This window comes from Sorghum bicolor, chromosome 10 (assembly GCF_000003195.3).
Source record: "Sorghum bicolor cultivar BTx623 chromosome 10, Sorghum_bicolor_NCBIv3, whole genome shotgun sequence".
NCBI lineage: Eukaryota > Viridiplantae > Streptophyta > Magnoliopsida > Poales > Poaceae > Sorghum > Sorghum bicolor.
The window spans coordinates 4,220,143-4,486,631 of NC_012879.2; the positions used below are offsets into that span (position 1 = coordinate 4,220,143).

At 43.0% G+C, this 266,489-nt stretch overlaps 26 protein-coding genes and 1 pseudogene across 62 annotated transcripts in view; 13 read left to right on the plus strand and 14 right to left on the minus strand.

Moving 5' to 3' along the window:
* Positions 1 to 8,169, plus strand: part of LOC110431058 (AP-1 complex subunit gamma-2-like) — a 9,783-nt gene extending 1,614 nt beyond the window's left edge. For both annotated transcript variants that reach the window (XM_021449687.1, XM_021449688.1), the window contains 15 exons: positions 1,250 to 1,429; positions 1,830 to 1,984; positions 2,254 to 2,344; positions 2,687 to 2,850; positions 3,609 to 3,663; positions 4,177 to 4,299; positions 4,390 to 4,485; positions 4,895 to 5,022; positions 5,549 to 5,653; positions 5,751 to 6,040; positions 6,400 to 6,507; positions 6,587 to 6,661; positions 6,859 to 7,031; positions 7,292 to 7,396; positions 7,705 to 8,169. In XM_021449687.1, coding sequence (XP_021305362.1) covers positions 1,250 to 1,429; positions 1,830 to 1,984; positions 2,254 to 2,344; positions 2,687 to 2,850; positions 3,609 to 3,663; positions 4,177 to 4,299; positions 4,390 to 4,485; positions 4,895 to 5,022; positions 5,549 to 5,653; positions 5,751 to 6,040; positions 6,400 to 6,507; positions 6,587 to 6,661; positions 6,859 to 7,031; positions 7,292 to 7,396; positions 7,705 to 7,800 — 1,944 coding nt within the window. In that variant the 3' untranslated portion in view covers positions 7,801 to 8,169. The remainder of the gene's footprint in view (positions 1 to 1,249; positions 1,430 to 1,829; positions 1,985 to 2,253; positions 2,345 to 2,686; positions 2,851 to 3,608; positions 3,664 to 4,176; positions 4,300 to 4,389; positions 4,486 to 4,894; positions 5,023 to 5,548; positions 5,654 to 5,750; positions 6,041 to 6,399; positions 6,508 to 6,586; positions 6,662 to 6,858; positions 7,032 to 7,291; positions 7,397 to 7,704) is intronic.
* On the minus strand, positions 10,006 to 11,716 carry LOC8070900 (RING-H2 finger protein ATL46). Its single transcript, XM_002437868.2, has one exon. It carries the CDS (start codon positions 11,435 to 11,437, stop codon positions 10,331 to 10,333), a length of 1,107 nt encoding a protein of 368 aa, XP_002437913.1. The 5' UTR covers positions 11,438 to 11,716; the 3' UTR covers positions 10,006 to 10,330.
* Positions 16,616 to 22,080, plus strand: LOC110431000 (dehydrodolichyl diphosphate synthase 6). Of its 5 annotated transcripts, none has more exons than XM_021449428.1 (3): positions 16,616 to 16,826; positions 20,661 to 20,732; positions 20,904 to 22,080. In XM_021449428.1, exons 2-3 carry the CDS (start codon positions 20,697 to 20,699, stop codon positions 21,777 to 21,779), a joined length of 912 nt encoding a protein of 303 aa, XP_021305103.1. In that variant the 5' UTR covers positions 16,616 to 16,826; positions 20,661 to 20,696; the 3' UTR covers positions 21,780 to 22,080. The 5 variants fall into 5 exon arrangements, with proteins under 5 accessions (XP_021305103.1, XP_021305104.1, XP_021305105.1 ...); XM_021449429.1 differs by having other exon boundaries at positions 16,617 to 16,826; positions 20,643 to 20,732; XM_021449430.1 differs by lacking the exon at positions 16,616 to 16,826 and adding an exon at positions 16,917 to 17,338.
* LOC8070901 (probable LRR receptor-like serine/threonine-protein kinase At1g56140) lies at positions 23,760 to 36,093 on the plus strand. 4 transcript variants are annotated; one of them, XM_021449401.1, is made up of 17 exons: positions 23,760 to 24,218; positions 24,314 to 24,464; positions 24,562 to 24,633; positions 25,420 to 25,491; positions 26,177 to 26,248; positions 26,347 to 26,418; positions 26,503 to 26,574; positions 26,815 to 26,886; positions 26,973 to 27,044; positions 28,141 to 28,209; positions 29,144 to 29,209; positions 30,022 to 30,090; positions 30,204 to 30,248; positions 31,878 to 31,939; positions 34,895 to 35,268; positions 35,351 to 35,537; positions 35,634 to 36,093. In XM_021449401.1, the coding sequence occupies exons 1-17, from the start codon at positions 24,107 to 24,109 to the stop codon at positions 35,822 to 35,824; spliced, it is 1,830 nt and encodes a 609-aa protein (XP_021305076.1). In that variant the 5' UTR covers positions 23,760 to 24,106; the 3' UTR covers positions 35,825 to 36,093. The 4 variants fall into 4 exon arrangements, with proteins under 4 accessions (XP_021305076.1, XP_021305077.1, XP_021305079.1 ...); XM_021449402.1 differs by having other exon boundaries at positions 34,898 to 35,268; XM_021449404.1 differs by lacking the exon at positions 35,634 to 36,093 and having other exon boundaries at positions 35,365 to 35,509.
* Positions 38,274 to 39,355, minus strand: LOC8076156 (proteasome subunit alpha type-4-2). Its single transcript, XM_002437869.2, has one exon. The coding sequence runs from the start codon at positions 39,227 to 39,229 to the stop codon at positions 38,477 to 38,479; it is 753 nt and encodes a 250-aa protein (XP_002437914.2). The 5' UTR covers positions 39,230 to 39,355; the 3' UTR covers positions 38,274 to 38,476.
* On the plus strand, positions 41,840 to 45,622 carry LOC8070902 (mitochondrial outer membrane import complex protein METAXIN). 2 transcript variants are annotated; one of them, XM_021449405.1, is made up of 6 exons: positions 41,840 to 42,087; positions 42,342 to 42,682; positions 42,773 to 42,849; positions 42,985 to 43,045; positions 43,451 to 43,619; positions 43,707 to 45,068. In XM_021449405.1, the coding sequence occupies exons 1-6, from the start codon at positions 41,901 to 41,903 to the stop codon at positions 43,712 to 43,714; spliced, it is 843 nt and encodes a 280-aa protein (XP_021305080.1). In that variant the 5' UTR covers positions 41,840 to 41,900; the 3' UTR covers positions 43,715 to 45,068. The 2 variants fall into 2 exon arrangements, with proteins under 2 accessions (XP_021305080.1, XP_002436560.1); XM_002436515.2 differs by lacking the exon at positions 43,707 to 45,068 and adding an exon at positions 45,146 to 45,622 and having other exon boundaries at positions 41,845 to 42,087.
* Positions 48,382 to 51,812, plus strand: LOC8076157 (probable LRR receptor-like serine/threonine-protein kinase At3g47570). The gene is made up of 2 exons (XM_021449737.1): positions 48,382 to 51,320; positions 51,418 to 51,812. Exons 1-2 carry the CDS (start codon positions 48,386 to 48,388, stop codon positions 51,810 to 51,812), a joined length of 3,330 nt encoding a protein of 1,109 aa, XP_021305412.1. The 5' UTR covers positions 48,382 to 48,385.
* On the minus strand, positions 53,479 to 55,100 carry LOC8076158 (annotated as a pseudogene).
* On the minus strand, positions 60,537 to 65,829 carry LOC8070903 (ribonucleoside-diphosphate reductase large subunit). Its single transcript, XM_002437871.2, has 17 exons — positions 65,331 to 65,829; positions 65,157 to 65,218; positions 64,957 to 65,044; positions 64,493 to 64,756; positions 64,171 to 64,411; positions 64,023 to 64,099; positions 63,182 to 63,352; positions 63,004 to 63,096; positions 62,738 to 62,887; positions 62,571 to 62,657; positions 62,324 to 62,488; positions 62,114 to 62,233; positions 61,770 to 61,972; positions 61,532 to 61,681; positions 61,293 to 61,440; positions 61,111 to 61,209; positions 60,537 to 61,022 (listed from the first exon to the last, which is right to left on the minus strand). Exons 1-17 carry the CDS (start codon positions 65,556 to 65,558, stop codon positions 60,921 to 60,923), a joined length of 2,448 nt encoding a protein of 815 aa, XP_002437916.1. The 5' UTR covers positions 65,559 to 65,829; the 3' UTR covers positions 60,537 to 60,920.
* On the minus strand, positions 70,810 to 72,196 carry LOC8072348 (36.4 kDa proline-rich protein). The gene has a single exon (XM_002437872.2). The coding sequence runs from the start codon at positions 72,136 to 72,138 to the stop codon at positions 71,164 to 71,166; it is 975 nt and encodes a 324-aa protein (XP_002437917.1). The 5' UTR covers positions 72,139 to 72,196; the 3' UTR covers positions 70,810 to 71,163.
* LOC8072568 (receptor-like serine/threonine-protein kinase At3g01300) lies at positions 73,985 to 78,641 on the minus strand. 3 transcript variants are annotated; one of them, XM_002437873.2, is made up of 7 exons: positions 78,044 to 78,630; positions 76,596 to 76,915; positions 76,385 to 76,520; positions 75,671 to 75,804; positions 75,465 to 75,588; positions 74,574 to 74,927; positions 73,985 to 74,430 (listed from the first exon to the last, which is right to left on the minus strand). In XM_002437873.2, the coding sequence occupies exons 1-7, from the start codon at positions 78,192 to 78,194 to the stop codon at positions 74,414 to 74,416; spliced, it is 1,236 nt and encodes a 411-aa protein (XP_002437918.1). In that variant the 5' UTR covers positions 78,195 to 78,630; the 3' UTR covers positions 73,985 to 74,413. The 3 variants fall into 3 exon arrangements, with proteins under 3 accessions (XP_002437918.1, XP_021305692.1, XP_021305693.1); XM_021450017.1 differs by having other exon boundaries at positions 76,596 to 76,912; positions 78,044 to 78,628; XM_021450018.1 differs by lacking the exon at positions 73,985 to 74,430 and having other exon boundaries at positions 74,734 to 74,896; positions 78,044 to 78,641.
* On the minus strand, positions 80,796 to 85,637 carry LOC8072570 (wall-associated receptor kinase 5). Its single transcript, XM_002437875.2, has 5 exons — positions 85,177 to 85,637; positions 83,819 to 84,209; positions 83,213 to 83,684; positions 82,998 to 83,108; positions 80,796 to 82,166 (listed from the first exon to the last, which is right to left on the minus strand). Exons 1-5 carry the CDS (start codon positions 85,494 to 85,496, stop codon positions 80,989 to 80,991), a joined length of 2,472 nt encoding a protein of 823 aa, XP_002437920.1. The 5' UTR covers positions 85,497 to 85,637; the 3' UTR covers positions 80,796 to 80,988.
* On the minus strand, positions 88,104 to 93,242 carry LOC8072571 (putative wall-associated receptor kinase-like 16). 3 transcript variants are annotated; one of them, XM_021448822.1, is made up of 6 exons: positions 92,997 to 93,242; positions 90,977 to 91,031; positions 90,439 to 90,807; positions 89,818 to 90,268; positions 89,576 to 89,701; positions 88,104 to 89,495 (listed from the first exon to the last, which is right to left on the minus strand). In XM_021448822.1, the coding sequence occupies exons 3-6, from the start codon at positions 90,712 to 90,714 to the stop codon at positions 88,309 to 88,311; spliced, it is 2,040 nt and encodes a 679-aa protein (XP_021304497.1). In that variant the 5' UTR covers positions 90,715 to 90,807; positions 90,977 to 91,031; positions 92,997 to 93,242; the 3' UTR covers positions 88,104 to 88,308. The 3 variants fall into 3 exon arrangements, with proteins under 3 accessions (XP_021304497.1, XP_002437921.1, XP_021304496.1); XM_002437876.2 differs by lacking the exon at positions 90,977 to 91,031; XM_021448821.1 differs by having other exon boundaries at positions 90,439 to 91,031.
* Positions 97,458 to 99,039, plus strand: LOC8072572 (cytochrome P450 94A2). Its single transcript, XM_021450320.1, has one exon. The coding sequence runs from the start codon at positions 97,523 to 97,525 to the stop codon at positions 98,759 to 98,761; it is 1,239 nt and encodes a 412-aa protein (XP_021305995.1). The 5' UTR covers positions 97,458 to 97,522; the 3' UTR covers positions 98,762 to 99,039.
* LOC8076159 (wall-associated receptor kinase 3) lies at positions 100,257 to 103,989 on the minus strand. Of its 3 annotated transcripts, XM_021448746.1 has the most exons (6): positions 103,815 to 103,989; positions 102,630 to 103,004; positions 102,265 to 102,391; positions 101,938 to 102,165; positions 101,719 to 101,838; positions 100,257 to 101,633 (listed from the first exon to the last, which is right to left on the minus strand). In XM_021448746.1, exons 2-6 carry the CDS (start codon positions 102,828 to 102,830, stop codon positions 100,447 to 100,449), a joined length of 1,863 nt encoding a protein of 620 aa, XP_021304421.1. In that variant the 5' UTR covers positions 102,831 to 103,004; positions 103,815 to 103,989; the 3' UTR covers positions 100,257 to 100,446. The 3 variants fall into 3 exon arrangements, with proteins under 3 accessions (XP_021304421.1, XP_021304420.1, XP_021304422.1); XM_021448745.1 differs by having other exon boundaries at positions 101,938 to 102,391; XM_021448747.1 differs by lacking the exon at positions 102,630 to 103,004 and having other exon boundaries at positions 101,938 to 102,391; positions 103,815 to 103,988.
* On the minus strand, positions 104,282 to 107,936 carry LOC8072573 (zinc finger CCCH domain-containing protein 40). The gene is made up of 4 exons (XM_002437878.2): positions 107,718 to 107,936; positions 106,900 to 107,169; positions 106,310 to 106,533; positions 104,282 to 105,438 (listed from the first exon to the last, which is right to left on the minus strand). Exons 1-4 carry the CDS (start codon positions 107,820 to 107,822, stop codon positions 104,562 to 104,564), a joined length of 1,476 nt encoding a protein of 491 aa, XP_002437923.1. The 5' UTR covers positions 107,823 to 107,936; the 3' UTR covers positions 104,282 to 104,561.
* LOC8072574 (adenylyltransferase and sulfurtransferase MOCS3-1) lies at positions 108,074 to 118,166 on the plus strand. Of its 2 annotated transcripts, none has more exons than XM_021449378.1 (11): positions 108,074 to 108,419; positions 108,676 to 108,768; positions 109,489 to 109,544; positions 115,105 to 115,169; positions 115,265 to 115,339; positions 115,432 to 115,510; positions 115,670 to 115,708; positions 115,791 to 115,899; positions 116,345 to 116,404; positions 117,343 to 117,473; positions 117,555 to 118,166. In XM_021449378.1, exons 1-11 carry the CDS (start codon positions 108,119 to 108,121, stop codon positions 117,921 to 117,923), a joined length of 1,377 nt encoding a protein of 458 aa, XP_021305053.1. In that variant the 5' UTR covers positions 108,074 to 108,118; the 3' UTR covers positions 117,924 to 118,166. The 2 variants fall into 2 exon arrangements, with proteins under 2 accessions (XP_021305053.1, XP_002436563.1); XM_002436518.2 differs by having other exon boundaries at positions 108,075 to 108,419; positions 116,345 to 116,463; positions 117,354 to 117,473.
* Positions 118,341 to 126,036, minus strand: LOC8076160 (ALBINO3-like protein 2, chloroplastic). 3 transcript variants are annotated; one of them, XM_021449376.1, is made up of 15 exons: positions 125,525 to 126,036; positions 125,226 to 125,332; positions 124,686 to 124,813; positions 124,451 to 124,522; positions 123,370 to 123,471; positions 122,692 to 122,751; positions 121,606 to 121,671; positions 120,918 to 120,965; positions 120,240 to 120,353; positions 120,010 to 120,156; positions 119,867 to 119,922; positions 119,661 to 119,778; positions 119,520 to 119,585; positions 119,323 to 119,432; positions 118,341 to 118,899 (listed from the first exon to the last, which is right to left on the minus strand). In XM_021449376.1, the coding sequence occupies exons 1-15, from the start codon at positions 125,986 to 125,988 to the stop codon at positions 118,761 to 118,763; spliced, it is 1,797 nt and encodes a 598-aa protein (XP_021305051.1). In that variant the 5' UTR covers positions 125,989 to 126,036; the 3' UTR covers positions 118,341 to 118,760. The 3 variants fall into 3 exon arrangements, with proteins under 3 accessions (XP_021305051.1, XP_002437924.2, XP_021305052.1); XM_002437879.2 differs by having other exon boundaries at positions 120,258 to 120,353; positions 125,525 to 126,035; XM_021449377.1 differs by having other exon boundaries at positions 118,543 to 118,899; positions 125,226 to 125,351; positions 125,525 to 125,821.
* Positions 126,337 to 128,918, plus strand: LOC8072575. Its single transcript, XM_002436519.2, has 5 exons — positions 126,337 to 126,691; positions 126,793 to 126,866; positions 127,093 to 127,196; positions 127,335 to 127,403; positions 128,172 to 128,918. Exons 1-5 carry the CDS (start codon positions 126,618 to 126,620, stop codon positions 128,433 to 128,435), a joined length of 585 nt encoding a protein of 194 aa, XP_002436564.1. The 5' UTR covers positions 126,337 to 126,617; the 3' UTR covers positions 128,436 to 128,918.
* LOC8076161 (protein Barley B recombinant) lies at positions 131,077 to 135,938 on the plus strand. Of its 17 annotated transcripts, none has more exons than XM_021449611.1 (5): positions 131,077 to 131,298; positions 131,360 to 131,425; positions 132,502 to 132,631; positions 133,781 to 134,096; positions 134,287 to 135,938. In XM_021449611.1, exon 5 carries the CDS (start codon positions 134,395 to 134,397, stop codon positions 135,439 to 135,441), a length of 1,047 nt encoding a protein of 348 aa, XP_021305286.1. In that variant the 5' UTR covers positions 131,077 to 131,298; positions 131,360 to 131,425; positions 132,502 to 132,631; positions 133,781 to 134,096; positions 134,287 to 134,394; the 3' UTR covers positions 135,442 to 135,938. The 17 variants fall into 17 exon arrangements, with proteins under 17 accessions (XP_021305286.1, XP_021305292.1, XP_021305293.1 ...); XM_021449617.1 differs by having other exon boundaries at positions 132,526 to 132,631; XM_021449618.1 differs by having other exon boundaries at positions 132,542 to 132,631.
* LOC8076162 (fanconi-associated nuclease 1 homolog) lies at positions 138,606 to 146,500 on the minus strand. Of its 2 annotated transcripts, none has more exons than XM_021449601.1 (15): positions 146,263 to 146,500; positions 146,033 to 146,189; positions 144,990 to 145,507; positions 144,813 to 144,917; positions 143,321 to 143,582; positions 143,170 to 143,232; positions 142,519 to 142,593; positions 142,320 to 142,438; positions 141,289 to 141,359; positions 141,125 to 141,212; positions 140,877 to 141,017; positions 140,577 to 140,800; positions 139,809 to 140,082; positions 139,469 to 139,702; positions 138,606 to 139,243 (listed from the first exon to the last, which is right to left on the minus strand). In XM_021449601.1, exons 1-15 carry the CDS (start codon positions 146,383 to 146,385, stop codon positions 138,794 to 138,796), a joined length of 2,904 nt encoding a protein of 967 aa, XP_021305276.1. In that variant the 5' UTR covers positions 146,386 to 146,500; the 3' UTR covers positions 138,606 to 138,793. The 2 variants fall into 2 exon arrangements, with proteins under 2 accessions (XP_021305276.1, XP_021305277.1); XM_021449602.1 differs by having other exon boundaries at positions 144,813 to 144,904; positions 146,263 to 146,486.
* LOC8072576 (uncharacterized WD repeat-containing protein C2A9.03) lies at positions 155,223 to 160,520 on the plus strand. Its single transcript, XM_002436521.2, has 10 exons — positions 155,223 to 155,527; positions 155,614 to 155,811; positions 157,036 to 157,203; positions 157,300 to 157,386; positions 157,979 to 158,113; positions 158,251 to 158,361; positions 158,794 to 158,885; positions 158,965 to 159,070; positions 159,153 to 159,239; positions 159,684 to 160,520. Exons 2-10 carry the CDS (start codon positions 155,638 to 155,640, stop codon positions 160,095 to 160,097), a joined length of 1,374 nt encoding a protein of 457 aa, XP_002436566.1. The 5' UTR covers positions 155,223 to 155,527; positions 155,614 to 155,637; the 3' UTR covers positions 160,098 to 160,520.
* Positions 161,595 to 164,656, plus strand: LOC8076163 (pentatricopeptide repeat-containing protein At5g48730, chloroplastic). Its single transcript, XM_002436522.2, has 3 exons — positions 161,595 to 162,211; positions 162,316 to 162,722; positions 163,200 to 164,656. The coding sequence occupies exons 1-3, from the start codon at positions 161,834 to 161,836 to the stop codon at positions 163,891 to 163,893; spliced, it is 1,479 nt and encodes a 492-aa protein (XP_002436567.1). The 5' UTR covers positions 161,595 to 161,833; the 3' UTR covers positions 163,894 to 164,656.
* On the minus strand, positions 197,970 to 199,429 carry LOC8076164. The gene is made up of 4 exons (XM_021449738.1): positions 199,218 to 199,429; positions 199,041 to 199,133; positions 198,481 to 198,582; positions 197,970 to 198,380 (listed from the first exon to the last, which is right to left on the minus strand). Exons 1-4 carry the CDS (start codon positions 199,272 to 199,274, stop codon positions 197,970 to 197,972), a joined length of 663 nt encoding a protein of 220 aa, XP_021305413.1. The 5' UTR covers positions 199,275 to 199,429.
* Positions 230,052 to 231,511, plus strand: LOC8072578 (probable calcium-binding protein CML30). Its single transcript, XM_002436523.2, has one exon. The coding sequence runs from the start codon at positions 230,223 to 230,225 to the stop codon at positions 230,958 to 230,960; it is 738 nt and encodes a 245-aa protein (XP_002436568.1). The 5' UTR covers positions 230,052 to 230,222; the 3' UTR covers positions 230,961 to 231,511.
* Positions 236,610 to 237,263, plus strand: LOC8076165 (40S ribosomal protein S30). The gene is made up of 2 exons (XM_002436524.2): positions 236,610 to 236,764; positions 236,852 to 237,263. The coding sequence occupies exons 1-2, from the start codon at positions 236,761 to 236,763 to the stop codon at positions 237,034 to 237,036; spliced, it is 189 nt and encodes a 62-aa protein (XP_002436569.1). The 5' UTR covers positions 236,610 to 236,760; the 3' UTR covers positions 237,037 to 237,263.
* Positions 254,631 to 258,393, minus strand: LOC8076166 (probable galactinol--sucrose galactosyltransferase 6). Of its 2 annotated transcripts, none has more exons than XM_021450090.1 (7): positions 257,895 to 258,393; positions 257,524 to 257,817; positions 256,280 to 257,395; positions 255,962 to 256,171; positions 255,717 to 255,851; positions 255,283 to 255,592; positions 254,631 to 255,187 (listed from the first exon to the last, which is right to left on the minus strand). In XM_021450090.1, exons 2-7 carry the CDS (start codon positions 257,712 to 257,714, stop codon positions 254,852 to 254,854), a joined length of 2,298 nt encoding a protein of 765 aa, XP_021305765.1. In that variant the 5' UTR covers positions 257,715 to 257,817; positions 257,895 to 258,393; the 3' UTR covers positions 254,631 to 254,851. The 2 variants fall into 2 exon arrangements, with proteins under 2 accessions (XP_021305765.1, XP_021305764.1); XM_021450089.1 differs by having other exon boundaries at positions 257,936 to 258,155.

Here is a 266,489-nt window from a genome sequence, read left to right on the forward strand (position 1 = left end):
AGTCCTTCCACTAAATTTGACGGATAGACTCATGATGCACCAACTCATCTAGGATGGGGTGGTTCCTCAAACCAAACACCCCTTAGTGTCTTTATTCTCGATGTTAGATAACAATGGCTATTATTTTCATTACTTTTTCCATGTTAACATGCTGAAATCCTTGTGTGTTTGCCATACTTGGATGTCTGAGAACTAAGTTATTCTTGTTTTCATTCACAGTTCACACCAGTGAAAAGACCATGTTAAAAGAATTTCAAGTTTTATCCTTAGTCTAAATTGATCCAGTCCATTTACTTTGGAAACTTGGCATGGTCTTTTAGTTTATGTGACATGTCTGTTGTATGGATTCACAACATCTGTCCTGCTTTAAATAACCTGGGCCTTTTATGTTCTCTTTTTACCATCTATGAAATGTATGATGCTGTTGATTAGTCATTCCAAATTTTTTGCTTGCCTCAAAAGTAGAATATATATTTTGAGCTAGATGAGACCAATTTCTAGGAAAACAGTATTTGATCAATGCCAGTTGTCAGTTTTCTGTTATCTGTCTGAAATGACCTGTGAGCAACAGCATCATTAGCACTGTTAGCAAGGGATGCAGTGCAACCCAAACTCTCTTTTTTTGGCTAATAGCTGGATATAATCATCACTTAATGCTAAAAGCATATTGGTACATATGTTGTTTCTGCTACGTAGTTGGCAAGGTTTTCACAAATAGACCTTGGTAGCTGTAACAGTATGTAGCATAGAATTTCCAAATCAATCTGATTGACTTGACAGATGGTGTGAGGAATGGGTATACACCTGTGCCATCCAGTTACGAGTCCTCTGCGACTCTGAATTTTGGTGCCTATTCTTCATATTTACAATGCGATCTAGTTTCTCCTAGGTTGCTCTAGTTTTTTAGTGGCTACTCAACACTGACAGATTCTGTCTTTCTCACACCTGACCTGCATGTTCCACATGGAATGCATAAACCTCAGACCTAGCCCTTGCTAATTTGGATCATTCATGTGCTGACACCTTAACACAAAGTACCACTATAAACATTGATAGGATAGTGTGACCGTTTTTCTGTATGCAACCGTTCCCTTTGTTGTGATCTGCACCAGAAGTGCAAATTTTCTTCTTTTCTGCCTGATAGTTGAGGTTTTTTTGACATTGCTGATGGATAATACTATCAAGATCATTGTGAACTTGCATTTTCATTTGTGGCAATAAATGTTCTGACAAAGCCTTCTCGTTTCAGAACTGCCTTGAAGGACTGGTCCGAATACTGAGAGATGTGTCCAACAGTTCATATGCTCCTGAATACGACATTGGTGGCATCACAGATCCATTCTTACATATCCGAGTGCTTAAACTCATGCGAATACTGGGCCAAGGAGATGCAGATTGCAGCGAGTATATCAATGATATTCTTGCTCAGGTGGTTTGTTCATCTTTTATTTTATACGCTTAGTCCCATACAACTACTGGAACCATTTCTTTTAAATAGTTACCACAACTTATGTATTACAATATTATTCCTAGTGTGAATAATTACCACAGCTCATTGTATACAATGTTATATACAACTATAGCAATATGAACTTCTAGTGGTAGCGTCCTCAGTGATCTGTGGTTTGTTAAGTTCAAATTGATGTTGTTTCATCTAGATCTTTCCCAGTGAGTTACTGCTGCTAGATTCTGAAAACTGTGTAATACGGATGTTGAGTTATTATTGTTATTATCATCATCTTGATCTTTGTACCCTTTTCGGGTTATCTTTGCACTTGGCATTACCTTTATCTTTGTGTGGATTATAAACACATGAATTCCTTTTCCAGGTTTCAACAAAAACCGAGTCAAATAAGAATGCTGGAAATGCTATTTTATATGAATGTGTGGAGACAATAATGGGCATTGAAGCTACAAGTGGTTTACGTGTGTTGGCAATTAATATTTTGGGTCGATTTTTGTCCAACCGTGATAACAACATAAGGTAGGTTTGCTCTTGCTCTTAGACAGCTGATATGATGAACATATATTTTTTTAATATATATAGGACAAAAGGGTGGATATAGTTTTTATAGCTGTTTATATGTTTTAATTTCTTTGCAGTTTGATGTTTAGGCGTAATGTTGATCACAACACTATTTTGTAGACAACAAGAATGAGTGTGGGCACATGACCTGTTGTTTAATAGTAAAATGTTATCCCAGCTCTCATAAGTCATAACTAAATTTCTCACTGTATATACTGCCTTTTCAGATATGTTGCCCTAAACATGCTTATGAAGGCCATCTCCGTAGACACACAAGCTGTGCAGAGGCACAGGGCAACAATTTTAGAGTGCGTCAAGGTAACCAAATTTGCCAGACTAATGTGATGCATATATCCTTTTTGTCCCTTTTGTGAAATATAAAAGACGATCATGTACGACTTTGGAACAATGTTCACTTATGATAGTCTGGGATAAGGGTCTGCTCATTTCTGTGTATCTTGAGAAGACAATTCTTTCCTGCTTTGTATTATTTCCAGGTCTTGTACTTAAGCTAATAACAAGAGGGGGAAATCTTTGATCCTAGAATAATTATTTTATTTCAACACATTTTCTATTTATCTGCCCTGTGTATGGACCTGTCACTTTCTACCGGATTCCTAGTCTGATTTTGTACTTATTTTCAATCACATGTATGCTCAGGATGCAGATGTCTCTATTCGTAAAAGGGCCCTGGAACTTGTTTACCTACTTGTCAATGATACAAATGTAAAGCCGTTGACTAAGGAACTTGTTGATTACCTTGAAGTGAGTGATCAAGATTTCAAGGAAGACCTCACTGCTAAGATATGCTCAATAGTTGAAAAGTAAGTTACTAATTCTGGATCCAGCATTTCTCCTTGTTGTTGTGACTTATGGTTTGTGCAGTTTTGTTCTCTGCATGCAATTTGAAGAAAAATCTGATGTGCATGTTCTTTATTGCCCCAATGTTTATTGTAATATTGTTAGACATGGACTATGGACATATAATTGATAAACGATAATGATGTTTGGCTTGTGCAATAGGTGTTGCATCTTCCTGTGGTACAGTATCTTTGTCACCTCCTAGATGGAGGGATGTAAACAGAATAAGGGAACATGATTCGTTAACAAATGTGTATTAATTTGTTTTCATTTGAATAGTAGTCTTTTCTTTTCATGCCTTCTTTTGATCTTGCCTAAAGTCTTTAATCATAGTTCTTTCAGCATATTTATATCAGCCTAATTTTCTGGATTCTATCACTTATAAGAACATGACATATACATCATTCTCAATACACTTTCTTTTGCAGTATGTTAGATGACTGACTGTAATAGACTAATATCAGTGTTTTGGTGCTTTTATTCCTATATTGAGTTTCGGCACCACAGCGAGCTGCTACTCCTTTTCTCCCCCAGTCCCCCTTCCCCCTCCCACCTTATTCTGCCTAACTACAGCATACTTTGGTTATTTAATTATTTTGGGCCCATATCTGTGCTTTGATGAATTGTTTTAAATTTGGTGCTAGTATTGAAAAATAATGGGAGATTTTGTTTATTTCCTGTGGATTCATGGGGAATTAATGGTTTGGCATTTTTTTGTTAGGTTTTCCATGGACAAGCTATGGTACTTAGACCAGATGTTCAGAGTTTTATCTCTGGTACGTGGAGCAGTACTGCAGTACAGTTATTACAGTTATTAGAGCTTTCTGGACCTCTCCCTCTTTTTTGCATGACTATCAATTCTACAGCTATACTAGTTACTCATATGTTAAGTGGAATAGCCTTGTTTATTTTTACCTAAGGACAGAAAGACTTGCATACTTGATCAGGGTTACTGACTACTATTAAAGTATTCACTGGAGTCATGTTAGGGAGTTGTGATCTGTGATCTATGATCTATGCAGTCCCAGCAATGTCTATTATCAAATCCTTGTGTCACTCACACCTTCCAGATGTGGCAACTCCACCAGTTAAAAGAGCCAAGACAAACTTACTAAACCAAAATGCCAATTGCCAAATAATCTGCCACATTTAGTGTTGCATGCACCTTTGTTTCTATATGATTTCCCTCCCGCCAAGTTAATCTATGAGCTGTAAATGTATGAGCATGAATTTCTGTTGCACTGGTAAACTAAAGATCCAAATTGATGTTGACTCTTTCATGTCCACAGGCTGGTAATTACATAAAGGATGATGTATGGCATGCTCTTATAGTTCTAATGAGTAATGCATCTGAACTTCAAGGATATTCAGTCAGGTCATTATATAAGGCATTGCAAGCATCTGGTGAACAGGTATGGAGAAAGAATTCATGTACTTTGTAATGTATGCTGTTGGATTATGTATCTAATGTGCATAGATCTCTTCTGTGTTGATATGTTTAGGAAAGTTTAGTTAGGGTGGCTGTTTGGTGTATCGGTGAATACGGAGAAATGCTGGTCAACAATCTTAGCATGTTGGACATGGAGGAACCGATTACGGTGAGTTAAAAATTCTTGGTTATACACTTTCTACTGAGAAGACTCTGCACTGATGATTCCGTCTTATATTATTATGTAGTGTAGTTACTTTCTTCATGCAAATAATTTGTAGGCTGTGTCAAACTGGTCCAAATCAGTGTATGCACAAATTTGACAGCCTCCCTTGTGATCACCTTGCGTATTGCGATTACCTGTGTTATCTGTAATGGCTGTCATTGGGAGAAGTTATGTGACAATTCATTTACTCGTATGGCTGCATTTATGATTGATTGCAGAATTTCTGCCTGCATATAGTTTATTGCTCTACCATCTTCCCTCATTGGCCTTCTCTTTATGTATTTCATTTAGGAGTATTGCTCCTAAAATTTATTACTGTCAAACGGCTTGGTCAATTCCTGATCTTGTTCAGGTAACAGAATCTGATGCTGTGGATGCCGTAGAGGTTGCTCTTCAGCGCTACTCTGCAGATGTTACTACTAGGGCTATGTGTCTTGTCTCTCTTTTGAAGCTTTCCTCCCGGTTTCCACCAACATCGGAGTAAGTTATTGTTGAACTTGTGTCAGTTGTTAAATACTTCGTACCATAGTGGGACAGCCTAACAAATGACTCAAATACAGTGACTTTTTGTGTGAAGTAGCAGAGTTTTTGTATGTTGACTCACATGGAGTTTGTTTAGTTATATTTTTCTTCTCTATATTTTTCCATGAACCATATGCGCTTGCCAATCATTAAACAAGTAAACACTAGGTTCACAATTGTCACAATAACTGAAGAACAGCCCACAGTTTCCAACTTGGTTTGGTAATTGTGGTTTGTGGATCACATAATTTCTTGTGAACTGTATCATTTTGATCTTCCTCAGCGATAAGAATTGTATATCGTTGAGTTTATAGTGTAACAGTCTTTGTTTTTCTTCATGCCTTTAGCTTTGTTTACATGCAATGTCGGCTTAGTTTCAAGTCTTGTAACACATGGCTTGAAACAAGTTCATTAGATTTATGTGATCTATTGTAATGTGGCTGCATAATTTATATTTTTTGTTTTTTTGTTTTTGTGTTGCCAGGAGGATAAAAGATATAGTTGCTCAAAATAAAGGGAATACTGTGCTTGAGTTGCAGCAAAGATCTATTGAGTTCAGTTCCATTATACAAAGACATCAGTCTATAAAGTGAGTGGTAGATTCTGCAATTATTGAAGATAATTTTGTATTCCATATAGTTTTGTCAAAGAAAATAGTAATATAGATAATGCTGGTGTATGCGCAGATCATCTTTGCTTGAACGGATGCCTGTATTGGATGAAGCTAATTATTTGGTGAAGAGAGCTGCTTCTACACAGGCTGCAGTTTCATCTGTAAATTCTGCTCCAGCAGCCACTTCTGGAGGGCCACTTAAGCTTCCAAATGGTGTAGCAAAACCACCAGCAGCTCCTTTAGCTGATTTGCTTGATTTGAGCTCTGATGATGCTCCAGTGACTACTTCGGCCCCTACTACAGCACCTAATGATTTTCTACAGGATCTGTTGGGCATTGGTTTGACTGATTCGTCTCCTTTAGGTCTTACACTAAACTATTTTCCTTTCTTAATGATTTGCTTCTGCTGCTTGTTGTGTTTGCACACGCAAAGCATGTCATGCTTTATCATCATATGTTTATTATTTCTCGGCACATAGTACATATTTGGTTTTTAATTTATGCCAGTAGTGCAGCATGTTTATTATTTCTCAACACAAAGTCCAAGTTTGGTTTTAACTTATGCCAGTAGTGCATACCTTCCTGTTCTATAAATAGTGTTAAACCTTATTGAGTGCATCTTGTTTCATACAGTTAAGATCTGTTAATTATGCATTTGTGCTGCTTGTAGTGACATTGATAGCTGAAGTGTTGCTTATGAGTTTGTTCTGCTCTATGTCTAGGAGGAGCTCCATCTACAAGTACTGACATTCTGATGGATCTTCTATCTATTGGTTCATCTCCTGTACAAAATGGCCCAGCAACGTCAAATTTTAGTCTTCCTGGCATAGGTAAAAAAACTGTCTGTATGGGCAATTTGTTTTTTGAGTTTTTGTGATTTATGCTCATTTGTCTGACACCATTTTGCAGAGACTAAACCTATCCCTGTTACACCTCAAGTTGTGGATCTTCTTGATGGTTTGTCCTCAAGCACATCTCTTCCAGGTCAGCTCCTGATGCTTGATTATCTGATATAAGGAGAAGTAGTGAATACCCCCTAAAAGTCACTGAGTTTGATTTCCCTTCCATATCAAACTCAAGGTGACTTCAAAGGCGGCTTTTGTGTTTTCCTACTGAGTACTGATAGTAACCTTCCCCATAATCAACGAAATTTACTGTTTCTCAATTTGCATGTTTGCCAGATGAGAATGCAGCTTACCCTACAATCACAGCATTCCAGAGTGCAACCTTGAAGATCACATTCAGTTTCAAGAAGCAACCTGGAAAACCTCAGGAGACTACAATCAATGCTTCTATCACAAATTTAGCAACCACTACATTCACAGATTTCGTCTTCCAGGCAGCCGTGCCAAAGGTAGCATTCGCCCCTGAGATTCCTCTTGACACTAATCTCATTCTCGACAACAGAGATCTTAAATAGTCAGCCGTACTAACCAAGTTGTTTAGTCTCTGTTGCAAATCTTGTAATCACTCAACTGATTGTTATGGGGTGAAAACCCATAATGATGAAATTGTTCACGGACAAGATATGTTTATAACTGACATAGTGACATTAAAAGGGCTGTAATTTCCAACATTTGATGTTTTGCTCACCTCTGTTTCCCTGTGTTTCAGTTCATCCAATTGCGTTTGGACCCAGCTAGCAGTAGCACTCTTCCCGCCAGTGGAAATGGGTCAGTCACACAAAGCCTAAGTGTCACCAACAACCAGCATGGGCAGGTATTTGACCCCCCCCCCCCCCCCCCCCCCCCTCCTCTTCCTCCCCCCACTTCTTCAATGTAGGGTAACTTTGTTTCCTTTTTTTTCATCTGAACCAATATGTAACTGGTAGCACAGCTTTTGCATGGCCCTATGAAAATGATGCATCAAGAATAGTATGTCTGATACAGTTCCTTTCAGTTGATAATGAGCTTTCTTAAAGCAAGCAAAGCCTGGCACACTGATGAATAGTCTGATCATGCCTTATGGTTGAAGTTTGTTCTTGAATTTTGTCTATCCATTCTGATTCTGGACCGTCTGCCTCGTAGAAACCACTTGCAATGCGTATCCGGATGTCTTATAAAGTGAATGGTGAGGACAGGCTGGAGCAAGGGCAAATCAGCAATTTTCCTGCAGGGTTGTAGTGCCACCTGTGTCAATAGGGTTGGGGGTGGTGTTTCAGCGTGCTGCAGGCAAGGCGTTTCTATTCTTGTTCCTGACCATTATTCTCACTTCTGCTTGCCTGCTAATGAGTTGTGTACACTGGTAGTTGGTTTTGGCCGTCCATTCTCTATTTTTATATAGTGTACAGTAGATGGCAGCGATTAATGATATATCCTCAGTTTTGCCGAAATGTATTTATATGTTGGTGTATATTGGACTTCAGGGTAACCAAAATTTTCACCCTTTTCCCGGCATACCAATCATCAAAGGAATGTGTTGTATCATGATTTTCTCAATGTAATTATTTATTTTTCTAATCAAGCTCGTACATGCTGTGCACATGCAAATTATTTGTTTTTCATGTTCGTTCCTTTGTTTGGAATAGAAGACTCTTTTTCCATCTCTAGTTATTACCAAAAACTAGTTATCAACATTTTCATTTTCTCCCAAGGTTTTTAAGTTTGACTTAGGAAATTCAGATAAATTTGGTCTGTTTTGATGGTCCTCAACCGCAACTTTATCTGGATGTACGGAAAGCACGATCTGTTGCCCACTCGAGCATTTTCTCGGTGCGTTGTCAGGCATTTGCGCTGTGCATGATACTTGATGGTCAACATCAGACTGATTGCACGAGCGCAGTGTGACAACATCAGCACAATTCTGTAGTGGTACTTGTTTCCACTGCTCCAGACATCTTGTATAACTGTACTCGGAAGCCTTTACAGTCATTTCATTTGTCGCCCATCTTTGTTTGAGGCATGTTTGCATCCTGAGCTTGTTTGCTGGTAAGTCATAGCTGAAATTACTGTTGGTTGATTTATTGTGAGAGAAAAAATACTACTGACTAGTACGGCTGATAGGATAAACGAACGGGCTCGCTCCTTCCAATTTTACCCTTCTCTGCTGTCAAGAAAAACCCCGTCGTCTGTATTTAAGCACCTCAATGATTCTCCACTCTCGACTAATTTTCCCGCTTTCCACAGCTTCTCTTCTACATGTATTAAATGCTGTTTGGTACTACTAGTACTGACGTCCTGTTTGGTGCTGCCAGTTAATTAGCACGGGCCAAACATGTCAAAGCCTAAAAGCATCTACATCCTGTCATCTCATGACACGATTCGCACAACCAGTTTGCCAAGCTGTGTTGTATCAACCCAGTGGAGCTGGAGCGGTGCAAATCGCTAATCACATAGCCGTGCAACGGGCGCATTGAATGCGGCACTGTGACGCCGAGGCATCTTGCCATCACAATATCACGTTGAAGGTTTAGCAGTACTTGTTGTCCCTTTAATACCGGATACGGACACATAACCGCACACGCTTAGGACCAGGGGCCTCACATGCGGCTGCTGCAGTCAGGACTCAGGACTCCGGAGCGGGGTGCTGCTAGGCTAGACGATAAACACGCCCTGTACAAAACCCATCCATCGCTCTCGGGGCGATTCAGTCCAGAGACACTCCAGTCCAAGTTTAGCAAGCCCAGGGACGTGTCTGCTATTATTCTTATCTTTCCCCCGTTCCTGCAGCCGGTTTTCTAATCGGATTGCTGCAGCTTTACTGTTGCTGTTGGTGTAGATCGCCTGCAAAATCGGCGAACAATTTGGCAGATGCATCAGCCGCACCAGTCACGGGAACCAGCCGGCAGGCAGCAGCGAGTCATCATGAAAAAAACCCTCTCCTGTAACATCACATTACTACTTGCACCGCTGCAACGTCAGTCAATCCTAATAAAGCTGCTTTGATGCGTCATTACGGTGACCTAATTTTCGGTGCTACCAGTAACTTTCATGGCTCTGCGAAAATGGAGTGGTTGGGCTGGAACGAGTCCTGTGCTGTAAATTTCCTCGCTTCCTCCTCTATTTTCAAAGAAGGGCCGTGAGCGTGAACGGATTGCGAATTCTATGCGTGCAAGTGTACGGTCCCTTCTGCTTCACAAGTCCTTGTGATGGCTTGAACATTGAGCAACAGTACTAGCGTACAAACACTTGCTTGCTAAGGCAAGAATCTGCCATTAAAACTAATACTGCTTCGAAACAGTGTCCTCGCAAAATAAAATTAAGAGTGTGACCTAGGAGACAAAAAGATAATGCTTATCACGGGTTGGCACCTCAAGTTTGCAAGGGCAATTTCGTCTCCCGCGCTAACCTTATTATAGTAAAAAAAAAAATCATCATTTTCCCGAACTGTTTTTTTTTAAAAAAATGTTAGTCTCCCACTGAAATGTGAGCAGAGACGCTGGCGAATGGCAAATGAAGGAACGGCAACACAAACACTCACCATCCCATGGTAATTCTAGATGGGATGCTCTGTTGAACATGGTATAATCAGCACACACACACAAATTTCATCTTCATCATGCACCTAGAAAGCCAAGATCACCACAACCACAAGCAGATGAGATTTACTAGTAAGATAAACGAATGCCTATGAACAAATTTCAGCGGTTAAAAGGGCGAGCAAATCAGCTCAGGAGCACGCACCACCACGCACACGCTTTCTTTGTGTCACGATTCACGAATCCCCAGGACTTGGCCTCTGCCACGGCAGCCTGCCGCCGTTCATGTTCATCGCCGGCGAGTCATCGGACGCGAGTACGGGAAGCTTCCCCTTGCCGTTCCGCGGCCACTGCCAAATCTTGGACACCGAGAAGCTGTCGCCCTTGCTGCCGGCGCCGATCCTCTTCCCCTCGGTACCGCCGCTGCCGCCGGTCTCGGTGCCTGCGGGGTTGGAGCCGACGCCTCTGAGCCTCGCCCCGGCCCGGGCATGGCCGTCGCCGTGCCTCCTGTGGACGGACACCTGGAGGCTGGCCTCGGCGAGGACGTACTGGTAGGAGCCCATGGAGTAGCACCGCCTGGCGTCCAGGCTGCTGCTGCTGCTGCTCGTCTCGCCGGACTCCCTGGTCACAATGCCAGCGCCGTCGTGGATGGGGCCAGGCGCTGCCCTGGACAGGTTCTTGAACTTGCCGAGGCGGACCGGGAGCACGGCGTCCTCGTGCTTCCACCCGCCGCCTTCCTCGTCGAACCCGTCGAACAGCGCGGCGGCGACATCGGCGCCGAGCGCGCACCGGCACAGCGGGCACGTGGAGTTGGACAGCAGCCAGGTGTCGATGCAGTCGATGTGGAACGCGTGCCCGCACAGCGGCAGCAGCCGCAGCCGGTCCTCGCCGGCGAACTCGCACAGGCACACCGCGCAGTCGAACGGCTCCTTGGCGCCCGCGCCGACCGCCACCTCCCTGTACAGGAACACCGGGAGCGCGTCGATGACGTCCTGGTCCAGCCCGGCGTCGTGCAGGTGGAACAGCTGCTGCAGCTGCCTCTGCAACGCCGACTCCTCCCCGCCGCCGCCGCCGCCGCCCGCCGCGTCCACCCCACCGTCGGCCTCGGCTCGGGCCCGCGCACGGCCGCGCCTAAGCAATAGCCTGACCACGAGATGCAGCAGGCAGGAGACGAACAGCACCACGGCAGCTATCACCACGACGAACAGCACCGCGGGGCTAATCTTGGAACCATGGCCACCGCCGCCCCCGGAGGACGCCGCCCCGCCGCCGCCGTCCTGCTGCTGCTTCTCGGCTTCCCCGGCGACGGCGAGGCCCGTGGCTAATCCTAGTAGCAGCAACATCTCTCCCTCTCGCTCCTCGTCCTCGTCCTCCCTGTCGACGACGCCCAATCTGCCGCGGGCAGCGCGCTGCTCATTTCGTGCACTAAACCCGAGCGCCTTTTTGAGCTGAGCGGAGCCTGCCTGAGCAGCTACTAGTGGTAGCTTCTCGGTTGCCGGCAACTTGCAGGAGGTGCAAGAGGCCAAGGCATTAGGCGATGAGGGAAAGGCCAAGAGTAGCAAAGGCTTGTGAAGCGTGAGGAGCCCATGCTTATATGCAATTGGGGGGGAGACACAAACACACGGCCACACAAGCAACCAAAGCGAACCTACAAAAGCAACCAGAGCATACCTGGCGTTTCTTTTGCGAGCTGCTGCAAAGCTAAAGGACTGAGCTAAGTCCACTAATCTTCGTTCCTTTTCTTTTGACATTTTGCACTAGAGCAAACCGTGACTTTTGAATACCACTTATCAAAACCAAATTGTTTCAACCACCATCCTAATCATTTATACTACTATACCTAATAACAAACTTGTTTCTTAATGAAATAATTCTTTAAAAAAAGTGAGAAAGAACCCATGTATATAGAAGTGACTGATTTTCATGTAACGAACCGGGATTCGCTGTCTGACATCAAATCAAAAGTGAGAAAAGAACGAAGGAACAAAGATTGCGATCTCTGAACCTTTCTGCAAGGTTGGTACTGTGTTCTTTCCTTCTCGTATTTGGGCTCCCACTTCCAGCTTTGGTCTTTTGGAATATGACTGACTGACTGGGCGGGCGATGCTGCAGTTAGAAGGCCGTTTTCTCGCGAAAAAAAGGTGCCTTGTGTGCAACTGTGCAAGGATCACGAGCTCGACTGGGATACGAAGCCTGCGGTCTCGTTCTCTCCTCCTCGTCCTCGGTCCCTCGTGCGACGCCGACGCAAAAGAAAAGCCAGAAAAGCGAAGGAATGCTCGGGGAGGCACCGGGCAAAAAAGCGGGGAAATGATGGTGGACGGGGCCGATGGCGATTCCTGTGGAGCGTCGTCGCTTGTGCCGGTGGAACGTGGAAGTGGGGGTTGGATTGGATGGCAGCGGCCAGCGGAGAAGGATTCAGTAACTTTGCTTGGCAACGTTACAACGTAACTTTTGCTTCATCTCGTGCGTCCATTCAGGATCCAAGGGATGCCTTGATTCCAAACGGAAAAACATCTCCACACTTGGCCATTTTCAACCGCAAGCATGAGGATGTCTTTTCGTTTGAAATCAAGACATCCCTTGGATTTTGAATGGCGCTCGTTTTCAGCGGAAATTCGGTGGAGATTTCTGGTGTCGGATGAGATTTTTCGCAGCATTTTCATCCGTCGAAAGTTGAGGACCGCGTGATGGTGGACTGGTCGCGTTGCGTTTCGTGCGTTCTGCTGCATCAACATCCCATCTGTCGCAAACTGGGGGATGTGTCTGTGCCGCACGTGTGCCTGAGGTCCAGATCGAGATCGGACACCCCCCACTCCCCGAGCCCTGATTAATACAGTACTCCTGTTGGCAATCAACCTCGGAACTTGGGGCAGGATGAGAAAAGCATGCCTTGTTTAGTTGACTCTGAAAACTAAAAAGTTTTCAATATTTCCCATCACATCGAATCTTGTGGCACATGCATGAAACATTAAATATAGATGAAAACAAAAACTAATTATATAGTTTAGCTGTAAATTACAAGACGAATCTTTTGATCCTAGTTAGTCCATGATTGGATAATATTTGTCACAAACAAACGAAAGTGCTACAGTACCGAAATTTTTTCAATTTCCGGAACTAAATAAGGCCGCAGCTGGAAAAAAGAAAACAAAAACAAAAAAAACTATGACATCAATCCACTACTGGTGCACATTACCCTCTTTTGTTGTATCACTACGGCACTACGACACGACAGAATCCTTCAATTGCATGGATAGAAAGTAGAATGTGATTAATTATATAATGCATATACGAAGACCACGTATACTTGTGCACACCGTATGGCCTAACATCCGTAGGCGTACCCGGAGGTTATACATGCACAATTCTGCAGGCACCGTGTGGTACACTTCAGCCTCTTGGTTTTGAAGAGACGAGACGAGTAGGAGCCTGTGTATCCTACTGCGGCTTATACCAAACCACTCTTGCAAAATAATAAACACACCAATGCAAAATTCCTGCCTAAACATACCTAGCAGTACAAGGCTACAGCAGCTCAACGCTCATCTGAAACCTCAGGAATTCCACCGGCACAAAGATCCTACAGGGCACTTTGATTATGCGCGCGAGGATGTTGCGGTGTCGCCACCACGAGTCTGACCGTCATGTGGCGTCGCGTCCCCACGCTATTTTGTTCGCTGCTGGTGGTTTTGCCGGGCCCCTGCCGGTGCGTTGACGACTGTGGCGGCGTCACCCCTAGCGATGCTTGCGGTGCTGCCCGCGTGTTGGGCACCCCAGGAGGCCCCCCGGCCTGCGTGCCCACGTCCCACCACCGTGTCGACCGTGTCGTCCCGCCCAGCCGATGAGGTCCCCGCGTATCCGTCTGCTCGCGTTCGTCGTCGTCGTCGTCGCGCTCGGCCTCGCCCCCTTGCCTTGTGCGGCTGCCGCGCGCCGTGCACTGCGGCGTCGACGACGCATCGTGTTCGTGCCACGGAATGACACGGAAAACAAGCAAGGCGCGCGCGCGCGGCGGGTGGGGGACTGGGGCGGCGGGGCCCCGACGCAAGCGCGGCCGACGAGGCAGTCACCCGACCGGCTGCCGGCCGGCCGGCCTGCTTGCCGCCGGGGTGAGCCTGAGACTGAGACCACCGCTTGCTTGTTTGCACCCATGCATTTGCTCGAGCGCTCGTCGCCGCCGTACGCTTTGCTTGCAGCACACCGTCAATGTCAACCGTGATATATATGTGCCCGTAAAAAATCTGCTACAGTAGGTGGGAAGGAAGAGCGATAGTTGTCCGGCCAGCCGGCTGTCACGTCGTTTCATCAGTCAGGCACTGTCACAGACTCACATCACAGGTACACCGATCGAACGCCGTGTACACGTCGCCAGTACAGCGAGACTGCTTTGTTGCTGTCCAAGGGAAAAAAAAAAAGAGAGAAGGAAACAATGGAAGAATGGACATGAGTAGCTACAGTAGACGTACGAGCTGAAGACGAAGACGTTGCGAGCGAAGCAACAGTGTGATAGCGTCGTTGTGTGTTGTGTTGTGTGCTGCCATTAATGGGCTATTAGTTAGCAGCTGGTGATCACTACTATCTATCCTGGATCGCTGCGAGGAAGCACTACCGTACCACACTAGTGTTTTCACTGCAGCAGGGCGGCTGGGTGTCTCTCGGCAAGGACAGGGCACCTCGATAATGTGAGGTGTTTCGTTGCCTGCGCGCGATAGGTTTGCCCGTCCGGCGTCCGGTCCTGATCACACTACGGCCCGACGGATGTCGCTGGCCTGGCTCTCCGAGAGGAAGACGATTAACGCCAGTGATCCGTCATTTTGGGCGGTGGGTGCCGTCGGACGACTCCGGTGCTCAGAGTTTAATGACAAGGACGCGACGTGTCGCCCTGCCGAGGCTGGCGTAGCGGCTCATTATTTCCGGACGAACGCCCCGTTCCTGCGCCGCCGGGATGACGATGCGCGCGTGCATGCCGCCTCCCAAATGGGCGCTCGTCGGCTCATACGGTTTCAGGTCGCTTTCAGACCCTGTTTAGATTGGAGATAAAATTTTTTTGGCTGTCACATCGAATGTGTCGGAAGAATGTCGGGAGAGATTTTTAGAAACTAATAAAAAAATAAATTATATAGCTCATCAGGAAACTACAAGACAAATCTATTAAGCATAATTAGTCTATCATTAGCACATGTGGGTTACTGTAGCACTTAAGGCTAATTATGGAGTAACTAGGCTTAAAAGATTCGTCTCACGTTTTTCAACCAAACTGTGTAATTAGTTTATTTTTTATCTATATTTAATGTTCCATGCATGTGTCCAAAGATTCGATGGGATGGACGAAAAAATTTTGGGTGGGAAACTAAACAGGGCCTTCGAAACACTTGCGAACTTTGTTTTCTTGTTCAAGAGCAGCAGTCTCATCTAATTCTCATCTCATACCCGCGCGCGCAATCCCGTGGGCCGTGGCCGTGGTAGCTAGCTGGTGATGCGGCGTGGGCCGCTCCGCTCTATGAATAGTTGAATACCGCCATAAGAAGAAAAATGATAAAAAATGAAATATACAGCAAAAATATAAAATAAAAATTAACTAAATAGAAAACGAGATTATACTAAAAAAGAAAACAAAATATAGTGGGAAGGGAATATGAAACTATTCCTTCTATAAAAAAGGAGCACATGATTCAAGCAATTCAACACATAGTATGGACCATCTTATGGGCAATATACAAATAAATAGAAAAATAACAAAAAAATTAATAGGAATTACAAAAATAACTGAAAACATCCATCAAACATCGCAGAACATACTAGTCAAGAGAATAAAAATCATGTGCAAAAGTCAAAATGAAAAATAGTATATAAACTAATGGAACAATGCAATAAATATAATAAATAGTGAAAAGAACAGATTAAGAAGAAGGAAATAGAAAATAAAATTGGAACAATAAAATCAATTTATGTGTAATAAATGAAGAATTTTAAAACCTAAACCCAATAGTAAGAAACGAATCACGTATCTTGACGATTCTTGCCTGTGCTTGGCAGAAGTTAGGTACTCTCTCCATACCTATAAAAAAAATAATTTTGTACAAGTTTTGGGTTAAACATTAGAAATATAAATCATGAATAACTCTTAAGTTGATGAGTTTAGAAATACGAAAACCATATGAATAGATTTGTCTTGAAAAATACTTTTATAAATATATATCCTTTTTGATAGATATTTTAATAAAATTAAGGATTTAAAGTTAGACTTTGAAGACCGTGTTGTTTGTCTTAAAGTGTCTTTTTTTACGTGTACCGAGGGTGCACGTGTATCAGAAAGGGAAAAAAGAAACAAATGGGCCTAGCCCAAGTGATTGGCGCTGCGCTACGCGCTGATTGGGTCGGACGCGATGAATCGCGCCAAATCAGCCCGCTGCTGTCTGTGGAGGTCGAGCACCAGCGTCCATTTTTTGGGCCGAACGCTAAGGCCCATATACGGTCCACCTCCGAAATAAAGAAGCCTCCCGTCCGACGACGACTTACCTCGTGCGCCGAGCGAAATCGGCGAGTCCCTAGTCCTGCCGGCGGCGCTGCGCGGCGTGGCCGCGTGAGCGGGTCGCTGATAGCCTGAATGCCTGATACGCTCACGGCGATCAAGAGGGTTGAGTTGAGGGTAGCTCTCGGTTCACTCTCTCGCTCACTACTGCCCGCTGCTCCGCCGCCGCTCGGTCGGCCGTCGCGGGCGTCCCCAATCCGCAGGTCAGTTTGACTCTCTCTGCCGTCTGTCCTGCTCGCCATCCTCACGGTCGTCCAGCGAAGGCACACAGCCCAACCGCACGGCCGCAACCCAACTCCCCCGGCCCCCCCAGGCCGTACACCGCTCACCTGCTCCCTTCTCCCGCCCGCACGAAGGCTCCCGTGGCGGTGGCGGGTGGCGACCGACCGTCAAGCCCTGCGCTAGATCCAGTCCTGTCCTGGTGAGCTCCATCCACTGTACGGCTCCATCCCCATCGAGCCCAGCGAGGCCGGCATCCCCTCCCCCAACGAGTTCCAGCCTGGATACAGCGGCGTACGCACTTACTTACGCAGTCTTCTTCATCCCATATGCGGCTGTGCCGGCTCTATCCCCGATGAGCTTCACGCCCAGCGAGCCCCGATCTGGGGATCCATGGGGATGAATGCATGAAGCTCTGAGCCGCCGCCAGGAGAGCAGACACGAGAGTTCCGATTCAGGACCCGACGAGCAATGACTGATGAGCTGCAGCCTGCAGGTGAGTGGAGTCCCCAACCCCAAATCCCAAATTTCCAATTCCTTGTACAATTTGTGCTGCTATTTCAGTAAATCAATCAATTCCAATTAGATTTGAGCTGCAGCCTGTTGGCTCGTCCACCTTCTTTTTTTTTTTTTTTTTTGCTCGTGCAGAGCTTTGAGAAATGAGAGACAGAACACCAATTGATTTTCCTAGCGTTGAGAGGGAATTTCCCTTTTTTTTAGCAAAGTTGAGAGGGAATTTCCTGGAACAGTCTCGCGCTGATTGGTGGGCTGGTGGCCGAAGTAGTCGAGGAGCCCAGAGCAGCGAGCGTCTATTTTCTTTGTTGGCCGACGGCCGAATACTACGGCCCACCAGATACAGCCCATCAGAAATAGCGAGTAGCGAGCTTCCCGACGACTTCCCGGTCCTAAATAAGGCCTTGTTTAGTTCAAAATTTTTTTTTCAAGATTTTTCAAATTTTCTGTCATATCAAATCTTACGGCACATGCATTGAGCATTAAATATAGATAAAAAATAACTAATTATATAGTTTATCTATAATTTGTGAGATAAATCTTTTGAGTCTAGTTAGTCCATGATTGGACAATATTTGTCAAATACAAACAAAAATGTTATAGTGTCCATTTTGTAAAAAAAATAGAACTAAACAAGGCCTAAGGCCTTGGGGTGTATTTAATTCCCTATATAATGCAAAATATAAAATTTAAACTATTTTGGAATGATGAAATGCAAAATATCAAAATTTTAAGGGTTATGTTTAGTTTCATACAAAATGTAGAATTTATTGTCTTCATTAAAGCCTGTGATAGCTCTTTTGGATTTTTTGGTCTCTTGAGACAAAAATCTAAAATAAAGAATAGTAACCTTTTTGTCAAAAAAAATTACATGACGTTTAGTTCTATTATATAAAATAATAGATCAAAATCTGAAAGTTTTTAGAATAAGGCCCTGTTTAGTTTGCAACCCAAAATTTTTTCATCCATCCCATCGAATCTTTGGACACATACATGGAATATTAAATGTACATAAAAAAATAAACTAATTATACAGTTTGGTTAAAAATCATGAGACGGATCTTTTAAGCCTAGTTACTCCATGATTAGTCTTAAGTGCTACAGTAACCCACATATGCTAATGACAGATTAATTATGCTTAATAGATTTGTCTTGCAGTTTCCTGACGAGTTATGTAATTTGTTTTTTTATTAGTTTCTAAAAACTTTTCCCGACATTCTTTCGACACATCTAATGTGACACCTAGAAAATTTTCGTCAGCATCAGGGCCTAAAAGAGGAATAACACCGCGCAGACAGCCGACCCCAGCGCGCGGGCGGATGCAGACCGCTGGCGTGGGGCGTCGGTCTGAATCAATCAACAATCAGCACGTTTTATTATTTTCAGATTCCCTCTGATTTCCGAAAGCGATGATTCCTAGGCCTTGTTTAAATTTGTAAAATAGAAATAGTACTATTTTCGTTTGTATTTGACAAATATTATCTAAACATGTTCTAACTAGACTCAAAAGATTCGTCTCGTCAATTCTGACTAAACTGTGCAATTAGTTTTTATTTTCGTCTATATTTAATACTTTATGCACGTGTTTAAAGATTTGATGAAAAAATTTTGCAAAATTGTATGAGAATGGCCCAAATGTCTCGATCTAGAGACGTCCATGGACTTTTCATTTCTAGGCCTTGTTTAGTTCCAAAAAAATTTGCAAAACAGACACGGTAGCATTTTCGTTTGTATTTGACAAATATTGCCAATCATGCACTAACTAGGCTCAAAAGATTCGTCTCGTCAATTTCGACCAAACTGTGCAATTGGTTTTTATTTTCGTCTATATTTAATACTTCATATATGCGTATAAAGATTCGATGTGACGGAGAATGTGAAAAATTTTGCAAAATTTTCTAGGAAGTAAACAAGGCCCTAGTACAATTTGGCTGCACGTCCCGTCATGCCCACTGGCTGAAAAGCACGGCATGTCGTCCGCCCGCGGCGGCGACCCGGCGGCCCTTTCCAGCCATGTTTTCTTTTCAGTTCGCGTCACGGTCAAACGGAGGAGTCGTGTCGGTGGTGAACTGGCGATCTTCTTCCACCGGCCACCACAGGGCACGAGAAAAACAACAAAAAAGATTCTTCACGAGCGCACCCCGTGGCGCGTTGCCCTGTCTCCCCTGTCCGCGCGTCCGTCGAGAGCGAGATGACGGGAAAGGTACAACTTCCCCCCTGACGTCGCGCGTCCGTCGAGAGCGAGATGATGGGAAAGGTACAACTTCACCCATGACCCTCGCCTACTAGTACCGCCTGCTCGCTCCTCCTCCACCACACCACCGTTCGTTCTCGCTCGCTCTCCCTCTCAGTTCGTCGGTGGCTTCGCTTCAGAGTTCGGAATTTCGAGGCCCCAATCTGCAGGTCAGTTGACTCTCTATGTGGCTGCTCGCTATCCTCGCGCGTCAGGTGCTCGATGAAATGTGCTCGTTCTTGATTGAGCGCATGGGAGATGGGGGGGGGGGGGGGGGGGGGGAAGACACTGGGTAGTAGGCAGCCCGCTGTCGTAGTTTTTGCTTGGTGTTTAGCTATGGTTTCCAATATGTAATCCACTTTTTGTAATTCCCTTTTCCCCGTTAAACCCATGCATCTGTGACCTGTAACATTTTTGAGCGGCCGGCACTGTTTACTGCCTTGCTGGTCATTAGAGTTCAGGTGGAGAAGAAAATCCTCTTTAGTTGCTTAATGGTATGTTGATTCCTGTTTAGAAGCTCGTAGCTAGGATTTGCAGTTGCTGTGGGCACCGTTCATGCGAGCTTGTCCTACAAGAGCACTAGGAAATTGACACCTACAAGAGCACTAGGAATTTGAGACCAACCTACATGAGCTTAGATAAACGAGAAAGTTATTGTTCCTAAGTCGCTTTTGCATCAGCAAGCGGAAACACTGACCTTTACTGAAGTTCTGTCCTTTTCACCCTTTTCTCCCATCGTGTGCATCCACAACTGGAAATTGACGCTTGCAGATGCTCAAATCTGACCCTTGGATGCTGGTAGATCTGAAACCCCAGTGGTTCTCATCATTTGCACCAAGGAAAACCATGCACTCCAGTCACCTAGTAATCAGTGGATCTCACCATTCATGGCCCAAGATGATGCGGCCTGAGCTCATTACTGCGTTGTGCAGCCTGCTTGTGAAACCCTTTACCCTTACACCATGTTCTTTCTAATGTCAAATGTTGTTTGCTTCCATTTCTTTTTAAGTGTACTTTATCCTGTTGGAGATCATTCACCTTTTTCTTTAATCAGGTGTTCTCCTGTTTGCAGCTTTGGTAATTGGTTGCGTATTCCCTCATCATTGCAATGGCGGGGTCACTTATCTCTCCCTCACCTTCTGTGGTAAGCTTTATATTTGCAGCGGCATAATTTCTTGATAAATCATTTAGATAATATCAGTTAGCCTTGTAAAAATCCTCAAAGAGCTACAACCTTTTTGTTATGCTGACATGGACAAATATTCTTACAACATGCATGGCTCTACTCATTTTTTATTTATTTGCTTTGGTCTAGGATCTGAAGACAGAGAAGCCTAATGAGATGATTACAAGTGGTGTTCTTTCAAGCCTTCAGAATTTCCTACACAAGTGCCTCATAGCTATCCTTTCATATGGCCCAATGCCAAAGCACATTGCATTTATTATGGATGGTAATCGTCGATATGCTAAATTCAGAAGCATGCAACAAGGAGCTGGTCACAGGATGGGTTTCTCTGCTCTTATTGCAAGTCTGCTGTACTGCTATGAAATGGATGTGAAGTACATCACTGTTTACGCATTCAGCATTGACAATTTTAAAAGGGACCCAAGTGAGGTGGAAGCCTTGATGCAGTTAATGGAGGAAAAAATCAATGAACTATTCGAGAACCGAAGTGTAATCAACAAGATTAACTGTAAGATCAACTTTTGGGGCAACTTGGACTTGTTATGTGAACCAGTGAGGTTGGCGGCTGAGAAGCTGATGGCGAGCACAGCTGGGAACACAGGGCTGGTCTTTTCTGTCTGCATGCCATACAACTCAACTTCTGAGATTGTAAATGCTGTCAGTGAAGTCTGTGCAGAAAGGAGGGAACTGTTGCAGAGTGAACATGCTGGCGAGTGTAATGGTCACGCTGCAAATAACGGTGTGCATTCAGAGATTTCAGTGGCGGATTTGGATCGCCACATGTATAGCGCTGGCTGCCCAGATCCTGATATCGTCATCCGAACTTCAGGCGAGACTCGACTGAGCAATTTCCTCCTGTGGCAGACAACGTTTAGTCACCTGCAGAATCCAGATCCTCTGTGGCCCGAGTTCTCTTTCAGGCACCTTGTTTGGGCTATATTACAGTATCAGAGAGCTTACCCTTATCTAGAGCAGAACAGAAAGCTGGCTAAGAAGCAGTTGTGATTCCATGTTATTTTGAAGGAGATACCAGGAGGGTTATGAACATTTCAAGCTGTACAAAACTTCCCCTTCCATTTTCCCTGAAATGGGAAATGCAAAGAAGAACATAGCATAAAACATTATGAACAGATCACAAGCCTCGTGTGGTTGCCATCGTAACTATGTAACTCATCTGAGCTTTGTAAAAGTGCTGTGAGTCCTTGATCTATAGTGTCCCTGGTGTAACATGCTGTACGAGAACGTTCCTTTGTTTTCGATGACACAAAGCTTCAAAGCACCCATGTTCGACATAAGTCTGGAAAAACATGTGCCTGTTAACTTCTCGGTTGGTACAAGTATGTGTCTGACCACGTCAAAATAATGTGCTAATATAATGTCCACTACTACAATGGCAAAACATGAAAAATAGACAAGAAGCCAAACTACACGAGTATTCTCAACTAAAGACATCAACATAGGTCCATCGGACAGCATGGCATCTTGTAAAGATTTTGCAACTTGTTTTTTTAGTAATCCAAATGATCTTGCATGCATGTAAAACTTTGCACTCGATTTAACATACAAGGTATAATGTTGCAATTCGCATTCAAAGAGAAACACTGAATCGGCACATCAAAAACTACTGCCGTATGCCGATTTGGCAGTATGTCAATCAAGGTTGTGTCCTTATCAAATTTTTGTAAGTGTTTCTGTGACATCTGTATAGTATTTTTATAGGGGCAAAAGGTCAAGTGCCAAATGTTTTATAACGAAGTGGTATCCGGTGCTTGAAAATTTGAAGCCAGACATTTTACAGTATTTTTCTCTTAAAATAAAATCAGGCAACAGTAATTGATCGGTGAAATGACATGTTTTTGTTAAGAAAAGAAGTGCTAGGATGGTAAGTTTCTGACACAAGGGTTGAAATTTAAGGGTCTGATTCGCTTTTAAAATACGCCAACCAAAGATTCGACAAGCTATGATTGCGGCTGTTATTTGATTTGCTATTAAAACTTGCCAACCTCTTCCATTTGGTTTGCCAAATCTATGCCAAATTTTTTTGCCTAGCTTTTACAGCACTTACTAAATCTTTGGTACGGTAAATTTGGTCACAAAACAAGCAGGCTCTAAGTAAGGGGCTGTTTAGTTGGTAACTTTTTTTGGTTTTGGTTCGTTTGTATTTGATAATCATTGTCCAATCATAGATTAGCTAGGCTCAAAATATTCGTCTCACAAATTTCAGGCAAAAATATGCAATTAGTTATTTTATCTATATTTAATGCTTCATGCATGTGCCGCAAGATTTGGTGTAACGGAGAATCTTGAAAACTTTGCAAAAATTTTGGAAACTAAGAGGTGTTTAGTTCCCCTTCTATTCAAAAAATAGATTTTGGTTTATCATTTTATATAATGGAACTAAACACCATAAAAAATTTTAGCAAAAAGATGGTTATTCTACATTTTGGATTTTGGGCTCCCAAAAGAGCCTCAAGAGGCTCTTATGAGGGCAACAAAATCTGCATTTGAGATGGAGCTAAACATCCTAAAAATTTTGTCGTTTTGCATTCCATCATTCTAAAATAGTTGACATTTTGCATTTTATGGGAACTAAGAGGGTGTGTTGATTTGAGTTGTTAAAGTTTAACAAATACTGTAGCATTTTTGTTTTATTTGGCAATTAGTGTTCAATTATGGACTAATTAGGATTCGTTTCGCAAATTGCTTTCTAGTTGTGTTTTTAGTTTTTTAAATAGTTTATATTTAATACTTCATGCATATATCCAACAGTAAACTTATCGCACTCAACCAAACTGTCCCTTAAACACCCTGATACAGCCCCTGACTTTTTTTTTTCCGAAAGATCATGGAGTCCTCTATCCTTTTGTACGGCGATTCGTTTGTAATTATGGACTAAATAGGTTTAAAAAAATTATTTTATAAATTAAAAAAAATCTATTTTTTTTTGCAAATTACACATGGTTCAGATGAATTTCGTTCATCACCATCGCCAGCCTCTTCCTTCCCCACAGGCCACAGCCCATCCCTCTGCCATTTCGCATCGTCCAAAACTTCGAAACCGGCGCCGCCGCCCCGCCGCGTCTCCCGCCGCCGACCGGATCCTCCGGCCTCCCGCTCCCCGACGCGGTCGCGTCAACTCCACCTGCACCCTCACGACCTCGTCTCCGCGGGCGCACATGATCACGCGGTCAAAGCCGAGAGGCACAGACACCCAGCCCTCCAAGTACTAGCAGCAGCAACCCAATGCTGTGCTCCTCCCACCACCCCTCCACCTCCTCCTGCGCGCACAAGTCAACTCCCGCCCGCGGCCGCCGCGCCTCACGCCGGCCCCCATGGCTCGTTCCGCTCCCGCTCTCGTCGCCGTCTTTCTCCTCGTCCTCGCGCTCCTCACCCTGGACGCGGCGCAGGGCCAACAGCCCTTCCCGCCCACCGATCCCTCCGATGGTATCCATTTCTCGCTCCTTCTGTGGTGTCTGAAGCTGTGTAATGGCGACGAGGAAGTTGGCAGCTAGTAACTCGTGGATCTCGCTTTCCTGCAGCGGAGGCCCTGCACGCTGTGTTCCGGCAGTGGCGACTGGAGGGGGAGGCGGCGGCGGAGAATCCGTGCATGAAGCGCGTCTGGTCCGGATCCTTCGAAACAAACGCGTCTATCGACTGCAATTGCCCCAGCTGGTGCCGAATCACGGGCCTGTGCGTCGTCTTCTCTCTTTCTCCCATTTGATGCTGATGCCTACGTGTACCTGGGACTGGGATTGATGCGTGGGTCTGGAATCTCCGGATGGTGCAGGAATGTGACTGGGTACAGGAATATCACGGAGATCCCGCTGGCTCTCTTCAATTTGACGGAGCTCATCTCCCTGTGAGTTTTTGAATCGATGGTTCATGCTGTACAATTGCAATTGCTTTAGGGAGCTTGATGTTAGATTAAAATGGTTTTTTAAGCAATGACTAATGACTACTCTCTCTGAAACTTGTCGTTGCACCACAACAAACTACTTCAGAATATGTCCGAGTTTACTTAAAAAGAGTAGGCCTAGAACTAAGACTTTCATGCAAATATGGACTTGTATACTTATGCTAACATCCAGTGTTCTACTGCCCAGAGGAATATATTAGACATGAATGTACCTATGGTCATTGTTAGCTTTGGTACTTTTTAGTATTTTGATATCTCAGATATCCATGTAATACATAGCATCTAATTGAAAAACTACCTGATCTCATCCTACTAAACTGTTAGTATACATGACAGAAAGCTTGCCTACCATGACTACCTCCTATACTATTTTAGTTGTCATTTTAGCTCTATTGGAGCAACATACTTTGCTCCTAAGAGTTGTACCATAGATTCTCCAGCAGTATAACACCATTGCCATTCTACTGAGAAGCAATGAGTAGGGCTATTTTGTGGAAAGTGTTGCCTCGGAGTGGCTCGGACAACCAAACTGACAAGTATTTGCTGATCAAATGCACTTTCAATTATAACACTTGTTTTGGATTGAAGGCTACCATTTTTAAGCTCTACCAGCTTTATTATCACCCTGTTTTTTACCCTTACCTTTGATTGTCAATATGGTTCTATGCATTCTCTGGTGAGAATAGAAATTCAATATCATAGTAAGTCGCCTCCTATTTCATTTTGTAGGGATCTAAGTAATAACAACTTGAATGGTTCAATACCCCCAGAAGTTGGCAATCTTTCCAAACTGGAAACATGGTGATAACCATACTTGCTCCCTAAATATAAGCATGTACATGTTATTGCCTTAGCTCTTCATTGAGCATTTGTTGCTGTATTATTTCCAGAATGTATGTACTGATGGTCCATCTTGCTGAATGCTATTAATTTAACCTACTGCTAACAGAATGATTCAAGTTTTCCTACTTGATTGGGCCACAATATTACAACACTACATCCCTACCATGCAATCTATAACAGCTGCAGACATGATATATAGCTGATAAGCTGAATACAATAAGTGATTCTTTATCTAAGAAATGTATGCTTATTCTGCTTTCTCTATCTCAAATCTAGCCTAGCCTAGCTCAACTTGCTTGGGATTAAGAGGGCTTTATTGTTGTTGTCTATCTCAAGTTAGAGTGAGAGTTCGTGATATTAGCTTAGCAAATTTCAAATAAAATAATATCCTACATCCTTGACCTGGCTATAATATCCCATGATCAGATTGTAGCTGTAGTAGTTTAGCTGGTGTAATTCAAGTAACTAGTCTTTGAACTGTGATGCAATAGTGGATGCTTACGTATAAATTGTATATGTTATGAGAAGACTTAACCCTTCTAGGCTAGCACTCAAGCCTTCTTAATTTCAAAATTATTTGTTAGCAAAGATATTTGATCTTTTTATAGAGTCATAGCTGATTGAATGCTCTCCATATAGCTAGGCACTTCAACAATAACAATCTCAGTGGATCTTTTCCTCATGAATCGTCACTTTTAAGAAATCTGAAGTCCCTGTAAGTGCGCCTTATCCCTTTGTTTTCTATATACTCAGTAACCTTCTATGTTAGCCAATTTGAAGAAAGAATAACTAATCTTTTGGTTGATTATGCAGGTGGATATTTGATAATAACGTCGAAGGGCTTATTCCAGAATTTATTCAGAACTTAACCAGTCTCACAGATTTGTACGCATAACCACTTGGTTTGTTGTTGTTAGGAACAGCTCCTTCCTTTCCAATCTTTGAGATCTAATGCTGTGATCTTGCTAGGCGTATATATGGGACAAAACTTCAAGGACCTATCCCAAAAAAAATCTCAAATTTGACCAATCTAGAAGTCCTGTAAGTCACTGTAATGGTTACTTCTGTTAAATAACACCCCCTCCATTTATTTTGAATTTCATTGCTGTGGTAAACATTGGAGTCAGTGTATTTAGAAGTTAGTCATCTGATCTGGAGAAATTCTTATCTGTTATTGAAGAAAAAACATCATTATTGTTTGGTAGAAATAGAAGCCACCAATATTATTGTAATAGCAATATGTAGCATACACCGCCATCTTTGATCTGGATTTCCTTTCAGGATGCTTGGTGATCTTGGTGGCAACCATTCTTATTTTGATGTCATAGGAGAGTGGGCAAACCTTTCAACATTGTATGTCAAGTTTCACTATACTCTTAATGAATTATAGAATAGTAGTGATTAATGCAGCTACTGGATGCTTTCTTTTTATTATGCAGATCTCTAAGGAAGTGTGGGCTCACAGGCCAACTGCCCAATACTCCCCCAAACTTGCCCAAGCTGAAATACCTGTGAGTTTCTAAAACTTCTGATTGAATAGAATGAGTTTATTTTGTTATGCTAAATAATATAAGTGGTGTAGTGGTATGAGCTTTGGGCTTGCACAGCACCGCATGGCTAGGCATCAGCACAGGCGCGGCCTGTTTGCTTCGAACCCAGGCAACTTTGCGTGGCTCTCCATGCATTCCCAGGCATTGGATTTTGTGAGCCTGGGGTGGAGATTGCTGCCTGGGCTTCTTGCTGCCTGGCAGGGCTTTAAAGCAAAGAGGCACAAGCTGCACCTGTTGTTTGTTCTAGGATTGAACTATTTAGCTACTTGCGTGTTAGCAGGAGCTTTAAGTTGTTAGTTTTGTTAGTGTGCATGCAGGACTGGTTAGCTGCTCGTTATCTTGTAATGGCTTATAGAGATAAGAGTTTGTTAGTTGATTCTCAAGGGTGCAGCCTATTTAAGTGGCAACTGGCAACCACGTATCTCTTTGGGACTTAGCTAGCAATGAATAATCAAAGTAAAGTTCCCTCTCATCCCTCATGTGTTCCCTCAGCTTAGTGCTTCCCCTTCATTGTGTTCCCTTCTTTCTCTAGCAACTTCTTTCAATAATGCTTTCTACCACCAAACTGTCGCCATCGGGCTCCTCTCTGATGGATGTTCACCTTCTAAACCCAATCCATATCATTAACACTGGCTTGTAATAGGACTGATATTCTTAATGTTTTTGCAGTTTGAGTACTTTTTTAGTTTGTCTTTATATTATTTCTATCTACAATAGCTTCTAAACCCAATATAGCATCAGCTTGAAAAGATAAATCATAAATTATATAAACAGGTTTTATGCATACCCTTTCCAATAGCTTCTACTGCTAATAGCTAGGTTAGCCAGATCTTGGATGTTCCTGAATATTACTTCAATTTTAAGTTCTCTTTTCATGAAGACACTGGTGGCTGTAAAATATTTCATATGCCATCTAGGCACTGACATTTTATCGTGTTACACACTAATTTACTTTCCTTACTATGGAAAAAGTGTCGTCCATACTGTTAAGTAAACATTTCAGTCTTTTTACATTTGTTTTGCCATGATTCTGAAAGGCAGTTTACATCATCTGCAGGGATTTGACGTCGAACAATTTATCAGGCTCTTTAAGACTATTGCTTCCATATAAGGACTCAAGCTTCATGTAAGATGGAGTTTGAATCCTTGAGTGATATAAGTGTTGATATGTTAATATGACACCTTCTTTAAGAAACAGAATTAGGGGTGGAACTTTTGCCTAACATAAGCTTGGTACTGGTTGCTGTAAAATTTAAGAATCTAAGTGTATAACCATTTAATTCAGCAGCTTTGGCTTTCGAGTTCTACTGCATATTTCTGTTTATCTCTATAGCCTGAGGTTTGGAATCCAAATAGTCTAGGTAGGCATTTAAACTACTGTCTCCTATTTCATTATGTTGTTTCCCCAAGATAGTTGGCAGGAGAAGGGTCCTGAACATTTACCAACTAAAATCTCCTCCAGTACTAGATATATTATTGCCTGTCACTTTGCCTGGTTATTGAAATAGATATGAAATGTGAACATAGCCATTTCCTAGTTTTAGATTTTTTACATATGGGAAGTCGTCTTCACTTTAAAAAATATGTTAATCTTGTAGTTTAAGAAATTTGACCACCCTAGGAGGAACTATCAGGCATTGTAAATAAAAAGAAATAGGCACCCATTTGAGTTGAAAAGGACTCAAACGTTGGTGGTGGAGGTGTACACCCACACGGCTCACCATTGTCGTTCCCCTAACCTTTGTAGTTTAAAGAGCTTCAGTTCATGCATGTAATCTGAAAATTAGAGATGTTCTTGCATAAATAATTCAAAAATAGAGGTAATAGACAGCATTTCAAGCTTTATCTTGAAATTTAGCAGGAGGTCTTGAGGTATTGATGCAAATATGTATAGGCAGCTTTGCGCAATATTCTCTAGCATCGAACTCAGAATCAAGAATGTATGCCTATGCTATCTGCAGATGATGTGTTAACACTTCATACGTAATCTTGTCATATATGACTTCAATTCCCCATGATACTTGAGTTTCCCAGTTTGCTAATGAAGTTTTACTCATTAGATATATAGGTGAAAACAGCTTCAGTGAACGTCTGCCTCCTGAAATTGTTCAACAAAATGTTTCTTTGTAAGTTGTTATTGCTCCTCTTCTTTTCTGCCTAAAGTGTTTGCACTGGTTGATGAATATTACAAATGTTAAATCCGCCTGGTAAAACCACCTTTGACAATGCATGGGTCTTTCGGGAAGTCTCGCTTTAGTCGATACAGCTTGTGGAGGAGATTAAAGCAGATCCGAGGAGATGGTTGTTAGTAAGCTTCTGTTAACAGATGAAACACATTAGCTTAACTTGATTTTGATCTCCTCTCCATTCCAGTTACCCTTCTTGTGGCGCCACACTGTTGCTATAGGCAACCATCCGGCTAGTCGCTGTAGTTTGTAGTGTTAGTAGGGTGCGTTTCCTTTACCCTGTTTCTGCTTGTCTGTACTCCTTTTCTTTTGCTTTTTGTAGCATGTTGTAACTTGTAAGCTTGGTCTAACCCCTCTTAATGAAACATGCAACAATGCATGTTCTTGAAAAACATGTAATCTGTGGGCCATAGGTAGTGCCAAGTTGTACGTCCTAAATTCTTTACTTTAATCAGATCAAATCTCGAACTGAGTCTAGTTAGAATAACTTCTTAAAACAGTTGAGGTCTAGGCATATAGTGAAGATAGGAACTTGCACACATTGGGGCTGAAGTGGGACTGGTGTCACATTTCTACTCGGTTTTCCCTCTCTGGTGTCTTGTTATATTTTTGCAATTCTTCAGGATCTGCTTCGAACCCTCTCTTAAGTAAAACATGTATTTACAATTTTCCTGTTTCTGAATGATCTTTTGTCCAGCGGAGACTGATCTTACGCATATCTTACTCTTCTCTGTTTTGGAATAAACACTCAGGGATGTTTCATACAATCGTTTTGTTAACGGATCCCTTCCTACTGCCCTTACTGGTCAGAAGTGGCCCATGTAAATTTTCTTTCTTTTTTTCCTCAGTATATCAATCATTATTTTCAGATATTACATATTAGACTGATTATGTAGCAATCTTACCTATTGTTTTGCAAACATGTCCTGTATAGAAATTATATCGGAACTTCAGTTGATGCCAGTGGAACAGTCAACAGGTAACAAACATTTAAATAACCATCATGAGTTATTTGATAATATTTTGGTGTAAAATTTTTAGTTGTTATTGTTTGTTAAAGACTTAAAGTAGTGAGTGCAGATTTGGTGCCCAGGAGGGCTGGCGCCATCGTTAGCTAAAATACCATGTTGCAATGTTTCAAAAATCATCACAAAAATCATGTAAGTTGAGTATAGCCACAACAATTCAGTTTGAAATTCATCCTAGATGCCAAGAAACAAAATAGACAAGCAGTCAGCATGGAACTGTTCATCATGTGCTGACAGGGATACTTGTGTTTTTTTAATCTCAGCATCAAAGATGAATTTCAAACCAAATTCTTGCGGCTACACTTAACTTTTGGTGTACTACATATATGATTTTTGAAACATTGCAACATGGTATTTTAGAACGAGGGTGCCATATTTTTTTTTTTGAGAATTACACAATATAATATAGACGCCCACAACACGCACGCACACTCACCCCTATAAACACATGTATGCAAATCCTATCCCTATGAGCACCTCCGAAGGACTGAGCCGACATATCTTGAGTTTCATGAAGTCACATGCGCCTCGTTGTCGACGGGGACATCGCCTACCACTAAAAACATACTGTTGTTAAATTTCTAGAATTAATCTAGCAAATGTGAGCATCCGTGCCAAGTTGAGGACTTGAGGCCAGGTGGGCAAGTTCCAGCACAAAGAACCCAACCAACTTATCTATGATCAGTTCGCGGCGCCATATGATTTTCCTAAAGTAGTATATGAAGTTTTGAAATCTTGATAGCATTCACTACAGGATCTGTGCTCCTGTTTTTTCAAGGGTGAAGAAAGTTAAATATCTGCTTTTAAAGAGACTTTTCATAGTAGTGCAAAAGCCATTCCCTTTTTTAATATTAACCTGCTGTTCACTATGCTCCTTCTTTTGTTAGTAAGAAAACTGAACCAGCACAATCACATGTTCCATGTAGCTTCTCTATTCTCTTCATGCACTTCCAAATAAATACCTAAATTGTGGGAGAATTGAAGGACCATCAAAGAGATTAACAATGATATTGCAAATTTTTCTTCATTGATCTACTGGCTTACATTGCGGTAGAAGATTTGCCAACAATTTGGCCTTTCTTTGCATTTTAGAGAACAATTTTTTGCTGAGCGAATTGATTGATCCAGTAGAATGTTTGGAGTGTATAGTAAATTCTCGACAAGAACGATATGGTAAACGAATTTCTATCATCACGGTGGCTTTGCTACCTCTATAAAGTTTAAAAGTCTTGAAATTGGCCTAATGATAGGAAGTGCTCCCTCCATTCCAAATTCCAAGAGAGGTCACTGAGTTCTGTCCTAAGTCAAACTTCTCTAACGCTGACCAAGTTATACGAAAATACACCACCATCTGCTACATCAAAATAGTTTCATTAAATTCTACATGAAATATGCTCTGACATGCATTTATTTAAACATGCATTTTTCTAAAAACTTGGTCAAAGTAAAGTTTGACTCATGACAAAGCTAAAGTGAGTTTTAATTTGGAAATTGGAAGAGGGAGTAGATTTATCACTGCATTATTTTGAAACTGAAAGTAATATGCTGCATATTTCTCACTTTGCTGTATTACCATGCAGTGATATTCTTACTATCCTCAACTGCCTTCGCATGAAAGGATGCAACAGAAGCAGTGTAACTAGTAAGTTCTACACAAATCTGTACTTTTGATCTTTGGCCACTTATGATTATTGGATTGCTAGTGCTCATATACGTAGCATCAGAATTAGATATTATGTTAAAAATTCCATGATGAAACCTTTTACATATCATCTGCAATGGCCATCGAGTTTGCTGAGATCTACCTCAAAATGCCATCGCAAAGGTCTGATGTTAGGAAATATTTCATCACCGTCTTTTTCTGTTATCAACATCCAAAGACCCCAACCCAAATACTTCACTCAGAAGGCCAAATTGCCTCAGTAGCACTATTTTGAACCTGATTTGCAAACATAACATCAACTATTCCAGATTACTACTCTACTACCTCTTAGTTTCCGGTTCTTGCTCATCTAGCACTGTACCACAGGATTTAAAATCAACTTTTCGGACTTGAACAAGGTTGCATAACCTGACACCAACTAAGGAACTGAACTACCCGGTTGATCATTGTTCTTCTACTTGCCGAGGTTGCAACCCCACATGGCCACATGTCAAAGGTTAATGTTAAGTCCACATTAGCTGCCTCCCTCCCTCTCTCAAGGTCTCACCATGTGGCCAGCGCTTTCCCATACTTCCCACGTCAGCCTGCCCCAACACCCCTAGTTCCTCCATCAATCCAAGCTTCCACACCCTCCTTCCTGCTGCCTGTGCTCCATCACCGTGCACATCCTTACCTTGCAATTGGGCTATTCCACATGCGTGCACAAGGCCTGGACAATTTCTTTGCTTCGTTTGTTGTCGCAGGAATGCTGTTCCTATTCCAAGAAGGCAGGAACTGTCTCGTCTCCATCTTGTCAAAACATTTCTCTAGTAGCATACTGCGTCCTATCGACCCAGAAATTTGGTGACAAAGGTCTGGGACAGAGGTTGAAGGGTTCGAATCTGGTGAAATCTGCCCCGGATTCTGGTAGCGTGCCAGAGGTGGCAAGATCTTATCTGAAGAGTGGCCCCACATTTGCCCTTGGTGTCAGCATAGGTGAAGTAGATGATGCAGTGGCGCATCTTGCAGGCTTGCAATCGTGGTGGTTCAGCTGCATGCGTGGTGTTAATGGTTCAGCAGGCCACATTTATTGGTGGATATGCAGGTCAGCTCCACTATGGTGGAGCTGTTGTGACCCTTCATGATTACCATATGGCAGAATTCTTATCATCTTACTAGATGAATGCAGAGAGGATAGCCTCTCCCCCTTCTATCAGTTCCAAATTTTCTTACTTGATACGCATTGTGGATTCCATGGGATGCGAGGTGTCCACAGATCATGCTTGGAAATTGAGCTCTGTGCTACACAGGTTCGCTAGTTTGGGTGGTGCCGAGCTTGGTAGCAATGAAACATGGCATCAGCCTGCAATGCCGGTAGATCCTTGAGGACAGCTGCACGAGGCAGTTGATGTGGAGGGGAATTTACAGGTGAAGGGCAGTAGCTCAAGATTAGGATCGTGGGGGCAGAGGGGGAATTATGGGTACTAGCATCTGGAAGAGAAGGTGACTGGAGGGGAGTAAGAGAGATGATGGCTGCTTTACATTGCCTTTGAATATTCAAACTGTTGATTTTACTTCTGCACTTGAGTTTCTTTTAGAGGATTAATGCACCCTGCCCTTATTCATTCTCAAACTTTGACAATGGTATTTAATTATCTTTGTTAAGATCCAAATATATATGATAGGCAGTATTTTTTTAACGGGCTTCATACAAGGTGTGCATGATTTTTTGAATGATGGAAGTAAATGAAAGAAGGTGACTTGGTTAGGTGCATTTTCAAACTCTTGACCAGATAATCCAAATTACAATTCTAAATCAATGTGGTTCTTATACTCAACAAAAGATTAAAGATGCACAGAGCAAATTTGCAGCAAGTTTTATGGAGTGTTGCTGAGCCTGTTTGGATCATGCCAAGTGTTACATAACTAGCCTTAAGGAAGTGTTTTATGCCATGCTTTTTTTTCTTGAACACGTAGGGGAGCTGTGTACCATTTCAGCCCCTGTTTGGTTTCCAGGAATTTAAAGGAATTGGAAAATAATCTAATAACGAACAGGAGACGAATTGAGAAGCACTTTCTAGATATTGGTTTCAATTCATGGATCCAAACGGGAAACAAAAAGGAGTGAATTCCTGACCCCCAACCCCAGCACATTGAAGGTGCACACACCAACAACAGGCCCCCAACATACTTTGAATACGAAAAACAGGTTTCAGCCTGCTAACAACTAGAGGCGACCTGATCAAACCTGAGAACAGGAATCACCTGTCCATGATTAGCGACCTGACCAGAAACTCTTGAAGCCCTAATGCTCAGCCGAGCACCACGAGATACTCTGATTTGCCACGGTCTACAACACTGATACGACACTTGAATTTACACATTAAAAATACGAGTCCTGTGTTCCCAAATTTCCAAGGCCACTTTTTTTCCTCAAACACGCAGGAGAGCTGCGTATCATTATATTAAGAAAAAATGGGATAAGAACCCATACAAGGCACACCCACTCACACCACTATGTCCAAAAATAAACAGACTAGTCCTTGACATACAAAGAAGGCGACCTTGACCAAAAAATTAACTCTCATTCATCCCTTGGGCAAGGAGGTTATTGATACTTCGTGCCCCTGCCAAGGACCAATAGAGGAGTTCCTCACCCAGCGAGCGACAGAACTCTAGCTAGGTTTCGAGATTCGGCATGCCACTAGATGCCACACTTTTCGTGGTGAAGAAATTGATTGTTGCAACTGAGGCAAACTTGTGCCAAAAGAAGAAAACTGACATTTATGGCATGCAGCTAAGAAAGTGTAAATTTGTCCATTATGATGTTGATCTACGCGGTTATGACGTATCAGACACTGCTGCTTGTAATGCTGTACTCAGATTTTTTTCAGTCATAGTATTTAACATATTTTGTGCAACTTTTAGTCTTTACATCATCAATTGATAATACAGCAGGAGCAGATCATACAATTTTCGCCATAAACTGTGGTGGCAAGCAAATTGATTATTCAGATCAAATGCCAACTGTGTTCTCGGAAGACCTAACTGATCTTGGAGGAGCAGGCTTCTATGTTAACACCACCAGTCATTGGGTAACCAGTCACGTGGGTTCTGATCCATTCAATAAATCTGCCGGTATCGTAAATATAGACAATATTTTGGATTCAGACATGCCAGAACTCTACAAAACAGCAAGAACGTCAACAAGCTCGTTGCGGTACTATGTCGTAGGTTTGGCTAACGGGAAATATACAGTCAAACTCTTCTTTGCAGAGATAGTCATAACTGATGGACCTGGAAGGCGCTTATTTGACATTGATATTCAGGTGTGATATATCCCTAGCGAGAAAAATGATTTTTGCATATCCAGTAAACAAAGCATATGTTTATTTGATCAATTAATTTCAGAATCAAAATATCAGGAAGGATTTTGACATTACTAAGGAAGCTGGGGGTTCCAGAAAAGGCACCAACATAACCCAGGAAGTGTCTGTTAACAACTCTATATTGGAAATACATCTGTATTGGAGTGGACGCGGCACCTGCTGTATCCCATATAAAGGAGCTTATGGGCCACTGGTGTCAGCAATTAAAGGTAGCTTCAGAACATGTCCCTAGCATCTGTTGGTCTCATCATATGTTTCACATAATATGAAACCATTAGCTGACTAGGAAATGCTTAATTTCACAGTTACCCGTTCCCAAGACCCGACGATCAGTCCCCCACGAGCACCAAGTTCTGATTCTGCACGACAGGATGAGAAGCGAAGAGGAGTAGTTGCGGGCATTGCTGCACTTTGCATAGCTGCAGCGGTGATCTCTTCATCTGTTGTCTACCTTTGGTGGAAATGGGTTTCGCTTGTGAAGCGTCCAATGGCATGAGGATCGAGTACGTCTGATGTATGTATATAGCCGATTCTTCAATTTCCATGGCATGCGAATGGGCCCATGTTTTTTGTCTGTGCGTGTGGGTGTTTCGTGTGCTGAGGTTAGTTGCAAGCGTAGCCAAGATGACATGGATGTACAGTGGCCTTTGTTGTGCGCCGAGTCTGATTTTAGGTCTCCAGTTTGGTTTCACGATGATTGTAACCCAGGAAATTATCTGACATTCTACTACTAATATAATATGCAAATTTCTTTGATCAAACTAATCCAGTTTCTCAGTGTAGTATTCTTGTTGTCGGGAGGATTTAACTTCCGTGCGCCCGAAGCTTCACATTTTAAAAGTGTTGCCTATTTGCTTTTTATTTGCTTTTACATGTGTTGTATATTTGCTGATCGAACCTCCTAGGAATCTGTGCGTCCACTGTATTTGTTTTGCATGGAATTCTTCATAAGTTCCTTTATAAACAAGCAAAAGTATGCATTGTGCAAACGGCCGCTGGAGCGTTCTATGTTGCAGTTCTACCTTGAACCTCTGCACAAACTGCGAAAGGCCACAACGGGATAAACAAGCAAAAGTATGCATTGTGCAAGAGGCCACAACGGGATAGACCTAACACAAACTGAGTAACGGTGTTTTTTTCAACTGCGGAAGAGGCTAGAGGCCACAACGGGATAGACCTACAAACTGTCTTGAGTAACGGTAAGTGATTGAATTCAGTAGTTCCACAAAATAAACTGCCTGAGTAACAGCAACAAGTGATTTGATTTCAATAGTTCCACACAAAATGTCCCCTCCTTGGATCCCATCCAATCAAAGCTGTGGACTAAAGATGTATTTTTTTTCCCACTATAGTTTGTCGAGTTCAGTTCCAAGTAAACAAAACAGGTCATCACCCGACTTATGTGAGTTTATGACTAGTCAGCACATGGCTTGCGACAAAAACTCAATGGAATAATACCATTTTCGGTAATCTTATTCATGGATCACGACCGTATAAGCATTTTCTTGTCTACTAGGAAATATGAAATACATTGATAAGCAAAGAGTCAAGTAACACAACAGCTTGCAGATACATCACAAATCCAGCTGGAAAACAGTAAATGATTCGATCATGAAGCATACACATATATCAGGTTTCCAAAAGAGGAAAAAAAATACCAAAGCTACAAGATGGAAATTAAGAACACAACAAAACTGAAGCAAAATTTATCCGTTCCTGTGACCAAAGACATGCAATTTTACCTCTTAACTGTTGCAATTTGGTAGTTGGTACTCCATCCGTTTTAAATTGTAAGTCGTTTTGGCTTTTCTAGATACATAGCTTTTACTTATAGCACCTAGATATACATTTGTCTAGATACATAAAATTGTATTTAGAAAAGCTAAAATGACTTAAATTTGGAACGGAGGGAGTACCTTAAGCAAGAATATAACTAGTTAGACAAGGAGAATAGAATTTTACTTATATGCCAAAAAATTGGAGTCACCATACTCTGATGGCATCAAGTGCCAAGTGATAAGCAATAAACACTATGCAACAAGAAACTGGATGAAATCTGCAATAATAAATTGTGGTAGCACCAGAATTTCAAGTTGCCTAAGGTTAAAGAAGTGGTCAGGCAGATCACTAGCACTGACTGAGATGCATCACACCATTACACCAACACTGAGTCCTGATGATACTTGATATAACCAATTGATATGAATTATCAACCAAATAATTCTAGTCAATCAAGGTACAAAATAATCTTTCAAGAGGGAATCAAAAGCTTGGGTCATGATGTAATGAGTGGCTAATCATAAAAAAATGTTGTCGAGACAATGCTGCAACCGAACCAGAAAAGTTACCGTCTTGTCGTGAGAAAACTATAACTGGAACCTCTCCTAAATAATAACACTGAATACTCAACATATGGTTGGCATCAAACCATACAGGTATTCTGAATCAGACAGAACACCACAAAAAAATTAGCTGTTTTTAAGCACGTTTGACAAAAACAGTGATACGAAGATTCTTTTTTTTTGGCTTTACAGTTATATATGATCCTGATGCATTGTATTGTCATGGTCTGGTCATAAAAATGGTTCTTAACATTTTCATCCCACTGCCCTGTGTCACCCATAAGTCATCCCACTGCCCTCTGCCACCCATAAGTCCTAATGATAAACAACAACTCAAGCAAAGCAGAAGCATAAAGATAATCTGAAAGACATAGAATACCCTACTGCTATTTTGCCTAGTTTACTAAGCACAATTGATGAAAGCAGTACCATCATCTAGAGGCCTAAAATGTCATAGTTACTGGAGCACATAAGCACTCCAAATTTTTGCCATGTTTCAAAGCACAGTCGGTATCATCCAGATGCCTTAAACTGTCACAGATCTGAACCTAATTTTCCCTGTTCCGTTGAATCACATGCTCCCTAATCGCGATAATAACCAAGTAGAGCAGATCGAAATCAACAATTTGCAACCAGTTCAAGGCAATCCACTGTTACAGATGAAACATTAACAGATCAAGGATGCTCAACATAAAATTTTAGACCACATAATCATCGAATATTTAGGTTCACACAACAGAAGCATAACTGCTTAAACCATGTCTAAGAGCAGTAGTAGGCATCACAAGCCACAGCAAACCAGAACATTATGCGTCGGGTGTTGGCTGTGTCAGGCCAGACTTTGCAAGCAGCTTCCCCAGCGCCTCAGGAGAGCACACCTGGTACTGTACATCCCCGGTGCCAGGCTGCAGAAACACCTCGGCCAGCTCCAGCTTCTCGGCAGTCAAGCTGGTGGAGTCCATGGTCTTGCTGAGGACCTTGAGCGCAAGGGCGACGGCCTCCTCGCGGGTCAAGCCGTCCTTGTAGTCCTGCTTGAGCATGGACTGCGCGGCCTGGCTATTGGCCCCAACAGCAGCGGCCTTCCACCCGCCATAGTTGCCAGATGGGTCGCTCATGTAGAGCTGGAAGCCGTGGTGCTTGTCCCACCCGGCGAACAGGAAGGAGACCCCGAAGGGGCGGAGGCCACCGAACTGGGTGTAGCCCTGCTTGGTGTCGCAGAGGGACTGGACGAGCTGCTCCACGGGGATGGGCTCCTGGTAGGAGAGCGCGTAGCGCTGGGCGTGGAGGCGGGCGGTGTTGATGAGGATGTTGGCGTCGGACATGATCCCGGCCACGGCGCACGCCAGGTGGGAGTCGATCTTGTACATCTTCTCGGCGGAGCGGGAGGTCTGGAGGAGCTTGGAGGTCACCTTCTTCTCGCCGACCAGGACCACGCCGTCGGCCGCCAGGATCCCGAGGGCCGACCCGGCGTTGCCGATCGCCTCCATCGCGTACTCCACCTGGTAGAGACGCCCCTCCGGCGAGAAGATCGTCGTGCGGCTGTCATAGCGGCGAGACATCGCGGCGGCGGCGGCGAGATGGGGTGGATTGGGGGCGGTGACGGCGAGATTGGGGTTTGCGTTTGTGAGAACTTGGGAGGGGGACAAGCGACTCGGGAGAGGTTAACGCGAGATCTACTTGCGAGAGAAGAAAGGTGGGACGGGCTCGCTGGCTGGTTTTAGCCCATCCGAACCGTCGGTAGCTCCGCTTTGCTTTGTGGGCCGTTGGATCTCTCGTGGTTTTGAGCCGGGCCAAACGGGGTGTGGAATTCGATTTCAACTTCAACTGCAATGATGAAACAGAGTTACAGGAGGAATCAAATAAAAAAGAATTCCATAGGACGTAAGCCGTTCCTCGTGGATCAGCCTAAGGGAGGCCACATCACCCACTAATCTACTAACCATTCCATATGGGTTTTTTTTTGGCTTTATGTCCATAAACCCACAAACCTAAGCATTCGCACATCAGCAAAAACCTAGTTAGAGGTTTTTTTTTCCTATTAGACATGTTTATGGGCCATCTGACAAAAGACTAATATAACCTAACATGATCTGTCAGAGGATTGGATTTGGATTGGGACATGTTTTTTTGACTCGTGGCCCAATCCAACACAAAAAAAAGTCTGACACAAAGTATACAAATATAAAAGAGCTGGAGAAATAGCCTGACACGCTAGTCTGTCGGGTTGAGCTTGAGCTAAAGATTTTAACCCGATCATTTTTCTACCATGATTTAACGTTTGTTTATGTGTATTATCTGATCGTGGCACCACAATAGACATAAGCTTGTCCTCTAACTCACAAGCGTATGTCTATCATGGCGCCCGGGAGGACAAGTAACCCCCAAGCCACCCTTAAACCTCCCTACACTTGGTTTTTGCCAAGAAAAGCAATTTAGTTTCACTAAGCACAACATTGTGATGCTTACAAGCCATGTCGTGCCTATCCACATGGTTCAACCTTTGCTTTTTGGCGACAATGATTCTACCTCTGCTAGGAATTGCATGTTGGCCTGATTTTTATGTTAGGCCAGCCCAATAAGCTCATGCTATGCATAGCGGAGCAGCTTTTATGGTCAAGCAACTTAGAGTTTACGCTTAGGGAGAGTGGGTATGGGAGCATGTCCTTAAGCCTTAGCCTTGAACCTCAGAACTCAAGTCGGATAATGAGGCTTTCTCAACACTAATAATCAGAATTACATTTTTTTTCTTCGTCACATACTTTGTTTTAATTTGGAGCTCACAGTGACAAGGCCGGTGGATTAGGGGTAGCTCACGGTGATACTCCGTTATTAAAATCACCACTAGCCAAATTAATGCACTTAGTCTCACATATGTTTTTGTTAAGATGCACTACCACATGGTTTCGATGCAGGCATAGATTATTCAGATGTAGATGTAGAGGGTGTTAGACAGATAGGTTTGGAGCACTGCAACACAGTTCAAATAGCCTATAGGAGGCTCTAGCTTCTCTTATGTGAGGATAGAATAGAATGCCCCACTCGAGCACATGAGAAAAGGATAGAGGAGGGCCATGGCAAGGGCTTGCACAGTTGCATGTGATGGGGATTCTATCAATGTTCCATTAGGGGTGTGATTGGTAGCCTACATGTCTCTCGAAGCTTGTCCTGTTAGATGCAGCAAAAACCTCTTAGCCTAGCTCATGTAAAACGTAAATCAATTCTATTTTCTTAGAGCTAGGCTACAAACATTCACATATGAGACCACCCTGACCATTGTTCCAATCATTATGTACCATTTATCATTTGCATGGGACAATAAAAAACTGATCCGAGAAAGGAATGCTATGAAGGAGAAGTGGGTAACTCTACCATGCCTCTAAAGAATATGAATTCTATACATGCTAACCATCAAGGAGTGAGATAGGTTAAATAAATAAGCTTTACAGTCTAATCATCCTCTAAAATCATTCTGCACCTATTACCCAACCAGATCCATCTACCCCATTCCAGGGCCATGTTTAGTTACTGAAAGAAAAAATTTCGCAACACTGTAGCACTTTCGTTTGTTTGTGGTAATTATTGTCCAACTATGGACTAACTAGGCTCAAAAGATTCATCTCGTAAATTCCGACCAAACTGTGCAATTAGTTTTTATTTTCGTCTATATTTAATACTTCATGCCTGCGTCTACAGATTCGATGTGATGGGAAATCTTGAAAAATTTTGGGTTTTTGTGTGGAAGTAAGGGCTTGTTTAGATGCAAAAACTTTTTGGATTTTGACACTGTAGCACTTTCGTTTTTATTTGACAAACATTGTCCAATCATGAAGTATAACTAGGCTTAAAAGATTCGTCTCACGATTTACAGACAAACTGTGTAATTAGTTTTTATTTTTATCTATATTTAATACTCCATGCATGTGCCGCAAGATACGATGTGATGGGGAATCTTGTAAAGTTTTGGTTTTTTGGGTCTATCTAAACAAGGCCTAAACAAGGCCCAGATTCCAGGAGAAAGGAATTCCGAATTCCATAGAAAAGCTGTCTAGGAGAAAGGAATTCCGAATTCCGAATTCCGAATTCCGATCACGCCCCAGGAAGCGTGCGATGTTAGCTGGGCCCGGCGAGTTTTTCAGCCCACCTGAGTTTTTAGAGAGCACGAGAAACCCTTTACGCTCTCGAAAAAAAAAAACTTTCGCAAGGCAAACCCCCCAGCCCACCCTCTCGGCGATGGCATCGGCGGCGGCGGCGGCCGCGGCCGCGGAGTGGGAGGCGGCGGCGCGGAAGGTGCTGGTGGCGCGCAAGCCCTGCTTCGGGCTCCCTACGGCCTGTCCAACCTGCCTCCCCGTGTTCCTGTACCTGCGCATGGCGCAGGTTCCCTTCGACATCCACGTGGACACCAACTTCCCCGACGCCGGTGAGCTCCCCGCACGCATGCGTAGTCCTATCCTATTACCCTGTATCTACTTAGCTCCGCTATGCTCTTTGCTGCTGGCGTCTCCGCTCGTCCGGGTACATAATGTTCTTTTGCCCCCTCATAATAATCTTGTAAGAACAAAATTGCTAGATATTTGTGGCAAGGTTCCTGCATTGATATGCTGGGACCTCTACGTGGGTTGAGCTACGAGCGAGGAGGTTGCTTTGCTCTCACACTATTTTTGTGTTGCACAGATCACATACCATATGTTGAATTTGGGGATTGCGTGGCTTTCAACAATGAGAAAGGAGGCGTGATTGAGTATCTCAAGGATGAGAAAATTGTTGACTTGAACTCAAATTTCCCAAGTGTTTCATCCACCACTGTGCAAGAGACGAAGGCCATGGTTTCGACCTGGCTTGCTGATGCTTTGCTGTATGAACTCTGGGTGGCTAGTGATGGAAGCATTGCGAATGATATCTACTTCTCTGATCTTGCATGGCCCATTGGAAAGATACTCCACTGGAAGAAAACTAGACATGTGAAGCAACAGCTGGGTATAACAAAGCTTAATGCTGCAGAAAAAGAAGAGGAGGTTTGCTACTCCCTACCTATTATTTGCCTTTTTTTCTGGTTTTTTGGGTGACACACTAGTAGCTTCTAATGCAATTTTCAATTTAAACAGATATACCGGAAGGCAAGTGCTGCATATGACTCATTGTCTATCAGATTAGGGGATGAAGTCTTTCTATTTGATAATAGGTACACTTCAACCACCTTGTATCCAGCATATTTCTCTGTACTTTGTGTTAAGTTTTTATGCTTGCTGACACTTAGATTTTTGTTCTGACATGTCAAATGTGGAACACTGATATTTCTTAATTTCTATTTATGAAGCCCTACAGATGTTGATGCTCTTTTCCTTGGACATGCTCTTTTTGTCCTCAGTGTGTTGCCTGTAAGTTTCCCTCTATACTTTGTTGTGTACCCTAATGTCAGACACTGACTCATCTAGTTGCATAGGAAAATTGATCGAAGCACAGATGCCTGATTGCACTTGCACGTTCTCTTGAAAGCGCTGGTTCCCATCTTGAATGCTTCTGATGTTAGTAGTAACTATCTAGTTGCATAGAAAATTAATTGAAGTACAGATGGCTGGTTGAACTTGCATTCTCCTGAAAGTGCAGGTTCACATCTTGAATGCATCTGATGTTAGTAGTATTGGGATTGGGTGTTTTTTCTATGCTATTAAGAATTTCCTAGCACTAAGCCTAAACCTATCAAGCAAATGATCCAAAGCATCCTCAGATTATGTTTTATATAGTTAGTTTCAGGGCATGTTCTGATCTTACTTCTGCCTTAGGATACATCTGTGCTGAGGGGCACTTTGCAGAAGCATGACAACTTGGTGAACTTTGCTGAGCATCACAAGGTCCAATTGCTGGAAACCTCATCATCGTCATCATCAGGATTAGGATCATCACCTAGTCCATCATCATCCACCCCCAGGAGAAGACCATCTGCTGACCAAGGTAAGCAAACAGTCCGCTTACCCTGCTGCTCAGAATTCAGAGATTGCTGTTGTAGCATCTATACTTAGCTGGATAAATTGTGATCAGGAACATGAAAATCTGAATGATGCCATTTTACTCTACCTGGCAGACCTTCCACCTTATAAGTATGATTTTCCTGTCCAGTGCCTATCAATCTGTCGAATTTAATATAAGGATGCGCACCCAAATTTAACCATGTTAGATGAAGAGTCTATGATCAGCTTGTCTGAGTTATTTCTTGTATCTGTGCTGTTGCCAGCCCATCATATTCACTTAATGGACTATTTACTCAATCAATCTGCAATTCTGCAGTCTACTCATTGGTGACTGACTGTTTCGCAAAACTGTAACTACTTGCAGCTAAATATCAAGGAACTAGAACTTATGTGAAACTGGTCCCAAAAGCTGTAGTTCCTTGATAGTTAGGTGCATATGACTCTAGGTTTGTTAAGTTAACTCTGCCAAAGGATGCTAGATCAGTTGGTCTAGGCACTCCGGCGGCACCTCCCAGGTCCTGAGTTTGAATCCTAGTAGGAGCGAATTTCAGTCTGGGTTTAAAAAATCCTCTCGCCTGTTCTCATACCAAAGCACTGGGGGAGCCCCGGCCCAATTCTCACTTGGGCGACGGAAAGGCCACCGTGTATGGATGGGGGTGGGGGTTCGGGGGTTTTCTTTCCGATTGAGAAGGTGTTTTCTTCTTAATTTGAAAGCTGCGGCGGCAATCTTAACTCTTAACCGCCCAGGTCGAGTTTTTTTTTTGAAGTTAACTCTTTAATTAACATTTGTGCATGAACGACTTATCCTTGTAGTAACTAGGAGTCTTAGGACATAAACATGAAAGACTTACCCTTTCTTGTAGTAACTAGGAGTCTTACCCTTTCTTGTAGTAACTAGGAGTCTAGGAAATAAAACTGCATTTCATTACAAAGTGAAGTGGTAACTGTGCTAAAGAATATTTTAGTGGATGGATCCTTTATGTAATCCTGGATCACTGATTGCTCAAGCTGTATGTTGCTTCCTTGATTTATTGCATCACAATGCAGTCATGAAAGAAACTGTGTCAAACAATGCTTTAATTAGGATGAGTGGAAAATCAATATATGCATAGATAAGAAAATAAAGTTGATGAAGATGGGATGGAAGATGCTTTAATTAGCATATGGTGCTACTATGGAGCAGAATAATGATACAGGGTTCTCTTGCAAAATGATTTTATACTATTTGTTTATTGTTTGGTATGAGTTGGCTAGTCCAAGGGGCTACTGTACTTCTATTTTTTGTATTTTCTTGAAAGAAGTAAAATGCATTAATAAGAAAATAAAGTTGATGAAGATGGGATGGACTAATAAGTTCTTGAACTTCACCATCTCTTTTACCTGTTGTCTTTTTTTCTTTTATTTTTCTTTTTTTTGCCGGTGCCTCGGTGGTCATGTTTTGTGTATTCTCGTGATAGTTTTCAGACATCTGATTGTTGCTTTATGTTCTTATATTGACATGATCTTTAGGCTATAAGCCAAAACCCAGAGCCAAGAAGGAACGGACAGAGGAGGAAAAGAAATTCAGGCGAAGAGCAAAGTATTTCCTAGCCACACAACTTGTTGCAGTTCTTGTGTTCCTATCACTGATGGGTGGGGTTGATAGTTCCGAGCTAGACGACGATGATGGCTTAGATTACGAAGATTAGATCATCCCTGTGCTGTTTACACATGATTCGTTCAAAGGACAAATTGCCCAGTTGGTTTGGGTGCTGTGAGAATTTGTTCCAACACTTCGTCTGTGAAAAATGTGTTGCACTTGATTGTAGCTAGGAATTCACTGAGTTGGTTACCCCTCGGCAGTTTCATAAGCTACTTCGGCCGTAAACATACTTGTCTCTGAAGTTCCTTTTTTTTTGGCTTCCGTGAACCAAACTTGTAAGCAAATTCGAATTTTTGGAGTTTTGGAGATGCACTGCTTCTCTGTGATGGATCTGTTGGCATGAACCTCCCTGTCCAGTAGTATAATAGATGAGCTGAAGCTGTATGGCATTATAGAAATTTTCTCCTTCTCTGCGTATCTTTGATATATCTGCTAGAGATTTTGCAAAATAAAGTAGCTGAAGTTTTTTTAAAAAACATTTCCTATACTGCAAATCACGATTTCAGGATGGATTGCAGTTGCAGGTGGGTTGCCAGTAGGGGGTGAAAACTTTTAAACATTTCCTATACTGCGATCTCGATTTCAGAATCGATTGCAGTTGTAGGTGGGTTGCCAGTAGGGGTTGAAAACGGATCGGATGTGAATGAATATAATTGATATTACATTTGTTTCTATATTTCTGATCCTGAGATCATAAATATGTGATACGTATTGAATATTGAATATTCAAGAAATATCTAAATTCCTCTAAACTAATTCATACTCGGATACCATTTGCACCCTTGCTTGTTTGTTTGGCTGATTAGCCATGACAGAAAGTACTGTTAGTTGATTTATTGTGAGAAATACTGCTAAATGGCTGGCAGATTCAGCAGATAAGTCTAAGTAGAGGCTGAAAATGAAAATGGTAATTCTCGATTATCAAAAATTGTTTTTGAAAAATTACCCTTTTTTTCCTTTAAGGACCCGTTCGGTTACGGTAAAAAGCAGCCCATGAATTATTCTAGGCGATGAAACTTATATAAATTTAGCTAGCACTCTAGCCATGTGAAATGAACGAGGCCTAAATGGAAACAGTAAAAATATCTAATAATGATGCTGAGGGCACTCACAATGCAGACTCTATCATAGAGTCTAAAGTTATTTATTACCTCGAACAATGTTGACTTGGAGTCTAAGAGCACTCACAATGCAAGACTCTATCACAGAGTCCAAGACAATTAATTATACATTATTTATGGTATTTTGCTGATGTGGCAGCATATTTATTGAAGAAAGAGGTAGAAAAAATAAAACTCTAAGTCTTATTTAGACTCTAAGTCCACATTGTTCGAGGTAATAAATAACTTTAGACTATGATAGAGAGTGCCCTGATGCTTATTTGTTGTAATATTGTAAGAGAAAAATACGTTGAGGATGTTTTTTTTTTGGGTGGGGGGGCGGGGGGGAGGGGGAGGCGAAGGCGAGAGCCACGGTAAAAAGGAACTGAACAAAAATAGATAGTTTCAGACGCCTCTTATATAGCACTTTCCTAATATTAATGGAGCCAGTTGTAAAAAAAAAGAGAGAGAGGAGCCGATCCTCTAGTATGATAGTATCAGTCAAGTAAACGGGATGGCTGTGATGTGAGAAGAAGCTGCCTGGAAATTGCTGATTACCTCTTGTCATCTCACCTTTGAATTTCCGGCCTGGAAACGTGTTGCTTGCTCAATACCGGTCAAAGACGGACGACTACTGTGCAACGTTTGATTTTGACGGACCCCACACCCACTGCTCCAGAATCCACTAAACATCCAAATCAGGGGCATTTGTGTAATTCGCCAATATCACAGAGGCAGAACACGGGAGGTTTGATGCTTTGCAATAACTAGGAAACAGCCTTAGGCCTTGTTTAGTTCACCCAAAAAACCAAAAATTTTTCAAGATTCTCAGTCACATCGAATCTTATGGCATATGCATGAAACATTAAATATAGACGAAAACAAAAACTAATTACACAGTTTAGCTGTAAATCACGAGATGAATCTTTTGATCCTAGTTAGTCCATAATTGGATAATATTTTTCACAAACAAACGAAAGTGCTACAGTACCAAAAACTTTTCACTTTTCGCAACTAAACAAGGCCTTATTGTTCTGACAGGAAAAGTGCCCTTACTATAGTTTCTATACAAAGAGCAGAGTAAAGTCCACCACCGGTCCCTAAACTTGTATTAATGTGTCATCCCGGTCCCTAAACTCGCAAATCGACCATTTAGGTCCTCGAACTTGTTCGTCTGTATCATCTCAGTCCCTAAACTTATTTAGTTGTGTCATCTCGGTCCCTAAACTTAGAAATCACCCGTTTAAGTCCTTAAATTTGTTCAGTTGTGTCATCCAGTTCCCTAAACTTGATTTTAAGTCTCATCTGGGTCAAAACAAAGTGATCTAAAAACTCTATATTAAAAATAATTCATAACTTTTTCATATGTACTCGAATGAAGACAAACTTTATATCAAAGTTGTAGCCCTTAATGCGTTCTACAACTTTATAGTTGAAATGTTTTTTATTTAAAGTCGTTTAATATCACAAAATTTAGTTTTAAATTTTAAATTTCTAGATCTAAAAACTTTCAAAAAATATTTTGGGACCCCAAAAGATTTCAATTTAAAATCTTTTCAACTACAAAGTTGTAGATCGCATTGCTTACTACAAATTTGATATAAAGTTTATCTTCATTTGAGTTCATATGAAAAAGTTATGAATTATTTTCCTATACAGAGTTTTTAGATTCGCCCTGCTTTGATCTGGATGAGACTTAAAAACAAGTTTAGGGACTGAGATGACGCAACTGAATAAGTTTGAGGACCTATATGGGAGATTTCTAAGTTTAGGGACTAGGTTGACACAACCGAACAAGTTTAGGTACCTAAACAATCGTTTTGTGAGTTTAAGGACCGGGATGACACACCCAAACAAGTTTAGAGACCGGTGATGGACTTTACTCCAAAGAGCATTATTGTTCAATTAGCTTTAGGCTAAGAGTAGACAGCAGCACTGCGTTATATATACAGGGACAGTTACCTGTGGTGATTCAGAACCATTTGCTTGATCAAAAGCCCAGCTTCCATGAGTCCCCAACGCACAATGCAACACGCCAGCTACAAGGCCCTCCATCATCTCCTTCACCTCGTATTACTAGCCACCGTGTTGCCGGCAATCGCCGTTTCCTCCGAGAGCAACGGCACAGATACTGACCTCGACGCCCTGCTCGCGTTCAGGGCACAGCTCTCGGACCCTCTAGGTGTTCTGCGTGGCAACTGGACCCCCGGCACGTCCTTCTGCAACTGGCTGGGCGTCTCCTGCAGCCAGCGCCGAGAGCGCGTCACCGCCCTGGTGCTGCCAAACATTCCCCTGCATGGCAGCATTTCTCCCTACATCGGTAACCTCTCTTTCCTCTACGTCCTGAACCTCACCAACAGCAACCTCACGGGCTCCATTCCAGCTGAGCTTGGACGGCTGCACCGTCTCAGGGTTCTTGCCCTTCCCTGGAACAGTCTGTCAGGTTACATCCCTGCCACTGTCGGGAACCTCACGAGGCTCGAGAGCCTTGTTCTTCTGGAGAACAGTCTGTCAGGGCTGATCCCACATGAGCTGAAAGACCTGCAAAATCTTAGGCGCTTAGACCTCCAGAAGAATCACCTGAGTGGCAAAATACCAGAAGTATTCAACAACACACCTTACCTGAGCTATCTGAACCTTGGCAACAACAGCCTATGGGGACCTATACCTGTTGGTATTGGATCCTTGCCCATGCTTCAAATCCTTGTCTTGCAAGATAATCACCTCACCGGCGTGGTGCCTCCTGACACCTTCAATAATTCCGCCCTGCAAGTTCTGAGCCTCGTGAGTAACAACAATCTGACAGGGACTATCCCTGGCAATGGAAGCTTCAGTCTTCCAATGCTGCAGTTTTTATCCCTCTCTTGGAACAACTTTGTGGGTAGGATTCCTGTGGGGCTCAGCGCGTGTCAGTTCCTGCAAATAATCTCTTTGTCAGAAAATGCTTTTACAGATGTTGTGCCAACATGGTTGGACAAATTATCAAACCTCAGGTCCCTTTCCTTAGGCGGAAATAACCTTTTTGGGTCGATCCCGATTCAGTTAGTCAATACCACTGGGCTTCAGGAACTTGATCTCTCAAACAACAAGTTGGAAGGGCAGATCCTACCAGAATTTGGGAAGATGAAACAACTCATGTATCTGGCACTTTCGGATAATGAATTGACAGGTCTAGTTCCTGCTTCCATTGGTAACCTGTCTGACCTGTCTTTCCTAATGTTGGATACAAATATGTTGACTGGATCGATCCCACCCGCATTTGGGAATCTTGGCTCTTTACAACGCCTTAGTTTTGGATCGAACCACTTTGAGGGTGGCCTTGAATTTTTGGGTGCTCTTTCTAATTGCAGACAGCTCAGTTACCTCAGCATGGAGTCCAATTCTTACTCTGGGGTTCTCCCAGATTATATTGGAAACCTCTCCAAGCTACTAGTGACTTTCCTAGCAGGTGAGAACAATTTAATTGGCGGACTTCCTGCAAGTGTATCAAATTTAACTAGCCTGCAAATCATATATCTCTCAGGCAACAAATTGAACAAGTCGATCCCAGAATCCGTTATGAAACTGGAGAATCTCCAGGCACTTGCTCTCGCTAATAATATCATGTCTGGTCCCATCCCAACCCAAATTGGTATGCTTAGAAGCCTTCAACAATTGAGTCTTGACAACAACAACTTCTCTGGCTCCATACCTGATGGCCTTGGTAATCTTAGTATGTTAGAATATATTTCTCTCCCATATAACAAGTTTTCTTCATCCATACCACCGACGTTATTTCATCTTGACAACCTTATTGGACTCAATTTGTCAAACAACCTCTTGATTGGTACACTCACACCTGATATAGGAAGCATGAATGCAATTATTAACATAATAGACCTCTCTAGCAACCAGCTATTTGGTGATCTTCCAGAATCATTCGGACAACTGCAGATGCTGACCTACCTCAATTTATCACATAACTCGTTTCAGGATTCGATCCCAAATTCTTTTGGCAAGTTAGCGAGCTTGGAAATACTGGATCTTTCCTACAATAACCTCTCTGGAAACATCCCAATGTACCTGGCCAATCTTACATACCTCACCAATTTGAACCTCTCCTTTAATAAGCTACAAGGACGTATACCAGAAGGAGGTATTTTCTCAAACATCAGTTTACAGTCCTTGCTAGGGAATGATGCACTTTGTGGTTCTCCACGTCTAGGGTTTTCGCCATGTATGGTCAGATCTCACTCGAGAAATGGAAAGATACTAAAATTTGTACTCCCTGCTGCTCTTGCAGCATTTGGAGCAATAGTTATTTGCTTATATGTAACAATCAGAAGAAAAAATAAAAACCCAGGAGCGTTGACAGGATCCAATAATATTACTGATGCAGTCAGACACAGATTAATATCTTATCATGAGATTGTTCATGCCACTAACAATTTCAGTGAGGAAAATTTGTTGGGAGTAGGATGTTTTGGCAAAGTTTTCAAGGGACAGCTAAACAATGGCTTGGTGGTTGCCATCAAAGTTCTAAACGTACAGTTGGAAGCAGCTACAAAGAGCTTTGATGCTGAGTGCCGAGTGCTGCGCATGGTTCGGCATCGCAACTTGATAAGGATAATCAACACTTGTTCTAACCTAGATTTTAAAGCATTGTTACTTGAGTACATGCCTAATGGTAGCTTGGATGCACATCTGCACAATGAAGACAAGCCACCCTTAAGATTCCTCAAGAGATTGGACATCATGATAGAGGTGTCGATGGCAGTAGAATATCTGCATCATCAATATCATGAGGTAATCTTGCACTGTGACTTGAAGCCTAGCAATGTGTTATTTGATGACGATATGACGGTACACGTGGCAGATTTTGGCATAGCAAAACTCTTGTTAGGTGATAATAACTCAGTGATTTCTGCAAGCATGCCTGGAACAATTGGTTATATGGCACCAGGTAGTAACCATTCATGACTGAATTTATTATGTAGTACCATACCTTTTTTTAAAAAAAGTTTGTACTGATACTTATTGTTCAAAATAATCCTTGACAGAGTATGGCTCCATGGGAAAAGCATCCAGGAAAAGCGATGTGTTTAGTTTTGGAATTATGCTGCTTGAGGTATTCACCGGGAAGAAGCCCACTGATACCATGTTTGTCGGGGAACTGAGCCTTAGGCAGTGGGTTCGTCAAGCATTTCCATCAATGGTTAGCAGTATTATTGATGGTAATTTACAACAAGATGAAACAATACATGGTTTTCACCAGACAAGCAACCCTTCGGATGTTTCTCCAAGAATCTCGTCGGAAAGCACTCTCAGATCAATATTTGAGTTGGGTTTGGTATGCACAAGTGAAACGCCTGACGAAAGGATAACTATGACTGATGTCGTTGCCAAGTTGAAGAAAATCAAGGACGATTTTATGCATGAGAGCAGTTCAGCATGAGGTGGAGAACAAAATTACTGGTATTATTGTTTAAAGATTCCTATAATGTTATCAAAGTACAAACCCTTGAAAGATATTTTGTTAGCATATATTGAAACTATGTTTACAGTCTTACAGCACCTTTTTTAAACTTTCCCCAACAAATCGCACTAGCTAAAATCATCAATCACAAATGATCTGTGCCGAATGCTATGGCATCTGTTGTAGAACAGAATAACCTAACTTAATTGGATGAGCAAAAAATATAACTTAGTCACAAGGCTATCTCCGACCAGTAGTATAACCTCCAACTAGCCCGACTTGTGCTGAGGCACCACCAACTGAAGTAAACGCCAACAAATTGTAACAATTTGATTCCACAAGTAAAGCAAGTAACAATTCGATTGCGAAAAATACTGCAATTAATAGTATACCGAGTAATCACTACCAACAGAAAAATACAGTACGCTAGTATCGGTAAAAATGCTAGTTGAGCTGGGGGAAAGTAGAAAACCTTACTGATATTGCCAAAAATCAAGACGATGCAACCCGCAGTTGGGCGCCTGGAGGTCAGGTGTGACCCCGTCCTACCGCCACGGGGCGACCGACAGGAGATCCAGCCATCCAGGCGAAGGTAAAGCTAGCAGATCCGCAGGACGATGACCGCGGCGAACCTATCAGCAGCGGTAATCGCGAGCGACCGACATCACCCGCGACAGGGGGAGATCGCCGGACATGGCCGCCCCGCGTGAGCATTTCGGCCCGGCCCAGAATGGGTCCGTGATACTCGTCTAGCCCAATACTCATCTCAAAGGTACTTTAGTTCTGTTATAAGAGTCCTTAAAAATGGATGCACTCTATCTTGTTCTATTATACAAGCCCCTAAAAATACCATAAAATAGAGACGGTAACCTTTCCAAATCTAACTAAAATGTATATTGAGCAACCATACATATGCGCTAGATCACTGGTTTTAAGGAATGTTTGACAGAGTTTCTCTGGAGGAGCCATAATTTGTGGCTCTTTAAAATAGCTTCGGCTCCTGTGTTTTTTTATTGAAAAACAGATCCTCTTACAAAATATTTGATAGGGCTACTTTAAAGGAGCCAGAGCTGGAGTCAGAAAGGAGCCATACCAAATAAGCCCTTAGACAATCGAGCCAAACAAACAAGTGTTGATAGCTCATCCTGTATAGCCTGATTTAATCAACTAAACACTTATGTCTTGCATGCACAGGGCCTCGACAAGGTCAGCCTGGTTGATAGATGCGAGATAGGCTCACCTAGTCCCAAAACCAATCACTCCTTATCTTCAAAAAAAAAAAACCAATCACTCCTTGGTGCTTTACATAGGGGCTGACTAATAAGACTATAAGAACGCTCTTTTAGATAATGTAAGAATTAAGGTTCCTATTTGACACAGCTCAGCTTCATTATATAAGCTGTTTTTTTTTACAAAATAGTTTATTGAGTAGCTTTTTATTAAAGTTGCGCTGTTTTGGAACAAGTGTTTAGTAAAATAGCTTTACAAGATGGAAAAATGAATAGAATGACTATATATGTGATATGAAGTTGTGGTAAACTATTTTTTTTTTCAATTTCATTCCAACTCATGTCTTTGTGAGAAGAAGAGAAAAAATAATTTCACCCATAAAGCTGTTTTTACAAATGAATGTTTAGCAAAAAAAAAATCACAACAGCTCATCTATCAATACATCATATAAGTTCATAACAGGCAGGTGCACCTTTAATTATATTACTTCACTTATTCTAATGTTTTTTTTTCATTTCAAAACCAGACATAAACGATATATAGCACGTACTCGATGTCGATGAGTACATACATACATACAACAATCGTAGAAATGAGCAAGGTGACTCGTATTATATTGTTCTCCCTATACGGATACGGGTCACCATAGTACGTACTACATAAAAAGGAGTATATGCTACTCCACCAGCTTGAAGTAGTCGAGTCTAGGGCGACTCTGCTCGCTGCCTTTCCTGTAAAAGTGCGCGATGAACTCTTCAACCGTCACGCTCCTGTAGATCGGCGGGTTGCCACCGTCCGGCGACGTGAGTTCTTCTATGGGACCATACTGCCTCTTGGATCTTCCCACGTCAACGAAAGACGCCACGGATACCCTTGCCGTGTCAACGCTCTGGTTCGCCAGAACTCGGTGCTCCACGCTCTTGAATCGCCCATTGCTGACAAGCTGCACCAGGATAACTACACGCGCGTGTATACATATAAAGTGAAGTGGATGCCTGGAGAAGGTCGCCGATGTTGATGATCAGAGCGCCGGGCACCGGAGGCACGTTCACCCAGGCCTTGCCGCCGCCGCCGGCGGCGCCGTGGTCAAGAAGCACCTGCAGGCCGCCCACGGCGTCCTGCAGGAGGACGGTGAGGAAAGTCGGGTCCGTGTGCTTGGTGTTGCCGAGGGTGAGGTGCGGCTCCGGGCACGGCGGGTAGTAGTTGCACGCCACCTTGAGGCTCTCCCCGCAGCCCATCTCGGCGAGGCGGTCGCCGGCCAGCCCGAGCGACTCCGACAGCAGCTCGAACAGCCACGCCGAAAGCTTCCTCACCGCACCAACGTACTCGAACATCACGCCCCTGAGGGCCTCCGGCAGCTCCTCCGGCTGCGGCGGCTCCGGCTCCATGTCGAGGAAGATGGTGTCACGCCAGCTCCGGCTCCATGGAGAGGTCGAGGTTGGAGTAGAACCGCATCTTGCGGCGGGCCACGGCCGCGACCATGGCGGCCATGGCGTCGCCCGGCACGCCATGGTTGACCACCTGGAAGAACCCGGCGGTCTCGGCAGCCGCCCTCACCTGGGCGACCACCTCCTCCCGCTGGGGAGCCGCGAGGTCGATCACCGGGATCGTTGCCGCTTCGTCAGCGGTGGGGGAGGAGGATGTGATCGCCGTCGCCGGTAGGGAATCCGGTGGGTGCAGTGGTGGAAGATGGCCGGGATGGATTTGGTGCCGGAGTCGACGAGGCCCTTGACGCCGGCCTTTGTGTCATCGAATGCCTGTAGCTCTTGCGGGCGATCGTAACCACCGTTGGCGGCCACGGCCACGGCGACTTTGGTGATGGACATACTCCGTACGTAGTATATAAGTGTATATGGATATGAATATGAGGTATGTGTGGCTGGCGCCTCCGACTCCGAGTGACTTGAGAGTCTGGGACAAGGAATATAAGGGGAGATGGGATAGCTAGATATATATAGAATCCATTATAGATGCACCATGGTTACCAATAAGCTATGCGAGTCTAATAGCTTGATTAGTCGTTAGTAGAAAATGTTGTTGTTTTTTTCTGAGTCAAGCTGTGTGTGTGTGTGTGTGAGAGAGAGAGAGAGAGAGAGAGAGAGAGAAAGACCCGAGCTTATTAAGTAGAACTGTAGTAGTAGGGAGGAGTAGGGAGTAGGGAGTTGTTCTTAGTGACGTCCCTTGAAAGTGATTTTCGGTAAAATTTGTCTATAAGTGTTAAGTCACTTCTTGGTCTGTTGGTAGTCATCTCGTGGAACATTGAGTAATAAGCTTCCTTTTGCCCAATTTCAGCTGCTCTCTCCATCTTGAAAAGAATACAATTCTAGCTACAATGTTAAATCAAACTACTTTGGAGAAAGCACCTTACGCTAAAGCAATACTCATTCGATCCTAATAGAATATAATTCAAGATTTGAACGAGTCGGTGTATACATTTGGTTAAAATTAAGTACATTTAACTTCTTGATATATAAGAACGACTATTAAAAAATAATAATTCAACGAAAGAAACTGCCCCAGTGGGTGGAACATTCCCCACTTTCAGTCCTTCAACTTCGTCTATTGGATTCCCATAATATGTACTCCTAGCAAACAAAACATGTGGATTCAATATCACGATTTTTCTTCCCAAAATATCAGGAGCATTTGATAACGTGACTATCATGAACAGCACGGGAGTTTAGAGGCTTTGCGCAAGGTTGACTAGGAACAATAATTATGCTAAAAAAAACAATAAATTTTCACAATTTTCTTTTACTATACTCTCTAGGCTTTCCGATCCTTTTGACATCGTGACATAATTAAACAGTCTTTTTTCTATAAATATGAATAGTAATCGTAAAATATTTGTATATCATTATATCAAGAAATGAGATTTTGAAAACACAAATAACACACCTCTATCAAACGGAGAAGGAGGTCGACCTAAAATAGTCACAGTTGACCATCCTAGCATTAGTCTTCTCTAGGTTGAATACGTTAGTATGTGTAATTCTTTTGAGACCGAGGGAGCAGTTACTAGAGGGATCACTTTATTTATAAATTTGTTTCTACATCACCTCACATATTCTAGACAATGATGCATGTCCTCTCCCGCGTGACATGGGTCCTTTTGGTTATTTGCGTCTGTGAAAGTATAATATTTTTTTGGGGGTGGAAAATAATGGTTACTGTCGGATGATGTGCTGTGAAAGTATGGTTAATATTTTTTGGGGGACGGATGATGCTCGATGCATATGCATGGCGTATATGTGCATATGGTCAATTCGAATTAATCCATCGATGCTGCTAGATGATTGAGCCCCATGCTTTTGAATTTTGATCAATAAATTGTAGGACGGGGACGCTGGCATCTAATTTTGGTGGTCCCTTCCCTTAGAGCAATCAGTACTTCAGTAGCTAGCGATGAGATTTTATATGTGTCGTGTCAGCGTGTACCACTAGCTAGCAGCATCATATATTACAGCCAGCTTTGGTCCCATTAGAGCATATACTGTTGCCATATTGCATGCGAGCTTTGCTCCCAAGTTTTGTCCGTCTACTTTCTGCTTACAGATATGCTCACGAAAATTTGGCTTATGCTGATACTTATGCTAATTCATCTTTTTGTGGGCAACACACTGACCATCCGGATGGCCATGAACGTGTAAATAGCAGAACTATACAGCTGGCTTCATACGAGCTGCGATGGCTCAGGAGAATAATCTCAGATTTAGGAGAATATAATTATTGTTGTAGTCTGATTTTTCTTCTCAAACTTCAAAATCAGACTACTTAGGCCTTTGTTTGGTTGCACATGGTAAAGTTTACCGTCCGTCACATCGAATGTTTAGACACATGCATAGAGTACTAAATATAGACTATTTACGAAACTAAAAACACAGTTAGAGAGTATTACAAGACAAATCTTTTGAGCCTAATTAATTAGACCATTGGATACTAATTATCAAATAAAACAAAAATGTTACAGTACATGTTAAACTTTAACAACCCCCATCAAACACCCCCTTACACCCTAAACTATCAAAACCATTCAAATTTCCTCTCTCTGTCCTGGTTTGAAGTTGTTTTGATGGTGATTTTTTCATTTCTTAGTTAAAAAATTCATCAATAAAATACTTGATAAGATTTTTTAGACCAGAGAATGTCTCTAATAAGATTTTAAATTATCTAGTGGTAGGTTGGGATACAACAAATCCACAAAGGAAAAAAACTAGAGGATTGAGGGGTCGATGAGTTGCTGGAGCGCGATGCCGCCGAGGCGCACTACGTCTTAATTTCGCACAGAGTACGTGTGTGATCGCTTGTTGGTTTTGCCTAGGACTAGGAACACACGCATGAACAACGCGAGGTGGAAGAGTTTTTTCGGTGACGAACACCACGGCGACAAACTCGTCTGTATTTCTTGTTCACTGGACTTGGCCACGCTCTGAAACGAGGAGTACACATGGCGTATTTAACAACCAGCTAGCTATGGGGGACACACCACGGAGGAGAGCTCGCCTCCACCCACACCCACCTGGTCCTCACGCCATGATATCGGCAGCGGATCGGAGCTCGCCTCCACACTCACGCCCGCCCGGCCGGTCCTCACGCCATGATCGGTAGCTCAGCGATCGACACCAGTGAGCTGTTCACTCATCCCCCTGGACGTTGCGGCTAATTCCTCACTACCGGCCGCTCCACGCACACATGCACAGAAATAGAGCCATGCATGCACACCACGATCTCCTAACTAGCTACACGCGCGCCATAGCACTGTGTGTCGTGGTTTGTTCTAACATCGCTACACAGTTTCGGGGTTTTTTTTTTCATGCCGGCTCTGCTAGTAGCTTGCTCGGTTCTCTAGCAAAATTAAGATGTGAGTAATGACGTACGCGCACGTGATGAGATGCTAATGGCGCGTGGACTGCGTAATGCGCTGCAAGGAGAGGCGGGCCCGGGAGGTGAGATCTCAGACTCGTACATCAAACACATCAACGGGCGCCGGCGCACTCGATCGGCTCCCGCTTTCTCCGGCCGGCCTGTGACTCCTCGATCGGTGACGTCTTCGCGCCGTACTCGGCTTCTGCTTCTTCTCCACTGCTACCTTACGACGTTAATCCCTCCATCCCAAATTGTAAGTCATTCCAAGAATCTTGAAGAGTCAAACTTTTCTAAATTTTACCAAATTTATATTATAAAATAATTATTATTATGATACTAACTAAATATCATTAGATTCTTTCTTAATTATATTTTCATAGTATATTTACTTTACGTTACAAATCTTAATATTTTTTTCTATAATTTTGGTCAAACCTAAAAATACTTTGACTCTCCAAAATTTTTGGAATGACTTACAATATGGAACGGAGGGAGTATATTATATATAAAGAGATGGGGATGCATGGGTCAACCATGAGCGAACCGTAGTATGCACATGCACGTACTCTTCCCGGTTGTTCAGAGAACAGACCATTATTTTGTGCCATTTTAGCTTCTACGTCTTCCTCTGTGGGCTTTCCATTATCCACCTGCATATGCAAGCGGTTTTCATGGTGAGTTGTGCTTTAGTAATTTTTGAGGGGAAAGATTGTAGGACTAATATTTCCACTAGACCACTAGTATAGTGCCCATGTCAACGCTACAGTTTTACTTTAGAAATTTACGTAAAAACAACCAAACGACGATATCTTTCATAGTTCAAGTGTTATGCAATTTTTTGGGTTGAGGAAAACAAGTTTCACGCAATTGTATAACAATGTATAGAATCTAAAAAACACTCATACATAACAAGGCATGATAAATTTATGTCTCGATCTAATTTACAATCTACTTAAGACCTTAAGTAGAGAGCTCTTCCTAGCGCGTGTGCGCTCGCAGCGCGGCTGCCACGCACGCCCACCCCATACACTGTTCATCTTCTTTGCCAGCCATCTCCTCCCCCACCCACCTCGCGACCACCGCCAGAGACCTCACTGGCGACCTTCCCACCCACCAACCACCTCGCTGGCGGTGGGTCTATCAGGCATTTCCATCAAGAATTAGGTCTTGTTTAGTTCCAATATATTTTGGACCAAATACAAATTTTTTTTGCTATTTTGCATTTTGGAAGTAAACATATCCAAAATATTTTGGCCCTAAACTTTTTGCAAAATTGAACAGGGACATTAAGGCCTTGTTTAGTTCTAATTTTTTTTGCAAAATAAACATTGTAGCACTTTCGTTTGTATTTGACAAATATTGTCCAATAGTAGAATAATTAGGCTCAAAAGATTCATCTTATAAATTTTATATAAATTGTGCAATTAGTTATTTTTTATCCATATTTAATGCTCTATACATGTGCTGCAAGATTCGATGTAACAGAGAATCTGAAAAAAAAAATTACAATTTTTTTTGGGAAGTAAACACCAAAACCAAAAAACTTTGGTTTTAGAATTTTGGTGGGCTGCCCAAGATTTTGGGTTTTGGGGGTTTTTTGCAAATAAAACTTGAGGAACTAAACAAGGCGTTAGCCATATTTTGGACGGCAATGTACAAGAAGATGATGAAATAATTCATGGTTTTCACCACACCAGCAACCCTTCGGAAGTTTCTCCAATCATCTTGCATAGCACTCTCACATCAGTATTTGAATTGGGTATATGCTATGCACAAGTGAATTACTTGATGAAAGGATGACTGATGTTGTTGCCAAGTTGAAGAAGATCAAGGACGATTTCATGCTGCAGCCCAGTTCAACAGGAGGCGGAAGCAACATTACAGGCGTTGCGGTTTAAGATTCCTACATATTGTATGAAAACACAACCCTTTTCCTTTTCACAAAAGTTATTTTGTCTGTGCTACAAATGTATCAAATATTTATTTATACTAATTAGGGTAGTATATGGTTAGATGAGCTTGGCTCTCATAACTCAGCCCCTCTATATAAGGCCTTGTTTAGTTCCTAAAAAATTTTGCAAATTTTTTCAGATTCTCCATCACATCGAATCTTTAGATGTATGCATTGAGTATTAAATATAGACGAAAACAAAAACTAATTGCACAGTTTGATCAGAATTGATGAGACGAATCTTTTGAGCCTAGTTAGTTTATGATTGAACAATATTTGTCAAATACAAACGAAAGTGCTACAATGTCGATTTTTCAAAAAAAAAAAATTGGAACTAAACAAGGCCTAAGGACAGGGCTACACTTGTAAAGGTGACAGGCTCATGGGGGTGCCGATGATTTTGTTGGTCAGGTGGCTAGTGTTGCGGTTTCAAGGAGGAGCACCCGTAAGCAATGCCTCGGGCAGGTAGGCTTCGGCCCAACCTCGTTACCAAATATTAAGTCTCCTGTGTGATGTGTGCGATCTCTCTCCCTAGGTAGATCCAAACAATCGCTTCCGCGTTAAATGTCGGTCTGCATGGTTATAACTTGCAAGAAATGGTGATTGAGACTTGAGTTACTTTTTAACTTTCCCCAACTATGAATGATACATATATATAACAAGCATGGTCTCCCACCATGGAAAACGTGAATTATTTCTTGCTCGAGCCAATTGTTTGTGATGATAAACTCGACCATATGCAAAGAATATTGCACAGTTCACACAGCAGACAGCACACACCAATAGGGCAATGTCGTTGATAGAAGTAGATATATACATTGGCTGCAGGCCGGCAGCATAAATCTCAGTAGAGCAATACAAACCAGAGATCCGTAGCTGTATCCAGGGAACAAGATATTTCCCATTATGGGAATTTTTAATTCAACCTACATCACAGAATTCGCTATGGTTATTGAGCTCCAATAATCAGCCGGTGGTATATAATGTTGTGGTCACAAATAAGGAAGTGCGGTGTCCAGAACTCCAGATGGAGCTCCAGTCTAGCTTCCACACGCCATGCACTCTTCCCGGTTGTTCAAAGAACAGACCATTTGTGCCATTTTAGCTTCTACGTCTTCCTCTGTGGGCTTTCCATTACTCACCTGCATATGCAAGTGGTTTTCATGGGGAGTCGTGTTTTAGTAACCTTTAAGGAAAAAGTTTGTAGGACTAAGAGGAAAGAAAATATACCACATTCCCATTCTCCTTTAGAAGTGTGGTATCAACTGTAAACTTGATCGCATCAGCAGCAGCTCGTGTGCGTAGATAGTACATTCCAGTTTTCAGGCCCTGGCATTGAACAAGATTAGAAAAACCAAACCACTTCATAAAGATAGAAAATTGCTGTGACGGCTGGAGGTGCAATGCAATACCTTGGACCAAGCATGGAAGTGAAGTGATGTTAGCTTCCCAAAGTTTGCTTGCTCCATGTGGACATTGAGGCTCTGGCTCTGGTCAATATAGCATCCACGGTCAACCGCCATATCAACTAAAGTTTTCTGCTTGATCTCCCAGACAGTCCTAGTGCAATAATTGTATATATAAACTTTTAGATGCTCAAACAGTAATTTGAGTCTTGTAGAAAATAATGGCATCTGATTGAAATACATACTTGTAGATTGCTTTAAGATCATCTGGTATTTCTGCTATCTTTTGGACAGAACCATCATCATATATTATCTGGTTTTTCAGAGTAGGAGTCCAAATGCCCATTTCAGTCAGATCATGAAGAAGATGCTTGTTAACCACAACAAATTCCCCACTGGAAGAAAAATTGAAAGATTAATCATATATGCACATGTAGGTCAGAATGTAAACACTCTAAAGAAGTAAGGAGTATGGTTACAGACCTTAGAACCCGTCGGCTGTATATATTAGACGTGTAGGGTTCAAAGCACTCATTGTTGCCAAGAATCTGACTAGTGGAAGCAGTGGGCATTGGAGCAACAAGAAGAGAATTTCTTATCCCAACTTTAGAAATGGTCTCCCTTAGAGATGGCCAGTTCCATCTGTTAGATGGCACTACATCCCACATGTCAGGTTGGAGAATGCCCTACAAAGCAGGTAGAGAACATGTAAGGTCGATGCATACTTGATAATGAAAAAAAAACAGAAATCTTCATAATGAATATAAATATCACTAAACACTAGGCATATAAAGTAATTGAAAAGGGGAAAGCTTGTTGAGGAAAACCTTGCTGACAGGGCTCCCTTCATATGTTTCATAGGGACCTTCTTTAGCAGCAAGTTCAGCAGAAGCTTTCAGAGAATGATAGTAGATAGTTTCAAATATATCCTTGTTCAACTGTTGAGCCTGAAAAAGACATACAATTTGTTACATATATCAGCTAAGTACATAAGGGAACAGGCAGCTAATGCTGAGTTAAGGAGAAATAAAAAGTACCTCTGGTGAATCAAATGGCATGCCCAGTAATATGAAAGTATCTGCCAGGCCTTGAACACCTATACCAATTGGCCGGTGCCGCATATTTGATCTCTTTGCTGTCTCAACAGGATAGTAGTTAATATCGATAATTTTGTTAAGATTGTAAGTAACAGTTGAGGTAACCTGCCAAAATCAATAATGTATCAGAACATTCATCAGCATAGGTTAAAATAGAGGATCTAAGACAAATTGGATGTAAACAAACCTCAGCTAGCTTCTCAAAATCAAAATATCTATTTTTTGAATCACTGCTACCCACAAGCTTAGATGGATGGGACTCTAAAGGAACACCCTGAAAAACAAGTTTATTATATGGTGCATCAGAACCAAACCTTCATGATTGACTTGAGCTTTAGGACTGACAAGATATACCTTTTCCCGGACAAAACGAGGTAAAGCAATAGATGCTAGGTTGCAGACAGCAGTTTCATTAGGGCTTGTAAATTCAATTATCTCAGTGCACAAGTTTGACGATTTAATTGTGCCCAGATTCTGCTGATTACTTTTCCTATTGCAAGTATCCTGCATACAGTTAATAGCCATACAACAAATCCTTAGAGCCTAATAGTTACCGTGGAAAAATTTGGAAAAAGTGACAAATATAGAAGGTACCCTTATTTGATAGCTACTTAATGTACCTTGTAAAGCATATATGGTGTACCGGTCTCTATTTGTGCCTTCAAAATGTCAAACCAGAGGGTCTGTGCTGGAACAACTTTCTTTGCCTTGCCCTTAAACCAGAAAGTAAGGTTACTAAAGCATGTTCCCATTTCAATATAGCGTACATACAAATACAGCTTTCACTTTTCAGCTTACTTGGCTCTCATATTTCTTGTACAAATTATCAAACTCCTCACCCCAGCAATCAGCCAACCCTGGAGCTTCATTAGGGCAAAATAATGACCATTCTCCATTATTCTGGACTCTTTGCATGAATAGATCAGGAACCCATAGCGCATAGAAAAGATCCCTTGCACGATTTTCCTCCTGTTAAAATATTGTTCATAGCAGGTAAGCGGATGATACTATGTTAACATAAGTTGAGTGGATCCATGCTAGCCACTCATAAGTTGAGTGGATGATACTATGTTACACACAGATAGCAGGCAAAGCACGGTGTACTTATTCCATGATAGCAGAATGCAGACTAAAATTACAAGAAGTTTCGATATCATGCAGAAATAAACAAGAGTAACTGTCTCTATAAGGCCTTGTTTAGTTCACCCTGAAAACAAAAAAGTTTTCAAGATTCTCTGTCACATCGTATCTTACGACATGTATGAAACATTAAATATAGAAAAAAAACAAAAATAATTATACAGTTTGTCTGTAAATTGCGAGACGATTCTTTTGACCCTAGTTAGTTTATGATTAGATAATATTTACCACAAACAAACAAAAGTGCTACAGCAACGAAATACAAAAAATTTTCACATCTAAACAAGGCCTAAGACAATAGCTTGAATAAAAAGCTAAGACTTGAACAACCATATATAAGGAAGACACTGAGGTTAGGAATCAATTTTAGGTGCAGGAATCAAGATAACTCAGCACAGTAAGCATATATGAAGTCACCTTAGTGTTGGAGTTCAAAAGACAAAGATACTTTCTGTTTTTATATGTGGAAGTAATTAAAGACTAATAGTCGAGATTTTACCTTCCCATGGTTCTTTCTCAGATCAAGGAACTCAAAAATATCAGCATGCCAAGGCTCCAAGTATACAGCAAAAGCACCTAAGTTGTAGAAGCTTGTAAGAACTTCTGAAGACGATGGAACTAAAAGTGAAAATGATGAAAAATCGTACCCTTTCTTTTGCCACCACCCTGATCAACATAGCGAGCAGTATCATTAAAGACGCGTAACATAGGAACAATTCCATTCGATGTTCCATTTGTTCCTCGAATATAACTCCCAGTAGCACGGATATTATGAACTGAGACACCAATTCCTCCAGCAGATTTGCTTATTACAGCACACTCCTTCAGGGTTTCATAGATTCCCTCAATGCTGTCATCTTTCATGCATATAAGAAAACAGCTGCTTAACTGCATCACAGAAAAAGGCAACAGTAAATAAACAATTTCACAACCCAGGCTGACATCATCTGGCGGGAAACAAGACAGTACTTGGGGCCTCGGTGTGCCAGCGTTGAAAAGGGTAGGTGAAGCATGTGTAAACCAGCGCTGGGACATCAGATGGTACGTCCTGATGGCAGACTCAATGTCTTCCTTGTGTATACCCACTGACACCCTCATGAGCATGTGCTGTGGCCTTTCGACAACCTTCCCACCAAGCTTCAAGAGGTAAGACCTCTCCAGAGTTTTGAAGCCAAAGTAATCATAGTCGAAATCCCTATCATAAATTATCTCGCTGTCCAAGCGAGCAGCATTCTGAAATGTAACAGCATTTGGAGCCGTGTGAGGGATGATTTACATCATGTGAGTGCAGGGCATAACAGATTTACTGTACGAAATAAACAAATTTTATAAAAGAAGGAAATGGAACAGTAAAATTTAACTGCCAGAAACAGACCAGCACTGTCTACACAGGTGACCTGTCAGAAATGTGTCAGGGGAAACCAGAATCTCACCTTCATGATGATTTCATAAACATCTTCAGCGACTAGAGGTGCCATCAGCCCAGATCTCTCGTTGAAGTGCATGTACATGTCCTTAATCCTGCATCCACAACAGCCACATCCCAACTCACAACCCAATCCAACGAATCCGGCCTTCCTCCTGCCACTATGAATGACTGAATGAAATTCAGCCAAAGTCAGCCGTTACTTACGTCTCCGAGAAGGACTTCTTTGTGTTCTTGTGCAGGTTCGACACAGCAATCCTCGCCGCCAGCTTCACGAACCACGACAGAGAACAGGGGCAGCAACCAACCCCACGTCAGGACAGAGCAGACAAACAGGAGAAGTGAAACCAAGGGGAGAGGGTTTCGCGTTGTGTTCCTCACCGAGGCGTAGTCGGGGTGGGACGCGGTCATGGCCGCGGCGGTCTCGGCGGCGAGCTCATCGAGCTGGCTAGTGGTGACGCCCTTGTAGACCCCCGCGCAGACCTTCTGCGCGACGAGGACGGGGTCGCAGTGGTCCTGGCTGAGGCCGTAGCTGAGCTTCTTGAGGCGCGCCGTGATCTTGTCGAAGTGCACCGTCTCCTGGCGGCCGTCCCGTTTGACGACGTACATCTTCCGCGCCGGCGAGGACTCCCGTCGAACACCTGGTGTGCGCGCACAAACCACGCCGCCGCCGGGAGGAGAACAAGGCGAGCAGAGGATTGGATTGGGTGAGGGGAGGCAGGGATGGGAGGGAGGCGGGTAGGGTTTGGGGGCGGATTTAAACTCCTTCCCGGCGCGGAAGAGGCGAGGAGTAATGAAGCGGAGCTGGAGGTGGAGGATTTTTTTTTATTTTTTTTTTGGGTGCGCGCTGGAGAAGAAAATGTTTGGGGTTTGGACTGGGTTTGGCGCGCGGGCGCGGAGGCGTTTTCCCGCGCGGATTTGGCGTCGTGGAGCGCGGGTGGGGTTGGTGGGCGGCAAGAAACCGACGTGCGGGCCCAGATGTCAGTCGGTCGGTCTGTCTAGGCCCAACATGTCACAGAAGGCACAAGGATTCTGCCGTCACGAGCCGGCACGTGGGCCCCTGATGTCAGTGCGACGTCGGCGCGTGCTCGTGTGCGGCTGGGCGCGCGGCAGGCGGGAATCGAGGAGCGTGCTGTGCAAGCCTTTGGCGGTTGCGGGCTGGACTTTTTGAGAGGGTGGCGTGGACTTTTGGGGTGGGGAGGGCGCGCGCCGTATGATTGGTTGGTCCGGACTGCCACGTCAGTGCGAGGCATTCGATTCTCGTTCTTCCGTGCAGCGGTGCAGGGGAAGGAGGACGCTGCAACTGCGATTGTGAGGTGAGGTGACGGCGTGACGCGACGGTCGAGGATGCTCGCTGTCCGGCAACGGCAGCCGTTGCGAATGCCGTGCCGGCGTCGTGCGAATGCGGCTTTGTTTAGGCCTTGTTTAGGCCTTGTTTAGTTCCCAAAAAATTTTGTAAAATTTTTCAGATTCTCCGTCACATCGAATCTTTAGACGCATGCATTGAGTATTAAATATAGATGAAAATAAAAACTAATTACAAAGTTTGATCGAAATTAACGAGACGAATCTTTTGAGTCTAATTAGTCCATGATTGGACAATATTTGTCAAATACAAACGAAAATGCTACAGTGTCGATTTTGTAAAAATTTTTGGAACTAAACAAGGCCTTAGTTCACAAAAATTTTCAAGATTCTCCATCACATCGAATCTTTGGCCGTATGCATGGAGCATTAAATATAGATGAAAATAAAAACTAATTAAACAGTTTATCTGTAATTTGTGAGATGAATCTTTTAAGCCTAGTTACTTCGTGATTGGACAATATTTGTCAAATAAAAACGAAAGTGCTACAGTAGCTAAAAACCACAAATTTTGCAAACTAAACAAGGCCTTAGTTGCAAAATATTTTGCAAAATGTGAATAGTAACAATAACAATTTCGTTTGTATTTGATAAATATTATCCAATCATGGACTAACTAGGCTCAAAAGATTCGTCTCATCAATTCCAACCAAACTGTGTAATTAATTTTTATTTTCTTCTATATTTAATACTTCATGCATACGTCTAAAGATTCGATGTGATGTGGAATATGAAAAATTTTACATTCCAAAAAATTTTACAAAATAAGAATAATAGCACTTTCGTTTGTATTTGACAAATATTATCCAATTATGGACTAACTAGGCTCAAAAGATTTGTCTTGTCAATTTCGACCAAACTGTGTAATTAGTTTTTATTTTCATCTATATTTAATACTCCATGCATACGTCTAAAGATTCGATGTAACGAGGGTTCTGAAAAAATTTGCAAAATTATTGGGGAACTAAACAAGGCCTTACCTCGAAATCCAAAAAGTTTTCCAGATTTCCCGTCACATCGAATCTTACGTCACATGCATGAAGCATTAAATATAGACGAAAACAAAAACTAATTACACAGTTTGTTTGTAAATCACGAGACGAATCTTTTGATCCTAGTTAGTTCATGATCGGACAATATTTGTCAAATAAAAACGAAAGTGCTATAGTAGCGAAATCCGAAATTTTTTCAGAACTAAACAAGGCCTGGAGCTGGACGTCGTGTGTATAGATGGCCATGCAGCCCGTGGCCCGTTGGCCCGGCCCGCGGCACGGCACGTCCCGACAACTACCCGGCCCGGCCCGGCACGGCCCTGGGCCGCCACCGTGGCCCGTGGCACGGCTCAGGCACGGCCCGACGGCCCGATGCTTAATGGCCTAGTAAAAAAATATAACTTTTTAATTTAAAAAAAAGAAAATATAGGTCTGTTGTCCCATCCATTCATCCTAATTGGCCTGTTAAAAAATATAGCATGTTAATTGTAAACAAAAAAAGGAAATATAGACCTACTACTGGCCTGGCACGACCTTGGCCCGGTGGCCCGCCGTGCCTTCGGGCCGGCCCGATGGCCCACGGGCCGTGCCTTGGGCCATACCCCCGGCACGAGGCACGGTGATGGCACGGCCCGGCTGGCACGACGGCACGGTGCGGCCCGGGGCAGGCACGGCACGGCACGGCACGCCGGGCCGCCGGGTCGGGCCGGCACGGCCCGATGGCCATCTATAGTCGTGTGGCAGCTTTTTACAATTTTTCGTCGCATCAAATCTTACATCACATATATGGAGCATTAAATAGATAAAAAATAACTAATTATACAGTTTATCTACAATTTGTGAGATAGATCTGTTGAGTCTAATTAATCTATGATTAGATAATAATTGTCACATACAAACGAAAAGTGTTACAGTAGCCCAAAAAATTTTCGCAGGGACCTTAGTTCGCAAAAGAAAAGTTCTTACATATTGGTCTTAGATAAAAATAACTAATTACATAGTTTGTCTGTAATTTGCAATATTAATCTTTTAAATCTAGTTAGTCCATAGAAAAACAATAATTACCAAACTTAAACGAAAATGTTACAGAAGCCAAACTCAAAAAATTTTACACACTAAACAAGACCATTGTAGCACATTTATAACTGCAACAATTAGTGTTTAGTATGGATTAATTAGGATCAAAAGCTTCATCTTTGTAAACTATATAATTAGTTTTTTCTATTTATATTTAATATTATATATATATATAAAAATATTCGATGTGATAGTGTGAAAAGTTTTTGGATGAGCGCAGGACGTCGTGTGACTTAGTCGACTTGGTGGGCCTATTTGTCTCCAGGACCGAGCTGGAAGCCTGGTGGGCCTACTTGACGTGCGTGCCTGCTCTGTGTGCGTGGGCGTTGCGAAAAGAGACATTCTAGCCCATTTACCCAGCCAACTCCTAAAGCCCAACTTTGAGGCCCATATGCCACGCTTGGCCCAGAGCTAATCTTGCCAAACTAGATTATAGAAAAACTGTTCTTCGAGGTAAAAAAAAAAATCACTGAAAACGTCTATGGAACACGTGAGGTCTTGTGTTTAGAGAATCAACTTCCAAACATTATTTTTATGATGGGAACTATCTTTTTTTTCTTTTGGGAAGAGAGTTACTCGGTTCCTCATCGAGATAACACGGTCATTAAAATAGGCAAACTTCAAATTGACACTGCTAATGACACAAATTGCACCAAAGATGGATGTCTTGTTGAATTGGTTAAGATCTTGTTTAGTTCACCTCAAAAACCAAAAAAAATTCAAGATTTCCCGTCACATCCAATCTTACGGTACATGCATTGAGAACTAAATATAGATGAAAACAAAAACTAATTGCACAGTTTGCCTGTAAATAACGAGACGAATCTTTTAAGCCTAATTACTCCATGGTTGAAAAATATTTGTCAAATAAAAATGAAAATGCTACAATATCAAAATCCAAAAACTTTTTGGATTTAAACAAAAAAAACGCTTGTGTGCTTCTAGTAACCCAAATGCAAGTGTAGTTACATATGTTCGTGTTGCCACAAGATTTTCAATCCTCGTTATAGAATTAAACTGAAGGCAACCAACACGTGTTCTCACACTGAGGAATTGCTGCTCACAAAGCTCCTAATCTACTATCTTTGGTGTGGTAGCTAGGTACACACATGACACAAGGCGTCAAAGACTTACTTACGGGCGTCCGGGCATTTAACACCCTGCACGCCCCAACACTACACCCGCACTCTCTCCTCTCGCTCTCTCCTCTCTCTCCTCTCCCTCTCTCGCTCTCTCTCTCTCTCTCTCTCTCTCTCTCTCTGCCCTCCCTCTCGACGACCTCCTCCCTAGCAGCCACGGGCACGCCTACCATGCAGCGGATCTAGCGGTGGCGAACATGGACACTTCGGGTGGATCCGGCAGCAGCCATGGTGGATCAGGCGAGGTATGTCCTCCTCCTTTTGCTAGTGGAACTGCGAGTTAGGGTTCCAACGAGTTCTCCCTCTCATCTTCCACAATTTCAGCACGCTTGGGAAGGTTTGGGGGAAGGGCGGCTATTCGGTGGGGATACCTTAGAGGGCGGATCTGGTGGCGGCAGACATGGAGGCTTCGGGCGGATCTACACGGCGGCCATGGCGGATCCCAGCGAGGTATGTCCTCCTCCTCATGTATCTGTGAATTAGGGTTTCGGGCTTCCCGCGAGCTCTCCCTCTCATATTCCACAACTCCAGTGGGCTTATGGAAAGTGAAGATTTGGGGGGAGGAATAGGGCTGCCCAAGCAATAGGGATGGCTAGAGGGACCTGGCGATGTTGGAGGCAACCGGGCCAGGCCCAAAGCGGTGTGTTCTTGTGGTGGATCTAGGGAGAACAAGGTCATGGCGGCAGTGGGAGGGGGGGGGGGGGAGGTCATGGCGGAAACAGAAGGGGGAGGAGGCCACCAGGAGCGATAATGGGGCGAGTAGGAAGAAGGAGAAAGAGCGGTAGAAGAATTTTTTAGCCGCGTTCTTAAACTATAATTGGTATTAACCATAGATGTTATCTCAAAATAACATCGATGCTATATGATTTTTTTAGGGCAGGGGGAAGATGCTATATATGGCTATTGTGATGGTCAAATGTCGAATAATTGTAGCTACCTTTTGTTTGTCAATTATGCATACTTTTGCCTTGAACTCGCAATTCTAATGAAAACCACAAGGCGGTAATAGAACCGTCGAGCATTATGATAGCTGCAGAAATGAACCAAACAAGGTGTTCCTGCCACCTTAGCTTATACTCCCTCAATTCTAAATTATAAGACATTTCAAGAATTTTCAAGAGTTAAAGTATTTAAAGTTTGACCAAATTTACATGATATTAACTAAATATTATTATGTTCTTTTTTAATTATAGTTTCATAGTATATTTATTTGATGTCATAAATTTTTATAATTTTAGTCAGACTTAAGATGTTTTGACTCTTCAAGATTCTTATAATGCCTTAAAATTTGGGATGGAGGGGGTACTATATTTCTGAAAACGAAGCAGCTGAACGAAATCCTGCCGCTGTGCATGTGCCCTCACCAGAAAACAAGAGCAACATGATACATCGACTGATTATGCGAGCCACACACTTAGAGAAGATTTCGATCCCGAGTCCTGACGCCAAGTAGGCAAGCGCACATGCATACCCAAGAGAGCGCACATGCATACCCAAGAGAGCACACAGAAGAAATTACGACACAAATTGTAGAGACATGTTGCAGTAGCTAGCTAGCTTGCACACACGATGCCTGATTACTAGGAAAGCGCCATGCAATGGCGCGTATACATCGATGGGCGGTAGCCGGCCGGTGATCTCTCAGTCGTAGAGCGGCGGGCACTGGAAGCCCGACGGCGGGTGCTTGCCGCAGGTGATGAGCAGGTTGAGCGCGATGGGGAGGTAGATGTTGATGTTGAGCAGGCGCAAGCGGATGGTGGTGCAGAGGCACAGCGCCGCGTCCAGGTCCGCGATCCCCTGCACCAGCGGGCAGCACTTGGACCTTGCCTCCTGCCCGATCACCAGGTGGATCAGCCCGCTCAGCACGTCCACGCACGCGTTCAGCTTCAGGGTGTCGATCGGGCACGTCCGCGACGCCGGCGGCGTCGGCGGAACGTACGGCGGCGTCGGCGGCACGTACGGCGGCACGTAGGGCGGCGACGGCGGCACGTTGGGCGGTGACGGGCGAGGCGTCGGTGGGACGTATGGCGGCACGTAGGGCGGTGACGGGCGAGGCGTCGGCGGGACGTACGGTGGCACGTACGGCGGCGACGGCCGAGGCGTCGGGGGGACGTATGGTGGCACGTAGGGCGGCGACGGGCGAGGCGTCGGCGGGACGTACGGTGGCACGTACGGCGGTGACGGCCGAGGCGTCGGCGGGACGTACGGTGGCACGTACGGCGGCGACGGCCGAGGCGTCGGGGGGACGTATGGTGGCACGTAGGGCGGCGACGGGCGAGGCGTCGGCGGGACGTACGGTGGCACGTACGGCGGTGACGGCCGAGGCGTCGGAGGCACGTACGGCGGGTTGCACGGCGGGCAGTTGGACGGGGGGCCGTGGTGGCGCTTGGGCGGCTTGCCATGGTGGGGCGGGTGGCTGTGGCCGCCGCCGGAGCGGTAGCCTTTCGGCGAGCCACTGGCTGGCGCTGGGTACGACGGCTGGACGCGCCCACCACCACCACTGCCGCCGTGCGCGGGCGGGGGACAGTTGCTCGTCGACGCCAGCGAGCTGGGGAGCAGGAGGCCGGTGGCGGCGGCGAGGAGCAGGAGAACGGGAACTGAGGTGGAGGTTGCCATTGCGCCGGCTCAACACAGCGACGACGACGGCCGTTGCGGGCTGTGCACACTGCAGCGCATGTCTTCTTATATAAGGAGCGTCAGGTACGGTTGAGCCGGGCAAGTGAAGTTTGTGACGAGGTCCCTCTGCACTCTGGTGCCCGCGATGGCAAATCTGACAGGTTCAATTCCAACCTGCATTAACGATTTATCAACACTAATTAAGAATATAAAAATATAGAGAATCTTGAGAGTCAAAACATTTTAAATTTAATTAAAATTATAGAGAAAATTATAAAAATTTGTAACATCAAATAAATATACTATAAAAATATAATTAATAAAGAATCTAATGATATTTAGTTAATATCAAAAATATCATTATCTTATCATATAAATTTGGTCAAACTTAAAATATTTTAACTCTTCATAGAATGCCTTATAATTTGGAATAGAGAGAGTAATTCACTAGACAAACCTACTAAGCGTAATTAATCTATGATTAAACTATGTAATGCTATATTCAATATTTGCTGATCATAAATTAATTAGGTTGAATAAATTCATCTCCGAATTAGTCTCGACTCTCAACTCAAGAAATTAGTTTTTATAATCAACTCATTTTTAGTTTTTCTAATTGTTATCTACACATCCAAAGTGCCCGGGACTAAGTTTAGTGGATCCATTAGTCGCGTCTTCTCAATTCCATCTTCATTGCCGTGTGTTTCTGCTTTCCAAGCAAACTGCATGCGCGACGAGCCGATGGGTGCGTGTCGGCCGCGCAGCATGCACGGGACGCGCGCGCAAGCCGCCAACGGCCGGGGGCTCACGGGCCGGCAGTGGCGCATGCAGAAGCGTCCGCTTCCAGCCGTAGCTAGAAGCTATCCCTGCTCCGCCGGCCGGGCTTCCGCGCTTTGCTCGGACGGAACATGCATGGCGATAGGCGATAGCGCGGGGACCGATGGGCTCGAGACTTCGCAGTCCAGGCCAGGCAGGACGCAGGGGGGGTATCGCGGAGATTGACGTGGTTGTCCTCTTCGGGAACGGCGGGCGCGCCCGTGACCCTGCCGCCCCTGCCGCCGGTTTGGAGCTTTCCGGCGCTGGGCTTCGCCGCGCGAAGCGAAGTCGTCTCCTCTAGTCTCGATGAGCATGAGCACTTTGTTTGAGCAGTGGGTCTGTTTCCATGTGCGGAGTCGACGACAGAGGGACCGATGCGTGGCGCGTCCTCGTGAAGTCGCGATGGCGCAGTGATGCGTCGCCTTGCATTATCCCGGCTAAGGCTTTGTTTAGTTTCCAAAATTTTTAAAAATTTCTCATCACATCAAATCTTGCGGTATATGTATAGAACATTAAATATAGATAAAAAAGATAACTAATTGCACTATAATTTACAAGACGAATCTTTTAAACCCAGTTAGTCTATGATTAGACAATATTTGTCAAATAAAAACAAAAGTGCTACAATAGCAAAATCCAAAAATTTTGGCGAACTAAACAATGACTAAATGTGGCATGGATAATGAAATGCTGCCCAGCCGAATTCAGCAATGTAGACGAGCGACGAAATGCTCCGCAGGGGGACCGTACCGTAGGAGTCACAGGATTCAAACTTTCAAAGGTTTGATGATGCATGGCAGCTGTAGGATCAGTTTCTTGTTTACTCCTGTTACTCTCAGATTACCTGGGAGATCAGCTGCAGATTCGGTTAGGGTTTGGGTTGTTGGTTTAGCACTGGGTTCAGAGCAGTCCGATGATGTATGCCCGACTGAATTCAGTTTGTCTTTCAGAGGCCGTGCACCTTAACACTATCCCGGCCCAGCTTGAATTCCTGGGTATAGGGTGGAGCAAGATTGTTAAAAAATGTATATAAATGAAACCCTAGAATTATGGAAATAGAGCAAATGTATAATCACAATTTAACACCTGCACCTTTCCCCTGAAAAAATGCGAACAACTGCACACAGCACACCATCTACTGACCCTCAGCCAAAAATCAGACAGCATTAAGACTACTAACCTGGGTGTACAGCAGCCATTATCTGCTGTACTGTAACCCCCGTCAGGACTTAAAAATGATCATTATATATAATAATTATTACATGTTGCAACCAGATACATCCTTATCTCGCTTTGCCAACCAGCCAAACAGAGTGTGATCGACCTGAGCGAGACATCTGGCGGTGTCACATCTCCAGGTATCGGCAGTCAACATCAAAGCTAATTTTGCTATACAATTAAAACAAACAAGCATCCAGCAACCAGAAGCACACCGCTCTTCTTACAGCAGAACCGGCCGTCATCTATGCACCTTTCCTGTTACACAAAGTAAACTGCAGTGAGCTTCAACTATTTTTAGAATCAGTGAGCTTCATTAGTCATCTTGGATGATGCATCCAGAATCCAGAATTGCACTGTGATAAACTGGTAAAAGAGCGCTTTATTCATGTGCTACTCACCGCGCTGCTGAGTTGAGCGAGGCCTTGGTGATGCAGATGCCATGTCATTTAGATCTTGTAATGGTGTCAGTTGCTTGACAACTTCCTCCATCGATGGACGAGACTTACTATCACGGGTAAGGCAATAGTGGCAGATCTGAGCAACCTTTTGCACCCCTTTGACAGAGTAGTTCAGCCCCAAGCGAGGATCTACGAGCTGATAGAGCCTTCGCCGATCATTTAGGTAAGGCCTCGCCCATGCAACCAGGTTCTGCTCCCCTGTAGGCCGCTTCTTGTCCATTGATCTTCTCCCAGTCAACATCTCGAGTAGCACAACTCCGAAGCTATAGACATCACTCTTAGATGTCAAATGCCCTTAAAACAGTATGCATGATATGAGTAACAAAACTTGACATATCAACTGCTTAAAGAAAGAACTATAAACTAACACGTTTTGTTATTTTTTTCAGGTTTCATCAGGTAAGGCATACAAATTTTGTGCAAAGAATACCACGCGATGCATATACTACCGTCACATGCATTGGCATAGAAGTATGCGCAATTCCTGAGATTATAGTATGGAAGCAAAATTATAGTATCAAAGCAATCATATGTAACATTAGTTCTATTACCAAGAAGATTCGTTATTTATGTCTATAGCCTTACCGCATCAATAAAAAGCAAAACACAGTTTCACTCGAAAGAAGTTTGAACTATAGTTGGTGGAAAACTCTAAAGGAAGAATGACGCCCCAATTTTACGTCTTTGGCGAAAAATGTTAAGCCAATTTAGCATCCAGTATGAAGCGAACACAATAACAGATACAAGCTCATTGAAACATTGTAAAGTACAAACATGCAACAGAATTTCTGCTACAGGTAACTATTGAAGTCAAAAGTTTATCCCTGATACCTGTCATTACATACTCTGGTGCAGCATAACCATAGGTGCCAACAACCCGAGTAGATACATGAGTTTTATCACCCTGAGGACCAGCTTTTGCTAAACCGAAATCAGATAGTTTTGCGTTGTACTCCTACAGAAGTAAAATCACTACATTAACAAGGTAGCATGCATTGTCTAAGCACGATATGAAACAGATTCAACAGATAAAGTACCGCATCAAGAAGAACATTCGATGTCTTAAAATCCCTGTAAATAACAGGTTTGGGACCTCCATGGAGGAAGGCTAGTCCTTTCGCGGCACCTAGAGCAATCTTCATTCTGTTGGACCAAGGTAGGGGAAGAGCCCCTTCAAGATTAAACAAAGTAAGATGACATGATCATAAGAACGAGAAGACAGAAAGATTATGATTGACAAGGAAAGTCGACAAGATTAGGCGCATACAGTAAAATCAACTTCATGAAAAAGCTGGTAATAAAAGTTTCCCAAAAATAATGGTTACATGGGCATGACCTAATACCAATATAGAAGTTAGGAATAGAATGGACACCACCATTGGTAGTAGGCATGCATCCTTGCTCACTACAGTACTATTGGAGAACCACATTTTTGTGTGGAAATCATTTGTCTATTAACTAAGATATGAATAGGTGTAACTGGCACAGGTCAAACTTAATATATAATAAGGCCAGGCTAAAATGCTCAGGTCTACATTACCATAATCAAATTAAGTTAGAAAGTTAGAATGTAATTATCTCTGATGTCACGGAGTGATAGACGACAAAAAAATTCCAAGAGTGCTGAGAAAAAATGCAAAAAAGACTTATAAGTGAAGCAAACAACTTGTTAGGCTAAGTGGGGAAACGAATTAGTCAAAGCACTAAATCTACTCAACTTAAAGCATTAACTCTGTTAGGTGATTGCTTACTTCTGAAAAGATGATTTTCAAGACTTCCTCGTGCCATGAATTCATATACAAGTAACCTTTGATCATCCTCAATACAATATCCAATCAACTTAACAAGGTGTTTATGATGCAACTGTCCCAGAAAGTCAACTTCTGCCTGAAAATGTGATTATTTTTAAAAATCATAGCTACAATACTCCATTCAAAAAGAAAAAAGTCATACAATACTTACCACCCATTCTCTATGACCTTGAAGCGCATCTGGCTTTAAACTTTTGACTGCCACAGTAACCCCTGTGCCAGGTTTTGCAGGAGCAGTGCTGTTTGGCTCAATCCACCCCTTGAAGACATAACCGAACCCACCCTCCCCAAGAATACTGTCTGGCCTGAAGTTAAGGGTGGCAGATTTCAACTCTTGAAAGGTAAACTGAAGTAGCTTGGGTGGTGTTCTCTTTTCAATTGATGCATCAACACCATTTTCACCATCACATTTTGTCTGAAAACGATCACCAAACTCCCGATTGCTAGCATTCAGATATCTTGTCTCTGCTGCTACAGAGAAAACAAAGTTCCTTGAGCACATCACACAGAAAATGAAACTTTTACCTACAGCAATTACTAAGATAAGATAGAATCTATTTTCCAAAGTCAAAACTATTCGCTCTCAGGCTCCCACATATCCAAAAACGGTTAGACAAAGTTAGGCATTGACCCAAAGTATTATGTACTTTGCATAGTCATCCGTCATCCCCAGCTTTTAATACAGGATCAAACCTATCCAGTTGACTTGAAGTACCATGATCATGCTTTGTTATGTTATCCAGGTTAATCATTTGTGGAGGTGTCACTTTCAGGCAATATGATAACATAACAGCAGCAAGCAACACAGTCAGATGTAATTGGCTCCTGGAACCAATGAATCATAGACTTTCTTAAAGCTTTTACCACGTCAGCTTCAATTGTTTCTGTATGATTAGAAATCTCACTTAGCAACTGAAATGTGCCACAATGAATTACATAAAGCTATTTGGATTGAAAGATAAGGAGCACAGACTATTGACAGACCGGAAGGGGATTTTCATACAAATCAGATTAAGATATGCCTTTTACCTCTGACTGATGAGCATATAACATTCAAATAGTTCGGCGCAAGCTCATAAATATAGTGCAAGTTGTAAGTAATCTAGCATAGGAGAAACAGACAACGTTGAATGCATCACCTAATGCTGCATTAGTCCGCTCTAATCAGCCAACCACCAAGAATGGCTTGTTGAAAAGTTGATCGCCCAATAGCCAACTCACATCAATATGACAGTTTCAGTTCAAAGGCTGAAGTTTGACCTTTAATTTACCTCCTAACCATTGCATGCCAATCTAATCATTCTTCTTTAGCTACGATCAAATCCATGATGAACTCCAATGAATACAATCAAAGAATGCTGGGGACAGAAGAACATGGAAAAGAAGAGCTTCCTATTGCCATATATGATCAACGTATCAAATCATCAATCATATATCACAACACCACGCTAATAGCCAAGCCAACTCTTTGCCACTAACGAACAAGCAGGCAGGAACAAATCTTTCCAAACCAAACAAACGATCACCATCCACCAACCAACCGACTGGAAACAGACTTATATAGAAAAGAGAGAGAATAAGCTGACAAGAATCCACCACCTGCGTCATGAACGTGGCTGCCCTTGGTGGAGCCGCCGCCGTCACCGTCCGCCGGCGCCGCCGGCCGGAAGCAAGCCCCGCGGAGGCCCCGCGCGACGGCGGCCCAGCACCCGCACCCTTCCCGCCCCGCTGCCCGCTTCGGGGAAGTCATCTCCTCCTTGCTGCCCAGGCGGAGAGGTCAACGAGCTACAGCTCCTACTCCTACACATCCATCGGCACGGCCCGGTGTTGTGATTCTTCTCTCCCCGCCCGCTTCGCTTTTCTCGCCCCCGTCCAGTCCAAATCGCCCAAGCAAGCAGATAAGTGCGATGCGGGGCGCAAAAGGGAAAGCGAAAGCGAAAGTTGGCGCGCGGTGGGGGTGCACAAGTCGGAGAAGCAAGCGTGGGGCGGGGCTGCGGGAGTGGAGTGGCCGCTGGCCGGGTCTCCTCAGACTTCAGTGGCGACTGCGCGAGCACTGGCACTGGCGCTAGTGCCGCAGCGACGGGTCGGCGTCGCCATCGTCATGATGTGGGACGCGGCCGAGGGGAAAGGGGCTTTTCGGTGCTGCCTTTTGCTGCGGCTGCGGCTGCGGCGCGGCCTGCCGCACTGGCTGTGGGCTGTGGCTGGCCGCGCTTTATCCCTGCCTCGCGTCAGCGTCTGCGCAGCGCGGGCAAGGCACTGGGGGCGCGGCCAGCCGGCCGGTTTACCGTCCGGCTCGTCGGGTTGATTCGATTCCGTGGCTCCGGCGTGGAGCGAGCGGTGGGAACGGAATGGTGGGCGGGCGAGTGGGAGCCAACGCTGCGCAGCACCAACGGCGCCGGCAGTTAGGATCAAACCGGCTGTAGTGGGGAATGAGTGACTGCGGGCTAGGAGATTGACCGACGCGTTGGTACATTATAACCGTGTTCCGTGTAATGCAAATTGGGCTATGGTCCTCAAATATAAGAGACTTTAGAACAACTCCAATAGTTTGGTAAAATGGATTTGGCAAATCTTGTGATTTGCCAAATGAACAAAACATTTGGCAAGTGAATAAATTGTGTATCTTCAATAGTTTGGTATTTGGGCTTGACAAATTTAACAAACAAGACCCATGTCAACAAACCAATCAACTGTTTTTGGCCTGGCCGCACGAGACCCTTGGCCTGTTCGTCCAGCTTGGCCTGTTCATACAGCTAGGCCAAATTTACGTTAAATTAACGTGGTAATTACGTTAAACTATTCTGACTAAAAAAATTTAGAGAAGAATATTAACATGGTAAATAAAAAAACATGTACTTCATAATTTATAGTAGTGCTCATTTGATATCATATAAATATTATCAAAAATGTTTACTTACAAACGTGAGATTTAGACACTCAACACGTGTACCCGCACCCTCGTCGATTTTCGCGCTGCCACTCTCCCTGGTCGTCCGATCTGCGCATGCTCGCCCGCGCCCACTGTCTTCATCCCTAGCTCCAGCGGCAGCTAGGGTTCCAATGGTTCACGGCACTCCTTCTTCTCCAACTCTAACAGGTTTAGAAGAGAAGGAGCTCAGAGGAGACAGACAAGTCAGGCGGTGGTGATGGCGGTAGGGCATTTTAGGGGTCGTGTCGATCGGGCGTCAAGCCAGAGCAAGGGGCGGGGGCACCATGGCTGGAGCTCACGATAGCATGCGTGACGAGGGAGGGGAAGAATTGCGCGATAAGGGGGCAACCAGGGAGAAGAAGGCAGGTGTGGGGAAAGAAAAAGAATAATAAGATAAGGTGTGCCGGCGGATTTTAGTCTACATGTGCACACAGTGTTTAGTAAGACCCAAATATTGTTATTCACTTGTATAAATTTAGAATAGTTTCACTTAGGACAACTTATTTAAATTAAAATCTATATTATATTTTGGAACGTAGAAAAGAGACCAATAGGTAATTGGGTTCACGAACTACTAGTAAACTAATCAAATCATATTAATGAACTTGATCATGAATTTCTCATCAACGGTAAAGGTAAACAATCGGTCACCTATCGTTTAATTATTATTCGGGCTAAACAGTCTACTAAATAAGTGAAACAACCAATTAAACAGGTTAAATGGATAATTAAACGGAAAGGTGTACTACTATGGTCTTGTTTACTTCCACCCAAAAACTCAAAAAATTTCAAGATTCCCCGTCACATCGAATCTTTAGACGCATGCATGGAGTGCTAAATATAGACGAAAATAAAAACTAATTGCACAGTTTGGTCGAAATTTACGAGATAAATCTTTTAAGCTTGGTTAGTTTATGGTTGAATAATAATATTATCACAAACAAACGAAAGTGCTACAGTGTCGCGAAATTTTTTCCTTCAGAAACTAAACACGACCTACGTAGCAGAGAAGAAATTTTGCACCATGTGTCCAAGTCAACAAGTATTTTTCATGTCACAAGTATTTTCCATGTTGAACACCTGTGTCTGTTAGGATTTGCCTAAATTTACGAACTAAACGGAATTTCAGTTTGCATAAAACGGTGATGAACCAGAAACTGGGAGTCAGATATCATGATGGGCTCATGGGCCAGACAAGTACCAGCCCAGCATAGCAAGCACAACACAACCAGTGGCCCACCAGCACCTTTAGTTTCCAAAAAAAAAAGTACCTTTAGTCTACAACTCCACATCCCTTGGTCCTGCACTCCTGCAGAAAAGAGTCGATCATACAAATATTCTCTCGTGATGTCTTTCACCGTTCCAGGTAAGGGAGACTGAAAATGAGGAGTGGCAGAAAGAGGTCGCAAAAAAGAAACTTTCCCCAGTCACAACAAAACTTTCACCGCAAACGTAAATAACGTTTCCATTAGTGCCACTCAAGTAAATCAGATAACTAAGTTCTCCCAAAGAACGAAATGTAATTATGGAGTATGTATTACCCTGAAACGAACAGAAGTATGTACACACACACGCAAGACCATCACTATGAATATGTGGTATTGTGCTGACAACTCTAACGCCCAGATGGAAGCACAATCCTCTTCTCCATGCTGAAATTTCCTGTGCCTGTCATCTCCAAACTGACCATCGACGACTCCTCGAGCAGGCTCTCCATCTCTTCAGGATGATGTTGCGCAGGCACCCAAGGGTGCTGCATGACCTTGCTGAGTCTGTCCAGCTTCTCGGCCACATCTCTCATTGCCGGTCGACTCTCGCCAACCATCTCTAGGCACTGACTCGCAAGCTCCGCGACCTCCTCGAGCAACCCCATGTCGTCCTCATTCTTGATGCGGTCGTCAATGATGTCCATGAGTCTGCCTTCCTTCATAGCACATAAGAAGCGTAGTGAAAGGCTCCTCTCGTTTTCAGGCCCATTAAGGTTGAATGCCTTCTTGCCAGTGAGAAGCTCCAGGAGAACGACCCCGAAACTGTAGACATCACTCTTATCCGTCAGCTGGCACGTCTGCATATACTCAGGGTCTAAGTAACCGCAAGTCCCTTGCACAAGTGTGACAAACTGAGACTCATCAGTCGGTGCCAGTATCGAGGCCCCAAAGTCTGATATCTTAGCTGCATAGTTCTCGTCAAGGAGTATATTGGATGATTTGACATCACCATGAAGGATTGGAGGCGAAGCCCATGAATGTAGGTAAGCTAAGGCTGCAGCAGACTCGACGGCAATGTGTAAGCGAGTCGAGAAGGGGATGTTGTGGCAGCCATTGCTACCATGGATGAACTGGAATAGTGTGCCGTTGGGGATGAACTCATAAACCAGCATTGGAACCTCTACCTCGAGGCAGCAGCCCAGTAGCTTAACGATGTTCTTGTGGTTGATCTGGGAAAGGATTAACATCTCTTTGCCGAACTCCTTCTTTTGCTGCTCACTGGTCATTGAAACACAGCGTTTGACTGCGACCAGACTGCCTTCCTTGAGCTTCCCCTTGTAGACAGTGCCATGGCCACCACGGCCAAGGATGTTCCTGTCATCAAATTTGTCTGTTGCATCAATGAGCTCTGCTTCTGTGAAGATGGTGAAAGCAGTTCCTTGCTTTAAGCTTATCTCCTGTAATAGAAGCATCCCGCCATGCTGTTGGAAATACCTCCGCTTGATTTTGTCCAATTTTTTCCTTTCATGGATCAAGTAAGTGCAGGTGATGGCTATGACCACAATTGCAACCCCGATGCTTGAACCTGTGTGGTTTTCAGACAATTACTGTCATTACAAATTTTAACAAGTTAATCAATTTGTGGTCCTACATGGACTAGTAATTTAAAAGACATAATATATGTTTGAGGCCAATACCTAATAAAAAACGTTTATCTTTGCTCTCATTTGTTCATATTCTAACACAGTACTCTTACATTTACATTTTACTTTATACGGATGTGACAGATTTTATTACCAATTACTATATAGGTTGCATCCTGATTCATAGTTTTATCTGTGCATCGCACATCCTTATGTCATGCATGGTGACACAGTCATGCGATTTGAGATATTCTTTTTATATTAACAATGGCATAAGTGCACAATTGGAGCAAAAATATAAAGTACTTCATAGGTAATTTGGATGAAATTCGGGGATTACTAGTTTAGATATAGATTTAGGATGGTTTAGATTGTAATTAATAATGATATATATGCGTAATTTAGATGAAAGTTCATTGGATTTCTTGGCTTTAGGCGTTTTTCATAATGGTAAGGTGAGAAATTTAGATATAAATCTAGGGCTAGGGTTACTTTAGACTATGTTTTATAATAGCAGAGGTGTTTTTTTAGAAAACAAAATAGATCCAATAGCTATTATTGTCCATGATGATTAGAGTCTATCCAATTGATAGTAGTAGTATTTTCATGCTTCTGTGACAACTTTTATGATTTTTCATTTTAGGAGTGTGTCTCATGAGAATTAGTGGACTCTGAAATGAGTCCCTAATTAATAATGATAGAAGAGAAAAGGCTGTTGTGTTCTGGCAGCTATGCAAACACGTTCTCAAAGATAGACGAGAGTGTGTGTTTACCTACAGCTAGTGCCACAATGTTCAAGGATCTCGGGCCTGGACAAGAGTAATCTCCAGGTGTGTTCTTGCAGCCAGCGCATGGAGGTGGTTTGGCAGCACACTCATCAATATCTGCATACAGAGTATGGTACTTAGAGCTCAAGGATTGCATAAATATATTCTTCTGAGGAATTCTTTGCTGTACTCGTATGCATGAATCAAAAGGTATACCCGACCTTTGCATCCATCAGGAAGGTAAGGATTGCCCTCGTATCCTTTGGTGCAGTTGCAGAGGTAGCCTCCACTGCTGGAATTAACGCACATGCTGTTAGTGCTGAGGCAAGCATATGAATTGTTTTTCTTCGTCGCGACATCGCAAGTCTCGTTGCCCACTTCCCAGTTCAAGATGGCTGGGACACGGCCGTCATCATGCTCATCCAAAAAGGCTGTTGTGTTGAGATATGTTGTTTTGAACTGGAACGCATCAGTCTCTGTTATCACAGCATATGCCTGGTATTCTGCCCTGTCTGTGGCGCTTCTGTTGGTGTAGTAACTCGTCGTGTTGTAAAGTGGACTGAAATCCACACCGTCATTGTACATGTCCCTGGTGAGTGCAACCTGGCAGCAGCCGGCACCGACACACTTCCCATCTTGTGCCTCGAGGTTGCTGTAGGCTGAGCTGTTCGATACACACCCAAAAATCACATTCTGCATGCATAAACATGAAGATTCAACTTGTTAGCAGCCTAAAACGTACCCAGTCCATTGTACTGAAGAATTAAAACATACAGCTATCCATATACGATGATAAATGAATTCTTGTTATGCAAGAGTCTACTCACAACATTATCCGTCATGGTTGCGAAAGTGTTGACACCGATAACCGTAAACATGTTAGACTTCCTTGAATATGTATATGGCGTGCCGGAGAGATCCTTGCCCCACATACTGTACTCGAGCTCCTTGGTCGAGCGATTATAGAACATGGATGAGATGTGTTTCATGATCCGAACCTGGCCATCGAGCAGCAATATTTTCCGCACCGGAATTACGCCGAAGACCGTTAAGATGCTGCGACCATCCTTATTGTTGCAGCTGAGCTCAAATCCTTTCATTGCACAGCCATCACCAACCCCAAATGGGTATTGAATCTCAACATCGCCGCAATGCTTCAGGCAGCTGGGTCCTGGCAAAGCCAGCGTTTTGGCTTGGAATTGCAGCGTGACTGTAAGGCTGAAGAGTAGCAGAAGAAGCAGATGTACTGTATCAATGGAGTTCTTGTAATAGTAGTACATAGTGTGCTATGGTGTGTCACAACTTCTGCTTTGTTTGATCAGCACATATGTGACTATATGGTCTCAACCAAATACGTACATGTCATGATTTTGCACCATTTTGACAAGGTCATGGCTGTCTAATTTCAATCAAACATCTTTCAGTTTCAACTTCCACCTCACAAATAAATATTGTAGAACCCGTCAAGGGAATCAAACAACTATATGTTATATCATGATGGCTATAAGAAAATGATGGCGATGAAAGGGTGGTCCTGAAAACTTTCACCTAAGAAAGTGGGTGGTGGATATAAAGACACGCCGTATAACTTGTGATTTGTGAAGCTAAATGGTCTCTCCCAAAATATTATTCAATTCTCATTGAACAATTCTCCTAAATTTATTTTTGGTCGGACAAAAAGTTCATCAACTAGGAGTTTTGTATAAACTTTTCAGAGATCAAAGGTTGCAAATGTGCAATAGCCATGCATATAGGTGAAATAAAGCTTCTCCAATGAACCTTCCATCACCATCCATGGAGCAGAATGTAACTGGCGTTGCTAGGATGTTGCTGTCCAAGTTTCAATCATAATAGAAAAATCCTGGCCTAATGCCACATCTACTACAAGTCTACAACGCACCCAATTGTATTACTGTATTAGGTGTCAAATTCGATGTAGATGTGGGGTTTGGATTGGCTATCAGGTCCCAAATACAGAGGTCACGACGTCACGCCAAACTACTTGATAATTGAATCAAGGCAGGAACCATTCGACCCGCTACTTTTCCTAATCCCCAACTCCACTCGTCCACACACACACGGGGACTGCGACATAGTCCAACCAGCTCCCCATTTTTCGTATGGGGAGCATCTCTGTAGCCGGCAGAAGATTACGGTAGATCTGGGGGAGTAGAAAGAGCCAAACCTCAGTCGCCGCCTCCTGTCGTCGCCACCGCGGTTCTCACCCCGCGTCCGGTCAGTCATCAGCTCCGGATCCCGAGCCCGCCCTTCACGCGATGTCATATCCTCCATTCCTCCGGACTCCGACTTCGCGTCCACGCGCTGACGCGCGGCGCACGGGCATGGGCATTGCAAGTCGAGCAGCTGGCCCTCGCGGGTCTTCGGCAGCACGTCCCCTGCGGCCGTTCCCGTGGTCGAGTTGCGCTCGCCGTTGGGAATCGGGGTTTCGGGACCATCGCCGCCCGCCGCCCGCCGCCCGATGGATACCGGCCTGGCGGCCGCCATGCGGTGTTACACCCCTGGCCGCGGCGAACGCCGACGACGTGAGCGAAGCACAGAAAGTACGGGAACGATGGCGCCGGCGAGGCAAACCCCCTCCGCGTTGGCGTCGAGTTATGATTTCTTATGCGATAGCTTAGGCCCCTAATTTTTTTCCATCCTCTTTGGACATATGAAACATTAAATATAAATAAAAAAATAAACTAATTATACAGTTTGGTCGAAAATCCTAAGCCTAGTTAGTTCATGATTAATCTTGAGTATTACAGTAACCCACATGTACTAATGACAGATTAATTGTGCTTAATAGATTTGTCTTGCAGTTTCCATACGAGCTATGTAATTTGTTTTTTTATTAATTTTTAAAAAACCTCTCGCAACATCCTTTCGACAACCAAAAAAATTTCATCTCCAATCTAAACAGGGCTCTACACAGGGCCTAAAATTTTTACAATTATATAGTGGACTAAAATTTTTATAATTATATATTAGGAAAAGATTAGAAGCACCTCTTCGATTGAATTTGGAGATTTATTTATTTGGACTATTTACTTTTTTTTTACTAAGAAAAAGGCAAAGGACTCGTTTCTTAGGCCTTGTTTAGTTCACCCTGAAAACCAAAAAGTTTTCAAGATTTCCCGTCACATCGAATTTTTTGGCACATGCATGAAACATTAAATATAAACAAAAATAAAAACTAATTACACAGTTTAGCTGTAAATCACGAGACGAATCTTTTGATCCTAATTAGTCCATAATTGGATAATATTTGTCATAAACAAACGAAAGTGCTACAGTACCGAAAACTTTTCACTTTTCGGAACTAAACAAGGCCTTATTGGAATCGGAATAAAGGTGAGGAAGAAAAGGAGCGGATGAAAAATATGGGAGAAATTTTGTCTTGGAGACGTAAAGTTTCACGTTTAGATATTAGATAAAGATGAGCACATATTGTTTACATTAGTCTGTCAACCTTTGAATACAATAATCTTTTGGTTTCAACTTGCATCTCAGGACAAAATATTGGAGAATCAAACAACTAGATGCTAAGGCCTTGTTTACTTCTAAAATTTTTTTGCAAAATATAAATAGTAGCACTTTCGTTCGTATTTGACAAATATTATCCAATTATGGATTAACTAGTCTCAAAAGATTCGTGTCGTCAATTCCGACCAAACTGTGCAATTAATTTTTATTTTTATCTATATTTAATACTTCATGCATACATTTAAAGATTCGATGTGACGGAAAATTTGAAAAATTTTGCAAAATTTTTGGGGAACTAAACAAGGCCTAAACTTGCAGTCTGATATCTCTGGTCAAGTCAATGAGTTACTGCAGGTACAGTGTAGTTGACTCTCCAACACATCTTCTACTCCCATTGTACAAAACAAACCTTCGCCGGCAGCAAAATCATTCCATTTCACTCATCACTTGTCACAAATTTATTTGAACCTGACAAGAGATTCCTTCAAGGCCTCAACTAGGCCTTGTTTAATCTTTTTTTTTACAAAATAAACACCGTAGCACTTTCGTTTGTATTTAACAAACAAATATTATCTAATCATGGACTAAGTAGGCTCAAAAGATTCGTCTCGCAGATTATAAATAAATTGTACAATTAGTTATTTATCTATATTTAATGTTCTATACATGTACCGTAAGATTCAATGTGATAGAGAATAAAAAAATGCAAAATTTTTTAGAACTAAACAAAGCCCTCCTCAACTTTCGATGCACAGCTGTCGTCACTCAAATAGGGGTTCGTACCAAAACTGGCCTTGTTTAGTTGTATTTCATCACATCGAATCTTACGATACATACATAATATATTAAATATAGGTAAAAGAAATACTAATTACACAGTTTATCTATAATTTACGAAACAAATCTTTTAAACCTAGTTAGTTCATGATTAGACAATATTTATCAAATATAGACGAAAGTGCTATAATATCTATTTTGCAAAAATACAACTAAACAAGGCCTACGAGGTGCACACAGCAGCACGTCATCGCAAATTTTTTCTAGGGGGTGTTTAGTTCCCTTTCGTCCTAAAAAAATTTTAGGTTTTGCTTTATTATTTTGCATAATAGAATTAAACATCATACAAAATTTTTAGCAAAAAAAGTGGCTATTCTCCATTTTAGAGTTTGTCCTCAAGTGGCCAAAAAAAGCTCAAAAGAACCCCTAGAGGCCTTTGTAAGCACAATAAATTCTGCATTTTGAATGTAACTAAATATTTTGCATTCCATCATTCTAAAGTAGTTGGCATTTTGCATTTGCAAAATTTTTGGCGAAAAAATGGTTATTCTCTAATTTGGATTTTGGCTTCAAGAGGCCAAAAAAAAAGCACAAAAGAGCCTCAAGAGGCTTTTATGAGGGCAATAAATTCTGCATTTTAGATGGAACTAAACAAAACTCTAAAAATTTTAACATTTTGCATTCCATCATCCCAAGGTAGTTAGCATTTTGCATTTTAGAACTAAACACCCCCTTAACATCTTTGACAAATTCTGCTATACTGAAGGCGAGGAAAATCAAACTTTCACGTAAATAAATGGCCAGTAGTCCACTGCACATGTTTAATCCTTTTTAATCTACGTAAACATATAACTGGACAACCCATGCACTTATAGTATATTGGACAAACTGTTCTGAAAATAATGTACAAGTAGTGCTGATGGATCCTGTGTCCAAATCAGGGTAGGCTCATACAGGTATTGTCGTACATATACATATGCAGCACACTAATTAAAAAGGACTATCACGTTTACATGAAATGAAACTTAGAATGTATGGTATGATTGGGGCGAATCTAACGCCCAGATTCCAGCAGCCATTGCAGGATCCTCTTCTCCATGCTGAAATTTCCGGTGCTGACAATCTCCAAGCTGGCCACCGACGACTGCCCGAGCAGGCTTTCCATCTCTTCAGGGTCGTGTTGTGCTGGCACCCACGGTTGCTGCATGACCTTGCAAAGTCGATCCAACTTCTCGGCGACATCTCTCATCGCCGGCCGTCTATCACCACTCATCTCCAGGCACTCCTGAGCAAGCTCCGCGACCTCCTCTAGCAACCAAGTATCATTGTCACTCTTTATGTGGTCATCTATGATGTCTATGAGTCTATCCTCCTTCATGGCGCTCAAGAAGTGTAGCGAAAGGCTCCTCTCGTTCTCAGGGCCTTCAAGGTTAAATGCCATCTTACCAGTGAGTAGCTCTAGAAGAACAACACCAAAGCTGTACACGTCACTCTTATCCGTCAGCTGGCAAGTCTGCATGTACTCAGGGTCTAGATACCCACAAGTCCCTTGCACCAGAGTCATGAACTGGGACTTGTCAGTCGGTGCAAGTATTGAGGCCCCAAAGTCTGATACCTTTGCAGCATAGTTCTCATCGAGAAGTATATTGGAAGATTTGACATCACCATGAAGAATTGGAGGTGAAGCCCATGAATGAAGATAAGCTAAGGCTAGAGCAGACTCAAGGGCGATGCACAACCGACCCGAGAAGGGGATGTTGTGGCAGCCATTGTCACTATGGATCAACTGAAACAGAGTGCCATTGGGAATGAACTCATAAACTAGCATTGGAACCTCTACTTCCAGGCAGCAACCAAGTAGTTTGACAATATTTTTGTGGTTGATTTGGGAAAGGATGAGCATCTCTTTGCCAAACTCTTTCTTCTGCTGCTCACTGGTCATTGAAACACAGCGTTTGACCGCAATGAGACTACCATCCTTGAGCGTGCCCCTGTAGACGGTGCCATGGCCACCACGGCCGAGGATGTTCTTGTCATCAAACTTGTCGGTTGCCTGAATGAGCTCTGCTTCTGAGAAGATGGAGAAGGCAGTTCCTTGCTTTAATCTTATCTCCTGCAGCAGAAGCATCCCACCATGCTGATGGAAATACTTCCGCTTGATCTTGGCCAATTTCTTTCTTTCAAGGATCAAATATGTGCCGGTGATGGTTATGACCACAATAACGACCCCAGTGCTTAGACCTGTGCAGCTTTATGTTACAACTCGATCATGCGTAAATATGATACTTATGAAGGTAAAGGAGAGAGTGTTAGTGTGTTACCAACAACTAGTACGACAGGGCCAGAAGAACTCGGAGGCATTTCATTTGGGCAAGAATAATTCCCAGGTATGTTGATGCAGTGCCCAGGGCATGGCCGTGGAACATTGACAGCACACTCATCAATATCTAAAAACACAGTATATGGTACTTAGAGGTTAGAGCTCTGCTCTGCAAGGATTGAATAACGTGACATGCTAAATGGTTTTAGCTATATGCATCGATCAAGCTATTGCAACATGCACCTTGGCATCCATCAGTAAGGTAAGGATTGCCACTGTAGCCATCAGTGCAATTGCAGAGGTAACCTGGGCCATTGCTCGAATCTATGCACTTGCTGTTGTTACTGCGGCAAGCATATGAATCTGCTTTCTTGCTGGCAACAACGCATGTCTCGTTGCCCACTACCCAGTTCAAGATCACTGGAACACGGCCAGCGTTTTCTTTCCAGAACATTGTCGTGTTAAGATATGTTGTGTGAAAACGGAATGCATCAGCCTCCATCATCACAGCATAGCCACAGTACTCTGCGCCAGCTGTAGTGCTTATGTTGGTAGTGTTATACCGATCATTAAAACCTGCGTCGTAGTCAGACATGTTGCGGGTGAGCACAACCTGGCAGCAGCCGACACCTTCGCAAACCCCATCTTGTGCCTCCTTGATGTTCTTGGATCGTGCCCAGCACCCAAGCACACTCTGCATAACAAGAACATTCCAGTTTATTGTCAGCTTAAAAATATACAGGTTACTAAAGAACTAAATATACAGCTAGCAAAGTATCAATAAATCATAATCCAAAAGGTTTCTTTGTATGAGAGCCTCGTAACCTGACCATCTTAAGATGAAAATTACTACTGATAACTCACAGTAGAGCCAATCATGTAGGCCAGTGTGTTGAAGCCGATAACAATGAACCTGTTGCGCAGCTCCGAGAATGTGAATGGTGTGTTGTCGAGTTTCATGCCCCCTTCCCTATAGGAGATACTCCTGCTCGAGAGGTTGTAGCACATGGACGAGATGTGGTGTTTCACCCGAATCTCACCATGGAGTAATGATATATTCAGCAACGGCATGCTGCCAAAAAATGTCACATTGGCGCTGCCATCCTCAGTTTTGTTGCACTCGAGGTCAAATCCTTCCATTGCACAGAGAGCACCAATCCCAAATGGGTATACAATTTTAACATCACCGCAGCTCTCTGGGCAGCTGGAATTTGGCAAAGCCACCGCCTTGGCCTGAAATTGCAGCACACCTGTGAGGCTGAGTAAGAGTAGAAGCATAGGTACTGTATGAGTAGATCTCTTGTAGTAGTGGTACATAGTTTCTTATGGCGTGTCTCAATATCTGCTTAGTTTCATGTGCATATATGACATATTAGGCCTTATATAGGAGTCTGATGCTTACTTTGCCTTATATAGGAGTCTGATGCTTACTTTGTTAATTGACCAGATTCTTTTTGCTGCAAAAATGAAATGATCATTTCGTCATCTTTTGATGACTTCAACTAGATGCTAAATTGTGCCAGCTATTATCTTTGAAGAAGTCTATGAATTTCAATATCTATTGTTCAGTTGGCTCAAAAATAGTCTTCAATCCACCTCTTCTGAAAGTGAAACCCTGCAACTAAAACAAAAGCCCTCCCAATTCATTCAGTTATACCTTGTAAATTTATTTGGATCTGATGAGAGATTGCCTCAACTCGGAGTTTTGTACCACAATTACAAGGAGCCTATATCCTGCAAACTTTATTTTAACAATATATTTGACAAATTCTACTACAATGATGGCACTGAAAGGATCACTTTCACCTAAGAAATGGCAACTGCACATATTAAACCTTCAAGCTAGGTAAGCACACAATTAAAACTATTAGGCTAGTCTCAATGAGGTTTCATTGGAGTTTTATGGACATAAAATATACTGATGTGGTACCGTATTAATGAAGAGAGAGGTGATAAGAGTTTCATAGAGAGAGTTTCATGGGGATGAAACTCTTCTGCACTGTTTCCAAAATATGGATGTGTTAGCTGAGCCATAAAACCTGCACCGAGGATGGCCTTAAAGAAGTTGTACACATGGATACAAATGGAACAACGGTACTGAAATACTATGTAATGCTATCTCTCTCCAAATTGGATGTCATGCGACTCATGCCACACTAAATTCAACGCTAAATGTGATCTCATTCGGCCATGTCAACAACTACGGGGGTGAGGAGTCAGGACACAGTTAAACTCAAGGCAGAATTGGACTGCAGCAGGATTAGCACTCAAAAGAATTACTTCAATACATCGTTTTCTCAATTTCAACCATAGCAGGTTAATTTGATGCATATTGATAGTATTGTTCAGTTGGTGGATTGGTATCACTGAGAAATTCCGCTACTGTGACCACACTGAAAGGCTCCTAATTGAATTTTTACATCTAAAAAATACAATATTTACACATGTTCAGTTGCTATCACCGATTCAACAAAGCACCACAACTAAAAATGGTCTATCAACGTACATTAATTGAACATACTCTATTAAACTCTTTTTTTTCATGATTGGGCCATTCACTCGTTTTTTCATTAAGAGGATAACATACTCTATTAAACTGCTCTACAGATAGGGCCAACGCCCTCCAAATTTGCAATTTGCTATGCCTTAAAGTCAACTCATCACGTGGAATATAATGTTGCTTTGGCTAGGTCGATAGTAACAGATGTCACGTCACTCAAAAATCAAAGTCAACGCGGAACGTTGATTGGTTTGGCCAAGTCGAAAATTGCAGAGGTCATCGGAAATTTAGGCCTTGTTTAGTTCACAAAATTTTTGGTTTTTTTCTACTATAGCACTTTTGTTTTTATTTGACAAACATTGTCCACTCATGGAGTAACTAGGAGTATCTAGGCTGAAAAGATTCATCTCACAAATTATAGAGTAACTAGGCTGAAAAGATTCATCTCACAAATTACAAATAAACTATGCAATTTGTTTTTATTTTCGTCTATATTTAATGCTCCATACATGCGACTAAAGATTCGATGTGACGGAGAATCTTGGAAATTTTTGCAAACTAAACAAGGCCTTATTTGAACGCAGGATGTGGTGTGGATCGCAACAGGACTAAGCCAACCGCTGTTTTCCGTAAACTAAAATTAGCGTAACTCAACACATTGTTCAGTTGGTGGATTCAGATTTAGAGGACATCTGGCGTTCATCAAAAAAACCAAAAACTTTTTAAAAATTTTTCGTCACGGCACATTTATAGAGTATTAAATATAAATAAAAACAAAACAGTAATTGCATAGTTTGCCAGTAAATTATAAGATAAATTTCTCAGTCTAGTTGGACAATAATTATCAAATAAAATCGAAAATGTTATCCTACCAAAACCAAAAAAAATTCGGAACTAAAAAAATGCCAGAGAAAGGCAATACCAGAAGATGGAGGGATTGGGAGTAGTGGAGTCAGCAGAACCAGGATAACCTCGCGCTACCCGTCGCCGCGCGTTGCACTGCCCATGGGCCATGGCTGCCGGCGTTCGTCTAGCCGTCGCCTCCAGACGTCGAGCTGACCCCCCGCAGACTCTCAAGCCCTCTGCTACCCGGCTTCGACCTCTCCGTCCGCGTCTCCGCGACCATCGCGCCTCGAGGTCGAGGGCCGAGCCATCCTGCTGCGCCGTGTGCCCTGCTCTTGTCGATGGATGGATACAGGCCGTGTTTCATGCCAGGGCGAGCTTGGGCTGGGCCGCCCGAGATATTTGTGGCCCAAATCGATAATTCAGTTGACTCCTCACCATACAATCAAATTCAAAATCCACAGCATTTTTATTTGAAAAAAAAACTGCGAGGAGCAAAAAGTCTCCCATGTCATTAGGTTCTACCAGATGAATCTATCTGGACTGAAAAAAAACCACCATCCCCTCAATGGATTTCTCGGATAATGTGGAAATTCAATGGGCGAAAACTACAAAAATCGGCCTTCTTGTAACCGGGTTGAAATCGGCTAAGAGGGAATTATTTTCTTGGCCCTAAAAAAATTGCCAAAAAGTGTCTTTTAGTTTCTTTCCCTTTTCTTTTTGTCAAACTTAACTATTTGGTCTAGATTCGAGTTTGGCTTGATTTTATGGCCCTTCCGCCAGTTTAAAAAGGTAATAGAGTTAAGTAGTACATAAAAAGACTATTTTACCTCTGACGCTAAATGAAAAAGTGCAGTACAGATGCACTGTACTGGTTTTCCAGATGGCTTAGTATCAATAATTTCACAATATGATCTATAATAATTTTTTGAAGCATGTAATCACTATTTATTGCAGATCATATTGTGAAACTATTGATACTAAGCTATTTGAGAAAACTCGTATAGTGCAAGAGCAAAATAGTCTTTTTTTTTGGTACCCTGTTATCTCTTTAGACTGACGAAAGGGCCGTAAAACCAAACAAAGGTCAAATCTAGGCCAAATAGCTGTGCGGCTGGCGCTGCTTCTCGCATGGTGCGCCTACCTGAGCGTGCCCTGGCTCGTCAAGTCCTACACGGTGCTATACCGCCGCCCACACCCGTGGCCAGTGCCAAGAAGGTGGAGAACGTGGGCTTCTATGGCTTCGGCGTGGCCGTCATGGTGGGCCTCGTCTTGGTCCTCCAGGTTAGGGACACCCGGGTCCTGGCGGCCTGCGCCGCCGTTCTCGCCGCACTCATCGTCGGCCTCGTCGCCTTTTGTTTGGATGTGGCTGGCTCGTACCTACATCGGTGTTAGAGTCGGAGTGGAGTGGTGTTGCACGTCTGCCCGTCTAAATTAGTTTAGGCCTTGTTTAGTTTCAAAAAAATTTGGTTTGGAACACTGTAGAGCTTTCGTTTGTTTGTGGTAAATATTATCTAATTATAGACTGACTAGACTTAAAAGATTCATCTCGCGATTTACATACAAACTGTGTAATTAGTTTTTATTTTTGACTATATTTAATGCTTCATGCATGTGCCGCAAGATTTAATGTGACGGAGAATCTTGAAAAGTTTTTGGTTTTTGGGTTGAACTAAACACGGCCTTATATGGATTTAAGTAATTTGTTTTTTAGACAAAACTGGTTTATTTAAGTAAAATTGTAGTGTATGTATGAGATATCTTTTTTTTTTCTCGCTGCTACATATAATCTTCGTTTCTGTGCTTTGCGTCGTTGTATCTTTCCACTGGCTCCTTTGCCCGTGCGTTTGCAATGAATTTTCAGAGTGGTGTTGCACGTCTGCCTGCCTAAATTAATTTCCCTGGTTTAATTGGGAGTATATGTATGAGATATATTTCTCGCTGCTACATATAAATCCTCCTTTTTGTCCTTTGCGTCATTGTATCATTCTATTAGCTATTTGCCCGGAAGCTTCGCAAAGTTTAGAGAAAAACGACTTAAGGAGTGCCATGAAACTGGTACAGGCTTGGGTAGACTAACAGGCCGTGATTGCTTGTTTTCCACCCACCCAACGACTTATAACACGACGTAACGGGCTTAGCCCAAATACAACCCTAGCAGCTTACCGGTCCAATTTTTGGACATAAACTTTGACTACTTATCTTATTTAATTTTTTTTTCAAAAATAACTTAAATTTAACTTTGTTTACACACTTTTTTAATAAGACGAGCGGTTAAATTTGGAATAAAAAAGTCAAACGTCTTATAATTTGGAATGGATATACAAACATCACGAGATAACAGTTGAATGTAGTTAACTCTATTCAATATTATCTGGTGTTGTACATCACCGGGTGTATTTATACGGGTGGGACAGATGAAATCACCTTCTAAGCCTAACAGGGTATTTTGGTCATTTCTATAGACTGAACCATATCTTGCGAAGCAACTAAGGTCGTCCACAACGTGTGGCTTAAGTGCAGCCAAAAAAGGAGAGAAAAAATGGAACCACTCCAGCCCACTATGGGGGTAGTTCTAACTCCAAGAAAAAATGGAGCGGTGAAAGTTGTTGCGCTGGTTCCAATTGATTTAAAAAGTACATATGCTACAGACGGAGATAGGATAGTTTATTGGCTTTGTAGGTCCATCTCAAAGTAAGCACCGGTTCTATTTATTTTGACACACTGTGGTTTAACTAGCAAGTGCTCTATGTACTGTATTTGGACCCACAAAATTTTCTAGCTGCACTAGCACATTGTGGAAGGCCTAATATATGCGCCGGTCTTCACATTCCCGTAGGAGAGTCTTCAACCCCCACTCCATCTCCTACTCGGTCTTCACTAGAGTTGCCTTCACATTCCGTTAGTCCATGAGCTTCGTCCGGTCCTTGTGGTCGGGCGATCATGCCAAATGTTAACTAACTTTAGAGCATCTCTAAGACATTAGATAAAATTATATTCTAAACTATAAGATTTAGATATTGTGTAAAATAAAAAATTTACTCAAAACATAGAGTTCCACAACAGCCTTGTATAGGATAGCTAGTGAGGACGACATGCTATATATAACAAGCTAAAGTTTAGGAATAGCAAACGTGCTATTTTAACAAACCAAATAGCACACCTGTTAGATTTTAAATTTTACTTTAAAAATATAAAAATAATCTAGATAACATGGATAGTATATCTGGAGTTGCTCTTAGTGCCGTTGCCAAGTGTTAACTAGCTTTAGTGCCGTTGGCATTGGTTCTATCTTCGTGATCGTCTCGTGTCTCATGAAGACTTCCCTCTTCTTGTTTCCTTGGCGAAGCAACCCTCAGAGCCATGAAAAAAATTCTTCATGCCTGAAACCATCCAAGATTTTGAGTTTAGGGGGACTGTGTTAATCCCCAACAAATAACTAGTGTAGCTCCAAAACAAATAACTTGTTTAATTTCTTTTTTACTTTGACCAAATTTCTTGAACTGCCACCAAAAATAATTTCCTTCAAAAAGTTCATACATATGTATAAATTTGTCTTGAAATCTACTCTAATATCATGTTCATTACTCTCTCCATTTCAAATTACAAGTAGTTTTGATTTTTTTCAATGCATCCTTTCGCTGTGCATCTAGATATAATTTACGTCTAGATACAAAGCAAATTCGGTGTACCAAAAAGTAAAAGCGACTTAAAATTTAAAACGGAGTAGATATCACAACTATATTCTAATATGTAAGAAAAAAATAGTGGTCAATGTTTAAATTCAAAGGCTATCAACAACAGGGCCATATAATCGGATGTAATAATGTTTATCAGCGTATCTACAATATATCATTGGGGGCTGCTGATAACTTTTAGCTAATCCTTTGTAGATTAAATTCTTGTTCAGTCATAATTCTTAATAAAATATCATATCATAGTAGCTTCTTTGATGCTAACCCCGGTGCCTAATGTTGCTAGATTCACCCCGGTTAACCAGCAATAAGTCTCCCATTATACATACATATATTATTATAAGTTATACTCCTCCACACGAAATTATAAGTCATTCTAAGAATCTTGTAGAGTTCAACATCTCAAGTTTGACCAAATTTATATAGTAGGATAATAACATCTATGATATCAACTAAGTATCATTAGATTCTGTATTAATTATATTTTTATAGTATATCTATTTGATGTCATAAATTTTTATATTTTTTTCTATAATTTTGGTTAAACTTAAGATGATTTGATTCTCTAAGATTTTTAGAATGACTTACAATTTGAGATGCAGGGAGAAACTTATAAGAGAAAACAAATAATATGAAAGAAGCTTTTTTATAACAAAATGAAAAAAAAAGGTTTGAGTGTTGCATTCGCAAATGATAGGTACTGTACGGAGTATTGGAATGTGCCAGGATATTACGAGTGGTGTACACCTAGAACCGGACGCATCAGTCAGCCGAGCCACTCGAACCCACGGGCCACTACAAAACGAGAAATCGCCAGCTGATCGGCACCAGTCGCAATTCACAAAGCCGTATCGAGCACATCCTCAAGACCAACTTTGCCAACTATCCCAAGGGCGAGCTGACGGTGTCCATGATCGAGGACTTCCTCGGCCACGGCATCTTTAACTCCGACGGGGAGCAGTGGCTGTGGCAGCGCAAGGCCGCCAGCTACGAGTTCAGCAAGCGCTCGCTCCGGAACTTCGTCGTCGACGCCGTCCGGTTCGAGGTCGTGGAGCGGCTGCTGCCGCTGCTCGATCGGGCGCGGCGCGACGGCCGGTCGGTGGACGTGCAGGACGTGCTGGAGCGGTTCGCGCTCGACAACATCTGCCGCGTGGCGTTCGGCGAGGACCCGGCGTGCCTCGCCGAGGAGGGCGGCATGGCGGCGTCGGAGAGCGCCGAGTTCATGCGCGCCTTCAACGACGCGCAGAGCGCCATCATGGCCCGGTTCATGTCGCCGGTGAAGTCGCTGTGGCGCCTCAAGAGGCTTCTGAACCTGGAGCCCGAGCGGCGGATGCGCGAGGCGGTCGGCACCATCCACGGCTACGCCGACAGGATCATCCGCGAGCGCCGGGCGAGGGGCGAGGCGGCTGGGCCAGCAGCGTGCGGCAGGGACGACGACTTCCTGTCGCGTTTCGCTGCGAGCGGCGAGCACAGCGACGAGAGCCTCCGGGACGTGGTCACCAACTTCCTCCTCGCCGGGCGCGACACGACGTCGTCGGCGCTGACATGGTTCTTCTGGCTGATATCCACGCGGCCTGACGTGGAGGAGAAGATCGTGCGCGAGGTGCGCGCGGTGCGGCGCGCGTCCAGCGGCCAGGAAAGCGCGGGCGCGGCGCCGGCGACGTTCAGCTTCGATGAGCTGCGGGACATGCAGTACCTCCACGCGGCCATCACCGAGTCCATGCGGCTGTACCCGCCGGTGGCCATGGACACGCATAGCTGCAAGGAGGACGACTTCCTGCCCGACGGCACGTTCGTCGGGCAGGGGTGGCTGACGACCTACTCCGCGTTCGCCATGGGTCGGGTGGAGGACATTTGGGGCGAGGACTGCGAGGAGTTCAGGCCGGAGCGGTGGATCGGCGACGACGGCGCGTTCCGGCCGGAGAGCCCGTTCAAGTACCCGGTCTTCCACGCCGGGCCAAGAATGTGCCTCGGCAAGGAGATGGCGTACATCCAGATGAAATCCATTGTGGCGTGCGTGCTGGAGAGGTTCAGCTTCCAGTTCGTCGGCGGCGAAGGGCGGCCGGGGCTCGTGCTCTCGCTCACGCTGCGGATGGAAGGCGGTTTGACAATGAAAGTGATCACGAGGACGAACTCGGCTCTAGTCTAGACTTCCCAATTCGGACTTGTTTATCCACTCGATGCACGTGCGTTGCACAGTTAATTTTCAAACCAATCAATATAATCTCAATATATGTAGATTGAGATGAATACGAGTGTAGCTTAAATAAGCCCTTTGTGGCTGCCGGGTGTTTTTTTCAATGGTGTGATGCCGTGATCTGCTAGATGGTCAAAGTTACTTAGTGATAAGGATCTAGCTCACGAACCCGTATATAGACTTAATTTTGTAGCGATAAGAAAAACATAAGTCCACATGGTTCCAATCAACATTTCTGCTGAAAAGTTCAATCACTTGGCTAATACCTTTGATGTGCAAAGGGGGCTTTTCCCTTCACTTATTTGGGCCTTCCTCTTGGGATCACTAAACCAAGAATTGAGGATTACCTTCCACTTATCTCTAAGTGTGAAAGAAGACTCACTTCAACCTCTTTCTTAGGCTGGCAGACTTGAAATCACAAATGCTGTTCTAACAACTTTGCCAACCTTTCACCTGAGTGCCCTTGCTGAACCTAAGGGAGTTCTCAAGCAAATTGACAAATTCAGAAAACATTGCCTCTGGCACGGGCTGACATCAACTCCAAAAAGCCTCCCAAAGCTGCATGGGAGATGGTTACTGTGCTAAAAGATGAGGGTGGTTTAGGTGTTATTAATTTAAGGAAGCACAATAAAGCCCTACTTCTGATGGATTTTTCAACCATAGGGATATCCCCTGGATTTCCTTGGTCTAGAAAAAAAATACTATCCTAATGGAAAACTGCCAAGTTAAAAAAGGGTTCCTTTTGGTGGAAAGATATCCTGAAATTACTAGATTGGTTTAAATCCTTCACTACTGTCCAAGTTCAGAATGACAACTCTTGTCTCTTTTGGTCCGACATTTGGATTCAGCAACCCCTGAAGCTTGAATATAAGGCCATCACAGTCTCTAGCTTCTTCTCCCAGCAATGTTTGCCTGACCATTTCATGCTACCCTTGTCTACTGAAGCCTTGCAGGAGTCCTTCAGAGATCACTTTCCACTAACTGAACAGGATGACATTTGGACACCACAATGGGGAAAAACTTCAGCATCAAGAACCTACAAGCATCTTAGTGGTCACAGACAGATTTGCTGTTGTGAGCGCGTTGGCCCCATCCACGGACGCTCTGCCACGTCGATGGTTTTTGTTGCTTGGGCGAATGCTTTGTTGCCTGAAGTTTCTAGCGGATACTTTGCCATTGTTATCATCTGCAGCTTCACGTCTTTGTTGGCTACCATTGTGTTGAGTTCTTGTGTTAGGTTAGTTTGTTGGGGTAGTGCGGTGGAGGACCCCCCCACCCCACATAAATCTTGCTTTCATTTGTGTTGTGGGTATTCGCTAGTAATCTATGGATTACTTGTGAATCCTATGTACTTTACCTGTTTGCCGTTCTTTCAACGTCCCTTCTGCTTAAGGAAATACGCATGAAGTCGTGTTCTAAAAAAAATATTCCTTTGAACAAGAGAGAATGGACAAAAAGAGAGGCATAAATACATAATACCTCAGTAGTAACAAAAGAGACCATGAACAGTCCAGTAACAGCAACCTCTATCAGAGATGCCCAAACAAACAATAGGTCAGATCTACCAGAGCAATGGAATCATAGTACATGCATGGGTACACGCAAGATGATCTACAAAACATGACGGGCAGATGTCTCTAACGACCAAACTCCAGTAGGCCACGACCAACGGTCCTCTCCATGGTCAAAAACGTAGTGCTCACCATCTCCACGCCGTCCACCGATGGCTCTCTGACAGCGAGTAAGCTCTCCATCTCCTCGGGGTCACGCTGCATCCACGGGTGATGCGTCACTCTACTCAACCTGCCGAGCCTCTCAGTGACGTCTCTCATGGCTGGTCGGTTCTCGCCAGCCATCTCCAGGCATTGCTTGGCGAGGTCAGCGACCTCCTCCAGCATCCCAACGTTCTCTTCACCCTTGATGTGGTCATCTATCACGTCCATCAGCCTCCCCTCCTTCAACGCGCACAGAAAGCTCACAGAAAGGCTCCTCTCGCTCTCGGGCCCTTCAAGGTTGAGTGCCTTCTTGCCAGTGATCAGCTCCAGGAGAACGACGCCAAAGCTGTAGACGTCGCTCTTATCTGTAAGCTGGCATGTCTGCATGTACTCAGGGTCCAGGTACCCGCAGGTCCCTTGCACCAGAGTGACGAATTGGGACTCATCAGTCGGTGCCACTATGGAGGCTCCAAAGTCTGATACCTTCGCGGAGTACTTGTCATCAAGAAGTATGTTGGAGGATTTCACATCACCGTGAAGGATTGGCGGTGACGCACATGAATGTAGGTAATCCAATGCTAGGGCAGATTCATGGGCGATCTGTAACCGAGTTGAGAACGGGGCATCACAGCACCCACTGACACCATGGATGAAATGGAATAGTGTGCCGTTGGGGATGAACTCATAGACTAGCATCGGGACCTCTACTTCGAGGCAACATCCTAGGAGCTTCACGATATTCTTATGGTTGACCTGGGACAGAATGAGCATCTCCTTGCCAAACTCCTTCCTGCGCTGTTCATCTGTCATTGATATGCACCGTTTGATCGCGACCAGAATGCCGTTCTTGAGCGTGCCTTTGTAGACAGTTCCATGACCGCCACGACCAAGAACATTCTTGTCGTCAAATTGGTCTGTCGCCTCCATGAGCTCTGCTTCTGTGAAGATTGTGAATGTAGTGCCTTGCCCTGTGCTTATCTGCTCCAGAAGCAGCAGACCCCCATGTTGTCGAAAGTATCTCTCCTTGATGTTGGCCAGTTTCCTCCTTTCACGGGTCAAATATGAGCAAGTGATGGCTATGGCCAGTATGACAATAACAACGCTTATGCCTGAAAGTTTTTCATATGTTACTGGTACAGTTTAATCGTCTAAGAGAAGAGAGAAAAAAGGCCACTGGATATAATTGTGATTTACCAATAGATAGTATCATTGTGCCAGAGTGTGACAAGCCGCGGCGCCTGCAGTAGAAACTACCTCGTCTATTGACGCAACGCCCAGGGCATGGAGATGGACTAAGGGCACACTCATTGATGTCTGAAAAATGAAAATGGTGGCACAATCTCAGAAACCAGCAATTTGATTAGCTCCAAAATATTGAATTATGTATGACCTAATATTTTTTGTATTACGGACCTTGACAACCATCATGAAGGTAAGGATTGCCTTTGTAGCCTTCAGAGCAATTGCAAAGATAACCAAGACCACTGGTCGAATTGATGCACTCACTGTTGCTGCTACGGCAGGCATAGGAAGCTGCATCCTTCTTCGCAGCATCGCAAGTTTTGTTGCCCACGGCCCAGTTTAGAATAATTGGGACTTCACCATTGTGCTCATCCCAGAAGGTCGTCGTGTTCAGATACGCTGTGCGGAACTTAAATTTGTCAGCCTCCACAACCATGGCGTATCTGCAGTGCCTTTTGTCATCAATGGCACTTATGTTCCTGTCGGATGTACTATTACCGAAGGAAAATTGTTGGTAGGATACGTTGCTACTGAGCGCAACTTGGCAACAGCCCACACCGGTGCACCCCTCTACTGCTGCCAGGTTTTTAGGAGAGCTCTCCTCCGTTTGGCACCCAATCACATACTGCATAAATAGGAAAATACACTTGAGTCATTGGCACTATATTAAATATATCAATCTTAGTGCATCAGGTCGACACTTGTATTTGAGCAATTGGTAGGAGAACTTTATATTGAAGATAACCTGCAGCCAACAGCAGAATATAATGAATGTTCCTTTTTTTGTGACTTATCCTTTTTTCCCTTTGTGTGTGAGTGTGTGCGTGCATGTGGGGAGAGAGAGAGAGAGAGAGAGTACTCACGATGGCAGATTGCCTTGTGCCGGCCATTAAGCCAAGCGTGTCGACTCCTACGACTGTGAACACGTTCTCCTTCTCTGAGACCGTGAATGGCGTGCCAGCAAGGTCCAAGAAGGTCGTGGTTGAGCGGTTGTGGCACATGGAAGCAATGTAACTCATCACCCGAACCTGACCTTGGAGCAGCAATATGTTGGCCACCGGCATGTTAAAGAGGTACGTAGTGTTCCTTTGGCCATCCTGAGACTTGTTGCAGTGAAGCTCAAATCCCTCTTCCAATGCACAGCCAGGGCCAATCCCAAATGGGTACTCAATGTTGACGTCACCGCACTTGTTTGGGCAATCATGGGGGGGCGAAGATGAAGCACCTCTGACCACAGGCTGCAACAGAAAGGCAAAGCTGAAGAACAGCAGCAGATGCATGGACAACATCTCATCAGAGAGCTTCCTATGGTGGCCCATAAGGGTAGCGGTCTAGTGGACAGAGAGTTTGTTGTACAAGTTTCTGTATTGGTGCATGTTGGGCTGTTGGCACATCTATGTCTCTATCTATATACTCCATATGAGTTAGGCCCTTAAGTCTGAACTCACTAAATTTCTATGCACGTTAGGTGATGAATTCGTCATCTCTGAACGACTGGGCCAAACACACGCACAGTGGTTCCATTGCTGCTCCTCCATTTCACCATATGGCTCTTTCTAACGAACTGAAACTTGTACGGGACATCGTACATTGACATTTCAGCTAATTCTCCGGGAAAAAAAATGACTGATTCCATGCATCGAAGAAATAAAACTAGCAGCAAAAGTACAGAACTGGCAATAAGAGACCACCTTTAATCCAGCTATGTACTCTGTATTTGACTCGATCTAACAAGAGGCCGGCATTTCTTTAACATACCGAGTCAAATTACGCCCTACTGAATTTACTGAAAAGGTCCTTGGGGACAGTTTCTTAATTGCAGCTGCAGTTGTCCGGGTCCGGAAGCCCAAACAAGCACTAACCTAGGCAATGGGTCAACGCAGCACACTGTAACAACTAGCCTCAGGCTCTAATCGGGGATTGATACAGTATACCGCAGCAAACGCGACGAATCCGCTGACCATTTCGATTCCTCCCTGCAACCCGCCAAGGCGCCAAGGGATGGAGCATGGGAGACTGGTAGAGGTCGGCAGTTGGAACGCGCTTACCCTGCTGTTGTGCCTGGATGGTTCCACGGATGCCGCGGCGCCGCTCCGGCGCGCCGCGGACCTCTACCCCCGCTTCGTCTTCCTCCAGTCGCTTCCCCCACTGACCCACTCGCACTCGGTCACTGGCCCCGTGCAAAGGAGGTCGGGTTTGGCTAGTTGGGCCAGCGTTCATTCAAATGGACATCAGCCGAGGCTTATTAGCTTAACATTTGCTTATCTCATAAGCCATACTTTTTTTTTCTACTTCTTACAATAAATCAGCTAACAATACTTTATATCATGACTTATTAGCCAAACGAACAAAAAAAGATAGATATCTTGCAGCCAAATTGATAATTTAGCCATAAAGTTGCAGCTCCATTTGCTTATCTCATAGGCCGTACTTTTTTTTTTCTACTTCGCAGTGTTTTTCTCGCATAATAAATCAACGAGTGTTTTTTCTCTAATAATAAATCAGCGATCAATACTTTTGAACGAATGTCAGTATCCAAGTCATTTTTACAATTACAACCGAGTCTTTAGGTCAATCTGAAAAAGATGAAGGCTTCGATGGCCTCCACGTGAAACACAGCAGACACAGTAACACATCCAGTATATCTCCCGGTTTTTCAATCTTTGATAAGCAATACAACAAAGTTTTACTGTTAACCACAAATTAAAAAATTACAAAAGCTGGCGACCCACGAGGGTTACATTCTCCTGCCGAGCCATTAGAGCAGTAGCAATATCCAACATCTTGTAAGGACTTCAGTTGTGAATTTGCGGTTGTGGCTGCTGCTGAGCTGGAGGGCCATGAGGCGGCTGCTGTCCTGCACCTGCTTGAGGTGGTTGCTGAGATGAACTAGCCTGTGCCTGTGCTGGTGGTGCTAACATAGGCTGGTAAGGTGGATATTGTGGTGGGTAGGGCATGCGCGGTGGAGGCATGTAGCCACCATACGGTGGGGGAGGTGGATAGTATGGTGGATACTGACCATGGTAGTATGGCGGTGGTGCAGGATAGCCACCCTGTGCTGAGCTGCTTGATGGCTGACCTTGCCCGGCTTGCTGCAGCCCAGGTTTGCCTTCACTGTCCTGTGATTTTACTATAGCACCCATCCTCTGTGGATCCATGGATGGGTACAGAGTCCGCTCCGTTGCTGCTGGTGCTGGAATGTTGAAGTAGTACGATGCTGGTGCAGCCTGTTGCTGTTGGTCCTCCATCCCAGGGGGTTGAGGTTGGTCACTGCTCTGCTGCTGAGATATGACAGCCCTAGGGAGCAGTCCTCCATGGGAAACCTGCCCCTGCCTCCCAGACTCATCCTCCTCAGGCTTTGGAGCCTGAGGCTTGCCCCACATCAGCTTCAGGCGCACACCCTTGATGACTAGCTTGTTAGCAAGCTCCTCTGCAGCCTTCTCTGCGCCTTCTCTTGTAGTATATGTCACAAACGCGATTGCACGTTGAAGTACCATCCTTATGGACTCAATCTCACCATGGGCATAAAATTGATCCCTCAAATCCTGTTCAGTTATTCTGCTATCGAGTCCACCAATGTAGAGGGTCCTTATAGTCTCATCATCTGGCGGTGTCAGGGATGGCATCTCACCTGCCTTGCTCAAAAGTTTCAGTGCAACTGGGTCATTAACTCTGCAGGGAGCAAGAGATAGTCAGAAACCAAGGCAAAGAGAATAGACATGGAAAAATTTGTAAACTGAATAGATACATTCACCTAAAGGTTTTTAATAACGAATGATTCAGTTGAACTCATTAAGTTGACCTAAAAAACATCAATGTTTGGCATATCTAGAGCGCAATCTTGGCTGGGATAAAGGTTTCCAAGATACAGCTACAAGTTCAACATTTCAACCAAGTTAGGATAGTTTCATGACCAAACAGTATCCGGAGACATCTTTTGTCTGTACATCTGTACATGTAAGCCTTTTATCTAAAAAAAACATTTATACATGTAAGCAATACAATTTCTACCCAGATGTGGGTTAACTGTACAGATGTTAATATCAATTGCCACTAACTAGAAAGACTTTTTTTTGTCTTACCACCTTAAAATCAACAACAGCAGCATAGCCTTTTAGTCCCAAGCCAGTAAAAAAAAAAAGACAAGAAACAAAATAGAAGGTAATAAGAATCTTCAAATATGTTGTCTAAAATCCAAGTCATAAAGGAAAAGCATTGCTTAATAGGTTTTTGCTATATGCTCCAGAAAGAACTAGATGGACTACATGAACACAGGAATGGCAACATAGTGTTCTACTGATGCGACACAAAAGTGTTGAATGTAAAGTATCAAATCCTTTAGACACTGCAATGTTGACAAGCAGAGTCAAGAACATAAGGCTATCTGATTCATTATTTCATATGATGAAATTATGAATGCCAGTTTTAAATTGCACATGCCAATCAATAATAGTGATTGCTGAAATGAAGCCTACAATACATACAGAGAACCACAAAAAAAAACACAAGTAAAAATAATGAGTGCATAAGCACAGCAACATACCCATAGTAGCGATCTTTAATGTTCTGCTGAGATAACTCCCCAGTTTCAGGCATCTCATGACGATAAGGGCACTCAGCTCCTCTTGTACATTCACCACGCACAAAGAAACTACAAACATGAGCTCTGTTCCTCTTGTAATATGGTGCTGTCCTCTGAAGCTTCAGAATGGTATCATTTGGACGAGCCTTCCCATAGGAAGAATCATAGTCTATGCCAGCTCTGGCCTACATTTATGAACCATAAACTCTCATTAGGAACAAGTATTATTAGGTCAAATGGAACAAACAAGAATAAGTGCATATAAGCAGAGAATAAGTGCAATTCATTGCAAACATAGCAGATGAAGATAAATTACATCTAAAAAGAAGGCATCTTTTGTTGCTGCCATACTTCAAGTGTATACGGCACTATGATACAGTTTACGATGGCATCATGGAAACAACAGTATTATTATCATGGTATCTTCATTTCAGATTTCAATTGAACAAAACAACCTGAAGAATACACAGTTTGTCTTAGATTTTTGGTAATATGAAAGAAATTAACATTTAACAACAGCAGCAAGATTCAATATTGAAAGAGAAACGTACCCTCCTATCGTGCTCTTCTGCAAAATATTCACGATTGACATCACTCCTTGGAATCGCATCATTAGAATTGATAGCGAGTGCTGTATCCCGGACCTGAACAGGCAGTCCATATTCAAGATCCAGCAGGCAGACCTGGCAGACATTCTTTAGCTTGCAACATGTCTGGCAGATCTCAGTCTTCTTGTACCTTGCATCTCGACCAGGCCGCCACCGGAAGACAGTAAAGGGGCGTGCACAAATTTTGCACTCTTTGTCATATTCAGCTCTTAACTGCAAAGAAAAACAAGAGCCACTAAGCCATAAAATCGTATTTGCATGAAACCCTGAAGCAAATGCAAAATAAGGAGAGATTAATCGAAAAGTTATTCCAATTAATGTGTAACACCTACCTAGTACATTGATGTGTATGGCATATGGCAAAACCAATTTGCTAGCAAACTAATTTACCCTGGTTTTGCTAGCTAGTATAACTGGCTAAAATATATTTCTCATCTTGTTAATTACAGCACATGGCAAAACCACCGTACTGCACTACTGATCTTGCAGAACCATCAACAGTAAGAGCAATATTTTCCCCAGCCTTCCATTTCCTGGCTAAGGAAGGTGAGGTGAGGAGAACCAAACGAACCAAACGGCCCCTAAACACGTGCACAAAATTCTACACCTAAACACAAGCGTGACCTAGGCCCGGATCCCGTCGAGCATAAGAAATCACAAACGAGAACAAAATCAAGCGGACCACCGCCCTGCAAATCGCATAACGACGCCAAAGAGAAGCAAACAAATCATTCAGGTAGGGTTCGGGTTTGATGTGCTACCATCCGGACGTAGGGGTTGTCGCCTAGGCATGACTCGCAGATGATGGGGAAGTCCGACCGCTCCCACCCGTCCGCCTGCGCGTCCCGCAGCAGCCGGTGCGCCATCCCCTCCTCCTCTCCGCCGCCGACGAGATGCTGAGGGAACGGGGCCAAGGGGCTGCGGGCAAACGAGCCGAGACCCCGCGAGTCCCGACCGAATCCGACGGGCAAAACGCGCTATTACCACCTCACCTCTTAACGCAAGTGGTCTCTTACTGGGCCGGCCTTTAGTACACATCTACGTGGGCCGAACTTTTACGTATTTGTTTACGTGGGCCCGCGCGGTTGGTTAATTTCGGCGGCTGCGGCGACTGACGACACAATTTCGGCGGTTGAGGCGACACGGCAGCAGTGGGCGAGGGATGGGCGGCGGCGGCGGCGGCGGTGGCAGGAGGGAGGCGATAGAGCGGGAGCTAAAGAAGCTTCGGGCGGAGCGGGAGGACCTCGACGGCCGGATACGGCTGCTGGAATCGCAGCTCGAGGCGACGCCTGCGGGAGTCAGCGGTGCGGCGGCGGGGATAGGAGTAGAGGATGGTGCGTGCGGCGGGAGTGTCGCGTGCCAGAGCCGCGTGAGTAACGGGTTTAAGCTGGATGGTGGTCTCCCAGCGGATATGGTCTACCGGTATAGCCGCCACCTCCTTCTCCCGGACTTCGGGGTCGAAGGTCAGTTGTTTTGTTTCGTTTCAATCAGCACGGCTTGCCACCTCCAAAGTCTCAGACTTGCTTCCATTAATATGGCTTCCTGGTTGATCCAAGGACTGCCCCCTTCTCTTGTTTACTATACTTAATAACGCTTGCCTCTTCTGCTTCCGATGTGTCATCACAATTCATAATTGCAGTATATTGTTGGGAAAAAAGGTGCAGTGTAGCAACATCGTCCGGCTGATCCTCTGACCCTTTGTCATCTACTATCTGGCAGGCCAGCGGAAGCTGTCACAGTCGTCGATTTTAGTGGTTGGGGCTGGAGGTTTGGGCTCTCCCGTGGCGTTGTATCTAGCAGCTTGCGGTGTCGGTAATTTTCCTCTCTGCTGTTTAGTTTTTTCTTCAGGGAATCAGGAGGCCCACCGCAATACATATTTTAAATTGAAAAGTAAAGAGTTAACCGAAGTGAAGTACAAACAAGCTTAAGAAACAAAGAAACTAAGAAAGTTAACCGAATTAAACTAAGTTTTCTATCCATGTATCGATTAGAGGGAAGTAGTTATGCTTTGCCCTCATGGTGAACAGAGAAAATTCTGATTTAAAGCTCTTGGAAGCCAAAACAGACAGTTGGATTCCTTGGAAAATTAGATCATGTCTTGCCTTATATATGCTCCAGCACATAATGATGATAATTTCCATAAAGAAGGGCATGTTCAGTTGCTGATTGAACTGATCAAGACATTCAAAAGGGTCCAGGTCTGAGCTTGTCTGCACATTAACTAGGTTACAAAAGGCAGAAGCAAACGGACAGAGAATGAACAAATGCTGCAAAGATTCTTCAATCTGATTGTTCCAAAGGACACGGTTATAGCTAGGAAGATCCATGTTTTTTCCTTCTCAACAGCTGCCTCATACTCTGCTGTGAAGTTGTGTTTTATGTTCGTTTCTCAAGGAAGAAATTATATTTCTTTAATGATAAGACAGATTTTACATATCTTATATGTGTAAAGTGAATTTATTGATGGGCTCCAGTTCACTAATTTGTTGTATTCACTAATCTATCATTCCTTACAGCTTGTTATCTTATTAGGTTGCTTGGGCATTGTGGATGGTGATGATGTTGAACTGAATAACCTTCATCGACAGGTGAAATAATTTGGCATGTCTTCTGTCCCTCTTATCTAGCGTCCTCAATATTTTCTTTGGATTATATTTAAACTGTCAAGGGCGTCAAGCCCTACGGTAGCTGGACCTCGGCTACGTAGTTCGTAGCCGCGATCCGTCTTCTCCGGCGAGGTTTTGCCCCTCAGCCGCAGGCTTAGGTTTTTAGAAGAGAAAGGAGATTGTAGATAATAATTCTTGCTTGCTTATATCAAAAGTGTCTACAGATATTTATGTCCCTTTAACTATGCCTCCTTATGCTAAATAGCCTATTTGGGACTAATATAAATTGCAACTTAAAAGGATAACTAAACTTATATAAAAATAACTGGGCCAACAATCAAGGCCCGCCCCTAGCCACCTAATTCGGCCTGGCTGCTGGGCGCGCCTTCTCCTGCTGTTGCAGCGCGCTCAGTGGTCCGCCGGGTGTCTCGGGCCCGCCGCTGACGTGTGTATGTGCGGCCCCACATGACATCTCTCCCCCCCTCAAGATCCAGCTCGTCCTCGAGCTAGAAGGCGGGATACTTCTCGCGAAAATCATCCAAGTCTTCCCATGTCGCTGAAGAAGACGGTTCACCCTGCCAATGAACCAGGACCTGGCGAACTCCCCTGGCGAGATGAACCTGCTCCACCGTGCAGGTACTGGAATAACGGCGCCGTGATGGATGTCGGGCAGAGGCGGTGGAGCTGTTGGAGGCGTGCCCACGAACTTCTTTAGGGTGCTGACATGGAACACGTCGTGGATGCGCACCTGGGCAGGAAGCGCAAGGCGGACAACGACGTCGTTGATGATCTCCACGACCCGATAAGGACCCAGGAAGCGGGCATTCAGCTTGCCCGTTGTAGCCTGGGGTAGCGAGGCCGGCGCACGCTGTCGGAGACGCAGGAGCGCCCAATCGTCCACCTGGTAGACAACCTGTCGATGGTGCTTGTCGTATTGCAGTTTCTGTGCTGCTTGTGCCTGCTCCAGACGGTAACGAACATCAGCGAGGAAAGCCTCGCGTTCCTCCATGTCGCGAGCCACTGCAGCCACTCGCGCCTCACCAGGCTCATAAGAACGGATGGTGGGCGGGTCGCGGCCATACACCACACGAAACGGCGTCTCCCGAAGCGACGACTGGTAGGCCGTGTTGTAGACGTACTCAGCCCAGGGAAGCCACCGGAGCCACTGCCGAGGACGGTCGCCGGTGAAGCAGCGCAGGTACATGACGATGACGCGGTTGGCTGCCTCCGTCTGTCCATCTGACTGGGGGTGGAACGCGGACGTCATGTGCAGCTTGGTCCCCATGAGCCGCATCAACTCACGCCAGAACGCCGACGTGAACACCGGGTCGCGGTCCGACACCGTGGACTGCGGAAGACCATGCAGGCGTACTATGTCGGTGAAGAAAGCCTGTGCCACCGTCTCCGCCGTGTATGGGTGAGCGAGGGCGATGAAGTGGCAGTACTTGCTGAAGCGGTCGATGACAGTGAGGATCACCGACTTCCCCTGGACACGGGGCAGGGCTTCCACGAAATCGAGGCCAATATCTGCCCAGACGACGGTGGGGACCGGTAGCGGCAGTAGAAGTCCTGCCGGAAGTAGGTGTTCGGACTTGTAGCGCTGGCAGGTGACGCACGCCCGTACAAAGTCCTGCACAATCCGTCTCATCTGGGGAAAATGGAAATCCCGACGGAGGCGGTGTAGAGTACGCTGGACCCCTTCGTGACCATCATCATGGACCGCAGCCACGATCTCCTGTACCAGGGGCGAAGACGGAGGAATGTACAGGCGACCATCGTAGAGTACCATGTCGTCCGCCACCGTCCAAGGAGCTGCGCGTGAGCCAGCACAGATGTCGTCGTGGATGGTTACCAGTGCTGGGTCAGTGGCCTGAGCATGCCGTAGACGCGCGATGAAGTCGAAGCGCGGAGCGGAGATCGCCTGGGGGCCAACCACGTTGTCCTCCTCGGTGTCGCGACGGGACAAAGCGTCGGCCACCGTATTAGAAGCCCCGGACTTGTATTCGACGGTGAAGTCGAAGCCGAGGAGCTTGCCAACCCAATGATGCTGAGGGATTGTGGCGAGACGCTGGTCGAGGAGATACTTGAGGCTGTAGTGGTCCGTCTTGACGATGAACCGGCGCCCCCAGAGGTACGGTCGCCAGTGTCGTACAGCGAGTACTAGGCCGATGAGCTCTCGCTCATAGGCCGCGAGTGAGCGATGGCGAGGGGCCACCGGCCTGCTGAAGAAGGCGATCGGGTGTCCCTCCTGGATGAGGACGACCCCAAACCCGTACGTCGATGCGTCGCACTCCATGATGAAGGGCTTGGAGAAGTCCGGCAGGGTTAGCACTGGGGCTGACGTCACGGCCCCCTTGAGGGCACTGAAAGCAGCCTCCGCCTCGGCGCCCCATGCGAACCACTCCTTTTTCAGAAGCGCCGTGAGAGGGGCTGCAATGGCGCCGTAGTTGTGGATGAATTTCCTGTAGTAGCCGGCCAAGCCAAGGAAGCCGCGCACTGCACGTGCCGACCGGGGCTGCGGCCAGTCGTGGATAGCCTGGACCTTGGCGGGATCCATGGCGACGCCGGCGGCGGAGATAACGTGGCCGAGGTAGGCGACAGAGGAGACGCCGAACGAGCACTTGGACCTCTTCACAAAGAGGCGGTGTCGGCGCAGGATGTCCAGGACGACGCGGAGGTGGCGGAGGTGGTCCGCCCAAGTGGTGCTGTAGATCAGGATATCATAAAAAAACAAGTACGAACCGACGGAGGTAAGCGCGCAGCACGTCGTTCATCAGAGCTTGAAACGTTGCCGGGGCGTTGCACAGCCCGAACGGCATCACCAGGAACTCGTAGAGGCCATCGTGAGTGCGGAACGCCGTCTTGTGAACGTCCTCCGGGCGCATCCGCACCTGATGGTATCCCGACTGTAAGTCGAGTTTGGTGAAGAAGCGGGCGCCATGGAGCTCGTCCAGGAGCTCATCGACGACAGGGATGGGAAACGCATCCTTGATGGTGAGGGCGTTGAGGGCGCGGTAGTCGACGCAGAACCGCCATGAGCCGTCGGCCTTCTTGACGAGGAGCACGGGCGAAGAGAAGGCCGAGTCACTGCGGCGAACAATGCCCTGCTGGATCATGGCTGTGCACTGGCGTTCCAGCTCGTCTTTGTGTGCCGCCGGGTATCGGTATGGACGCACCACAACGGGCGCCGAGCCGGGCTTGAGGGTGATGGCGTGGTCGCGGGCACGGGGTGGAGGCATGCCGCTGGGCTCGGTGAAGATGTCGTCGTATGCTGCCAGCAGCCCGTCGAGGAGGGACGCGCTGGAAGCCGTGGCCGCACGCAGACTGGGTGCACCCGTGGACGACACTCCTGCCCAGCAGAATGCGCGGCCCTGGTAGGTGAAGGACAGGGACCGTGCCGCGAAGTCCCACACGATCGGTCCGAGGGTCGCCATCCACTGTGTTCCCAACACGATGTCGTAGCCTGCAAGTGGCATGACAAAAAGGTCGATGGCGAATGTGGTGTTGTCGATGGTGACCGGAGCATGCCGAATGACACCTGGGCATGGAATCTTCTCGCCATTCGCGACCATGGCCGTCATGTGTGCCCGGGGCTGAACGCGGAGGCTGGTGCGTCGCGCAGCCTCCTCGGCGACGAAGTTATGAGTGGAGCCGCTGTCCAGGAGGGCGACAAATGTCGCTGTACCGACCGACACCCGGACCTGCATAGTGTCAGCAAGCGGCACACCTGCGACCGCGTGGAGAGAAAAGACGGGTGCCTCTGTGTCGCCTTCCTCTACCCCGGCATCGGCCCCATCGTCGGTCGTGTCGTCGTCGTCGTCGTCTGGCAAGCTGTCAAGAAGAAACAGTCGCTTGCAAACGCGGTTGTGACCGCGGCCATACCTCTCATCACAATTGTAGCAAAGACCAAGGCGCCGACGTTCCTCCATCTCTGCCTGGGAGAGTCGTTTGACGGTGCGGCCTTCGATCGTGACCTGCGCCTGGGGGGTAGGCCGTGCGCCCACTGGTGCTGGCAGCGCGAGGCGCGGTGGAGGTGCTGGAAGGGCCGGAACGAGCCCCCGGTTGGCGGCCCTCGCTGGCTGAGGGTGCTGGGGTGTGTGCTGCTCCCGCAGCTCGAACTGCCGTGCAAGGCTGATGGCGGCCGCCAAAGTCCCGGGGTTCTGGATGCGCACGTCGATGCTGAGCGGCGGCAGCAGGCCCCCGTTGAAGAGCTGCACCCGCTGCGATTCGTCGAGGCGACCAGCCCTGGCAAGCAACGCCTGGAACCGGTCCTGATACTCAGCAACTGTAGAGGTGCGGCGACACTCCGCAAGTTCAGCCAGGGGTGCTGATCGGAGCGGCGGCCCGTAACGGAGATTGAGGAGCTCCGTGAACCGGCGCCATGACGGGGTACCCTCGTCCGTCGGGACCTGGATATATCACATCTGGGCGCCCTCTTCCAGGTTGTAGGAAGCCATCCAGACTTTCTCCTCTTCCATGATCCGCTGCTGGTGGAAGTAGGACTCGCAACGGTTGATGAAGATCAGCGGATCACTCTTGCCGTCGTAGCGTGGAAAGTCCATCTTCTGGAACCTCGGCGGTCGATCCTGGTGATGCTCGCCGAACTGTGGCTTGTAGCCCGACGTGGAGGAGAGGGCAGTGATTGCTTGCGCCTGAGCCTCCATGGTCTTGGCGGTGGCTTCTGCAGTGGCCTGCAGGGCAGCAACAGCCTTGGCCAGATTAGCCACGGTGGTCTTCAGGTCCTCGGCGTCTCCCATCGGCGATGTGCAGGATGCAGCGGAGGACGGCGTCGGGGAAGCAGGCGCAACGAGGGGTGGCGCGGTGGCTGGTGGAGGAGTCTGGGCGGCAGCTGGTGGTGGGGAGGTGGACTGGGCAGATGAGGATCGCCTAGATCGCGATACCAGGTTGTCAAGGGCGTCAAGCCCTACGGTAGCTGGACCTCGGCTACGTAGTTCATAGCCGCGATCCGTCTTCTCCGGCGAGGTTTTTCCCCTCAGCCGCAGGCTTAGGTTTTAGAAGAGAAAGGAGATTGTAGATAATAATTCTTGCTTGCTTATATCAAAAGTGTCTACAGATATTTATGTCCCTTTAACTATGCCTCCTTATGCTAAATAGCCTATTTGGGACTAATATAAATTGCAACTTAAAAGGATAACTAAACTTATATAAAAATAACTGGGCCAACAATCAAGGCCCGCCCCTAGCCACCTAATTCGGCCTGGCTGCTGGGCGCGCCTTCTCCTGCTGTTGCAGCGCGCTCAGCGGTCCGCCGGATGTCTCGGGCCCGCCGCTGACGTGTGTATGTGCGGCCCCACATGACATAAACACTGAATCATCTGCATGATATATTCTTGTTGTTCTTAGTAACTCAATTAGAAGGGAGATATAAATATGCACTCATAAGCTAGCAAATTTGTAGTGAAGTGAGAGAGTTCCGCTTGATAAAACAAGAACATAACCCATGATCAAAATTGGTTATTTTAACCTGTGGCGGTCATACATATCAATGCTAACCTTGATTTTTGTTCTCAAACTCTCTTAGATAATTCATAAAGAAGCATATGTTGGACAATCAAAAGTGAAGTCAGCAGCTGATGCTTGCCGTGAGTAAGAAACTATCCTTTTGGCAGTTCTCTCTGCATTGATTGCCAACCTAATGTACTCTACTATTTCACTATATCACATATGTTGTCTCAAATCAGGATTAATTCCTCTATCAAGGTAGTAGAGCATCATCATACTCTGAAGCCATGCAATGCTTTGGAGGTTGTTCGGAAGTATCCTTACAATATATGCTGTGACAGATACAGTATTTTTTTTTTCTCAAAGGCAACACTCTTGTTTTCAGCATTAACTAAAACAACCTCAGATATGATATAGTTGTTGATGCAACTGACAACCTTCCTACTAGGTATATGATCAGTGATTGTTGTGTTTTGCTGAGCAAGGTAACTTTTTTTTGTTGCAAGTGATGCACTCTATATTTGATATGGAATTCTTGCTCTGCCATGTTGCCCCATCAATACGATATATAGTGTAATATCTTTTTATTGATCTCATTTATTCATGCATTGATCAATCACTTACATTTGACCTACTTCTTGCAGCCACTTGTATCTGGTGCAGCATTAGGTTTAGAAGGGCAGGTAAGCATCTTTCTTGCCAAAGATATTGCACCCTTTTTACTTCACCTTATATCTTTCATTCATTCATTGTCTTCTCTAACAGTTGACTGTTTATCATCATAATGGAAGTCCATGCTATCGGTGCCTCTTTCCAAGTCCACCACCTGTGGCAGCCTGCCAGAGATGCTCAGACAGTGGTGTTCTTGGGGTTGGTAGGTGACACTGTAGAAGCTCGTCATTAGTACAGTGGGCAAAAACTTAGTTTTTTTTGTCCTGTTTAAAATTCATCAAACTTCTTTGTTTATATGATGTGGACTTCAACCCAAATAGGAAATTTTAAATCATAAGTTAGTGGCTCCAATATTGTGTAATTTTAATATTTTTTATGTCCATATTAATCCTTAATTATTCAGTGGCTACAGGTTTTTTTGGTTCACTCAGTAATGTAATTACTAAAATGGCTTTTTCTTCAGGGTGTTCTTAAATATTGTGGTATTTATTGTGCTTTTACAAGAAATCAGTGTAGACACCTCAGTTAAGTTAGCAATTTGTATAATTAGTTTATATAGTTTGCTGCTATATATGATTGATTCCCTGTTAGTTACTTTATTAGACATAGTTTTGCACTGGTGTACTAACTACTGTTTTGTTTACTAGTTCCGGGAGTGATTGGCTGCTTACAAGCTCTGGAGGCTATAAAGATTGCAACTGGTGTTGGTGAGCCCCTATGTGGAAGAATGCTACTATTTGATGCACTCTCTGCTCGTGTTAGAATTGTATGTGACTTCACTCTGTAAATTTATTATCTTTGGATGCATGATCACAATTTATCCTAATCCCAGCACCATCGTCCATCGGGGGATGGCAATGCTACATCCTCCTATCTAGTTTTAACTTACACCTTGTTTCTAGTATATTATCACAGATTCGAGTCTAATTCAAGAATTACAATAGTGGTTCTAACAAGAAAGTAATCCTTTATAGGATCATTCTTAGCACTAGTGAGAAAAGTGTCTGGTTGTTTGGTGTATGGGTTACAAACCTTTTTCTTCTTAATATAATGATACACAGCTCTCCTGTGTTTGTGAAAAAAAAGAGAGAGAAACTTTGACTCTCTTTTCTTATGGGAACAACCTTTTTCTGCTGTGTTGTATCCTTATATGTGATGGTCACATCTTGATTGTGCCTCATAAAGTTTAGTTTTGTGCTTTTGATCCAATATATAATACCTTCGAGCCATTTAGATTCTGGGAACATAGCTGTTGCTAGCAGGGTTAACTCGCCTGTTTTAATGTTTTCCAGACCTTTGCAGAGAGCTGGTAACTAACGTATTCCCAGCACCAGTAGTTAGTGTTACAAACCTTCTAAAACTTTTAAAAGAATCTAACTGTGAAGTAGACACTGAAGCTTTTGCATGATCTTGATTGGTTTCTTCTCCAAGAACTTACTGTGATTTCCAGTCACCAATGGGATTTGAAACCATGTTTGAGGATTCATCCTATTTTCAGATGGTCTGCCATTAAGTGGATTATGGTCATCAATGTAGTTCTGGTCATCCTGCAAATTATTAACAAACTTTGGTCCTTCAAAGTTGTTTGCATTGCTTGGACGCAAGCGATAGGACTGTCTTAATATAGCTCATTATCATGTCTAAGTATATTTGCAGGTTAAGATTCGTGGAAGCTCTCCAGATTGCACCCATTGTGGCAAAAATTCTGTTTTCACAGAACAAGATTTTCAGAAGTTTGACTATGAGAACTTCACACAATCACCAATGTCTGATAAGGTAATGTGAATGGATGCAGTGCAGATCATATCAAGAATGTATTGAAGTCTGTGTCTTCATCTACTGTTACATTTACTGCAGGCAGCACCAAGTGTGAACTTACTCCCAGAGAGCGCCCGGATCACTTGCAGAGATTACAAAAAACTGGTTGACAATGGTGAACCTCATCTATTGTTGGATGTACGACCCGCACATCACTTCCAAATAGCTTCGATTTCTCCATCTCTGAACATCCCGCTCTCCATGTTGGAAGAGAAGCTGTCTACACTTGAAACCTCACTGAAGGAAACAGGAGAGGCGTCAACCTTGGTTGTCCTGTGTAGAAGAGGCAATGACTCTCAGAGAGCCGTCAAGCTTCTCCATGAGAAGGGATTTGCCTCTGCGAAGGATATCATCGGTGGGCTGCAGGCGTGGGGACAAGATGTTGATCCTCATTTCCCTGTGTACTAGCAAAATGGATGTAACAATTTATCTGGCGCCTATGAGATGTAATGCTCAAGGTCAAACGTTTACATAGGACAGAGCTATGGGGGTGAGTTCAAGATTGGTTCCCACGCGGTTAACTATTGTTCTCGGCTTAAGAACTTGTTTTGTTTGAGTTCCTACCTTGTAACAGTTTAAATGCCGGCAGAGGTACTGCTGTTGCAAAAACGATAACTCTGATACTATTATTTGAGTACTAACTTTACAATACTGTGTACTTGGCCCCCCAAAAAAAAATCGTGGACTTGCATGGCCACGGTATTGTGATGGCTAATGCCATGGATAAAATTAGATTGAGCTACAAAATTACTTTAAAGGCAGCAGTTTAAAATAAGCTTTGATGTTATGATGAGAACTTTATTATCAATCAAACAGCAAAAAAAATGTCCACTACCGTGAGGTCATGTGCATTTTTTTAACAATATCATTATGTCGCTGAAATTTCTGCCGCGTATTGATTTCTTTACAAATTTTGAAATGACTATATTCTACCAAAAAACACAAGTTGGGCATTCAAAGTTACAAGGAAAGTATGTTGGGACTTGGGGCTCAAGCGCACTGGAAGGTGTGAAATTGGACAGATGTGTGTGAGGTAACCGCAGACTTCAAAGGCAGCAGTATGTCCTAGATATTATGACCGTGCAATTGTCACCCTCTGGTTTCATATTTCTTCTATAGCACTAATTGCCCAGGATTTGCTTGTTCGCGTTCCAGAATTTCAATTCCAGACAAACCATGTCTTAGTGTTCAAAAACAAAAGCAGTATGCTATCTCTGTTAATGTGGCTTTTTCAGGTCCACCACATCATTTCTCCTCTGGCTTTGGTTGATCATCCATTCCTTCCTCGCATTCTTTAAGAAGTCTTTCTACAGCAGGATCATAAGCAATAGCCATCCGCAGGTATTTGGCAGCCTCAGAATTCCGGCCTTCTCTAGATAATATACTGCAATAACCAATGTCAGCACGTTTAGCAACTGTCCAGCATTTTAGGAAAACAGAACCACATAAATAAAATCAGCAATGGAGTTGAACCACAATATGTGGCTACATGATGGGCCAAGCAACCATCTAGAATGTAGGTTATTGGTAGCCAAAGCACATACAAGGGAAGAGAGAGAGGGAGCATGCGCTGGGCTAGGGCACACGATAGAGGATGGGGGTTGTCCTGTTGGGTGCCCAAAAATATGGGGTATGGGGGAGAAATATGGGTGCCCAAAAATATGGGGTCTGGAGTAGGGGCCCTGCTGGAGTAATGTTTTTAGCCTGGGCACCCATATTTAGCTATTGGGGCTTGAGTAGGGGCCCTGCTGGAGTTGCTCTTATCGATGGACCATTTGTAACAGAATGAGCTATAAAAGGACTTTACCTTCCCAAAGTAAGCATCCCTTGGAAGTAGCAGGTTTTGTTGATGGGCTTTTTGGGTTCCTTGAGCTCTGCTAATCTCTGCAGGAGTTTGATTGCCGTCTCATTATCCCCCTACATTGGAAACCGAAGTGATGCTTAGGTTGTTCGCTGTCATTCCAAATGTTTTTATAAACTGAGTTCTATGCAGCAGTACTCTACCTGACGCTCGTTTGAAAGACCTGCCCCAAAATATGCAAGCACGAGAAGAGGATCATCTTCTTGAATCTACACAATCGAGAGCATTGAGTCTTACTAAATTACTGTCTCAGATCATGAAAATCATCTGAGGTAACAACAGACCTTTGGTATAGCATGTTCAAAACAAACTGCAGCTTCAGGAAACAATTTATTTGAGAACAGGGTTTGTCCCATTGCAATCAACGCTGTAGACAGATCTGGGTTTCTCTCTACTGCTGTCCTGTGTGCAACATTGATCACCAACTCCCATTGTTTGAAAATGGAAATGGCAGCCAAAATTAATCAGACAAAGCACAACACCAACTTACCTGATCAGTGGAAGCGCTTGATCTCGGCAGCCAGTCCCCAGATAATGTAATGCTTGCTAATGATAAACATATACGTATATGCATCAGAATTCATATATCGAAACAATATTCCAAGACAAAAGAATTTGTGTAAACATTCATACTTCAAGTAGCTCCTCAGGTGAGCTGGACACAGATATATTTCCTTCCAAACTTTCCACTGCAAAATTAGGAGTTGTACTCTCACTGGCAGTTCCCTTATCAGAAGACATCGATTTCATTTGCAAGTCAGCATCTTCTAGCTGTGTCCTCTGTAAATTCATGATAACTTCAGCATCATGATTTAATTGCACATAATGAAAATAACTAGAGCACATAAAGTAGATGGGCATGCCTGCATCATCTCAGGTACCTCAAGAGGTGACTTTTCTGCTCTGTAACCAACGTGGGCTCTAGTATCCGGCAATCCCAACAGCTTGCGGAAAGCATCATTTCTCAAGAACAATTGCTGCGATTTAATCATTTGAAAAAAAATAAATAGAATGTAACATGAAGTACAAAATGCTGACTTCACCGCATTAAGCTTGTTCAAATTAAAATGCATGGAACCTGATCTGCTCAAAGGATAGAAACAGGAAATTACAAACAAAAAGGGGAATTCATAAGCCTTTTTTTCCTGTTGGAGTTTACACAATAGTAATAGAGGTTGGGATGCATCTGTCTGTTCTAAGCAACCTCTTTGGGGTTCTTGACAGCAGTTGCATTATCATACCATCTACTGTGGGCTATTTAGTATCTCCTTCAAGGTGTTCTTAGGATTCATATATTAGCCTTCACTTATTGATTTATTGGAAGAGAAGCATAAAAAGGGTGTTACAGGCCTACAACACATGCCTACCTTGTTGATATTCAAACATGCATTTGATCAATGGCAAACCCAAAAAAAAAGAAATGAGATAAGTCTACCAGGACATGTGATCCATCTTCCCTATTTTGTGGATGAGGTTTACAATTACTTTACCACAAAAATCAAATTAAGATTTAGGCAAACAAGCAAAAATTATGCTCTAACCTGAGCTACAGAAAATAAACCATTTGTAGTCCAGTAGACCAGGCTTCCCTGCCAATCAAAGATTACAAAAACCAGAATTCAGCATCTGAATTGCTATTTGGGTGAAACAAAAGTTGCACACAAGTGTGATACTTCTTCTGCAACCAGTTTGGCTATAATAAACATGTTGGTGTAGCAAAAACATTATTGACTAAACAATTTATTGCAAATTAGTTCACATCATCTCACAATGCATGAGTATCGTCCTTTTAGTTTCAAATCCTAAGAAAAGAAATCAGGTTTTGCCACAGCCCACAGTTCTGCGCAACCTGCTTTCCCCCTCCAGATGCAATATCTTATTCATCCAACTCTGTCTATTTTGCTTGTGAGAACACAAGCAGGAATAAGTGGCGTGTGCCTGTCATTATTGGGATATTAGAAGGATAGTAATGTAATGCGAATGGAACAATGTGTCAAATAGAACTATTGCTGGAAACCATCGCAAATACTAAAGCACCTGCACGGTTATGAAATTCTACAATAATAATTAGGCCAATTTATTTAATTAATTTCTGCCCAGCAAACTTGAGAACTAAATCTGAAATCAACCACACAGCATTTGTTCGTAACCACATAAAAACGAAATGCATGTATCTGATCTGAGGAATCACATATGAAATAAAGCAAAGGGAAAACACAAGTAACTGACCTGAGGAACCACGTATGCAATAAGAAACAAAGGGATAGTCAGGACATCAAGGTATATTCTATAGTACTGCAAACAAGAAAGAAATGTTTTCAGAACAGGACTAGATTTTTACATAAAAGTAGTGAAAATAGAATGCGTCCAAAGCAAACAGTCAACCTGAAATAAATTCACAGGTATCTTAATGGACCTCACTAAAGAGGAAAAAAATCTTAATACCTAATTGCAGACATCAAGGTTGAGAGCAGCCCACCGAACATAATTCATACCTCTAAGAATGGTATTATGCGTATTCATAAGTACCAACCATAGCTACTACTTGGGTATAAATCCGCAGGTCAGTATAGCAACCACATCAATCATACAAATGCAACAACAATGCCATTTGGCAGTGGTGGTACCATTGCAATATAACAACAGAAAGAAAACATGTGGGAGATAGTTGTAATCATAGTTGTTAAACTCTTTTGTTTCAAAAGAAAAAAAAGTTGCTAAAGTCTTGATTCTATCATCCAATTTTACAACTTTACGACCTTAGTTGATTGCGTTGATTCTAGTAAGTAGAATCTACAATTTTCCTATGATTTGTGATCCTACCGTTGGAGTTCCGATCCGATTCAGGTATATGATTTTAACAACCTTTGGTCTTTGGTTGTAATGCTAGTATTATTTACCATCTAAACCTCGCAAGTGTTTCATTGAAGTCCACAGATTGCCACCAAACAAGTAAAAGGAGCAGTTCATCATCATTGGTCCAATAATTTACTCCACATGACACCCTGCTGCTGTCAGGGGCTCAGGATCATGTCCAAAACACTTCATTGCATCAATTGCAGGTACCCACATGATCCAAGTGAGCTAAGAACATCATATGGGCCATAACTCCTAAGGCCAACTGCTCAAGTACACTATACACAATTACACATAATATATATGATTAAAAGACTGATTGATGGTCGTCACCCATGTTCTTTCCTCTTTATTACAAAATCTGAGTAATGGGTTACTTATGCTGATAACTTATAAAGAATTTACGACAGCTAGTCAACTAGTTACATGTATCCCTGTGACTGGTTTTCTGGATCATACCTTAGCCAGCAAGCCAAAAATTCCTGGATGATCCTTGATCTGGGAGCCCTGAAAAGAAATCTGAGACAACAGATGAAGTCAGTCTCAGAGACAGTTTAGAATAAACAAACTCCTAGTAATAGCTTCATAAGGTTACAAACTACAATTGTTGATCAACTGAGTGAAAAATAACATAAAATGTTCTATTTAAACAAAAAGGTTTTATAAGAACATGGCTTAATACATAACACCATGCTGACCCCCGCCCCTCCCCCCAGGTTCTATGTTTGGAAAGATCTTTTGAATATCAACACACTTCCATCTATATAAGACTGAAAAAAGATAATCACAGACCAAAATCACCAGTTCACACCAACCTATAATCCGTCCAACACAAGTTCAACTGCACTAGTTTAATCTAAGCTCATAATAGGCCCTCAATGTTGTCATCGCTTGTACACCAGCTTGCTTGCATGATTCTTAACCAAATGCTGTATGTGAAATTCAAATTAATAATCACACAGCGAGAACCAACTAGAAGGAAATTAACCCAGCTATGAATTTTTAACTTGTTATACTTTCTGTGTGTTGGCCTGGTAGGCTGGTACTAGAGACTAGACTTACAAAGCAAAAGGAAACACATTGGAAAGGGAGAATAGTAGACAAAACCATTCAAAACAGAAATTGGCAAGAGAGTACCTGAACATTTAGGTAATGCAGACCAGCAACTAAGATAGGAAAGGTGGGACCTAAAGTGCCATGTGGAAACTCAGTCAAGTTATGGAACCACAGAATCCCACCCTGTTTAGTAGTACAGAAATAAACAATATAGGAAGTTAATATAGATTAAATGAAAATGAGTTGACCATGCAGCGTAATAGGATGAATATAATCCTTGCAAAATATATATATATATGCTTCACAAACAGGATACACTTGCCATTAGACAATGTATATCTGGGAAATAAATGGTAACTATAGTACTACACTACTATCAATACTAGCATATAGCTTGATATGTTTTTGGCTTTTTGGCACATCAAGTACTGTACCAGTTTTCAACTCAATACAACTTATTTGTTGAGTATCTAACATGGCATCCAAGCTTTATGGTATTAAACCCCATCCAGTCCATATTCACTACCCTGATGTTGGCAACTTTGGGTGACTACCTTCAGCCGAATCCAGCCCGCAACCTCTTCAACCACCTCACCATGCCCCTGGATATAGATTCCCTTTCACCTAACAACCACAATTATCAAGAGCTCCGAATCTTCAAAAGAACTAATGCAACCTCCAGACTTGCAACTTAACAGTATGCTAAGCAAGATATCTCTAGTAGCTCAATTGGCACATTAGTTCCTTAAAACACCTGGGAGCACATGGTATCAATAATGTAATTCAGTAGTTCACAAATTGGCATATTTTTCTTTCTTCTCATAGCTAGGTAAAGTACAAGTGCATTAATGCAATTGGCCAATAGCGACATAGCAATTCTAGGATTGAATATGGAGTATAAACGTTCTGTTATAGTTTCAATAAGTTTCATCCTAACTGTAATTAACAAATTGAACTTTTTGCGTAAACAGTTAATTTAAACGATACAACAAAGAATATAGAACATGAATACATATAAAATGGAAACAGTATCAACAACAACTATGGCTGCTAACATTGTGGCCTTGACTCCTTAAGACATCATATCATACTCTCCTCACGAAATATGGGACTAGTACAAGGAAGGAATAGAGAAAAAAGTACAGAGATACCTTGAACATACATTATCAAATCCAGGGTGATTATTCAAGCACATGCTCCGTATACTCATCATCCAAAGAATAAAGCAAGGGAACTGCGACGAAATACAGAGGGCAGAAGAGATGAGAACATAATTAGGAACAACAAAATGTACATTGCAAAATTAACTGACAGCATCATAAGATCTGTAACTAATAATATTAAACTATGTGAAGGGCAGAAGCCAAAAGATCTTATCACAATATTTATATCATTACCTGTACCGAAAAATAGGCAAAATTCCAAAGAAATGAGGGACAACCAAGCTCCTTCTTTTTCTTCTGGAACAAAGCATACTCTTCACGGAAGTTATTTCCAGGCTGAGGAGTGGGTAATGAAGTGGACACTTCAAAAAAAAAAGATATAGGATAGTCCAATCAGACATGGAAAATGCACAATCTATTAAAGCAAATGTCACAGATGTATCTTTGAAATCAGGCTCCCATAACATAAGCATTTTGAGTCAAACAATATACTAAGGCAGTAGTTCGTTATCATACTATTACATCAGGAGGGGGTATTGGTCGTTTTGTTTGTTTGAATCAAGGCACAGGGGTACTGATCGTTAATTGTCACTGGATGCTAAACATATTAAATTACATACACTAAACCGTTGGGAATTTAGAATACACTTCTGCTCAACTTCTGTAAGATGCATAAAGACATCGATCGATCTGTTTTACAGGTATCTGATAGCCGATAAGTTGCTGCATCACCATAAAATTTACGAAGCTTGCAGAGCAGGCAGTACAACTTACATCTTCGGAATACTTCACCAATTTTAGCAGTCTTCTGAAGCTGCACTATGAGGGCAGGAAGTATCAACAGTCTCATGGCCACAGTAGAAAAGGAGATTGTCATCCACCTGTGGTGAACATCAACAACTAAACTACACTCATTGGCTCAATGACAGGGGACATTCATAATAACATACGCAAAAGTACGAGCGAATACGATATTCAAAGCAAAAGCATACCCTCAAATTGGCACGAGAGAGCGTGTTGCAAAAAATAAAGGGAAATGGAAAGTTTTTTTTCCGCAGTAATAAGAGGCTAACCACGGCAGTCCGGTGAGGCTATGGAACCCGTCCATGAGGTCCAAAATTGTGCTAACAGCCAATTCCGACACTCCCCCAACGCCGTCGGCCGTGGCGCCGGCGGCACCTCCCACGGCATCCGCCGCAGCACCCGCTCCGCTGGCGACCCCTTCCCCGTCATCAACGATTGTCACGCCATCCAAGTACACGCTTTCCTTCTCGGTGTATACATCCTCTCCGGGAGCGTCCGCGGCAGCGGTGACGGGACTGGAACCAGACCCGGACCCGGAGCGGGAGTACCACGAGAAGCTTCGCGAATGGAAAGCAAAAGGAGGGAGCTCACGAGGGGGCAACGGGAGCGCGGGGATAGGAAGTGGGTGGTGGCAGCACGGGCTCTGGGAAGCAGCAGAGAGGTGAGCAACGGCGGCGGCGAGAGGCGGCGGGAGGAGCCGGCGGCGGCCGATGAGGCGAACCGCAAGCGCCATGGCGTTCGTCACGTGGATGCAAAGGGACAAGGTCTAAACCCTTGACACGTGCAAGCTCCTAGCTGTTCGATCGGTATCAGACGGCTCAGATCGACTAAAACCAGTAATTTGTCGGAAAGGACCTCTAATTTCCTCTCTAATTGCCGTTAAGGCATGCGCTTCTTCCCCCTCCCTGCTCACTTCCAATGGAATCTGGCCCAGGAAAGTTTTACTAGTAGTCAGCATTTTCGATCTTTTAGCCCATCAAAAAATCTGGCCCAAAAAAGTTTTACTAGTAGTCAGCATTTTCGATCTTTTAGCCCATAAAAAAATCTGGCCCAAGAAAGAACTGAAAGAAGCCACATCCCCGTCCCGAGCCCCCAAGGCCGCGAGTCTGCAACACGGCGCCCCTGCGGACGAGCGCCGCCGTCCCCGAGCACGGAGGTCGAGCTGCCCAGGCGCGGAGCGCCAGCACCCCGCCGGCCGGCCGCCCACCCACCGCCCCGCCTGGCTGCCTGGGCCTGGCGCTAGTCGCCGTTGCCGAGCCTGTGCGGCACGGCCGTTGGTGCGCCGAGCAGCGCGGGACCCGCCGCGGCGCGAGTCCACGGCAGTGCGGGAGCTGATCCTGCGGTCTAGGCGGAGTCGGTGAGATGGTGATGGTGTCAGGCGGTGGGGGGAACGCGTGGGCGAAGGAGATGACCGTCCGCCGCAGGATAGCCAGCATGTGCGCTCCACACCCTGAAGCAATCTCTCTCTTCTCTGTAAGAAAAGGGTTCTTTTCTATCAAGCTGCTAACTACCATTATCTGTATGGATTTGGGTTCAGATTCAATAAGACGCAGGAACACTTCCCTAGTCTGAAGGACTACAACGATTATCTGGAAGAAGTTGAGGATATGAGTGAGTTGTTTCACCTGTTTGTTTGTTAGGGAGTGGCTCCTTTTTGGAGAAGCCATAATTTGTGGCTTCGTCAAAACGGCTCTGGCTCCTCCAGAAAAACGTTTGGTAGGGCTCCTCTGATGGAGCCGGAGCCGGAGAGAAGCCCTGCCAAACAGGCCCTATAATTTATTAGTCTTGAATTATACCAATTGGGAAAAGCTTAGCAGGTTTGATTTTTCTTTTCAAGCTTTCAACCTGATCGAAGGGATAGATGTCGAGGTGATTGAAGCAAAAATTGCAAGATACCAACAGGAAAATGTGGAGCAGATATACTTGTCCAGAGCTAAAAGGGTGTGTTTGTCATGATCCCTGATGTAGTCTTATGGAGTACCGAAATTCCTGTTGAAATGTTTTACTCTAACTTTTGATATAATTCATATATCCGATTGAGAAAGATTTATCTTTTATGTATAATGTGTTCCTTTATAGGCGGAAGATCTTGCAGCAGCACTTAAAGCAAGCAGGATGAACCCTATAAAGGCCGAGGTCAATGATACGGTCAGTAGATATTTTTCAAGATATATGTTTTCTTCATAAAAAATTATGAAGGTTATAAAATATGGGTTTTCTTCAACTTAGAGATCTGATAGTCTCATAGCTGGTTGTGTAATACATGAGCAATTGCATCATGCTGGTGTCACTGGTAAACTGCTTGCATGGGAAATATTTGGCACCACCATGTAGTAGGTCAACCAGGCAAACTTCTAGTAAACATCATGAGAATATGGTAGTGATGAAATACTAAATGATGAAGTGACAGTTTTCAGATTTATCACCTTGACGTCTTATCAACATGTTCTATTGGTAATTGTGATCATAATCACAGTATTGGCTGCATGTTTTGCACTAGAAAAAAAATGACCTATGCAGGAGTGGTGATTTGGTGATCAAATGGGCAAATCTTTTAGCAAGTTAAATCCTTTGCCAGCATGTTTCACCTTCATTATGCATTTTGTTACCGGTATATATATATTCACATAGATTTCCTACATCTTTAGATATTGCCCTACCCGACCAACATGACCACAAATGAAATTTAGTAAAGGCATGCTATTATCATCTTCACTTTGTATCCTTATATAATTATGTTAAGTGTTTCATCTAGTTTGACTCACACATATCTCGCATAAAGAACTGCGAAGTTCCTTTTCCTTTCATTATGTTTCTCTATACTGTACTGCTTTACTTTGATATTGTTTTCTGATGCGTTGATGTCGTGTTCTTGGTATAAATGCGAACACTTGGTGCTCCTGCAATCTGTAACAGGCTGCTGGGAGTTCTCAGGGTATTAGTGGTGGGGCAGGAGTTCAGGGCCAGTATGCACCTGCCGCTGTTCTTGGGGGAGTGGCTCAGCCTCGCCCCACAGGTATGGCTCCCCAACTAATGGGCAGTCGGTCAGATCCTCTTCAAGGAGATGACGAGGAGACCAGGAGACTACGTGCAGAGCGAGTAGCACGAGCTGGTGGATGGACTGCTGAATTGAGTAAGAGAAGAGCACTGGAGGAGGCGTTTAGCGCCATATTCATCTAGGACTGATCAAAAGGCAACACATGGCCTGGAGGAAAGCCAGTATATTTAAAATGGCCGTCAAACAACTGCGCAACATTGGATGGTCTATACCGCGATACCTTTTGGGACATGGAATTCTCACAGATTTTAGTGAAGTACTACCTATTAGCGCCAAGTGAGCGTGCGGTCGCAAAAGCATCCTTTGTGTGCAAGCTAGAAAATGCACATTGTTGTGTACCTTGTTCGTCTCAGGTCATCTTGACAGTCAAGACTTGTGACAGTTCTTTTGTATAAGGACATGATACACTTTACGAGCCTCGCTTCTCAGACGTACCACCCTCTGTCCTAAATTATAGGTCATTTTGGGTTTTCTTGGTGCATAGCTTTTGTTATATACCTAGATATACAATATGTCTAATACATAATAAAGATTGTGTACCTAGAAAAGTCAAAACGACTTAGAGATTAAGACAGGGGGAGGGGTTAAAAGAAATTGTCCCATGATATTTGTTTTTGTGAGAATTTTTTTTTGAATTCAGATATTCAATCTACTGCGAGTCTGTGACTCATTGACCTCTTCTAACTGTGCCTGATTCAGACAACTAAATGTATCCTTCACTCTTAAAGTTATAGGAAAAAGTCTACATAACCCCCTCAACTATCTAGTATAGTCTACTTTACCCCCTGAACTATAAAACTGGATATTCTATCCACTAAATCTTTTAAAACTGGTCAAATAACCCTCTCGAGTGGATTTTGGAGGGTGGTTTTGTTTTTTTTATTTTCGCCAAATCTTTAAAAAATCATAACAAAGCATAGAAAATCATAAAATAAAAATTCTAATTTTGTTAGACTCTAGATGAATAGGTTGAACATATAATATAGTATATTTCAATACAAAGTTTTTGTTGTAACTTTAAATCTATGTTTTCTGTAATTAATTAGAATAATTTATATATGTGGTTTCTATAGTCCAATTATGGTAAAATTTTTATGATGGGCTCGTTATTGTATGCTTAAACTATGGTAAAAATTTTATATTATTAAATTACGTATAATTTAGTTATAGATAAAGCATAGCTTTAACAAGAATAAAGCTAAATAAATCTATAACTAAGTTATACATGATCCAATGGGTATGAAATTTTTACTATACTTCAACCAAACGATAATTAGCTCACCACAAAAATTTCACCATAATTGGACCATAGAAACTGCATATATGAATTATTCTAATTAATTATAGAAAAACATAGATATGAAGTTATAACAAAAACTTTGTACTAAAGCATACCGTATTATATGTTCAGTGCGTAGATCTACTCATGAGGAGTCCAAAAAATTAGATTTTCTATTTATGATTTATTATGATTTTTTAAAGATTTAACGGAAATAAATAAAAAATAAAAAGAATAAAACCATCCTCAAAAACAGCTTGAGGGGGTTTTTTGACTGGTTTTAAAAAGTTTAGAGAGTAGAATATTCGGTTTTATAGTTCGAGGGTTAAAGCCTAAAAAGTTTGGTAGGTTATATAAATAGCATGTCAAGTACTTTCTTTAGATTAAGGGAGTTGTATGCAAGAGAAAAAAAAGACAGTACTTTTGTAGGCTACCAAGAGCTCCAAGAAAAAGATCATGACAAGGTTATATATATATATATATATATATATATATATATATATATATATATATATATATATATATATATATATATATATATATATATATATATATATACTATTCTACACCCTAGGTGTAGAATATTATTCTACACCGCAAGTCAAAACTGAGTAGAAAAAATACTGAGCAGTACTGGAGAGTGTTCAGTATCAACTTGTCCAACACTCAGGACCATGAAATACTGAAACACGAATACTGAGCGATACTGAATTTTGCTCAGTATAACAGTTCGGTGTAGAATAGTATTCTACACCTAGGGTGTATATAGGGATCTAGTAAGGAACTGCGCTACAAGGTCGATTCTCATGACTTTGCATGAAAGATGGGTACGCTCCTCAAACAAAATAAAAACAAGGTTCATAGGTCACATACGTGGATTTTAGAATGGAAAACATCTTGTATGTCTCGAAACATTACATCCCACATTAGAAGGCCAAAGATAATCATCCAAATGCCACCTTGCGAATGGGTAACTTACCAACCACCAACTTCATCATCGGAAGTTATTAAAGACTGCTCCATTCTGCAAGCACCACAGCATTCGGAGCATTGGTGGCTTCTTCGCATACCGACACTTGTCGTTGTCTATTTTGTAAAAAGGCCCTTTGAGTTGTTAGAATCAACCCGCAGTCCAAACCTTTCTGCTCCTAGCCTCCCAACCCGCAAACCCTAGCCCGACGTCTCTGACTCTCGATCCTTCTCTCCTTTTCTCTCCTCTCCCCGCCTCCGTCGCCATTTCCTCCTTAGAATCGACAAGGGGCGGGGGCGTGGTTGTGCCGGCAAGCTTGAGCGTGGTGGCAAACCATGGAGGACCAACCTCCGATGGACCCATTGGAGGTGCTGTTAGCTCGCGAGAATCCGCGCCGGATCCAAGATGTGAGACGGCCAAATCGGTGAAGGGTCGGCCATGGTCAATGACGCCAGATCTGGTAGTTTCGAGGTCGTGCCCCTCCACCCATCCACATACATCCATCCCCCCCCCCCCCCCCCCCCCCCCCCCGCGCACAACAACGCGTTCTCCTTCAGGCACCGCTGTCCTAGATTCTTCTCCAGGCCTCCACCGTTGACGAGTTCCCCGTACTGCTGACTGCGTCCCCCGCCCTCCATGCACTGACGGCACCCTAGCAAAGGGTCTCTGCAAGGCCGCTCGTCGTCAATCTGCGAAGCAGGCTGTCAGCATCGCCCCCTACAAGCCAGGTCTGAAGGTGGATGCTACTCTCTCCTCCAGAGCACTCCATGTCCTTCAAATCAATCGATGGTGAGAAGGGGAGGCAGGTAGGCAGCAGCCGGATCTAAAGTTGGATGCTACTCTCTTCCCATCTGTGTTCCATGGTAACTATTTCCCCTCCAGCCCTGAGATATCTTCCCCGCCATCTCCTTATTTAACATACTATGAAATTTAATGCTCTGGTTGTATTTAGTTCCAGATGAATTTTCTATCAAAGGTGCAGGATAGACAACTATTGCATCTGAATATATTTGACTAACCACGCCACAAGTACTAGAGATATCCCTTCCCTATTCTGACTTTAGTGTGATTGCTTTGAAGTAGCATATTGTGTCATCTTACTTTTGGTATAAATTTTATTGCATAGTTTTGTTAAAGTAGAAAACAGTAGCATTGGATTGAATAAACGATAGCAATCTAATGTCTATTGCTTGCGGTGTCAGTTTTTGACCATTCTTACAATGTATGAAACCTAAATTTTATTGGTTTATTTTACAAGACTTGTCAGTATACTATTTTCTTTCATAGAGATATAACCTTGATGTTTTGTTGGCCTTCTTTGCATGAGCTTTATAAGTTGCTTACTTGGTGCTCTTTCATGATTGAATAAGCATTTAAGTTGTATCCTCAATTGTAGAAGAAACATCTAATGACTTGACAGATGATTCAACTATTTGTTTCACGTGAATATTTTTGATGCATAAATGGTAAGCTGAACTTTTCATTGATGTGTTCAATCAAATTCTGCAGTTTGAAATTATTTTGCACTATATTAAGGTATAATGAGCTTCTTTCTATACCTATTTGCGGATTCAATATGACTATTTAGCAGTGTGCTTATGTTGATATGTAATACAACTCAGCAAGACAAAGCATAGTTATCAACTATTTTCATATTTTATTTTCTTCCCTTATTTAGTTGTGTTGTTCACTGTGCATTGAAATGTTTTACTGTTTTCCTTTGCTATCAAGTTGTGGAAGCACTAAGCAGATCATGAAGGTGCATTCTCACTTGTAGTTCCACTGTAGGACCACAATATGGTTAGTTTGTATGATAAAAATTATAGTGATTACTAACATTTTAGTAAAAGAATATTTTAGGGTGATACTTTGGCCGATACAAATGTATCGATTTTACATTGTTTGAAATGTCAAAGTAATTTATTTTGTTCATTGGCAGATTGCAATTTCTTATTTCTAGAAGATTCTTCATACTGCAGTGAAATGCCGAGATGTGAATGAAGTATATATATGCATCCAGCTGCCTATTAATGCATCCAGCTGCCTATGTGAATGGGAAATCATGTAAGGTACTCTTGTAACCAAATTGCAACAAATTGCCATTGTGTCACATGCTCAAGTATCTATCAGCGATCACACTTAAAGTGTCCCAATATGTTGTAGAGAAAGAAAAGCTACAACTTTGTAGTTTATGAGTTTTTCATTTCAGATCATTTAGATACCTAGCTAAAAGGTTGATACAATGTTTAGATCTAGTATCTAGATCTATATTTGTAGATTGAAACATTATATAGATTATTTTGGTACCAAGATGCCTTCAAACGCAACTATTTGAACTAAAAGGTTATCATTAAATACAGTTCATATTTAAATTTTTATCTTTATATGTGACTAAAATAAGTTATAATTTTTTAAAAGATGTGTTTATGCAAGGGTGCAAATAAATTGCCTCGATTTATCCACTAGCTAGCGCAACATATTTTTAGAAAAAAAACATAACTTCTGTATATAATAACCTTATATAGGGATAATGTTTATAAATATATTGTAGATACCTAAGATATCTACAATTTTGTAGTCTACATATTTTCATTTGAACCCATCTTGATATCTAAATGAACAATTTCATGTTCAGATCTACAAATACACATATGAACATTGTATTAGTTTTTATATCAAAATGAACTCAAATAAAAAAAATCTTAAACTACAAGTTCTAGATCTCTTTTTCTCTAGAACAAAGTGTTGCCTCCATTTAACTTTACACAAAAACGGAAAGCTTTAATAATTCAATTGGTAGTAACTTATATTCAGCCAAGTCATCGATGTTATGTCCTTCTCGCCGCTTCAATCAATGACAATAGTATAAGACCTCATTTAGCATAGCTCAGCTTCACTAGTGAGTTTTTTTTCACGAGCAGCTTTCTAAGTGAATCTGAGCTATTTTATAAAGATTATTTGGCAAAATAATGTCACCAACAGCCTTATGCATGGCCGAGAGAGAGAAATGAGTGAGAGAGTTGTGAAAAACTAGTTTTCCATTTCTTTGTAAGAACATAAAAAAAAGTAACTCATGAAGCTGTTTTAAAAGGGTTTTTGTTTTCATAATAGCTCATGAAGCTGTTGGTGAAACTATACCAAATAATGCCTAAGTTTTGCAATTTTTTGATTTAGGAAAAAAATTAAAAAATAGATATAAAAAATTCTCACTACAACAGGCAGATCGCAATGGCAACCGGAACGAAGTTGGCAGCACAGAGGGTTTTTATTGGGCCGTGGTTGTGGCACTTACGTATATGCACTGGGCCCTGCGTGGGGGGAGCTAAGCTAGCTATACGAATACGATGCGGAGGGAGTGGGCGTTCGGCGGTGCCCGGGCGGCGGATAGGAGGTCCAACGACGGCACGGCGGCGTAGCAGAGGATCCGTTTGCATTCCGTGCTCTGACCACCCCCAGCCCCCCTCCGTCGACGACTGGGTGGGCGTCGCCGACCTTGTTCGTCGGGGTCCTTCGCCGGCGACGAACATCCACCAGGTAGGACCGCCCCTTCCCTGCTGTGCTGAACCGAGCATCCCCAAACCCTAACCGAAGCAATTTATATCCGGATCTGACCTAACCATTACAACTAGGCCCACCACTGGCTTCGATTTTGTATCCAGAGTTCCTGCAATTTTGTATTTTTAGACCTGCTTCTTCTGATCTGATTGCCAAAATGGGTGTGTAGGGATTGCCGATTGGAGGGCCGATTTCACAGATGGGCTGATCAGAACCACGAGGAGGTTCTCCTTATTGCGGACTTCGGAGGTGGATTTGCTTTTTCCACAAATCAGACATGGACGACGAAGACGGCAGCCTAGGCATTCGGAATTGGGGCTTCTATGACACTGTGAAAGGCAACCTCGGCCTGCAGCTCATGTCGTCCGTACCACCTGACCGGGACACAAAGTCACTGCTCCCGAACGGTGCCTTCTTGCAGCACCATGGACACCACAATGCCCCGCACCAGCTCCACATGCAGCACTCGCAACATCCCCGCGGCCCTGCTGGTGGTGGAGCCTCTGGTGGCATGCCTACCGAGTCACAACCTATTCACATGGACTTCTCACGCAATGAAGCTTGGTTGCACCAGTCACACCACCAACGTCCCAGTGAGCAGAAGGTCCTTCATTCTCGTCCTATCAGACCAGCTGGGCATGCTGGGCATCCAGGCCATGGTGGCCATCCTGCGCATGTCGGACATATTGTGCATCACCATCCTACTGGTTATGGGATGGTATCAGATGCACAGCATACTCTCCAGATGATGCAACCACAGCTTGAGACACAGCTTCAGGAACCTCCTCCATGCAAGGAAGAGGAAGCACCACCTCCACTGATTGAGGATCACGCAGTTGTTAGTACCGGGCCACCTGTGAAAAAGAAGCAGCGAGGCCGGCAGCAGAATCGGCAGCCTAAGTCACCAAAGCCTAAGAAGCCTAAGAAGATTGCTGTTCCACTGGAGGATGGGGCGCTCAATGGGCATGCGCCCCGAAGGAGGGGACCTAAGAAGACTGTGGGGATGGTGATTAATGGTATTGAGCTGGACCTTGCCACCATACCAACTCCAGTGTGCTCGTGCACCGGAGCACCCCAGCAATGCTACCGATGGGGTCCAGGTGGCTGGCAGTCTGCATGCTGCACAACTTCTATATCGACGTATCCACTGCCAATGAGCACAAAGCGCCGGGGCGCACGTATTTCTGGAAGGAAGATGAGCCAAGGTGCATTCAAAAAGGTGCTTGAGAAGCTGGCTGGTGAAGGGTACAACCTTGCTAATCCAATTGACTTGAAGACGTTTTGGGCTAAGCATGGCACAAATAAGTTTGTAACGATCAGGTAAAGAAAAAAGGCATGCTGTGTTTATTGCTTTGTAGGTTGTAGCAGGGGCGGATCCAGCGTGAGTGCTGGGGGAGCTTGAGCCCCCCTACCCCTGCTCGGAAAATGGAGCCCCCCACCAATTTTATGCATGGATGAAGAAGAGGAGAAAAAATGGAGGAAAATGAGGAGAAAAAGAAGTGGCATCCCCCACCCCACCCCAAATCAGTGATCCTGGATCTCCGCCACTGCTTGTAGAGCTGCAGTTAGGCCTCATTTATTGCTTGTATGTCTATGTGCCAATCTACAGAACCTGTAGGAGTAGTTGTAGCCATGTTCAGTTTCAATGACTTTATTTTCATGCCTATTTCGAACTTCAAATGTTGACCCAATTGAAGTATGTTTGTATCCTCCACTTTGCAAAATTTAGTACCATAATAGTCTCTAATTTAGGTGGCATGAAAATCATTGCAATTAATTAGATCTGTGTGGAAGTAATGGCGTTATGTGAAGGTTTTGTGACTTTGTCTGGTGGAAGACATTTACCAGCACCTTTTCATGGAGATAACTGTTAACTTATTAAAAGAAACTTGACCACTGGGGGGAGACGTTCCCTGGGCATTGCAATAAGAAGTTGTACTAGGATTTGAATGCAAACTGGCAAGGGGATACCCCTGATCACACTGCTCTTACCGGTATAACTTGTGAGAAGCTATTTAACTGTTAACTTATTGTATGGTATCTTTTAAGTTGTGTTTATGAAGTACTCATATTATGTATTTGATGCCTTACAATTCATACTCAAGAACAGATTCAAGAAACTAATCCTTGACTGCATCTTCATACCTCCAGTGGTCTGTGCAAAAGCTAATGTTATTATCTCTTGGCTTCTTGCTCACCGTGAAATGTTTATAGAACTTTGCTTTTAGTTCATGATGTATTTTCTTGTCAAGTGTTGGTTGGTATGTACTTCCTCCCATCGTAAATATAAGCCCATCTATGTTTTTTTTTAAAACTTTGACCACTAATATCTAGCATTTTATATAAATTTACGACATGAGGTTCACACTACTAGATTCACAATAATAAATATACTTTCATAATATATAACTCTTTATGTTTGAGATATTTCTGTAAATATTGCTAGTCAAAGTTGAACAAGTTTGACTTAGGACAAGACTGGATGGAATATATTTGCAATCTGAGGAAGTAGTATTTCTTCAGAAAGGGTGTGTGGAGGTTGTGCTTAACTTTCTTTATGGTATTTGGTTGCTATGGTTCCATAGTCCATATGTTAAAATAAAGAGGCTATCCTTGAGCCTAGGAGGCTAGGACCATGTCTTAGTGTTGTGGTTGTCAAAAATGATTGAGATAAGTGTCTTTTCGAAAACATTTTAGAACAAGAGTTCAGGTGGTGAAATATGGTTATGAAGCTTGAATGAACAATTTGACAGGTGAGGCAGAGTTCCGAAAGAATGAAAAATGGATCCGAGCTTATAATGCAATATTTGAAAAATTGAAATTAGTTCAGTTCTGTGCAGTTTGTTATTTGTATATGCTCAATGAAGAGGCTCTGTTTTAGTTGAAATATTTATGATTTGGTTCCTGGTTTATTGAATTGATATCGGATGTAACAAAACTAAGTAATCATCAGATTAGTCGGTTTTTTAATTGTTATTCCCTACAGGGAAATGCAACAGGAATTAAGTTGTTTGCATAATCTCATTGAAGTACTGTAGTTCTAGTTTTCTTTGATAGGTAAGTTGGTATAATACATCCTTAAGCTTTCCCTTTTAGTTCAGAGGTTATGGAATTTGTGTGCAACTGTGCATTTTAAGATCCGTATTGGATAGTTTTCTAACATTTCTGTGATTATGTTACTAGCTAGGATAAACTTTAATAGTTTATGCAGATGTGGTGATTGGGTCATGTTCCCTTCTTCTTCCTCAAACACGCAGGAGAGCTATGTATTATTTCATTAAGAAGAAACAAGAGTACAAGGGGAAGAAACCCTCAAAAGAGGATCATGTTCTCCTTTGAATATATGATTTTGATATTTTGAAGTTTGAGGACTTTTTGTGCTAAGCATGGCGCAAACAGTTTTTAACGGTCAGGCTGCCTTAGGTTCCGTGGTTGTAGCTTGCCCTGAGTTACTATTATATATGTATATGCAGAAGTTTTTACAGTTTGTAGCCATTTTCAGTTTTGTGAAATTTAACTTGCATGCTTGGATCACTTAGATATTCTGAGCTGTTTATCGTTCTACTTAGAAGTTCAAGGGTAACAGAATCTCTAGCTTAGATGGCTTGAAATTTAATGTGTCCAATGTTTGATATTTCTGAATTTTCTACATCTTTCATTGATTTCTTTTATTGAAACTCTTTTTTGTGCAAGTACTGTTTATCCCTGATTCTTGTTGACCTTATGCCATCTCCTTTTACTCAAAGGAAGTAAAATTCTTGATTTTGTACGTTGTTAGTTATGTGCATGGAACTTAAAGGAAGTTCTACGGTTTGTGTAACCTTACTTGACTGCTCAGAAAATGTTGCAGTACTTCTCTATTTAACATATACTCTCTCTATTCCAAATTATAAGACATTTCAAGAATTTTGGAGGGTTTGACCTAATTTTAGAGAGAATTACAAAAATTTATGACATCAAATATATATACTATAAAAATATAATTAATGAAGAATCTAATTATACTTAATTGTATAATAAATGTTATTATCTTATCATATAATTTTAGTTAAACTGCTTAGACTCTCCAAGATTCTTGGAATGTCTTATAATTCGTGATAGAGGGAGTATGTTATTAAGTTAGCTTGTCGGAGTAATTTCTCTTTCTGCTGAAAGAGTTCATGAGGTGATGTATTATTTAGTGTGCTGTGCACTAAACTTCATTTACATTGTTTGGTTTTCCTGGTTATGTATGAGGCTAAATAGTTTATCTTTGAAGCCAGGAATGTTTATTTGTGGGAAAAGTTAGGATTTCCCACCTATTGTCTCATTTACATGTGGAACTATGTCAATGAAACGGTGCATATCTTGTGCTGTTGAAGAATATGTGCCATGGGCAGTGTGGGGCTTATTTTGTCTTCTAATATCTGCAGACAAGAAAACATGTTTTTATGGCCTTATGAACAAAATTTTAGATGCTGAAATGTGGTTTCGGAACTTATATTAAGGTTTGCCGGGTAACAGGCTCGAGACTGGTAGAATATTTCTGAACTTTTGTTTTTGATGTATCCTTCCCTACAACACGACAACAATGTCATTGTTTCTGCGTTACAAATTTTCCCTTTCTATCTAATCAATCAAATACATTTTGCATCGCAATAATCAATCAAACTAAATTTAACAGGAGAAGTAGAGAGCTATCTCCGCTTGGTAACCGGGCTTACTTTGCAAACTTCCACATCGAATCCAAAATCCATGAGAACAAGAATCCATGCACGCTGTTGCTCTGACAGCTGGTCCCTTGGTCCTTTGACTTCCACAAGTTTAGCCTCACCGCCACCTCTTTCATCAAGGAAACGCCATAGCAGCAGATCAGGCATTCCACTCGACCAGCTCCTGTAATCAACCGCTAGATGGCGGAGGAGCGATGCCAAGCGATGGCCACCAATGCATGCAACGACAGCTCGCAGATCAGTTAACGAATAACGGACCCAGTTAACACCTTGGCAGGATGTCCCCTGATGCAGTTCCCAGGAGCTGATTAGCATCTCTTCAGCCATTCCGTCTTGTATCTTCCTCAACTGAGATTCTGCAATGTCCTTCCTAGATTTGTAAAAATCATCTGTTTCCAGATCAAGGGGGGCTGTCTGCAAGAGAACAAAGAATGCTTACTGTAGGGTACCAAGAGTTGTGAAGTACAGTAGGGAACCGAGAAAAACATCTTGACAAGGTCCAACAAACAATCTATATATCATACAAAATCAACAGGTATCTAGTAAGGAATTACGCTACAAGGTGGATTCCTAATGACTTTGTAGGGAATATGTTTATGCGCCTCAAACAAAATAAAAACTGGTTCATAGGTCACATACCTGGAATTTAGACTGGAAAACGTCTTGTATGTCTGAAAACATTACATCCCACATTAGAAGGCCAAAGATAGTCATCCAAATGTCACCTTCTGAATGGGTACCTTGCCAACCACCACCTTCATCAGCATAATATTGTAAAGCCAACTGTTCTACCCCACAAAGTTCCCCATCGTAACCATAAAATACATTCTTTGCTCCTGTCTCACAATTTAACGGCCTTCCTTCAATACTTACCTATTGATAATAGAAGAACAACAAGCATAGATATTTAGCATGAAAAATCAACAGACCAAAAAAGTAAACTTTTGCCATAAGTGAGGACAATGAGGGTGATATATACCTCTCTTATATTTCTCTTAACATAATCAGCATAACTGGGAACTTTCCAGCGTCGTGGAGGTTTGCTTAAACGCAGCACTCTCCTTTGCAGCGCGAACTTTGAGCCAGCACGGACCCATGGATCAATTGCTCCTTCTTCAGCTGTGGAAAGGCTCTCATTTGGACGACCCATATGCTCCAAATCAACGGATAGCCTCAATGTCCAATATCCTCGCCGTCTATCACAAGCAACTTTACTAAGTAGTATCTTTAGAATCCTTATTGCATCTTCATACCTACAAATTTTGATTGGCATGAAATTTGGATACCCAGAAACTAACAAATTTCTAAGATGGTTTCCGAGGAAAGAATTTAATCAGCCCTTTAACAGAAGGGCCTGTAAAAGTGTATGTGCAACAAATTGCCATTGTGTCAAATGCTGAAATGCTCAAGTGTCTATCAACGCTAAGCATCCCAATATGTACCATGAGTGTCTATCAACGCTAAGCATCCCAATATGTATCAACGCTAACACCTCTTGTGCCTAGACAATATGGTACTATTCCTATAGACAAATAACTAAGAGAGACACTAATTAACACTAATGGGCTTAAGGCCCAACTAGGACACTTGCGCCCTACGGCGCCCCTCTTTATGCCCATGACAATGAGCCAGAAGGCTTGTGAGCACATCATAAACTAGAAAAGCATTCTAGTGTGGCTAAAGCTTCCAGTTCAACCAAAATTGGACCATGAGCTGATCCGTAATTATAGCAGTTATTGCAACTTACCTGCGGTCTCGTTCATAAACAGAGACACCTAATGTGAGTATTTTTGAATAGACCCAGGAAGCTGAAAAGCGAGAAAAGAATGATGGGAGATGTTTAGGTGGAGTTGCATTTTCTTGTTTTGGCATAGTGCATAATCGATTCTCAGATAAATCGATGCATCTTGTCACCAGGTCCATGTTATTATTATCGAGGGATTCATCCATCACCTGAGCAACTCGAATAGCCTGTTTGCAATGTAAGATATTAAATATGACTGATGAGTGGCTCACTGTTCTTTTTGAAAAGGGGTCAAAATCTTACATCTTCATACTCAAGTAGATCACTTCTTTGTTGAAAAATGTGGTGAGAGATACTGCAGGCATAGTCTGGAAACTTCACAACACCAAACTCCACTAATAGAAAGGAAGAAAGATCTTGATCACCATTTAGAAAAAAGAGCCTCTGCATGATTGTACTTGGTTATTGTCAATGGCAAATATAGCTGTTGGATGAAATATTACTGTTGCCAGAATAAGCAGTCCAAGCAATATTCAAGCTTTAGCATTCACCTGGATACGCCACAGAAGTTCATCTGCCATCTTAGAAATTCTTATACAGGTTCCAGTCCATTTTAGGATTCGCTTTGGTAATGATGCACTGCATGTTCCAGAGATGAATTTTCATGAAACTGAGGCCATAATTCCCAAGAATGCAACAGGCAAAGAGCCTTTACCAGGTACCATTATGATATGAAGACAGAAGGGTGCTAACAAGCTCATGTCGACGTGTGCAGCTTGTGTTATCCTAAAAGGAAAAGGAGAAATATTGAACCCAGATAGCACAAACTCATTTCTGTACATGCTGTTCCATGATCCATCAAATATTGTACCCATTGTTGCATACATTGTGAAGGGATAAACTATACTTCTGTTTACACACTATTTTCATCAAGTACTAGTAGGGGAAAAAACTGTGGACAGAAGGACAATGTTCTATGCTTCATCCTCTTCCTTAGCATTATTTACGTTATGCATTGTTGTTTGATGTTATACAGGCATCCTCATGTGTTCTCATATCTATCTCTCTTATAAAGGTAATCCCCACTATAACTATAACTGTAACATGCATCCACATCATCTCCCACTAACTATTCACATCACCTCCCACTAATAGCCATTGTCGTCTCACTAATTTCCAACCTCTTAATGCAAGCAAACCACGTAACTCCACTTAATTTCATTCCAAATTCTTCACAATCCCCACAACACGCAGAGTATCTGGTTTAAAATGAATTAGTTATGAATTTTTAGAAAATATATATGTCAGTTTTTATTATTCTTAGAAATACAAAACCACCTGAAACCATCATGGCCAAATTTGTCCAGTATTGATAGTTCGGTGGTCAAAGATTTCTAGTTTTAGAGTTGCATGGCCAAAAACAAGGCAATAGTTGGATGGCCAAAAACGGACTTCTCCCTTAAATTAAGACTGATCATTTATAGTATGAGTATTAAACAATAGTGCCACTACAAAATTTTAAAGTAGTGTATAGCTTCTAAAGCATAAACCTTATGAGCACATGGTAATTCTTAATGTCAACTTGTCAAGTAGTCAATGCTTGGGGAATGGCTGAATCTTAGACAAAAAATATATCATCCAAGTAATAGCTTATCAATGCCACTTCAGAAATCCTGGGTTATTTACTCAAAAGGCAGACGGCATATATGTGAGACAAGAAAAGGTATTGAAGGCAAGAATGAAAACCTTAGGAAGCTCCTTGAGAATTTCTTTCATTTCAGGAACAGTTAACACATCAAGAATCTCCTTAATATCATATTCAGAAGGATCAACAGTGCAAGAAAGCATGTCAATATAACCTGCCACTGCATAATAAAAGTTTCAATTCAACCAGCTAAAGGATGGAAGAACAGGAATTAGAAAAGTTTAGATGCCAGCTTATTACACTTCAACTCCATGACTGCATGCTCCAGATCTGATATTTCATGATATGAGATGCTGCTCTTCCGGAACCATGGCCCTGTAAGACACTAAGTTAGACAAGTGCAAATTTATTTGTTCAGTAAGCCTTGTTTCAAAAATATTTCTTCAGTAAGAGGCTCCATCTTAGTAATTTTAATCAAGCTATTGAAGCTACACAAACCCTAAGCTTGATTATTGATCGCTGCTGTCAAAAGCTTGTAAAACATCCAAGAAATCTTACTGCCCCAGCATATAAACTGTGGCATCTCGAATATGAAACTTTTGTATCTTATGGATCAACGTTGGCAACCTTATTGCTTGAATCAGCATAGAATAAGGAATAGCAAATATTCAGCAGTGCAGAGATGGAAGTGTTCTTCAAAAAAATATGTCTGGAAGGCGGAAGCAAATCTGGGCAATTTAAGTGGAGGAAGGTCTTTGGTAAATACGCACGGGGAGGAAGGTCCATTAGACAAATTAGTGATGTGAACTGTATGTTGTACATCCCCTATACTTGTTCAAATGTGAATACTGACAGTTATTAAGTATCTGCTTTTAATAGTACGCACATATGCAGGACCAGGAACGAAACCCAATGAACAGTTCACCTATCATGGTTGGCAGGAAAGCTAACCTTTTCGAGTGTAGATCCTAACAAAAAGATGTTGCCCATCATCTGATAATGACTTAAAAGAAGCTGTTGAATAAAATATAGTAATCAACTAAGACATGTTTAATGGAAAAAAATTAAAGATGTAAGAGGGACAGAGAGAAAAATAGACAACCTAAAAATGTTTTTTCTACATCGATAAGAACATGTGCATGGGTAGCAATAACATCAGCTATCATCAAATTAAAATTTATCTGATATCTTGCATTGCGAGGTTGCCGAAAATTTTCACTTTTAACAGTGCTAACGAAATTTTCCCATAAGGACTGGCAATAATATGTATCATCATTTCTCTGACTGTCAGCTTTACATTTCTGGATAGTAATCTGGATGGGAACATTGCCAAAGTGTTGTTCATGCAAACCAACCACAAATCCCTAATAAGAAAAATTAAGTGTGTCAGAAGCTGAATGGTTATTTATAAATACTGTAACAAAAGTATATCTGCAGAAAAGAAATGGATAATCAAAGACCTACGCAAACTTGGAGCATAAAGCCTTCCTATACCAAACTGAGTTTTTTTTTGTGAATAAAGCTGGGTTATTAATGCCATCATCAAAATTGATATGAAAAGCTTTAGTTAGTCTGTTAACTGGAATAGGGCAGTGTGCCCTCTGGTTTGAAACAACAATAATTCAGTGGTGTCCTAGGGTTTGAGGCTTTGAGCATCCCTTTAGCCAAATATTTTAAACCCAACATGTTGTGATGTTTTAACAATCATTACAAAATCATAGATATAGTACACACGAATCAAAACATTTAAACCTGCAAAAATTCAGTCTCAAATTCATCTTTTATGCTGAGATCCAAAAAAACCAAAGTGTTACTGTCATCACATGATGAACAGTGCTTGTCCATTTTGTTTATTGATATCTAGGAAGAACTTGAAACTGAATTATTGCAGCTATACTTAACTTTATGTGTACTATCTACGTGATCTTTTGATGAATATCTGAAACATTGCGAGAAGATAAATTCACTAATGGGCATGCCTGCATGAAATGAAAGGAACTCACCAAACTGCTCTACAAGGGACTCGCTGTCAAACATACTATTTAACCAAATAAGCATACAGAAATTATATTCATCAATCACCATCACCTCCCATGATCATTAATATAATCAAGCTTTCCTATATCTCTTTATCTTTTACAACTGTTGGGTCAAAGGAAATCTGAGCGAGCATAAACAAACCCTAAAGTAATATTGCCAGTTTACAGGTTTTTAGTCTGTGAATGTAGCAATTCTCAATGGATTTGAAAGTTGAACTTTGTTTGCTAGCATTAACAAGCATCTATTCAGATCGCTTAGAGCGAGATGTTTATTTTCGAACTAAGAAGGAATTTTACAGAGAAAATACTACGCGAACCAAGATTGGTTTATTGATTGCCAAAAGATGTTTACTTTTGAACTAAAAGGATTTTTTTCTCTCAAACAAACTAAAAGGAATTTCAAAACAAGATAGTAATAGATGTAGTTCTGTCACCATAATGTAGTGCATTCTGCATAAAAAGTTACATGTACATATCTAATCACCAATACAAACTAGTGACAGGCTGACAGCAAGCTATCCTACACAATTCTGGCAAAATAAGAAGAGAGTTTACCTCGCATTCAACGTAATGTTTGTCCATTAAAGGAGCCAAAACTTTAGCAAGATCTCGAGGCAAGTATCCAAGTATCTCCTCATATTCAGACGCTGCATAAAGCACCTACCACTGGTATTAAGAAAAAAAACACTAAATGGAGGTATTGACAATTTTTTATTTGGAAAAGATGGAAACCTTTATAGCATCAGGGTCCTTAGCATTCAGAGGATCTCTTAGAAAGGTAATGACTGAATCTTCTCTCAATTCAATGTTCTCATGGAACCTCCGGCCAACTATGACAGTGTCAACCGCTACAATGGTGCTAGAATCCATAACTGTGCATTCATCAAAACTGCAAGAAGTTGCCACTGTTGGAAGTTCCCCTGTGCCATCATTTACAGCATCCTTTACATTTGGTAAGACAATATTTGAAGGTGTGTAGGACGTAATAGTCTCAGAAGTGCCAAGTGAGCCATTCAGACAGGTAGGCGATGAAATAGTAGTGCCGGACTTTGAACTCCCAATCTCACTATCTGATGCAAAGAATGCTTGGTCACTCGACAAATCTGCAACAATCTGTTTCATATTTTCTGTCTCGATCTCATTGTTCAAATTGTTTGCTGTAGGCTCAGCGGAAACCTTTTTACTGAATCTGAAATTAAGAAGGGTGCTCTGTGTTAACTTCCTTTTGGTTCCTCTTGTAAGGCACATATCTGCAGAGTGAGTACCAACACAAAAGTCAAAATTTGGAATATAGTATCCATATGTATGCCACACTCCCTACACACCCAGAATACTAGCAATAGTACCACAACCACTTAAACATGTACGTGGTACATTTATGAATTTTACTCACACTTTTTGCCTAGTGAACCAGCCAATAGAACAAAGGAAAGTGCCTTAGCTGGGTATACACCTTTGGCTAGCTGGTTGCCTGGTTCTCACTGATTAGTTACAGTTGCACAAACAGCCAATTATTTTTTAAAGCGGCCGTGATGAATCTTCTTATTTGACGCTAGCTAATGAGATGAAACGGGTTTGTCTACGGCGTACAGGCCTTTGTTATTTGAGACATAAGTACATAACAACATTTTTCAGTCAGAGCGGAGCGGATGCTACAAGCATTTCGGGACAAACACGGCCAGTAGTATGCACTCTACAGCCTCCACCCCAGTAAATGCATGGGAGCATTCAACATCGCAGCTTATTCGGGACAAGCGTGGGGCTCGTGGACGGACCGAGGTGAGTGTTGACGCAGTAGTCGGACCCTCGGATCGAGTCGCCGCAGACGGGGCAGACCACCCACTCCGCGCCCAGGCCGACGACGCCGCTTCCTCCAGACGTCGAACCAGCCTCAGCTCCAGCCGCTTCTCCCGAGCCGCCCACATCGTCGGCCTGGACGAAAACGAAGAGATGTTAATCGGCGGTGCGTTCCGTGGGGTCAGGAGCGGCGGGGTTTGACTTCAACCTGAGCGAGGGAGGCGGAGGGGAAAGGGGAGGGTAACGATAGGACCGCGGCGAGCGAGGAGGGGAGAGCGGAGCGGCGGCGCCGGCCGATGAGGCGGACCAGGCTCTCCCGCCCGGTCAGCATGGCCGCCGGGGAACCGTAGAGGTGGCGGCGCGGGGCGGGAAGGTCGGAAGGAATGGGCGCGCGCGCGCCTGCGGCTGGGCTCGTGGGCGCGTGAGACGGTGGGGCTGGCCTGGCCGGGCTGGGGCCTGGGCCCTGGGGGCCGTCGGAGCGAACTAATCGCGCCGCGGGCTCGCGGCCTGCGGTGTGAACAGGCGCTGGGTGGGCTTTTGGCGTTTTCGCGCCGCAGGTATGGTGGGGTGGGGTGGGGTCGGGACGTGGGGTGCGCCGTGCTCTGCTGCCCGTGCAGCTTCCTTGTTAAGTTGCTCAAAAATTTTGCAAACTTTTCAGATTTCTCGTCACATCGAATCTTTAGACGTATGCATAAAGTATTAAATATATATGAAAATAAAAATTAATTACACAGTTTGGTCGGAATTGACGAGACGAATCTTTTGAGCCTAGTTAGTCTATAATTAGACAATATTTGTCAAATACAAACGAAAGTGTTATTATTCACATTTTGCAAAAAAATTTAGAAGTAAACAAGACCTAACAAAGCCAGCTCAATGCCTACTGCCCTGATAATAAGAAAGCAACTGTTGCTCACACTGTTTTTGACTTCTTGTAAGACTGGTCATGGTCATTTTGACATTTTCCAAGTATTACTACATCAGCTTTTGCTTTTATGGTATATGATACGATATATCAATTTTTATATAGAGCCTTGTTTAGTTTAAAAAATTTAGATTTCCCGTTACATCGAATCTTTAGACGTATGCATGAAGTATTAAATATAGGCCAAAATAAAAACTAATTACACAGTTTGGTCGGAATTGACGAGACGAATCTTTTGAGCCTAGTTAGTCCATGATTGAATAATATTTGTCAAATACAAACGAAAGTGCTACAGTGTCGATTTCTAAAAAAAATTGGCACTAAACAAGGCCTAGGTGAGATAGTGAGATGAGTTTTGGTCTATACTTTTAGGTCCTCTTTAGATGCCTTAAAATTCCAAAAATTTACAAGATTTCTCATCACATCAAATCTTGCGGTACAAATATAGTGCATTAAATATAGATAAAATAAATAACTAATTATACAATTGTCTGTAATTCACGAGACGAATCTTTTGAGTCTAATTAGATCATGGTTGGACAATATTTGCCAAATACAAACGAAAGTGCTACTTCAAAAAAAATCTAAACAGGCCCTTAGATAGTGAGGCAAATAAAGGTGCAAGGGACACTGAGGCCTTGTTTAGAAGCCAAAAGTTTTTAAAGTTTAACACTGTAGCAGTTCGTTCGTATTTGATAATTATTGTCCAACCACCGACTAATTACAGATAAACTATGTAATTAGTTATTTTTTATCTATATTTAATACTCTATACATACGTCCAAAGATTCGATGTGATGAGAAATCTTATAAACTTTTGAAATTTTGGGTGCATCTAAACAAGGCCTAAAATAAGCTATAAGGGCAATTGCTACGTATTAGCTTTAGAATGAGTTTTCTATTATATACTTGCTGAAACCGCCACTAATGGAATAGCAACAAAGAAATGATTAGTACGAAGATGAAAATAATTTGGTGAAGTATACCACTTGTGCTAATCAAATTTAGGGACCGTTTGGATCCTTTTATTTGGTACAATTAAAATCTGCTTTAATAATTTATATTGTTTAGTTTGAAATTTAAGATTCCACCATTTTTTAAAGTTCACATATAAGTCTATCTCAAAATGTGAGAGATGAAAACTGATTCTACAGATCATCATTCTATGTTTCTCCTCTATATATAACTTATAACACGATAGTCAACTCGCTCTCCTATGGTAGAAATGCAACACATAAATGTCTCTTTTGTATAGCCAACAATAATATACGAATATAATCCATATTCAGTCATATTAGCTTAATTAATATATATATAAATTATGATTCTTAAAACAAATTCAATTCCATGGATCCAAACGGGTATTTCTAACCGTCTTATGAAGTCACTTATAATATTGGTTCTTTTGGTGGGGTGAAAAAAGATTTCCTCCAATAGCTCCCTGTACTAGAAGCATATCCAATAGTACCTAAAAACTAATCTCAAAAATATGGTTTTGCAACCTTTTCAATAAATATTAAAGGAAAAGAACAACTGCATCGTCATCAATTCCAATATTTTGCTCATAAATAATAATAATAATAATAATAATAATAATAATAATAATAATAATAATAATAATAATAATAATAATAATAATAATAATAATAATAATAATAATAATAATAATAATAATAATAATAATAATGAGGTCCACTTAAAATTTTTTTATCAATACTCGTGTCCCACCACCCAAATCTCCATCATATGCTCTACCTCTTAGTATTCATATCTAACTAGGTACTGTGCCTGTGCGTTGCTACAGGATAGCTAAAACTTGTTGAAGGGTCGAGATGGCGGACTAGAGGGGGGTGAATAGCCCTTTCTAAAAAATATTACGTCGACTAACCGAAACAAATGCGGAATTAAAACTATCGGTCTAGCCAAGACTACATCCCTATATCTAAGTTCTCTAGCACCTTGAAAAGATCCTAAACAAGCAAGCAAGGTGCTACCTTAGCAAGAGCTCACCTAACCAATTCTAGGAGCAAGGTCACACAAACCTATGCAACTAGTACTTTGCAAACCAGAGGAGCTCCTACTCAAACTAGTGAGGCAAAGCGCACAAAGCCTAAGCTCACTAGCAAGCTCAATAACAAGGCAACTAATGCCAAATTAGAGAGCGCAACTTACTTAGCTACACAAACTAAGAAATGTGACTAACAAGGTTACACAAACCAAATTAGTCACGCAAGGAAACTACTTCTAGCTACACAAGCAAGAAGATAACTAGCAAGCTACACAAGCTAACTAAATACAAGAGCAACTACACAAGCACAAATATATGAGTGTAAATACAAGCTTGTGTTAGGGATTTGCAAACCAACGGGAAGAACAGAGTTGACACGATGATTTTCTCCCGAGGTTCACTTGGTTGCCACCAAGCTACGTCCCCGTTAAGACAAGCTCCAAGGTTGCTGTCGGTCCTCTTGCTAGTGGTGACCCACAAGTCACACTCTCCCACGTGGAGTGCTTACCACAAGCTCTAGCACTTGACCCGGCCAGACCACTTGTCGCTCTTCACGTCTCGCTCAACTAGAGTTGCTCTTCGCGATCCCCGCGGGGTGAGCACCGTACCCCTCACAATCTCTTCTCCGGAGCACTGCACAATCTCCTTGCGTGCTTCAACGGAGTCACAAGCCACCAAGCCGTCTAGGAGGTGGCAACCTCCAAGAGTAACAAGCACCACCGGCTTGCAACATGAACACCTAGTGCCACTCGATGCAATCTCTCAATGCAACGCACTAGAATCGCTCACTCACACAATCGGATGAACACTATCAAGCATATGTGAGTTAGAGGCTTCACTAGCACTCCCCAAGCATGGACACTAAGTCCCAAGGGTGCTCAGCCAGCCAAGGCCGGCTACCACTTCTAATTATAGCCCCAAGGGCTAAACTAGCTGTTGCCTCTTTACTGGACAAAACACGTGGGCACCGGACGCTCACAGGGAGCCACCGGACGCTCAACTCTCAGCGTTCGGTGCTCAGGCGTCAGCCACGTGTCACTAGCCGTTTGAACTCGACCGTTGCCGCCAATGGCTACTGCGCACGCGCGCCTGCACAGCACCACCGAACGCTCTACTGTGTCACACCGGATGCGTCCGGTGCACACCGGACTCGTGCGCAGAGAGCTCCGCAAACTCGCAAGGTCACCGGACGCGAGCCACCGGACGCACCCTGAGCGTCCGGTGCTCACCGGACTCATGCGCAGAGAGGGTCGCCAAACCGCCCGCACACCGGACGCTGAGCACCGGACTCACTCCGGTGCGTCCGGTGCACTCTGCACACTTGCGCCACAGACACCACACCGGACGCTCTGGACCAGCGTCCGATGCTACCAACACCAGCGTCCGATGAGTGTTTCTCAGCACTACCGCGACTTCTCCAAATTTCTCACCGGCGCAATAGAAAAAAAATACACTTATTTTTCTCAAAAGCGCCGAATCCCGCCTCGCAAGCTCGGCGGGAGGGAGAGAGGAACCCACACGCCTCTCAACCTTAGGAACTCCACCTCTTTTGTAAATGTGTCAACACCACCAAGTGCAAGTGTGTTAGCATTTTCACAAACATTTTCCCAAAGAAGTTAGCCTCTCAATTTGCCACGCCACTTGATCCTAACACGTATGCAAAGTTAGATCGCTCAAGTGGCACTAGATGACCGATATGCAAACAAGTTTGCCCCTCTTGATAGTACGGCCATCTATCCTAAATCCGGTCATAAACTTCTCTACACACCTATGACCGATGAAATGGAAATGCCCTAGGTTATACCTTTGCCTTGCGCATTCCATTTCATCTCCTCCAATGTTGATGCAACACATGCACCAACCAATCACCAAATGATATGATCCACTTCATATCATCACGTGACCGTATTGGTTCATCGATCTTGACCTCACTTGCTCTTCACCGTTGCCTCGGTCCATCGGCGTCAAGTCTTGCTCAAGCTTCACCGTCACACGCGGTCCCTCGCTTCAAAGCCTTCGACTTGCCCTTCACTCTTGCAACTGGTTCATCAAGCCAAGCCTCATCTTGATCTTCTCCACCTTGGTCACATGACTCCATGTCATGTCTCATATGCAATGAGCTCCTTCTTCATCACATCATCACCTATGGACTAATCTCATGTGTATCTCATATAAACACTATTAGTCCACCTAAGTTGTCACTCAATTACCAAAACCAAACAAGGACCTTTCACTTGTGTATTAAAAACATATAGATGCGGCGTTGGGCGGGATGGGATCGGGATGCGTGGCCACCGGCAAGCATGGACGCGGCCATCGTCGAGCTAGTGGTGGCGCGAGCGACCAGGGAGGGGATTGGGGCGCGAGCGAGCAGAGCGCAGTGATCTTGTGGCGGCACGACCGACTAGGGAGGGGATCGGGGTGTGAGCGAGCAGAGCTCTTGCTGCCGCATTGGGTGGGATGGGAACGGAGGGGATCGTGGCGCAAGAGAACAGGGGAGGGGATCGCAATGATCGCGGTTTTTTCCTAATGCGAAGACATAGTTGCAAAGGGGCAAAATAAAAGTTGCACAAAAAATATTCATCTTTTAGTCTTTTTAGTTGTAGGAGAAAAGGGAGTGAGAAGAACTTTCTTAGCCTAAAGAATAAAGATAGGTATTCTTCGTTGTCAGAATCAAACTTTGAATAAGTCTACACAAAAAGATTCAGGCCCTAGAAATTTTGATGACCGAAAATTCTCGGTCCACATATTCTAACCTAGCCTAGAATTTCAAAGCAAACCTAGACATTCGAGAACAGCTCAACTAAAAGGTTATAACTTTTCACTCTGAACTTCCATTTTGATTATCTTGGATATTCCAGAAAGCTTATCCTTGAGTGTTATCCATTCTAACATTAAAAAAATCTAATACCACCATGTGTAGGTTTTGCATTGTGACAAGTGTTTCTCTCAAGTTAGCACTTGAGTTTAGTCCGTTTGGTCACTGAGACTTGTCGACACACTTACGTGCATCTCTCTTTGATAGTACAACATGCCTATATTCAAGATAAAAAGAAATCTATTTTCACCACTTGAGTCTTTAGCATCTTCATATGCCATTTCTTTTGAATATATCTTCGTATGGGTTTGCAAGAATCTTTGTCTCCATCATTTAGCAATACCACCTCGAGCATGTGACTTGAACCATTTTCATACATATTATTTCACTTAATGGAATCAAGTCACTTCTTTATATGATTCACAAAAGTTTTGTTTCCCTCGAGATATGACTCTCCATATCTTAATGTGTATAAGACTCAATATAAGCACTTTCCTCTTCACCATAAGCATGGTTTATCGGTGCCCAAGGCGTAGACTTCTCTTTACCCTTGCTTGATCCTTCGAAGCCCTTTCATTGCTACTTCAGCCTCTGAAGCCACATGATGATTTTGAGCTAGTAAGAGGCATACATTTTAATCCATCTTCATTTGCATTCTTGTATTTTGCTTGAACTAGATTGTTTCCATGAACTTTCTTCTCAACTATGGTCTTATTTAGTTCCCAAAAAAAATTGCAAAATTTTTCAGATTCTCCGTCACGTCGAATCTTGCAACACATGCATGAAGCATTAAATATAGATAAAAGAAATAACTAGTTGCACAGTTTACCTGTAATTTATGAGATGAATCTTTTGAGCCTAATTAGTCCATGGTTGAACAATATTTTTCAAATACAGACAAAAGTACTACAATGTCCATTTTGTAAAAATTTTTGGAACTAAACAAGGCTTATGCTTATATTGATTTATTACTATTGCACAACTTGACCGAGCTTCACATTTGAGACTTCATTTGATATCCATCCATAGACATGTGCCTTCTGATATATCCATGCTACGGTTGTCAAGTTGCTTAGTTCAATATATTCTATAATGTAGAGGCAAACTAGTAAACATGTTAGACCTTTAATCGTGTTGTCATTGAATCCACTAAAAAACAATAAAAAGATATATGCACTTATATTATAAAAAGGTCGGATGTAGTATCATCTCATATACCAAAAATAGACATAATATGTTGCTAATAATTAGCAACCATAGTCTTAGTTTTTGTTTAGCCATCCTCTAATTCTAGATCTAGCATCATGATTGTGTCCTTTATTACTCCACCTCCATCCAAAACAGCTGTAATTCTATGTCTAGTCAAGTTAAACTAACTAAGATTTCATTGAGTTTATAAAGAGTATATTCACGTTTAAGACTTTAAATAGATATATTATGAAAATACATGCCATGATAAAGTTAAAGATAATTACTTAGTATGGTAAACATTGTTTTATATAACTTTAGTAAAATTTAAGATATTTTGACCAGACACTATTGTATGCTATTATAGAATTACATCCCCTTTGAATGGGAAAAAGTACTTGTCACTACACTTTTGACTCCAACATCATCAAACCATATTGAGTTGCCACCACATTCTTTTTTCACCTCATATTTAGCATCATCCCTTTTTTCAGCGCTCTCCCTATTGCTTGTCACATGAATGTCCATGTGCCCATGACCCTTATCTATCATGACTAGTGCATGTCAATCCATTGTCTAACAACAATCATCACTGTCGATCTTCCTCTACAAGCATGTATATTGAGAAAAACCCCGCTAGAGAGTAAAGCCCCTAATTCCAAGCCCTAAATATGCTCCTAAGTTGAAAATATTATCTCACCGTCATAGTTGCCATTCATTTCCCTAATAAAATTTAAGTGTTCTAACTTATGGGTCTATATGGCTCATCTTGGCAACATGAGGGGCGAAGCCACACTAAATTGGTGGATAGAGAAAGTGCTTCTAGATGGTGAAAGGAGGAGCAAGAGTCGATTTTCTACCGTCCAAGGTGAAGCCATGTGTTTCAGCGTTTTATGTGGACACTAAATGTGACCTAAGTGTTTTTATGTCTGCCTAATATGATTAATATCACTGACTATACACATCATATTTTCCTAGTATGAAGAAAAGTTGTGTATCTTTGCCATACACATTTTCAATTTGAGACAATGGTCCTTTTATCATCCTCACTAGTAACCTCTATATATTATATAAAAGTTGCCTACGAATCGGGCATTGGCACTATTTCAGGCCCAAAACACTTGATTTTTTGTCCGATGATCCAAATCACATGACTTATTGCATCTCTTATTCCAAACTCACATCTTCTTTCTCTGTGTTCTTTTTCCTCGCTACCTCCTATTTTCATTCGCCACTCATTTATGATGTCCATGCCCACGTCTTGCCCCCCCTCCTGTGTCCCCATACCTTCCACTCACCACTTTCATGCTAACTTGGCATGTCAGACTTTCACTATAGTGCCCCTGCCCTTGTTCTGCCAACCGCCTTCTCCACTACCCGGTCAACAATGCCCATGCTGCCCCCGCATCCGTCACCATGGCCGACCAATCTTGCCATGGTGCCGCCCACGTATCTCCTTCCCTTCTAAGATCGTCGGAGACAAAGAAGATGACACGAAGATGGTGCTAAGCTAGGTATGTGATTGGTAAAAAAAATCAAGTGTTGATGTGGAGTAAAACACACACTAGTGTAGTATAGTATAGGTATAGCATTTCTTCAAATAAACTACTTTGCGATTTTTTGTTGTTGCAAAGTTTCACTTAGGCCTCCTTTGGTTCACAGGAATTTCATAGGAAAAATGGAGGATTGCCTTTTGTATAGGATTCAACACTGTAGCACCCTTTGGCTTATATGATTGAACTATATGAAATGAAAAGGAAATATTCCTTCATAGCTCATTCCATAGGAAATGTACAGGAAAAAAACATCCACTCCTACTTCTTTGTTTCTCTGGCTTGCGTAGGAACGAGGCATATCAAGAGCCGAATCATAGGTATTACCAAGAAATAAAAAGCTAGAGGACAAGCATCACATCACATCATGAGAGATTATATATTCCTATTCCTATGAATTTTCTATAGCCATCCAAACACCTACGTAAATAATTTTTCTGTGTTTTTAGATCCTATATGTTTTGCAGTTCTTATATTTTTTCTATCCCTATGTTTTACAATCCAATCCTATGTTTGGCCTTAAATCTGCTGGACCCACGAGCACAACCGATAACTACACTGCACTGCCACCACAGGGCATAGGCCCACAACTGGTGTGCCCCTTGCAAATATCCCGTCCGCGTCTCCGTCGTCACGTCTTCTAGAAAACGCCGTTACCCTAGCTAATTATCCCCTCCCCGTCGCTATCCACCCCATCGCGTTGCCGGATCGAGCTTGGCTCTCTCGAACCTTGCTTCGCCGCACGGCACCAAAAGCACGGCCGCGCCCGCGCCCTCATCCCCTCCACACGTTTCCGCCTCCCGATCCACAGCCGCCGTAGGCCGCCGCCGACACAGCTCCTACCCATCGCAACTCTCCAGCCCTCGGAGGCCCGAGGCTCATCAACCCGCGCTCCTTCATCCTCGGCACCTCACCCGGCGGCGCGGGCGCGCAGTGCCCACCGAGAGCCGCGCGGCACAGCCGCTCTTGTTGTCCTCCGTGGTAAGGGCTGGTGGCTTGCCTTCTGATCGCTTCTCTTATGTCCGCGTGTCTCCTGTGTGATCTGAATGTTTGGTTGGTGCGCACAGGGTGCGGTTCGACGCGTCGGCAGGATGGCGGCGAGCGCGCGGGATAGCGCGGATGCGGCGGAGCGAGTTGTCGATGACCACGACGGTTGGGTGTCGGACGGCGAGATGGACGTGGAGATGGATGTGGAAGGCGAGTTCCAAGACCTCGACGCCGACCGGAGGGACGGCGGCGCGGATGGTGATGATGAGTACTTGCTGGTGCGTATATGACCTTTTCCTGGTGCTCCTGGCGTGTGTCGAGTGCTTTTGTTTCTGTCGAACTCGCAAATCTGAGGTGGCCGACGCGTGATGGCTCGGTTTGTACTCTCAATTGCTTGCCTAAGGTTCCTGCCGGCTTTTTATTCACATGCGAAAGTCGAGATTGAGATCGTTCTGGGCTTGGTGGTAGCATGGCGTGGTACATGTCTGTGCTAGATCATTAAAATTGCTCATGGACATAGATGGATCTTCATGTGTACTAGGTTTCTATTCTTTCCGGAATATAGGTTTATATTGCTATAATTTAAGCTAAGTTTTATGGTGTAGGTGTCATGTTATTGATGGGGTGAACCAGGTGGTAAAACATATGCGGAAAACGATTTGAAAAACAAGAAGGCAATTGTTTTGTTAGGGTAGTGTAGAAATGTTAATTTGCAGAAATTAAGCCAACTGGAGAATATAAAGCAGCAGCAGTAGTATGTTTTTTCAACTAAATTTCAAAGTGCATGTCGAATTGCGACGAAACATTAGCAGAGTGATAGACCAAACGTGAAAAGATTTCTCTAATTTTCTGGCTAAGTTGCAGTGTTGTTTTTTCCTCATTTAGTCCTTGGCTGCTGAATTATTTATGGGACAGGGAGACTTGATGTCAACGGGGCTTGTGGAGCAGATTTGTTTTGGCCAATCATTTAGGTCTAGAATGCTATGTCTTTTCTTTTCTTGTGCTTATCTTCAGCCAATAATGATTTGGTTTACCAGGTCGCTTTCGTACTAGGCATTTGTTGCATAATTGTCTATGCCCAACATGGCACGGTGTTGCAGATGCATTGTTTCGTCCTTGTTTGATTGGGCTTGGACCAACGAGCTTGAAACACAGATTTTAATTAGAATATTTGACTCATGTCTTATCCTTCTTGATTCGAGTTAAAATTAGTTCACCTTTTGAATTAACTACTCACTTAACTGAGGGCATGTTTTCGGCATAAGCACAAGATCACCAGCACTTATCTGCATCGGCTTAGGCAATGATCAATCATGATGTGATGATTGCCGCTGCAGCTTATCGGCGATTAAAATCCGTTTGATATTTCTTGGATTATGTCTATATTTTTATGCCAAAACTGAGAAATGATGAATTTGATTCAACCCTTAAGATTGCTCAGATGGTGTTGTTCATTTAGTGTTTATAACTTATTCCCATTGATAATTGTCTATGTTCTACAGCTCACTAGGATAAGGGACACGTCGGCAGCTGAAGCAAGGGCAGGAAAGGATATACAAGGTATACCATGGGAGAGGATACACATAGCCAGGCAAGATTACCGAAAAGCTAGGTTGGAACAGTATAAGAACTATGAAAATTTCCCTCAATCAGGAGAGCTCATGGATAAGGTCTTCACTAGCATCTAGTCTTATTTCATTAAAGGTTGTTTTTAATTTATTCCAAATATTCATATTTCCTAATTATTTTCAAAATATTTTTCTTAGTTGTGCAAGCAAGTGGAGAAGAGCAGCAAGTATTATGAGTTTCAGCACAACACACGATCAGTGAAGCCATCAATTCTCCATTTTCAGGTGATTTTGCATTGTGTCCTACCTTTATTGCAAAATGAGTAACTAACTGTACTATATTCATTCAAAAAAAGTTATCTGTACTATATATGTGAGAAAAGGTTCTTGTGGATTGTCTATTTCCTTCATACTTGCCAGCATTTAGAAGGCTTTCTTCACAAACTTGCAAGGTGCATGTACCACATGTATTCAACAATCCATATTAGCAAGAAATTCGAGGAAGAAAATTAATGTCCTTTTTTGTGTGGCGCTAAATAGGACTTTTACATGAAAATTTTAATTCACCAATAACAACAAAACCTTTGTGTAAAGTATGCTGGGGTAGGCTAGAGACAAAACCCAGCTAGAGTCACTAATAAAAGAGCATGATGAGAGGAATGTTAGCAAGTGAAGAACATTTATACTTGTTTTAAAACAAGTAAACAAATGTCTTTTTAGTTATAACCAAGAAAAGAGTTAAGATGTGTTCCTTTGCATTAGGATCAGCTTTATTCTCTGCTATGAAATGGAAACTGGTTAATTTGTTTGTTTGCATTATAATCTTGTCATATGACTCCCAAGGCTGAACAGTACCGACTAACTATTGCTTCTGTAGCTTAGGAATTTGCTATGGGCAACCTCGAAGCATGATGTCTATTTCATGTCAAATTCTACAGTAAGCCACTGGTCAGCATTGTCTCACAAATTATCAGAGGTTCTCGACTTCTCTGGGCACGTTGCTCCAGCGGAGGTATTCCCCTTGTAGTTTCCTGCTTGCAACCTTCTGATCTAATAATCATTTTTTATTTTTTGATGTTCTTTTCTCTAAAAATCAAATAGGTCTCATTGTTAATGCAAGTTTGGTCCTCTCTTTTTTCCTCCTCACAGAAGCATCCTGGCAGTTTACTAGAAGGTTTCTCTGGGGTTCAAGTTAGCACACTTGCTGTGAATGAGGGTTTGTTGGTAGCTGGTGGTTTTCAAGGAGAACTAATTGGCAAGGTAAGCCACCAATGAAGACTTGGTTGTAACTTTGGTTTGGCTGTTTTATCCACCCATAGGATCTAGCTCTAGATCTCCATTTCCTTTCAGTCTCTCTTTGTTTATTATTTTACTTGGTATCATTTTAGAGCAACCACAATGTTGCCATAAACCAGTCCATAGCCATTAAAATATTCACTACAGGCTACCTGAAACATTGTAGTAGTAGTCCATATAGCAGTCCATAGTAAAAGGTGCCCATAGTACAGGTGTAAAATGATAAAGATCTAAAATGGAAGGATTTAAACTTTTATTCTGCACAGGAATATTTTTTTAGATAGATGTATTCATCACCAGCGTGCTTTCTTATTTTGTTCTGAAACTTCTAGTGCTGTGACAATAAGCAATCCAGTGAAAGCACTGCTCAGCAGCTATTTTTTTATGTTGTTACAGGATTTGGAAGGCCGTAATGTAAAATTCTGTGCAAGGACAACTTTGAGTGACAATGCTATAACAAACGCCATAGATATACACAGATCGACAAGGTGAGAAACTAACTTTTCAGAACCTATCTGAAGATGTACATTGTCATTAAAATCTAAAGGTCTCCAAATTGCTTTTCAGTGGAAGCTTGCGCATTACAGTATCTAACAACGATTGTGGTGTTCGTGAATATGATATGGAGAGATTTCAGCTCTTGAACCACTACCGTTATAACTGGCCGGTTAATGTAAGTTCTACCTCATTGGGATTCAATGTACTGTTTTGGTTATTTCATCCATATGATTCATCATTTGCTTCGGTAACAACAGCACACATCCGTGAGCCCGGATAAGAAACTTTTGGCTGTGGTTGGAGATGATCGGGATGCTCTTCTTGTGGATTCACGAAATGGAAAGGTATTTTTTTTTCTTATTTTTTCAGTTTTTTTTTGGTTTATTAATTTGGGATTTTGTGGCTTAATTCACAACTTATTACTATTACTGCCATTCTTTCATTACATCAATATTGTGAGGTTCTTTATCAAAAAAATATCAACATTGTAACATCTATTGGCCATGACCTTTTTTAAAAATGTTCCTGGTACAGTAGGGCCTGTTTTGAAGTCATTTTTAAGGACCATAGTATCAAGAAACTATAATTTTAGAAACCGGTGGCCTGCAAAACTACATTTTAGAGAAAGAGGTCCTGAGTGGAGTTTCTAATCTTTTTCCTTAAAAGGTTTTTCTCATATCTAGTTTTACCACCGTAACAGCAAGAGATATTTTGGGGCTTTACAATCATGTTTTGTTACTAACTGAACACACATGAGAAGTGAAATGCGGAATTGATGTGTTTTGCAGGTAACCTCTACCCTAGTTGGCCATCTGGACTACTCATTTGCTACGGCATGGCACCCGGATAGCCAGACCTTTGCGACCGGGAACCAGGACAAAACCTGCCGCATCTGGGACACCCGCAACTTGTCGACCTCGCTTGCGGTTTTGCGGGGCAACATCGGTGCGATCCGTTGCATCCGCTACTCCTCCGACGGGCGGTTCCTGGTGTTCTCGGAGCCTGCCGACTTTGTTCATGTGTACAGCGTGGCAGCAGACTACAAGAAACGACAAGAGATCGATTTCTTTGGTGAGGTGTCTGGGATCACGCTCAGCCCGGACGATGAGTCCCTGTTCGTCGGAGTGTGCGACCGTGTCTATGCCAGCCTGTTGCAGTACAGGATGATCCATGCATTCGACTATCTTGACTCGTACGTGTGAAGAATAGAGCTTTGTGTTGTGCTGGGTACTGGCTGAAGGTCACTTGCTCTCGGTGACGGTTCTGGTGCGCAGTTCAGGGAATGTATCTGCCTGCTGTTGTGCGCTAGACTCGACGTCAGCGAGTCTGCCGTGTAAATAGTTCAGCAATTGAAGCGTAGTGCTGTGGACCAATATTGTCTGAACATATGAGCAGAGTAATGTATGTTTGCGTTGTTGGTTCCAGACTCCAGAATACAAATAGTTTTGGACCAAATTCCTAAAGCGGTGTACTGTGGAACAGATGAAGGGCTAGTTTGGCTTCAATTGTATTCACTTCGATCTCTATTGGAGTGGATTAAGGTAGAAATTAGTCAATTTTGCATTTCAATCCACTTCGATACGTGATTGAGATGGAGGGTAGTTAACATCTGTTGTTTTTATTAAGAGCCTGTCTGTTAGGGTTTTTGTCCTAGATTTACAAACTGTTTTTCTACCTTCTACTAATTAGGACCTAATGAAATAATTTTAATGTAGAAGCTATTCTTGGGCTTCCTCACAGAGGCACAGTTTTTCACATTTTTATGAAGCTAAAAATACTAGCTTCCATTGCTATCTTTCTTTGTTTTACAAATGTTTTTTGAAAATAGGTTTAGCTTTACTAGTGAAGCTGCTTTATAAAAACTAAAACGAAAAAAACCTACTCATTAGTGAAGTTGAGCTATACTAAACAAACTCTAAATTTACAGGATATAGCTATAGTACTACTCAGTTTATTCCAAATTAAAGCATTGTTTTTTTATATATGTAGTAAAAAAATGTATCTATAAAAAGTTATACTAGAAAAGACAAAGACTATAATTACAAATAGAGAGAATATCATATCCTATGTTTAAAATTATAAATCATTCTATTAGTAAAATTTATGTACCTAGCATTTCTCTATTTTAAATTATAAATTATTCTATCTAGCATAGTTTCAATGACTTAGGCCCTGCTTGGATGTCATGACAGTCTTGCACTTTTAGCCCCCCCCCCCCCCCCTTTTTTTACCATTTCCCATAAGGATCCAAACACGTGAGCAAATGGGCAAAACAATTGCTCTTTCCATTTGCTCTACTAGAGGTCCTAAATTAGGTTAAAAGTGCAACACTCTCTTCCTCTCTCATTTCTCTGTCACCTTGTAGTACGTTCTAGCCTCTAGATCAAACACACCACTTAGACTAAACTTTAGCACCTTCATAAAAAAGAGCTTTAGTCTATTCATTTGAGTTTATCTGTCGAATTTGTTAAACATTCAACAGTGTTTTTTTATAATAAATCAGCAAACAATATTTTCAGTTATGGCTCAGCGTGCGCCAAATAGATTTAAACACCACCTTAGAATTTAGTACTGTATAAATATACTAAATAAATGCGCTATGGGTACGGTGGATCTAATCAAATCGATGTAATGTTCAAAACCAATACTCCATTTTTTTTAAAGGAAAGGTGTGTGTCAAGATGCCAACCGTTGATTCTGCTGTTCAACTGCTTTGAAAGGAGAAGTGTGTGTGAAGATCTCAACCGTTGATTCGACATTTAACTGCCCGCACTTAACCAATCTTGCCGCCACCGCAGACGGGCGCTCGTGTTCGGAATCTCATCCAGTCCATTCGGCCACTCCGCCGGGAGATCGGCCTCACGGCTAACGCAAAAAATCTCACCAGTCACCCTATAGTTCAGCGGCAGCAAAGCTCCCTCCAATTTCGAGCTCGCCAATGGCCGCTGGGCCAGTGACCGCGCCCTTCTCAATGGCGGTCCCCTCTGCGCGCCGTAACCGAGCGCTCGTACCGACAGTCTCCGCGGCCCGCGAGCCGGCGCGCGCGTGGACAGCGGCCGGCGCGGAGGGGAGGGCGCGGAGAGGGAAGGAGGCGGAGGTGGAGGACGAGGAGGAAGCGGAGAGGCGGCGGAAGGAAGAGGTGAACCGGAAGATCGCGTCCCGGAAGGCGCTGTCAGTCATCCTCCGGCGCGAGGCCACCAAAGCGGTCCTCGATAAGCGCAAGCCCGGCAAGGGCACGCGCCGCCTCCTCCCCGGCACCGTCCTCGAGGCCCTGCACGAACGCGTCGCCGCCCTCCGATGGGACTCCGCCCTCAAGGTCCTGCTCCCTTCGACCCCCCAAATCACCTCTTTTGCAGTCGCACCACAGCTTCTTATCCGGATGAAACGACGCTTAATCCTGCCGCGCCCACTGCCGCGCAGGTGTTCGAGCTAATGCGGGACCAGGTGTGGTACAGGCCTTACATCGGCATCTACATCAAGCTCATAACCATGCTCGGCAAGTGCAAGAAGCCAGAGAAGGCGCACGAGCTCTTCCAGGCGATGATCGATGAGGGTTGCGCGCCCAACCTCGAGTCCTACACAGCCCTCGTCTCCGCGTACAGCAGGAGCGGCCGATTCCATGAGGCATTCAACCTGCTTGATCGGATGAAGGACACCCCGGGTTGCCAGCCTGATGTGAAGACGTACTCGATTCTCATCAAGTCATGCTTACACGCTTATGATTTTGAGAAGGTGAAGAGTTTGCTGACTGATATGGCACGGGCAGGCATCCGGCCTAACACTGTCACCTATAATACATTGATTGATGCCTATGGGAAAGCAAGAAGGTAACTGACCGCAAGAATCTATGCTTATATAATCCAAATATGTAATGATTGATCATATATTTGGTAATAAATGATGTCTTAAAATTCTACTAGCTCTAAAGGGATGCACCATGTTTACCTGAAACCTAGATAACAAGTTACCATCTCAGAGTCTGAAGTAGTTTTACCATTCATTGAATTTTGTAGTCACCCAAATCTTTAGTTATTCATGATTAGGTTCCATGGAATATAGTTCATGAAATGCTCTTTCAATTTTTTTACCAAAGCATTCTGAAAATTTTCTTGTACTCTGTTCTTGATAATGAGCCTGATTGTTGTTAAAAGAAAAAAAAATCTTGTTTACTGCAGTTCCTCCTTCCTAGTAGATGCACTGATAATACAGCTGAACCTTGAATTTTGAGCTGTGCCCTTATATCCAGTTATTCCTGAATTGGGTACTATGAAATAGAGCTCAGCTAATGCTATTTTAATTTAAAGGTTTCCTGAGATGGAATCAACTCTTCTGAAGATGTTGTCACAAAATTGCAAGCCTGATATCTGGACAATGAATTCTACTCTCAGAGCTTTTGGCAGTAGTGGTCAGATTGAGACAATGGAAAGCTGCTATGAGAAGTTCCAGGCCTCTGGTATTGTCCCAAACATTAAGACCTACAATATCTTGCTCGATTCCTATGGTAAAGCCAAAATGTATGAGAAGATGGGAGCTGTGATGGAGTACATGCAGAAGTACTACTATTCTTGGACAATAGTCACTTACAATGTAGTGATTGATGCATTTGGAAGGGCCGGCGACCTCGAGCAGATGGAATATATATTTAGGCTAATGAAATCTGAGCGTATAAAGCCTAATTGTGTTACACTCTGTTCAGTGGTTAGAGCATATGGAAGAGCTGGGGAAGTTAAGAAAATAAAGACAGTGTTGAGAATCGTTGAGAATTCTGACATAACATTGGACATTGTATTCTTCAACTGCTTGGTGGATGCATATGGGAGGGTGGGGTGCTTGGCAGAGATGTGGGATATTCTTGATTTGATGAAGGAGCATAGATGCAAACCAGACAAGGTAACATGTGCTACCATGATCAAATGGTTTCTCATCAAAGGAATCGACGATCATCGTGTTCAGTACCTACGTGATCTTAAAGATGGCCGAGCAACAGATGATACATAGGAGTGAACACAAAAACAACTCATGGACTGTTGGCTTTTGTATGCATTTTTTTAAGGAATGGATCTTTCAGGGCCTTGGTTTACATACATGCATGAATCCCGCATTCCCACCTGGCCTACAATATAATGAGTCACTGACTTGAATGCTACTGAATCAAACATTACTCAGAGAGTCAGATATCATGAGTCACACTGCTCACTGACTTGAGTGCTGCTGAATCAAACATTCTTATTATATTCCCCATGACTATGTATGAGAAGCACATGGAAAATTAATTTTGCAATTTCAGTAGCACAGAGCTATATAGGGACATCTTTAAGAAAGCTACTAATAGTTAGGGCATCTCGTGAATGAATAGTTTCTGGAGAAGATTGAATCAAGTTTTAATGAATGGCGAATAATGAACAATACTGGAATATAAAGCTCATATTGAGAAAAAGTGGCAGGTTTTAGAAGCAGAGGAGACAAGACATGCTGGTGAAATTGATCAGATTCTGCTAGTTGTTCTGACTTGATGTATCAACGTAGTTGTACATGACTTTTACTGTTGACTAGTGCAAAGACACTTTAGTGTTTCATATGTCAATTCTAGGAAATTACATTATTGTAGGCGATTCTTTGGTATGTCACCTAACATTTTCTATCAGTGTCATCCAAAGAAAGAGAATATAACTGACCGGAGTTTTTTCTGAAAGGAGATCCTCCTTGACCTTATTAGAACAATGACTTCAAAGACTTTGTAGTCGAGCTGCTTTCTGGAGCACCCTTTCTTTTGGCTTTAATATCGGCTCCATTATTTGATGTCTTCTAATAGGTTGATCACTCAGCATCCTGTTGTTTCTCAATGGTCATACCACTCATTGGTTGTTCTGTTAATACAGTTACAGATTTAGTCACTGAAAAAAATCTTAATATTACAGAATTTCTGGTATTGTACATGATCTAATACTGTGATTTTGATGGTGTTATTCCTTACATGTGAACGGATGATACAGAGGAGTTGGTCTCAGCTTGTATCATAACGTGAGTATAAAAATTCATATATGTGATGATGTGAAGTTTTTGTAGCAAGCTATCTATAATGAAATTATATTCCATGATTTCATTCATTATTTTAAATTTTAGTGGCATCAGCAGCTATAAATCTATGGAGGAAGTTCAGAACCAACTGCAAGTAAGAAGTAAGGACTCCAATCTGAAGTTTGCAACTGTACTGATTTCAACAACCTTGTGGTTACTCTTAATTGACTGCAGAGTTTGTTTTGAAGCTTCTACTAACTGAACCCATAACTTCTTTACAAGAAGGAATCCACATAGAAAGCGCTTCCACAAATTGTAACGTGCCACCAGCTCTCCTGTGTGTTCGAAAAAAGTGTGATTTGAATTTTGATCTGGCTTAATATAATACTCCAAAATTTTTATTTTGGATTTTTATTAGGAAAACACTAAATAAAATGGAAGATTTAAATTTTTCTAAAATATTCAAAGATTTATCTAATTGTTGATAATTTAAAGTGAGAAAAATGTGGAATTTTAAAACTTTTATAAAGTTAAGCGAGGGGTGCTTGTTTTTGTTTGTTGCGACCTTGCTTGGTCCTGGTTGTGTGAGAAAAACAATTTTCTAAAATTCAAGTCAACCATGATTAGGTCCTTTTTGGCTTTTGGTAAATAAAATCCCAAAAGTCCTATTCCAAAATAAATTCAAATTTGAGTTTAAAAAACAACAATTTAAAACGTTTAAAATAAAATATGTTTTGTTTTCAAAAGTAGGAAAGAAAACCAATTCCAAAATAATCTCAGAGTATTGAATGAAATTTTGTTTGAACAATAGCTGGTAAAATGGTTTAAATCCTTTTGAAATAAAAAGAAAAACCTGGCATTTTCTTTATTCGTTTTCAGCCTGCTCTCCCTATGCGCACGCCCCTCCTCTTTGGGTCTCGGCCCAGCAGCCGCAGCACCAGCCCAGCTCTCGTGCCTCGGCCCAGCTGCGTCGGCCCAGCACCCGCAGCGGGCCCTGCTCGCCAGCCCTCGCGGCTCCCGCCTGAGCCGCTGATGTCTGGGCCCCACGCGTCAGCGGGGAGGGGTCATCCCCTACCTCCCGCATCGCACAGGGAGCCCCCGCAGTCGCCCGATCCCTCCCTATGCGCGCCCCACGAGGTTCGTCAGCCTATAAAGGGGCTCGCCCCTGCGTACCGCGCCTCCCTGCTAACCCTAGGAGGAGCCGCCGCCACCTCTCGTTCCCTAGCAGTGCCAGCCGCTATAGCCGCCGCCTTCAAGCTCCGCGCCACCATCGATCTCCTCGGCTGTCGCGCCCCAGACAACAAGGACTACCCCCGAGCTTCGCTGTGTGGTAAGGAATCCGCTGATGCCCTTCTCGTTCCCATCTCTCTTTCAGTCGTGCGTAATGACCTCGCCGGAGTGGTGCGGCCATCGAGCCGCCCCGCCGTGCGCTGCCGCCACCGGCCATCTACAGCTGCTACGAGTCCTTGTGTCGAGTCCGCTAGGCCAAGCCGCCCCCGTCCGTACTCTCGCCTCGGCCTCCCGTGTCCTGCCGCACAAATTCGCTGAGCTCCGGCGAGCTTCTGTCCACACAAATCAACTGCTGAAAGGAGGATTGGTCATTCTTTAGCTTGTCGCAGTTCTGACGGTAGGCACCTACACCGATGGTTGCATAACTGAAGTGCTCGGTGAGGCTACGTTTCTCCTTGCAATGGTCGATGTCGGTAGGCGTCCCCTTACCCTCACATTGCTTGTTGCAGTCATCTGTCTTGGCAACTATTGTGCTGACCCTGTCAGCAATTTCTCCTACTAGCACACATGGGGCTCCTAGGATGAGGGTCACTATGAATAGAGTTCCAACAATGTTTCTCATCTGGGCCATTATTGTTGTCCCTATTTAGCTATTGCATGATGAGACAGGTTTACTCATGGAGCTACTGTGTCATCCTTTATATATAGTGGAGGGGAGCACATAAATTAGGCAAGAGTGTGAGGCCACGAGAGCTTCACAGTGAACCATTTGGTGGTAAGTGCATTCCCGTCTTTCAATTTTTCTCTTTCTTTCGCTTTACCTCATAGGTGTTGTTCACTTGGCAACCATGCTTGGGTTTCAATCATTTTGGCTGGTGGAAACAAATTGCCGGAACGGGGTTCTTCTCCAGCGAACTCAATGCCAAGCTCTACAGAGCCGCTCTTCCCTTTCTTCTTGTTTCTCAGGGTAGCTTAGGTTTTGGCAGAGCTCCCACGACACACACGGGACGCTCTACTGTACCCACCGGCACCGGACATGACGCGCAGCGCCGCCGTGATCTCGCTGGCATCTTGGCTCTCGTGGCCAGCCCTAACCACACCGTCTCTAGCCAAGCCACCTACCTAGGAAGCTTCACCGTGGCTCACTGGTGGCCGTAGGAAACCTTAGCGCACGATCTACCGGCTTGAGAACGCCGGCGTGGCGCCGAGCATCTCCGTCGAGCCGCTATGGCCGACGGCGAGCCCCCTCCGGCGACTCCGCCGTGGGAAGAAGGGTTCCAATCGAAGCGCATGGTCGTGGGGATCACTCTGGTACCCTTGGTTTGGCCGAAGACCTCACCGTCGACGAGAAATCCCCGGTGAGCCACCATGCTCTGTCAGGGTGACGCTGACGCGTGGGTCCCACGTGTGAGTGACTCATCCTTTCCCTCCTATTCTTTATTCAAATTTCTAGATTATGCTCAATCTTGCAAAATTCATATCTCTTGTTCCTGAGCTCCGATGGCTAGTTTTTATTAAAAGTATAAAATGTGCTATGTTTTCTGTAAAAATAATTGTTGAGAATTAATATTGACTAAATAAAAGGAAATTCATACCTTTCTGTAAAGTGCTCCAATTGTGATGAAAATTTTATGACAAGCTCTGTATGGTAGTAGTATGCTCTGGTAATTATTTCATGATTTTTGGAGGCTGTATGATTGGTATGTAATTTATGCTTGATTAATTGCTTTAATACTTGTATAAATCATTATAAATCATGTATGCTTGTTCTGGTGTTCTACTTTGGCATGAATTATGTTAATAGTAGTAGAATAACAAGAATAATATGAAATCTATTGTTTGACACTGTTTAACCCAAGTTTCCTAATTTATGGTTAAAAGCACCTTGTTACTTGATAATTAGATATCTAAGGTTTGGCATGTGAAATTTCTCTGAAAATTTTATGGTGATGTTTATGTGTCATGCCTGTGCTGCTGTAATTTTTGTAGATTTTTCTGAGCGCTGAGGCTTATATATCCTAATTATGCTCTTTTATGAAAATAAATTAATAAATGCTATATAAATAATGTTTTGGTGAGTAACATGTGGTTTTCTGGTAATTTTATATCATATGTGTTCTGGTGAGTCACTTGGTTGACACCAAATATGCTTTTACCATGTTAGTAAGTAATTAAGTTAAGGTTAATTAACCTTTCTGAACAGCAAGGGGTAAATCTGGTAATTGCTTGATGCTAAGTATGTTTTATGGAGAACTTGCTTATACAAAAGTTGTTTTAAACTTTATTCTCTAGCTGTGGTTTAATTTTGTTGGCCTTTGGCCTAGTGGTTTAAAAGTTATGCTTGTTCCAAGTTAGGTTCCAGTTTAGGGTTGCTCTCTGTTTGTCTGGAGCAGAACCTGGAACTTTGTAATTTCGACCTGTTTAACTTATGAATAATGCTGAGGCGTGTAAAAATAAAATGTAGGTAATTTTATAAGCTTACCATAATATCTTAAATCATGTTCTTTGGATCTGTACATCTCAAGATATGACCTGTTATCTGAGCTGCTGTGTTGTGTAAGAAGTGCAGTTTGATTGTGTAGTTAGTTTGTATCTTTGTTAGGTCTTGTGGTGCTCTTGTGTAGATGTGTTGTGGAGATTACTCAGTAAATGAGTGTCCAATGAGGTTCTTGATAAATATGCATGTGACGTATCCCCCATTTCCTTATATGCATACATTCTTTACTCACTGCACGTTCATGCAATAGGTGCATCGGAAGACGGAGCCACGTACGAGATCGAGCGTGTGAATCCGGAAGACCAGGAGAAACCCTAACCAAATATAGAAGAGGTCAATCAAATCATAGAGTGAATAAATACAAGGTGATAGCAATGGTTTAGGAACACAACAAAGATTGAGATGACTATCATAGGCTACACGTGCAAAAATTTATTTTGGAAGATTGATGGTTATATTTATTGGACAAGGAGCCTAGCACACGGCAATGATGGTTTGGTTTACGGATATACCGAAAAATTTCTAAACCCATACATTGTTGCCAACAATAAACTACTACTTCCCACTAAGCATTGACAATTTGTTTCCATCAGCCAAAATGGTTGAAACCCATGCATGGTTGCCAAGTGAACAACATCTATGAGGTAAAGTGAAAGACAAAGAAAATTGGAAGACGGGCATCCACTTACCACTAAATGGTTCAGCGTGAAGCTCCCGTGGCCTCACACCCTTGCCTAATTTATGTGCTCCCCTCCACTATATATATACAGGATGACACAGTAGCTCCATGGGTAAACCCGTCTCATCATCCAATAGCTGAATAGGGACAACAAAAATGGCCCAGGTGAGAAACATTGTTGGAGCTCTATTCATAGTGACCCTCATCCTAGGAGCCCCATGTGTGCTAGCAGGAGAATTGCTGACAAGGTCAGCATGGTAGTTGCCAAGGTAGATGACTGCAACAAGCAATGTGAGGGTAAGGGGACGCCTGCCGACATCGACCATTGCAAGGAGAAGTGTAGCCTCACCGAGCACTTCAGTTATGCGACCATCGGTGTAGGTGCCTGCCGTCAGAACTGCGACAAGCTAAAGAACGACCAATCCTCCTTGAACTCGTGTGAAGAGAAATGTCGTGAGAAGTATGAGGGTAGGTTGTCACATATCAAACAGGGTCAGAATTTTTAGGGAGGCATGCCCAAAGTATTATCCAACCACAACCAGTAGACCACCCTCACATGGGTCATGTGTCAACCCAACATCAACAACCATATTTTCGCCCAAGGTGAACCGCTCGACAACGAAGCCCCACGCAATCCTTGTAATGTCATGTCTTTTATAAATCTTTGTAGCTCGACTATCAAGTTGGTTGACAACAATTGGTAGTTCTTTCTATTGTCAATGAAATTATTGTTGTAATAAATTCTATTAATTAAAAAATATGCTAGGCTTTAGCAGTTCTTTCCTTGTAATACTTTCAGTGCACATGTAGTTTTTCTGTATGGGTATATAATTTTGTGAAATGACTATGCGCATTGACATTAAATAATTTCCTAGATTGGGTGCATTAGCAATTGATGTATTGTTCCGATGGCTATATTAGTTATTCGCATGCGAAAAATGACTGATGGTCAACATTCAGTATAGTAAAAGCACAAAACCACTTTTGCAAATGAAATTTCCATAGTGTCCACTATTCGTGTATTCCTAAGGATATATCTTTGTCATTAACTAATGACATGGTTGCCCCATTTTATTGATTGGTTTAGTACTGATGGTTGAATGCAACCGATAGAGTGGGCATAAGAAAATTGAAGCATTACTAGATGCATGGTTGACAAAATACACGAATGTTTCTCTACGATGGAAAACATTCAAACCGATGAGAAATCAAACATTAGTACAAATAGTGTTTGAAATTACATCCCTATGTAAGAAATTGCTAGGGACAAGTAAGGAAGCATTACTTTGTAAAACAAGGCCTCAAAACAACTACATACATTATTGCATATGATCTAGATAGCATGGCCATCACTTATGCATGCCTCTTTCCTTATGGGTAGTTTACGAGGGAGAAATGTTTTGTTCGGGTAATGCGTTATGACACTCAACGATATGCAACCAATTTCGCTCATGCTGAAGTTCAGAGATTGTGGAAGATCATTAGGTGGAGAGAAACATGTTAGCCCACATGGGTAATGCCCCATACTACTTTCACTTTAGTGTGTTACCCTAGAACAAGCTAAGAGCACCGTGACTCACATAAGGAAAAACTCAAATATGGAGCACATAGCCACCATGCGGAAGCATCATGTGCTTATTAAAAGTGAATTAGTTAACATGTCAGTATAAGTTTAATGAAAAGTGCTCAAACAATAATCCTTTGTTTTAATTAATTCTCAAATTGTCTTTTCATGAGGAGAAACTGGATTTCTTATGACTAGAGCAGTTGTTGACATGATATTGAGCTACTATTGCCCTTGTGAACCCCAACCCTAACCAAATATAGAAGAGGTCAATCAAATCATAGGGTGAATACATACAAGGTGATAGCAATGGTTTAGTAACACAACAAAGATTGAGATGACTATCATAGGCTACACGTGCAAAAATTTATTTTGGAAGATTGATGGTTAATATTTATTGGACAAGGAGCCTAGCACACGGCAATGATGGTTTGGTTTACGGATATACCGAAAAAGTTCTAAAACCATACATTGTTGCCAACAATAAACTAGTACTTCCCACTAAGCATTGGCAATTTGTTTCCACCAGCCAAAATGGTTGAAACCCATGCATGGTTGCCAAGTGAACAACACCTATGAGGTAAAGTGAAAGACAGAGAAAATTGGAAGACGGGCATCCGCTTACCACCAAATGGTTCAGCGTGAAGCTCTCGTGGCCTCACACCCTTGCCTAATTTATGTGCTGCCGTCCACTATATATAAAGGATGACACAGTAGCTCCATGAGTAAACCTGTCTCATCATCCAATAGCTGAATAGGGACAACAATAATGGCCCAGGTGAGAAACATTGTTGGAGCTCTATTCATAGTGACCCTCATCCTAGGAGCCCCATGTGTGCTAGCAGGAGAATTGCTGACAAGGTCAGCACGGTAGTTGCCAAGGCAGATGACTACAACAAGCAATGTGAGGGTAAGGGGACGCCTGCCGACATCGATCATTGCAAGAAGTGTAGTGTAACACCCAAAATCTGTATTTTAATTAATTGGAATTAATTTGATTTATATAATATTTTTGTGAGCATTTAAATTAGTAAATAAATAAGTTTGGTGGAAATTAAAATTTAATATAGGGATAGGAACTTGATTATGCATTCATGCTGGAGCATAGTGTTTTTGTGCTGTTTGTTTTGATTTTATTTTATCTGTTTTTGCTTCAAAACTCCTTTGGAAAAAGAATTGAAAAAGAAACTAAAAAGAAAAGAAAGGGGAAAACCCCTGGAAACTAGGCCGAGGCCCAGCCCCCGTTTCTCCCCCGTGACCAAGCTTTCCCCCTCACTCGGCCCACTCCCTCTCCCGGCCCAACTCGTTGCGGCCCAAGCCGAGCAGGCCGCGCGCGTCCCTCCTCCCCTTTCCCTCTCTGGCCGACAGCTAGGCCCCATTTTCTTCCCTCGCTGCCACGCGGGACCCACCGAAGCGGCACCTTCCCCTTCTCCTTCCTCGCTCGTGTCCGAGTTGGACTCCTCCCCCGGCCGAATCCAATCCCTGGAAAACCGAGGTTTCTTGCCAAGTGCGCAAACCAAGGCCCTATAAAGCTCCTACGACCCCGCCGTGACCCTCTTTTGCTGTTAGTTGCATCCCGGGAGCCCTAGCCGCCACATATCAAATCTTGTCGAGGTCGGTTTTGTTCTCCTCCGCGGTGAGAGTCCCCTGCTCCTTCCCGGGCCAAGCCGAACCCCTTGGTCAGCTCGCCTTTTCCTCCTCGGCTCGCCTGTGTGCTCGGTTTAGCTTTTGGTGCTTGGAAATGCCTTCTTCGCGTGCGCCGGTGAGCTTCACGGTGGTGCTCATGGCGCGCCACCGTGCCGGAGCTTTGGGAGGTGGCAGGCCGACCGATGTGGCCGCTGGACGGATCGGGAGCCATCCGATCGGAGATCAACGGTCGAGAAAAGAAGTTACCTGTTCGCTGCGATATTTCTTAAAGAGACCCTGAATTTTTGGAGAATCCAGCCGCGGTCCTTCGCGCGTTTGCGGGTTGCGCTTTTCAGTTTGGAAGACGTATTTTCAGTCGGCTTAAGTTAAAATATGTTTTCAGTTATTCACATATTTGCCACTAAAAGTATTTTGCTCATAAAATATTCGTTTTAACTCCGTTTTTGTCCATTCAAATTTCGTTAGATTCATATTTACGAGCTCTACATGTTAGAAGTATTAATTCACTGTTTTGAAAAATTTTATTTTCACAGTAGCTTTTAATTAATTATTTATCTATAGGAAATCTTAGAAAATTCATAACTTCTACGTTTTAATTCCGATTTTCGTGAACTTTACGTTTGTGTGATCGTAGCGCTGCGTAAAAAATATTTTTATAAACTTTTATCTTTGATTTCTCCATGTTGGTGTAATGTTCTAATTATAGTTTGTTTGCTTTGTGTATGATTGTCTACATTGGATTGCATGTTGTTGATTGATGTTTGGGAATAGACGGTGAGCCATACATTTGTGACCAAGATCAAGCTTTTGAAGACCAGCAGCAGGCTCAGGAGAGCTTTGATCAAGGCAAGTATAACTTGGGATCATCCTTGTAACCTATACACTTATAAATACACATATATATCATATGCATGTTTCCACCTTGACGACCTTAGCAAAATCATAGATGTTTATTACCTGGATTCCTTGTTACCTACTTGATATGCATTTGGTATAGTTGTGCTAGTGCTTGTTATAATCCATGATCCTCTAAGATGATTAATAACTATGCAATGAACATAAAAGGATGACAAATGACTATATGAGATCTTGTCTGTACGTGATCACCCGGGATAACAGTGCAACCATGAGGGCTATAATGGCTCTGGCTTTAGCTCAGTATGAAGACCTTTTCTAGCTTGTTAGAGGTTACCTGTAAGGACGCTAGAGGGGCTTGCCGACACGGGTATAGTGCGAGCCTCTGTCCTTATGTGTATAGGCTGCGCGTCATTGTGCTATTTGGAAGGGGGGCATCTATATCTGCTCGCCCAGGAAACCTTGCGTCCCTAACATGTTGGACAAACTTTTGAAAGGCTTCATAGTGATCCCTGCCGACCTCCCTAGGAAGGGGGTTAAGAGATTAGCTACCTCAGGCGAAAGGGTAAATCATGACTCATGGGTAAAGATGTACAACCTATGTAGAGTGTTAAAAACTAGTATACTAGCCGAGCTCACGGTCAGGAGCGGTCTTGGGGACATCTACACTAAGATGATGAGCTTATTATGTTATTATGTTCATTTGATTATCATTTATGCTATGAGTTAATTATGCTTACATCTGATCATGTGATTATTGGATTATTTATGCTACATTGACACTTGCTGTTTAATTATGAACATGCTATCCACCATTAAAAGCTAAATGTAGTCAAACCAGTGTCAGCTAATTGAGCCTCATGGACCCCTGGTTATACTTGTTGAATACGATATGTGCTCACTCTTGCAATTTCCCAACACCCCAGGTTATGCTAATGATGATGATTGGAACGAGGACTATCGCTATGAGTATTAGGTTTGAAGTCAACTAGTCAATGTTGTCCCTATGTGGAGCTTCCGTCGAGAGCGTTGTTTATTTCTTGTTATCATTATTGTATAAGACTATGTGATTTATTATCATTCCGCTATGTAATAAACACTACAATGGTACATTTGAGATTTGTCTACTTATGTGTGCGACTGTTTCTGGGGCACATATTATTGTATAAGTCTATGTGATTTATTATCATTTCGCTATGTAATAAACACTACAATGGTACATTTGAGATTTGTCTAATTATGTGTGCGACTGTTTCTGGGGCACATATGAGTCTTTAATGCATCCTATTTTATTCTTAAAATATGGGTGTGACAACTTGGTATCAAAGCTTTGTTGATTGTAGGACACAAACCTAGTTAGCAATGGTCGAAAATTTAGGTCCTTTACTTTACTTACTTCATGCTTCCCACTATGGTCTTGTTATTTGCTAAAAGTTTTATGCTTCTCTATCTTGTTCTATTGTGAGATTATTGCATCTATCTGATCTATGTCTAAAATTTTTTTAGATGCCGCCCCGTACCCGTAGTGCTGCACACATGACTGTTGAGGAGTATCGTGCCTTGTTCAACCCAAGTGGGCAGCATGTGGAAGTTGTTCCTGAGCTGGCAGATGAGGAATCAAGGGTGGAAGCTCAGGAGAATGTGCCTAAAGATGAGGAGATGCAGGATCCACCTCCACCACAGCCTGCTCAGTTAGCTAATGCAAGGATGGGGTGGACTATAGAGCTATGGTTTCTGGAATCAGACCCCAAGGCTTTCTTCCATGAGAATTTGGTGTTGACATTGAACCACCACTACCCGGATTTGCAAGCCACTCTTGAGTATTGCTGCACTGAGTACAAACACCCTCTGAGGAGATCACTTTGGGATGCAGAGCTGGTAGTCAAGACACTGGATGCTACTAAGGGGATTCGAAAGGTGGAGTCAAAACATATCTCTCGAATCAGCCGGGACACGGTAAAGGAGAGTATGGCTGACGCAGCTTACCAGGCATTGATCTTTTACCGTGGTAGATGCTTTGAGGAGGTCCTATACAATGCGACATACCACTATCCTCGCTTCATGCCAGAGAAGATGACTTGGGCCATAGAAGTTCCAGATGCTTCAGAACCAAAGCTTCAGGCGCAAGTGGAGCTGACTTATGAACTGACCGTCAAGGGATGCAGATGATCTTCGAGTAGAGTTAGGTTGTCCCAAGCTTCACAAGAGGCTGCGTTCTGAGCCTATATTAAAGGATGCCGCTCCCGAGGAATAGGAAAAACCCATATGTAATAGGAACGTTAGTAGTATTGTGAGTTATTTCGAGTCTTTTGTTAGTGTGGTGTGAACTTGGTGTGCTTGCTGGATTGTTATTATGATTATGTGTGATTTGGATTTTTGTAATGAGTGCTGGAACTTTGTGGGCATGTCCACAAGTTCCCTAGTTAAGAACCTTAAGTAAGAACATGAATAAATAGTGGTTTGGGGTCATATCCTGTTTCTGTCGTTTGCTGTTTTCTAGAGCAGTCTGCAATGATTCTGGTATAATTCAGATTCTGTTCATGCAATGTTCATCAAATTTTTCTGGGCACAAGTAGACTTTCATATCTTTCCAATTACGTAAGAATGACATTATTATCTGTTATGAGCTGTGAGTTATGGCTGTTTAAAGTTGAGGTTTCTGCACAGTCTGGAATTCTGGAACAGTTTCGGTTGTACCCCGTTTTTGATTAACCTAACTTTGGAATCTGTTAATATGATCTAAATTAAAGTTGTAGATAATTTCCTTATATTTCCAATGGTGTACAGCATGTATCCTTTTGAATTCTGGAACTCGAGATATGATTGATTTTCTGATCTGCTGATGTTGGATGTTATCCAGAAAATTTCAGATTCCGTTGTCTCTTGTAATTGTCATGTTGGACGTTACTAAGACATGTTTCTATACCTTGGAATGCAGATGGCAGCAAGGGGAAGAGGCAGAGGCAGTGGCATGGGTGGCAATGTTCCAATTACTGTGGAAGAGCTCATGCAAACTCAGAATGAGATGATGCATGTCTTCATGCAGCACCTACAGCAGCAACCTCCACCACCACCACCACCTGTTCATGTGAGGGACAAGCGTGCGAGAGTTCATGAAGGGAAGACCTCTATTGTTTACTCACTCTGCAGACCCTATGGAGGCAGATGACTGGCTGTATGCTGTAGAGAGGCAACTGAACATAGCACAATGCAATGACCTGAAGAAGGTGTTGTATGCTTCTGGACAACTCCAGGGAGCAGCTCAGACCTGGTGGGAGTCGTATCAAGCTGCTCGTCCCAACAATGCTCCTCCTGTCACATGGCTAGAATTTTGTAGAGATTTCATAGCACTACATATAAATGAAGGAATGATGGAGCTCAAGCAAGAGGAATTCAGATCTCTTAGGATAGGCTCTATGATTGTGGCTGAATATCATGACACCTTTGAGCAGTTGGCTCGCTATGCTCCAAATGATGTCAGAGAAGATGCGGATAAGCAGCGTCTGTTCATGAAGGGTCTCTACTATGAACTCAGGCTATAACTGGCTGGAAATACATATCCTACCTTCTAGGCTCTGGTGAATTGTGCTATTGTGTTGGACAACATGCGCAAGGGCAGGACAAGAAGAGGAGGACGCTAGCACAAGGTTCTGGGAGCAACAACTGTTAGCATTTCAGTTCTCAGCAAGGCTATCAGCAGAGGTTCTAGGGACTAGTTAGTCAGTGGAACCACAACCAGCAACCTCAGTGTTTCCAGAATCAATCACAAAGTGGGAATCAGCGTCCTTCATTCCAGCAGCGTAATCCTAACCAACATCAGAATGGTCAGCAGACACCACGCTCAGGGAATTCAAATGCCACCTCCATGAAAAGAAGTGCTCCTAACACTCCTACGAGGTGTTTCTGTTGTGGGAAGGAAGGACATATGTCCTATGATTGCCCAGAGAAGTTTAATCCGCAGAACAACGACAGAAGATCCACTCCTAATTCGGCAAAGGTGAACAATGTGGCTGCAAAAACAGTTCAGGAGGAACCAAAAATTATGATGGGTATGTTCAGCATCAACTCTATCCCTGCTACAGTTTTATTGGATTCTGTAGCTTCGCATACATTCATTTCACAAGCATTTGTTAGAGTTCATAGCATTCCACTAGTTGCCATGAAAACCCCTATGCTAGTAAATTCACCGGGTGGGACTATACCAGTTTCTTATTGTTGCCCCTCAACAAGTCTTTCTTTAAGGGGGGTAGATTTTCCTATCAGTCCCATGGTTATGAGAACTTCAGGCATAGATGTGATCTTGGGTTTGGATTGGATGAAGAAACATACTATAGAGATTAAGTGCAAAGAGAAAATGGTAGTTCTGACAACACCAAAGGGAGAACGAACCAGTGTTGATGTAGCAGTACAAGCACCACCTACAGCTACGGTGAACCAACTGGATGATGATGTTGATCCTCAGAACCTGGTAGTGAATGAGTTTCCCGATGTCTTTCCAGATGAATTGCTAGGTATGCCACCTGACCGAGACACTGAATTTATTATTGAATTACTACCTGGTACTGCACCCATAGCTAAAAGACCATATAGAATGAGGGTTAATGAACTAGAGGAACTTAAGAAACAAATTAAGGAATTACAAGATAAAGGGTTCATTTGTCCAAGTTCATAACCATGGGGTGCACCAGTTATCTTTGTTGATAAGAAGGATGGTAGTCAGAGGATGTGTGTTGATTATCGGTCACTTAATGAGGTCACTATCAAGAATAAATACCCACTGCCTAGGATTGATGACTTATTTGATCAGCTAAGAGGTGCTTGTGTGTTCTCTAAGATTGATTTGCGTTCTGGTTATCATCAATTGAAGATTCGGAATTCAAATATACCAAAGACAGCTTTCACAACAAGGTATGGGTTGTATGAGTATACAGTTATATATGTCTTTTGGTTTGACCAATGCACCAGCTTACTTTATGTACATGATGAATAAAGTATTTATGGAGTATCTTGATAAGTTTGTGGTGGTATTTATTGATGATATTCTGGTATTCTCTAAAACCAAGAAAGAACATGCTGAACATCTGAGATTGGTCTTACAGAAACTTAGGGAACATAAGCTCTATGCTAAGCGTAGTAAATGTGAGTTTTGGTTGGAAGAAGTTTCTTTTCTTGGTCATGTTGTCTCTAATGGTGGTATTGTAGTGGATCCCAGTAAGGTGAAGGATGTGCTGAATTGGAAACCACCTACAGATGTAAGTGAAATTCATAGTTTTCTTGGTCTAGCTGGTTACTATCGTAGATTTATTGAAGGATTCTCAAAACTTGCAAAGCCTATGACTGCTCTATTGGAAGAGAATGCTAAGTTTGTATGGTCTGATAAGTGCCAAGCTAGTTTTGAGGAATTTAAGAAGAGATTGACTACTGCACCTGTGTTGGTATTGCCAGATCTGAGTAAGAGTTTCTCTATTTATTGTGATGCTTCTCGTCTGGGTTTGGGTTGTGTTCTTATGCAAGAAGGTAGAGTTGTGGCATATGCATCTAGACAGTTGGGAAAGCATGAACTGAATTATCCTACTCATGATCTAGAATTAGCAGCTGTGGTTCATGCACTGAAGATTTGGAGACACTATTTGATTGGGCATAAGAGTGACATATATACTGATCATAAGAGTTTGAAGTATAACTTCACCCAGTCAGATCTGAATTTGAGGCAACGAAGATGGTTGGAACTAATAAAGGATTATGATTTGGAAGTGCATTATCATCCTAGAAAGGCGAACGTCGTAGCTGATGCACTTAGTAGAAAGAAATATGCTAATGAGCTTCGGGCGACACCTGAATCTGAGTTGTGTGCTGAATTTGCATATTTGAACTTGGGAATTGTAGTAAATGCTATGGAAATTGAGGTCACTCCTACTCTAGAGGAAGAGATATTGAAGGGACTGTTGGAGGATGAGAAACTAAAGGAGATAGCACATAATGTGGTACTAGGTAAAGCACCAGGATTCAGAATAGATGACAATGGTGTACTATGGTTCGGAAAAAGGATATGTGTTCCTGAAGTGAAGGCTATTCACGATATGATTCTGAGAGAGGCTCATGAGTTAGCATATTTTATTCATCCTAGTAGCACTAAGATGTATCTAGATCTGAAACAGAAGTACTGGTTGTATGGCTTAAAGAGGGATGTGGCTGAATATGTTGCTATATGTGATACTTGCCAGCGGGTGAAAGCTGAACATCAGAGGCCAGCTGGATTGTTGCAACCAATGAAGATTCCAGAATGGAAGTAGGAAGAAGTAGGTATGGATTTTATAGTGGGTTTACCACGTACACAAAGAGGGTATGACTCAATATGGGTGATAGTAGATCGTTTAACTAAAGTTGCTCATTTCATACCTATCAAGACTAAGTACACCAAAGAATGCCTAGCTGAGCTGTATATGGAGAGAATTGTCTGTTTGCATGGGGTACCTAAGAAGATTGTGTCAGATAGGGGTACTCAATTCACATCTCAATTTTGGAAACTAGTGCATGATTCCTTGGGAACAAAGTTGAATTTTAGTACAGCGTATCATCCACAGACAGATGGACAGACTAAGAGGATCAATCAGATACTGGAGGATATGTTGAGAGCTTGTGCTTTGTAGTATGGAACTAGTTGGGACAAGAGTTTGCCATATGCAGAATTCTCCTACAACAACAGTTATCGGCAGAGTCTTAAGATGACACCGTTCGAGGCATTGTATGGTCGTAAGTGCAGGAAACCTTTGTTTTGGAATCAGACAGGAGAAACTCAGGTGTTCGGTACAGATGTGCTTAGACATGTAGAACAACAAGTGTGGACTATTCAGGATAACCTGAGAGTTGCTCAGTCTCGTCAGAAAATCTATGCAGATACACGTAGGAGAGAACTAGTTTTCGAAGTGGGTGATTATGTCTACCTGAAAGTATCACCAATGAGGAGTGTGAAGAGGTTTAATATGAAGGGAAAGCTAGCTGTATGTTGGTCCATTTAAAGTTTTGCAAAGGTGTGGAGAAGTAGCATATCAGTTAGAATTACCTGAAAGTTTATCTGGTATGCATGATGTGTTCCATGTGTCACAACTTAAGAAGTTTTTATGTGTACCTGAGGAGCAAATACCATTAGAAGAGCTTTCTGTTAAAGGTGATCTCACTTATAAAGAGTATCCGGTCAGAATATTGGAGACAGCTGAGAGAGTCACCAGAAGTTGGGTTATTAGAATGTGCAAGGTGCAGTGGAATCGGTATTCCGAAGGAGAGGCAACTTGAGAAAGAGAGGATGATCTGAGGAAATCATATTCATATTTGTTTGAGTAAGCACCGTTCAATCTCGAGGATGAGATTCTTTTAAGGGGGGTAGAATTTGTAACACCCAAAATCTGGATTTTAATTAATAGGAATTAATTTGATTTATATAAGTATTTTTGTGAGCATTTAAATTAGTAAATAAATAAATTTGGTGGAAACTAAAATTTAATATAGGGATAGGAACTTGATTATGCATTCATGCTGGAGCATAGTGTTTTTGTGCTGCTTGTTTTGATTTTATTTTATCTATTTTTGCTTCAAAACTCCTTTGGAAAAAGAATTGAAAAAGAAACTAAAAAGAATAAAAGGGGAAACCCCCCTGGAAACCAGGCCGAGGCCCATCCCCCGTTTCTCCCCCACGACCCAGCTTTCCACCTCGCTCGGCCCACTCCCTCTCCCGGCCCAACTCGCTGCGGCCCAGGCCGAGCAGGCCGCGCGCGTCCCTCCTCCCCTTTCCGTCTCTAGCCGACGGTTGGGCCCCGTTTTCTTCCCTCGCTGCCACACAGGACCCACCAAAGCGGCACCTTCCCCTTCTCCTTCCTCGCTTGTGTCCGAGTTGGACTCCTCCCCCGGCCGAATCCAATCCCTGGAAAACCGGGGTTTCTTGCCAAGTGCGCAAACCAAGGCCCTATAAAGCTCCTACGACGCCGCCGTGACCCTCTTTTGCTATTAGTTGCATCCCAGGAGCCCTAGCCGCCACAAACCAAATCTTGCCGAGGTCGGTTTTGTTCTCCTCTGTGGTGAGAGTCCCTGCTCCTTCCCGGGCCGAGCCGAACCCCTTGGTGAGCTCGCCTTTTCCTCCTCTGCTCGCCCGTGTGCTCGGTTTAGCTTTTGGTGCTTGGAAACGCCTTTTTCGCGTGCGCCGCCGAGCTTCGCGGTGGTGCTCATGGCGCGCCACCGTGCCGGAGCTCTGGGAGGTGGCTGGCCGGCCGGTGTGGCCGTTGGACGGATCGGGAGCCGTCCGATCGGAGATCGACGACCGAGAAAAGAAGTTACCTCTTCGCTGCGAAATTTCTTAAAGAGACCCTGAATTTTTGGAGAATCCAGCCGCAGTCCTTGGTGCGTTTGCGGGTTGCGCTTTTCAGTTTGGAAGATGTATTTTTAGTCGGCTTAAGTTAAAATACGTTTTCAGTTATTCATAGATTTGCCACTGAAAGTATTCTGCTCATAAAATATTCGTTTTAACTCCGTTTTTGTCCATTCAAATTTCGTTAGATTCGTATTTACAAGCTCTACATGTTAGAAATATTAATTTACTGTTTTGAAACATTTTATTTTCGCAGTAGCTTTTAATTAATTATTTATCTATAGGAAATCTCAGAAAATTTATAACTTCTACGTTTTAATTCCAATTTTCGTGAACTTTACGTTTGTGTGATCGTAGCGCTGTGTAGAATATTTTTATAAACTTGTATCTTTGATTTCGCACTGTTGGTGTAATGTTCTAATTATAGTTTGTTTGCTTTGTGTATGATTGTCTACAATGGATTGCGTGTTGTTGATTGATGTTTGGGAATAGACGGTGAGCCATACGTTGGTGACCAAGATCAAGCTTTTGAAGACCAGCAGCAGGCTCAGGAGAGCTTTGGTCAAGGCAAGTATAACTTGGTATCATCCTTGTTACCTATACACTTATAAATACACATATATATCATATGCATGTTTCCATCTTGACGACCTTAGCAAAATCATAGATGTTTGTTACCTGGATTCCTTGTTACCTACTTGATATGCATTTGGTGTAGTTGTGCTAGTGCTTTTTATAATCCATGATCCTGTAAGATGATTAATAGCTATGCAATGAACATAAAAGGATGACAAATGACTATATGAGATCTTGTCTGTACGTGATCACCCGGGATAACAGTGCAACCATGAGGGCTATAATGGCTCTGGCTTTAGCTCAGTATGAAGACCGTTTCTAGCTTGTTAGAGGTTACGTGTAAGGGTGCTAGAGGGGCTTGCCGACACGGGTATAGTGTGAGCCTCTGTCATTATGTGTATAGGCTGCGTGTCATTGTGCCATTTGAAAGGGGGGGCATCGATATCTGCTCGCCCAGGAAACCTTGCGGCCCTAACATGTTAGACAAACTTTTGAAAGGTTTCATAGTGATCCCTGCCGACCTCCCTAGGAAGAGGGTTAAGAGATTAGCTACCTTAGGCGAAAGGGTAAATCATGACTCATGGGTAAAGATGTGCAACCTATGTAGAGTGTTAAAAACTAGTATACTAGCCGAGCTCACGGTCAGGAGCGGCCCTGGAGACATCTACACTAAGATGATGAGCTTATTATGTTATTTTGTTAATTTGATTATCGTTTATGCTATGAGTTAATTATACTTACATCTGATCATGTGATTATTAGATTGTTTATGCTACCTTGACACTTGCTATTTACACCTTGACATTAAAAGCTAAATGTAGTCCAACCAGTGTCAGCTAATTGAGCCTCATGGACCCCTGGTTATATTTGTTGAGTATGATATGTGCTCACTCTTGCAATTTCCCAACACCCCAGGTTATGCTAATGATGATGACTGGAATGAGGACTATCACTATGAGTATTAGGTTTGAAGTCAACCAGTCAATGTTGTCCCTGTGTGGAGCTTCCATCGAGAGCATTGTTTAGTTTTTGTTATCATTATTGTATAAGACTATGTGATTTATTATCATTCCGCTATGTACTAAACACTGCAATGGTACATTTGAGATTGGTCTACTTATGTGTGCGACTGCTTCTGGGGCACATATGAGTCTTTTATGCATCCAATTTTATTCTTAAAATATGGGTGTGACATGTAGCCTCACCGAGCACTTCAGTTATGCGACCATCGATGTAGGTGCCTGCCGTAAGAATTGCGACAAGCTAAAGAATGACCAATCCTCCTTCAACTCGTGTGTAGAGAAATGTCGTGAGAAGTATGAAGGTAGGTTGTCACAGATCAAACAGGGTCAGAATCTTTAGGGAGGCATGCCTAAAGTATTATCCAACCACAACCAATAGACCACCCTCACATGGGTGATGTGTCAACCCAACATCAACAACCATATTTTCGCCCAAGGTGAACCGCTCGACAGCGAAGCCCCACACAATCCTTGTAATGTCATGTCTTTTATAAATCTTTGTAGCTGGACTATCAAGTTGGTTGATAACAATTGGTAGTTCTTTCCATTGTCAATGAAATTATTGTTGTAATAAATTCTATTAATTAAAAAAATGTGCTAGCCTTTAGCAGTGGTTGATTATTTGTGTCTTTCCATGTAATACTTTCAGTGCACATGTAGTTTTTCTATATGGGTATATAATTTTGTGAAAGGATCTGTGCGCATTGACATTAAATAATTTCCTAGATTGGGTGCATTAGCAACTGATGTATTGTTCTGATGGCTATATTTGTTATTCGCATGCGAAAAATGACTGATGGTCAACATTTAGTATAGTAAAAGAACAAAACCACTTTTGCTAATGAAATTTCCATAGTGTTCACTATTCCCGTATTCCTAAGGATATATCCTTGTCGTTAACTAATGACATGGTTGCCTCATTTTATTGATTGGTTTAGTACTGATGGTTGAATGCAACCGATAGAGTGGGCATAAGAAAATTGAAGCGTTACTAGATGCATGGTTGACAAAATACATGAATGTTTCTCTACGATGGAAAGCATTCAAACTGATGAGAAATCAAACATTAGTACAAATAGTGTTTGAAATTACTTCCCTATGTACCAAATTGCTAGGGACAAGTAGGGAAGCGTTACTTTGTAAAACAAGGCCTCAAAACAACTACTTACATTATTGCATATGATCTAGATAGCATGGCCATCACTTCTGCATGCCTCTTTCCTTATGGTCAGTTTACGAGGGAGCAATGTTTTGTTCGGGTAATGCGTTATGACACTCAATGATATGCAACAAATTTCGCCCGTGCTAAAGTTCAGAGATAGTGGAAGATCATTAGGTGGAGAGAAACATGTTAGCCCACATGGGTAATGCCCAATACTACTTTCACTTTAGTGTGTTACCCTAGAACGAGCTAAGAGCACCATGACTCAGAGAAGGAAAAACTCAAATATGGAGCACTTATCCAACATGCGGAAGCATCATGTGCTTATTAAAAGTGAATTAGTTAACTTGTTAGTATAAGTTTAATGAAAAGTGCTCAAACAATAATCCTTTGTTTTAATTAATTCTCAAATTGTCTTTTCATGAGGAGAAACTGGATTTCTTATGACTAGAGCAGTTGTTGTCATGATATTGAGCTACTATTGCCCTTGAGAACCCCAACCCCAACCAAATATAGAAGAGGTCAATCAAATCATTGGGTGAATACATACAAGGTGATAGCAATGGTTTAGGAGCACAACAAAGATTGAGCTGACTATCATAGGCTACACATGCAAAAATTTATTTTGGAAGATTAATGGTTAATATTTATTGGACAAGGAGCCTAGCACACGACAATGATGGTTTGGTTTATGGATATACCGAAAAAGTTCGAAACACATACATTGTTGCCAACAATAAACTACTACTTCCCACTAAGCATTGGCAATTTGTTTCCACCAGCCAAAATGGTTGAAACCCATGCATGGTTGCCAAGTGAACAACACCTATGAGGTAAAGTGAAAGACAAATAAAATTGGAAGATGGGCATCCACTTACCACCAAATGGTTCAGCGTGAAGCTCTCGTAGCCTCACACCCTTGCCTAATTTATGTCCTCCCCTCCACTATATATAAAGGATGACACAGTAGCTCCATGAGTAAACCCGTCTCATCATCCAATAGCTGAATAGGGACAACAATAATGGCCTAGGTGAGAAACATTGTTGGAGCTCTATTCATAGTGACCCTCATCCTAGGAGCCCCATGTGTGCTAGCAGGAGAAATTGCTGAAAAGGTCAGCACGGTAGTTGCCAAGGCAGATGACTGCAACAAGCAATGTGAGGGTAAGGGGACGCCTGCCGACATCGACCATTGCAAGGAGAAGTGTAGCCTCACCGAGCACTTCAGTTATGCGACCATCGGTGTAGGTGCCTGCCGTCAGAACTGCGACAAGCTAAAGAATGACCAATCCTCCTTCAACTCGTGTGAAGAGAAATGTCGTGAGAAGTATGAGGGTAGGTTGTCACAGATCAAACAGGGTCAGAATCTTTAGGGAGGCATGCCCAAAGTATTATCCAACGACAACCGATAGACCACACTCACATGGGTGATGTGTCAACCCAACATCAACAACCATATTTTTGCCCAAGGTGAACCGCTCGACAGCGAAGCCCCACGCAATCCTTGTAATGTCATGTCTTTTTATAAATCTTTGTAGCTGGACTATCAAGTTGGTTGATAACAATTGGTAGTTCTTTCCATTGTCAATGAAATTATTGTTGTAATAAATTCTATTAATTAAAAAAATGTGCTAGCCTTTAGCAGTGGTTGATTATTTTTGTCTTTCCTTGTAATACTTTCAGTGCACATGAAGTTTTTCTATATGGGTATATAATTTTGTGAAAGGATCTGTGCACATTGACATTAAATAATTTCCTAGATTGGGTGCATTAGCAACTGATGTATTGTTCCGATGGCTATATTTGTTATTCACATGCGAAAAATGACTGATGGTCAACATTTTGTATAGTAAAAGCAAGAAACCACTTTTGCAAATGAAATTTCCATAGTGTCCACTATTCCCGTATTCCGAAGGATATATCCTTGTTGTTAACTAATGACATGGTTGCCTCATTTTATTGATTGGTTTAGTACTGATGGTTGAATGCAACCGACAGAGTGGGCATAAGAAAATTGAAGCGTTACTAGATGCATGGTTGACAAAATACACGAATGTTTCTCTACGATGGAAAGCATTCAAACCGATGAGAAATCAAACATTAGTACAAATAGTGTTTGAAATTACATCCCTATGTACCAAATTACTAGGGACAAGTAGGTAAACATTACTTAGTAAAACAAGGTCTCAAAACAACTACTTACATTATTGCATATGATCTAGATATCTTGACCATCACTTCTGTATGCCTCTTTCCTTATGGGCAGTTTACAAGGGAGCAATGTTTTGTTCGGGTAATGCATTATGACACTCAATGATATGCAACCAATTTTGCCCATGCTAAAGTTCAGAGATAGTGGAAGATCACTAGGTGGAGAGAAACATGTTAGCCCACATGGGTAGTGCCCAATACTACTTTCACTTTAGTGTGTTACCCTAGAACGAGCTAAGAGCACCGTGACTCAGAGAAGGAAAAACTCAAATATGGAGCACTTAGCCACCATGCGGAAGCATCATGTGCTTATTAAAAGTGAAGTAGTTAACTTGTTAGTATATTTTTAATGAAAAGTGCTCAAACAATAATCCTTTGTTTTGACTAATTCTCAAATTGTCTTTTCATGAGGAGAAACTGGATTTCTTATGACCAGAGCAGTTGTTGTCATGATATTGAGCTACTATTGCCCTTGTCAACCCCAACCCTAACCAAATATAGAAGAGGTCAATCAAATCATAGGGTGAATACATACAAGGTGATAGCAATGGTTTAGGAGCACAACAAAGATTGAGATGACTATCATAGGCTACATGTGCAAAAATTTATTTTGGAAGATTGATGGTTAATATTTATTGGACAAGGAGCCTAGCACATGGCAATGATGGTTTGGTTTACGGATATACCAAAAAAGTTCTAAACCCATACATTGTTGCCAACAATAAACTACTACTTCCGACTAAGCATTGGCAATTTGTTTCCACCAGCCAAAATGGTTGAAACCCATGCATGGTTGCCAAGTGAACAACACCTATGAGGTAAAGTGAAAGACAAAGAAAATTGGAAGATGGGCATCCACTTACCACCAAATGGTTCAGCGTGAAGCTCTCGTAGCCTCACACCCTTGCCTAATTTATGTCCTCCCCTCCACTATATATAAAGGATGACACAGTAGCTCCATGAGTAAACCCATCTCATCATCCAATAGCTGAATATGGACAACAATAATGGCCCAGGTGAGAAACATTGTTGGAGCTCTATTCATAGTGACCCTCATCCTAGGAGCCCCATGTGTGCTAGCAGGAGAAATTGCTGACAAGGTCAGCAAGGTAGTTGCCAAGGCAGATGTCTGCAATAAGCAATGTGAGGGTAAGGGGACGCCTGCCGACATCGACCATTGCAAGGAAAAGTGTAGCCTCACCGAGCACTTCAGTTATGCGTCCATCGGTGTAGGTGCCTGACGTCAGAACTGCGACAAGCTAAAGAATGACCAATCCTCCTTCAACTCGTGTGAAGAGAAATGTCGTGAGAAGTATGAGGGTAGGTTGTCACAGATCAAACAGGGTCAGAATCTTTAGGGAGGCATGCCCAAAGTATTATCCAACCACAACCAATAGACCACCCTCACATGGGTGATGTGTCAACCCAACATCAACAACCATATTTTTGCCCAAGGTGAACCGCTTGAAAGCGAAGCCCCACACAATCTTTGTAATGTCATGTCTTTTATAAATCTTTGTAGCTGGACTATCAAGTTGGCTGATAACAATTGGTAGTTCTTTCCATTGTCAATGAAATTATTGTTGTAATAAATTCTATTAATTAAAAAATGTGCTAGCCTTTAGCAGTGGTTGATTATTTGTGTCTTTCACATGTAGTTTTTCTGTATGGGTATATAATTTTTGTGAAAGGATCTGTGCGCATTAACATTAAATAATTTCCTAGATTGGGTGCATTAGCAACTGATTTATTGTTCCGACGGCTATATTTGTTATTCGCATGCGAAAAATGACTGATGGTCAACACTTAGTATAGTAAAAGCACAAAACCACTTTTGCAAATGAAATTTCCATAGTGTCCACTATTCTCGTATTCCTAAGGATATATCTTTGTCGTTAACTAATGACATGGTTTTAGTACTGATGGTTGAATGCAGCCGATAGAGTGGGCATAAGAAAATTGAAGCGTTACTAGATGCATGGTTGACAAAATACACGAATGTTTCTCTACGATGGAAAGTATTCAAACCGATGAGAAATCAAACATTAGTACAAATAGTGTTTGAAATTACTTCCCTATGTACCAAATTGCTAGGGACAAGTAGGGAAGCGTTACTTTGTAAAACAAGGCCTCAAAACAACTACTTACATTATTGCATATGATCTAGATAGCATGGCCATCACTTCTGCATGCCTCTTTCCTTATGGTCAGTTTACGAGGGAGCAATGTTTTGTTCGGGTAATGCGTTATGACACTCAATGATATGCAACAAATTTCGGCCGTGCTAAAGTTCAGAGATAGTGGAAGATCATTAGGTGGAGAGAAACATGTTAGCCCACATGGGTAATGCCCAATACTACTTTCACTTTAGTGTGTTACCCTAGAACGAGCTAAGAGCACCATGACTCAGAGAAGGAAAAACTCAAATATGGAGCACTTATCCAACATGCGGAAGCATCATGTGCTTATTAAAAGTGAATTAGTTAACTTGTTAGTATAAGTTTAATGAAAAGTGCTCAAACAATAATCCTTTGTTTTAATTAATTCTCAAATTGTCTTTTCATGAGGAGAAACTGGATTTCTTATGACTAGAGCAGTTGTTGTCATGATATTGAGCTACTATTGCCCTTGTGAACCCCAACCCTAACCAAATATAGAAGAGGTCAATCAAATCATAGGGTGAATACATAAAAGGTGATAGCAATGGTTTAGGAGCACAACAAAGATTGAGATGACTATCATAGGCTACACGTGCAAAAAAATTATTTTGGAAGATTGATGGTTAATATTTATTGGACAAGGAGCCTAGCACACGGCAATGATGGTTTGGTTTACGGATATACCAAAAAAGTTCTAAACCCATACATTGTTGCCAACAATAAACTACTACTTCCCACTAAGCATTGGCAATTTGTTTCCACCAACCAAAGTGGTTTAAACCCATGCATGGTTGCCAAGTGAACAACACCTATGAGGTAAAGTGAAAGACAAAGAAAATTGGAAGATGGGCATCCACTTACCACCAAATGGTTCAGCGTGAAGCTCTCGTAGCCTCACACCCTTGCCTAATTTATGTCCTCCCCTCCACTATATATAAAGGATGACACAGTAGCTCCATGAGTAAACCTGTCTCATCATCCAATAGCTGAATAGGGACAACAATAATGGCCCAGGTGAGAAATATTGTTGGAGCTCTATTCATAGTGACCCTCATCCTAGGAGCCCCATGTGTGCTAGCAGGAGAAATTGCTGACAAGGTCAGCACGGTAGTTGCCAAGGCAGATGTCTGCAATAAGCAATGTGAGGGTAAGGGGACGCCTGCCGACATCGACCATTGCAAGGAGAAGTGTAGCCTCACCGAGCACTTCAGTTATGCAACCATCGGTGTAGGTGCCTGCCGTCAGAACTGCGACAAGCTAAAGAATGACCAATCCTCCTTCAACTCGTGTGAAGAGAAATGTCGTGAGAAGTATGAGGGTAGGTTGTCACAGATCAAACAGGGTCAGAATCTTTAGGGAGGCTGATATGACCACGCCAGTAAGCAAGATGTCACAAGCTCAAAGTGAAGCTACAACCACTCAAGTTTTACCTACACCGACACCAGCCCAAGTCATCAATGGACCGGTTACACGTAGTCGTGCAAAGAAGCTACAACAAGAGGTCCACGCGCTACTTTGTGAGATTCATTTTAACATTAATGAGAATTATATACTACCTAAGTGTTCTACCTTGATTGTACTCAGGTATATAGAAGAAGAGAAGGATGAATCGGACCCTGAAGAACGAACCAGTGCAAGTCCTAGAAGACACGTAAAAAACGGACCAGTGGAAGTCAAAAACGGACCAGTGCAAAGAAATCTTCATAACGTTTTAGTCACAAAAGCTATGAAGGCCCATGAGGACTTGTTGGAAAGCTTGTCGAGTCTACTTTCCAATGAATCTAGTGGCGACCAGTTTTGATTCTCCATATTGCCTGCAGATCAGAATTAGTACAGACTGCTCAGATGGTCAATAGTCTGCCGTGACAGAATGTTGGTACAACTTGCCGTGCAAAACTGTACCAATCTGCAACGTTTCATGGTACATGGCATACATTGCTGGAAAGCACTTCGAGTCTAGTTTCAACCCAAGAAACGGTTCGTCATTTGGACTTCCCAATAAAAAGTTATGGTCAGTTTATTGGAAACTGCTCTGGAGGCCAACAGTCACGCGAAGCCAGTTCGGGAATCCATTCCGAGGGGTCCTTTCACATTGCCTTCAACCAGAAACTCTATTTCGTTTTCATACCTATCTAGGAGGGTTGTTCCTAGTATAAATATCCCCTACCTCTAAGCTATCAGCAACCTTTGATCATTTTGATAAACTACATGATATTGCAGCCGCGCTGCTGAGTGCCTTACTCAACCTTTGTTTTTCCTTGTTCTTCATGGACTTGTGAAGTGAATTCTCTGGGTTCCCTACTTCGTGCTCTACGGCTTCCGTTCGGCTGCGCGGTATTGTGTGGATTAGTTCCGGATTGTGGTTCTGCGGTCGTTCGGAGATCGAGTCGAAGTCTTCGCGGTTTCGGTGCCTCTCTCCCCGTCGCTTGGTCGCATCCAACCTTTGTCAGGTATAAAGCTAGTTACCCGCTGTTCGCAGCAAGTTATCCTTGTTCTTTTGATCTACTGTCGTGAAGATCGGGCCACCCTCGTACCGATTCATATCGGTAACCTATCAACTGGTATCAGAGCTTTCGTTGTCACGGTAGGTCTCACAATCATCCACATATCTACCTTTAGTTTATCTATCGTTTGTCACTGTTTTGTTCATCACCTATAGTCCACTGAAAAAGCCACCAAAAAATCCTAGACGGTACTGTTATCTTATGTTTTGTGTTCATCAAGTTGCTAGTCACCCTCTTTACATATATTGTGTTGCGTTTCATTTGTTATCAGCACTCCTGTTAGTAAAAAAAAGAGTTCAAAAAAATTAGAGAAAAAAAATCAGAGAAAAGAAAAGAGAAAGAACAGAAAAAGTAGAAGAAGAGGAAAGGGGTTGTATTGCGGTTTGCTCACTGAAAAATTCAGTTTACATATTCAGATTCTTGGTGATCTATATACCAGCAACGTTATATCTTTTGAGCACATCAATCCACTTGATTTTCAGTACCATAGCCTCCCTTGTTTAGCCACCTATAGCTCCACCAAAAACTGAAACCAGGACATTTGACTCGTAATCCTTGCGACCTCGGAATCACTTCTGTTGAGCTGCTACACTAGCACAATTCACTGTCCTTGAGAACAGGAAAGAGCATTGGTAAGTAAGAGGTGAGATTGTGTGATTCCACAGATTTACCCATTCCACTATATCTTGCATAAGTGCTAACATGCTAGGATCCAATTCGAGCGTTCGTGGTGGTCGATATGGAGAAAAAGAAACACCAGTTTCACGGGCTGAGTTACGCCAACTACAAAACTCACTAGTGGAGGCCATGGAGAAGATGTTTGATGAACGTCTTCCTATGGTGCGCGGTCGGGCTAAACAACATAGCTCAGCCAACTCTCGCCGTGGTCTCTTTGGCCACAGTGGACAACATGGAGGAGGTGCTCATGAGCATAGCATTCGCCCCCGTGTGCTCATTAATGATGAAGATTACTACGTGTCTCCCAAAAGAAAAATTCAGCAAGAGTGCCACCAACCAAAATTGAGTGAGAAAAATCAAAAGGAAAAGATGAGACATTCCACCATACGTGAGAAAGAGTGGCACCAACCAAAATTCAGTGAGAGAGTTCAAAATAAGAAGATGAGAGATTCCACAATATTTGAGGAGAGCCACAAAACTCTATGTGAGAGTGATCCACAAAAATTGAGAGAAAAAAGAGATGAATCATGTGAGGAATTATTTACTTCTGACATCATAATGCCTTCTATTCTTGTTCCTTTTGCGATGCAGGTTCATGAAGAAAATGATGTTGTGAATTATGATCAGCCCCCAATATTCGATGAGGAAGAACAAGTGATTGTCAATAACAATGATGCACATGCATATGTGGCTTCACAAAATGTTGAAGTCATTGTGCATCAAAACCTATGTGAGAATGAGAGCCACATTGCCAAAATGAGAGAGAGTGAAAACAAAGGAGAGTTGAGTGATTCCACCCACTATAAGGTTGAGAGTGTCAACAATGAGAGTGTGAGGGATACACCAGAGAAAAATAGATATTTAGAATGCAGGCCAAGTGAGGATATCTTTGAAACTAACACTCTCATCTCTACTTCTAGTTTTGTCTTTCCAAATGTGCAGGTTGGTGATGAGACTAGAGAAGAGATGGATGCTAAAGACAACACCATACTTGTTGAGAGAAATCAGAAGGTAGCCATTCAACTAAACCCATTGTGTGTTGCCCAAAACCTGAACCATGACATGGATAACGGTAAGATTTCAGAGGTGCAATCATTGGTACTTGCACCACCAAAAAGTCTAAAAGTTATTGAAAATAAATCAGATTTGAGTTTGCAAAATAAAATGGCATGTAATTATGATAATACACATGGTTTAAATGGGATTAACCATACACGAAATATTTGCACTGATTTGATTATTTCACATGTTCACCCGTGTGCTAAAATTTTGCAAGTTGATAACCAAAGTTCAATCATACATGATCTTTTCTATGGTTTGATATGGTTCATATACGTGATGATTTGCATTCATATGTGTGACACGATGCATTATGTTTCAATGCTCATACATCTTAGAGATGGCTGCACATTTCTCAACCCTTTAGTTAATTCATCAAAACCATCTAAGATCAACAATGAAGGTAAAAATTCAGATATTCAAACCTTAGTACATGTAGAATCATTGGATTTAAAATACATGAAAAACAAATCAAATCTGATTGTTCAACGCATACTAAGTACTTGTGATATCACTGTTTCAGCAATAAAACATAACCAAAACATTTGTGCTGATTTGACTGGAACTCATGTTGATACAAGTGCTGAATTTCTTTTTGATGAGAGTCTTTGTGCTTTGAATGATCCTTGCGACACTTCATATAACAACAAACAATACCTCATCCAGTCGATTATTTGTGCTGATTTGTTTACAAGGATATCTCCTCTTGAATGTTTGTGTTATACTATGCTTAACATGCCTATCAATATTGAACAAATGCTTGAGAAAATTTCTAACATAACATCTTTGAGTTCAATGAATACTACTCATAGCTTCCAGTTTACATTTGTCTTGATTGGAGAACATGTTGTAGATACCTTCCAGGTTCATGCAATTTGTGTAACATATAACAAGCTTGCTGATTTAGACTCAAAAATGTTGAGAGATAAACAAAGTGAGAAATCTTTTAAGATGCAACAAATGCTTGGTGCTTATGGTTTCGATCAATTCATGTTGTCAGCATGTTCGTACCATCCACTTAAAGATAGAAATTTTGTGCAAAGCAAAGCCTATACACCGAAGAGTTGTTCATCCACACCTTGGAGCATTGAGTTTAAAAATTATACTTCTAAACCCTTGAATAAATTTTGCTGCCACAATAATTTTTGGAATAACATTAGTTCTCAACATCCATTTGATGAAAAGTTTGATCTTCTAAAGATAAAACATGATAACATGAATCAAATGATTGGATTGGAAGAAATTTTTGTGCTTTCATACTCTAAACTGTTTGCAGGTTCACCAAAGTTGAGAGAATGTTTTATACATGGAAAAGAAAATAATGCAAAAATAATTCAAAATGAAACAAATGAACAGAACAAAAGGAATGATTATTGGAATTATCAAGTACGTCCACCCTCTATTTTGTCTAAGCTGTTTTCAGGTAAACAAAAGTCGTGGACGACTTTTCTTGAAGAGAGGGAGGATGATGAGACCATACCAGGGCAATCAACATTCAAGCATCCACTTAAGGTGAAAGCTAAACATAATTCCAAATCATTTAGGTTTCCACATTCAAGGCTACTACTTGGTTTATATGATTATAGATTCAAACACCTTGCTATCATGGAACAAGAAGATTGCGATGTTATCACAACATTACAAACCGATGTCCTAGCACAACTCTTTGGATCAGAAGAGTTAGAGTCGAGGACGACTCCTTTTCAAGAAGGGGAGGATGATATGACCACGCCAGTAAGCAAGATGTCACAAGCTCCAAGTCAAGCTACAACCACTCAAGTTTTACCTACACCGACACCAGCCCAAGTCATCAATGGACCGGTTACACGTAGTCGTGCAAAGAAGCTACAACAAGAGGTCCACGCGCTACTTTGTGAGATTCATTTTAACATTAATGAGAATTATATACTACCTAAGTGTTCTACCTTGATTGTACTCAGGTATATAGAAGAAGAGAAGGATGAATCGGACCCTGAAGAACGAACCAGTGCAAGTCCTAGAAGACACGTCAAAAACGGACCAGTGCAAAGAAATCTTCATAACGTTTTAGTCACAAAAGCTATGAAGGCCCATGAGGACTTGTTGGAAAGCTTGTCGAGTCTACTTTCCAATGAATCTAGTGGCGACCAGTTTTGATTCTCCATATTGCCTGCAGATCAGAATTAGTACAGACTGCTCAGAAGGTCAATAGTCTGCCGTGACAGAATGTTGGTACAACTTGCCGTGCAAAACTGTACCAATCTGCAACGTTTCATGGTACATGGCATACATTGCTGGAAAGCACTTCGAGTCTAGTTTCAACCCAAGAAACGGTTCGTCATTTTGACTTCCCAATAAAAAGTTATGGTCAGTTTATTGGAAACTGCTCTGGAGGCCAACAGTCACGCGAAGCCAGTTCGGGAATCCATTCCGAGGGGTCCTTTCACATTGCCTTCAACCAGAAACTCTATTTCGTTTTCATACCTATCTAGGAGGGTTGTTCCTAGTATAAATATCCCCTACCTCTAAGCTATCAGCAACCTTTGATCATTTTGATAAACTACATGATATTGCAGCCGCGCTGCTGAGTGCCTTACTCAACCTTTGTTTTTCCTTGTTCTTCATGGACTTGTGAAGTGAATCCTCTGGGTTCCCCTACTTCGTGCTCTACGGCTTCCGTTCGGCTGCGCCGTATTGTGTGGATTAGTTCCGGATTGTGGTTCTGCGGTCGTTCGGAGATCGAGTCGAAGTCTTCGCGGTTTCGGTGCCTCTCTCCCCGTCGCTTGGTCGCATCCAACCTTTGTCAGGTATAAAGCTAGTTACCCGCTGTTCGCAGCAAGTTATCCTTGTTCTTTTGATCTACTGTCATGAAGATCGGGCCACCCTCGTACCGATTCATTAGTACAAATAGTGTTTGAAATTACTTCCCTATGTACCAAATTGCTAGGGACAAGTAGGGAAGCGTTACTTTGTAAAACAAGGCTTCAAAACAACTACTTACATTATTGCATATGATCTAGATAGCATGGCCATCACTTCTGCATGCCTCTTTCCTTATGGTCAGTTTAGGAGGGAGCAATGTTTTGTTCGGGTAAAGCGTTATGACACTCAATGATATGCAACCAATTTCGCCCGTGCTAAAGTTCGGAGATAGTGGAAGATCATTAGGTGGAGAGAAACATGTTAGCCCACATGGGTAATGCCCAATACTACTTTCACTTTAGTGTGTTACCCTAGAACGAGCTAAGAGCACCGTGACTCAGAGAAGGAAAAACTCAAATATGGAGCACTTATCCAACATGCGGAAGCATCATGTGCTTATTAAAAGTGAATTAGTTAACTTGTTTGTATAAGTTTAATGAAAAGTGCTCAAACAATAATCCTTTGTTTTAATTAATTCTCAAATTGTCTTTTCATGAGGAGAAACTGGATTTCTTATGACTAGAGCAGTTGTTGTCATGATATTGAGCTACTATTGCCCTTGTGAACCCCAACCCTAACCAAATATAGAAGAGGTCAATCAAATCATAGGGTGAATACATAAAAGGTGATAGCAATGGTTTAGGAGCACAACAAAGATTGAGATGACAATCATAGGCTACACGTGCAAAAAATTTATTTTGGAAGATTGATGGCTAATATTTATTGGACAAGGAGCCTAGCACACGACAATGATGGTTTGGTTTACGGATATACCAAAAAAGTTCCAAACTCATACATTGTTGCCAACAATAAACTACTACTTCCCACTAAGCATTGGCAATTTGTTTCCACCAACCAAAATGGTTGAAACCCATGCATGGTTGCCAAGTGAACAACACCTATGAGGTAAAGTGAAAGACAAAGAAAATTGGAAGACGGGCATCCACTTACCACCAAATGGTTCAGCGTGCAGCTCTCGTAGCCTCACACCCTTGCCTAATTTATGTCCTCCCCTCCACTATATATAAAGGATGACACAGTAGCTCCATGAGTAAACCCGTCTCATCATCCAACAGCTGAATAGGGACAACAATAATGGCCCAAGTGAGAAACATTGTTGGAGCTCTATTCATAGTGACGAAAATCTCACGTCACGCCGGTCGTCATATATTGGGCGACATAAAATGTACCTCGTGACGATTTTTTTGTCAACCGTCACATAATATCCTGACCTTTTGTGACACTCTTGAAAAGTCGTCACATATTGTCATTTTTTATGATGCCATAGTTGTCATATATTACATAGTCAACGCGTCACATTATGTACATGTTGTCACAGATGGTACGTTGGAGGGCTTCTTTGGTGGAGCTTTTGTGACGCTGCTGGACCTCTCAGGATCGTCATGTATAGTTGTGACGCATTTGGTGACACGTACATTTTGTCTTGTTTAGCATGGTTGCTAGGCACTTTTTGAGACAGATATCAGGGGTCACAGATTATATTTTCATTCATGACGAGCTTGGAGCCTATTCAGTGACAACAGAGCTATCTTGCATCACATCTCAGAACGTCATGATACACATATATATCATCCACAGAAGCTGCCAGCCAAGAACATCATAATACACAGATATTATCATAATACACAGATATCATCCACAGGAGACAATCCAATGAAGCCATCATCCACATGATAAAACTCATACACAATTCACAAGAGCCATCAAGCTTAGACATAAGTACCAGGTTCCAACCACATAGTTCTAGCACACTTGTCTGACCACATAGTTCTACTAATGCAACAAAAAGTTCCAGCTTCTACCACATAGTTCTAACATACATGGCACATAGTTCTTACAAAGTTCCAACTTCCAACCACAAGGTAAGTTCCAACAAAGGAAGCAAAAGCTTAGGTAAAGGCCTCACCCTCAGAAAGTGCATTCATATATACCTCAATCCTTCTGAAGTTTTAGCACAGCTCGCAGCAGTGCATTATTCTCTTCAAACTTACTATGCATCCCCTTCATCTCTTCTTGTGTCTGGCGCAACAAGTTTTGATTCTCTAAAAGAGACTGCTGTTGTGCTCGAAGCTGTTCTTGCAACTCTTCCTGCTTCCTAGCAGCTTCGTCTCTTTCAGCTTCGTCTCTTTCAGCTTGCAGCCTTGCCTCAAATTCAGCCTGTAGGCGTGCTTCTACTGCTGCTGTCGTGGACCTAGCAGTCTTCACCGTTTTGTTGACACCAAGATTTGGAAGGAAGGTTGAGGAACAGCTGATGTGGCTTAGACTCTCAGCAACAATCTTTGAGGGGGACCTTTGTTCTTCTCCTTCATCTGGATCCCTCTCCTTCTCTGCCACCATTTGTTCCTACATAGAATGACTCCACTTAATTAGAAGGCCATCCAATAGTGGTCAAGAAGGCTTGAATTTGAGTATAGTACATGTATGCAATGATTATATAACTTACATAAATCTCATTTGCAAGCGGAGTGCGCCCACTTTGTGGACTATTCATACATTCCCCAAAGAATTCAATAGGATCTGGCTCCATATTGTTGTACTTCGGCCTCTGCAGTATGTACAAAAAGATTCAAAATGACATCCTTCAAGGTAAAGTGAGGTGTGGACAAACTTGGGTTAATTTGTACATGTGAACAACAAGCCCCCAAAATATGTATGCATTATTTCATGACAAATCCATACTTCAGAGACTATTACCGTGACACTAACACATGCATGGTGCAAGCAGCAAGCTCCAACTCAGAATGCAATGATCAAACAACAGCAGGCTCATCTTTGTCCATGCAGTTAGCAATCAGTAGCCATGCAGCCAAGTAGCAATCCACCAGCAGCCATATTGGCAATCAGCAGCAAGCAGCAACAGCAATCAGCAAACAGACATGCAGCAGCAGCCATCACCAACCAGCACCAGCAAGCAGCCAAGCAGTATAGCACCTGGCAATCAGTAAGCAGCAAGCAGCCAAGCAGCAGCACTTGGCAATCAGCAAGTAGTAGCAGCATCCATACCAGGCTGTATCGATGGGCAATGTAGCTCCTAGATCCAGTCCTTTGGTGAAGGCGCACTTGGCCACGGTTCACTTTATTCTTAGCAGATTTTTCCTACACCACAAATCTAAGACAGTTTACATTCCCATGCATATGTTTCATTTCAAAGTAAGAAAAAGAGATAATTTAGGCATGGACCTGACTCTTTGGATCAAACCAGTAGTCTACCGGTTTTTTCCACTCCGCTCTCTTCATCTTAGCTGGAGGTTGTCTGGCCAATAGTTACTCTTTTGTCACTGATGGATCAAAGTGCTTCCTTTTGAGTAGATACCTTTGCTGCCTTACTCCCCTCTTGATAATATCAGTGCATGCAGATTTGCTTGGTCCATCATTCTTGACATCCACATCCAACCTTGTCTACAACCACACAAAAGAATCCTTAGTGACAAATAATTATACGGGAGTGGAGCTACTAATGCAACAAAGTTTTTGTAATGAAATAGCTATCTTACCGCCACTCTATCAAGCACTTTTTGTACTTCTTCCTTCACTGCATCTTCCTTATAGTCCTTCCAACATGTATAGATAGGAAGTTTGTCTCTAAGGGCAATACCAGTTTCTGATGCAAGCTTTGCTGCCTGGAGTGGGACATCCGGTCTTTTCTTCCCTTCAGCCACATGGATAGGTAGCCTGTTTCCTCTTTTTATCAACTTCTCTAATCCATGACCCATGGTTTTCTTGCGGACTTCCCTTGAACGCGCTACATTGGCAAATAATAAGCACATTTTGTTAATATAGTACCAACATATGTAAATATCGAATGGAGGAAATAATGCTTCAAAACACGTTTTGATTACTTGGAACTAAGTCACCAGCTGGTTCTCCTTCAGTTGTATGACCTTCTGAAGTAGCAGCATCCAATTGGTCAGGTAGGTCACTTATATCATTGCTTTGCCTAGAGCTGAGTCCACCTGGCGAGGTGTCTGCATGACCTGCTTGGTTAACACTAGCTGTGGGAGTTGGTTGCTGAGACGGTGGAGTGGGTCTAGCTGTAGTATGCTCAATGTTTGGAGCAGGTGCAGACATGGCTGCACTGGGAATGTATACTGTAGAAGGATTAAGCATTGGGTTTGCACCAGGCGAAGACATGGCCGCAGATTTCCTGGTGTATTTAGTAGGACTAGGCACTGAGTTTGCAACTGGGGCAGAAAAGGGTGGACTGGTGGTAGTAGTAGGCTTTGTGTTTGTTGTCTTGCTGCCGCTTATATTGAGCTGAGATTGGAGTTGGATAGCACTGGACATGGCCTTAGGCTTTGGGTTGGCTTTGGAATTGTTCTTAGGAGGCAAGGACAGTCTTTCCTTAGGTGGTGGACGACCGCCAGGCGAAGGCATAGCTGCAGTTTGCCTAGTGAATCTTACAGGCGTGCATGGTGGCTTGTTGGCAGCTGCCATTGCTCTTCCCTTCTGCTTCTTCTGCTGAGGGCGAGTTCCTGGAACCATCCCTTCTACCTGCCAAGAGAGAGATGCATCTTGTTAATTAATAACAAACAGACAAACATCAAGTAGATTAATTGACTAAAGTAAAGTACATGTTTGTAAGAGGGGGGACTAGAAACCTGTTAATTGGCCAAGTAATGCATCTTACCTCAGCATTCACCTCATTATTGAGGTCATCATCATAGTTATCATCACTATCAGATTGGTTATCAATGTCAGATGATGGATCATAATCATTATCAGAACTTGGTTTGTCAGATATTAGTCTCTTTTCTTTGCGCTTTTCCTTTTTTGAAAGAATGTCTCTAACTTCCTGAGATAATAGTGGAATACCCAGTGTTTTAAATCGTTCCTGAACTTTCCTTACATTTTCATCCCTGTCTTGCTCATACTTGATTTTTGTCATTCCTTTTATTATTTAAGTGATCAAACGTAGAAAGAGTAGAAACTGGATTCAGTTTCTGTAAAGGAGTTGGGAAAAAACTAACAAATCAGTATTCTCATGCATAAAGGGTAGACAGAAGGCAAAATAGCATGTAAATGGTAGTAACAGCAGTGAGCAGTCAACATGCAGCCTTGGTTTCAGTACATCCAAAGCAAACAAATGAGTGACTTTGGTATACAAGCACAGAACATGCAGCCTTGGTTTCAGTACTTAACATATGCATGTACAATACATTCATGGATAAGCAACCACAGTATCTGTCATATAAAGATCAGTCAAAGGACATGAAATAGAAAGAAGTGCAAGAAAATAATTTACTAAGTGTCAGCAGTACAAGATTTAACTAGGTAATACCAACTGACGCTAACTTCACTAATACACACTCAAACATACATGCCATCTTTAGATGGTGGGCATCACAGCCACAGCTCAAGATTTACCAAGTGTCAGCAGGTGATGCAAATAGAGGAACGGCGAGCTCACCAAGTGTCAGCAGTAATCCAATGGCTCTAGAGGGTCGGCTCCGGACTTCGGCGGCGCCGGCTAGATGGGTGGCGATGTCCGTTGGCTCCGACGTCCCACGGCAGGGGCGGGATGGAGGCGGGCGTTCTGCCGGCGTTCGGTTGGAGGCGGTCGGTGTGCCGGCGGTCGGGGTTGTGTGGGGTGGCGGCTGAGGCGACGTCGAGTTGGATGCGGGGTGGCGGCGGCAAATTGGATGCGGGGAGGCGAGTTGGATGCGGGGAGGCGGCGGATTGGGGATTTTTCCCCTTTCTGACCGAGCGGATAAGGGCCACGAGCGGATGAGGCGCGCGGGGTTTGGAGAGCGTGAGCGGGAGGCTGGGTGGGTCCCTTGTGTCGGCGAGCATTAGAGCGTGAAAAATTCGGCTGACGCGGTGGGCCCACTTTGTCAGTGGGAGGTCGTTGGGTAGGCCTAGATTTGCTTCTGTTGCATTGGGTCCACTTGTCATTGTCCCTTTTACTTGTATTAGGACTTCAAATGGATTTTTGGTCTAGTAAACGGCTTCAGATGGAAATGTGTGTGTCATACTAATTTGTACATCTCATAGAGATCTACCTTTGTTATTATTAATACTTTTTCACTTGAATCTTTTTGGACAGTGTTAATTTTGAAATTCAAAATATGTGTACTTTAATCTAAAATTTGGGGTACTAAATATTGTCAAATTAAAAAGTGATGACTACAAAGATTGGTTATCTCATCATTATGTACACTTCTTATTTCAGTCATTTGTTCATTTGACAAAGTGGCAGTTACTTTGTTCACAAAAAATACATATCCCACTTAGAGTTCATGAAACTATAAGAGAGATTGTAAGATTTATGAAATACTTTATTACCACTTTGTCAAATGGGCAAATGACCAGAATACGAATTGTTGGTCTTGATGAGTTATACAAAAGACATGTTCATGACTTTTGTACTTGAAATGTTTTGGAAGTTCAAATTCTTGTTTCAAGTTATCTATTTTTTGAACTTAACTTTTTAATTGTTCAAACTTTGCAACAAGAAAATTTGACAAAAATAAACACAACACTTTGATAGATAATTATTTTAGAAATCTTTAGGAAAAAAACCATCAGATTTAGAGATAGTATGTAGGAGAAAAACTTGTTACAAGATTTTGCCATAGATCAAAATAACAAATGTGAACCTCTGATGGATATGGAGCAAGAGAGGCTGATGAACATTTGGGGCCACATATCATACATACAAGGGGTACCTCATTTGTGCTCCTTAAGGCTTTGTAAAAAAACACAAGTGCTATCTGCTGACCCCGCTCGCTCACTGTCGCCTGCCACCTGCAGACGCCGGCGCCCCTCCCCTCACCTGACCTGCTGACCCCGGCGCCCCTCCCCTCAGCTGCTTACACAGCGTTCCTCCCCTCAGCTGCTTACCCGGCGCCCCTCCACTCAGCTCTTGACCACGGCGACCTATCGTCGCCCGGCAGCTCACCTGCAGCTGGCGCCCGGGCAGATGGCTGCCCTCAACTACAGTCGTCGCCCGTCATCGGCAATGGGGTGAGCTTGGGCAGCCAACCGAGCTGCTAGCCATCGCCCAATCCCCCACCAAGGGCGTCAGCCACCATTTGCTCGAGGTACCAGCTGGTGGCTCGCCAGATGCAGTCGCTGCACACCACTGCTCGAGGTCCGGCGGCCACCATTTGCTAGAGCAGGGCGGCCACAACAGCCTCACCGGGCAACTGTGCAGCTAGCCCCCAGCTCCCACCAGCTGCTTGCTCTGCCTCCTGCCATCACCAGCAGTGTGCTTTGGATCAATAAAAAAAGGTGAAGCATGAATCTTTATTGCATTGTCTGTACTCGAGTGGAGGGTTTTAAGCATGATTTTTCACTAATATGTAACTAAACATGTGCAGAGCGAGATGGATAGAAGTTGGATTTACAATAGTGCGCCATTTACGCCACCATTTATGCTTGGTGTTGAGCAATTCATGGCACATGTCAGGGATAGATATAGTGCAGATGACCTGATCTTGTGTCCATGCCGAAGATGTCTGAATCAGATAGAAAAAAGCCAAGTTCAGGTACAGGAGGATATTGAACTCAATGGTATGTCAAGATGTTATACTAGGTGGATTCACCATGGAGAGGAACATAATGATGTTGGACAAGATGATGATGGAGAACTCCTTGTGGTACCTGAAGTTATGCCATGGGATGGAAATGACCAAGCACCAGTTGAGGAGGAAACACATGCTGAAGATGTCATAGATGATAGTGCACGAGGAGTACAGGGGCTTATTCAAGATATGCATGCCGCAGCAAGCCATGGCTTCGGGGGAAACATGTATAAAGAAATCATGGAAGAGGCAAAGCGTGAGCTTTACCCAGGTTGCACCGAGGAGACTAGACTAAGCTTCATTATTAAATTGTTGCATATCAAAGTGTACAATCGAATAACAACATCAGGGTTTGATGCATTCCTTGACTTGCTTTCGTCATCTTTGAAGAATGTGCCCGGCCTTCCTAAGTCCTATAAGGAGTTGAAAGCTTTGCTTTGGAAGCTTGGTTTTGGTTAAGTTTGTATTGATGTGTGCAAGTATGATTGTGCCTTATTTTGGAAGGACCATGAACATGATGATCGTTGCCCAGTTTGTGGCTTCACAAGATGGAAAGTGAACAAGGAAGGCAAAAAGAAAATTCCTCACAAGGTCCTCCGTTACTTTCCAATCATTCCACGCCTTCAAAGGCTTTTTATGTCAAAGCAGCGAGCACAATATGCAAGATGGCACAAGGAAAAGAGGCTACCAGTTGAGAATGAAATGAGACATCCAGCAGATGGGGAAGCATGGAAAGAATTTGATAAGGATTTCAAGGATTTTGCAGATGATGCCCGCAGTTTGAGGTTAGCCATTGCTACATATGGATTTAACCCATTTGGTCACATGACCAATTCATATAGCATATGGCCAGTGATAGTGGTTCCATATAATTTTCCACCATGGATGTGTATGGACCAGTCCAATTATATGCTTTCTTTAATAATTCCAGGAAAAAAATCACCGGGCAAAGATTTTCATGTCTTCATGCAACCTTTGATAGCAGACATGCTTTCTCTTTGGAACGGTGTCTCTACTTATGATGCATATGAAGACAAAACATTCAGTCTACGTGCAGCGATTCTGTGGGGAATCCATGACTACCCTGCATTAGGCACCATGTCAGGCAGAACCACTCATGGTTACTTTGCATGTGTGCACTGTGATGAGAATCCATGCTCCGAATGTCTACGAAACAAAATTGGTTTCATAGGCCATAGACGTTTCCTCCCAACTGATCATCCATGGAGGAAAAATAAATCTTTTGATGGCTGCCATAAAAATAGAGAGCAACCAAGGAAATTTACTACACATGAGGTTATGGCAAGGTTGAATGAAGTTTGCTATGTTCCAGGGAAGAATCCAGATAAGCAGACATCAAGAAAACGACGTCGTAATGGAGAACCAGTATGGCATCTAAAGGTTAGCTTGAATGATTTGCCATACTGGTCAAAACTGAAGCTACAATACAACCTTGATGTTATGCACATTGAGAAAAACATATGTGAAAACATTTTGTCAACTCTACTTAATATTCCAGGCAAGACAAAGGACACCTTGGCTGCTAGGATAGATTTGGAAGACAGAGGTATAAGAAAAGAGCTTCATTTGCTAGATGACAGTGGTACCTCCTCCTCAAAGCCAAGAGCTTGTTACGTTCTAACACCAGAAGCAAAAAAGAAGTTTTTGCAGTTTGTGAGCAATGTTAAATTTCCAGATGGCTATGCCTCTAATATATCACGATGTGTCAATATGGAGGGAGCAGGATCAATGCACGGGCTGAAAACACATGACTGTCATATACTGCTGCAGCGTATTTTGCCAGCTGCACTTCGTGGTTTGGTGCGCAAGGACGTATATGAAGTAATTGCTAAACTGGGTATGTTCTTTAGACAACTTTGCTCAAAAACTCTAAAGGTTGATGCACTACACCATATGAAGAAAGATATTGTACTTATCCTTTGCAAGTTGGAGAAGATTTATCCTCCTGCATTCTTCGATGTTATGGTCCACCTAGCAGTACACTTGCCTGATCAGGCACTCCTTAGGGGTCCGGTTCAGTATGGATGGATGTATCCAATTGAGAGAAGATTAGGCACCTTTAAGCATTTCATCCGCAGTAGAGCAAAACCTGAAGGCTGTGTTGCAGAGGCATACACTGCATATGACTGTATGACCCAGTGCTCATCATATTTCAGTGACACTATTACTAGGTTTACTAGGCTTGAAAGGAACTTAGATGGTCAATTGAACTCTCTCAATGGGTACTCTATTTTTTCTCATGGTATTAACCTGTTGGGTGCTTCCAAACTTCATTATGAAGATAAAGACTATGAATCCATGGTTTGGTTTGTTCTAAACAATTGTGAAGAGGTTGATGAATACAAAGAGTGAGTAATTGTTCTCTCATGTCATTTCAGACAACTATATTCAGTATTTGTCTGACAATAAGTTGATAAGCTTCATCCTTTACTGCAGCATGTATAGGGAAGAGTTAGAACAACAAGGGGTCAACAATATTGACCAAATGATGCCAGCACACTTTGCTACATGGTTCGAGAATCATGTGTGTGCAACTTCAACAACATGACTAGATAATTTGTGACTCAATATTTTGTCAAACTCACTAACTCTCTTCCTTTCCAAACTGCAGATTACCAATTTGAAGTGCCATGGCTCAACATATGTTGATGAAGACCTATACTCACTTGCATGTCGGCCAATTAGGCGTGTGCGCTCATACACAGCCTGTATAATCAATGGCGTAAGGTACCACACTGTGGCTCGTGAGGTAGACAGAAAGACACAAAACTCCACCATCAAAACTGCAGGTACTCACAATGAGGATACTATTGACTTCTATGGGACAATCACAGACATTATTGAGCTGACTTATGCAAAGAACAGCAAAGGAGATAGAACTGTTGTCTTACTGAGGTCTGAATGGTACAATCTTGAGGGAAGGACATATGAGATGAAAGATGATGGTTACGGTCGATGGTATAAAAATGATCCTTTCATTCTAGCCACAGAAGCTTCACAAGTCTTTTTCTTGGAAGATACAAAGTTAGGACCGTCTTGGCGAGTGGTACAAGAATTTGGCCATCGACATATATTTGACATTGAAGAGTCCGACACAAACCAACCAATCCATGAACAAGTACAGATGAGATGTCAGGAGGCATACTAAGAGGAGAGTACTTCGACTAGAGATGGTACTATGGGTGACATTCATCCTGATATGGATTTCATGCACATAGAGAATGAACCAGGTAGCCCTATCAGTAGAGACCTTGTCGAGAACATGCGTCGACATCAGCATACAGTTCAAGGTGATGAAATAGACGGCCAATACGAAGATGAAGATGATACCTTCCTTGAGTACCATAGTCAAGATGAAGATGACAGTGATGATGACTAACCTTTGCATTTCTGGAGCTATTTGTGAACCATGAAATTGTATTAGTTAATCTGTTGTATTTGAATTATGCTACTACATTTTTATTTCAATTATGAAATTGGAAGACCTTATCTGCAGTGATTCTATTTTTAGTGTATACTTGATATGTGATGCAAGTTACAATGTGTCTGCAATGATTCTATGTTCTCAATGTCATGTAATGCCCAAACTATATCATAGAATGTACACTATTTGTCACAGAATGTGTTGTGTTCAATTAACATACATTCTGCCAAAATTTGTGACCACTTTCGTGTCATGGAAAGTACAAAATTTGTCATAATATGTAACTGCTACAAGTCACATTAGAGCAAGGCCCAAATTACATCAGAACAGGTTCAATAACACAACAGATGCCCAAGAGCACAAAGGACTTTAATAATTCATATCAAGTGCATATACATCCAACACAACAAGTTCAATACAACGTTTTCTTCAACACTACAGCTTAACCACAAAGGCCCATACTTCAGTAGCATTGCCTACTTCCAATAAAAGCTACAACCATGAAGATGGCCAAAAACAGGAACATTGTTACATTCACACATCCACACACAAGACAAATGAAGCTTCCAATGCCTTCCCTATTCTTGCCAACCATTTCCTTCACCTTGTTCAAATTTTGCTCTAATCTATCAATTTTTCCCACCAGCTCAGGAACTTGAGTTGTCGAAGCTGTTGCAATGGTCGACCCAGCTGGAAGTAGATGACCATTATCTTGAAGGTACACCACATATTCTTCCTCAAACCAATAGCTTCTACATCTCCCCTGGATCCAAATGAAAATAACAGGCAATGAAACTTAAAAATATAAATGAACTTTGGGCAAATTGAACCACTGCACTAAAATTGAAAAGTTCTTCCTGGGACACTTGAAATATCTCTTTCCATTGTTATATTGAGATCGTGTCGTAGTGGCAACAAACACCCTGACGTCCCTGCAATTCGGGCAAATTATCAATGGCAACCCGGTCACATTATCGATCGGCGCCTCGAGATCGGCAATAGTGAGTAGAGGTGTTGTATCTTCAACAACAGCAAGGGCTCCGGGTTGCTGGGCAACCCTAGCGGCACTTGATCGCCGAGTGAGAGCAGGAGATGAAGACGCCTGCGACATGTGACCTGATTGAGAGACATTAGGTGAGCCCTGATTCAATATAAAACTATCAATATCAAATAGATTGCTACTTCATTTGCAAAGCAACAACCTATATACAGTATGGCTAACATGACAAGAACAAAAATAATAGCACAGTATAGAGTTCAAACGCACACAACTGAACTGGAAACAACTAAAGAATTGTCTTCTAGGTTCTTCACCAATTCACTGCATGATTTATTCATCCAAAAATGACAGACCATGAGAAAAGCACTGCAAAATTTCTACCCAATGAGAAGAGCTTGTCCCAACGAATTCCACAAGATGAACCAAAATTAATCAATGCACGCCACTGATGAGAACTTGCTGGTGGCGTCACGGCGGCCGGAGCGCTCCAGCTCGCCACGCGCCAGCGGTGAGGCAACGTGCTACTGCGGCCATAGTGGCCCCCGTCAAATGAGGAGGGGATGACGGCGCCGATGCGGATCAAATGGAGGGGGGACGAGGAGGGGATGGCACCGGCTCAGGGCTTGCGAACCTACGGAGGACACTGCTGCTGGTGTTGCAGTCGCCGGAGATGTGCGCCCCCCGGTCGCCCAGCCGAAACTTGCTGCCACCGCCGATCTCCACGCCGTCGGTTGGGGTAGAGGGGGAGCTGCCTCCTCCTAGCCCGCCCGATGCCTGCCGTGCCCGCTGCCCCAGACGCCGCCACCCGCTGCCCTAAGGACGCCCGCCGCTCGCCGCCACTGCTCTGCCTAAGTCCGGCCTCCGCGTCGCCTGAGATGAGATTTCAATTTGGTCAACTCATGTTGGCCACGGGTCCACGTACAGAGGTATACTACCGTGGAAGACTAAACATGACACAATGAAACAGTCAAAAAAAGGTACATACAGGTGTCACAAAAAATCAACCGACAACAGGCTCCGGTGCCACACAATTTGTGACGATATTTGTCAACTTTATGAGACACAAACTAAGATAGTGTCATAAATCCTTATGGGGCTCATTACTTTATGATGACACAAGACTTTATGTCACAATATGTGACATTATGTGACACATACAGAGCCCGTCATGAAGGATTTTGTCTTAAAAGGAAAGATTTCTTGTAGTGTGTCATGATATTGAGCTACTATTGCCCTTGTGAACCCCAACCCTAACCAAATATAGAAGAGGTCAATCAAATCATAGGGTGAATACATAAAAGATGATAGCAATGGTTTAGGAGCACAACAAAGATTGAGATGACTATCATAGGCTACACGTGCAAAAATTTATTTTGGAAGATTGATGGTTAACATTTATTGGACAAGGAGCCTAGCACACGGCAATGATGGTTTGGTTTACGGATATACCAAAAAAGTTCTAAACCCATACATTGTTGCCAACAATAAACTACTACTTCCCACTAAGCATTGGCAATTTGTTTCCACCAACCAAAATGGTTGAAACCAATGCATGGTTGCCAAGTGAACAACACCTATGAGGTAAAGTGAAAGACAAAGAAAATTGGAAGACGGGCATCCACTTACCACCAAATGGTTCAGCGTGAAGCTCTTGTAGCCTCACACCCTTGCCTAATTTATGTCCTCCCCTCCACTATATATAAAGGATGCCACAGTAGCTCCATGAGTAAACCCGTCTCATCATCCAATAGCTGAATTGGGACAACAATTATGGCCCAAGTGAGAAACATTTTTGCAGCTCTATTCATAGTGACCCTCATCCTAGGAGCCCCATGTGTGCTAGCAGGAGAAATTGCTGACAAGGTCAGCACGGTAGTTGCCAAGGCAGATGTCTGCAATAAGCAATGTGAGGGTAAGGGGACGCCTGCCGACATCGACCATTGCAAGGAGAAGTGTAGCCTCACCGAGCACTTCAGTTATGCGACCATCGGTGTAGGTGCCTGCCGTCAGAACTGCGACAAGCTAAAGAATGACCAATCCTCCTTCAACTCGTGTGAAGAGAAATGTCGTGAGAAGTATGAGGGTAGGTTGTCACAGATCAAACAGGGTCAGAATCTTTAGGGAGGCATGTGTTGACGGTTCTTAAGTATCAATTTTAATTATCAAATAAACAAGAGAAAGGACCAATATGCAACCAACACCTAGAATTAGGGTTTGATCTGACAGAATTCCACGAGTTTTGTTGTTTATCTGTTTCTGCAGGGGGTTATCAGGAAATAAGGAAGAAAGGCCCACATGTCGGGATTACATAGAGATATCAACGCACCGCACGATTTTCCACCGTCTAGAAGACTCCAGAAGCCACGGGAAGAAGACGGAGGCCGAAAGGGGCCAGGCCCAGGGCGCCTGCCCTGGTGACCTGGGCGCCCGCCCCCCTCTGGATGCCAATCAGGACTCTCTTCGCTCGGGATATTCCACCGACCTATTGGATCAAGAAAAACATAGTACCACCTCGCCTATCGACCCAAAAACGCATAGAAGGGGAGGACTATATAAGGAGACCCCCTTGGCCCCTGGAGAAGACATGAAGAAATTATCATAGAGACTGAGGGGTGCCCTCGAAGGAAAACCTCTTCTCTAATTAATATTTCTTTTTAGGCTTAGCAACCAATGTAAGGTAGAAATAGATCTTCTAGTTTCTACTAGATTGAGAGAGATAGAGTGGAGGTGTAGAGTGGAGGAAGCCCGGCCTGTCGGTGTCTACTCCAAGCTTGTAGCTGCGGGATCAAGTTCTCCTAACCCGAAGCTTGCTCCTAGGATTCTTCAGTAATTCGACTTCTAAATTCTAGTAAGTTCTTGTTTTATTGTTCTTATGGTTTATGAGTTTACTTTAATCTCTTCGCGTAGAGTTTAGAGTAATCATTGCTGGCGTAAACGTGGTGTTTAGGCTGGGGTACTCATAGATATTCCCTGACTAGCTGGACCGTGGTAGTAGCGAGGAACGTGACAATTCCGAGTTACCTTTGTAGATCACATCTCGTTAGCAGGAAGGATAGGGTTTATAGGTGCGGGTTAAACATCCTTTGTGGTGTCTAGATTCCGTTAGCCTCCCCATTAGAACAGTAGATCATCCTTACCAAGGTTAGAAGGAGACTACGGTTGCAGTCTTCTCTATTTATCACTCACATCGAAAGACATTCTTTGTGCCTAAAGGTTAGTAGTAATAGACCGGTTAGTCAGATGCACTCTTTCTCCTAGTGGTAAAAAAATAAATACGATACTCTGGATAACCTCCCGGGTGAAGTGCTCACCGATATCCGTGCGCTTGCAAATCAATTCCTTATTGCGTTCCCAAATATCAACAAGCATTTCTGGCGCCGTTGCCGGGGAGAAAGACGGTTGCTGAGATAACCTGAGTCTTGCTATTAGCTTGTACCTATACTTTTATCTTTTCTTATCTTTTATATTCTTTATTTATTTTCTTTACTCTTACCTTATGGAAAACCAAAATTCTAAATCGATCCATGAGTCTGCAATCCCTTTAGCAACTGACCTTTTACCATGGGAATCATCACAGCCTATCCAAACATCCCAGTATAAGTTAAGTTCTAGGTTGATTGCCATGATTCAAAACCTATCTTTTTCGGGAAAGGAAGACGAAAACCCTTACCTTCATATTAGAGATTTTGAGCAAACATGTGATTGTCTTCGCATTGAAGGCATTTCTGATAAAACTTTACGTTGGAAGCTTTTTCCTTTTTCTTTAAGGGGAGAAGCTAGACAATGGTACAGTCAGAAGGTAAGTCAACAACAAGGTGAATGGGGAGTTTTACGAGCCAACTTTTGTCTAGATTTCTATTCCCTTGGTGAATTGGGAGTTTTACGAGCCAACTTTTGTCTAGATTTCTATTCCCTTGACCGTATAGCCGACCTTAGACTCGAAGTCCTATCTTTTAAACAAAAAGATAATGAAACTTTGGGAAAATCCTGGAAACGTTTTTCTGATCTTTTAGAATCTGGTCCAAACCTTAATCTTGAAGACCCTGTTCTTTTATTTCACTTTTTTCGAGGTCTTCAGAAAAATCACAAACAAATGCTTCACACAATGTCTAGAGGTTCTTTCTTTCGCTTCCCTGCTGATGAAGCTAGAGTGATCCTAGATAGAATCCTAGAAGCTGAGATGGATAATACCCTTCATGATGAAACCTATGAAGCCGAAGTAGACACTCTGCCAAATTCTTCATCTACTTTAGCTATCCCAAGTTCTGAGCCACAAGAGGAAGAAATTCCACCACCGGACTTCATGCTGGATATAGAATCCGATCTTTTTGCCGATTTTGGAAATATTTCAAACTACCATTCTATTGACAAACCCCAAAACGGCCAGTTTAGCATTTATTTACCAAGTGAATATCAACTGAGAGAGCTTATCTCAGTTATGAGTAGCGAATGGTTGGAGGAATCAGAGCTTTCCTCTGATGTGATCCGTTTGGACACACCCTCTATAACTATACGTTGTGCTTATAATTCTGATCGATTTAATGCTCTTTATAATCCTGTTGTGGGGATCAACATTATGTCTGAATCTTTTGCACTTAAACTATTTAAAAATCTTGTTTTAACCCCCACAACAAAGGTCATAAAGGAATCTTCGGGACGATTAGTCCCCAGTCTTGGAATTATTAATGTCCTACCTCTTACGGTAGAAGGCTCCATGGTTCATTTGAACTTCTATATCTTTGATACATGGGACTTCGACCTGTTGATAGGACAACCTTTTAGAAGACTCCTTTATGAAGGTCATACTAGAAAGCTACACATTTCTTTTGGAAAAACTTTTAAATTCCCAATAATAATTTCACACTCCTTAAATAATAAGGCCGAGTCATATCTTTTGCCTGATCCTATGGAGGAAGTAAAGGCTGCATCTCTAGAGCTTTTAGATGAACCAGACCTAGAAGATGAAACTCCTTTCTTCACAGAAGAAGAAGACGAACTTTCTGAGCCTGAACCCTTAGATGAGTTTGCAGAAACACCTAGACCCCCCATAGAACTTAAAACTTTACCACCCGGTCTTACCTATGCTTTCCTAAACAATAATCCAGAGTTCCCTGTGCTCATTAGCGATAAACTCACTCAGGATCAAACTCTACAATTAATGACCATTCTTGAGAAACATCACTCAGTATTCGGCTACTCACTTCAAGATCTTACAGGAATCAGTCCTATGATTTGTACCCATCGTATTCCAACAGATCCTTCTGTTACACCCTCTCGAGAACCCCAACTTAGACTTAACAACACTATGAGAGAGGTAGTTAAAAAGGAAGTTATAAAGTTGCTGCATGCAGGGATTATATATCCTGTGCCGCACAGTGAGTGGGTGAGCCCAGTCCAAGTTGTGCCTAAAAAGGGAGGCATGACTGTTATTATGAATGAAAAGAATGAGCTAATTCCGCAACGCACCGTCACAGGATGGCGGATGTGCATAGACTATAGAAAACTAAACAAAGCCACGAGAAAGGATCACTTTCCTTTACCTTTTATAGATGAGATGCTAGAGCGGTTAGCAAACCATTCATTCTTCTATTTCTTAGATGGATATTCGGGGTATCATCAAATCCCGATCCATCCCGATGATCAAAGCAAAACCACTTTTACATGCCCTTATGGAACTTATGCTTACCGTAGAATGTCTTTTGGGTTATGTAATGCACCAGCTTCTTTTCAAAGATGCATGATGTCTATATTTTCTGATATGATTGAAGAGATTATGGAAGTTTTCATGGATGATTTCTCTGTTTATGGAAAAACTTTTGATAGTTGTCTTGAAAACTTAGACAAGGTTTTGCAAAGATGTGAAGAAAAGCACTTAATCCTTAATTGGGAAAAATGTCATTTTATGGTTAGGGAAGGAATAGTGCTAGGACACTTAGTGTCTGAAAGAGGTATTGAGGTAGACAAAGCTAAAATTAAAGTAATTGAACACTACCTCCACCTGTGAACATAAAAGGAATTCGAAGCTTTCTTGGCCATGCTGGTTTTTATCGTAGATTCATAAAAGATTTTTCATTTATTGCTAGACCACTTCCTCTTTTGCTAGCCAAGGATGCTCCTTTCGAATTTGATGATGCATGTCTAACATCTTTCAATTTATTAAAGAAAGCACTCATCTCTGCACCAATCATTCAACCCCCTGATTGGTCGTTGCCTTTTGAAATTATGTGTGATGCTACTGATTATGCTGTGGGGGCAGTATTGGGACAAACTAAAGATAAGAAGCATCATGCAATTGCTTATGCTAGTAAAACTTTGACAGGAGCTCAACTTAACTATGCAACCACTGAAAAAGAGCTTCTGGCTGTTGTTTTTGCCATTGATAAATTTAGATCTTATTTAGTTGGAGCTAAAATAATTGTTTACACTGATCATGCTGCATTAAAATATTTGCTCACTAAAAAAGATGCTAAACCTCGCCTGATTAGATGGATCTTATTACTCCAAGAATTTGACTTAGAAAGAAAAGATAAAAAAGGAGTAGAAAATTTTGTTGCTGATCACTTGTCTAGAATGTATTTTAAGAGTCCACAGAAAACCCCCATCAATAATTCACTCCGGGACGACATGCTCTACAGGATTAACAGGTCTGACCCCTGGTATGCAGATATTGTTAATTTTATGGTTTCAGGGTATGTACCACCAGGAGCAAACAAGAAGAAGTTTATTCAAGAAAGTCGTTCACATATATGGGATGAGCCATACCTCTTCCGAGTATGCTCTGATGGCTTACTCAGGAGATGTGTGACTACTGAGGAAGGATGGAAGATCATCGACACATGTCATTCATCAAAATATGGAGGTCACTATGGAGCATTCCGTACACATTCAAAGATCTAGCAGTGTGGATTCTATTGGCCTACAATGTATGAAGACACGAAGCAATATATCAGAAGATGTGGGCCATGTCAAAGACACGGAAACATAAATACAAGGGATGCAATGCCACTCACCAACAACCTTCAGATTGAGCTCTTTGATGTCTGGGGAATAGACTACATGGGTCCATTTCCTCCATCAAAGAAGTGCGAGTACATCTTGGTGGCGGTTGACTATGTCTCCAAGTGGGTAGAGGCATTACCTTGCAAGCATGCCGACAACGTCAGTTCAAAGAGGATGTTCGAAGAAATTATATTTCCAAGATTTGGAGTCCCCAGAGTAGTGATAAGTGATGGAGGAGCACACTTCATCGACAAACGTTTCAAGCAATATCTATTAAGACATGGAATCCGTCACAACGTCGCTACCCCTTATCATCCTCAGACAAGTGGCCAAGCAGAGACTTCCAACAAACAAATCAAGAATATTCTTCAGAAGACAGTAAATGAAATGGGAACGGCGTGGAAAGACAAGTTACCCGATGCACTCTGGGCATACCGGACAGCATACAAGACCCCAATTGGAATGTCTCCATACCAATTGGTGTACGGGAAGACTTGCCATCTACCTGTTGAACTAGAGTTCAAAGCACACTGGGCCATAAAGAGATGGAATATGGACCTAGATGTTGCTGGAGATTATAGAAGAATGCAACTATCAGAATTGGAAGAATGGCGAGAGAAGGCATATCACAACTCAAAGATCTACAAAGAAAGAGTCAAAAGGTGGCATGACAAGAGAATCAAGAAGAAGGAGTTCACACCCGGAGATAAGGTATTACTTTTTAATTCCAGGGTGAAGCTTTTCGGGCATGGAAAACTCCGAAGCAAATGGGAAGGACCATTCAAGGTAATTAATTCATCATCCCACGGAGCTATCACCCTTCAAAATAGCGAAGGTACGTTATTCAAGGTAAATGGTCAACGTCTTAAATTATTTTTAGAGCCCAATGAGGAATTTGAAGAAATAGACGTAGTCCATTTTTACCTTCCCATGGAGAATTAGAGCCCGACACTTTTGGTCTGATGGTTTTGGGTCATATATATATATTTTTCTAAATAATTTCGCATCTAGAAACGCGCTCGGAGAAGTGGGCCCACAGAAGGGCCAGAGAGAGGGCGGGCGCCCAGATCAAGTGGGCGGGCGCCCAGCCCCTGTCCCCCCTCGGTCCTGACTTTCTCTGTTATGGAAAATGCACTTAGGGTGATCCGAATAATCCCTCGGATGGAAAGTTTCGCACGCACGTCGACGGGAGCAACCCGAACAACCCATAGAGGCACCCTTTTGACCCCTATATAAACAGACCCCTGACCTCAGTTTTCAAACACCAAGCCACCAAGCCTTCTCTCCTTCAATTAGAGCTTGATTAGCTCTCCTTCAATTAAAATTTGATTAGTTCCTTGCTGCTCCAATGGCCGAGAAGTACCACGATGATTGGGAAGTCGTCCCCTTCAACCTCAACATGGAGCCTGTGGAAGACCCCGATGCTCGTGCTCTCGTCCTGGCCAACACAGAGCGACAGCTAGAAGCCATGCCATTACGCCAACGCAGCTCCGCCCAATCTTACCATGCTCAACCAGTTCTCACCGCACCACCACAACCCCTACTTCTCAAAGGATCATCATCGAAGACGAAGACCACTATCAAGGTGCCAATCGGCACAAGGATCCTTCCACCTAGACCCAATGAGAGGGTCGTTGGAGTCAAGACCAACCGAAACAGCGAGATCAGCAGTATTCGCTACACTACAGAGGAGGAAAGGCCTTACTTTGAAGGGATTAGAGCAGCCAAAGTCCGTTTCATCCCTCCAAAGGCAGCCCCGAAGCACTCTCTCAATGCTTTTGAGACACCTCACAAGCGTCGCAAGACTATAATGGATATTGATGAGGAAGTTCGCAGGCTAGATAGAGTTATCATAGACCTCCAGTCCTCGATTAACTCCCTCACTAGGCAGCTCTCTAACCACAACACCATTATACTAGGCCTTAGGCAGGATCTTGCCAGTGCCAACAAGAAGATCAAGGAATTAGAGCGCCGCTAAGTTATCTAGATTAGACCTTGAGGCAATGCATCTTAGTTATCTATTTTTAAATTCAGTTTAGGTTTACTATTTTGATCAGTTTGCTATTATCATCAGCTTATTATTATCATCAGTTTGCTACTAGTCTTTTGTAATAAATGCCTCAAGATCAATAAAGAGTATTATTATTATTATTATTATTATTATTATTATTATTATTATTATTATTATTATTATTATTATTATTATGTCTTGTGTGTCTCTACTTTATTTTTGTGCAAGAAAGCAGAAAACAAGTATGGGGGAGATCCCTCAACATGCCAAACACACTCCGACTACACCACTCCACGATTCAGGTACACACTCTGCACACTTTACTTTACACATATATATATTTTGGATGATGCAGAATATTGTTTCCGACATGATAAAATAAAAAAGATTAAAATATTTCTAATCATGATTAATCTCAATCTGTGATATTTCCTGAAAACTTGCAATTATTATAAAATTATTTTAAAACCCTGTGTTACTTAAGTCAATATGGAATATGTGATGGTAGAGTATGAGTTTCTTATTCTTGATATCATTGTTACTTGGAGAATTTATTTCAAAATATTCAAATTTCTAGCTACCATCCTCAGTGTTTTATATGCCTGATAAAATTGAAAATATAAATTATGATTATAAAAGTTATCTACTCTGTATTGAGTTTGTTCAAAATGAGTTAGACCCTTGTTGAGAGATTTATCATGCTCCTAAGATCAAGACATTATTTCAGAAAGATTCACTCTTCCGAAGTATTATTGCATTAGAGGCATGGGCTATGCAAAAATAAAAATATTTCGAGGAAATAAAAAGGAGCAAGTGCTCCACAACCTCGCAGAAAAATGGACAAGTGTCCGGCAGTAGAATTAGGGGTACCTCGGTATCCACTTAAAAAAATGATAGCCCATGGTCCCTCTAATAAGCAATATGCCAGCAAGAGTTGACAAAGTTTTTAAATTCCAAAGTCTTTGATCTAAGAGTATGACATTCCCCTCCTCGGATCTCGTTTTGATCAAGCAATAAATGCAAAGTAAGTATGCTTGAGAATTTTTGCAAATTAAAACAACCTCAGTGAGATATATATAAAAGATAATGAGTGATCTGAGAGAACCTATGAGGATAAAAAGGTATGCTAACTTTCTTTCAAAAATATACAAAAACTCCAAGTGACACGATTGAGAAGAAAGGATCTTTACTCTTAACCATATACTTCCCTGACTATGGTACACAGTGGAATTTTTAACACCCTACAATTATAAAGAGAATGTTTTAAATGTTTTACCCCAGATATTGTTCTTAACCATCCTTTTCTCGAGGACGAGTAAAAGCCTAAGTATGGGGGTATTTGTTGACGGTTCTTAAGTATCAATTTTAATTATCAAATAAACAAGAGAAAGGACCAATATGCAACCAACACCTAGAATTAGGGTTTGATCTGACAGAATTCCACGAGTTTTGTTGTTTATTTGTTTCTGTAGGGGGTTATCAGGAAATAAGGAAGAAAGGCCCACATGTCGGGATTACATAGAGATATCAACGCACCGCACGATTTTCCACCATCTAGAAGACTCCAGAAGCCACGGGAAGAAGACGGAGGCCGAAAGGGGCCAGGCCCAGGGCGCCCGCCCTGGTGACCTGGGCGCCCGCCCCCCTCTGGATGCCAATCAGGACTCTCTTCGCTCGGGATATTCCACCGACCTATTGGATCAAGAAAAACATAGTACCACCTCGCCTATCGACCCAAAAACGCATAGAAGGGGAGGACTATATAAGGAGACCCCCTTGGCCCCTGGAGAAGACATGAAGAAATTATCATAGAGACTGAGGGGTGCCCTCGAAGGAAAACCTCTTCTCTAATTAATATTTCTTTTTAGGCTTAGCAACCAATGTAAGGTAGAAATAGATCTTCTAGTTTCTACTAGATTGAGAGAGATAGAGTGGAGGTGTAGAGTGGAGGAAGCCCGGCCTGTCGGTGTCTACTCCAAGCTTGTACCTGCGGGATCAAGTTCTCCTAACCCGAAGCTTGCTCCTAGGATTCTTCAGTAATTCGACTTCTAAATTCTAGTAAGTTCTTGTTTTATTGTTCTTATGGTTTATGAGTTTACTTTAATCTCTTCGCGTAGAGTTTAGAGTAATCATTGCTGGCGTAAACGTGGTGTTTAGGCTGGGGTACTCATAGATATTCCCTGACTAGCTGGACCGTGGTAGTAGCGAGGAACGTGACAATTCCGAGTTACCTTTGTAGATCACATCTCGTTAGCAGGAAGGATAGGGTTTATAGGTGCGGGTTGAACATCCTTTGTGGTGTCTAGATTCCGTTAGCCTCCCCATTAGAACAGTAGATCATCCTTACCAAGGTTAGAAGGAGACTACGGTTGCAGTCTTCTCTATTTATCACTCACATCGAAAGACATTCTTTGTGCCTAAAGGTTAGTAGTAATAGACCGGTTAGTCAGATGCACTCTTTCTCCTAGTGGTAAAAAAATAAATACGATACTCTGGATAACCTCCCGGGTGAAGTGCTCACCGATATCCGTGCGCTTGCGGATCAATTCCTTATTGTGTTCCCAAATATCAACAGCATGCCCAAAGTATTATCCAACCACATACAATAGACCATCCTCACATGGGTGATGTGTCAACCCAACATCAACAACCATATTTTTGCCCAAGGTGAACCGCTTGACAGCGAAGCCCCACGCAATCTTTGTAATGTCATGTCTTTTATAAATCTTTGTAGCTGGACTATCAAGTTGGCTGATAACAATTGGTAGTTCTTTCCATTGTCAATGAAATTATTGTTGTAATAAATTCTATTAATTAAAAAATGTGCTAGCCTTTAGCAGTGGTTGATTATTTGTGTCTTTCCTTGTAATACTTTCAGTGCACATGTAGTTTTTCTGTATGGGTATATAATTTTGTGAAAGGATCTGTGCGCATTAACATTAAATAATTTCCTAGATTGGGTGCATTAGCAACTGATTTATTGTTCCGATGGCTATATTTGTTATTCGCATGCGAAAAATGACTAATGGTCAACACTTAGTATAGTAAAAACACAAAACCACTTTTGCAAAAGAAATTTCCATAGTGTCCACTATTCCCGTATTGCTAAGGATATATCCTTGTCGCTAACTAATGACATGGTTGCCTTATTTTATTGATTAGTTTAGTACTGATGGTTGAATGCAACCGATAGAGTGGGCATAAGAAAATTGAAGCGTTACTAGATGCATGGTTGACAAAATACACGAATGTTTCTCTACGATGGAAAGCATTCAAACCGATGAGAAATCAAACATTAGTACAAATAGTGTTTGAAATTACTTCCCTATGTACCAAATTGCTAGGGACAAGTAGGGAAGCGTTACTTTGTAAAACAAGGCCTCAAAACAACTACTTACATTATTGCATATGATCTAGATAGCATGGCCATCACTTCTGCATGCCTCTTTCCTTATGGTCAGTTTACGAGGGAGCAATGTTTTGTTCGGGTAATGCGTTATGACACTCAATGATATGCAACCAATTTCGCCCGTGCTAAAGTTCGAAGATAGTGGAAGATCATTAGGTGGAGAGAAACATGTTAGCCCACATGGGTAATGCCCAATACTACTTTCACTTTAGTGTGTTACCCTAGAACGAGCTAAGAGGACCGTGACTCAGAGAAGGAAAAACTCAAATATGGAGCACTTATCCAATATGCGGAAGCATCATGTGCTTATTAAAAGTGAATTAGTTAACTTGTTAGTATAAGTTTAATGAAAAGTGCTCAAACAATAATCCTTTGTTTTAATTAATTCTCAAATTGTCTTTTCATGAGGAGAAACTGGATTTCTTATGACTAGAGCAGTTGTTGTCATGATATTGAGCTACTATTGCCCTTGTGAACCCCAACCCTAACCAAATATAGAAGAGGTCAATCAAATCATAGGGTGAATACATAAAAGGTGATAGCAATGGTTTAGGAGCACAACAAAGATTGAGATGACTATCATAGGCTACACGTGCAAAAATTTATTTTGGAAGATTGATGGTTAATATTTATTGGACAAGGAGCCTAGCACACGACAATGATGGTTTGGTTTACGGATATACCAAAAAAGTTCTAAACCCATACATTGTTGCCAACAATAAACTACTACTTCCCACTAAGCATTGGCAATTTGTTTCCACCAACCAAAATGGTTGAAACCCATGCATGCTTGCCAAGTGAACAACACCTATGAGGTAAAGTGAAAGACAAAGAAAATTGGAAGACGGGCATCCACATACCACCAAATGGTTCAGCGTGAAGCTCTCGTAGCCTCACACCCTTGCCTAATTTATGTCCTCCCCTCCACTATATATAAAGGATGACATAGTAGCTCCATGAGTAAATCCCTCTCATCATCCAATAGCTGAATAGGGACAACAATAATGGCCCAGGTGAGAAACATTGTTGGAGCTCTATTCATAGTGACCCTCATCCTAGGAGCCCCATGTGTGCTAGCAGGAGAAATTGCTGACAAGGTCAGCACGGTAGTTGCCAAGGCAGATGTCTGCAATAAGCAATGTGAGGGTAAGGGGACGCCTGCCGACATCGACCATTGCAAGGAGAAGTGTAGCCTCACCGAGCACTTCAGTTATGCGACCATCGGTGTAGGTGCCTGCCGTCAGAACTGCAACAAGCTAAAGAATGACCATGAAGCTTAAATTTCTTAAATAATAGAAGCAAATACCATTGCTATATTCATTTGCATTCATACTTGATCCTAGAGGGAAGATTAGAGGATTATGTAATGTTCTTCAAATATTTCAAGAAAAAACTCGACATGACTAAAATTCTTATTATGCTGATGTGAAAACTGAAATGTTCAAATTGTTTAACAAATATGAGGCAAAGTATGGTCCAGCTAGAGATCAAAAAAAGAAATGCACAGCCAGCAAGCCAAACAGGTAAGAGAAAGCATGCATAGGGAAGAATATTTGGAGGCCCTAGAGGATATAGTGTTGTTGGACCTTCCCCTTCTACCACTCCATCTGTATCTGCTTCTGCTGCTGGTTGTGAGCTATCAGCTTAGCTGGACAGTGACAAGAGAAAGCATGTATGTGGAAGACTCTGATTTACTTCTCTAGTGGCGTGACCACAAGCTAACCTTCGTCGTACTTTCTATCATGGCTAGAGATATTCTATCTATTCCAGTTTCTACTGTGTCTTCGAAATCTTGTTTCAGCTTGTCAAGAAGAATCATTGAAGAGCGACGACAACGCTTGTTGCCTGAACATGTGGAGATGCTAGCTTGCATAAAGGACTAGGAGCTGGAAGAAAGAAGATTGCAGCATTCTGTTGACAATAACAACCAAGAGCTGGAAGAGTCCTTCAAGAACCTCTACCTTGATGAAGATGCAACGGTGCCTTCTTCTACTAGCAGATCTGGATCTGCATCTGTGGCTTCTGCTTCTTGCACTTAGTGTCTTTGTGAGAGTTGATTGTTGAGAGACTTGAGAGTGATCTCTCATTATCTGTATCTGTATCTAGGATGTTTAAATCTTTGAACCATTAAGACTTAATATTAAGAGTTGTGCTGCATTTTTTTCTCTTTCTAGGGTTTCTCACAAGGTTGAATTTTACCTACAAAGGTTTTTAATGAGGCAGCATTGCACAAACAACTCATTTTTATGTTACATGTCTTTTGATGTATTTATGTGATTCTTATTATTTTGTATTTCTGTGTGAATTTGAAATGATTATGGTATTGTGCTGATGAAGTGATCATTAATTTTGTTGTTGTGTGGTCATTTGGATTTTTTTTACAAAAGCGGGCTGCGGGCCGGCCCGTCCTGCAATTTTGTTGGGCTACGCAGGCTGACACGGTACGAATTCAGGCTCGCAGACCATGCTTTGCGCTGGCACCTAGGCATGAGGCGCGGTGGGGCACGGCCCGGTGAGGCACGGCGTGCCATGCCTAGTCCGTGTCGTGCCGTGTTGGGCCGGGCCGGCCCGTTGGCCATCTAGGAGGGCCAGTGAGCCAATCTTTTATTTTTTTTTCTGTGCTCCACATAGGCTAGCGATTTGGCTGACTTGTTGCGGACGCTCTTAGGCTTTGTTTAATTCATCTTAAAATATAAAAAATTTTCAAGATTCTCCGTCACATCGAATCTTGTGTCACATGCATAGAGCTTTAAATATAGATGAAAATAAAAACTAATTGTACAATTTATCTGTAAATCAAGCGATGAATCTTTGGAGCTTAGTTAGTGCATGATTGGACAATATTTGCCAAATAAAAATAAAAATACTAAAGTACCCGAAACCAAAAATTTTGGGAACCGATGCCTTGTTTAGTTCTAAAAATTTTTTGGTTTTGGGTACTGTAGCACTTTCGTTTTTATTTGATAATTATTACCAATCATAGACTAATTAGGCTCAAAAGATTCATCTCATGATTTATAGGCAAATTGTGTAATTAGTTTAGTTTTTGTCTATATTTAATACTTCATACATGTGTCATAAAATTTAATACGACTGGAAATCTTGAAAAACTTTTGCTTTTTGGATGAACTAAACGAACAAGGCCTTAGGTCTTGTTTAGTTCCCAAAACTATCCAAAAATTTTCAAGATTCTCCGTCACACCAAATCTTGCGGCACATACATCGAACATTAAATATAGATGAAAATAAAAACTAATTACACAGTTTGACTGTAAATCGCGAGATGAATCTTTTGAGCTAAACTACTCCATGATTGGATAATGTTTGTCAAATAAAAACAAAAATACTACGGAACCCGAAAACAAAAAAATTAGGACTAAGGCCTTGTTTAGATGCAAAATTTTTTGAATTTCGCTACTGTAGCACTTTCGTTTGTTTGTGGCAAATATTGTCCAATTAGAAACTAACTAGGATCAAAAGATTCATATCGTGATTTACAGGCAAACTGTGTAATTAATTTTTGTTTTCATCTATATTTAATGCTTCATGCATATGCCGCAAGATTCGATGTGACAGAGAATCTTGAAAACTTTTTGGATTTTGGTGGGAACTAAACAAGGTCTAAACAGGGCCTTAGGCCGTATTTAGTTTCTTATGGGAAAAATTTTGTGACACTGTAGCACTTTCGTTTGTTTGTGGTAATTATTGTCCAACTATGGACTAACTAGGCTCAAAAGATTCGTCTAGTAAATTTCAATTAAACTGTATAATTAGTTTTTATTTTCGTCTATATTTAATATTTCATGTATGTGTCTAAAGATTCAATGTGATAGGAAATTTTAAAAAAATTTAGGTTTTTGGATGCAAGTAAAGACGGCCTAAGGCCTTGTTTAGTTTGCAAAAAAATTTGGTATGGGGTACTGTAGCATTTTCGTTTGTTTGTGGCAAATATTGTCTAATTATGGACTAATTAGGCTCAAAAGATTCATCTCGAGATTTACAGACAAAATGTGTAATTAGTTTTTATTTTTGAATATATTTAATGCTTTATGTATATGTCGTAAAATTCGATGTGACGAGAAATTTTGAAAATTTTGGGTTTTTGAGTCAACTATAAACCAGGCCTAGTTGCCGACCGCTCCGCTTTTTGAACACGGCCGGGAGCAGGACCTCCATGGTCTGATCGGCTGGATTGTGCGTTCATGCGCTGCACACCCTGCCTGCAGGGGGGGCCATCAGGTTAGGCCTTATTTAGTTCACTTTAAAATTCAAAAACTTTTTAAAATTTTTCGTCCTATTAAATTTTATGGCACATGTATAAAACACTAAATATAGAAGAAAACAAAAATTAATTGCACAGTTTGTCTGTAATTTATAAGATGAATCTTTTGAGCCAAATTAGTTTATGATTGGACAATATTTGCAAATAAACAAAAATGCTACAGTACTAAAATCCAAAATCTTTTGGGAACTAAACAATACCTACCGTACTTTGTTTATGGCCTTGTTTACCAAAAAGTGAAAAGTTTTCGGTACTGTAGCACTTTCGTTTGTTTGTGACAAATATTATCTAATCATGGACTAACTAGGATCAAAAGATTCGTCTCGTGATTTACAGCTAAATTGTGTAATTAGTTTTTGTTTTTGTCTATATTTAATGTTTTCATGTATGTGCCACAAAATTCGATGTAACGGAGAACCTTGAAAACTTTTTTATTTTCAGGTGAACTAAACAATGCCTAGGCCTTATTTAGTTCCGAAAAAATTTGGGATTTCGCTACTGTAGCACTTTCGTTTTTATTTGACAAATATTGTCCAATCATAAACAAACTAGGATCAAAAGATTCGTCTCACGATTTACAGACAAACTGTGTAATTAGTTTTTGTTTTCGTCTATATTTAATGCTTCATGCATGTGCCGCAAGATTCGATGTGACAGTGAATCTTGAAAACTTTATGGAATTTGGGGTAAACTAAACAAGGCCCTATGTGGGGCGGCAGCTTCACGCGGTTTTGGGTGGCGCCCGACGCGCTTCCACCGCATCAACCGTCGCCATCACGCCCACGCGCAATGCCCTGTGTGGCCTGTGGCCTGTGCATTGGAGCGCCGTTCACGAGCGCACCCATGGGGATCACCACAATGCTGCCCAAGCCCTTGGCTCTTGCTCTACTGAGTGTGACCCGTACTTCCCTAATAACAGTTACTGTAGGGTCTTGTTTAGTAAAAAAAAATAAATGCAAAAATTTTTAGATTTCTCGTCATATCGAAACTTGCAACACATATATATAATATTAAATATAAATAAAAATAATAACTAATTATATAATTTATCTATAATTTACGAGACGAATTCAAATAAAAATATTAGCATGTTTATTTTGTAAACCTTTTTAGAACTAAACAAGGCCTTCTTCATCCTTCTTGGCACCACGCCCAGTATGAGCACCTACATGCACGGCTTTTGGGTTGTCAGGCCTTGTTTAGTTTCTAAAATATTTTGCAAAATTTTTCACATTTCTCGTCACATCGAATCTTATAGCACATATATGAAGCACTAAATATAGATAAAAAAAATAACTAATTATGCAATTTATATGTAATTTGCAAGACGAATTTTTTGAACCTAGTTAATCTATGATTAGACAATATTTGTCAAATTTTCGAACTAAACAAGGCAATCGATGGATTAGCTTGCCTTGTTTAGTTCACCCCAAAACCAAATACTTTTCAAGATTTCTTTCACATCGAATCTTGTGGCACATACATGAAGCACTAAATATAGTCAAAAAAACAAAATTAATTACACAGTTTGCCTGTAAAATCACGAGATGAATCTTTTGAGCCTAGTTAGTCTATGATTAGACAATAATTATCAAATAAAAATGAAAGTGCTACGGTACCAAAACTAAGAAAAAATTGGAAACTAAAGGCCTAGTTCACCCAATAACCAAAAACTTTTTTAAGATTCCTCGTCACATCGAATTTGTGATACGTGCATGGAGCATTAAATATAGATGAAACTAATTGCACAGTTTGCCTGTAAATCATGAGACGAATCTTTTAAGACTAGTTACTCCATAATTGAACAATGTTTGTAAAATAAAAACGAAAGTGATACAGTATAAAAATCTAAAAAATATATAGATCTAAACAAGGCCTAAAGATTGATACAATCCTAATTTACTCGTTGTAGTATTGAACACTATCATTGTATGTTGGTGATCCCAAAATACGCAAAACCAGCTGATGAGTAGATTAACGATATACTCCGAGTCCAATAAGACAGTGTGTCAATGTTAAAATATCATTGTCATAACTCACTTGTATTTTAAGTCTTTATTCTCTTCCCTTAGGCCTTGTGTAGTTCACCCTAAAAATTAAAAAAATTTCAAGATTTACCGTCACATCAAATCTTACGGCACATGCATAAATCATTAAATATAGACGAAAATAAAAACTAATTACACAATTTATCTGTAAATCGCGAGACGAATCTTTTGATCCTAGTTAGTCTATGATTAGACAATATTTGTCATAAACAAACAAAAATGCTACATCTAAACAACTCTTGTCAGATGTTCATGTCACTTGCAGGTGGGACCACACATATCCTCTTTCACACCTGCCCTGTACAGCATGTAGCGAACCACCTGATCCTTCATTCCAGGACTAGCATAGCATGTACGTATTGGGCGAGGTTCCGTCTGAAAATACATGCTCTATGCTGGGGCACCAGTGCGAAACTCCTTCCAAAAAGAAATGGATCTTAACCACCCACGATCTACCAGGAGATCGGCTCATCGCACGATCGCAAGCAACAACTGCCGCCTCCTCTGCTCCAGGGCAATTTAAATATTTGCCCCCTATGGATGGCTCCTCTTCAGATGCCCCCCTTATAAGTGCAATTAAAAATTTGCCCCAGATATCTCTTTAGTCATATAAATTTGCCCATTTCAGCTATGTGGCAGTCCAACTCATCATGCCAGCTTGGATTGGCTATGGGAAAAGACCGTTTTGCCCCTCCTCTGTTTTTTTTCTCTCTCTCCAAACAGAGAGCAGGCACTAGAGTAAAATTATCCCTCCCTCTGTATTTTTCTCTCCAGACAGAGAGCAGGCACCAGAGTAAAATTATGGATCGACATGTATACATGGCAGCAATATATATATAATGTAACATGCACCGGAGGCATACCATTATCAAAAGAGCACGGATGTCTAAGTTTGGTCATGGCATCCATACATAGTGATTAAACAAGTTCAAGACGACACATAGTAGCTAAGACAATGGCTATTTAACAGTTCTAGCCAACAAAAGTACACAAGATTCCAATAAAAAAAGTCACAGCCTTGGATAGTCTCATTTTTTCTTGATCTTGGAGGCCATCATCTTTCTTCTGGGAGTCATCTTCTTGGGCACGACCTCCACAACTTGTAGCTCTTCTTCTGGAATAGGTTCAGCTGCACCCAACAACAATTTCCTAGAAAGAAAATATTTTTGAAATTAGAACAAGCACTGCTGGTTCAGCAAACTTATTTGTAGAGACAATACCTTCTTGTGCTTGGACCGGATTGGGAGCTCTCTGTACACACAGGTTCAGCAAGCTGAATCTCTGTATGCACAGGTTCAACAAGGAGCTCTCTGTTGGCTGCCCTTGTTGCTGCTTCAGCAGCTTCCATAGCTTCTGAAGCTCTAAGTTGAGCTTCTTCTGCCTGCAGCCTTGCCCTCACTGCAGCTTCTCTTGCTAATGCCAGCCTTGTCTTTGGAGTGGTTTGTTCAAGAGCAGGAATGTCCCCTGTCTTTATTTTCTTTCTCCCAGGCTTCACACTTGTTTTTTTAGTTCTCTTTCTGCAAGAAAAAAAATAATAAATTGTTAGTACATTACTACATTGCTGCAACACCAATCATAAAATGTGTTCAGTTCTACCTTTTCTTAGTTCCTGCAAAGCTACACTTCCAGCTACCTTCCCTGTGCCCGGTTTCACCACATTTTTTACATATGGATTGTCTAGTTGCCTTCCCACTTCTCTCAGCTGCTGGTTTTTTCCTATTTTTTGGTTGCCTGCCTGGCCCTCTCTTTTTCCCAATTGGAGGATGCAGATGAAATCCCTTATGCACTTCAGGCCACTGACTTTTGTCTGTAATATTTGCTACAATTCCATCATATGCAGCTTGGAACCTCTCAACAGAGTAGTAGGGATCCACATAGCTGCCCATGTTTGGTTGCCTTGTTCTGGTGATGACTACTAGTGCATGTGGACAGGGTTTTCCAGTAACTTGCCACTCCCTACAAGTGCATGCCCTCTGAGTTAAATAAACAACATTCCTCCTGACCTCTTCATCCTTATACAGCTCAGTGACTTCAGTTTGCTCAGGATGGCCTTTAGTGACCTTCAGGTGGTGCAGCCCTTTGGAAGCTGCATTAAGTTGGTGAATTATAGCAGGTAGTATGCCAGGTGATAAGGCCCTAGAGATCCTTCTTCTCTTGGCAAACAGTACAACTAACTTCTCCCTTATAGCATCTACCATGCAGTGAGGAGGCAAATCCTTCAAGTCCTTCACCCAAGAATTCCAACTCTCAGCAAGGTTGTTGTTAATGTAATCACATTTGATGTCTGCACTGAATTTACTTCTTGCCCATAACAAACTATGATGGGCATCCAGCCACTTTGTTATTTCTGGGCTTGCTGCCACAACCTTGTCAGACCTTTCAACAAGCCCACCATCACCAAGCACAGCAGTGTACTTACCAACCGTAAGAACTAGTCTAAATGCATTGCCAGGTTCGATCCTAGCATGAATATAAACATAAAAAAATTCCACAGTTAGCCCAACCATCTGTACTGTCCTACAGTCGAAGTACAGAGACTCACCATGGGGGGCAGTCACCAGGTTCCATGGTCACAGATCAGGATCGAGCACCTACTACATCACCCGCCTACGAACTTGCCTACATCAACACAGAAGCGTGTTCAACCATCCATTTACAGTAAAATCAAAATCCAACCCTAACCCTAGCTCTGCAATGTGAAGAAAAAAAAGGGGCCGGCGAGGTGGGGAGGGGAGAGAGGTGTACTGCGCGACGAACCTGTCATGGAGGTGCACATCGGGGTCGGGGCGAGTTCCGTCCACCGTCCACCGGGCCTCTCTCCTTGTCGCCGGGCACCTGGAGCCGAGGGCGGACAGGGAGGGGCGCAGGGAGCCGAGGGCCGGACGCGGAGGGAGGGCGGACGCGGAGGGAGACGAGGGCCGGACGCGGAGGGAGGCCGGACGCGGAGGGAGGGCGGACGCGGTGGCCGGAAGTCGCCGCCGCCGCCGGGCGAGTGGGCGCAGAGAGAGGGCAGGGGCGGACGCGTCGCGGCTCTAGGGACCCGAACGCGACTCTTCGAAGGAACGCGATTCCTGGGGCGCCCTGGATGCGAACGCGTCCTCAAAACAGAGGAGGGGCAAAACGGTCTTTTCCCATAGCCAATCCAAGCTGGCATGATGAGTTGGACTGCCACATAGCTGAAATGGGCAAATTTATATGACTAAAGAGATATCTAAGGCAAATTTTTAATTGCACTTATAAGGGGGCATCTAAAGAGGAGCCATCCATAACGGGGGCAAATATTTAAATTGCCCCTCTGCTCCAACGCTCCTCTCCTGCTTCGCTCGCCTCCCCTCATATACGGAGAGGTACTCCAACTCCATCAACCGCCGCCCTCCTCTCCAGATCTCCCCATTCACACACAGTCTCGCGCGCGCACAGATACCTCCAAGGCCAAGCGCAAGCAAAGCAAAGCACCCACCCCAACCCATGGCGCCTCTCCTCCTCCTTTTCCTCCTCGGCAGCATCTGCGCCCTCTTCTCCCTCACCACCTCCTCGCGCGCCAGCGGTAAGAAGAGCGACGGCAAGGAGCCCAGATGCAGGGACGGCTGCGTGCCGGAGGAGACGACGCAGCAGCAGCAGGAGGAGGAGGAAGGGAAGAAGAAGCAGGCGCGGGCCGACCCGGAGAAGGACCTGGGCATCGTCTTCTCCACGTTCGACCACGACGGCGACGGCTTCATCACGGCGGTCGAGCTGGAGGAGTCGCTGCGCCGCCTCGGCATCGCCGTGTCCGCCGACGAGGCCGCGGCCATGGTCGCGCGCGTCGACGCCAACAGCGACGGGCTCATCGACATCCACGAGTTCCGCGAGCTCTACGACTCCATACCCAAGAAGAGGAAGCACCAGCACCCTGCCGCCGATTTCAGTGGGGCGGCAAGGGAGGTGCCGGTTGAGGGCGACGACGAAGAGGCCGAGGGGGAGGAGGAGGATGAGGAGAGGGACCTGCGGGAGGCGTTCGACGTGTTCGACGGCAACAAAGACGGGCTCATCTCCGCCGAGGAGCTCGGCACCGTGCTGGGCTCGCTCGGCCTGCGCCGCCAGGGCAACGGCCGGACCGCCGTCGCCGACTGCCGCGACATGATACGCCTCGTCGACAGCGACGGCGACGGCATGGTGTCCTTTGAGGAGTTCAAGCGCATGATGACCGTCGTCAACGTCAAGGCCTAGGCTCCTCGATCTTCTTCCTCCTCGCAGATCAAATCGAATACGAAACTTGGAGCGGCGGATTTGCAAAGGCAAGTAACGTTATTTTGTTCTTGGATCGGATCGGAAGAGACGCAACGGGGATTGGTTATCGATTAACACGCCAAGTAGCTTCTTGCTCTGTGTTTCTCCCCTGTTCCTCAATCTTGATAACTTCCTCTCTTTTTTTCACTCTGATTCTCTCATATTTGTTTCTAGTCCTTGTTTCTGTTTTTACTGACAGGTATTGATCAGACATGTATGTAAATACTAGTTATTGCTCGCTGTCAGATTAATCTGTGGAAAAATGAACAACTAGATGAATCAACGAGGATGACCTGTTCATTCGGTGTTTGTGTTTGGGACCCTTACCAGTTCAAACAATTGTGTTTAAGAATTGTCGATGATGTGTAATTGTACAAGTCTGCGTGTCATGCTTTCTACGACCAAACTTTGACAGTTGAAATCTGCTCTTGGCACAAGGTTGCCAGTTGCCTGTTCATGAAGTAGTAAACCCAAAGAAAAGTTCTTGTCTTTGTCGACAAGGTATGTATAATGTATGCTATTTTTACACTACTGCTTCCGACGACCCAGAGACTAGTTATCGTGTGGATTTTTGTGGCATGTGTTCATACGTGTTCCAGACCTCTAGTTATTGCTGGATGTTATGCCCTTGACAAATTCAGCGGACAAATATTTGATGTGCTGCTACTTTTACCTGGTCACACAAGAACTGATTTTCCAAGCAGTAACTCTTTCAAACCACAATAAACAATTATATGTGAAATAAAAAGACTTTTATTGGTTTCCTCCAAAATTAAAGAAAAACATCTTGCTCTGTGTTGTGCCTAGTTGCACGGTATCATTGCATTGGTTTATTGGCCTCAATATTATGGAGCAGTGGGCTTTCTTGTGCCTGCAACTTGTAAGCTGCATACGCTAATCCTTCCAATGACAATGATATTCAGAAACCTCCCCTTGTCCGTTGCAACGTTCTGATCAGAGACCCTTTAATTTAAACCGTGCTAGGTCAATGAAGATGACATTTTGAAACGGCACTGGAATATTTTTTTTACTTCTTCATTCAGATCTCTGTCAAATTAACAATGACAATCCCCGGATCTGGGCCGTGCAATTTATTTCTGCAGAAGATGATAGGTCATGCGATTGCCGTCCATGTACCTACCAAGATGCCAAGCTCACTCACTCATGACTAGAGATGAAAACGGTACGGATATTTTCCGACCGTATCCGAGACCGAATTCGTTTAGAGAGGTTTAGATTTGTCTGTATCTGAGTCCGAATGTTTAACATCCGATACCGTATTCGTATCCGAATACTTAAATCGTATATTTATGATATCGACATCCAATCATATCTTATCCGACATGATTGACATTATCCGTATTCGAGTCCGAATTCGACTAGAAATATAAAAACAAATATGATATCGGTGATATCCGTCCGTATCCGATCCGTTTTCATCCCTCATGACACCAATCAGAGGCCGCTGGTTCTTGCTGGCTCTGGCTGCTTCCCATCGGTGTCCACGTGGCATCATTTGCTGAGGTACTATACTACCTGTACTTAACTGCTACCACATACGCATACGTTGATGCAAATGGAGCTAAATGTTTCATTGGTATAGATAGTGCCTAGATGGTTGACTTGACAAATGGAGCGGTGGTGATGCTGTAGAAACGCCGGGTTTTCCACACTACTGCATTATTAACTCGATGCGAGTGTGACGTTTACCGCTATTTGGACAAGTTTGGGGTGTTGTTCTTGGCGTTGTTAAAGTTTAATAGATACTGTAGTATCTTGTTTTATTTGACAATTAGTGTCCAATTATGGACTAATTAGGCTCAAAAAAATTCGTCTGGCAAATTACTCTCTAACTGTGTTTTTATTTCCGTAAATAGTTTATATTTATTACTTCATGCATGTATCTAAATATTCGACGTGATAGACGATAAACTTTAACTAGTAAAACCAAATAGGGCCTTACGCTCTAGGTTACCTTAGGCTGTTGAGCTGATCTGACCTGTTCCAACTCTATCAGTTTCAAGAGATCCTAATAAAACTTGGCCTTGTTTAGTTTCGAAAAATTTTGGGAAATCGACACTGTAGCACTTTCGTTTGTATTTGACAAATATTATCCAATTATGGTCTAACTAGGCTCAAAAGATTCGTCTCATCAATTTCGACCAAACTGTGTAATTAGTTTTTATTTTTGTCTATATTTAATACTTCATACATGCGTCTAAAGATTCGATGTGACGGGGAATGTGAAAAATTTTGCAAAATTTTCTGGGAACTAAACAAGGCCCTTGTGATGGATGGAGTACACATGCAACGGATGGCGTAAGTAACGAACCCCCCATAGCCTGACAGCGTTTTGTGACACTAGAACAGTGAACATGACAAAAACAATTATGCAAGGGACAGCGAGGGCGGCGAGATTCGCGACGGGCGTGCGGCACAGGACAGGAGAGGCGCATGTGCACGGCGTCGATCGCGAAATGGGTGGGGGTGGGGGGTGCGTCTGTCAGAATGGAAGGCAGCCGGGAGCGCATCTCCGTTGCACGCGACGCTTGGATTCCGGGGGCAGCGCAAGTGGTGTTTGTGGAGTGGGGGTGGAATACGGTTCGATCCCATCTCACGACGCCAAGAAAAGAAAACGGGATAGTGATCAGGGTGGGACTGGGAGAGGGAGAGGCGGCCTTCCTCACGTCGGCAGCAGCTGGAGCAGAGCAGACACACAGCCTGCGGTGCTTTTTGCCCGCGTCGGAGACCGCGGAAGAGGACGCCAGGACACGAACGGAACGCGAGGACGCCAGTTCATCGGCCTCATGGATGTCGTCGAGGTGCGTTGCGCGGAATGCATGTCCTCGCGGCGGCCGGCGGGGTTCTAAGAGATCCTTGGCAGTTGGGCCGCGACGCCGACGTGGGAATTACCAGGGCGCGTGCGCGTTCGGATTCAGCCTGTAGATGCCCTGCCAAACCTGGGCATCCAGCCAAACTTTGGTGGCCGAAACGGCCGCCCCGATCTGGCCACACGGACCAAAGGAAAAAAAAAAATAGGAGTAAAAACTAAGGCCTTGATGACACTGATCTTGCGGTAGGAAACCAAACGCACCTCGTTCCAGGTCGGTCGATGGCCGAAGTTTGGTTTGGCTTCAACGGGCATCCAACCAAACACGCCTATCAGTTCGTAGACAAACGGTTTGCTGCAATCCCCATGCCAACCTCGATTGGGATTTGAGAATGCTTCCCTCGCATATAGGCAGCTGAATGCTGAAGCACTGTTTTTTTTTTTGAAGCTCTGAAGCACTCACATCATCACACTATAAAAGAGCGAGTTTTTTTTTTAGAAAGCTCTCACTCTCTAATAACCGTTCGATCTAAATATCGGGCTATATGAGCCCTCCGTCATCCATGATCTTATATGATATAAGTGTAAGACTCCTCCTAAATTAAGATTCCTCCTAGACTCTAAAAACACATGGATGTAAGACTCCTTCTAAATTAATATTTCTCCTAGATTCAAAAATGAAAAATAATAATGTTATAAATACCTCAGTTTTTGTTCCTGAGTAATATTAGTTCTTTATCCATATTTGTATATCTTTTCTAATTTTTTTTAGGCCTTGTGATGGCACAAAGAGTCCGGCGGCCACCTCTTTTTACTGTCGACGGCCACTTTAGATACGTCGTGATGGTAAGAAGGGAGGAAGGCCTCTTTTGGTAACTTAAAAAATTTTTTAAGGAAAAAACTAATCTTTTACCACTTGCTTCCTACGACCGGAAAAAAAATGAATGTAATGACCACACTATAAAAGAGCAGGTTATTTTAGCGAGCTCTCCTTCTCTAACATCTGTTCGATCTAAATGTCGCGCTATATGAGTTCTTCGTCACCTATGATCTTATACGATGCAAGATATAAGACTACTTCTAAACCAAAATTGCTCCTAAACTCCAAAAATAGAAAATAATAGAGTTACAAATACTTTAGTTTTTGGTTCCTAGATAATCTTGCTTCCTTGGAACTGGTTCATATTTGTGTATCAGAGTTCAACCTCAACCCGTATGTATAGCTTTTCTGATTTTTTATGTCCAATTCATTAACACTGTAACATGCTTTATACGAGAGTAGTAAATAGATTAATTTAAAAAAGGAAAATATGGATGCATCGCCGCTTGCCGCGGATTTTTCTTTTTAATTGCTAATACATACACTTGCATGCATTTATATTGATGTGCCTTCGTATTATTCTACTTTTCTCAAATAATTTATTTATTATAGTTGCATGCATGCATCCATATTTTTTTTTCTAATTAATCTATTTATTAGTTGCATGCATGTATGTTGATGTTTATTTTTTTTCCGAACAATCCGCGACAAGCTTCGGTGCATCCATATTTTCCTTCTTTTTCAATTAATTTATTTATTATTACTATTCTTGTACAAGGCGTGTTGTAGTGCTAACGAATTGGACCTAAAAAAATCAAAAAGCTATACATGTGGGTTGGGGTTGAACTCTGATACGCAAGTATGGATCATATGGAGTCTAGGAGGAATCTTAATTTAGGAGGAGTCTTACATCTTACATCATATAAGATCATGGATGACGGAGGGCTCATATAGGCCAACGTTTAGATCGAACTAAAAGAGCAGGTTATTTTAGCGAGCTCTCCTTCTCTAACATCTGTTCGATCTAAATGTCGCGCTATATGAGTTCTTCGTCACTTATGATCTTATACGATGCAAGATATAAGACTACTTCTAAACCAAAATTCCTCCTAAACTCCAAAAATAGAAAATAATAGAGTTACAAATACTTTAGTTTTTGGTTCCTAGATAATCTTGCTTCCTTGGAACTGGTTCATATTTGTGTATCAGAGTTCAACCCCAACCCGTATGTATAGCTTTTCTGATTTTTTTATGTCCAATTCATTAACACCGTAACATGCTTTATATGAGAGTAGTAAATAGATTAATTTAAAAAAGAAAAATATGGATGCATCGCCGCTTGCCGAGGATTGTTTGGAAAAAAATACATATCAAGACGCATGCATGCAACTAATAAATAGATTAATTGAAAAAAAGAAAATAGGGATGCATGCATGCAACTATAATAAATAAACTAATTTAGAAATATAGAATAATACCAAGGCACGTCAATACCAATACATGCAAGTGTATGTATTACAATTAAAAAGAAAATAATAAAATTTGAGCACCCATGATTTTATTTATTATAACAAACAAGGAAGAAAAAACTAGCAAACATCTTACATTACTTATAGTACCATATTGTGAATGAACAACAACTCTAATATGGAGTGAAAATAAAATCAACGAACGTCCAACAATACAAACACGTGAGTGTCGCACGTGCATATTTGCTAGTTGGTAAAACGACAATAACTTGTCCATTTGCATTGGTTCACGTGGGCCTACAGAATTAGGCCCATGCTACTAAACCTACAGCCACAACAAAAAGAGGCCGAGTATTCGGGGGTCCAGTGTCTTCTTCGGCCCACACGTCTAAGGCCCAAAACACTGGTAACATGAGCCCAGTATGGCAAGGCCCGTCAATCTCCTCCCCACGGGCCACAACCGACCCTTCCAGCGCCTCTGCCCGCACGCGAAAATCCTCACGCCTATAAAGCCCTGCCCCCCCTCACCTAGGGTTTCCTCTTCCCTCTTACAGCCGCCGCCGCATCTCCCAGCCTCCCCGCGCTCGCCTCCGTCGCCGCTGCCGCCGCCGTTTCGCAGCCATGGGTAAGCCGCCTTCTCCTCTCATCTCCCCTCGCCTTTCGCTGCTACTCACGAGCTGATCGGGTGTGTCGCGTGGGTGGGTATGCGCAGGTAAGGTGCACGGATCGTTGGCCCGTGCCGGGAAGGTCCGCGGGCAGACGCCCAAGGTGGCGAAGCAGGACAAGAAGAAGAAGCCCCGCGGCCGCGCCCACAAGAGGATGCAGTACAACCGGCGCTTCGTCACCGCCGTCGTCGGCTTCGGCAAGAAGCGCGGGCCCAACTCCTCGGAGAAGTAGGCGCCGCGATGCGACGCCGTTCGGCTCGTACCGGTTCCTCACCCTTTCCGCTCTCAGTTTGCTTATGCTCTTGCTGGTAGTAGTTTCGTTGTGCAAGCAGAGGAAGAACCTTTTGTAGTTTCAGCTTCGTTGTTCGTGTGATGAGATGGGAACTCGAGATTATATATGTCCCTCGTTATTAAGAATTTGAGATATGATGATATGAGCCAATGACTTTATTTTGCTTCGTTGTTGTGCCTTTTAGTTGTCTTTGTGAATGTTATGCAAACAACTGAGCTGGATCATTAGGCTATGGGTCTCATGGCTACCTGACAGCAATAATTTGTTGCTTAGGCCTTGCATTCCTCGCTTGATTGACGAATCAGCTGTTTGTCAATCAGTATTGCAGACGTAGTATAAATTTTAATGGTGTCCCAATTTGAAACCAGTTTGCTGTTATACATATGTACTAGGTTCACCTAGTTGTGGATGGAAGTGGAACCGAGCCTGCTATTTGATTGAAATGTTTGTTCTATGCTTGTTTTAGACTGTAGAAACCACGCATGGCAGTGAATCACTGAAACGTAATGAGAAATGTAGGCCTGTCAAACTAACTAATTAATTCAGGTTAAGTAAGTTTTATTTGCGTCATTTTCTCTGCACCATGTCACAAAGTCCACAACTTTCTCATTCCTTTTTTTTATTGAGAAACTGGTTGGGTCATGTGTCTATTTAAATTGGATGCCCTATTATATTTTAGCTTTGTCCATACTGAAACGTTGCAAATGTAGAGTTGATTGAATTAAGGCAGGTTATTTTGCTTGAACACACCACAGGTTATTTAGCATATCATGAATTGCACACGACAACTTTATGATTCTTATTTGTTGGAAAATAGAAATCAGGTTGCATGACTGTTGAAAGTAACCAGCATGATATAGTTTCCGGTGAGTCATTTTTATTCGCTGTTGGAAAATGGAAATCGGGTGCCATGAATCTGACTATTGAAATTTATGAGCATGACCTGTCAGTCTGATCAGTGTATGTGACTGCAACTATTTATCAGCATGACCGGTCAGTCTGATCAGTGTATGTGACCGGAAATTGTTGGAATCTATTTCTAAAAATGTGTCCCTCAATTGTTGGGGTAGGCTGCAAAGTTCAGCTAGTCGGATTCTAGGCGGTGACCCTCTGCCTAGTGCCTAGGTGGGAGTAATCGCGCCTAGGTGTTCTAGGTGTTTTCCTAGGCGCCGGGAGGAACAGGGGAGTGGAAGGAAGAGGAAGAGGGGAGGAGGAGCTGCCCGTGGCTGAGGGGAGATGAGCAGGGGAGGGGACGGGGTAGCAGCCGGCGTTGGAGCAGGAAGATGGAGGAGGTGGCGGGGATTTCGCGTGATTTCCCATGGCCAAAGCCATCCACGCGCGTGCGAAAGGCAGCACTGTCCGCCCGTGGGGGTGAAATTTCGTGGCTCGCCCAGCTCTGCGACCGCCTCACTGCTGCCCAGCGCCCAGATGCTGCCTACCCCTTAGGCGAGGCGGGTACCCCTGGCCTAGTGCCTAATTGCGCCTAGGCGCCGCCTAGTGGAACACTGGTAGGATGTGCTTTCTTCTAGTTAATTGTTCAGTTTTAAGTTACGTGTTTGTCCCCAAATATGTGTCTACGGGTTTATATCAACTTTGAGCATGAATGAATGTGTTTGTGCAGAGTGATGTAAATGCGCTACTGCGATTGGGATCATTTTCGCTTGCTTGAGTGGGCTGTTCTGTCGTCGACCTTGTGTATTGTGTGGTCGTCTTGCGGCGTTGTTTGCTAACCGTGCCCCCTTTTCTTTAGAGGGACACTTCTCGTTAGAGGGAGTGAGGGACACGGTGATTTATTGCAACATTGAGGGTTTGTAACACTAGATGGTTGCATTACTGGATTCATACACCAAACATATAGAGGCCTGCTGATAGAGTAACAGGTACTCGTGCTAACCTATGAACTTCAAAATTGATTCCCTACCTTAATGACAAGCTAACCTGCTCAAATTGCTGTTCCTCAAAGTGCTGCAGAAATTTTCATTGTCAAGGTTTTTTTATTACCTCCAAACAGTAAGAGCCAAACATGATATAGTGCTTCACTGGATGAATAAGCCCAATGAGAAAACACAACAGAAGCATCCACAAAATTCCCAGAATCATCTCTGATGATGACGACGCTTATTGCGCTTATTCTGAAACGGCAGCATCGGTACTGATTTTTGCAATCCATCCAGCTCTCATTTGCCAGCTTCAGCTCAAGAAACTTTTGACAGAACTGGAAGTGGAGTGAGCTCTGATTAAATTACCTTCACGGATAAGTTGGCGCCATGCCGTCCAGATCGCCCACATGATCACAATGAGCTTGACAAATTCATGTTTCAGAGTGTCAATTGTGAAGTAAAAAACATTGAGCTGATCTCGCCAATTTTACCATAGTGCCCTGTCATCTCCGGTTTTTTTTTCCTTCAAAAATAATCACTGGAGCTGATCTCCCCAATCCTGGGCACTTCAGTTGCTGTCGGCCGATGCGGGCAAAGCGGTAATCGAGCTCGCCAGCTTTGGCAAGGCCCGGTGGCCGTGTTGGGCCGAAGACCGGGTTCAAGTCCGGCTGCAAGACCGGGTTCCTTCCTCTTCCGAATTATTTTCTTGTTTTGATTTGAAACGTTTTCTGCTTAAGGTCTTGTTTAGTTCACCCTGAAAACCAAAAAGTTTTTAAGATTCCCCGTCACATCGAATCTTGTGGCACATGCATGAAACATTAAATATAGACGAAAACAAAAACTAATTACACATTTTAGCTGTAAATCACGAGACGAATCTTTTGATCCTAGTTAGTCCATGATTGGATAATATTTGTCACAAACAAACGAAAGTGCTACAGTACCGAAAACTCTTCACTTTTCGAAACTAAACTAAACGAGGCCTAAATAAATAAATAAATAAATAAATGATGACGGGCCATCATGGGTCGTGGGCTCGTGGCCGCACGCTCTCTAATCTGGCTGGATCCAGCACCGACTGAGGCCTCAAATGGAGGCGGGCCAGCAGAGCACACAGCAGCGCGGATTCTCCAGGCCGCACCGCAGACACGTTCTCGGTCTCGGTTCACTGATTTCCGCGGCGACCATCTGCCCCCGTCGGGAGAACAGGCGCCCGTGCCCGCCATGCCGCCGCGCCGTGCCTCCGAGCGTCACAGTGCAGCGCAGCGCCGGAGTGGCGCGGCGGATCCAAGCGGAAGCGGAAGCAGAAGCGGGGACGGTGGTCTGTCTGTCTCGCCAAGTCGCCTCAAGCGTGGCGCCGGTGGGGCTGCGGACCTGCGGCGCGCAAGCGTCCAAGATTGGTTGCACGGCCGGGAGCGTCAGCGTCAGTCAGCTCTATTCCCCCACCCCCACCTAGATCCGCTGTGTCCATGCGCGTGCGCGCGTCTTCTCGTCCATCCCCCCTTGCTGACCTGCTGCCTCCCCTCGTGTGGTCACGGTGTGGTCACGGTGGAGCTGCGTTGCCTCTCCTAGGACAGGGCTGTGGGAGTAAGGCCTTCGAAAAATTTTTAAGATTTCTCGTCACATCGAATTTTTGGTCGTATACATGGAACATTAAATATAGACGAAAATAAAAAATAATTATACAGTTTATCTGTAATTTGTGAGATGAATCTTTTGAGTCTAGTTACTCCGTGATTGGACAATGTTTATTAAATAAAAACGAAAGTGCTACAGTAGCCAAAAACCAAAATTTTTGCAAACTAAACAAGGCCTAAAACGTAGCCCAAGGTTGTGCTCCAAAGCTCTGGTCAAACTGACAAGGCCCAGAGTAGAGCTCCGTTCGACAGGGTTTTTTTGGTTCTGAATTATCTGAAATATTTTTTTTACGCTAAAGAAACGTTTTTTTATGAATCAGAATCACTTTAGTGAAATCATTTGACTCGTGGGTAGATTGTTTATTCCAAAGAGAGTATGAAATGATGGTTCAAATGCAAGAAAGAAGTGAATTAGAATCACAAAAAACCTCCTTTTATAGGATCTCCCGCTTCCTAGTGTAAAAACGGAGACATGTTTCTCTTTTTTCAATTTGAATCATATACATGAAACACCGTTTGACAGTGATTCTTCTTAGGGTCCTTACACAACCGAGCCTTAATACCATATCTTACTTAACGTACGTCCATTCCACAATTTCTCAGTCCTAAAACATAAGACAAATAATTCAAAAATTACCCCAAGTTATAAATGATTTTTTTTTGAAATAACCACTCAAATCATTTTAAAATATGAACATTCACATACACACTTAACACTAATGTTCAATAATCAACCTAAGTGTAGTAATCACGCACAATACTTCCCCATGATTTAGGGAGGGTTAAATGTGCCATTTACTTTACCTCGTAATGTCTCAGAATTCTTAGAATATCTTGTACTTTAAGATCGACGGATCAAATTATGTACTGTTTAATTCTATATAATAATATTTGTGTATTCTTGGTTTTGTATGAATAACTAGTACTTTTAGTTCTAAATGCAAGTCTCTTAACATGTGTTTGGTTTGAGGACCATGAGGGTGGTTGGATCTAACCTAGATTTTAGGGATGGGATAAACTTGTCTATTGTTTGGTTGAGAAGGTTGGGTTTAACCTAGTTCAATGTTTGGTTTCGAGGATGTGAAGGAATGGGATGAGACACAAACTTATGGGGCCCACATGGTAGCTTCACATCAAATCTCGCCCTCACTGGCACCTGCTGTTGCTCCTATGCAGTCGCCGCTACTCCTCGCCTCCTCCACCGCTCACTCCATTGTTGTTTCCTTGCCCTCCTCCTCCTCCTCAGCTCGCCCGCTGCTCCTCGCATCCTCCTCCGCCTGGCCCGCTTCGACTCCTTGCCTCCTTCTCCATATGGCCTATTATTGCCCTGCACTTTGGCGGCGCCCGTGCCCCGCCCCTGCACCGGCACTGTACCTCACGACTCCTTTCCGCACGACCCAGTTCAACCCACACCTTCCCCTTGATTTAGTGGAATCAGATGAACCTGCATCTCAGGGGAATATGTTAACCCAAGTCAACCTCGTTCCACTCAATCCTCCATCCAAACATGGTCCATTTGGGCAGTGGCGGAGCGTGGAAGCAACTAAAGCAGGGGCTGCACTTCAGCAAGCAACAATTCAACTATGCTGAAGGACAACTTTTACACGTCAAATGCAACAACTAACAAGCATATATGGAAATTTGCAATGGCCAATACACGGAGGAAGGGGGGGCGAGCACCCAGCTTCGCCTCCACTACCCTCCGCCAGTGCATTTGGGTTTGACCCGCTCCAACCACCAAAACCCTCAAACCAAACACACAGTAGGGTCTTGACAATACGAGTATAATACTTTCACTTGTGTTTTATGGAAGACAATACACCTACCATGTGTAGGAACTCAAGGCGAAACACTTGCATTTTATGATCCAGTAACGTGGACTGTATGTTGCAAATCTGTATAAGGTTTTGACGTATTAATAGGGGGTCAAACTTAAAATCCTTGACTAAATAGAACCCTAAAATGACCCATATTTAAATCGGATAGAGCACATGATAAACTTAAGCGCTCTTTTGGAGTGTGAGAATTTCACAGTGCTCACACCCAAATTGACCAATCCGACAAATTCATGCAAATTGGCCACCCAGACCGGTTCTAAATTGGCACCAGCTGGTTTTGAGACTTTTCCCACAATGCAAATTGAACTTTACCATTGGATTATGGTCTTGTTTAGTTCGCGAAAAGAAAAAAAATTGGGGTAGAGTAGCACATGTGTAACTATAGCAATTAGTCTCAAAAAAAATTTGGGGTAGAGTAGCACATGTGTAATTATAGCAATTACTGTCCAATCATAGACTATTAGACTTAAAAGATTCATCTTGCAAAATACATGCAAACTGTATAATTACTTATTTTTTATTTATATTTAGGCTGTCTCCAAGAGTCCGGACCTAAAAGACAGAGGCATTCGATAGATTGCGTCCTGCACAGTAGAAGCGGTAGGGACCCAAAATTTACTTTTTCCAACAACCGACGCAAATGGAAGCTCATATTGCCGCCTGCCTCACTGCGTCTCAGGCCACTCCTCGCCAGCTGCGCCAGACCCCTCGCCACGGCCAGGGAAGCCTCCGCTGCCGTGGCACGTGCGGCTGCTTGTAGGCGCCTCCACGCTACTCGCCGCCTCACTCCGCAGCGTCAACCGCCTCCTGCTCTTCCTCTTCGACCAAATTACGCCCTCTCCATCGGCGCAGTTGGGGCCGAGGTCCACTATCCACAGGAGGCTGCTGAGTTGGGAAGATCTCGCTCAGCCTCGCCGCCTCCTCCACTTATCCCGCGGCGTCCCCGAATCCGCCTCCCCATGTCGTGCCGCTTCGGCCGCTCCTCGCCGCGGCCGTCCTTGCTCTCCGGCGACGACGGGGCGCTGGATCTAGAGCCATCTCTACAACAGCAGCAACAGCCTGCAGTTTCGAGGAAGATCATCGCATCAAGAGCAGCCGGCCGTGCCCCACCCTGGCAGAGCACCAGATATTTGCGTCAAGGAGAGAGAAGACACAAATTTGGGTATGCTCTTTCTTCTAACGCAAAATGCCTTCTCCATTTGCCTGCTCCGTTAGAGGACGTTTTTTACCTCTAAACTATGCATTTTGTGTATGAGTAGTGGGATGCCTCCCCCGTTGGAGACAGTCTTACTGCTTCATGCATGTGTTCAAATATTCGATGTAATGGGGTAAAAAGTTTATGAGTGAGAACTAAACAAGGCTATATTGTCGAGATGATAAATTTACATAGAGAAAGCCAAACTTGAAGATCATACGAGAAATTACACTTTTGGGAGCCGCTTCGATAGAAACTGACACAAGCTGGTTTCCCAGAATGCAAATTGGACTTCCTTATTGGATTCATCTCGCCAACGACCAAAATGCATATATAAAATGTCCAATTTAGAGTCTGGATAAAGATATTACGAATTTGGAAAATTTGACCCTATGTTTCTACACACCACTTTTTGTTGCACCCCCTCTATAAATACGAGAGGTCCACAACAGATTGGGGTATCCAATTGATGAAAAAAAACACATCTACTCTACACTTTTTACTCTAAACCTATTCTTTCCCAACACAATATCCTAATGTTCTATATCTTTCTCGACGAGATTTGTGAACATCCTAGGTAGTCTTGCCGACTCTAAGATACTCATGGTATGCAAGTCTCCAGACGCATGTTCGAGGGATTTTTAGCCGAGAAGGCTATAGAAACCACCTTAGCAAAGTTTCCCCTGATCTCGCTATGTGATTAACCATTACGGTCCGTGCGATCTAGCACTTGAGCTTAGCAGAATAATTAAGTTATGTTACATAGGAAAAACCACAAGATACATGAAAAAAATCCCCATTTGAAAGGCCTTTTCTTAATAACAATGACAAATATAGTGGTACTTTTCGCATTTATTGGACTAAAGATTTAAACAAATATTGTTAGTCAAGGTTTAAACAATTGTCAACAGTATATAAAAGAAAAGAGATTAGTATAGGTAGTCAAAACAGGGTCAAACCACTTCCAGTTGCGAGCTAATTAAGGCCTTGTTTACTTCCAAATTTTTTTTGCAAAATAGGAATAGTAGCACTTTCGTTTGTATTTGACAAATATTGTCTAATCATGGACTAACTAGGCTCAAAAGATTCGTCTCGTGAATTCCAACCAAACTGTATAATTAGTTTTTATTTTTATCTATATTTAATACTCCATACATACATTTAAAGATTCGATGTGATGGATAATATGAAAAATTTTGTAAAATTTTTTGGGAACTAAACAAGGCCTAAGGTGACTACAAAATTCAAGCTCCACTGACCCCTGATTGATCGATTAAAAAGCAAACGCCGCTGCATTATTGAAGTACACGCTGTCAGTCGCCATGCACGCACGAGCGGTAGCAGCTGCCGTCCCGTAGATCGACATGGTCCTGCTCTGACAGCTTAACTTGCTTCCAAACAACGTCAAAGCTGACAAGAGAGACAGGCCACCTGACCGACGACGAAAAGATCGGCCAGACACCGGTGCCGGCCGGCCGCGCTCTCTCGCTGCCATAGACGTAGGAGTACTACACCGGCTTGCGGCCAGAGGCGGCGTCAGCGCGCAGGCCGGCGCCTGACCCGGGCGCGCTAGCCGCGGTCCGCGCGCCGCCTTACCGGGCGGGCTCTGACACCGTTCTGCCACCGGCCGGCCGGCCGGCCTCGAACCCGGAGGGGAGCGTGTACGCAGGCGCGCCGCGCGCGCGCATCGCATGGCATGCCAGGACACGCGCGCGAGGAAAAGCGAAGGATCAGAGTAAGGGCAGGCATGCACACATCGAGCTCGCGCGCCGCTCTGATCGAGATCGTAAGATTAATGGATCGGCCAAATTTCACGGGCTCAGGCGCCACCCCCGAGCGTCCGTCCCCTTCAGGCAGGCAGTCAGCGTGCCTGCTCAACTTGGACCGATCGAAACCAAACCGTGGATTCTTTCTGATCCGATCGGAAGAGGCGATCCATGCATCGTGTTGGAGATGGTGCGCGCACTGCAACCCTGAAGAAGGAAGCGGGGCGCGTGCTCCTTTTGAGGCCGGGCCGGCCGGCCGCTGCCTTGAGAACGAACATGGCAGGCAGGAAGCGGGCGACCGGGCGCCCGTTCATGGCGGCCGGCCGGCCGGCCGGGCCTGACCTTTCGCGGAAAACAAGCTGAACATTCAGGCCACGCACACACAGTCACACACCCTCTGATCTCTGCCGGAAACAAACAAGGTAAGCGAGGCCATTCCGCGACACCTTTTGCGCGCGCGCGCGAGCAGCAGGATCGACCATGGCCCCCATGCAAATCTCTCGCTTTAGAAATTAGAATTGCTCGTGGAAACGCCGCTGTCCAATCGATCGGTCACGGCATGCAGGTGAACTGTATCCCACTCACTGACAGGACCCGAGAGAAAGTTCCGGTCTTTCCACTGCCTGCGCCTTTAGCATCGATCGTCCGTAACCGCATAACGGGCATGTTTTTGTGCGTGAACACCGCAAAGCCACCGCGCCTGCCAGCCACAAAGGAAACGAAATTAAGCATTGGTCAATTGTCCTGTGCACACTGCAGGTTATATATTAATTTGATCCAAGTGTGGATTAAAGAATTAGCCCTCTGTCTCCCCTCCCATGAACAAAGCTCCTTGGATTGATCTGCCCAAAAAGTCTCCCTCCTGGGTCCCCAGAGAGAGAGAGAGAGAGCTTGGCTGTGGCCTGTGGCTTGGAGTAGTGTTCAGGTTCTATATTCTTCTTGGGATTGGGGTCCTTAGCCTCTCACACCAACCAAACCTGTTGCTGCCCTCTCCCTCCCCCTCTTCTCGCACCATCTTCCTTTCTGTATAAATAACCCTTGCTCTCCCCCTCTTCCTCCTCCACCCAATTTGTTACTGAATGCCAAAGATGACAAGCAGCAAGCAAGCAGTGCTCCATCTCCTTCCTCCTGCACTAACTAGATGGCCTTCTTTGTGATCTTCCACAGCTTTCTTGAACTGCATCTCTAAGAGGAGCAGCTTGAACTCTCTACCTGCATGAGCAGGTGCAGTTCAATAAAGCTGTGGGAAACTGCAGAGAGAGGCCAACAGAGCAGCATGGCCGGCGGTGCCGTCAACTTCATCATCTTGTAGATGCGTGGTGCCTAGAGAGAAATATAAATCCACATGCATGCACCGATCAAGATGTAGTCTTTTCTGTCTCCAGAAGCTGGTAATATAAGCGAAGGTTTAGTTGTCATGCTTTCATGTACACACTCTCTCCTTCCGTGTGACTTTTGATTCCCCTGCATGCTTTGACCGTTCTTCTTCTGTTAAGTTAAAGTTTTTCAGTTCATTCATGTAATTTTTAGTATTTTTCATAATGGGTTTTTTCCTCCAAGGAGCTTTACTTGGTTAATTTATGTTCATTCCCAATAGTAATTCTGAGAAGCTTTTTTCATGCTCTTAGTATATTTTCTCCAATAAGTTTTTCCTTCTCCTCGATCTTATCTTTTAAACATTATTAAGAGATTTGGTTTTAAACCGATCTGTGAGAGGTTATCTGACATTATTATTTAAGACAGGAAAAATAGAGTGAAATTGCAAAACCAACCTGAAATGTTCCTTTTTTTAATATCAATATATGCCTGACATAATCATGCTAGCAATTTTCTAAAAAAATCACCTCAAACTCAATATTATATTAAATCATTTAGGAGAGAGAATAATCTCGTAAAGTATAGTAGTTATCATAACTCAAACTCAAAGTGGACATAGACCAAGTTACTCTCCAATGAGAATCACGAGTCTGCTCATGCACTCAAACACGCGGATTCAAGAGAGCGCACTGAGACCACAAGGACTAACAAAGCTTTTAACTTCACAAATTCCTCTAGAACAATGCTTCAAAAAGTTCCACAAAATCTCTGGTCTTAAAAGTCATAGCTGAAAGTATTGTTTGCTGATTTATTATGAGAGAAAAATACTGCCTGTTGGTATATTAAGTACGGCTTATATGCAGGGGCATTGATGACCCACATTTTTTATTATCATATCAATGTTGCTTGATAGTGCATGAACTAATTAGTTTACTCAAGATCCCATAGTGCCAAGGGAATATATTAAGTTTTTTTCTTATGTATGTAAAAAATACATCATTTGTAGTGCCATAAAATAGTAATTAATGTTCCTCTTCTTATGAAAGTACATTGTTTATAGATGTCTTATTATACATGTAATCATCCGAAAAATTAGCAGGCAACCATTTGCCTTCCAAGTATATAAGGCTTAACCACCTCTGGTTCAAAGACCAAGAATACATTTAATTCTCTCTCACAGCACTAGTAGTATTGCAACTGCATTTATGCCTGTGAGAGAGCATATCTTATATTATGGAACATGAGCAAAAAGTGGTTACGCCTTATATACTAGGACGGAGGGAGTATCTCGTAGTAATTCCACAGTTCTTAATTGTATATGGAACCAAAGAATGTAAGCGCTTGTTTGGAATGGTGGAATGCAAAACTAAGGCCTTGTTTAGTTCCGAAAAAATTTCGAATTTCGGCACTGTAGCATTTTCGTTTTTATTTGACAAATATTATCTAATCATGGACGAACTAGGCTCAAAAGATTCATCTCATGATTTACAGACAAACTGTGCAATTAGTTTTTATTTTCGTATATATCTAATGTTTCATGTGCTCCAAGATTTGATGTGACGGGAAATCTTGAAAAGCTTTTGGTTTTCGGGGTGAACTAAACAGGGCTTAAGGAAAAGAACAAAAAAAACACTAATAGAAAATGAGTCTAGATTGAAAAAACACAATATTGACAAAAACTGAAGTTTTATAGAAATGAGTGTTTGGAACACAACAATATAAAAAACATGTTTGTTCCTTCATTTTAGCGAATAAGAGCTCGCTCATCTCTTCATTCGCATGTCGAAAATTTTTTTCAAGAGCTTGAAGTGAAGGTTTTATTTCCTTCATTTCATGAAAGAGAACAAGGCTTTTCATAGGAAGGAAAGGGAAACTTCACCCTCGATCTTTTCCAAACACCATGCGATATAAGCAAACCATAGAGATTGGATTACTTTTAAATCTCTATAAAAAAATCCTCCAATCCAAACAATTCCTTACTGTTTCGCGGAAAAACGGCTGACTCTCACACCATCTCTCTCACATGTCACATAAAAATAAATCCAATAATGTGCCACGGTGAAAATAGAAGAAAAAAAAATACCGACGGAAAAGCTGGCCTGATCAATGATAGTTGTTGGCGGGGTGCAATGAGTAGATCTTTTGGTGGTGAAATGAAAAGCCACTGCCAAAGAGCCTGAAACCTCAAATCATCGTACCCAGAGCACCTGTACCGGCGCCCTTTTTCTTTGCTGTAATACACTGCTCTACCGCCCTATCTCACCTGCGTGACAGCCAGCCAGTCCAGGTCCAGTCGTCTCCACAGCTCTCTCCGGTGGCCAAGCAAAGGCCGGCCAGGGCGATGGATGGGACTTCCATTAATTCCTGAAGCAAGGACGACGCGATCGAGTGCTCCACTCCACCACTGCGCTCATGACATATCACCACGCTGGAAGAAGAAGAAGAAGAAGAAGCGCACGCTCGGCGCCGGCAGGGGTCAAGCGGGTTTCCTTAAATAGTCATGCACTGCATGCCGTTCCCAGTGATTGTTCTTCTTTTCCCGGTCCGCGGTTTTTGCATTGTTGTGTGTGTGGTCTTGCATTGCGCACCAGCTGCAGCGGCATCAGCAGCAGTGGAGGCAGTGACATGGCTGGCCGGGCAGGTGGCCGGCCGGCCGGCCTCTTCGCTTACCCCTGAACAGTCGCTGATGGCGATGGATGTGCGCCGGCCCCAGGGTGGGTGCACCCTGAGCAGTGACCACTGTGGCCGGTTGCACAAAACGCGCATGCACGAGCACAAGGCGAGAACTGGCAAAGCTCGGATTAGTGGTAGGTCATGGTCTAGTAGAACACAAACACAATCAACACATGTTACTACAGCTCTTAGATGATGAATGCACGTTTTTTTAATTATTATTATTCAGTTACTGCAGTCTTGCAGTAAGTAATACGCATGGAGTTGAGGAGATGGGGGAAGTGGAGGGGCAATGCAAGTACACATCCCAAAATATTTTACAAAATTTCTCAGTTTCTCTCATCACATCGAATCTTGCGGCACATTTATAAAGCACTAAATATAGATAAAATAAATAATTAATTATATAGTCTATGATTAAACAATATTTGTCAAATACAAATAAAAGTGCTACGATTCATATTTTTCAAAAAAATTTGGAACTAAACAAGGCCTAAATACAGTCTGAATATGAATGGTCTTTTGGATTTTGTATTCTTCACACTGTACTTTGGCCTGAGTTTGGTAAGTAGTAGTACTAGAAGCGTAATTGCAGTTCAGTACATATTGTTTGTGGTAATTTTTTCGCAAAATTTTTTCGCGACATTGTAGCACTTTCGTTTGTTTGTTGTAATTATTGTCTAATCATGTACTAACTAGGCTCAAAAGATTCATCTCGTAAATTTCGACCAAACTGTGTATTTAGTTTTTATTTTCGTTTATATTTAATACTCCATGCATGCGTCTAAAGATTCGATATGATGAGAAATCTTGAAAAGTTTTTGGATTTTGGGTGGAAAGTTCCAAAAAATTTTGCAAAATAGGAATAGTAACACTTTCGTTTGTATTTGACAAATATTGTCCAATCATGAACTAACTAGGCTCAAAAGATTCGTCTAGTCAATTTCGACCAAACTGTGCAATTAGTTTTTATTTTTATCTATATTTAATATTCTATGCATGTGTCTACAGATTTGATGTGACGGGAAATCTGAAAAATTTTATAAAATTTTTTGGAACTAAACAAGGCCTGAAGGAGTGTTGCTAAAATGCCTGAAATGACAGCCGCCCCCACCTTGCCTGATTGCGGTCTTCGATCTGCTGCTAAAATAATAATGTTCAGACATGGGGCATCCAGCTCAAGCAGCTGGCCCCATGAAACAGTCTGTTTGTACTGATTTAGCTCAAATGTGTATATGTATATTCTAGAGCCACAATTGCAAGCCTGTACAATGTGTAGAACCTGATGTTCCTTGTGTCACTACAAATCGTCATTGCCACATTGTGCCCGTCCAAGTGCTAGTCACCTGACAGACAGGACGAGGTGCTAGCCTTGCTACGCTGCACGTGGGGCCGTGGCGTGCGGCTGCGTGCCGGGGGGCCCAGGCGTCATTGCCTGTGCCAGTCAACAGTGCCTCGGATGGACGGGGCGTGCATGCATGGCGCATGGAGCCATGGACGGACGGTGCGGCGCGGCGGAGAACTTTTCCGTGGAATGGGTCAGCTGCCGTGCCGTGCCGTCGCTGTGGGGAAGAAAGAAAGCTGCCTTCTGTCGCTGCCTGTGGGCCTCCCGGGCGGACCCTGTGGCTCTGTGTGGGCGTGATGATCGAGTGGCACAGCCGCAGCTGCGGCCGGCGGAAGCAGAGCTTGACAGGGCATGGAGGAGATATGACCAATCACCTGCACCAGCCGTTCAGGTTTTGTGCTTGCATTGGCCTGCGGCAGGTCATCCGGTGCTTTGTACTATCCGCGGCGTCCGGATTCCATTTGATCCGCTGATCGTGTGTTCTTTCGTTGTGCCCGGACGGATATAAAAACTTTGGGCTTTGAGAGTCCAGTCACCAGCCATCATCACCGAAGGATTCTGCATAGGCCTGCACTGCACGAGCGCTTATACAAAACCAAGAGGCAGGACACGCGACCGTGACGTCGAAGCAGGAGCCTTCTGCAAATTAACCGGCGCGTCGGTGACCTCCGGACTCTGGTGACCACTGCCGGCGTGGGCATGCATCTACTAGGCCAGTCTTAATGGATAGTGTCGCTGCACGGTTTCACATACCAACACGTCATCGAGATTGAAATGAAACCATCTACGAAATAACTCCAGCAATGGAGCATTTCACTTTGTTGTTTTCAAGGCTAAGCAAAACATTTAATTGCTGCAAAATGATTGGATCATATGCAAGATAGTGAAACGATTTAGCCCTCAGTGGGGATTTCATCGCGTTTCACCGCGTGGGAAACAACGCCCGTGAAGTTTCACCATAGTAAAACTACTTCCTTCTCTCTCCTCTTCGTTTCATGCAAAAAGTACAGTTTTGCTGACATGACGCTCTAATAAATGTGCATTACATCCTGGTGAAACCCCAGTGAGACTGGCCTTAAGCTCCAGCCAGTTCGCTGATTTGTTGGCAGCAGATTCGGCAGCTCAAACAAATGTTAGGCCTTGTTTAGCACCCCAAAAATCAAAAAAAAATTAAGATTCCTCATCACATCGAATCTTGCGGCAAATGAAGTACTAAATATAGATAAAATCAAAAACTAATTGCACAGTTTGTCATCACGAGACGAATCTTTTAAACCTAATTACTCTATGATTTGACAATATTTGTCAAATAAAGATGAACGTGATATAATGTCAAAATCAAAAAAAAAAACACATCCAAACAAGCCATTACTTGAAGTGGAAGCAGGTCCTTCAATTTCGATCTGTCGTGGACGTCTCTTACACTGTCGTCTGGGTCCGATTCCACGATCGGCGTTAGCGGCGAATGGTGTTGCATATATTGAGGAAAGCGAAGTACTACTAGAATAGCACATAATAGGACCTACTAAATGGACTATTTTAGTCGTTAACGTCCTCTTGATATAACTACTGAAAACCTCAGTTTTGTGTGTGCCAAAAAAAAACATCAAGAAAACAGGAAAAACAAGCTATATATGATGCAGGGGTGAAGTTGTAGTGTTATTAGAGGGTGCCTATGCACCTCAAAAAAATTAAAAATCAGTTATATAATGACCCATTTTTCACTTTATATGTACTCTATAGGCCTATATTACATCCACAAGGTAAGTGCATCACTCTTAAATTTTCTCTGGCTTCGCCACCGATATGATGGCAGCAGAAAATGGATGAACCAAAAACACATATAATCTAGTGAGATGAGCATAAAGAATCCAATGTCCGGACGACGAAATATCATCATCTCTACGTACGCCCATACATTTACACGTAAATTGTTTTCGTGAGAGAGAACACAAAAAAAACCCAACAAAATGAACAGGATGTGGATGCTCTAAGTTGCCAAACGCCGACAAATTTCACTCCATAACACGTAACGTTTCGCGCGCTGGCTCCTCGCCGTTGTTATTGCTACTGCCGCCGCTAGTGCCCTGGTTCGACGGCGATGGCGATACCTGATGCGGCGACGTGACGAGGAGCCTAGGCGACGAGCACCTGTGCTGCTTGAGCGCGTCCTCCTCGCGGCCGCCTTCGTCGAAGTTCTGCGCGTAACTGCGAGCGTCGTAGTGGAAATTCCCGGCGGGCCGCCGGCGAGGCGTGTGGTGCTTGCTCGACCCGAAGCTGTGACCCTTCGATCGGATCCATGCTGTCGGCGACCGGAGCAGGGACGGCGACGCCGGCCGCCGGTCCTGGTGGTGGTGGGCGTGTGCGTCGCAGGGAGCTGATGCTGGGCCAGAGGGGCGGCCGGACCAGCCGCCGGAGCTTGTTGGAACGGGGACCTGGATGTGGAGGTGGCTGAGTAGTAGGCGCCGGCGGTGCTGCTTTGAGCTATGAAGACGGTCGTCCGTGCCGGCGGCCGGTCTGTTGTGTTCAGGTTCTATGGCGGAGGCAGACATGAGAACTTTTTTTTTTGTATTTTTTTTATCGGAGCTTTTGAGCAAAACGAGAGGGATTTCGCTGAGCTCTGTTCCTCCTAGAGTGACGGATGATGCCTGTAGTAAGGCGTTGCAAGCTGCTTGTCTTTATATATAGGAGCATTTTTTCTGATCATGTAGATTTTCTTTAATTTTGTGTAGCATTTTTAGATCCAATGCACGTCGTACTTTATGTTTCGTGCAATGCAAGCAGAGAAAAAGGAGCAAAGTTTCGAGAACGCGGAGAAAAGCTGCGTGTGATCTGAGGCGTGGATGGCACAACATGCAGCCCTTCCGTCCGAGGTGATGAAGGATGCCATATGAGCGGGATCTCCGACCGTCCGACGTGCATGAAATGTGCTATGATTTCCTTCCAATCGCCTGGTCGGTTCCATGCATGACTCCTTGTTCCGCAGCCAGGCCAGTGAAAACACCTTTGACTCTTTCGTTATTTGGGACTTGTTTATTTGCAACATATTTTGCAAAATATGAATAGTACAAATTTTATTTGTATTTGACAAATATTGTCTAATCATGGACTACCTAGACTCAAAAGATTTATCTCGTCAATTCCGACTAAATTGTGTAATTAGTTTTTATTTTCGTCTATATTTAATACTTCATGCATATGTCTAAAGATTCGATGTGACGGGAAATCTAAAAAAATTTATTTTTTAGGAACTAAACAAGGCCTTGAGAAACGGGAGAGATAAATATTGTCCACACTCCTGTTGCGGCAAGCAAAGATGAGCACCGTGGACGGCAAGCCGGCAACAAGGAACCAAAGGGTGAAGGCGGGCCTCGGCCAATCAGTTGACCAAGGCCCTAGCCGAGACGTCAATAACTTCGGATGTCCAAGACGAGCCGCCGTGCAAACGAATCAAAACAATTTTCGGGCTAGGGATTAATGGGCCAAATGGGCTATATCGTTGCAAATTAGGGGCCTGTAGCTTCCCACGGGCTGCACGCACCAGGAAGTCCCTGATCTGCTCACGCATCCAGCACAGGCTGCCACTGGTTTGATTCGTCCTATTGTGGTTTTGTGAGGATCATCAACTAGGCATGCCAAGTTGCCAACATGACTGTGCTCAGTCACCTGTCGAAAAAAAGGACTGCTCTCTGTCACCTACTACTATAAACACGAGCTTTGCGCAGAGTTCAGAGTCCGTTGGGATGCAAGATGCAAAAAAAATCTCATTACGGTTGTTTAGGTAAAGCAGTTGTCAGTAGATAAGATACTCTGCTGCGCCATGTGCTTAATTCAGACATTGAGTCATACTGAGACGTTTGGAAACGAGCGATTGGAAGTCCTGTAAGAAAATACCGAAGGCCATTTGTTCAGACTTCAGACAAGTAGAACAGTCAGACAGTATGCGCATATTCCTTTCAATTGAATCATGAATCACATTTGCCTACCAAACCATACGCCACTCCAGTCCCTACCATCAATAAGCTAGTACAACTTCATACTCATCAGAGTGGACTCTGATTACCAATGAACCTACATTTTTGTACCACTGGTGGCAATACCACCCTACAACTCGACAACAATCTTGTGAACCCTCTCCTTGGGCATCTTCTCCAGCTGAAGAACCACCAGCCCTGAGGAAGAATCATAGGAGAACTCCAGCTGAGCTGAACCCAGCATGCATTTCCTTGGCCTGACTGAAGAGTAGGCACCGAACCTTCCACAGCCCTTCACCTCCATGCACGCCAATCCGACAGCCTCGGAGCCCGAAGCAGAACCGTTGCCGCCGTCGAGCAGCTTTGCGCCGCCGAGGAGGTGGTAGGTCAGGCCTTCCACCGCCCCGCCGCTATTGAACATGTCCACCAGCCCAATCGGGGCGAACCTGAAACCAGGTGCCAAGTCCTGCAGGAACATAAGTGCATACAATTTCGTCAGTCACTTGTTCACCAGCTTCGCTATAATTAGCAGCATTTGCCAAACGGGCACTGATGACTGACCTTGATCGGTGACACGGTGAGGATGTCATGTTCCAGGACCTTGAGAGAGACAGGCAACGCCGCACCGTACGGGAGGACGGCGAGGTCGCTGTCGGCATGTCGGTACACGGTACAGTCGCCGTTCCATTCAGGGTCCGTCGCGGCCTCGGAGATGAGGTGGACGTCGCTGCCCTTGATACCGCAGGTCAGGGCCTCGGTGCCGGTATGATGAAAGGTGTTCTTCTTCTCCACGGAGCTCCACGCCGCGCCCTGGCAGTTGTACACGCCGAGCACGCCGGTGAACTTGTTCATGTTCCATATCTTGAGCAGGCTGCAGGAAGGATTGCCACGCCATGGCATTGTCAGTTTTCAGAACACACGGTTGCTCCAAACAACATCAGCACGTCTGAATGAACAGACCAAAACTTCAGCAAAAGGGGGTCGGGGGTTCTCACCTGACGCCGTCGCGTGCCGGGTCGGTGAACAGGCAATCCTTGGTCGGCCGGCCTGGCAGACGCGCGCGGAGAATGGAGCCGTCGGGCAAGACAATCTTCTTGAGCAGCTCGAAGTTGTGCTTCCCGGGGGCATCACTGAAAACATCACCAAGAACACACAATTCAGAATTCGCTTTCAACCAGACATAGGCATAACAATGCTGAAGATTCTGAACCAACACCAATGCTGGAATGAATTGACCAACCTGACGTAGACCGGGCCTCCACTGATCGCGCGTGCCGAGCCGTGGTAGTCGCCGGCCTGGTGGAGCGAGTGGAACATGTCCCAGTCCGGCAGCATGAACTCGCCGAGGAACACGCTGTTGTACGCCACCGAGGCGATATGGATCGTATGCGACACGGGGTCCCTCGGATAGAAATCATCCGACGCCCTCACCACCGCCGTCTGCTTGGAGCTGCGGGTTGGTCGCATCACATCAGCATCAGATTGGTCAATGGTTCCATGAAAAGTCCCCAGATTTTCAAGGTCAGAGCTGTGAGAGCGAGAAGATCGGATCGCGTACCAGTAAAGGGCGTCGGTGTTGTGGCTCATGCAGGCGATGATGCCGTTCTCCGGGAAGTTCTTGGCGATGGAGGCGTCGAGCGCCTGGTGGTACTGCCTGGTGAGCTGCACGCGGCCGCCGTGGCCGGCGCCGAGCGTCTCCAGGATGCACTGCACGTCTACCTTGACGCCGTCGACACCGGCGGCGGCGAGGTAGGCGTGGAGCTCGTCGTAGAAGCGGTACACGGCGCGCGGGTGCACGAGGCCGAGTCCCTGCACGGTGAGCACGTCGGTCTTCATGCCGGGCTCGTTCTCCATGACGCCCGGCGAGACCTTGGGGAACTGCATGCTGGAGCGGTAGTGCTCCGTCCCGGGTTCGCCGGGTCGGACGCCGCCCCAGTAGCCGGTGATGGCGTGCCAGACGTAGACGTACTTGAGCCCGTACTCCTCCTTCGCCGCGCGCACCACCGTCTTGATGCCGGCGGCCGGGTCGTCCACGTTCTGGAACTTGCTGTTCTCCTTGATGCCGGTGAGGCGAGACAGGCGGGGCGGCTTGTCCTCTCCGGCAGGTTCGTCGGTGTCGGTGTCGGTGGCGGACTTGTCGGTGCCGACGGACTGCCAGCCGTCGTCGATGATGACGAACTTGGGCGGCGCGCCGCCGGCGATGAGGCTGCGGAGCCCGGCCTCGACGCCCTCCTGGGTGACATCCTGGTAGAAGGCGTCCCAGGTGCACCAGCCGAAGTAGTCGACGATGCCCGGCAGCTTCTTCTCGGCGCGGACCCGGAACGTCCTGAGCGCGGACTTGGCGGCACCGACGGCGCCGGAGATGGCCGCGAAGGGGTCGGACTCCGCGGCGCCCACGAAGAGCGCGCGCTCGAAGGACGCCGCGCGCGTCTCCGCGTCCCCGCTCTCGACGCAGAGCTCCAGCGCGTCGCCCGCGCCGCCCTGGAGGCTGGCACGGAACGCGCCCTCGACGAGGGGCAGGAACACGACGTACGCCGCCGCGGCGCCGTCGCCGGCGCCCTTGGACTCGACGAGCAGGAACTGCGTCTCGCGCGGGACGTCGCCGCCTTTCTCCCCCATCCGCTGCGCCATCCACCAGAGCTTGAACCGGAAGCACGCCATGAACCGCACGCCCCTGCCAAATCGCCCAGAAAGAAATCAATGCTACTAGTTGTCAACACGAACAATTGGGTCGGATCTCGGATGGGGAAAAATCACCACTTTTCCGCTCTAATTCTCTGATTGATGAAGAATCGTACGTACCTCAGGTCCCCGAGGGAGACGACGTGCCGGGCGGCGGGCTCGGCGAAGTCGGCGCCGATGAAGACCCCGTCGACCGCTCCCCCCGCCGCCGCCGACGAGGCCACCACCGCGTCCGGCACCCCGGACAGCACCGTCCGCCCGCATACCGACAGCGTGCCTCCGGCGAGCTTGACGGACGAGGAGATGGTCATCTCGCCTTCCTCTCTCGTACTCCGGGACTGCTGCTGTGTCGGCGAGACGCTGCTCGACGTCGCCGACGACCCCTTGGCCGCCGCGAGACTCCTAAACGAACACCTGCTCCCGGAACCAACACGCCAAAATGAATACCAATACCAATACCAACCGGTAGAGTGAATGGATATCAAGAACACCGGCGATGGCAGCAACGAATTCGGGACGGATCCGCACGCACCGAGACGGAGTGGGAGGAAGAGGGAGCGGAGGACACGGAGCGAGGAGCAGCGGGCGGGAAGGGAGGGTATATATACGGCGCGGCAGCAGAGAAGATGGGATGGATTTGGAAGAGGACGAGGACGCGACGGCCCTGCTGCAGCTGGAGCTCAGCCTCCGCGCCATAGCTGACATCGGCGGCGGCGGTTAAAATCTGTTGCTGCTCGTAGTCGCAGGCTTGGCAGCGCCCAGCGCGCACGCGCGCGCGAGCACGTTCACGATGGGACCGGATCGGATTGGTTGACGAGCGGGTGGGTGAGGTCAGTGGCCTGTGGCCCGGTGCTCGTGCTGTGCCCGGCTGGTCCTGTTCATATCCGGCACGGCAAAGATTCCATCTAGCCCGACGCAGTTTGGTGGTGGCTCGAGAGGAAACGGGAAGGAGGAGGCAACGGCCAACGGAGGAGAGGGGATTGGCCGACTGGGCTGGGTCACGGAACCGACTCGTGCGGCGGCGGCGGACAAGCGTACGCGAGCGATTGGGCGAGCCAGAGGACGTGTGTGTGAACCGAGGCAGGTGAGTGTGGCACTGTGGCCGTGTGGGGGGAGACGCGGGGTCCGACGCGGCGGCATGGATGGGGCCGAGGCTGCCACGCCGAATCCGCGACACCGGGATTCAAGCGCGGCAGGTTGACCCTCGACTGTTTGAGCATCTCCAACAGTTTTCTCTACACCTTGTTTAGTTTTCAAAATATTTTATAAAAAATTTCACATTCTCTATCACATCGAATCTTGCGGCACATACATGAACCACTAAATGTAGATAAAAGAAGAAATAACTAATTACATAGTTTATATATAATTTGCGAGACAGATTTTTTAAACCTAGTTAGTCTATAATTTGACAATGTTTCTCAAATACAAATGAAAGTGGTACTATTTTTATTTTGCAAAATCTTTTAGAAGTAAACAAGGCCTAAATAAAATTGCTATTCCTTGTTTCGGCACTGTTTGGAACAAAGGAATCGAAAATAGAGGAATAGAAAAAAAAAACACAAGAATAGAATAGGTGTGTAGTGCTAAAACAAGGAAAGAAATAGAAAGAGGTGTTTGGAACACAGAAATTCATAACAGAGAGTCATAAAACATGTAAAGGATAAAAACTCATTATCAGTGGTTAATAACCTGTTAGAGCATCCCAACCGTTTTGCATAGTTGGTTTGGCAAATGAGGGAGTTTGCCAAGTCCTAAATAAATTTGGCAAAGGTGAAAAGAGACAATCTCCGATGGTTTGGCATTATTTACTTGGCAAAAAAATGAAACTGTGGACCCACAATTCTTTTTTTGCCGATCTATTCTCCTAGTGGCGCGTTGGGTGAAAGTTTGCGGGATTTTTTTTTGCGCGAGGCGCCAGGTCGCGGCTCTAGCGGCGTTTGTTCGTGGCTGCTGGAGTCCTTGCCGGCTGGAGTAATCACCGGCAAAACAATAATCTGGTCTGCCCTCAGCTGCAGTCCTAGCCGGTGTTGAGTCCCTGCCGGCATGGAGTCGATGAGTTCTAGATTACAGGAGACCACATCAAGCCGGCGTTGAGATGAAGACGTGCAGTTCGTGCGAAGTTCTGGCGGCGGACATCGCAGAAACGCGCGACTGCGACCCCAAGCCACGGACTTCACGCGAACTTGCCAGATGCCAACCGAGAACGGGCTTTGCATATATGCCAATTCTTTCTCTCTTTTTGCCAAGTTAACATAATTGCAAAGCCTATTTGCCAAACCATTGGATATGTGTTTTTTGATTTTTTTTGCAAATACAAGAATGCAAAGCCCATATGCAAAACGGTTGGGGATGCTCTTAGTTGGCTAAAATTTAGCAATGGGAACCAAACAGGCCCCTGTGTTCCGCTCCATATGCAAAATACTCCCTACGTATAGGATTTAGATATCGTTTTGGACAAGATTTGGATCAAACATTGAGAATATAAAATCATTAATAACTTTTAAATTGTTGAGTTTACAAATACAAAAATTATATGAATAGATTTGTCTTGAAAAATACTTTCATAAAAATATACATTTATTAGTTTTCTAAATATTTTTATAAAAATAAAAAGTTAAAATTGTGTTTCAGAGACCGTAAATGACATCTAAATCCTATAGTACGTGTATATTTGGTATAACTGACCTAGCCACGTTGTTTAGTTCACCCAAAACCAAAAACTTTTCAAGATTCCCCGTCACATCGAATCTTGCGGCACATGCATGGAGTATTAAATATAGATGAAAACAAAAACTAATTTCACAGTTTGTCTGTAAATCGCGAGACGAATCTTTTAAGCCTAGTTGCTTTATAATTGGACAATGTTTGTTAAATAAAAACAAAAGTGCTACAGTGTCAAAATTAAAAAAAAAATCGGATCTAAACAAGGTCCTAGTATATGAACATATTATACTATTTATGTTCATGCAGCAGTAAGCTAAATTGTTAGCCCTATTCTTACCGATATGGAGTGACGAAAAACCTGCCACGTCAGCTTAGTAATCCTACTCATTGTCTTCTAGCACGCTAAGCTATGCACTGGACCGCTGTCATGTGCCAGATGATACGGGGACTAGAGATGAGAGCGATATGTCCCTTTTTTTTCATTCCAGCAGTGCATGTTTCGAAGTACAAGAAAAAAAAGGGAAAAAAAGATCTGTCTGGGAGATATAAAGCAAATAATGCAAAATTTAATGCGGTTTACCAAGGGAAGAGGGAAGAACGCACGAGGCGATAGAGAAGTCTGATGCTTGTACAAGCTGGAGGCAGATAGATACCTATCTCTAATTTCACTAGAGAACGAAGACACGGATGATCAGTTATCACACTGACCCCGGCACGAACCATCATGCACAGTGTGTGTGATGCTGATGCGTATCTCACTTTGGAATCATTCATGTTTGTTTAACACAGTTGACAATAGCTTCATGAGCTGTTATGAGTTTTTTTTTACTAAACACTCTTTTCCAAAACAGCTTTATAGATGAAACTATTTTTTCTTTTCTTATAAAGACATGTGTTGGGATAAAAGTTAGAAAAAATAGTTCATACTATCTCTCTCATTTCTTTCTTTTATCCATGTACAAAACTGTTGCCAAACAATTTCTTCAAAACAACTCAATTTTACCTAAAAAGTTGTTTAGAAAGTTCTTTTTTAAAAAAAATTTACTAGTAAAGCTGAGCTGTAGGTCTTAATTTGAAATTAAAAATATCTCGGCGATGCCGACCTCGAAGTGACGTGTTCCGGCTGGAAATGGCATATATGGATCTGCATCTGCTTGGCATGCACGATGGCAGCGCGCGCGCGCCCTCTCTGAAAATGACGTGTTCCCAATTTTGCTTGTCTGATCTGAAGCAGCCATCTAGCGACGTTGCTGGAGTAGGAGTACCGTCCAGTTTTGCTCGGCACCCGCACTTGCACGAGGACACGCCGAAGAGACGGGCTACCGCCTGCCGGCTGCCGGACCTGCAACGGCGGATTGGCGTCTGTCCCATGCCCATCATATCAATGGCGGTCGCGGCGGTGGATGGCGCCAGCTGCATGCGGTAGGGCCACTGGGCTTGGCCACTTTGCACGTACGCCTCTTTCGTGTGTTTAAATCCTGTTTTTTTTTTACAGCAAATCAGTAAATAATATTTTTATACTTCTTTTGCCAAACAAGAAAAGAACTTGAAGATAGGTTGAGAGTTGAGATGGTACACGATAGGGTTGGCAAAATGAAACGGTAGCATACTCCCTCTATATCCATAAAAAAAACGTTTAAGACAACGGCACGGTCTTCAAAGCTGACTCCTTGTTACTCCTTGTTTTTATAACAATATCTATCAAAAAGTGGTATATGTATATTTTTATAAAAATATTTTTTAACATAAATCTATTCATATGATTTTTTATATTTTCAAACTCAACAACATATAAGTTATTTATGGTTTATATTTCCAATGTTTGATCCAAATCTTATTCAAAACGACTTTCTTTATGAGTATAGGGGGAGTACTCTACAATATACAATATGGGAGCTCTTATGGATTGTTGGATCACATAGGTGTGATTTTGTGTTAAGATGTTTTAGACCATAGGCCAAACAATTTTAAATAAATCTCAAAGGTTCACTCACATATGCATGTATATATGGAAAGATGGAGGACTTTAATTCATCTCGTCCTCGCCACATTGTTGCGTTGTCGCCATCTTCCCCACTCCATCACCAACGTGCCATCAGTGTCGGGAGAGCAAGCTTCGAAGCCTACGTCTTCTCGTGTTCCTGCACGGGGTAGGGGCGTATCAGTTTTTTGGGAAGCGTCGTCGCGACTACTCGCTGGACGTCTTCTTCCATCTACGCCTGGTGTTCGCCGATCTCCATCGACGGTCTTCTTCTTCTTTCTCCGCGCCGACTACCCGTAAGGATGTCTATCTTCTCTTTGTTATCTGTTCTCGCGTCCTTTATGTTGCTAGCACTAGATGTCGTGACTATTATCTCGTATCATAATACTAGTCTTGATTCATATATCTATGTTGTTGATTTTTTCCTAGTTGTCAAAGTTAATCTATGCATCACTAAATTACTTCTATTTCCAACAATTTGTTGGATCACATTCACATGCATCCCATGGACTAGGCCAAGTGATCGCCAGCCAGGCAGCCAAACCAGTCACGCCGATAAGCTATGGACTCCACAAGCAACCGACATGTGGGGCCGCATAGTTTGGTGGCTCGGTCACGGAACCGACCCGTGCAGCGGCAGCTGCGGTCTGCGGACGAGCGATTGGGTCCGCTTTGTTCGCTGGGGAGACGCGGCGCGACGGAGACGAGGCTGCCACGGCGGATCCGCGTGGACGTGCCAATCCGCCGAAGCCCAGCTGGTCGTGGTCGGCCCTCGCGCCCTCGAATATTTTGATACAAATTAGTTTATAATTAAATAATATTTGTCATCACAAACAAACGAAAGTGCTACAGTAGCGAAATATAAAAAGATTTCGCATCTAAACAAGGCCCTTGTTTGATTTGATCGTGCCACACTGACGCCAATCAATCGTACTAACCCCGTTTTCTTGGCATTACCATTTCGATGGAAAATCTGCCACGTCAGCTTATCAGCTACTACTACTAGAAGTAGAAAGCACTATCGGCTACGCTAGCACGCCATCTCCTGTCAATAATGCAGGCAGGGAGAGAGATGTCTGAAAGTGAAAGATACCACGCGCAAAACCATTGTTCACATTGTCAAGTCTTATTTAGACTCCAAGTCCATATTGTTCGAGGTAATAAATGACTTTAGACTCTATGATAGAGTTTGCATTGTGAGTGCTCTTATATGTCGTATCACTGATACAGTCACAAAGGCCAATGCACGCATCAACTGATTTCCGGCAACCTTTCATCAAAAACCATGCACTTCCATCGATTATTTTTTCATTAAACAAATGGATTAGGATGTTTGCTGGGACATACATTCTGTCGTTGTCGTAACCGATCCCTAGAGACACAGAACATTCAAGCCAGTAGAACGACACTTTTTATGGGACTTACTTCGAGAGCTAAAACGTCAGTAAATTTGGGACAGAGGGAGTACCTACCTAGGTCCCAAGACAACGATGTGCCACGCAAGACACAAGCTTGACTGCAAGCCTGCAACATACTCCGTATTCTTCAATCTTCATCTTATCGTATACTTCCTCCATCCCAAATTATAAGTCATTTCAAGAATCTTAGAGAGTCAAACTTTTCAAAGTTTGACCAAATTTATATGATAAAATAATAATTATTATGATACCAACTAAATATCATTAGATTCTTCCTTAATTATATTTTTATAGTATACTCATTTTACGTTACAAATCTGAGTATTTCACTCTATAATTTTGGTCAAACGTGAAAATATTTTGACTCTCCAAAATTCTTAGAATGACTTACAATTTGAAATGGAGGGAGTACGTACTACACTACTACTATAGTACATTAGTACTCCCTCCTTATACGGAGTACTATTGTAATGTACTCAATACTTAGACCTTGTTTAGTTGTGTAATTTTTTTGGATTTCACTACCGTAGCACTTTCGTTTGTATTTGATAAATATTGTTCAATTATATACTAACTAGGCTCAAAAGATTCATCTCACGATTTACAGGTAAACCGTGCAATTAGTTATTTTTTCATCTACATTTAACGCTCCATACATGTGCCGTAAGATTCGATGTGACAGAGAATTTTGAAAACTTTTTAGATTTTGATGGGAACTAAACAAGGCATTAGTTACTCCGTATCCTTGTTTGTTTAGCTGATAAACCATCACAGAGAGTACTATTGACTGGTTTGTTATGAGAGAAAAACACTACTAAATAACTGACAGATTCGACTGATAAACTCAAGCGAACAAGGCAACTAGTGTGGTTCACACTGGCGTTTGCAGTAAGGCAGCACAATATCACTGGGATGCTGACTCTGCCACAATCATTTGAGTATTTCTGCATGATAGCTGCACTGATCAGCTGTAATGCTAATAAGTAATAACACAGTACTAACAAAAGGCTAAGAGCTAGTAATTACAAGTGGTGGCCCCTTGAAAGCTACAGCTACGGCTGGAACTCAAAAGATCATTCACATAAACAGCATACTCAGCAGCAGACAATCGCGCTTTGAAAACTTTATTTTACGAAGAAAATATCTCGGCGCCACCGCCACGCCCAGAGTCGAACCGAATGATCGAGGGACGACGGACAGCCGGCCGCAGATATTTTCCCACCAGCCGGCTCTTTGATTTCTCTCTGATGCGTCCTGATTGGGGAATGGAACACGGATCTGCATGCCAGTTGCCACTTTGTTTGGCGGCTCGCGCGCAGTTGGTCCTCCTCCCTCTCTCGCTTGACCTGTTGTCCATATGATATGCCAGCACCTGGCAATGCAAGGGCAAGCTGAAGCTGAAGGATTGCTGATTTGCCGTTACAGATGGACCTATACGTTTCGTGGTTGCTCAATGCTCCGTGGTGAATCGGTGATTGGTGACCCCGGCTAGGCGGCGCGTGATGGGCGAACGCGGCTGGTGGACAAGACGTGGATCTCGGATCAGATTTTCGCCAATGGCGGTCGCGCGCGCCAGTGGATCGCCGGCATCTGGGCTCTTTTATTATTATTATTATTTATGCAATTGATCAGGGCAAGTGGTCACGGAGTATTGATTTATCTGGAATACTATTGACGTGTGAGACAACAATCATGGAGTTGATTTGCGTCAGTGGTCACATACAGTGCAATTGGGCCATTCACAGTGTTGTGGTGATTGGTGAATGGTGATGCTGCGGCTGCACTTTGCACTGTATGCAGCCGGCAGTTTTCAGCACTATGGAAAGTGCTCCAAATGGCCAAATGCGCTGGCTTCTTCATCAGGTTCATCAATAGATAGCGTTCAAAACCTTTTGTTTCCGCAACACGTTTCGTACCTTGGGAGAAAAGATCCCCACCTGAATATATTGATTGCTCTGTGCCTCAAGGCAAGCCCTGTTCAGGGATTACATAAACTTTTATAGCATCCTTTAGAAGGATGAAAAGAAAATGCTTAGAATGAAATTTACATTCCAGCTCTCAAAACACCCGTCCAGCTTTCTGATAGGTTAGCATCTCTCACCTATGCAAGCGAACCCTTCATAGTTTGACCTCTTCGATGCCTTGCGAGCACAGAGTTGATGGTGTCACACTAGAGTGACTCGTTTGCACTAATTGGTTTCTTGAGTTGCCATTGGCCTCGTTCTACTACTAGATGTCTCTTTCAAATTAACGAACATGTGAAAAGGGCACACATCTCATGTTCATGCTTACTCCAATACTCCCTCTTTAAAGAAATAAATACTTATTTTCTGAGAAATGAAACAATTTAAAATTGATCAAGTCTATATAAAAATATTGATATTATGATACTGAATGAATAACATTAGATTATTTATAAATATACATTTTTCTGGGACTGGGAGTGTTCCAATTTTTCTGGGATCGGGAGTGTTCCAATTGTTATAGATGAAACGTATTTAGATGAAAAATCTCAACCAGTAAACAGTAAATAAGTAAGCACGCGTTGAGACTCACCGACAGAATTGTCAAGTGCAGAGCGTCAATATCTAAAAGCTTTTTTTTTTACAAAATCTAAAAGCTTTGTTTCGCTGAAAACACCAAATAAAAAACAGTGAAAGGTTCAGAAACAAACATCTAATGATTGACCGATCTTGGTGGTGCAGGTACCGAGCATGTCCAGAGCTGGAAAACAAACATGTTAAGCACAAGAATCTGGCATATGAAATTAAGTAAGCCCTTATTTTTTAAAATCTAAATTAGCTCAACGTTATTTAAAATGATCTACAGTAACTCCGAATAGCATATAAAATTCATAAAATTACCAACATCTAATGATTGTATTGACCGATCTTGGTGGTGCTTTAGTAACCCTGCGCTATGAGAATTCTCCCATAGTTGCGTCGCTATAATTCTTTCTCTGGATGAAAAACGTGTGAAGGCATGACCGTGAAAAAAATGGCGCCAAGCAAAGGTTTGGT

What these genes read in the sequence shown, in the direction of transcription:
- LOC8070900 (XM_002437868.2), bottom strand. Translation starts at nt 11,437, where the DNA reads ATGTTGCTGCTACTAGGATTAGCCACGGGCCTCGCCGTCGCCGGGGAA.
- LOC110431000 (XM_021449428.1), top strand. Translation starts at nt 20,697, where the DNA reads ATGGCGGGGTCACTTATCTCTCCCTCACCTTCTGTG. An exon ending in TCTCTCCCTCACCTTCTGTG is followed by an intron (nt 20,733 to 20,903) that starts GTAAGCTTTATA and finishes GCTTTGGTCTAG; the next exon opens with GATCTGAAGACAGAGAAGCC.
- LOC8070901 (XM_021449401.1), top strand. Translation starts at nt 24,107, where the DNA reads ATGGCTCGTTCCGCTCCCGCTCTCGTCGCCGTCTTTCTCCTCGTCCTC. An exon ending in GTTCAACAAAATGTTTCTTT is followed by an intron (nt 29,210 to 30,021) that starts GTAAGTTGTTAT and finishes ATAAACACTCAG; the next exon opens with GGATGTTTCATACAATCGTT. An exon ending in GCCAGTGGAACAGTCAACAG is followed by an intron (nt 30,249 to 31,877) that starts GTAACAAACATT and finishes ATTACCATGCAG; the next exon opens with TGATATTCTTACTATCCTCA.
- LOC8076156 (XM_002437869.2), bottom strand. Translation starts at nt 39,229, where the DNA reads ATGTCTCGCCGCTATGACAGCCGCACGACGATCTTCTCGCCGGAGGGG.
- LOC8070902 (XM_002436515.2), top strand. Translation starts at nt 41,901, where the DNA reads ATGGCATCGGCGGCGGCGGCGGCCGCGGCCGCGGAGTGGGAGGCGGCG. An exon ending in GTCTTTCTATTTGATAATAG is followed by an intron (nt 42,850 to 42,984) that starts GTACACTTCAAC and finishes CTATTTATGAAG; the next exon opens with CCCTACAGATGTTGATGCTC. An exon ending in AAGACCATCTGCTGACCAAG is followed by an intron (nt 43,620 to 45,145) that starts GTAAGCAAACAG and finishes CATGATCTTTAG; the next exon opens with GCTATAAGCCAAAACCCAGA.
- LOC8076157 (XM_021449737.1), top strand. Translation starts at nt 48,386, where the DNA reads ATGAGTCCCCAACGCACAATGCAACACGCCAGCTACAAGGCCCTCCAT. An exon ending in AATTGGTTATATGGCACCAG is followed by an intron (nt 51,321 to 51,417) that starts GTAGTAACCATT and finishes AATCCTTGACAG; the next exon opens with AGTATGGCTCCATGGGAAAA.
- LOC8070903 (XM_002437871.2), bottom strand. Translation starts at nt 65,558, where the DNA reads ATGTACGTCGTCAAACGGGACGGCCGCCAGGAGACGGTGCACTTCGAC. An exon ending in TGAGAAAGAACCATGGGAAG is followed by an intron (nt 63,353 to 64,022) that starts GTAAAATCTCGA and finishes ATATTTTAACAG; the next exon opens with GAGGAAAATCGTGCAAGGGA. An exon ending in TACAGCCGACGGGTTCTAAG is followed by an intron (nt 61,682 to 61,769) that starts GTCTGTAACCAT and finishes TTTTTCTTCCAG; the next exon opens with TGGGGAATTTGTTGTGGTTA.
- LOC8072348 (XM_002437872.2), bottom strand. Translation starts at nt 72,138, where the DNA reads ATGGCAACCTCCACCTCAGTTCCCGTTCTCCTGCTCCTCGCCGCCGCC.
- LOC8072568 (XM_002437873.2), bottom strand. Translation starts at nt 78,194, where the DNA reads ATGACTTCCCCGAAGCGGGCAGCGGGGCGGGAAGGGTGCGGGTGCTGG. An exon ending in CAGCCACGTTCATGACGCAG is followed by an intron (nt 76,916 to 78,043) that starts GTGGTGGATTCT and finishes TTTTCTCTGTAG; the next exon opens with CAGCAGAGACAAGATATCTG. An exon ending in TGAAAATCATCTTTTCAGAA is followed by an intron (nt 75,805 to 76,384) that starts GTAAGCAATCAC and finishes TTAATCTTGAAG; the next exon opens with GGGCTCTTCCCCTACCTTGG.
- LOC8072570 (XM_002437875.2), bottom strand. Translation starts at nt 85,496, where the DNA reads ATGGCGGCCGCCAGGCCGGTATCCATCGGGCGGCGGGCGGCGGGCGGC. An exon ending in CAACCATGACGGATAATGTT is followed by an intron (nt 83,685 to 83,818) that starts GTGAGTAGACTC and finishes TTATGCATGCAG; the next exon opens with AATGTGATTTTTGGGTGTGT. An exon ending in CATTGTGGCACTAGCTGTAG is followed by an intron (nt 82,167 to 82,997) that starts GTAAACACACAC and finishes AAAACCACACAG; the next exon opens with GTTCAAGCATCGGGGTTGCA.
- LOC8072571 (XM_021448821.1), bottom strand. Translation starts at nt 90,891, where the DNA reads ATGTACCACTACTACAAGAGATCTACTCATACAGTACCTATGCTTCTA. An exon ending in CCTACATGATTGGCTCTACT is followed by an intron (nt 90,269 to 90,438) that starts GTGAGTTATCAG and finishes CTTGTTATGCAG; the next exon opens with AGTGTGCTTGGGTGCTGGGC. An exon ending in CCTTACTGATGGATGCCAAG is followed by an intron (nt 89,702 to 89,817) that starts GTGCATGTTGCA and finishes CTGTGTTTTTAG; the next exon opens with ATATTGATGAGTGTGCTGTC.
- LOC8072572 (XM_021450320.1), top strand. Translation starts at nt 97,523, where the DNA reads ATGATCGAGGACTTCCTCGGCCACGGCATCTTTAACTCCGACGGGGAG.
- LOC8076159 (XM_021448745.1), bottom strand. Translation starts at nt 102,830, where the DNA reads ATGCCGGTGGCCAACATATTGCTGCTCCAAGGTCAGGTTCGGGTGATG. An exon ending in GCACAAGGCAATCTGCCATC is followed by an intron (nt 102,392 to 102,629) that starts GTGAGTACTCTC and finishes CTATTTATGCAG; the next exon opens with TATGTGATTGGGTGCCAAAC. An exon ending in CACAATGATACTATCTATTG is followed by an intron (nt 101,634 to 101,718) that starts GTAAATCACAAT and finishes AAAAACTTTCAG; the next exon opens with GCATAAGCGTTGTTATTGTC.
- LOC8072573 (XM_002437878.2), bottom strand. Translation starts at nt 107,822, where the DNA reads ATGGCGCACCGGCTGCTGCGGGACGCGCAGGCGGACGGGTGGGAGCGG. An exon ending in ACAACCCCTACGTCCGGATG is followed by an intron (nt 107,170 to 107,717) that starts GTAGCACATCAA and finishes TTTTCTTTGCAG; the next exon opens with TTAAGAGCTGAATATGACAA. An exon ending in CAGAAGAGCACGATAGGAGG is followed by an intron (nt 106,534 to 106,899) that starts GTACGTTTCTCT and finishes TCATAAATGTAG; the next exon opens with GCCAGAGCTGGCATAGACTA.
- LOC8072574 (XM_002436518.2), top strand. Translation starts at nt 108,119, where the DNA reads ATGGGCGGCGGCGGCGGCGGCGGTGGCAGGAGGGAGGCGATAGAGCGG. An exon ending in GCAGCTGATGCTTGCCGTGA is followed by an intron (nt 115,170 to 115,264) that starts GTAAGAAACTAT and finishes GTCTCAAATCAG; the next exon opens with GATTAATTCCTCTATCAAGG. An exon ending in TCTCTGCTCGTGTTAGAATT is followed by an intron (nt 116,464 to 117,353) that starts GTATGTGACTTC and finishes GTATATTTGCAG; the next exon opens with GTTAAGATTCGTGGAAGCTC.
- LOC8076160 (XM_021449376.1), bottom strand. Translation starts at nt 125,988, where the DNA reads ATGGCGCTTGCGGTTCGCCTCATCGGCCGCCGCCGGCTCCTCCCGCCG. An exon ending in ATCACCCTGGATTTGATAAT is followed by an intron (nt 123,472 to 124,450) that starts GTATGTTCAAGG and finishes ACTACTAAACAG; the next exon opens with GGTGGGATTCTGTGGTTCCA. An exon ending in GTCTTTCAAACGAGCGTCAG is followed by an intron (nt 119,433 to 119,519) that starts GTAGAGTACTGC and finishes TTTCCAATGTAG; the next exon opens with GGGGATAATGAGACGGCAAT.
- LOC8072575 (XM_002436519.2), top strand. Translation starts at nt 126,618, where the DNA reads ATGGTGATGGTGTCAGGCGGTGGGGGGAACGCGTGGGCGAAGGAGATG. An exon ending in CGCCGCAGGATAGCCAGCAT is followed by an intron (nt 126,692 to 126,792) that starts GTGCGCTCCACA and finishes ATTTGGGTTCAG; the next exon opens with ATTCAATAAGACGCAGGAAC. An exon ending in GGAAGAAGTTGAGGATATGA is followed by an intron (nt 126,867 to 127,092) that starts GTGAGTTGTTTC and finishes TTTCTTTTCAAG; the next exon opens with CTTTCAACCTGATCGAAGGG.
- LOC8076161 (XM_021449603.1), top strand. Translation starts at nt 134,395, where the DNA reads ATGGACGACGAAGACGGCAGCCTAGGCATTCGGAATTGGGGCTTCTAT.
- LOC8076162 (XM_021449601.1), bottom strand. Translation starts at nt 146,385, where the DNA reads ATGCTGACCGGGCGGGAGAGCCTGGTCCGCCTCATCGGCCGGCGCCGC. An exon ending in TCATATCATAATGGTACCTG is followed by an intron (nt 141,213 to 141,288) that starts GTAAAGGCTCTT and finishes TGGAACATGCAG; the next exon opens with TGCATCATTACCAAAGCGAA. An exon ending in TTAAGAGAAATATAAGAGAG is followed by an intron (nt 139,703 to 139,808) that starts GTATATATCACC and finishes TATTATCAATAG; the next exon opens with GTAAGTATTGAAGGAAGGCC.
- LOC8072576 (XM_002436521.2), top strand. Translation starts at nt 155,638, where the DNA reads ATGGCGGCGAGCGCGCGGGATAGCGCGGATGCGGCGGAGCGAGTTGTC. An exon ending in AAGGAGAACTAATTGGCAAG is followed by an intron (nt 158,362 to 158,793) that starts GTAAGCCACCAA and finishes ATGTTGTTACAG; the next exon opens with GATTTGGAAGGCCGTAATGT. An exon ending in GTTATAACTGGCCGGTTAAT is followed by an intron (nt 159,071 to 159,152) that starts GTAAGTTCTACC and finishes CGGTAACAACAG; the next exon opens with CACACATCCGTGAGCCCGGA.
- LOC8076163 (XM_002436522.2), top strand. Translation starts at nt 161,834, where the DNA reads ATGGCCGCTGGGCCAGTGACCGCGCCCTTCTCAATGGCGGTCCCCTCT. An exon ending in GATGGGACTCCGCCCTCAAG is followed by an intron (nt 162,212 to 162,315) that starts GTCCTGCTCCCT and finishes ACTGCCGCGCAG; the next exon opens with GTGTTCGAGCTAATGCGGGA. An exon ending in GCCTATGGGAAAGCAAGAAG is followed by an intron (nt 162,723 to 163,199) that starts GTAACTGACCGC and finishes TTTAATTTAAAG; the next exon opens with GTTTCCTGAGATGGAATCAA.
- LOC8076164 (XM_021449738.1), bottom strand. Translation starts at nt 199,274, where the DNA reads ATGAAGAGAGCGGAGTGGAAAAAACCGGTAGACTACTGGTTTGATCCA. An exon ending in GGTTTGATCCAAAGAGTCAG is followed by an intron (nt 199,134 to 199,217) that starts GTCCATGCCTAA and finishes TTTGTGGTGTAG; the next exon opens with GAAAAATCTGCTAAGAATAA. An exon ending in TTGCCCATCGATACAGCCTG is followed by an intron (nt 198,583 to 199,040) that starts GTATGGATGCTG and finishes TACATACTGCAG; the next exon opens with AGGCCGAAGTACAACAATAT.
- LOC8072578 (XM_002436523.2), top strand. Translation starts at nt 230,223, where the DNA reads ATGGCGCCTCTCCTCCTCCTTTTCCTCCTCGGCAGCATCTGCGCCCTC.
- LOC8076166 (XM_021450089.1), bottom strand. Translation starts at nt 258,108, where the DNA reads ATGTCAGCTATGGCGCGGAGGCTGAGCTCCAGCTGCAGCAGGGCCGTC. An exon ending in AACACCGACGCCCTTTACTG is followed by an intron (nt 256,172 to 256,279) that starts GTACGCGATCCG and finishes ACCAACCCGCAG; the next exon opens with CTCCAAGCAGACGGCGGTGG. An exon ending in GGAGGCCCGGTCTACGTCAG is followed by an intron (nt 255,852 to 255,961) that starts GTTGGTCAATTC and finishes TGATGTTTTCAG; the next exon opens with TGATGCCCCCGGGAAGCACA.